The sequence below is a fragment of the Prionailurus bengalensis genome, chromosome D4, assembly GCF_016509475.1.
Source record: "Prionailurus bengalensis isolate Pbe53 chromosome D4, Fcat_Pben_1.1_paternal_pri, whole genome shotgun sequence".
Taxonomy (NCBI): Eukaryota; Metazoa; Chordata; class Mammalia; order Carnivora; family Felidae; genus Prionailurus; species Prionailurus bengalensis.
Window position 1 is genome coordinate 26,723,762 of NC_057359.1, and position 282,841 is coordinate 27,006,602.

Here is a 282,841-nt window from a genome sequence, read left to right on the forward strand (position 1 = left end):
GAAAACCTTCGTGGCTGGTGTGAGGGAGACAAGAGAGAAAGGAAGGTTATTATGTAGGAAGACTTTCACTGTGACTAACAGTATCACTGTTACCTACTGGCTCAATGGAATCTTTCTTCTTTTTGTGCAACGTTAACAAGGAACCTATCCAATGACACTTGCTTTTGCCTCCTTTTGAGGATTTCTCAGAAATGTGCCATTGCACTGATGATCACCCACAATCCCACAGCAAGAGAGAGAAGAACCATTGGCTCAGTTGTGATCATGTAATGTTCAGCTTCACGTACTACTTGTATTGCAAGACATTGCTTGTTTATCAAGTTAAAATTTATTAGAAATGTTTGCCCATCTTGCAGACCACTCACAGAACAAGTTACTCACAATCCAAGGTTTTGCTGTACTTCTCTCTTGACACCATCCTCTTATGGCGTCTCAATTAAACCCATGGTACTAAATGACATCATTGTTGATAAATTTGACTAAAAAATACTTTCATGTAGCAAGTATAAAAGAACAACCAAAAGCAAAGTAAAAAGACATATGACACACTGGTTTAAAAAACTGCAACGTAAATCCTTACAGAGTTAATAGTGAGAGCTTCTTAAAAGTAGAAAAGAAAATAACCAGTAATCTACAGGAAAAAAAAGGCTAGAGATAGAAACAAAAAGATATAAAATTCACTTAAAAAGATAAAGAGACTTTCTACCTCATTTGTGATAAGAAAATGCATATTAAAACTATACCATTTTTATCATGTAGCCACATGGCAAAACTCTAAAAGTTTGACCATATACTGTGTTGCTGAGGCCATGGGAAAATGAGTGGTCTTGCATGTTGCTGGTGGACATTAAAAAAGGAACAAACTTGGGGCACCTGGATAGCTCAGTTGGTTGAGTGTCCAACTCTTGATTTCAGCCCAGGTCATGGTCTCGTGGTCATGGGATTGAACCCCGTATCGAGCTCTGCACTGGGCATGGAGTCTGCTTAAGATTCTCTCTCTTTCACTCTGCTCCTCGCCCCTGCTCCTGCACTCACTCTGTCTATAAAATAAAAAATAAAATTGAAAATAATGTTAGAAAAAAAAGGAACAAATTTGGTAGAGGGGTATTTGGCAATATAAAATTACAAATGCATGTATACTTAGACCCCAAATTCTGTTTATGGGATACACTGGCAAAATTGCGAAGAGACATAGGTGCAGAGCTTCTCATGGTAATGCCATCTATAATGGTAAAACCTGGAAACAACCTAAATGTCCATCAACAGAGAGCTAGTTGAATAAATTATGGTACATTCACTCGGTGAAGTTGGGGATTATTTATTTATTTATTTATTTATTTATTTATTTAGAAGTGATCTCTACATCCAAAGTGGGACTCAAACTCATGACCCCGAGATCAAGAGTCAGATGCTCTTCCAACTGAGGTGTCCCTGGGACTCCACTTTTAGGCTATCAATCCAGGACACAGCCATATCGGGAAAAAAGACATATACAGTATACACACATGTGTTATCACTTTAATATTAAATTATGAAAACTGGATGTTTATTGGAAACTATTCTGTATTGAATTTTCTGTTACTTAAGTGCTGTTATTTAAACAAAACTACAGGACTAGTTAACAGTGGCAATAAGCGATGGATGGAAACAACTAATTAAAAATGTGTGAGAAAATGTGTTTATAATGACACATTACAAACATTTTACAGAGGATAATTATACATTATCCTCTAATACAGAAGTTTATTTTAACTTTTTAAATAACTTTTTATTGGATTTCTGTGTATCCTTTTACTCTTTTTCTTTATACAGAGGTATAGTTGATACACAATATTACATTAATTTCAGGTATACAGCATAGTGATTCAACAAGTCTGTACATTATGCTGTGCTCACCACAAATGTAGCTACCATCTGTCCTCATACACAGCCATTAAAGGTATCATTGACTACATGCTGTACCTTTTATCCCCATGAATTATTCATTCCAAACTGGAAGCCTGTATCCACTGCCCTTCACCCATTCGGGCCATTCCCTTGCTCTCTCCCCTCTAGCAATTGAGAGTTTGTTCTCTGTGTTTTTGGGTCTGTTTCTGCTTTCTATTTGTTTATTGGTTTGTTTTTTAGATTCCGCATGTAAGTGAAATCACATGGTATTTGTCTTTCTCCATCTGACATATTTCTCTTAGCATAATACCCTCTAGGTCCATCTATGTGGTCACAAATGATTATTATAGCTGGGTAATATTCCATTGTGTGTGTGTGTGTGTGTGTGTGTGTGTGTGTGTGTGTATCACATCTTCTTTATTCATTCATCTATAGATGGATACTTCGGCTGCTTTCATATCTTGGCTATTGTAAATATGTATTCTTTTTTAAAAAATGTTTTAATGTTTATTTATTTTTGAGAGAGAGACAGAGTGTGAGTGGGGGGAGGGGCAGAGAGAGAGGGAGACACAGACTCCAAAGCAGGCTCCAGGCTCCATGCTGTCAACACAGAGCCTGACGCAGGCCTCGAACTCACCAACCACGAGATCATGACCTGAGCCGAAGTCGGACACTTAACTGACTGAGCCACCCAGGTGTCCCTATACTGTGTATTCTTGAGATACATAAGTATAAGACTTTTAAAAAGGAGAATTAAATACAATAGAACTAACTAAACTGATTTTACCTATACTTAATAAAAAAAAATAATGCCATGTTTCTTTCTGTCACATGGAACAGTAGGGTATTTTTACTCTGTTTCCTTTTTTTGAAAGCATTTCTCTGAACTGCCTACAGGCTTTAGGACATCCTTAATTTATTTTATGTAGTGATAAAACTGGATACACTCAGACATAAAGGTCACTTTGGTAGCTCTGCTTTTATCAAACTGATGCTATACTGGTTCCTTGTATCAATATAAAATAATCATATCAAGCTAAATTTCCTTTCAATATTAATGTTTAAGCATGGAATACTTAGGATTTTATGAGTCAAGATTTAGTTTCATAGGAATTTGTTTCCAGCTGGCCAAATTGCTCATCTACTCTATATTTGTAGACATGTTTAGGTAGACAGACTATTTGTTGATCAATTATATTCATTTGTTCATCATGTAGTTTATCTAATGTCTAAAATATTCATCATTTTTTAAGACTGTGAGGCATATGGGATGTCATCATAAATTAAGCCTCTCAGGGAAAATCATTTTTATTTTTTTTATTTATTTTTTTAAATTATTTTTTGGAAAGCTCAATGGGGGAGGGGCAGAGAGAGAGAGAGAGAGAGGAACAGAGGATCTAAAGCAGGCTTTATGCTGACAGGCTTACAGGAGGAAACCCAGTGTGGGGCTGGAACTCAGGAACCACGAGATCATGGCATTAACCAAAGTCAGCTGCTCAACCAACTAAGCTACCCAAGTGCCCAGGGAAAATGGTTTTTAAAGAGGAGAGGTAATTAGAGCTTGTGAAAATTAACTTGAATTTCATGTAAATTACAATTTTAGTGAAGAAGTTAAGAAAATCCTTTTTCATTTGGCTGCCTTGTTCTGGTGATTTTTTGTTGTTGTTTTGTTTTGTTTTTGAGTTCTGAAGCAGTCTTATTTCAAAACATTGGTAGGGGGGTTTTGTTTTTCTGTTTTCTTGCTATATCAGTTTTTGTCACAATCTACACATAATACTGAATAACTCAGATGCAGTCAGTTCAGCCTTTTCTAGATTTCTTATGGCCTCTGCAAAGTTCAGCAAATGGTTTTGGAGAAACAGTATAGATTTTCTTTATTGTAATTTCCCCCTACATTTTCATCCTCAGTGCCTTTAGTGAGAACCTACTACATGCCAACCACCACCCTAAGTGAGGTGGATATAATTTTGTTCAAAACTGGCAAAGCTCCTGCCGTTATAAACCTTATTTTTCTGTAAGAGACACAAAGATGTACTTTTTACTTTTTTAAAACGGCTACTGTATAGTGGCTACTATAATCAAGAAACAGAACATTTCTATCACCTCAAATCATCTAGCCCTATTCTAGTTAATCCTTCCTTGACATCTAGGCACTCAATGCTCTGTTTTGTCAGTATAAACTGCATTTTTATTTTTAAGAGTTTCATATAGGGGCGCCAGGGGGGCTCAGTCGGTTGAGCGTCTGACTTTGGCTCAGGTCATGACCTCGCAGTTCCATGAGTTCGAGCCCTGCGGCCGGCTTTGTGTTGACAGCTCAGAGCCTGGACACTGCTTCAGATTCTGTGTCTCCCTCTCTCTCTGCCCCTTCCCCTCTCATGCTCTGTCTCTCTCTGTCTCTCAAAAATGAATAAACGTTAAAATTTTTTTTAAAGTTTCATATAAATGGAATCATATTCTTTTGCTTATGCTTTTTATTTCCTTTGCTCAACATAATTTTTTTTGCGATTCATGATTTTGCATGTCAAGTAGTTCACCCCTGTTTGTTGGTAATTATTATTCATTACATTGTATGGATGAGCAATAAGTTTATCCATTCACCAGTGGATGAACATATGGGTTTCCAGTTTGGGATTATTAAAAATGAAGCTATGAAATGTAAGGTACAAGTGGACACATATTTTCATATTCTTAAGAAAATACCTGGGAGTGGAATTGCTAGGTCAAATGGTAAGTGTACGATCAATTTTCTGGTAAAAGACAAACTGTTAAAAGTGATTGTACCATTTTGCTTTCTCGTGGGCAACAGGAGAGGTCCAGTTGCTCCAAATCCTTGTCAACATTTGGTGTCGTCTTTTAAATTTTGGCCATTTTAATGGGAATTAAATTAGTGGTAAAGATGTGCTTCTTACTGGTGGAAGTCTACTTGCATAATCCCACTTTAAAACTGATCATTTTGTTAACTTTAAGAAAAACGTAAAATATTTACAAGTCTCAAAGAAAATGGCTTGACTCTAGATATTTCGCTTCTCTTTTCCCCCAAGAAACCTCCAGGCTCTCTAGGAAACATAAATCCTGTGTCAGGCAGCACTAGCTCGATGAAATTCACAGCCAGGCTCTTCCTGCGTGGCCACAACTGCTAAGGTCTACAAATACTGTCCTTGCTTTTTTTCCCCTCCCCCTTAGCGGTACCTTTCTAAAAATATCCCACGGAGCCCGTCTGGGCCAGCTCTGAGACCACCCCCTCTGGCTCCACCCCTCATCGGGACCCGCCCACTGCCCGGGACTCGGCTTGAGGCAGAAGGAAGGTAGCTTCCGGTCTCGCGATTGGCTCTAATCCCGCGAGAAGAGAAGTCGGCTGCCGTCGGCGGCGGTGGTGAGGGAGGGGGTGTGGCCGGGGTATGCGAAGTCCCCAGGAGTGAGGGAGAGGGGGCGGGGTCGCGCGCACCCGGCGTACGCATGCGCGCACGCGGCCGGTCGGGCAGGGCTGAGGGGAGGGGGCGGCGGCGGTAGAGGCGGCGTCGTTATTTCCGCGGTTTGGACGGTGCGTGGCGGCGCGGGCGGCCACGGGAGAAGTAGGTAGGGACCGCCAGCGCAGAGCCATTGAAACTCCCTCCCTCCAGTGTCCTAGAGTCGCAGCCCCCCGTGCGTGTGGCAGACCCTGGGACGCCAGGTCACCCTGGGGCCCCGGCCCTCCCGCCGCGCTTCAGGTAGGAGCTGGAGGCTCCCCCGAGTCCGCTGCCCGCCGAGGCCCGGGCCTTGCCGGGTGTTGCCGGGGCGACGACCCGGCACCGGGCGTGCCCGCCCTCCCGCGCGTCGACAGCTCTGCCCTTGCTTCCGTGCCCTGTGGGGCCGGGGCCGGGGCCGGGCCGGGCTGACCCGGGGAGGGCGGACGTGGGGCGGGTCCCCGCCTCAGGTGCGCCGCCACCCTGGGCCGGGTGGGTTGGACCCCGCGGGGCGCTCCCGCACTCCGTGCCCACCGTGCGAGGCTATGCGGGGGTCCAGGTCGGCCCAGAGAGTTCCGGCCAGGTGAGGGATCACCCTGACTTGAGTAGTTGCCTCATGGGCTCCCGGGCTGCAGGAGGGGACTGTGAAGAGTGTCTTGGCCATTTGTGGCCAGTGTGGAAAGTTGAAAGCTCTGGAGTTGGTTCTGTTGGGGCCAGTGGTGGGGCGGCTTGTGATTTTTCTTCTTAGATAGTGGGAAGGCAAACTCTTAGAGCCCTGGTAGGTGCTGGACTATTAGTAAATGAACAGCGATAGTGTCCGTGTAAGATTTAGTTGCATTAAGGTATTTTTTTTCCAGTACCATCTTCAAACTCGGATGAGGTCTGGCAATTTAGTAAGACTTCCATCGAGTACTTCAGCAAACACACAAGGATTGCAAAAATACCCTTGCCTTGAAAGCCACAATCTCTTTTACACCAGTGTTAATTTTATAGGCATTATGGTCATGAAAGCTTCTGTAGAAGATGATGATTCAGGATGGGAGCTCAGTATACCAGAAAAGATGGAAAAAAGCAATACAAACTGGGTGGACATAACCCAAGATTTTGAAGAAGCTTGTCGAGGTGAGTTTGAATTTTTGGAATAGAAGCTCAAAATCTGGGAAAAGATAAAATACAATCTTGATTGTGATTTGTGGACTAACTCATTAAATGTAAGGAAATCAACAGGTAAGTGTGCTTTATCAAGTTTGTTAACCACACGTATTCATTCTCTACCTTCTGATTTTAACTTTCATTCAAAGCCAGTCGGTATTTGATATCGCATGAAATACAGATGTTGAAGCAATTTCTTCAGTTTGTCTGGCTTTAAGTAACAGAGTGGAGAGTGCATGGCAGTAATTTCAAACTGTGGAAACATGAGTTGTATGGAACTAAAGATGTTAGTATTGTATGTTTGAGGTTTGTAAATGATCGAATCACATCATTCCCTGTTTAAGAGCCTTCAGTGGCTTCCTGTTCTGTGTAGAATAAAATCCGCATTCTGTCCCCATGGCCTGTATGGTCTGGTGCCTGCCTACCACTGACTTCGTTTTTGTACCACTGCCCCACTAGCCTCATTATGTTAGTCACACGGTCCTTTTTATGTCATTAAGTACACCAAGGCAGTTTCCCTTTGGACGTCTGTATATTTCCTTTTCTATGTTTTAAACTCCTTTGCTTCCAGGTCTTCACGTAGCCAGCTCCTTAAATGTTACCTCTCCAGTGAGGATTTCTCAAAACAACCGGTCTAAGCAGAGTTAGCCCCTTTCTCTTCTGTACAACTCCACCTCAGTTGAATTACTTGTTTTGTTTTTATTGTAATGCTTAACCAACCTACTGTCAGAAACCGTCATTTTCAGTTATTTCTTGTTTATTGTCAACCTTCCCCACTGGAATGTAAGCTCTGTGAGTGCAGAGATCTTGGTGTAGCCCTAGCACACAGAACATTTCCTGGTACATTGTAATAGTTTAATAAATGCATAGGCATAAATGACGAGAGAAATGAGCATACTTGTTGTCTGAGAGGAAGGAGCCTTAAGGAGAGACTGAAAAGTGAAAGAAACAAATGGTAGAGTGAGAGCTTGAATTTGAAGAGGATGAGATCAAGAACATGGTAGGGAAATTAACTTTTGGGTATAGAATAAGGACATACTGAGACAGGAGGAACTGAGGTTAGGATTGGTGAAGAAACATATTTCTAAGTGGATGGTGAGGAATGGTGGAGGGATGCACACCTGGATGGCTTCTGTTTCGTTACTGAATGAGTTAAGTTTCTCATGCTGGTGAGGAGGAGTGTTTAGTGCTCTTGAGAGGAAGAGTAGAGACTTGGAGCAGCTGAAGGTGGAAAGAGAGCCAGCTGAATATAAGCAAAATGATAAATCATGTGCCTGCCCATCCACTGTTTCGAGATACATGTCCAGTTTGCGTAAGTGAGATAGTGGAAAGAACATTACACTGGGACTAATTGGGGGACTGCTCATATCTGTGTATCCAAGGGAGAGAGAAAGAAGTCTAAGTTACAGTGTAATTGTTGTACCTAGAGATCTTAAACTATTAAGTGGATCATACCCATCATTTTGCACTGATTATTTATTTATTTACATTTATGTATTTTTGAGAGAGAGAGGCAGAGCACAAGTGGGGGAGGGGGAGAGAGGAGACACAGAATCCAAAGCAGCCTCCAGGCTCCGAGCCATCAGCACAGAGCCCGAGGCAGGGCTTGAACTCACAAACCATGAGATCATGACCCGAGCTGAAGTCGGATGCCCAACTGACTGAGCCATCCAGGTGCCCCTGCACTACTTTTTTAAATGATCTATATTAGAGGGCTGTCATTCTGAACCTAAATGGGAAAGGTTTTATGAAGTTCATAAGGCATGAGTTGGGCTTTAAAGGAGTGGTCGAGTTTCTATAAGTGGATGGGAGGGAATTATTCTAGACAGATGAACCATTACAGCCAGAGTTTAGTGAGAGTTTGATGTTTGAGGAAGAGTAAATAATTTCGCTGCTTCATGGAAGAAACCTTGAATAGGCAATATGGTTTAATACCTGTTTCAGTGGGGATTGAGAGGGGGTAGCATGTCATTTTGTTGCCAACCTCAAACCATTCTGTTAAATCTTCCATAATTAGCTCTTGCTTTGTCTCGGGAGGCACAGGTGTGAGGCATTCTTGAAACTAAAAAGTTAATGTAGATTTAGGACTTAAAGGCTGTTGGCAGTTCTTGAGCCTGTGGTATTAATAATTTGTTTTCTCTTCCTGAAATAATCAGATTCATGATGTCAGTTTATTTTTGTATTTATTTAATGTTTATTTATTTTTGAGAGAAAGAGAGCTCACGTGAGCATGTGCATGTGGGGGAGGGGCAGAGAGAGGGGAGAGAGAATCAGAAGCAGGCTCAAGGCTCCAAGCTGTCAGCACAGAGCCCGACGTGGGGCTCAAACCCATGAGTTTTGAGATTATGACCTGAGTTGAAGTTGGGTGCTCAACCGACTGAGCCACCCAGGCGCCCCTCAGTTTATTTTTTAATAGAGTGTGTTGGGGGAGAGAAGCAGGGTAGAGGGAGAGAGAGGGAGAGAATCTCAAGTAGACTCCACACTTAGTGCACAGCCTGAGGGGGCTCGATCCCACAACCCCAGGATCAAAAGCGGGACACTCATCTGACTGAGCCAGCCAGGCACCCCATGGCGTCAATTTAGTTTAGACTTCTGTTCTAGCAACTTTCAGAAGACCAAATTTAAAACAAATATTCTTAATACCTTTTAACTGTTGTAGTGGTCTCTTCAGTAACACTGTGATGGCATTTGGCTAAACTATGGTGATTTATTTATTTATTTTGGTACTGAGAAAACAATCTGCATAGTGATCACAGTGTTCTTCATGCACATTTCTCCTTGTTCTTTTAGTGGCTCGTCAAACTCCTCTGGATCAAATTGTAACTTTCATCACTTCCTTTATCTCCTGTTAGGCAGAGGGCACACATTCCCTTGACATTTCCTGTATCTGACATTGAGGCCCTTGGCTTTTTTTCCCCTGAAATTATTTTGAATATATGGTTCCATTATTGTTACTTTGCCTGATATATAATATATTCATCTAAATAACACCTCTGAGCTTTGCTTCTCCAGGAAACTTTGCCGAATTCAAACCATCTCTGCTTCCTATAAAAAGCTTTTAATCTTCGTATTTCATTTGGTTGTCTAAAGTTAGGTGCTTTCTGAATATAAACAAACCCTCAATTTAGAAATTTCACTTAAACACAGAAGATCATAAAACGTACGTTGCTCCTTCTACCTACCAGATTCCCTTCTTCCACACACTCTGTGGATAGCCAACAGCCTCTCCTAGGATGATGAATACCTTCAGGTGTCTAGAACCCAGAGGTAATCCAAGGTTCGTTATCATTACTTCATCTTTTTGAGCTTTAGTCTAGAAAGACATGGGCCCTTCCTGTCATCCCATCTTCTTATGTCTTTGATGGCTTCACTCATTCGTCATTAGTCTGTCTTTCTCAGAGGCCCTGTTGTTTAAGGCCTCTTTTCCCGTCCACTTTCTTCAACTCTTGCCCATTACTTTACTTCAGAAGACTCCTTTTATTGATTTCTCTTCCCTGTTTCAAAACCTAGGATTCTTAAGCTTCTCTCTCTTCCTTTCTATATTGTCTTCTCTCATTTAGAACACTTGTAGGTGCCTAATATATATTTGTTTTAAGAATGAATGAATATATTAAGGCCGTGTTTCTTCAAATCAGAGTATCTGGATCTCCTACTTCAGAAGTTTTAGAACCCCTGCATTACATTAAATGGTATCATTTTGGGTGATTGCCTGAAACTAGCTTCATTATGAACATAAGATTGAGCACTGAAATTGTAGCAATACTTGATTATAAACCTTATTATCCAGTTGGTTTGCAGTATGCTTCTGTAATCTTTTTAAAAAAAATTATCGAACTGATTATATAGCATTTAACAATTATTGTAGAAAAAATATACACTCCTCCCTTGCTGAATTCATAAACCCCAATTTGAGAATCATGGTTCTAGGAATTTGCTGTTTGTTAGCACATTATTCAAAGATAAAAAAAAAAAAAAGTTGGATGGAAATTGTCTTGGTGAAAGATCTGGGCACCCTGTAAAATACTTTTTTTCTTTAAGTGATTTTGATTTTGGAAATGAAAATTATGTTTTCCTTGTTCCACCCTATCAAGAGTGTTTTCAGTCGTAAGGCATGGGGACTGGGCAGCGCTGGTAATTGTGGGTCACTTGAGATCAGCAGTTCTCCACCAGGGATGATTTTGCCCCTCAAGGAACACTTGCCAGTGTCTTGCAATGTTTTTGGTTGTCACAGTGGGGGGGTGGACTGTTACTGGTGTCTAGCGGGTACACAGCAAAGATGCTGCACAGGGTAGCCCCCACAAAGAAGTGATTATTCTGCACAAAATGTCAATAGTACTGCATAGTTCTCTCTCTTTAGATAACTTTCAAGAGTGTCCAACTATCATTTACCCTTTCTGACCCTGGATTCTTCAGGAAAGGAACATATGGATACTGGATGTCTTAACACCTCTAACAACTAGCATTAACATAGAGCCTGCAGTGGGAAGAGAGTGGGACCGTTGATACATTTTGAGGGCTCTTCTGCATTGTTGAATGCATCTATCAGATTTTCTTAATCAGGTGGGTATTGTATATCCTCCTTTATGTTGGGAGGTTTGGTTAACAGAGGTGTCCTCAGAAGAGGTGTCCTCAGAACTCACCACTTTCCCTCTTTGAGGTGGTTATTCCTCAAAGAGGAATATTCATAATTCATAATTATAGATAGCATGCTTCTATTGTTATTTCTTGATTCCTCGCACTCCCAATTTGAAATCACGTATGTACCTCTACCCATATAGTTATAGCTACGCTCTGGATAAGCAAATATTACCTATTGTGGAGTCAAAGAGTAAAGCTGTTATTTTTCCTTCCCGCACAGTTTTGTTATATATAAAAAACTCTTATTCAGAATCTCTGTAGTTATCATTAGTTCTACCTTAGATTGTTCATTTGTCTTAAGCTCCTTAAGACATTCAGATACCTCAGACATCGTATTGTTTTTCATCTCTTTGAAGAAATTTCTCCTCGAGCCTCTTACTGCTCCAGTCTGAAGCTTTGTACATAGTGTGATCCTGAGATCATCAGCCTGGGGTTTCTTACTTTAATATAGATTAGACATCTTTTTTAAAAATTTTTTTTTTACATTTATTTTTAAGAGACAGAGTAAGACAAAGTGAGAGTGAGGGAGGGGCAGAGAGAGAGGGAGACGCAGGATCAGAAGCAGGCTCCAGGCTCTGAGCTGTCAGCACAGAGCCCTACGTGGGGCTCGAACCCACAGATCGTGAGATCATGACCTGAGCTGAAGTCGGACGCTCAACCGACTGAGCCACCCAGGCACCCCTAGGTTAGACATCTTTTTTCTCCTCTTGAGTGAAATGCATGGGAGATACAATTTTTTGAGGCTCTGGGTGTCTGAAAATATTTTTATTTTATCCTCCCACTTTATTGATAACATAGTGTGTCTGGATACCTTTAAGAATTTTGAGGGCATGACCCATTGATGTTTTTGCTCTGATTTTGCTATTAAGTAGTTTGATGACATTCTGATAACTGAGCTTTCCTGTGTAACCTTTTAGAGTCTTCTGTTTGACCTCTTATACAGACCTCTCATAGTGGCTTGCCTGGTCGATGACTCCTGGGGTCTTCTTACCTTGTCTGATCCTTCAGTTCTAAGAAACTTTCTTTAATTACTCTATTTCCTCTTTCTTTCTTTCTTTCTTTCTTTCTTTCTTTCTTTCTTTCCTTCTTTCCTTCTTTCCTTCTTTCCTTCTTTCCTTTCCTTTCTTTCCTTTCTTTCCTTTCTTTCCTTTCTTTCCTTTCTTTCTTTCTTGTATTCTCCTTACAGAAGGATACTGTTTTTCTTTGGGAGGTGCTTAGATCGTGAGAGTGGAGCCCACATGAATGGGTGTAGTCCCCTCTGATATTTGAGGTTACCATAGAAAGATGGCTATCTAGCAAGTAGACCCTCACCAGATATTTGCTGGTGCCTTTATCTTGGACTTCCCAGCCTCTAGAACTGTGAGAAATCAATGTTTGTTGTTTATAGCTGTCCAGTTTATGGTATTTTTTGTTGCAATAGCCTGAATGGACTAAGACTCGCATCTTCCAAACCTACTGATTTTTTCTTTTCCACTGTAATGTTTTTAAGACTTCTTTTCTCAGAACAATTCCCCCCTCCCCTTTTTTTAAGTAAAATGTTCTGGTTTTGTTTCAGGGTTGCACCGTTTTATCTCTCTAAGGATAATAGTTCTTTTGATTTTTCCTCTACATAGTGTCTTTCTGCCAACTTGCCTTTTTGTTGTTCAAGTTTGTTTCCTTTATATCTTTCATATTTGAGGATTACTTCAGATACCTAAGATTTCTTTGTTGTCTGAGGGTGGGAGACCAAAAGCCAGTGGGAAGCTCTGAATTTTTGAGTGGGACTTACTGATGTGGACTTGACTGGTGCTGGTGCTCTGACTTGACTGCCTGTGATTTAACAGATAAGTGAGGGAAGAGATCTGGAGTTTTCACATACTCACTTAATGCCCCCTCTTTCCAGTGTTCTACCCTGGCCTTCAGGTAACCTTATGTCCCTGGGGACGTTTTCCCCCTCTTCACAGAAAGTCTTCAGTGTTACGTGTGGGGAAGGGAGGGCAGTTGTCCTGCTCTGTACATTAGGACAGGGCTCTGCGCTGTCTGCTCAGTTCCATGTTTTAGCCTCCCTTTATGTGTACTTTTAGAGGCAAATGGTAAGTCATGTTTTGGGCTTTCTTCACTCCTGCTTTTTAGGATTTGGTTTTCTTGAGTTTGCTAAGAAACTACTTGTCTTTTTGTTTCCAAGTTGTACTATTACACTATTTCTGTACCTGTTTCTCTTCTTTGGAGTGTATACCTTTCTTAAAACACAAACACACACATACATACTTCCTTTGGTGGTTTTAATGAAATTTCTGGAGGGAATTAAAGGTAGTTGCCTGTGTTCAATTGGCCACCCTTACCCAGTGGTAAACCTCTGTCATTTTGTTTAAATATTACTATTACAGTGGTATTGGATTTCAGTTATATCATAGATTCAGTAGGGTATTCATAAGGATCCTAGCTGGGAACTTAACCATCATTTACAATGTTATGGGTAGAAATTTTATCAAAGATCTATAACGTCAGTTTATACATGATCTCATTTACAAGATGATAACGTATATGTATTTGCGTTGTCACATAGGTGCATGTTTTTCTTTTGCAAGATAACGTTTCATCCAAATGAGCATATGCTTCAACTGCTGCATACCCAAACTCCACCACAAGTTATGATTCATTGTTCATTTCCAAGGCAAAATGAATGATGTCCTCAGTAAAATGTTAGGAAATTCTGTGACCCACAAAGTTGAGTTAAATTTTCTCTCACAGCAGATCCATTCATACTTTACATGAGAGTGAGGATAAAAGAAAAAGACGATTGTCAAGGTAGTCAAAAAATTTGAATCATCAATTTTTCCTCATATCTAATTTTTTCCTTTGCTTGGAGTGGTTTAAGCTCTGTACTACTGTACCTATTTAAGGCTTTAACTTAAAAGTAGAAGTAACTACTTTTTAATCATTGTGTTAACTTAGTTCAGTGGTTTGGTGCGTCTATAATCCCTAGGGTCATCAAGAACATTTCCCACAGCATGCAAGATCAAAACAATTTCTGTAGTAGTACTAAGATGTTAACTTGCCTTTTTGAATCTCATTCTCTTATTAGTAGTCCAGAGACTACATGATATGTTATGATGTCATTGCTCTGACTGCTAATGATAAATGTAAAACATTATCCTTCTCGCTAAGTCTTTTCAGAACTGCTGCATAGTTGGATAAGACCCAGACTACTCAGGTCTGTAGTGCTGTAGAAGAGCATGATTCCGTGTCCAGGTGTTGATCATGCAGTAAAAGTGCTTGCACTCTGCTTAGTTGAGCAAATTTTCAAGCTTCCTGCCTATAGTTTACTGTGATCTGATTCCTGGTGTTCTAAGGGACCATACTGAGAGTCAGCTAGTTCAGCAGTTCATTTTACAGATAAGGAAACCAAGGCACAGAGTGACTTGGTTCAAGGTCTGTGGAGTGTTTTTCTTTTTAAGTTTGGTGAAGCTATTTGGTACCCTAAATCTACCATAAGTATTTGATAAATTATTACAGCAGTTCTCAAATTTTTTGATTTTGGGACCCCATTATACTTTTAAAAATTATACCTTTACACTCAAAAATTGTGTGTTTCCATATGGATATGGATATAGATGTTCATTAAAACTTAAAACAAATTTTAAAAATACCTCCCAATTGATTTAAAAACAATTATAAACCCATTCCATGTTAATATGTCTTTTGATGAAAAATAAATTATTTTTCAAAAGAGAATTGGGGCGCCTGGGTGGCGCAGTCGGTTAAGCGTCCGACTTCAGCCAGGTAACGATCTCGCGGCCCATGAGTTCGAGCCCCGCGTCAGGCTCTGGGCTGATGGCTCAGAGCCCGGAGCCTGTTTCCGATTCTGTGTCTCCCTCTCTCTCTGCCCCTCCCCCGTTCATGCTCTGTCTCTCTCTGTCCCAAAAATAAATAAATGTTGAAAAAAATTAAAAAAAAAAAAAAAAGAATAACTTCCAAGACTAGAGTTGTTTTATATTTTTGAAAATCTCTTTAATGTCAGCGTAATAGAGGGCATCTGAATTGCTAATCTGTCTGTATTTGTTGGAAGTATATGAGGTAAATCTGGCCTCACCAGATATATAGTTGAAAAACAGGAACCTTTTCAGATAATTGTGGATATACTTCTTTGATATTACAGTACAACAAAACTTGACAGGTGGTAGTTTCTTAAAGATGAGTTGTGATATGGAATCTGAAGATCTGTTATCAGCAGACTTTCCATTCTCTCTGTTACATTAAAATCCACTGGTGTGCCTTGAACTTGGAATGCTTAATTTTGGAACGTGTGTCTCCATTTGGAAAATATTGGTTCATTGACTTAAGCATATCTTCTAAATGCTGATATACTGAAAAGCACATTTGTTAATATTACCACTATTATCAGAAAAGTCTTTTTTAATATTGGGAAGCTATCAGGTTCACAGTGGTAGATATGTTTCTCCAAATTCTAAGTTTTGCTTACAAGCTCGAATTTTATCATTGGCAACACAAAATTTCAGTTTTTCTTAAAGCAACAAACTCCTTTCCAAGAAAATGGCATATTCTTAAGTCTGAATAAGTATAGTTTGTCATTTGTTCTTTCAAGTAAAAATGGTGTTCCATTGTAATTGTGCAAGTGCTTTTCCTTACAATAACAGCTTACTTTGATATGCAGCAGACGTGTTTGTTTATATTTCCTATTTTGTCAAATAGAATATTTAAAAGATGTACTCAAAGATTGAGACTTAATCAGGTAAATCAGGACCAGCACTAGAATGAAGTGAGGCACCTAGGGTGGAAAACTTAAGAATTCACTACCTGAGGGGAACCTGGGTGGTTCAGTCAGTCCATCTCTTGATTTCATCTCATGGTTTGTGAGTTTGAGCCCCATATCCGGCTCTGTGTTGACAATGTGGAGCTTGCTTGGGATTCTCTCTCTCCCTGCCCGTCTCCTGTTCATGCTCTCCCTCTCTCCGTCTCAAAATAAGTAAACTTAAAAACAAAAACAACTCACTACCTGAAAGTGAGTTCATGCTTAAATTTCTCACAGGAAATGCTTCACTTGCTGCACCCTGGTCCCAGCCTTGAGATTAGTGATTTTACTGCTTCATCAAGGACTTAAGTGACATTTAAAAATGTTGTCTTTTTAACTGCAAGTGCTTGGAGGTAAAAAAAAAAATACACTATTTAGCTTGGGGGCCACTGTCTTAATTTGTGGTGAAGCTAAAGCAGTGTAGCCCTCGTTGCTTTTTTATTTTTCCCTTTATGCTGTTGCTCTTGTGTTATCAGTGCAGATGTCAATACAATGAAAAAGAAAATGTTTTAATATTACTGTGAAAGTAATTTTAATGTTACAGACACCTGCGTTCCCAGACCATCTGTGAGAACTGCTGTTATGTTCTGTCATACTATATTGTAGTTTTTGATATGCTTCTCATTGATTTATCTGTTTTGTTACCTGGAATTGTTAAAAATGAATGTTCTTTAACTTAAGGTCAGTAGGAGGGGTACAGTTCGGAAAACTGGGGCTTTGCATCTTTTACCGGATTTGACCATCAATATTTAAGTTACTTAAAATGTTACAGTAGTAGTTCTCCCCTTCCCTGCACATTGGGATTTTACCTGTAGTCGTTTGAAACCATTGCAGAGGGGCCACCCCTAGAATTTAATTGGTTTAGGGTGCTGCTTGCATGTTGGGATTTTCACAGGCTCCAGAGTTGATACCAACATGAAGCCAAAGTTGAGAACTGCTTTATAGAGGATGAATACTGTTTTGATTAGCTGTTTACTCAGGTGTTTTCTACATTTAAATAAAATGGGATTTCCTTTTTTTCTTTTTTCTTTATATTTATATTTATTTTTGGGAGAGCACAAGCAGGGAAGGGACAAAGAGAGAGGGACAGAGGATCTGAAGCAAGCTCTGCACTGACAGGCTGACAGCATGAGCCCGATGTGGGGCTTAATTAACGAACATGAGATCATGACGTGAGCTGAAGTCAGACACTCAACCGACTGAAGTGCCCCTAAATAAAATGTAACTTTAAAAAGTAGCTTTGACACTGTTCCTGGGACAAAAAAAAGGTTAGATTATGACCCCAAGCGATTTAAGAAACAACTTAAAAGTGGTAGGGGCACCTGGGTGGCTCAGTCGGTTAAGCGGCCGGCTTCGGCTCAGGTCATGATCTCACGGTCCGTGAGTTCGAGCCCTGTGTCGGGCTCTGTGCTGACAGCTCAGAGCCTGGAGCCTGTTTCAGATTCTGTGTGTCCCTCTCTCTGACCCTCCCCCATTCATGCTCTGTCTCTCTCTGTCTCAAAAATAAATAAACGTTAAAAAAAAAAAAGTGGTTTAAGAAAGTTAAAAAACAGCAGTCAGTTCTCTGAAAAAGCATAGTTGGGGGAAATTTACTAGTGATATTTTAAAATGAGGTTGGTAATTCTGATTGGATTTTTGTGGCCTGTGGTGGGTTGCTTGCTAATTATTAAAAGTTCAATTTATAGGGATTAAATATTCATCGTGTAGAAGGCATTATGTTAGTAATGGAGTAGAAATAATTTCTTAGAAAATGAAGTTTAAAGTAATGAAAGCCCATTTTCAAACAAAACTGTTTTGTTTCTTTTTTTTTTCTTAGAATTAAAATTTAAATATAAAGATGGTGTTATTCAAAGGATTTTTCTGTTTGTTTCTTTTAGAATTAAAGTTGGGAGAACTGCTTCATGATAAGCTGTAAGTATTTGAAATAGCGTAGTTTAATATTTCTGGGTTTTTTTGTGTGTGTGCAATAGTATTCCTTGAGGCCTGGGTAATACTTCATTTCAAAGCTGTAAAAATAAAATGAATTAGAAATCTATTTTTAATCTTGGTGAGCTGTTTTGGGGCAGCTGACCTTAGTTATGATATGAAATGGTTGTACCTGGTAAAACTATGATTTATGGTCCTTTCTTTAAGAGTTAGATGTATAGGATATGGAATTTCTTGAGGAAAAGATACAGATTTTGTGTTATCTGTGATAGGCTGGTTGATGACCAACGATGAATGATTTAATGGCTGGATGAGAGATCCTGGGAAAGGCGAAAAAAGGGAGATGCTTGATTTTATTTGTACTCCCGCAGATAACCTCAATTCTCGTACTACTATGGCCAGGCTCAATTTCAAAATTAGGAATGTGAAATGTTAAATCAGTTAATGGCCAAGATGGGACATTTGAGGAGCAGGAGTAGATCCTGAAATTTAATTTTTCTCAAACTAATGTGAATCAGAGACATCAAGGGGTTTTTAAAACACACATTGATTGCTGGGCCCAACCCCCCAGAGTTCCTTCTTTAGGGCTGGTGTGGGACCCCGCAGAAGTTGAAGTTCCAACAAGTTCCCAGGTGAGGTTGATATGCTGATCCAGGGATCGACCACACTAAGAACCACTCTGGGTCGTCCTTTTGGTGCTGCAGGCGGTTCTAGGAAAGATACAACGAAACCATACCACAAACAAATGCAGGAAAGAGTGTGACTCCTCACTGTGGAACAAGATTTGAGAGAAGACAGCTGAAGAGGGACCAAGTGGTCTTCATTTCCCCAAGGTTTTAGGCTCAGCCCAGGAAACATGATTGTCAGCAGCCTCCCCTGAACACCTATTAAAGTTATAGTCTTGTAATTTATCTCTCCCTTAGCTGTCTTGTATTTTCTCCCTACTATACAATCTTCTAACATATATGTAACTTTTTATCTTTACTGTTTGTTTCCTTTCTCTGGACTCTCGGCAGGCAAATTTGTTTTGTTCACTTGAACCTAGAACCGCGTCTAGCATATATTAGGTGCTCAGCATTTGTTGAATGAATGGAGAAATCCTAATTTAATGCTGCTGTAATTTCTGTAGAGAGTTTACTAATTAGGCAAGTACTTCACTGGTCTAGGGTTTTAATTGTGCCATTAAAAACTTGTTTTTAGTTATTCTCTTGTAAGTAATGGATACTTTGTTTTAAACGAATTCAAACATTAGAGATGAAGCAAAAATTTCCCATTGTACTGCCCCCACGTCCCCCATGCTTACTCTTTGCTCAGATATCATCACTATTATGAGATTGTTGCATGTCCTTTTGGACCTATAAAATATATATATGAATAAAATCTGTAAAAATAGTTGATTATAAATTCCTGTCTATAGTATGTATTATTTTGAAAATTCTTTTCCCATTCAGTGTATCTCGGAGATCTTTCCATGTTAGTATATAAGCTATACCTCATTCATTTTAACTGTTGCTTTGTATTTTACAGTGACTATACCATAATTTATTCTGCAGTATCCCTATTGATGGACATTTAGATTGCAGCATGGGAACATGGGATTAGTAACATGGGAAAATTGAAGACATTTAATTTATACAAACCTCTTTGTATGCATGTGCAAATATATTTTAGGATGGAAGCCTAGAAATCAAATGACTGGATTTTAATAGGTTCAGCCAAACTTTACTAAAAAAAAAGTCTGTATCAGTCTCCCACCAACAGTATATGAGAGTAAACTAGTGTATTTTTTAAGCTTTCTGAGTGGCCAAAGCAATTCCTCATTGTTTTGTTTTGCATTGCCTGATTACATTTGAATTTGAGCAGCTTTTCACTTTTATTATAAATACACACTTTTTTCTTTTGTGAATTGTCCATTCATGTCCTTTGCCTCTTTTTTTTTTTAATTTTTTTTTAAGTGTCTGTTTATTTTTGAGAGAGAGACAGAATGTGAGTGGGTTAGGAGTAGAGAGGGAGACACAGAATCCGAAGCAGACTCCAGGCTCTGAGCTCTCAGCACAGAGCCCGACGCGAGGCTTGAACTCACAAGCTGTGAGATCATGACCTGAGCCGAAGTTGGATGCTCCACTGACTGAGCCAGCCAGGCGCCCCTGTCCTTTGCCTCTTTTTCTTTGGACTAGTTGCCTTATTTGTTGTATGAGTCAGTTGTATTCTGGATAACAACTTTTTAAAAATTACCTATATTAAAAATACCCTTTCTAGATAATTATGGTGTTTTAACTATGGTTTATTATCATTGCATATAAATTTAAAATATTTACACAATTGCATACATCAGCTTCTCCTTTTATAGTTTTTTGAAATCATTGAAAATCTTTTTTTTGTTCAGAAATTCAAAAATTATTGAAATCTTTTGTTTGTTTGCTTGTTTTAGGTATAGAACTTAAATCTGCCTGGGTTTACTTTTTAAAATTGTGTGAATCAAAGATTTCACATTTTCCAGATGGTTAGCCACTTGTTTCAGCAGTATTTATTGATTAATCCACTATTTTTCATTACTTTGAAATTCTGTCTTTATCATACAGAATTCCTACAGAAATGTGGGTTTAGACTGTTTTCTATTGATCTGTGTATTCTAGAATGTTTGTAATTATTATGTCTTATAGTATCTTTGATATTTGGTGAATACTGTTTTTGTTGAAAGAATTCTCTTCCATTTTTGCATATTTTCTGTTTTGGCTTGGCAAGCTCTTTGAAAAATACTATTTGGGTTTTGATTAGCATAGTTTAGAGTTGTTTTCAATAATAACATACTCATCTTGTCAGATTATCTTGAAGCATTGAGAGATTTGAGGGATTGAAGGGGAGAGTTTGTCTCCTTAAAGCTGGTTTTAATGTCTTGCTGCTTTTCTAAGAGGAAATGATGTATTGTAACAAGGTAATGTTTTTATTTTCCTGGTAGTCTAATAGCTTAGACTAAGCAAAATGTGAAGTCAGTAGCTTGATCACCTATCAGACTTTCTTTTAAGCTTTTCTTGTTCCTGTCCCATTTTTTAAGGCATATCTGTTAATGATATACTCACTAACCAGTCCACAGTGCACCACAACTATCTGTTTATATGGCTAATAAGCCATAAATACTAGATACAAGTTAACACGACTCCTGGATTATTTTTCATTATGTTACTGCCAGAACTTCGGGCATTGTAGATGGTAATGTGCTGCATTATTCCTATTATTCAAGATATAAAGAAAATCAAAAATTACATTTGGTAATGATTATTCCAATACAACTTTCTAAATATTAAGTAGAGAACACCATTTAAAGAAGGCAAAGTGAAATCCATTATAGATCAGTTGATCTTTTTTCCAAAATTTCTAATGTGCAACCTTTTTAAAGGAAACACAAAAAACAACTTTTGTTTTTTCACCTGCACAGTGTATGCAAATAATTTTTTTTTCAACGTTTATTTATTTTTGGGACAAAGAGAGACAGAGCATGAACGGGGGAGGGGCAGAGAGAGAGGGAGACACAGAATCAGAAACAGGCTCCAGGCTCTGAGCCATCAGCCCAGAGCCTGATGCGGGGCTCGAACTCACGGACCGTGAGATCATGACCTGGCTGAAGTCGGACGCTTAACCGACTGCGCCACCCAGGTGCCCCTGTATGCAAATAATTTGACCACTACATAGAATTTTTATGTTAAAATAAGATTATTTAATTTTTTTAATTAAAAAAATTTTTTTTCTTTTTTTTTGCGAGAGAGTTACATACATGCGTAAGCCAGAAATGGGTAGAGGAAGAGAGAGAATCCTAATCAGGCTCCATGCCCAGTGTAGAGCCCGACAGTGGGGCTCAATCTCACGACCCTGAGATTATGACCTGAGCTGGACATTTAACTGACTGAGCCACCCAGGTGCCCCAGAGGGAGATTATTTAATTGAAATAGAAGTGTTAGCAAATTGGGAAGACTAAATATATAGAACACTGTATATTTAAAGTACTATAATTATTATATCATTGAGGGAATCTGGGTAAACTTACTGGTTCAAAACAATTTGTGGGGTCAATTTTTTTGTTTGCAGATTTGGTCTTTTTGAAGCCATGTCTGCCATTGAAATGATGGATCCCAAGATGGATGCTGGCATGATTGGAAACCAAGTTAATCGAAAAGTTCTCAATTTTGAACAAGCTATCAAGGTAAATACCATTGTGCTTTTTGTTTTATCATTTGTTATTCCACATGTTAAAACAGTGCCCATCAAACTTGGCATATTAAAATACAATTTTTTTACAAGCATCTCAGGTACATAAACAAAACTTAGTTACAAGCTTTAGTTATCTTTTTTTTTTTGAAGTCTGTAAATTGTTCAAAGGTCTTCATTACAAGCTGGCACTAAATTTGTGTGTGTGTTTACTAATTTTTTAAAGCATTTCAGTATATATTCAAATACCAGGGTAGTTGGTTAAGCGGTTAAGTTTTATATATTAACACACTAAGCAGAATGCTTGTGGTTGTGAATTTGAAATTCATTCTGTGAGGATTGACTTAGAAATTCATTCACAGTTGCCACAGAGTTTAATTTTGCATATTTTATGAAGAAAGATTTGCTAAATAAATGGATATTTAAATAAAATTTACAAGTAGTAAAATTGATCACCTTAAGGGAAGGGTTTTTTAAAATTTTTTTTATTTTTATTTTTGAGAGAGAGAGAGCGAGCACAAGTCAGGGAGGGGCAGAGAGAGAGGGAGACACATAATCTGAAGCAGGCTGCACGCTCTGAGCTGTCTGCACAGAGCCCGATGTGGGGCTTGAACACATGAACCGTGAGACCATGACCTGAGCTAAAGTCGGATGCTCAACCAACTGAGCCACCCAGGCACCCCAAGGGAAGGGTTTTTAAAAATGTTTACTTTTCTAAGTACTTTTGATCCATTAAAATGATTCATATTTATTAATGCTTAAAACTAATTTGAACTGTGTTTTTAAATACTTGTTTAACTTTTTGTTTATAAAGGCCTTTATTCTTTTCAAATTAAGAGGCTTTGATTTTTTTGTATTGAAGATCTATTTAAGATATATTTCAAGAATACAGAGTTAATTTGGCATTTTAGTTTTTATCAGATGATGATATAGTTCTAGAATTATTATTTTTTAAGCATTTAATTCTTGGAGGCCAAAATGCTACTGGACATAGAAACTATAACTTTTATAAAAACTTCTCATATGTCATATTTCTCCTCTTTTAGGATGGCACCATTAAAATTAAAGACCTCACCTTGCCTGAATTGATAGGAATAATGGATACTTGTTTTTGCTGTTTGGTAAGAGTACACTTGGTTAATCTAAAAACTGTGACTTCCTAGAAAGTTCCCTCTGGTTGGGAGAATTGAATTAGAGAAGAGAGGTAGGAAAACCATTGTGCAGTTTCTTGCAGTAATCTAGGGGAGGTGTGATGCTCTTGACTAAGTTAATAGTAGTGAGGATGAAAAAGGAGAGTTAAAGGAGTGGCTAAGCACCTGGTTAGTTCTAAAATTGTGAATTCCCTACTTAATGGATTTTTATTGACTCCACTGTGGAATTGATTGCTTTTAGATTCTATGTAAGGTGGCATTCTAATTTCATTAGTCTCCAAATATATTGCACACTGAATTCTGTATAAGAATGTTTCCTTTAGATAGCTAATCATATTTATAGTGTATGATTTTTGAAAGACTTTAGTCAGTGAAAGTGAATTGTAATTCTTCTGTCTTTTCTTAGCTTCCTTTTAATCATCTTTGAAATCCTGTGGTTAATTATATATTTATTTGGGTCTGTGGCTTTCTAGCCCTTGACTGTCGGATCTATTTAGACTTTGCAGACCCTCTGTGTCATCTTAAACATATACATTCTTTTACTTCTTTATAGATAACCTGGCTAGAAGGCCATTCCTTGGCACAGACAGTATTCACGTGCCTTTACATTCATAATCCAGACTTTATAGAAGATCCTGCCATGAAAGCTTTTGCTCTGGGAATTCTGAAAATCTGTGACATTGCAAGGGAAAAAGTAAATAAAGCTGCTGTTTTTGAAGAGGTAAGATTTTGTAATATAAGAATTCCTGAAACTCATTGACCACTTTATTTATTGTGATATATTTAAATGATTATATGATACATGTTTTTATTGATACATGTAGTTAAAAACAGTTTTTAAAAATGATGCTATGCTGTTTACAGATATATTGACTGAAATAATCCAGTTCTAAGAAAAAACTTTCATCTTAGTATATGTTCGTTCTGTTGGTACCATTCATTGAGTATCCACTATGTGCTGAGAGAGTACTTTGCTCTGAATATTATGGGGATTCACAAAGACTATGAAGACACAGCCTCAAGTCTCTTAAGAATTATAACACAGAAGTGTTGTACTTTCAGTTTTTGGATAATAGGGAGCTAAGGAAAACAAAGGTATGAAAAATATTTCAGGATATAAATATTTTCTTCCAGTTTATACTAAGTACCTTGCCCTTAGGAAGTGTTTTAAGTTTTAGACATGGAAAGATTTTTTTTCTCCTTATGAGAAATTTTATGGAGAAATGTGATAGTATTTAAAATTATTGATAAGTAATTATTTTTTTAATTCTTCCTTTTGTTGAAACTTATGTTTCTTTTTAACACTGTTACTAATCCAAAATAAATATTTTAGTCTCCTACAGTGGTTCAGTGTATACAATGTATAGCTTTTCTAAATTTATATATGTGAGAATAATTAAATATATAGCTAATATGATCACATTTAAATATATGGCTTGTGAGTTGTCTATGAAATACTGCCTACTTTTATACACTTATTTGTTACTTAACTACCTATTTTAATTGCTGTGGGTATCATTATGGAATATCTTACACATTTGAGTGAAAATTTTAAAAAGATTAAGTTAATGAGAAGAGATACACAAATTATTAAATACTTACATTCTCAACGTATGCCCAAAAGGACATCAAAAATCTTAGTCCTAGGGCAGAGAAAGGATTCATTTAGCAAATAGTTGGTTAGTCGGACAGTTGGTTAGCACCCTTGAGAATTAACTTCTCGTCATTTTATATCTGCCTTAATCTTTGGGTTGTTGTAACAACAGAAGTTTATTTCTCATATTTCTGGAGGCTAAGAAGTCCACAATCAAGGCACCAGCGGCTTCAATGTCTGGTGAAGGCCTGACTACTGGTTCATAGTTGGCCATCTTTTCACTGTGTCCTCACATGGCAGAAAGTGTAAGGGAGATCTCTGGGATCTCTTTTACAAGGGCACTGGTCCCATTCATAGGGCTCTACTCTCATGGCCTGATCATCTCTCAGAAGGCGCCCCACCACCAGATACCATCACATTGGGTGTTAGGACTTAACAGGAATTTTGGAGGGACACAAACATTCAGTCTATAACAACATCAAAATAAATTGCAGATCAATGAAATATTTTAAGTGTAAAAAGTTGTTAAAAGTCAGAAAATAGTTTACAGAAAATAAAATGGCCTTTAAACATGAGAAAAGATACATAAGAGAAATGTAGATTAAAACTGAGGTGCCTTTTTTTACCCATTATTGGCAAAGATTAGAAATTTCTTATACTGTGTCGATGAGGGTGAGAAACAGGAACTCTCGTGCTGTGTGTGTGAGAGATGAACAGTCGTCATTTCTCTCTTTTTAATCTTTTTTTTTTTTAATTTTTTTTTCAACGTTTATTTATTTTTGGGGACAGAGAGAGACAGAGCATGAACGGGGGAGGGGCAGAGAGAGAGGGAGACACAGAATCGGAAACAGGCTCCGGGCTCTGAGCCATCAGCCCAGAGCCCGACGCGGGGCTCGAACTCACGGACCGCGAGATCGTGACCTGGCTGAAGTCGGAGGCTTAACCGACTGCGCCACCCAGGCGCCCCTTTTTAATCTTTTTTTAAGAAAACCTTTTTATTTGGAAATAATTTCAAATTATCAGAAGTTATAGTAACCACACAAAGAACACCATATATCTCTCACCTTGATTCAGCTGCTATTAATGAATTGTTCCAATTGAATTACTTCTTCAGTTTCTGTTGTGTATGAATATACATGTTTATGTATTTTTTTCCCCAAACCGTTGGAGACTAAGTTGCATACATTTTGAAGTTCTCCCTCCAAACATCTCTCAGTGTGCCATCTCCTAAGAAAGAAGCACTTTCATACACAGCTACAGCACAGTTATCAACTTCAGTGAATCTGTAATAACAGTCCATTCTCTGTATTCTGTTCCTGTCAGGTGACCTAGCATTGTCCTTCTTTGCACTTTTACCCTATACTACGGGTTCCAGTCTAGGATCATGTCCTGCATTTGGTTGCCTATCTTTTTAGTCTCTTTAATTCACAGAAGTTCCTCAGCCTTTTTTTTTGTCTCCATACCATGGATAATTTTGGAGAACACAGGCCTCTCCTGGTTTGCCTTTTTTCATGGAATGTTCCTCACTTAGGATTTGTGTGTTTTTCCTCATGATTACATTTAGATTAAGCAATCCTGGCTGGAATACAACAAAAGTAATATTGTGTCTTCCTTCCGGTGCCACAGCTGAGGCATACAGTGTCCATCGGCCCCCTCAGTGGTGATGTTATTTTGTCCCAAGGTGTTTTCTGATTACTGTATGGTTAGTTTTTAGCCTGGCATATAATAAGCAATCTGTAGGGAAGCTCTTTAAGATCATGGAAATATCCTGCTCATTAAAACCTATCCCCTAGATTTAGCATCCATCAATACTTGCTTGGTTTAATCTTCACTGTAAAATGATGATTTTCTAAGTTTAGCATGCCCTCCACATTTGTTAGTAAGGACTCAGGTTTCCAGTATAAGCAAGACTCATATGTTTTTATGGTATCATAAATTCACACAACTGTTTTAAAGAACAATTAGTAATATTAATATAAGTTAAAATGTGTATGACTTATCTCCACAGTTTCACTTTTAAGAATTCTACAAATAGATCTGTGCTGTGCACAAAGACTTGTATGCAAGGACATTAATTGTAGTTTTGTTTGTAGTAACTAAGGTCTAGAAACTATCTTAATGTCCATCAACAGGAGACTCATTAAGTGATGCTACCTTCATACAGTTGGGTATTGTGCCCCCTTTACAAAGGAGGTAGGTTTATGTATACAAGTAAGATTAGGTCTCCAAAATAAAGTAAAATAAGTCAGGTGTAGAAAAGTATGTAGTAGGTTACTCCCATTTTATTTTCTTTTTTTTAAATGGGAGGTATTTATCTTCATAAATAAGATAATTGGAAGATTTTATTTAAGTTTATTTTGAGAGGGAGAGAGAGAACGCAAGTGAGGAAGGGATGGAGACAGAATCCCAAGTAGGCTCCACGCTATTAGCGTGGAACCCAACGTGGGGCTCAAACCCACGAACTGTGAGATCACGATCTGAGGCAAAGTCGGACACTTAACCGACTGAGCCACCCAGGCACTCCAAGATAACTGGAATCTTGAGGATTGGGCTATATACTTTTTTGTGCTGTTGGAATTTTTATTATGTGCCTGGATAAATTTGTTTTAAAATAAATGAAAATGGGGCACCTGGGTGGCTCAGTCAGTTAAGTGTCCAACTCTTGATTTTAGCTCAGGTCATGATCTCGCAGTTAGGGAGTTTGAGCCCTACATTGGGCTCTGTGCTGCTGGTGTGGAGCCTGCTTGGGATTCTCTTTCTACCTCTCTCTGTCCCTTCCCTGTGCTCTCTCTCTTTCAAAATAAATAGAAAACTTTAAAATAAATGAAAATAAATTTTTTGTAATATAAATATAATTGAAATTCTGCATATCCTCTGGATGAAGGACTTACAAATGGGAGAAATTGTAAAGGGAAAGACTAATAGGAAAAAGCTGATAAAAATTTTTTTAGAAAAATCTGGATAACAAAAATAACCAAATATTTCTTTATTGGGCTCTCATTCAAATAAAGCATAACACTGAAGCCCAGATGAATAAATGGGCAGTAAAATAAACAACTTACTCTTGGAGGAAGGTAATAAATTGCCCTCATATTTTTAAAATTTAGCCTTATGTGATCCAAGAAATACAATTAAAATAAAAAGTAATTAGATCATTTTTCATCTACTAAATATATTTATAAATGATACCATTCAGTATTGGTAAGGATACAGTGAGTTGTCATTTTGGTTTTTATTATAGTGGGAGTGTGCATTAGCACAGGTGAAATTAATTCATCTCTAGAACTCAGCCTTAAATGATTAGAAGCATGGACACTTCATGCCCAATACTTTAATAAGTTTTCAATAGTGATAAGTTTCAATAGTAATAAGTTTTCAAAGTTAGCATCAACCAAAATGCCACCATTAAGGTTATGCTTGAAGTAAATTATGGATAATTTATTACCATGGATAATTTATTATGGATAATTATAAATAAATAATTTATAATTTATTATACATAGTGATAGTGAAAATGATGTTTAGAATCATAGGAGAGTATATACTTTTAAACAGGAAAGTGGCACATAGTGTAAGCAACTGTGTAAAATTAAAAGAAAACTAGGAAGAAATATAAGTAAAATCTCCTGGGCTGAAGAGATTGTTTTTTCTTTCTTCTTCTGTTTTTTTAATGTTTGTTTATTTTGAGAGAGTGCTGGGGAGGGGCAGAGAGAGAGATCACAAGCAGGGTCCACACTCAGCACAGAGCCTGAGGAGGGCTGGATCTCATGACCATGAGATCATGACTTAAACTGAAGTTAAGAGTCAAATGCTTAACTGACTGAGCCACCCAAGTGCCCCTATGTTTTCTTGTTTCTATAAACTTTTCAGATTTGCTAGATAGGTTTATCTTGTTTTTAAATTAGAAAAAGAATTGATTGCCTAGTGAAAGTTCTTAAGAGAGCTAGTAATGAATAAGTAAGAATGAACTGTAATAAACCAGTCATTTCTTTGTTTGAAATGCTGCTTCTGAAGTTCTAGGTGCTGTTATATTTTGCCCTCAAGATGTGTCTCTGCTTTGTTTTTACTTCTGAACTGGAGACATTTCACTTGTCTAAAGATGTGTCTTTCTTAATATCCTGTGTACATATACAAAATGGGAACCATAGTTCCCCCATCACACCGCTGGTCCACTTGCATTCTACATTCTTGCAAAATGGTATCTATAGGGTTATCTGATTGAATTCTTTTATTTTTACCTTTCAAGTGTCTTGAATCTGGGCATTGCTTTTCCTTCTCTCTTATTGTTCCTGCTTTACTTTGAGCCTTTCTTAGCTTCAGGTTTAGATTCCTTGTGAGTGTCTGTACTCTTCCTTCTGGCCCACTCTTTCCCTCTAGGCCACTCTCCACTTGACCACTAGTTACCTTCTTAAAAGTAGGTAATTTGGTCATATCTGGTTTTGCTCTTTGAAAATTTTTCCTACTATGTGTATTTTAATAAAAGTACTTGTACAAGGGCACCTGGGTGGCTTGGTTGGTTGAGCATCCGACTTCGGCTCAGGTCATGATCTCATGGTTCATAAGTTCGAGCCTGGCATCGGGTTCCGTGCTGACGACTCAGAGCCTGGAGTTTGCTTTGAGTTCTGTGTCTCCCTCTCTCTCTGCTCCTCCTCTGCTTGCACTCTGTCTCTCTCTTTCAAAAACCAAACATTAGAAATAATGTTTAAAAAGTACTTGTACATACTATGCAAAATCAAGTACCCCACAATATGCATAATGAGAAATTATAGTTCTCTGTTTTTTTCCTCATTCCATAATAATATTAAATTTTTTTTAGCTTTTTGCCAGTAGTTAATTCCATATTTCTGGATAATAGGCGTGTATTCTAATTTCTGGATAAAAACAATTTGAAGTGCTTATTTTTGAGAGAGTGAGAGAACACACATGTGAGCAGGGGAAGGGTAGAGAGTGGGGACAGAGGATCCAAAGCGGGCTCTGAGCTGACAGCAGAGAGCTCGATGCGGGGCTCAAACTCACGAACCCTGAAGTCATGGCCTGAGCTGAAGTTGGAAGCTTGACTGACTGAGCCACCTAGAAGCCCCTGGATATTAGCAATTTTTAGCTGGTATGTCAGCACATTTTTAGCATATAACTAGCATTCACATATTATCCTGTCCTGTATCCAAATAGTAATTCAGTTTTTTGTTAAATCATTAATCAGTGTTGACATTATTGTGATTGTATAAATACTAATGACAGATGAGCCAAAGTGGTGTAAACGTACATTTCCGTTCTCATACAAATTTTTGTTTTTCTTGAAATGATAACTGCCTCTTGTTTTTTGGTTTGCTTAGTTTTCTGTGTACTTGGTTCTCCCTCTCCCATCATAAGATCGTCTTATCGGTTTATGTATTTTTTGAAATTACCCTCTTTAGCTCCTTTGTTCTCTAGGTTCAGGCGGGATCAGTGCCCTTCTAGGTCCACTGTATAGCTGGGATTCCAGTTTTCTCTTCGCCCTTCTCCTGGGAATTTCATTTCCCTCTCTTTGTTAGATTTCTGGTTACCTGGATTTTATGCCTTTATTATTATTCTTTATTACTTTGGTTGGTGCAGTATTTCCAGTTCCATGGGGAGACGGAGAGGGAATTGTTCTTTGAGAACTTGAGAACTTCTTGAGAACTTGTTCTTTGAGACATGTTTGCAAATGTCTCCCCTACCCTCCCTCACACTCGATTGAAAGAGGTTGTAATAGATTTCTAGGTTGGAAAATAATTTTCCTCTGAATTTTGAAGGCCTTATTCTATTGACTCTTAATTTCAGTGTTGCCATCCTGATTTTTTATACCCATGTTTTCTCTTTGGAAGCTTTTAGGAGTTTTCTTTCTAATGACTATACCTTAAACTTGGTCATTCCAACCCTTTACTGATCTCAGTTTGAAGGATCCTATTCTCAGGCTCCCACCTCTGTTTCTGGGTTGCTTGTATTCTGACTCCTATGGTTCATCTCTACTTGGGCTCCAGTTTATCATATTGTTTTTTTTGTTTGTTCGGTTTTTTTGCATTGTATTTATTTATTTATTTTAATTTACCTCCAAGTTAGTTAGCATACAGTGCAACAGTGATTGCAGGAGTAGATTCCTTAATGCCCCTTACCCATTTAGCCCATCCCCCCTCCCACAACCCCTCCAGTAACCCTCTGTTTGTTCTCCATGTTTAAGAGTCTCTTGGGGCGCCTGGGTGGCTCAGTCAGTTGAATGTCCGACTTCAGCTCAGGTCATGATCTCATGGTACGTGGGTTCGAGCCCCGTGTTGGGCTCTGTGCTGACAGCTCAGAGCCTGGAGCCTGCTTCAGATTCTGTGTCTCCCTCTCTTTCTGCCCCTCCCCCATTCATGCTCTGTCTCTGTCTCGAAAATAAATAAATATTAAAAAAATTTTTTTAAATTAAAAGTCTCTTCTGTTTTGTCCCCCTCCCTGTTTTTATTATTTTTGCTTCCCATATGTTCATCTGTTTTGTATCTTAAAGTCCTTGTTTGAGTGAAGTCATATGATATTTTGTCTTTCTCTGACTAATTTCGCTTAGCATAATACCCTCTAGTTCCATCCACGTAGTTGCAGATGGCAAGATTTCATTCTTTTTGATTGCTGAGTAATACTCCATTGTATATGTCATACTGTTTTTTTACTGTCATTACCCGTTTGGTCCTGTTTTCTGATTTTAAATACCATCTTCCTTCCTTGCAATAACTCCCTTGCCTACACTTGCAGCTCTCTTCCTCTCTTGCCTTATTGGACCTCAATTCTAGTTAAATCCAACCCTCCATCTCCTGTGCCTTTACACTAGCACATCACAGTGTAACTGGAGAAAAATACATTCACACTGATTTCCTACTTTCAGTTCATCACCACTAACTTCAAGTGGGCCATGAGTGCTCCTTAGCAGTCTTACATTTCCCTGGTTCGTTCACCCTCCCTCTCCTCAGGCTTCCAATTTACTCACTTGAAGCAAACCTACCTTCCTGCTGCACTAAATAATGGAAGTAATCTTCTCACCTACCTGCACATGTGCCCTGTGTTCTTTGGCCCTTCTATCCAGATGAACCTTCTCTCCTGTCTAAGGTTGATCCTTTCTGCGTGTGTATTAGACCCCATACCCTGTCTTATGTTCAAAAATATTGCTCTAATAATTCTCTCTGTCCCTTGCATAATGAATTTGCCCCTGTACTGGATCATTCCTGTCAGCATGCAAACATGCCTTATCTTCCTCAGTCTTAAAAAAATGCCATTTTTTGGCATACTTCAGCTTCTGCCCCATATCTCAGTTCTTTTCAGCCAGACTTCTTGAATTCACTTGAGTTAGGCTTTGAATGGTATTCCACCAAAGCTTCATTGTCATGGTCATCCAAGACCTCAGTGTTGCTAAACCCGTTGGTTAATGTTTGGTCTTAAACTTGATTGGTCATCAGATTTTTGACATGGAGTCCATCCTTGAAACAAATTATTTTCTTGGCTCTTTTTCCCTGGTTTCCTGCCTCACTGATTGTTCTCGTTTGTCATCTCATTCTTTTTTTAAAAAATTAAAAAAAAATTTTTTTTAACATTTATTCATTTTTGAAAGACAGAGACAGAGTGCAAACGGGGGAGGGCTAGAAAGAGAGGGAGACAGAATCCGAAGCAGGCTCCAAGCTCAGAGCTGTCAGCACAGAGCCTGACACTGGGCTCGAACTCACGGACTGCGAGATCATGACCTGAGCCGAAGTCAGCCGCCCAATCAACTGAGCCACCCAGGAGCCCCTAAATTTTTTTTAATGTTTATTTATTTTTGAGAGGTCGACAGCACAAATGAGGGAGAGGCAGAGAGAGAGGGAGACACAGAATCCAAAGCAGGCTCCAGGCTCCAAGCTATCAGCACAGAGCCTGACATGGGGCTTGAACCCACGAACCATGAGATCATGACCTGAGCCAAAGTCGGACGTTTAACCAACTGAGCCACTCAGGTGCCCCGGTTTGTCATCTCATTCTGTAGGCCAGCACTGTCCAATAGATAACAGAATACAAGCCATTTATATCATTTAAAATGTTCTGGTAGCTTATCGGTGGAATTAATTTTGGAACGTTTTATTAGTCCAATATATCTAAAATATTCCAGTATATAATTATTTAAAAAACATTAGTGAAACATAAAATTGTATTTTTTGGTACCAAGTATTCCAAGTGTGGTATGTAACACTCACAACACATCTCAGTTTGAACCATCCACATTTGAAGCACTCACTACTTGATTGGTTGTGTGATGGCCATATTGGACAGCACAGTCTAAATATTGGTGTGGCTCAGGCTCCATCTTTACACCTCTGTCTGTACTCACTTCCCTGATGACCTCGTGTAGTTTCATAGTCTTAAATTCTGTCTCTACTAATGAAGCCTAAGTTTGTATCCTCAGCCTAGACTTTAGACTTCCCTAAATCTCAGACTTCTATGTGCTTACTGCCTATTCTGCATTCTCCATTTAGATGTCTGTCTCAGAGTTCACGTTTCCAAAATGGAGTTGCTGATTTCCCCCTTGCCTCCTAACTTCTTCTTTCTGTAGTCTTCTCAATCTCAGCAAATGGAGCTCCGTTCTTCTCGTTGTGTAGAACAAAAATCCTGCAGTCATCCTTGATTCTTCTCTTTCTCTCATTCCCCACATATAAACCCTCAGGAAGTCCTGTGAACCAAAGGCTGTCAAACTACAGCCTGCAGACCAACCTACCCTGTTGCCTTTGTTTTTTATGGCTCTTGAGCTAAGAACGGTTTCTGTGTTTTAAACAGTTATATAAGTACCTACATAATATACTCCACTTTACCACTTGGCCTGCAATGGGTAAAATATATATTATCTGGCTCTGTAAGAAATAGTTTGCCTGTCTTTGACTGATACTGTCTATTTGTTAACATGTGCCAGGTGCTGCTGGGTGTTAACACACCTTAATGACAGGCATATATTGCCTTGCTTATGTAGGGTGAGGGTGGAGGGAGACTAAGAGCTCCTTCCTTAAACATCAGCTTCTCTGATGCCATACCTCAGTCTGCAAAGGTGTCTGATACCTCTAATTTTTTTTTTTAATGTTTGTTTATTTTTGAGAGAGAAAAATAGAGCCCCCATGCAAGCAGGGAGGGGCAGAGGGAGACAGAGGATCCCAAGCAGGCTCTGCACTGACAACAGCAATCCTAATGTAGGATTTGAACTCAAACTGTAAGGTCATGGCCTGAGCCAAAGTCAGACACTCAATCAACTGAGCCATCCAGGAACTCTGAATTCTTGAAAGTTTTCTTTGTCTTTACTTCCGAGTGGCATTGGTTTAGCTTTTTTCACTCACATAAGTCAGTTACTTTTTGTCCATTACTTTGCATCTTCCAAAAATTGTTTTATGCATTTTGTCTCTTGTCCTCCATTGGGATTCAAACTTGTAATTCCTATAGTGTCATTGTTAGTATGATTTTAAGAGGTATAGTAGAAGTCAGCATTTAACCAGAAGTTCACCCTTTCTGCTGCCTACATGATAATAGTCAAAAACCTCTTAAAGTAACGCTGTCCATGAGCCAGCCCTAACTTTATTGCTCATCTTTTTTGTTGTTTTATTGAGTTATATTTGACATACAGTGTTGTGGACGTTTAAGGTGTAGTGCACATTGATATGATGCATTTATATTGCTGTATAATTGCCATAGCTCACACCTGTTGCATCACATAATGATCATTTCTGCTAGTGCTGGGAATGGTTAAAATCTAGTCTCTTAGCACATTTAGTGTTTATAATAGAGTTTTGTTGTTTATAATCTGTGCTTGTGTTAGATCCAGGACTTACTGCCTAGTTGTAAATATGTACCCTGAACACCTCTCCCATTTCCTCACCCTCCAGTTCCTGGCAACCGCCATTTTATTCTTTTACTCACCATTTTACTAGCTTTTATAATTTTGGTTTTCTTAGATTCCACCGTAAGAGGTAACATATAGTGTTTGTTTTTCTGTCTCTGACTTACTCATGTGGTATGGTATTCTCCAGGTCTATCTATGTTGTTGCAAATGGCAGGATTTCCTTTTTTCTCATGGCTGAGTAGAATTCCATTGTCTATACATGCATACATACATACCACATCTTTATCCATTCATGCATTGGTGGACACTTAGGTTGTTTTTGTGTCTTGGCTGTTGTGAATAGTACTGCAGTAACATGGGAGCTATGTAGGTCTCTTCGTTATCTGCTTTCATTTCTTTTTGATCTATACCTAGAATTGGGATTGTTGGATCATAGGGTAGGCCTTTTTTTTTTTTTTTTAGGGTAGTTCTATTTTAATTTTTTGAGGAACCTCCATACTGTTCTCCATAGCGGTTGAACTAGTTTACAATCCCACCAACAGTGCACAAGGGTTCTCTTTCTCCACATCCTCACCGACACTTGTCATCTCTTGCCTTCTTGATGATCACTCTTACATTGTCATTTCATTGTGGTATTCATTACTCCTCTTCCTTCTCCCTGTGGCATATTGTTGTTCAGCTGCTCCTGAGTACACTATTCTCTTTCATTATCCCATGCCTGTGCACAGTATGCTCCTTCTGGCTCTTACGTCTTTTCTCCTTACCTATTTAGGGAAAAGTCCTATTTATCTTTAGGCTTGGATCCCACTCTCCTGACTTGCCCATACAGATTTCAGTTTTCTTCTCTGCTCTTCTTAGCACATTCTTCTATTACAGCTGGTGTCTGCGTACTGGCTTGCATGGAACAGTCTTACTTGGCACCTTTTATCCTGTGTGGTTATTAATAGCATCCCTTTTTACTCTCAATAGTGTGCCAGTTTGAATAATGAATGCATGTATAGCCCACTCCTTCTGTCATTTTCTTTGATTATGGATGTAATGTTTGAAGGTAACTCCTGCTTCATTTTGTAAACTTGAAAATCTGAGATGGTCTCAGCTTAGGATGATGGAGCTGAAAGATTACTTCTGGTATTCCTGTTATTTGGCATGCTAGAAGTGTGTATCACTTAAGTCACTGTAGTTGGATTTTTGTCTTATTTGCAGCCAAACATATTTCTAATACAAAAATAAACTATAAAAGTTGGTTTGGGGCGCCTGGGTGGCTCAGTTGGTTAAGCATCTGACTTTGGCTCAGGTCATGATCTCACGGTTTGTGGGTTCGAGCCCCATGTTGGGCTCTGTGCTGACAGCTTGGAGCCTGGAGCCTGTTTCAGATGTTCCTCCCCTGCTCAAGCTCTGTCTTTCTCTCTCTCTCTCTCTCTCTCTCTCTCTCTCTCAAAAATAAATATTAAAAACAATTTTTTTTTTTAAAGTTCTGGTTTGCCTGGTAAAGAGTAAATGCTATTACCCATTTGGTGTATATTTCTTCACATACTTCCTAATAATATGTATACATGTGTATTTTATTTAACGTGATAAAATTATATAAACTGCAACTTTTTCCCACAGACAATAGAAAATAGATTTCTATACCTACCAACACATGTAGGTGGAGAGCTACCTCATTGTTTTTTATTAGCTGCATAACATCATGTTAAGAGTACAGGTTTTGAATAATTATCTGTGGCATGAATCATTAAAGGATGCTAAAACTAGTGAACAAAAGTATAATGAGCACAGGATTTGTACCTAGCCTCCAAGTATCTTCTGGCAAGATATATATTAATTACAAAGGGAAGTGAGTAGTTTACAGTGAAGAAACGTGGCAGATACCATCTTAGCTAAGCGGCCAGACTTAATATCACCAACAATAGGACAGGTCAACATGTACCTCCAGATACAATGCTCCATGAAGAACACAGCATCACTTCTGTGGTATTCCTATCCAGTATGACATAAATTGGATTTAATCTTGGGGAAACATAGGCAAACCCATATTGAAGGATGTGCACAGAATAACTTTGGCCTGTACTATTCCAAAATGTCAGGCAGGAAAGATAAGGATGGAGGAAATGCTCCACATTAAAGAGACATGAATTTCCTAATTTGATCATTGTAGTGTGATTATGTAAGAGAGTGATTATTTGTTTTGGAAAAATCACACAAGTATTTATTTATTTTAAGTTTATCTTGAGAGAGAGCATGGGCGCGAGCAGGGGAGGGCAGAGAGAGAGGGAGAGAGAGAATCCCAAGCAGTTTCCACTGGGAGGCTCAAACACGTGAACCGTGAGATCATGACCTGAGTGGAAGTCTGCCGCTTAACTAAATGAGCCACCTAGGCGCCCCCTTACTGAAGGATTTAGAGGTAAAATGGCATCACAGGGTAGGACTTAGTCTCAAATGTTTAAGAAAACAATCTAGAGAATCATCATGCAAATATGGTAAAATGTTATCATTTGAAGAATATCAGAAAGGAATATGGGACTTTGTGTTCTGAAATTTTTTCAAAATAAAAGTTTAAAAAGTACAGCCTGCAGGGATTGACGCCACCTAAGTTTGTGTTCTTCCTCTGTCACCTATACACTGTGTGGTGCTTCTCTGCCTCAGTGTCCTCATTTATAAAATGTAGTTTGTAATAGTCCCCACCTCAGGGTGTTGTGAGGGTTAGTAAAGTTAATACAATAAAATTTTTAGAAGAGTGCCTGGCATATAGTAAGTACATAATAATGTTATTATTTATTAGTATTCCATTGTATATACAGTAAATTACAAGGCACTTACTAATGGACATTTAGATTGTTTAAAGTCTTGATGTGAATCATCTGTGACCATGTTTTACCCTTCCTTGTAGCCCTGATGTGTTACTCAGTATCTGGTCTGTAGAAGGTACTCAGATTTGGTTGAATGAATCAAATCATTTCAGGAGCCTCTGAAATGATTTTTTAAAGCAATATTAAATTGTAACTGATATATTGCAATTGTTTTAGAAGCGATTGAAAACATTTTTACTTGATTAGACTATTATATTATTAGCACAGTCAAGATTACTGGTTTAGTTGGAATCGCATCAAGTACTGGTATTGGGTGTTCTGCAGTTATGATTAAAAATATTTTATCATTCTAAATTTTCTTGTGGTGCTGCATTGTTTTAAATACTGTGTTTTATAGAACGCTGAATATCCGTGATAACTTTCTGCAACTATATCTTGGCAGTATTGTAAAGTACAGTAAAGAACATGGGGCTTTGTACCTGTCAAGATGTCTTAATTCTCTCACTGGATAACAGACTCTATAATGGCTATGGTTGTGTTTCGAAATTGTATCCCTGGTTATCTAGTCCATACCAGCCACCATTGTGTCCTCAGAAAATGGTTCAGAAATGGATAAGGGAGGCAAAACGTTCCTTACTAATCTACACTTTCAAGATGTTGAATTCAAAAATACTACCCTTTGATCGCTACCACTTACTTTCTGGCTTCCCCTGCTCCTGCTATCCTTCAGTTCCACAGAGACCTCCCAGATTCCCAGATGCTGCTCCTTTCTCTCTTGTGGCCTCATTTCCATGGTCCGCTGGTGAAATCATTCGTTTTCAGACACCCTTAACTCCCTTGCCCTTCTCATCTCATCATAATGTGTCACTTACATGGCAAAACCCCAACCATCTGTCTACTTGCTGCTTGCACCCAAACAGCAGAAGGCTGCTCGAGAAAACCCACATCTGTGTGTCTATTCTCACTTTAATTTTAGGACTGCAAATCTCAGATGGGCACTCAGCACTAGAGACAGTCCTATCTTTCAACACTTCTGTGGTAAACTTGGTTTCATAGCCTCTCAGGGACTTCTCCACATCTTTTATCTCTCAAGACCTCCGTTGCCAGTGTCAGCTTACTTTGTACCTTAATGAAATATTTGATGGAATCAGACGTAGGTAGGAGTACCTCATCTTCTCACAACCACACATGCTAGCCTGTATTGGAATCCACATCATCTACCTATTATCTTGTGAAAATACAAGTATCCCTGACAGTATAAGCTCAGCCTCTACTTGTGTTCTCCATTCTGTTCCCTCTTGCCTGCTGCAATCATTAACCCATCTCTGTATTGCATTGTTAGTGTCTCTTTCCCTACTAGATTATTCTTATGGCATGTAAACATGCTTTAAATATCAATCAGTTTAAAACAAAATACCACAGTTCCTTTGATCCCATGACTCCTTATATCTACACTGTCATTTCTCTGCTACCCTGTGCAAAAAACTCCTTGAGTGAGCTGTTAATGTTTAGTTATTTTACTTTCTCCTTGTCTCTTCTCACCCTCTCGTACATTTTTTTCTACCACTGCACAGAAACTGGTCTTAACAAGGCCCTTAATGATCTCCATTTTGCTAACTCCATTGTTTATACTCTGCAGCTTTTGACTTCATTTGACACAGTTGACCTCTCTTTGAAATACTTCCTTCTCATCTTCCTGATACAGCTGTCTCTTGGATTTCTTTCTTCCTCATTGGTTAGCACATATCTCGTGTTTGCTCCTCAGGATGCTGGAACGTACCTGGGCTCCTGTGTCCCTTCTGCTTCAGTTGATGTCCTCTGGTTCTGCTCTATATTATACAACTCTGTGCTGATGAAGCCCAAATTTATGTCTCTAGTCCTGATTACTCCCCTGACTTCCAGACTCACGCAAGTGCCTTCCTGAAATCTTCACTTGGATAACTAAAGAAATTATATACTTAATCAAAATTGTACTCCATTTCTGCCTTTAAACCTACTCCTCTGAAAGTCTGCCCCCTCTCAGTAAATTGTGCTATCATATACCAGTTGCTCAGACGAAACACCTGAAAATGACCCTTGATTGTGAAGTTTACCTCCTACTCCACATTCGCGTCTTTGGCACATCGTGTAGGCTTTACCTTTTCAATATATCCTGATTTCAACAACCTCTCATCACCTCCAGTTATAATCTCAATCCAAATCGTCCTCAGCTCCTGCTTGTACTGTTGGGTAGTGTCCAGTAACTGGTCTGTCTCCCTGGTTTCACTGTGATTTTTGCGCTTGTTAAATCTACAAGGTTTCAGGAATGATCTTTTAATGGTAGCATCTGCTTATGTAACTCGGTCTGCTTCAGTCTTCCAGTGATTTAGATGAAGTTCTTGTTACCGAGGCTAGTATTTATTTACATAGACCTGCGGTATTCTATCATGTGAATGCTTTTCCTTAGATGCAGTGATTCCTCTTGGAAAACGTTGCATCGATGGGGCTTACTGGTGTGTTTTGTTTTATCTTCATGGTGTTGGCCTACTTAATTTTTTAAAAATGAGTAACATTCAAAAGTTGGAGGATTTTATGTTAAATTAAGTTTTTGTTCTGAAAAACACTAGTTGTGCCTTCATTACTCAGTAAGATAAGTAGTGGCTGGCTTCCTTCAGATGAAGCATGTCTTCTCCAGTTTGCCACAGTGTCCACCAGTCCCACAAGTATCCCGAGCCAACTTGATCTACGTAGGAAGATGACCAGGAAAACAGCCCCTGTCCTACAGTAGGTCATCATTCAGTTGACAAATATATTTTGAACAGTACTTTGTGCCAAGTACAGTTCTAAGCCCTGGAGATAAAGCAGTGAATACAACAAAGCCTTGATGTCATTGATCATGCATTCCTTGAGACAGATAGTGTGTCACTAAACAAATATATCTCGTCAGGTGTTGGTAAGTTCTATGTAGGAGAGTAAAGCAGGCACAGGGCATGTAGAATGGCGGGGGATGCTGTTTTAAAGAGAATGCACAGTGCAAAGCTCTGTTTTGAGGTTTGACATGGGAACAGAGGCTAGAATACAGTGAGTGAAGGGGCTTTGGAGATCTTAGGAAGAAACTCCTTGTAGGGAGGGGTCAGCATGTACAGAGGTCTTGAGAAGAGAACATGTTTGATGTATCTGAAGGATAATAAGGCCTGTGTGGCTGCAGTGCAGGGATCGTGGAGAAGAATGGTAGGTAGAAGGAAATGAGGTTGGAGAGGGAAGCTGGGCCACATGGTGATTGATGGAGGGCCTCAGTCCATGTAGGATTTTTGATTTTCCTGTGAGGAGGGAAACAGTTGAAAGGTTTTCAGTAGGAGGTGATGTGAAATGACTTATTTTAAAACAACCCTTTTGGCTTCTGGTGGTGAATAAATTGTAGCAGGGATAAGCATGGAAGGAGGGGGCCCTGTGTGGAGGCAGTTGTGGAAGTGAGAGGCGGTGGTGCCTTTACTAGAGACAGCTGTGAAAGCCGGGAGCTGCGCTTAGATGAGAAATTGGAAGTTTGAGTCTGTCATCTGTTCTGATGATCTGATACAGAACGTGGGAAAATGAGAGGAATCGAGGTGAAGGTTTTCAGCCAGAGTAACTATGGGTGGATAGAGGTGCCATTTAGCAATGTGGTAAACACTGGGAGAGTTCCTTTTTAGACGTGTAAAACACGAGAATCCTATTTGGTGGCCAAGTAGGGGTAGAGCATAAACTTTACCTAGAGGATAAGCTCACAGCTTTGTAACACAACCTGAGATTTTTAAAAGTCCCAATCCTGTGAGTCCTATAATAACACTAACAGTTCTTTGAACCCAGGGACATTGATGTTTGTTTGTTTGTTTGTTTTTCTGTTTGTAACCTATAGTACATGATATAGATTACATATAGATGACACTGATACTTTTAAGAATCCAAAAATTCTGCTATAGTTCTGGCCCCTGCTGTAAACGCCTGTTATTCCGTTGTATTAGGCTTCTATATACGTGTTAAGAATTCTAACATGACAGAAACATTCCTTTAATAGAGCTTGTGACTTAATAGAATCAGCCAAATGATATTAAATTTCTAGTCTTCAAAGTGAGTCTAGCAAACTACTTAATTTGTTAATGTCTCAGCAGTGTTTTAAATGACTTTGCAGGTAGGAATCCATGTATGAATAACTTTTTCTTTATAGTGGGGCTGAGTGGAAATGTGCTTTTGCTATCACTTTGAGTAATTTTATTTGAGAAGGCTTAACCTTTGTAGCCGAACAGTGTATAAACAAGCATTTGATAATTTTTGAATTAAAAGTCTTGTTTAAATCTTTCAATCTTATCAAGCAGTAATTTCTGTGTATTTACTGTTCACTTGTGAATGTGAGAATACTCCGTAAGTGTGAATTACCATTTTCTGATATTGTCATAAGCATTAACCTTATTTTGCAAATGAACATACTAAATACAAGTGTATTTAAATTGCCTAAAGACAAACAATTAAAGATGGAGACAGCATTAGAATATGATGTTTTAAGGGGGCGCCTGGGTGGCGCAGTCGGTTAAGCGTCCGACTTCAGCCAGGTCACGATCTCGCGGTCCGTGAGTTCGAGCCCCGCGTTGGGCTCTGGGCTGATGGCTCGGAGCCTGGAGCCTGCTTCCCATTCTGTGTCTCCCTCTCTCTCTGCCCCTCCCCCGTTCATGCTCTGTCTCTCTCTGTCCCAAAAATAAATAAACGTTGAAAAAAAAAATTAAAAAAAAAAAAAGAATATGATGTTTTAAGGATACATTATAGGGAAAACGTGGATGTATATAGATAAGCTGATGACATTTCATTACTGTGTTCATATTAGCAAATTGTGATTTTGTAAGAGAAATCTAATAAAAGGTTTTGCTAGTACTCAAAGGCCTAATTATTGCTTTCCTGTACAGGAAGATTTTCAATCAATGACTTATGGATTTAAAATGGCTAACAGTGTGACAGACCTTCGAGTGACAGGTAAAACAGTTTATACGATGATTCACAAGTTTTGTGTTTGGATTTGTTTCCCATTTAAACTCATGGTCTCTCTTTCTAGGCATGCTAAAAGATGTGGAGGATGACATGCAAAGAAGAGTAAAGGTATTTTCCATCTCTCGTTGCTTTGCTATAGGATCTTTGAACTCTTCTAAGTGTGAGGTTACCTTTAGCCGATTATAGCTAGTGAAGGGAGGACCACCCTCTTCCTTGATATATGCTGTGTCTTTTTTGCAATGAATTTGAAGACAACTTCACAGGAGGAGTTTCTGGTGAATTAATGTTCCTTTCAAGTATTGAAAATGTAACCTTTAAGACGTTTCACTTTTTTGCCAGTGTTTTAGAATTACACTCTGCTGTTTTAAGAATATTAAATTAAATATTAAATATTAATATTCTAGAGTGTTAAGTTCCTCAGAGGTAAGGACTATCGTCTTCAACTTTGTATCTTCAATAGCTAGTACAATGTGTGCAACACAGTAGAAGACCTCAGTAAATGGTGGCTCCCCAAATCTGGTGAAAGCCTTCTGTGAATAATATCCTTGAGCCAGACGATGTGATGATTTGGTTTGCACAGAGATTTAAAAAAGGAAAAAAGTTCTATTTCTGCTGTTTTTCTACACTCGTATAACACAGCATGGTTGTCACAGTGATTATATATTATTGCCTTAGTTGATATTTATAATTGTGCAGTGAATTAGGCAATAAGTTGCATACAGTGCCCTAGTTTTTGATGAGGAAAACACAGCTTAAAGGAGTCAAGTAAGCTGTCTGAGATTAATACAGGGCATGCCACTAGGAAGTGGCAGTGCGGGGCTAGAACCCTGATCTTCTGCCAGATCTTCCCATAGTACTGCCCTGCAGTTGTCAAAATAGTCGTGTGTTAGTCACGTATAAACGAGAGGTTTTGCATTTTAGTGTAGAATAATCAGTATTTACAGTGTGACTTTATTTTTATGATGTGATTTTTATAAAGGTTACTATTTTTTTCTAACAGGGTTAGTTTTGAGAGTGTCAAGACTTTCAATTAATACATCGTTTTAAAAAGAAAGAAGTACTGTGTGCCACATGCTTTTACTTATTTCATTGTTTTGCTTTAGCTGTTTTTAATACCTTACTCTTCCATATGATCTTTATAATTTGTATCAAAATGAACTTTCTGTATATAGTATTAATAGGAAAATAAATAGTAGATACAGCTTTTTTCTTCCAAATATTTTTCTTAAAATCAGATTCTTGCATATACTCAATAAATTAATTTAGTGCTTTATTTTGGTATTTATAAACTAGTATTTCTACAAGTTTGTGTTTATTTTAATTCACCTTTTTTAAAATTTTAGAGTACTCGAAGTCGACAAGGAGAAGAAAGAGATCCAGAAGTTGAACTAGAAGTAATTGAACTTATTTTCTGGTAGATAATATCAGAGAAGTCTACCTCTTAATGTTGTAGTTTTATGAACTGCGTTATAATTTATGGAAGCCCTTTTTAAGGTATTTCTTTAAAAGTTGGACATTGCAAGGGATTTTATTTCCCTTGTATTTATTTTGATAGAATGATAGTACACCTCTTTCAAATACATGATTTCAAAGCTCTTCAGTATTCCTGTGAGGTAGGAAGAAAAATGATTTTTTACAGATGATACACCAAAACTTGGCAAAACTCAAGAACTTGGACAGTATGAAAAGTTGCTGAACCTTTGTCAAGATCCTTAATTTTCTGACTCTGCTTACAGCATCTTTTTATTATTCCTGTTAAAAATGCTAATTCAGGGGCACCTGGTTGGCCCAGTCGGTTAAACATCTGACTTCAGTTCAGTTCATGATCTCACGGCTCGTGAGTTTGAGCCCCATGTCGGGCTCTGTGTTGACAGCTAGGAGCCTGGAGCCTGCTTTGGATTCTGTGTTTCCCTCTCTCTCTCTCTGTCCCTCTCCTGCTCATGCTCACACTCTCACTCTCTCTCTCTCTCTCTCTCTCTCTCTCTCTCTCTCTCTCTCAAGAATAAATATTAAAAAATTTTTTTAAATACTAATTCAGTTTTTGAGATATCATTGTAACTTTTGACTTAAGGAAAAATTCATCCCATTGATAAAGTTTTACTTTATATCTCTGTTTCAGTAGAATAGGTTTTATGTTTTCTGCAGCTCATTTTCAGGCATTTAAAAGACTGTAAGTGAAAGTGTGTGTAATATAGTAAGTCATTAACATTGAGATTTAGGACTTAAAATACTATATTTGAAAATGAAATTCCTTTGCCAGACTTTGCATCTTTTAACTTCTAGTCCTTATTTTTTAGCACCAACAATGTTTAGCAGTATTCAGCAGAGTGAAATTCACTCGAGTGTTACTGACAGTGCTCATAGCCTTTACTAAGAAAGAGGTAAGGGCATTTACTATAATCTATTTTAGTGGGTTATTTTTTTTTTCCCCCCTTTGGGGGGATAGAGTGTGTTATTGAAGTAATTCTGAGGCTTTTCCATCAAAGCACCCCCAACCACACATATACAGAATTGAGCATTTGGTATATTTTTATCTGGTGATTTTATATATATTTGTGTGTGTGTGTATATTATCACATATATATAATATTACATATATATGTAATATTAGAGTAGCCCTGATAATTTTTTCAAAAAGTCACATGAATTTACATTCTGCTCCATAACATATCCGTGTCTGTTGTTGGTATATAAATATATTTTATATTACTTGTTAATGGATATAATAATAGAAGCTGAAATTGCTTGTGGGTAGTCTTGTTTTGTGAATTGAAAAGGAGAAAGCAGAAATGGGAATTTTAGGTAGACATCTTTCATTCAGTTAAATAATTAACTGTTGGATTTGTGTAGAACCAGAAGTAAGCCCTAGATGGTGAATACTTTTTCTTTGTGTGTATTTGCATTAATTGAAGTCAATTACAAACTAATATGTAGATAGTTAGGAAGTGGTGAGTGGAGAGCCAACCTTTACCATTGATCTGAGTCTGTTGTTTTCCTGTTTTCTTTTTTTTTTAATTTCAACTTAATGAATAGCATAGGAGAAATGTTGAAATTTTCCAGTTGCCTGAAACTCGATTTTTTTTCCTTTCTTTTTTTTAAATATAAGATGAACAGAATAAGCCAGCATTGTTTCCTGTTAGTTTTTAATGGCTCCTACAAGATATAAGAAGGGGTAAAAAACTAATTTCTATCCTAACAGGATCTGAGCATCCTGTATTAAGTGAATAGTTTCTGAAAACCAATGTCATTACAACATTTAATTTCATTATTGTTTATAGGATTTTCCTATTTAATGTATATCTTTCAGTGAAAGAATATGTAAGAATGTTTTTGGTGATTTATTTGCTAGACCAGTGCTGTTGCAGAAGCTCAAAAATTGATGGTTCAAGCAGCAGATCTTCTTTCTGCCATTCATAATTCATTGCATCATGGCATCCAGGCTCAGAATGATACTACAAAAGGAGGTAATTGTCTGTTTTACTCTTTTTCTTTCTTACCCATCCAGATTATATAGTTTGGTTTGTTCTAAAATTTCGTGTAAGTCAGCCTGTTGGGACCATGGGATGTTTTACTCTGTAGACTTACATAAAATGTACTATAGAACTTGGCCATCTCCTGTATCTTACTGTTTGGGCTCTGAATATTTACCCTGTCTGGTGATCATTCTGTGATGTCAGCATTATATTCTTTTTTTAATCACCTCTCCCCTTTACTCCTTTGAGAGATCATCACCTCGATTACATAGTATTCCCTGAATACTTGGCCTAGATATGCCCTCTGCGGCCTCATTGCACTCATACATGCCTGTGTTAGAACATGTTTTTAGTATATCACATTGTAGTTGGTTGCCTGTTTGTCTTTCCATGACAGTATCTTAGGCCAGGAACTGTCTTATTTGTGTATCTCTGAAGTGCTTGGCACATTGTTGACAGTAGGTTATATTTATGAAATATGTCTTAAAATGAAAGGAATAATGTACCTTTTTGTTGTAAAAGTTGCAGCTGAGTTAACATTTTAGATAATTTGTAGCAGTAGTGATTCTTCAAACTCACTATAACGAGATGATATTTATATTCTCTTTTTTTTTTTAATTTTTTAACGTTTATTTATTTTTGAGACAGAGACACAGCATGAACGGGGGAGGGTCAGGGTCAGAGTGAGAGGGAGACACAGAATCTGAAACAGGCTCCAGGCTCTGAGCTGTCAGCACAGAGCCCGACGCAGGGCTCGAACTCACGGACCACAAGATCATGACTTGAGCCGAAGTCGGACACTTAACCAACTGAGCCACCCAGGCGCCCCTTATATGCTCTTAAATTTTGTACTTTCGGTAGATGAATTATATGGTATGTTAATTGTATCTCCATAGACTTGTGATTAAATGAAAATGGAGCCAGGGGCGCCTGGGTGACTCAAGTGGTTAAACATCTGACTCCATCTCAGCTCAGGTCTTGATCTCAGGGTGATGAGTTCAAGCCCTGTGTTGGGCTGCACACTGGGTGTGAAGCCTGATTAAAAAAAAAAGAAAGAAAGAAAGAAGGAAAAAAAATGGAGTAGTGTTTTCAGAATTTGGGTGAGGGGATGTATTCTAATCTCGAATCCTAGTTTCAAGGTATCATTTAATTGTGAAGGAAGATAATTGTAAGTAAAATCTCCAAATTAATCTCCCCAAAGCTTTTTAAGTTACCACTGGGTATGTGCTCCAAAAAAAGGACTAAGGGGATTCTGGGGAAGATGGCAGAGTGGGAGGATCCTTAGATCCCCTCATTTCACAGATACACCTTATAACACCCACATCAGTGTTAATTACCCAGAAAACCACTGGAAGCCTGTCAGAACAACTCTCCATAGCCAGATAGAGAGAAGAGGCCACATGGAAGAGGATACGAAGGATGGAGACGTGGTCAGGAGTTAAATGGATCATCAGGGCTGTCTGTGGGAATGAGTAACACTGAGGATGCAGAGAGGGGAGAGCAGCAGACCCCACATCAGGCAAAGGGGACCTACGCTGGGAAGATAAATCCCCATAACATTTGGCTTTGAAAACCAGACGGGTTTAACTTCTTGTGTTCATACAATCAGTGGGGCTTAACACCTGGAACTTTAAAAATCAACAAGCTCAGCTCTGAGCCAGAAGGCAATAGGAAATTGAGACACTGCCCTTCAGGAGACAGCACAACAGCCCTGCTGAGATATTGCATAGAAGCAGCAGTTTGAAAAACATCTGAGGTATACAGGAACAAGATTTATTTGCTGGTCTCTGAAGTATGCTGCAGGAGAACAGATCTTTAGGAGCCTTCTTGAAGAACAAAAGAGCTGGCGGGTGCCATTTCCCTTCCCGTCTGCCCAGCTTAGATAAACAGTCACGGGAACCATTGCAGGATACACACTCTCCACCCAGCTTGCTAACAGCACATCCCACCTCTGTGGTCTTCTGCCACCCACAGCAGGAGTTTTCCAAAGCCACTCTATTACCCTATCACAACAGACCAGCACAAACCTTGGTAACACTGTATGCCCCTCCTTGCATTCACCAGCAGACCCGCCCCCTCTAACACTTCCTCAGCAGGAGTCCATCCAGAGTGGTGCCTCAAGCATGACAGCGTGCAAGCATCCCCAACAGGGATCGGCACCTCTCAAAGTGACTCCTACCCTGGGAGAGGGAAAGATAACCACACACATTGGTCTGACTGTAGGCCCTGCCCACCAACAAAAGCTACTCAGGGGAAGACACAGGGAAAGTGGCCTACAGTACTCTGTGACCACGGCTCTGGCAAACGCCTGGTCTGACCCACCTCAAACCCAAGGCAGTGGCAGACTGGTTCATGAACAACACAGGCACCAAACCCTGCTCACAACAGGCAAAGAGAGTCATTGCAGATGACTGCACTGAAAGCAAACACAGCTCAGTAACAACAGTAGGGTGCACACAACACATATAGACACTCTGAAGCACCAGGTTCTGGTGTACAGAGGACATTGTACTATGGTACCACAGGACCTCTTCTTCATAAGACCGCTAGTGTCAAGAGCAGGAGACATAGCTGAATTTCCTAAACATAGAAGCAGCCACACAGAGAGTTAGAAAAAATGAGGAGAGAGGAACAGGTCCCAAATGGAAGAACACAGAAAGAGACCTAAATGAAACTGAGGTAATAGGCCTGTTATGCCATTCCGAATAATGGTTATAAAGATACTTACCAGACTTGAGAAGAGAGTGGGAAATCTCAGCGAGATCCTCAACGTGGAGATAGAAAACAGAAGAGAACCCATCAGATGTGAAACACTCAATAACCGAAATTAAAAATACACTAGGGCGGGCGCCCAGGTAGCTCAGTTGGTTAAGCTTCCAACTCCTCAGGTCATGATCTCAGGTTCACAAGTTCGAGCCCCATGTTGGGCTCCGTGCTGCCCATGCAGAGCCCTCTTTGGATCCTCTGTCCTCTCTCTCTCTCTCTCTCTCTCTCTCTCTCTGTCTCTCTCTGCCCCTCCCCCACTGTGTGCTCACTCTCTGTCAAAAATAAAAATTTGAAAAATTAAAAAAAAATAGAGGGCATAGATGGTAGACTAGAAGAAGCAGAAGAACAGATAAGTGACCTGGAGAACAATGGAAAGCAGTCAAGCCAAACAGGACCAAAAAAAAGAATAATTTAAAAAATGAGAAGTAGATTAAGTAGATTAATATTGTCAAGTGTAACATTCACATTTTAGGGATCTCAGAAGGAGAAAAGAGGGCAGAAAATTTACTTGAAGGAATAATAGTGGAAAACTTCTTGAATCTAGGGAAGAAAACAAATCCAGATCCGGGAAGTACAGAGTCCCCAACAAAATCAACCCAAGGAGGTCAATACTAAGATACATAGTAATTAAAATGGCAAAAACTAGGGATAAAGAGGATTTTAAAAGCAGCAAGACGAAAAAACAGTTCTATACAAGAGAAACCTGATAAGGCTATCAGCTGATTTTTCAGCAGAAACTTTGCAGCCCAGAGGGAGTAGCATAATATATTCAAAGTGCCAACAGAAAAAAACCTGCAACCAAGTCTATCTAGCGAGGCTGTCATTCAGAATAGGAGAGCTAAGAGTTTCCCAGACAAAAGTTGAAGGAATTCTTCACCGCTAAGCCAGCTCTCTAAGAAATGATACTTTTTTTTTTTTTTAAATAAGAAATGTTAAAGGGTACTCTGAGTGGAAAGGAAAGACCATAAACAGGATTAAGAAAAGTAGGAAGCACAAAAGTTGTAAAGTAAGTACAGTTAGACATCAGTCAAGGGATTCACAAAAGGATGGAAAGTATGACATTGTACACCTGGGGGAGAGAAGAGTAAAAATTTAGTGCTTTTAGAATGGGTTCAAACTTGGGGCACCTGGGTGACTCAGTCACTTGAGCGTCTGACTCTTGGTTTTAGCTCAGGTCATGATCTCACAGTTTGTGAGTTTGAGCCCCACATCTGGCCCTGTACTGACAATGTGGGGCCTGCTTTGGATCTTCTCTCTTTCTCTCTCTCTGCCCCTCCCCTGCTCACGCTCTCTCTCTCTCTCTCTCTCTCTCTCTCTCTCTCTCTCTCAAAATAAGTAAACCGGATATATATATATATATATATATATATATATGTGTGTGTGTGTGTGTGTATATACATATATATATATATATATATATATGTTCACATTCAACTGACCATCAAATTAATATAGATTGCTTGGTAACTTGTATAGGTAACTTGTTATAAAAACATAATAGTAACCACAAATTAAAAACTGGTAATAGATATATATAAAATAAAGAGAAATCCAAATATATCATGCTATTTCAAGAAATAATAGAGGAAGGAAAGCTTCACTTAAGAAAGCCAACAGACCATGAGAGAAGAAAGCAAGAGAAGAACTACAAATCCAACCATAAAATAATAAGTACATAACTGTTAATAGTTACTTTGAGTGTAAATGGACTACATGCACCAATCAAAAGACATAGGGTGGTGGAATGGATTAAAAAGCAAGATTCATCTATATGCTGCCTACAGGAGACTCATTTCAGACCTAAAAACACATGCAGATTGAAAGTGAAGGGATGGAAAAGCATATATCATGCAAATGGAAGTGAAAAGAAAGCCAGGTATAGTAATACTTAAATTGGACAAAATAGATTTCATAACAAAGACTGTAATGAGATAAAGGATACTACATAATCATAAAGGCAATAATCCAACAAGAAGATATGACAATTGTAAATATTTATGCACCCCAGATGGAAGCACCCAAATACATAGAGCAGTTATTAACAAACATAAAGGAAATAATTGATAGTAATACAATGATAGTAGGGGATTTTAACACCCTACTTACCTCAATGGATAGAACATCCAAACAAAATCAACAAAGAAATAGTGGGTTTGAGTGACACATTGGACCAGATGGATCTAATACATTGGGAACACTGCACCCTAAATCAGTAGAATGCACATTCTTTTCAGGTGCACATGGAACATTCTCCAGAATAGATCACATGTTAGGCCGCAAAACAAGTCTCAACAAATTCAGAAAGATTAAAGTCATAGCATGAATCTTTTCCAACCACGATGGAAACTAGAAATCGACCACAAAAAAATCTGGAAAGACCACAGATACATGGAGGTTAATAACATACTACTGAACAGTGAATGGGTCAACCAAGAAATCAAAGAGGAAATAAAAAAATAAATGGAGACAAATGAAAATGAAAACAGTGGCTCAGAATCTTTGGGGTACAGCAAAAGGTGTTCTAAGAAGGAAGTTGGTAGAGATACAGGAAAGAAAAAGCAAGAAAAATCTCAAACACCCTAACCTTACACCTAAAGGAGCTAGAAAAAGAACAAGGTTGCCTGGGTGGCTCAGTCAGTTAAGCATCCAAGTCTTGATCTAGGCTCAGGTCATGATCTCATGGTTTGTGAGATCAAGCCCACGTTTGGCTCTGTGCTGAGAGTGTGGAGCCTACTTGGAATTCTCTCTCTCTGCCCCTTTGTCCCCTCTCAGAATCAATAAATACATTTCAAAAATAGAAAAAGAACAAAACCCCAAAAGAAAGAAAGGAAATGATAAAGATTAGAGCAGAAATGAATGAAATAGGAACTTAAAAAAAATGATAGATTAATTAAACCAGGAGCTGGGTCTTTGAAAAGATCAACAAAACTGATAAACCATTAGCCAGACTCCCCAAAAAGGAGAGAGAAAGAGAGAGAAAGGACTCAAAAAATGAAAGAGGTCAAATAACAACCAACACCACAGAAATACAAAAGATTATAGGAAAATGTTATATAAAATTATATGTCAACAGATTGAGACAATCTGGAAGAAATGGATACATTCCTAGAAACATAAACTACCAAAACTGAAGCAGGAAGAATTAGAAAATTTGAACAGACCAATTACCAGGAAAGAAATTGAATCAAGAATCAAAAAGCTCCCAACAAACAAAAGTCCAGGACCAGATGGCTTCACAAGTGAATTCTACCAGATATTTAAAGAAGAGTTAATACTTCTTCTAAAACTATTCTAAAATAGAAGAAGGAAAACTAAATTCATTTTATAAGGTCAGCATTACCCTGATACAAAACCAGATAAAGAAACTACAAAAAAAGAGAACTATAGGACAATATTATTGATGAATATAGGTGCAGAAATTCTCAGCAAAATACTAGCAAACCACATTCAACAATACATTAGAGAAATTATTCAACATGATCAAGTGGAATTTATTCCTGGAATGCAAGGATGGTTCAATAGATTTGCAAATCAATCAACATGATGCATCACATCAACGAAAAAGGTTAAAAACTGGGATAATTTCAATAGATGCAGAAAAAGCATTTAACAAAGTACAACATCCATTCATGATTAAAAACAAAACCAAAAAAGTAGGTATATCTGAATATAATAAAGGTCATATATGAAAAATGCATAGCCAACATACTCAGTGCTGAAAAATTAAGAGTTTTTCCCCTAGGGTCAAAAACAAGACAATGCTGTCTACTCTCACTACTTTTACTCAACATAGTACTGAAAGTCATAGCCGCAAGCAGTCAAAGAAAAAATAAAAGGTGAGCAAATTGATACGGAAGAAGTAAGGCTTATTTGCAGATGATATGATACTGTATGTAGAAAACCCTAAAGATGCCACAAGAAAAACTAGTAGAAGTGATAAATGAATTCAGTAAGGTTGCAGAGTACAAAATCAATAAACAGACATCTGTTGCATTTCTGTACACTAATAAAGTAGCAGAAAGAGAAGAAAACTGTCCCATTTACAATTGCATCAAAAATAATACCTAGGGATAAACTTAACCAAGGAGGTGATAGACTCTGAAAACTATATAAAATGTTGATGAAAGAAACTGAAGATGGCACAAATAGATACTCTATGTTCATGGGTTAGGAGAACAAATATTGTTAAAATGTCCACAATACCCAAAGGAATCTACACATTTAACATAATCCCTGTGAAAATATCAACAGCATTTTTCACAGAACTAGAACTGGTCATCCTAAAATTTGGTTGGAACTATAAAAGACCCTGAATAGCCAAAGCAGTCTTGAAAAAGAACAGAACTGGAAGTATGTGAATCCCAGATTTCAAGCTATGCTACAAAGCTGTAGTAATCAAAGCAGTATGGTACTGGCACAAATATAGTCACATAGATCAATGAAACAATAGCTCAAAAATAAACTCATTTGACAAAGGAGACAAGACTATGCAATGGGAAAAAGACAAGTCTCTTCAACAAATAGTGTTGGAAAAAGTGGACAGCTACACGTAAAAGAATGAATCTGGGCCACTTTGTTACATCATACATACAAAATAAACCGTAAAAATCCTTGAGGAGAGTTGAGGCAGTAATTTCTCTGACATCAGCCATTAGCAGCATTTTTTTAGATAGGTCCCCTGAGGCAAGGGAAACAAAAGCAAAAATAAACTATTGGAACTACACTAAAATTAAAAGATTCTACACAGCAAGGGAAACAAAACAACTTTCTGAATGGGAGAAGATATTTACAAATGACATATCTGATAAGGAACTAGTATTCAAAATATATTAAAAACTTCTACAGCTCAACATGAAAAAAACTCAAATCCAATTTTAAAGCAGGCAGAAGTCAGGAACAGACATTTCTCCAAAGAAGGCATACAGATGGCTAATAGACACTTGAAAAGATGCTCAGCATCACTCATCAGGGAAACGCAAATCAAAACTACAATGAGGTATCACCTCATACCTGTGAGAATGGCTAAAATGAACACAAGACACAACAGGTGTTGGCAAGGATATAGAAAAAAAATGAACCTCTGTGCACTATTGGTAGGAATGTGAACCAGTACGGCCAGTGTGGAAAGCACTGTGGAGTTCCTCAAGAAATTAAAAATAGAATTATCATATAATCTAGTAACTTCACTACTGTGTACTTACCTAAAGAAAAGGAAAACACTATTTCAAAAAGGTATATGTACCCGTGTTTATTGTAGCATTATTTATAGTAGTCAAACTATGGACAAACATGTCCATTAATAAGTGAATAAAGAAGATATGATACACACACACACACAAACAATAGAATACTACCTGTAAAAAAGAATAGTCCTTGCCATTTGCAACAACATGGATAGATCTAGAGGGTATAATGGTTAAGTGAAGTCAGTCAGGATAGGCAGATATACCATATTTCACTCATATATGGAAATTAAGAAACAAAACAACAAAGGAAAAAAGAGACCAACAAAAATCAGACTCTTAAATATAGAGAACAAACCTGTGGATACCAGAGGGGAGGTCGGGGAGGGAGGATGGGTTAAATAGGTGAAGGAGATTAAGAATACAATTACCGTGATAAGCACTGAGTAACATATAAAATTGTTGAACACTATATAGTGCGTCTGAAACTTAATACTGTATGTTAATTTTACTGGAATTTAAGAACATAACTGGAGTAAATCAAGAAATGGGAAAACATGGAATTTTGGGAATATGAGAATCCAGCATAAGAGAATAATCAAGAAAATCCTGAGGGTAATTATGCAGTGAGATCAGATAGTAACTCAACAGTGTATACATGGTGAAAAAGTTTAGCTTGGAGACAGTCACAAGGCTCTAGGGGAGATGTCTCAAATATAAAACCTTTCGTCACCAGTGAAATTAATACGATAGCTGTTGTGTTTAATGTAGTAAGAGTTTTAGACAATTGGCAAACGATTTGGGGTTGAAATGTTAACTATGTAGAAAGAAGGCAAACATAAAGTAAGACAATGATTAACTGCAAAATAAGCCTAAAAAGTTAGTTATTTCCATGTTTGCAAAGTTTTCTGTGGCCTAGATATGAGTATCATTTACATAATGGTGTACATGTCTGAATATTGATCATGATAAAATTGTGATTTAACCATATTAGAGATGAGGGGGCGGCAGTGTATATATGTATATAACTTATACATGTTTATAGTATACATATATCTGACTTCTTGAAGATGAAGGAGTAAGTCAGAGATAATGTGTAAAACTGAAAAAACATGGAGTAGCATTATAAGCCTGTTATTTGGTGATAAGGGGGTAAGTTCCAAAAAAAAAAACCTAAGAGGAAGTGGAAGAAATGGCTTCATTTCGTAATATGGCACCTCTAACCTCCTGAGGACTGAGCTTGGTGCTGAAACAGAAACTTTGCTTCCTTAGTCTGGTTGATTTTATTTACCAGCTGGCAGTGTACAAGAGAGATGGGAGCTGACTTTTTTAAAAATCACAACCCGTTAGGCCTGTGCTGTGACGTACTCTTGCGAGAAACTTGAGTTGTTTACTTTTTTTTCAGTTGAGATACAGCTGATATATAACATTAGTTCCAGTTATATACCATAATGTTTCAACATTTATATTACTCTTAATTAAAACATTTTTCTTGTTAATAAAAAATCCATGCACACACAGTCCCACCCATGTGGGTGTTTGTGTATAATCCAGAAGACTTCTGGTTTTGGATGTTAAAGATGTCTGCAGCTTCTCTACACAGCCAACTGAAAACTATAAAGAACACGAGAAACAGAATCCTCCCAACTTCTTAAAAAATAAGAAACCCTTATAATACAAATAAAAATAGAAGGGCTTAAAAAAAAAAAAAAAGTGAAGGGCTGCCAAACACATTAGCAATAGAACCCAGATGAGGGAGAACATTAAGAATGGATTCCAAGATTTCTTGGTGTAAACATAAGTTGACCAGCAAAGCACATGTTTTCCAAAGTAGTTGGTGTAATCTGAAAGACAAAACCAGGGACGCTTTTGGAATAAGGTAAGAGTTGGGTATTAAGTTGGCTGTGGGTACCTGTCTGATTAATATCCTGGGGATACAAAGGAAGTAGGGCCATGCAAATGCACTAAAGATGTTATTCCTGCAAGATGAAGAGGATGCTAATTAGCAAGCTAACAACTGGTAATTTTTGTTCAATAAAGAAGATAGATAATTTCCTTTGCATGCTTACATAGGCACATCATATGGGGCTTAACTGCAGGTCAGTGAGGCTTCCTGTTAGTCTAGAGTACTATTCTTAACATCTCAGCCAAATAATTGCCTCAAGAAGCATTCATTCAGTGATGTGATATTAAAAAAGCAATTGCATGATATTTATACACAAATATTCCAGAAATTTAATGAACAAAGAAACACAAAAGGCAGATGAAAAACACAGACCAAAGACATTGTTCTGCACAACTTCAAAGAGTTTATTAAAAAATTATAAAACAAGACTGCAAAGCAGGAATACTAGAAATAAAGTAAAAAATAATAACATAGTACAAGTGAGCAGGCAGAGTCCAGCTAAGAAGGAGAAAAGTCCTGAAAGTGAAAACAGTAAAAATTGGACTGCCTGGGTGGCTCAGTCAGTTAAGTGTCCAACTCTAGATTTCAGCTCAGGTCATGATCTCATGGTTCATGAGGTCAAGCCTTACATCAGGCTCTGCAGTAAGGGCACAGAACCTGCTTGGGATTCTGTCTCTCTCCCTCTCTGTCTCTGTGCCCCTCCCCTGCTGGTTCATGCTGTCTCTTTCAAAAAAAAAAAAAAAAAAAAAAAAGTAAAAAGTATGCTACCCATTGCTGAAAAGCTGCAAAGGACATGGAGATCAGGACTGAGGAAATAACTAAGCAAAAGGAAAGTGAATAAAAATAGCCAAAGAAGATTCAATATATTCATAATTGGTGTCCCTTAAGAGAGTAACCAAATTATGGAACAGGAAAGAAAATTTTAAACATTTCTAGAAAGAAGCAAATACAATTAAATTTACAGGCTTAATTGGAAGCCTGTATAATGACATAATGTCCTATGCAACATTGGTAAGTATTAATTACTTCAGATATAAAGCAACAGTTATGTGTGCAGCCTGACTTCAGAGTCCTTCACATCAGCATTCAACACAGAAAGTAGAACAGAATCTAAAAGTTCTTGGTTAAAGAAATGTGATCTAAGAATGTCATATCTCTTAAGTGCCACTCAAATATTATTAAAACTTGCAAGGACTCTGGAAATATTTTTTCTTTGACTTTCCTGGGGGAAAAAGATTGGAATAAAGAATGAAATTCAACTTACTAAGGCATAAATGGAAAAGCTGTGGCATAAAGGATGAGCAGTAAGTAGTAAATCCATCTCATTGTAGGAAATTGGTTTTACTAAATATAACTGAAGTGCCATGAACCTTGACAGTATAAAAGTAATCACTTAAAAGTCAAGAGGTAAAGGAGGAAAGAAGACTTTTTCTTTTCTTTTTATATTGTTTTTGTCCAAAGACACTAGTTAACAGTCAACAAATCGACCATAGAAATATAGTTAGATTTAAATATATAAACTGTGATGGAGATAATTCTAATTTGATGGGTAAAGGGAGGTGAAAATCATTGATTTTCATGGGTGAGGAGTTTAATAGATACCTGTCTGAAGATGTAGAACGTTAGAGATATTCAGAAACTTAGTTATTAAATTAAAGAAAACTTCTCAATTATCAGAAAGAAAATATGCCAAAGTAAATGGTAGTGAAAGACAAAATTAAAAGCAGTGCAAAGGACAGCGTATATTTCCTGTGACATGGGAACAAAACCAAGAATGGTTTCTTGCTGTTTTTTCCTTCTGCTCTTAAAAAAATTCAGTCCTGAAGTCTTGAAGTTGGCCTGAGCAAGCAGGGACTTGGTACTGGAGCAGGATGTTGGAGGCTGACCCAGGATTAGGATGGTGTCGGCAAAGGGAGCCGTGTGTTGCAACCATGTGGTTAGGAAGGATGCGATCATAGCAGGACATTCCTCAGGGCCGTCAAAGCCTGTGTGGGGTGAGGATATGTCTGTGTCAGAATGGTAGTGGAGTGAAAGCAGGCATAAAGAGGTGGTCCTAGAACAAGATTTTGGAGGTAAAGTGGCTTGAGAGAAGACAACATGAATGGGCTACCTGGTTAGATTCACTGTTTCTTGAATGAGGTGAGAAAGGGTATCTGCACATAGGGCAATTGACCGTGAGATTTCAGAGCCTAGGCAACATCAGGAGGGTGACTACATGGGAACAATTTGGTTCAGTGTGTCAAAAGCCTAAATAGGGTAAGGAGAGTGGGGGCAAGGGGGAGGGGTGGGAAGCAGCCTAGTGCAGGATTTTATAGCCTAAAAGGAATGTGGGAGACCAGACAGGGTGAGGAGGGCATGTGAGTGTAGCCTGGCCTGGAGTGTTAGAACCTGAGGCAGATTCACAGAGGCAGCTAGGTGCCTGGTTGTTGGAGACCATGCAAGGGAAGAAGGGCATCTGTGTACGGAGCTGGCCTGGTGTGGGGTCTCAGAGCCTATGCATGTTGAAGAAGCTGTTTCTGTGGAAAGGTGTCCAAGTACAGGCTGTCAGATCAGAAGCAGAGTGAAAAGAGCATCTATACAGGAGGATAGCCCGGCATTGAATATCAGAGCCTAAGCAGAAAGAAGAGCGTGTCAGAATGGAAAGATGGCTCTGTGAAGGGAGTTGTAGCTGAAGCAGGCTTAAGAAGGGTATCTGTACATAGAAGTGGCCTGGCATGGAGTTTCAGAGCTTAAATGGGGTAAGGAATCATCTCTGTGGAAGAATGACCTGGCTTGAGGTACAAGAGCCCAAACGGTGTGGGTATCGTGATGGCTTGGCATGTCAGAACCTAAGTAAGATGGGAGCACATCTGTGTAGGGGAGGTGAGTGTCATTGATAGGAGATTGTAATGGGCTAAGTGATAGCCCTAAGCATCAGAGTCCTAATTCTCACGACCTTATTTGTGATTAAGTAAAGATGTTTTGATTATCTTGCACTTGTCCTTAGATTATCTCGTTGGGCCCTAAATACTGCCTAGGTGTCTTTCTTAAAAGAGAGGCAGAGGGAGATTGGACACACACACAAAAGGAGAAGACGATTGGGGCGCCTGGGTGGCTGAGTTGGTTAGGCGTCTGACTTCGGCTCAGGTCATGATCTCGCGGTCCAAGAGTTCAAGCTCTGCGTCAGGCTCTGTGCTGACAACTCGGAGCCTGGAGCCAGCTTTGGATTCTTTGTGTCCTTCTCTCTCTGCACATCCCCCACTTGCACTTTGTCTCTCTCTCTCTCTCTCTCTCTCTCTCACACACACACACACACACACACACACACACAAATAAATAAACATGAAAAAAATTAAAAAAAAAAGTGATGTAAAGACAGAGGTAGAGATTGGTGTGAGCAGCTGTAGACCAAGGAATTCTAGTAGCCACAGAAGCTGGAAAAAGCAAGGAACAGACTTGCCCTTAGAGCCTTTGGATGGAGTGCTGCCCTGCCGACACCTTGATTTCAGCCCATGAAACTAATATTAAACTTCTGGCTTTCAGAACTGAGAGAATAAATGTTTTCACCCACTTTGTGGTAATTTGTTTGTTACAACAGCCTTGGAAACTAATACAAAGATAAACTATAGTGAAATTGATCAGATATAAAAATGTATTGAGAATCATGGTATGCCCCATTTCTCAGTTGGGGAGTTGAGTTATGCTAATTTCTAGAAAGGGAGGAAAGTAGATTGAACTCTGTAGTGTTGCATTGAAATTAAAGGTATGGGAATAAATTCATGGTTTTGTTTGTTTATTTTAGAGAGTGCAAGTGGGGGAGAGGGGCAGAGCTGAGAGAGAGTCTTAACTAGGCTCCACGCTGATCCCACGACCCTGGGATCATGACCTGAGCTGAAATCAAGAATTGGATGCTCAACTGACTGAGCCACTCAGACACCCCAATTCCTGGTTTTTAATATATAGATTGATATAGAAATGTAGATGTAAGTGTGTATGTGTATGAATACGTATATGTGTATATGTAAACACAGATGTATGTATGTCCTTATGTACATACATTTTCTGGCTCTGTGATCTAGAGAACCTGGGAGCAGTGACACCCTAAAAGTGAAAATGCCTAACATCCAGTTCTTGCTTCCCAAGACCATTGTCCACTAAAATGAACTAGGGGTGGGAACTGATCAAGATGGTGACATAGGATGCTCCCTTCCTCCCATGGACACACTACTAAATGCACAACTGCACATGAAACACTTCTTTCTGAATGAGATCCAAAAACTAGCTGAGTAAGTCCTACACGTCAGACAGATGAGAAAATACCTACATTAAAACAGGTAGGAAAGGCTTAGACACCCTCAACTACTGGTAGCTGCTAAGAACAGAGGAAGAGGCTTGGATAGTCCAAAGTTTGAGAGACAGCTAGGAGCTTGGGCTTGGCTGATCTGCAGAGTTCATCTACATGATACTACTCTGACAAGACTAGGAAAGGTAGCATTTTGTCTAATATTCAGAAACAAGTCAAAGAAAATGAAGAAACAAAGGAATATGTTCTAAACAAAAGAACAAGAGAAATATTCAGAAACAAATTAATGAAGCAGAGATAGATGATTTACCTGAGAGTTCAAAATAAGTCATGAAGATTCTCTCCAAGGTCAGGAAGCAATGTATGACTAAAGTGAGAATTTCTACAGGACATAGAAAATATATAAAGGACCAAACAGAAATCACAGAGCTGAAGAATATAATAACTGAACTGAAAAATTAAGTAGAGGGTTTCAAAGCAGACTAGATCAAGTAGAAGAAGAGATCAGCAAACTTGATGGGGCAGTGGAATTCCTACAGAGGAATTCCTACAGAGGAGCAAAAAAAAACCAAAAAAAAAAAAAAAAACAAAAAACTGAGGGGATTTATGGGACACCACCATCAAAACAAACCAACATATGCATTATAGTAGTCCCAGAAAGAGGAGAGAGAAAGGAGCAGAAAGCTTACAGAAAAAGCTGAAAACTTTCTTAAACTGGGGAAAGAAAGAGACATCCAGATCTAGGAGGGCTAGGAAGTACCAAGAAAGATAAATCCAGAGACCCACACCAAGACATATTACGATTAAATTGTCAAAAAGTTAAAGACCAGTATAGGCACGTGGCGGGCAGGCCTGGAGGGGGCGGGTCCGCATCTGCGTGGGCCTCGGAGACTCCCGCCCAGCTTGAGGAGAGGTCACAGCGGGAGCCTGCTGCCGCCTAGGCCTCCACTGCCGCTATTGCCGCGAGGTCTGAGTGCCGGGGCTGCAGCCATGGCCTACTGCCAGCAGGAAGGGAAGGATCGAATCATATTTGTGACCTGAGAAGACCATGAAACTCCAAGCAATGCAGAGCTGGTGGCTGATGACCCCAACGATCCATATGAGGAGCACGGATTGATCCTGCTAGATGGAGACGTTAACTGGAACTGCCCATGCCTTGGGGGAATGGCCAGTGGCCCCTGTGGGGAACAGCTCAAGTCGGCCTTTTCCTGCCTCCACTATAGCACAGAGGATGTCAAGAGGTCAGACTGTGTAGACCAGTTCCGGGTCATGCAGGAATGCATGCAGAAATACCCCGACCTCTATCCCCAGGAGGACGAGGAGTAGGAGGAGAAGAAGCCAGCAGAACATTTAGAAGAGACTGCTTCCACTGAGGCTGCTGTAATCAAAGAGGAAGGGTCAAGCTAATGAAGGCCATAAGGCACTGGGCTCCATTACTTCTCCTTCAGAGTGATATGAACCTTTTGTAAGATGCCTTTTGGTCATTCTCCCAGAACGTGTTTTTCCCTCTGTTGTTCTGTGCACTGTAATGTTCAAAATAACTTATTTTGATGATCAGGGGTCTTGGTCCTTTGACATATACACTGGAAAAAATCTATGTGTGTCTCCCATAAACCTACCGGCAAATGTAGTTGTCACTTTTGAATTTTCAGATTATCCTGAATTTTGCCTCTTTGAAATAATGTCCTGATTATGCTCAGCAACTAGAAATTGTTATCTGGGAGTGTCTTGTGAGTGAGCTGATTTATTCTGATTGATTATATTCCCTTGTAGATTTTATATCCCTGTGGGAAATGAAATAGAAACAAAACCATCTTCCTTTAAAAATGCTGGAGTGGGGCCATTCCCAGTAAAAGGCCAGATGATCAGATACGTATTTCTCATGAACCATCTTGACCTTGAGTATGTGAGGAGGTACTGTAGTTCATTTCTGATGCATTTTGGTTTCCATTTTCACTTTGAGCTCCAGGTTTTCCATGTTTGGAAATTGGAACTGTGGACCCTCTGATTCACAGTCCCTTTCTAAGTGAAGAGAAAGGCTGGTTTTGCTGTTGTTCTTCTGCAAGCCCTGGTTTGGGGCCTGTGTTCACACTGGCTCTGTGTCAGCCTGTTCAATGCAGTGTTCTTGAGAGGTGGGGACCTAATTGTTACCAAAGTAGCAGCCAAGAGAAGAAACGGTGTGAATTAAGTAATCACTTAAAAAGAAAATAAGACTTTGACCTGGTGTTGAATGTGTGAACTAAAAATGTTTTTGATGTAAGGAAATATAAATATGAAAAGTTCATTGAAATTCCTCCTTGAAGATACTGGTAAGCCAGTTTGAGTCCATTAAAATTTTCAGTGTTGAATTAAAAAAAAAAAAAGTTAAAAGACAAGTATAGACTATTGAAAGCAGCCAAAGAAAAGCAACTTGTTACGTAAAAGGGAATCCCTCTCAGCCCCCCGCCCCATAAGACTCAGCAGATTTTTCAGCAGAAACCTTGCAGGCCAAAAGGGAGAAGGATCATATATTCAAAGTGATGAACAAAAAAACTGCCAACTGATTATACTTTACCCAGCAAAGTTACCATTTAGTATTGAAGAAGAGATAGAGTTTTCCAGATAAGCAGAAGCTGGGAGAGTTCACCATCACCAGACCCACCTCACAAGAAATGTTTAAAGGAATCTTTCAAGATGAAAGGAAAGAATGCCAGTTAGTAGCAGGAAAGGAGTATAATACTCGAAGCCAGCATTACCGTGATTCCAAAACCATACAAAGACCCCACTAAAAAGGAGAACTATAGACCAATCTCCCTGATGAACATGGGTGCAAAAATCCTCAGCAAGATACTAGCCAACTGGATCCAGCAATACATTAAAAAAATTATTCACCATGACCAAGTGGGATTTATACCTGGGATGCAGGGCTGGTTTAATATCTGCAAAACAGTGTGATTTATCACATCAATAAAAGAAAGGACAAGAACCACATGATCCTCTCAATAGATGCAGAGAAAGCATTCAACAAAATACAGCATCTTTTCTTGATAAAAACCCTTTAGAAAGTAGGGATAGAAGGATCATACGTCAAGATCATAAGGGGCGCCTGGGTGGCGCAGTCGGTTAAGCGTCCGACTTCAGCCAGGTCACGATCTCACGGTCCATGAGTTCAAGCCCCGCGTCAGGCTCTGGGCTGATGGCTCAGAGCCTGGAGCCTGTTTCCGATTCTGTGTCTCCCTCTCTCTCTGCCCCTCCCCCGTTCATGCTCTGTCTCTCTCTGTCCCAAAAATAAATAAACGTTGAAAAAAAAAATTAAAAAAAAAACAACCCATGTATGAAAGACCCAACGTTAATATCATCCTCAATGAGGAAGATCTGAGAGCTTTCTCCCTAAGGTCAGGAAGAAGACAGGGATGTCCACTCTCACCACTGTTACTTAATGTAGAATTGGAAGTCTTAACCTTAGCCTCAGCAATCAGACAACACAAAGAAATAAAAGGCATCCAAATTGGCCAGGAGGAGGTCAGACTTTCACTCTTCACAGATGACGTGATACTCTATATGGAAAACCCAAAAGATTCCACCAAAAAACTGCTACAGCTGATCCATGAATTCAGCAAAGTGGCAGGATATAAAATCAGTGCACAGAAATCCGTTGCATTTCTATACCACAACAATGAAGCAACGGAAAGAGAAATCAAGGAATCGATCCCATTTACAATTGCACCAAAAGCAATAAATACCTAAGAATAAATCTAACCAAAGAGTTGAAAAATCTATACACTGAAAACTATAGAAAGCTTATGAAAGAAATTGAGGAAGACACCAAAAACAGGTATGCTGTTCAAAGGGGTACTGCACCCCGATGTTTATAGCAGCACTATCAACAATAGCCAAAGTATGGAAAGAGCCCAAATGTCCCATCAGTGTGTGTGTGTGTGTGTGTGTGTGTGTGTGTGTGTGTGTGTGTGTATACACACACATACACACACACACACACACACACAGTGGAGTATTACTCGGCAATCAAAACAATTAAATCTTGCCATTTGCAACTGCATGGATGGAACTAGAGGGTATTATGCTAAGTGAAATTAGAGAAAGACAAATATCATATGACTTCACTCATGTGGACTTTAAGATACAAAACAGATGAACATAAGGGAAGGAAAGCACTCAGCACTTCTGTTCTTCTCTGTTCAGATGGGTTACCATGTCTATAGGACAGTCACAGAGTTCTTATGCATGAGATTCGGCAACAGCTGAGACATAAAAATAGTTACTAGGAATCATTTTAACCATTAACGAGGACTAGGTCCAGAGAAATGGGGGGGTGGGGAGAAGAGTTTAAATATGTGTGGAAAATGGAGAGAAGCATACAGGTAACTTCTAGCTTTATGCATAGGGACTTTGCCCCCTTTCTGTTCAGATGCATATATTTTTACTCCCTGAGATTGGAGAAATTACAACTTGGAAAGTTACAGTGCCTTATGGAAAAAAGAACAGGAGCTATATTCTCTGTCCTCTAGGCTTTTGATATGCTTGGAATACTTTTTTCTGACTAATATTTTACTAATATCATTTGAGTCTTTCCTTAGATTTTACTCTTGTCAGTCTTTCGTCTAATTTTACCATGGATTAGATGCTCTTGTTACATCCTGAGCTTATCCACACTGAATTAAATTTGCTTATTGTATTTGTCTAGACCCGTGTTTCTCAACTGGGGCTTCCTGGGACATTTGGCAATGTCCGGACCCATTTTTGGTCTTCCCGATTGTGGGGATTCTACTAGCATCTAGTGGGTAGAGGTCAGGGATGCTGTATGTTGCATTTTTAAATTTGTATAAAAATGTAATGAAAAATATACTGTATGTGGTATCCATTTCCCATTAATATTTCCTTCTTTTCATGGTAGTGTAGATTTTCATGAGTGGCTATATCTTCTTTTTTTTTTTTCAACGTTTATTTATTTTTGGGACAGAGAGAGACAGAGCATGAACGGGGGAGGGGCAGAGAGAGAGGGAGACACAGAATCGGAAACAGGCTCCAGGCTCCGAGCCATCAGCCCAGAGCCCGATGCGGGGCTCGAACTCATGGACCGTGAGATCGTGACCTGGCTGAAGTCGGACGCCCAACTGACTGCGCCACCCAGGTGCCCCATGAGTGGCTATATCTTCTAAGTGTGGTTTAAAACCTTAAAATATGTGTATTAAGAATAAAAATATTGGGGCACCTGGGTGGCTCAGTCGGTTAAGTGTCTGACTCTTGATTTGGGCTCACATCGCCATCTCATGGTCGTGGGCTCAAGCCGTGCATGGGGCTCCACGCTGAGCACAGAGCCTGCTTGGGATTCTCTCCTGCCCTCCCTGTGTGTGTGTGTGTGTGTGTCCGTCCCCCTCCCCTGCTCGCACACTTGCATGCATGCTCTTTCTCTCTCAGAAGTAAATAAATAGGGGCACCTGGGTGGCTCAGTCAGTTAAGCATCTTGATTTCGGCTCATGTTATGATCTCAGTGTTTGTGAGTTCAAGCCCCACGTCAGGCTCTTGGCTGATAGTGTGGATCCTGCTTGAGATTCTGTCTCTGCCCCTCCCCTCTTTGCACTCACATGTGTTCTCTGTGTCTCAAAATAAATAAGTAAACTTAAAGAAGTAGTAATGAAAGTAAATAAACCTTAAAAAGAATATTTCTGGGTAATAATTTCAGATGAAAATTAGCATGCTTTCAGGGAAAATAAGGATAATAAGGATAATGTACTATTTAATGTACTATTTATTAGGTATTTAGATTCTGTGCATTTATTATTAAATCCCAAAATGTATTGGTATGGTAACAAAGCTTCTTGCAGCATCCTCATTACTACATTTACCTTGGTTTTAAATGAAATGTTGTAAATGAGAAATTCCAACTGTTCTTTATAGTGGTAACAGTCTTTCATTTTATTTTGAGTGTGCAAATCTTGTCATTCAGAAAGCATGTATCCATTGCCTATAATGAGCCAGGTATTTCGGTGTTTGGGACACAAGCCAGTTATTGCTTTCAAAAGAACCAGGGAGAAATGACGTAATCCCACATGGATTACACTTAGCAGCCTATGTACACAATACTTGGGGGAGGACTAAGCAAGAGAGGGAACTGAAGCTATCGCAGATCTCTCAGGCTAAGAATAAGGGGTAGACTTTATAGGCAGAAAGAATAGTTACTGTCTAAGTAAAGAGGCATAAAGAGCATGATACTTCCAAGTCATTGTGCTTCATTATAGTTTATGGTGCTTAGGGAATAGAGTGTGGTAAAAGATGATTTTCAGAAAAAAGTAAAAAGAACTGTGAGTGTCCGACAGATACAACAGTGAACGTGTGTTTAGGATTTTATTAAACTCATTCAGTGAAATAACTAGATAGAAAAGTTTTAAAACTTTCAAATTTATATGAAGCATCAGAATGTTGAAATAAATTATAATTGGAGGCAGAACTCTTCTGTAGAGTTGGGAGGAAGTCAGGTGAGTCTTTGCATGTCTTCTGTCAGTTACCTACCATTTGTAGATTTGTAAAATAGCTGCCTTGAATTAATCTGACAATGCATAGTTTTCCATTGGAATACAGATTTTTTTTTTCCCTACAGGAGTGACAGGAAATTGTAAAGTACCTTCCAGTGCCCTGTGAGACACTTTGTACTGTATATAACAGGGAGTCAACAGAATTTTTGGATTAGGAGAATGAAATCAGGTTGTAATTTTAGATAAAACAATTGACGTGGCAGCATATAGGATTAATTAATGAGGGAACATTCAGTGTAGGGGAATGAGTTAGGCTTTTATAGTGGTAGTAAAAGTGAAGAGTGGGGAGGGGCGTCTGGTTGGCTCAGTCAAGTGTCTTGGTGACTCTTGGCTTCAGCTTAGGTTATGATCTCATGGTTTCCTGAGTTCAAATCCCGTGTCAGGCTCCACACTTGTGAGAAATAAGCCCACTGATCCAATAAAGGAGGGATGCAGAGACTGGGAGCACAGTGAAGTGAGGCTTTAATCAAGGTTCCTGCAAGAACTGGTGTCTGATGGACAGGCACACTCGGGGCAGTCACAGCAGACATTTTATCTCCTAGCATGTAAGTCCCTCCCTTGGTTCCTCATTGGCTGAGCACTACAGAGGCTACAGACTTACCCAGAGATGGCCTTTGCCCATGTAAGGCAAAAAGTAGTCTGATTAGAACAAATTTATTCCCTGAGGTGATGCAGAGACTTTCAGTCCCCCCTCCCTTTGTTCTATGGCTCATGCTCATGAGCAAAAATAAGCCCACAAAATGGAGAAGGGAAGAACCAGAAGTGAAATGTCTAAGGGTTTGGGACTCTACTGTTGGGGTGGGGGCTGGGGGAGGGGGGTTCATACATATTTCCAATAGTCTGTAAACCTACCGTTAACTAGACAGCACAGCTTTTATTTGGTATTTCTGAAAATGAATCATCTCCCTCACTTCTCACACACTGACAGCGTGGAGCCTGCTTGGGATTCTGTCTCTCTCTGCCCCTCCCCCACTCACACTGTCTTTGTCTCTCTCAAAATAATTAAGTAAACTTAAAAAAAAAGAGTGAAGAGGGGGGATGGTCAGTGGATGTTAGGATGTAGACTACTTTAAGACTTAGCACTGATTAAATAAAGCAGACAAGGAGGTTTCTGGCCTAAGCAATTGTAAGGGCAGTGGGTCATTTTACTGAGAAAGGGACTACAAGGAATATAAAGAGATGCAGTGTTTGGGGCAAGATCATGGCAGTTTTTGGACATGGGCCTTTTGACATGAGGTGGGGAACCAAGGTAGAAATGTCCATTATACAGTTAGAAATCCGATTTGGAGCTCAGAAGAAAGATTGTGGGCTAACGATTTTAACCTGGAAGACGTTAGTTAAACTGAAATTTATATAACAATAAATACCTTCAACCAGGGAGGACTTAAGTATGGAGGAAAGGAAGAAGGCCAGAAACCCTGGGGAACATCTTTATTTGCTTGATACTCAGGAATAATTATGTATGTCACAGAGCGTTATTATAATTTGGTTAAGTATCAGTCTTGCTTTTAATTTTAATAATGATGCTTGCTTAGCTTAATTTTATCTTTCATTAACATCTGAAGCTATTTTATTTTTTCTTAGTTTATAGCCTATTTGTGGTACAGCAAGAGAACTTTGAAACCCAAATTCTTTTTTTTTTTTTTAATTTAAGTTTATTTATTTTTGAGAGAAAGAGAGCATGAGTGGGAGAGGGGCAGAGAGAGGGAGACACAGAATCTGAAGCAGTCTCCAGATCTGTCAGCAAAGAGCCCGATGCGGGGCTCAAACTCACAGACTGCGAGATCATGACCTGAGCCGAAGTCAGATGCTTAACTGACTGAGCCACCCAGGCGCCCCTGAATCACAAATTCTTAATTCTCACTTTATATACTTCCTCATTTTAGATTACAAGTTGACAGAGACTTAGTTTGGAGCCTTGCACTAGTGTGAAAAGTGGTGTCACCAGTGGACAGAAAATGGGAAAGAGGAAGTCACCCTTAGGTCTTTTGTAATGGGTTATTTTCATTAAAGCACTGTGAATTTCCATAATTAATGTCAGTATCAAATGCATTCCAGATTCATTGGGGTGGGAGCTAAGTTTGCATTATTATTATGTAGCTAAGTTTGAGTTGATTCTGCTGTTCAGTAATTGAAGGGAAGACAGCCAAAATTTATGTTCCCATTTTACCTTTTCACAATCTCATAGTTAATACAGCATTGCCTTTTTTTTTGAGGGCATATATTCACCCTATTTTATCTTATTCATGGCTTGTAGTTAATTTTGAGGTAGCAACCCCTTTCCATCACTACTACCGATTACTTGTAGATGGGAAGTACAATTTTCAGGTTATTAAATCTTCTTATCTCATTTTTAAAAATGCACATGCGTAGATATGTGTAAATTATAAAATTCATTTAGAAAATACTATCACAAGAATTTGGAGATGCTTTTGAAATTTGCCTCTTTTCATATTTACTAGTATTTGAGGATTAAAGTTCAGCAAAACATTGAAAAATCTTACTTTTTTTCTTTTTAGATCATCCAATTATGATGGGTTTTGAACCCCTTGTTAACCAGAGGCTACTTCCACCTACCTTCCCTCGATATGCAAAAATAATTAAAAGGGAAGAAATGGTCAACTATTTTGCAAGATTAATAGATAGAATAAAAACTGTTTGTGAGGTGGTCAATTTAACAAATTTACATTGTATTCTGGTAAGTACAAATCTCTGCTTTGGATTATGATTTTGATTGAACAACAGAATAGTTTATCACTTTTTAGACTGTCCGATGGATAAATAATATTGTTTGCTTTCTTTGATAGCTGGAGGATTAAGTGTTGTATGTGTATTGTCTGTATTTTTCTATTTAATCTTCACAAGGATTATATACTATCCATCTTAGAGATTAAAAGACTAAAGTTTAGATAATTCACCGAAGTTTGAAGAATGGGAATTTAAACCCTGGATTCTGTCTTCAAAACTTTTGTGTGTATACACATACGTATGTACATGCATGTATACATGTATATTTTCATATAAAAATTAGATCGTGGTGCTTGTTAACCTGCTTTCTTTTATCACTAATCTCTATATCATGAACATCTTTCTTTTCATGTCAACAAATAAACATATTTCTATATTATTCAGTTGGCTACATGGTATTCCATTGTAAATATAGATCACAATTTTTTCCAGTTCATTCATATTATAGTGAGGCCCTTTTCAGCGTTTTAATGTTGTAAACGATACTAATGTGAACATTTTTGTAGGTAGACCTTTGTATCATCTGCTTCCTTCTTCCTTAAGTTATAATCCTAAACCATGAAGCTGCTGGGTTGAAGAGTATATACATTTTTACATATTTTGGATTAATCTTCTTTATGGGTTAAAATATAGAAAAGCAATGTTAGGAAGGTAGAAAATATGCAGAATAATACTGTTGTTATTTAGACACAAGCACACTTATTTGTTGTGCACAACTCTGCATAGAGATACGTAATTCCTAGCCCATGTCATTTTCCCTGTGAGGTCTTCCTTGTTGGTTCTAGGCTGCTTCTGTTCCTGTATTCCTGGAGATGATTATTATCTCATTTACATTCCTGGAATTGAGCAGCAGCCTCTGGAATATTTTTTTTCATGGTCAGCAAAGATTTGTGCTTTTGTTTATGCTTTTTCTTGTAATAACTTTGTTTTCCCTTCTAATTCTTTGTCATTAACACCAGTATGAGTCTTCATTGCTTAGTGAAACTTCCCCTGTTTGTGTCTTTGTTACCCCATTTCTGTTTGCTTTTTTTTTTTTTTTTTTTTTTTTGTAGTTTTTTCCTTATTCTGTCATAAGAATCATGGAATCTTAAAGGTTGAAAAGATCATAGACATAACCCAGTTCATTTTATAGTTCATCGTATAGGTAAACAAAGTTAAGGCTTAGAGGGCTTGTAACCAAAATAGATGATTGGTTAGTGGCATATCAGGAGTTAGACTGATTTAGATTAAAGAATAAGACTTTCTTATTCTTCTGCTATATCTCCTTTTTTGATTCTTAATTATGTAAATGTATATTTGTGTTCAGATTAATTGTAAGATTTTTGAAAAGAAATTGATCAATGTGAGTTGGAATAAGAATAATGCAACAGTTGGAATTTGACATTCTGGCAGAAAGTTATGGATTGCCTTGTCAGAAAGTTGAATGCTGAATGACACAGCATAGCTGGGGGAGTCAGGCCTGCACTTCCAGCACTGGACATGAAGAGGGCATAGAAGGAGAAGAATCTGGCTCCCTGGAGCACTTGGGACAGGAATACGTGTTGTGGGATGAGGGGAGGTAGGGAGTAGTTGAGGCTAAGGATAGAGGAAAAGATTAAAGTTAGAGGGAGAAGGAACCAAACAGTCTGGTAGTTCTGCCTAAGAAACCGGTCACTGTTCAGATAAGGAGTACATCTCAGTGGAAAATTGGGAAAGGACATGAGCATACACACTGAAAAGGAAGTAAATGTGAAAAAGGTGTAACCTTACTAGTAATTGAAGAAATGCAGTTTATAATAACTAGATTGAAAAGTATAGCAATATTTACTGTTGATGGAGGGAAATAGTAGCTCTCCTATACTCCTGTGGCTGTCTCTCTCAGAATTCTTAAAAATAGTGTATATCCTGACCCAGCAACTCCCATTCTAGAGATTTAGCATAAGAAAATCATCTAAGATATGTTGCGAAGACGAACTAAAGAGGTATTTGGTGCGTCATCATTTGTAATCTTGAAAAACTAGAAACACTGGTGATACCACTATCCATCCTATGGGTATGTGTAGAATATATGCCACAGTGCCGTTAAAAAGCATGTTATAGAAAAATATTGACATAAGGAAATGTTTGTGAATGTCAAGTCCTGCTTCAAAAATACTTTACCCATTTTATACATTGTCACACAGAAGTGATGGTCAGACACAGCGAAGTTCAGTTTTTCAAATACTGGAATAACAAATATCAAGATGTCAGTTATGACTGTAGTTTATGGTCTGCATGTTTCTGCATTTTCACATGGGTGAATATGGGTGGGGCAGTTAAATAAATGGATTAACAGTTTGGGAGATGCGGTTGACTATAGAGAAAAGATTGGAAAGGAACAGAGTAAACACAGGGGGATAATAAATTAAGAGACCGTTACTGCAGTTCAAGGGAGAGAGAATAGAAGGATGGCAGGGAGGTGACATGAGGTTGTCAGAGTTAGAGCTATGTATGAAATAAAATTGATAGCATATTGGTGATGAATTAAAATATGGGACATGAGAGAGCTTTCAGGAAGGCCCAGGGTTTCTGACTTGCAAATCTTGATACACACTGGTGCTGCTTACCGAAATGGGGAAATTCAAAGACCCTTAGTCAACTGAGGGTCTTAGTAAGCCCGATTTTGAGGTACCTTTGAAATATTTATGTAGAGATATTGAATTAGGTATTGATTATATGGATAGAACTTAGAAGTCTGTGTTCAATATATAGTTTTGGAACTATTACAAGTAGTAATCAAAGGAAGCATGAATACGGAGACGATTGTGAGGGAAAAAGTATATAGCTTGAGAAAAGAAAAATAGTCTGGAACTAAACTTTGAACCTACAGAGCAGACTGAGAAGTGACCACAGAGGAAGAAACTCATGGAAGTCAGTTAAAAGGTTTTTCAAAAAGGAAGTCCTGTCACATACTGCTGAGAGGTCAGATGAAAGAGGTGAATAAGTCCAAAACAGATGTTGATTGGATTTGGTGTCAGACAACAGTGGTGACTAGAGTGAAGAGCCAGGCTAGTGTGTGTTGATGAAGGGGGCCTTTGAATAAGGAGAGATGATGCAGCCAACTCCTTTAGAAAGTTTGGCTGAGAAGGCAGTGGTTAAGAGTGAAATGTGGGAGCATGTGACAGTATTTTTCTTTTTAAAGATGGGAGAAAATTTTACTTAAATGTAAATGGGGAGGATATGGCAGAAAGGGAGAACTTAAATATCAGGGGAAAACAAGGATGGATTATTGACCATGTGTAATGTTCTGATAAGACCAAAAGGAATGCAGTGTGTAGTACAAGTTGGGGGTCCTCCGTTGTTAAAGTGGGCAAGGTAGGATCTAGGTACAAATGTGGGTTCAGTAATAACATTCAGAGGCTGAAGCAGAGGATTGCCTGCTGGATAGATGACTTAATTTTCTTTGTAATGTTAAATGGGAGGACATCTGTGGTGGAGAACATTCACTTTGAAAAGTGTAAGCAAGGTATAAAAGTTAGTTGTTAAAAAAGTGAATTGACTAGAGAAACTTGGTAGGATTTGGCAGAGTACCCCTTTAAATTGAGGATCATGAGTCTGGAAAATACAGAAAAATATGAAAATGATAGGTAACTACTACCCTATATAATCTACAGAAGTTAACATCTTAGTGTATTTTCTTAGCTTTTTTCTTTTATCTATGTATAAACCCATATAATAGTTTTCTAAGCATATCTTTCAGGAACAGTTATATGAATCCAGTTGGCCTGGTTACGTGGTATTTATTTCTGTGAAGTAGGAAGTAAACTTCTACCATTAGTTAGGAAATTATTATTGGTACTATTATTTTCATGGTGTGCATACATAATATTTGTATACACAATTGACTATTGTTCAGTTAAAAAAAAATTAAGCTCCAAAATCCTCCATCGTCCTATTGATAAAATTAGACAATTCCTATAGAAATGATTCTTAGCTCTTTGTCATATTTTAATTCTACTAGTATTTAATTTGCAGAAGGTCTGATAAAAATGGCATGCTAAATAAAACATTTCTGGCTTTTATTAATCTATTAATGACATTACTTTTTCTGTGTGTATCAGGATTTTTTCTGTGAATTTAGTGAACAATCTCCTTGTGTTCTTTCAAGATCTCTATTACAAGTAAGTTCTACATAGTATTGAAATACTTCTTTAAACATCAAATTATTTGTGTGTTGACATTGTTTTATTGATGCTGGAACAAAAGTAGATGCTTTTAAAGGATGTTCAACAGTTAGTGTTATATTTTTGTGATAGAAATATTGGAATATTAGACATTCACCAAGACCATATGCTGGACTATAAAACAAACCTTAATAATTTAAAATCAGTTGAAATCATACAAAGTATGCTCTCTGACTATTTTGCAATGAAACTAGTAATCCATAAATATTTTCCAAATATTTGGAAATTAACACACTTCTAAACAACCCTTGAGCCAAAGAAGAAGTCTTGAGGATAATTTGAAAATATTTTGAACTGAATGAAAATGAAAATATAACATACAGATTCTGTGGGATGGATATAACTGAAGCAGTGCTTAGAGGAAAATTTAGAGGATTAAATGTTTATATGAGAAAAAAAGAAAATGGTTGCCAGAGGGGTTGGAGATAGGGGAATGAGTGAAATAAGTGAAGGGGATTAAGAGATACAAATTTCCAGTTATAAAATAAATAGGTCACAGGGGTGAAAAGTACAGGATGTGGAATATAGTCAATAGTATTGTAATAACTTTGGTGACAGATGGTAACTGCACTTGCCATGGTGAGCATTTCCTGGTATATAGAATTGTCGAATCACTGTGTTCTACATCTGAAACTAATATAATACTGTATGTCAACTATACTTCAATTAAGTTTTTTTAAAAAGAAAGCTCTGAAAATTTAAGCTTCTGCTTTAAAAAAAAAAAAGAGCAAATGAAACTCAAAGCAGGCAGAAGAAAAGAAATACTACAGATAAAAGGAGATATCAGTAAAATAGGAAACAGGTAAACAGTAAAAAAAATTAATGTAACTAAAATCCTGATTCTTTTGAACATATCAATAAAATTGAAGAACCTCTAACCAGGCAGAACAAGAAAAAAAAGAAGGTATAGTACAGATGAATAATATCACAAATGAAAAAAGAAAGGACCACTGCAGACTCCAAAAGGGTCTGTAAAAGGATATATGGGAAATATTATAAACAACTCTGTGTCCATAAATTCAAAATCATAGATGAAATGGACGAATTTCTTGAAGGACACTATCAAAACTCATGAAGAAACAGAGAACTTGAATGATCCTACATCTGTTAAATTGAATTCATAGTTTAATACCTTCCAACAGAGAAAATTCCAGGTCAATTCTGTACAGTCTGTTCCAAAAAATAGAAGAGGCAACAATATACATAATAAAGCCAGCATTATCTCAGTAGCAAAACCAAACAAAGACATTAAAAGCATGGAAAATTATAGGCCAGTATCCCTTATGAGCATAGATAGAACCACCTTAAAGTATTATGATATCAAATTCAGCAATATATAAAAAAAATAATACATCATGACCAAATGGGCTTTATCCCAAAAATGCAAGCCTGGTTCAACCTTTGAAAATCAGTCCATGTAGGGGCACCTGGGTGGCTCAGTCAGTTAAGCATCCGGCTCTTGTTTTCGGCTCCAGTCCTGATCTCCTGGTCATGAGATTGAGCCCTACTTTGGGCTCTGCAAGGAGTATGGAGCCTGGTTGGGAGTCTGTCTCTGCCCCTCCCCTGCTTGCGCTCACTCTATCTTTCAATAAGCATTTTTTATTTAAATTTTTAAATTTAAATTTATTTTTTAAATTTGTTTTTTAAATAAACATTAAAAAAAAAAAAAAACCAGTGTAATCCACCATACGATCAAAGTCTCATGGGGCGCCTGGGTGGCTCAGCCAAAGCCTCCAACTTTGGCTCACGTCATGATCTCACGGTTCATGAGTTAGAGCCCTGCGTCCAGCTCTGTACTGACAGCTCAGAGCCTGGAGCCTGCTTTAGATTCTTGTCTCCAGCTCTCTCTGCCTCTCCCCCACTTACACCTTGTCTCTGTCTCTGTCTCTGTCTCTCTCTCTCTCTCTTAAAAATAATAAACATTAGAAAAATTAAAAAAAAAATAAAGTCTCAGTACATTCAGGGAAAGCATTTGACAAAAGTCAGCATCCATTCATGACAAAAACTCTCGTCAAAACTAGGAATAGAAGAAAGCTTCCCTTAACCTGATATAGAGTATATACAAAAAACTTGCAGCTAACGTCATACTTAGTGATGAAAGATTAAATCCTTTCCTCCAAAGATTGGGAGTAAAGTGAGGATGTCAGCTCTCTCACTCCTCTCTTATTCAACATACTACAGATGGCCCATGACTTAAGATGGTTCAATTTATGATTTATCGACTTTGTAACAGTCTGAAAGTGATGTCCATTCAGTAGAAACCATACTTTGCATTTTGAATTTTGATCTTTTTCTGGGCCAGCAATGTGTATTATGACACTCTCTCCTGATCCTGGGCTTGACCAGCAAGTTGCAGCTCCCACTCAGCTACACAATCACAAGGGTAAACAGCCTGTTTAACCATTCTGTTTTTCACTTTCGGTATCGCAGTCAATAAATTACTGGAGGTATTCAACACTTTATTATCAAATAGGCTTTGTGTTAGATGATTTTGCCCCACAATAGGCTAATGTAAGTGTTCTGAGCACATTCAGAGTAGTCTAGGCTATAAGCTATGGTGTTCGGTATGTATTCAGATGTATTGAATGCGTTGCAGCTTATTCAACTTAAAATGGGTTTTGGGATGTAACCCCATTATAAGTTGATGGAGATCTGTATTGGAAATTTTAGCCAGTGAAAAAAGGCAGGAAAAGGAAACAAAAGGCATACAGCTGAACAGGGAAGAAATCATCAGTGTTTTACAGACATTATTTTCTGTGTGGAGCACCAGAATTTTTAGAGAAGTTCCTAGACCAGATGGGTGAGTTTAACAAGAGCACAGGAGGGGCGCCTGGGTGGCTCAGTCGGTTAAGCGTCCGACTTCGGCTCAGGTCACGATCTTGCGGTCCGTGAGTTCGAGCCCCACGTCGGGCTCTGTGCTGACAGCTCAGAGCCTGGAGCCTGTTTCAGATTCTGTGTCTCCCTCTCTCTCTGACCCTCCCCCATTCATGCTCTGTCTCTCTCTGTCTCAAAAATAAATAAACGTTAAAAAAAAAAAATTTAAAAAAAAAAAAAAAAAACAAGAGCACAGGATATGAGGTCAATCGATATACAAAAAACAATTGTATTCTTATATACTTTCAGGGAACAATGGGAAGTCAAAAATTTAGCAGTACTATTTACAATAATCTCAAAAAAAACCACAAAATACTTAGATATAAATCTAATACCTGTTTGTAGACAATGCAGAAAAACTAGAAGTATTGGTGAAAGAATTCAAAGACCTAAATAAATGGAAAGGTATATACCTTGTTTGTGGATTGGAAGAATTAATATTTTTAAGATGTTCTTCCCAAAATTGTTCTATAGATTCAAAGCAGTCTCAATAAAATCATAGCAGGATTTTTTACAGTGTTGCAAGAACAGTTGGACAGACATATGCAAAAAAAAAAATTGACTTAGAATGCATCATAAATCTAAAATGTAAGACTATAAAACTTTTACAAGAAAAGACAGGAGAAATCTTTGACTTTAGAAGGCAGAGTATTCTTAGGTATGACACCAAAAACACAATTCTTAAAAAATGGTCAGTTGATCAACTTAAAAGTATAAGTCTGTGGAAGATACTGTTAAAATGAAAAGAGACTACAGAATGGGAGAAAATATTTGCAAATCATGTGTAGCATAGGACTTGTATTATACAAAGAAATTTATAAACCTAGCAGAAACAGACAACCTAGTTTTTTTAAGATATCCAACATAATTGGTACTAGGGATATGCAGATTAAAACCACAATGAAATACCACTATCTTTCTTTTCTAATATCTTTTAAAAAGAAGAAAGAAAAACTGATAATACCAAGTGCTGGTGAGGATGCATTTACTGATAGATAATTCCATGAAGTGCTACAACCACTTTGTAAAACAATTTGGCAGATTCTTATTAAATGTACAGATCCCACTCCTGCTTAATGTTTACCTAAGAAAACTGAAACCCAGTTTTCTCCTGGAAACCTGTATGCGAATGTTTATAGCTATTTGTTTCATGATCACCCAAAACTGGAAACAACCCAAATGGGTTAGGAAATCAAAGAAGGGATAGTATAGGAAATATTAAAATATGCTGAGGTCAGTAAGGGGATAAAATGAAATGCAAACTATTGTTAAATAATCTATTTTAAATTTAATCATTAAATAATTTTTCCAATTTCAGGAAGTGTGTATTCCAAAATGTTCATAAGAGACAAAGTTTGTCAACTAAATATTTATAGCCATTTGCTGTTTAATAACTTATGAAGCCCTCTTTCTTATATATTAGCTTATTTGACATATTCAGACTAGTCATTTCATTTTGGGGTTTGTTTTTTTAAGTTTATTTATTTTTGAGAGAGAGGGAGAGAGAGAATTCCAAGCAGACTCCTCACTGTCCGCACAGAGCTGGACACAGGCACAATTATGAACCTGTGAAATCATGTCCTGAGTTGAAACAAGAGCCAGCTGAGCCACCCAGGTGTCCCTGGTCAGCTCATTTTGACTAGTTCACTATTATTGCCTTTGGCTTGAGAGGTATTTTTTCTTTATACACCTTCATCAGAATACATCTTAAATATAGATTAACAAGTAATAACCGATTGTGGAGGTAGTGATTCATTGATTTCCACCAGGTTTTTATGCTTTAATCTCTTCTGTTGTGTTCATGTCACAGTAATGACAGTTATATGTACAATATGTCAAGATTTTGACAGCATTACTAATACATAACATTTGTTTTAAGACTACTTTCCTGGTGGATAACAAAAAGGTCTTTGGAACCCATCTCATGCAAGACATGGTGAAAGATGCACTTCGGTCTTTTGTCAGTCCTCCGGTGCTCTCCCCAAAGTAAGTACTGTGAGACTTTTCATAGCGTGTACATTTCTTAAAAGCCCCAGGTCTCTGTGCTCGTTTACAGCCAAGGCATAAAAACTGTTGGAATCACATCTTCATGCAGAAAATAAATAACTCATAGTAAAATTAATTGATTTCTGCTGCATATTATTTAGATTTAAACTGAAGTTTTTGTGAGGTTGACGTTAGGCTCAATATGAGAAGAAAACCTTACAAGGAATTATCAAATACAGTAAGTTGCATTGATTCTTACTGTGTGCAAAGCACTGTGTTAGGTAAGCACTTTGGGAGTAATTATAAAAAATCAGATAAGGTCTCTTAATGATCTGAGTCTAGATAAAAATAGAAAATGCAGATAATTATTTCTTAAATTATGTTCTGATAGAAACATGTTGCTTTAATAAGAGGCTGGAAAGGATTTCATACAGCAAGAAATCATCATTTGTGTTGGCATTTTAGAAAAGGAATAAAGCTTTTCCAAAGGGGACGGAAGAAAGGTGTTGTTATTTCTTATAGCAAAGAAACCAGCATGTCTAAAGACATGAGCATATGAATTGTGTATTTTAGGAACAGTTAGTGGTTCAGCATTCAATTTGTTGAATAAATCATGCCACATTTCACATAAAACTTTTTCCTCTCTTAACTTGGGTTTCTCAGAAGCAGATCCTGAGACTGTGGATCCTGTGTTCCCAGGAGCAGCTCCTGGTGGCTTAGTCAGTTAAGTGTCCAGCTCTTGACCTCAGCTCAGGTCATGATCTTACACTTCATGAGATCAAGCCCCTCATTGAGCTCTGCACTGGCAGTGTGGAGCCTGCTTGAGATTCTCCCTCTTTCTCTCTCTCTCTCTGCCCCTCCCTCCCTCCCTCCCTCCCTCCCTCTCTCTCTGTCTCTCTTTCTTTCTCTCTCTTTATAAATAAATGAACTTTAAAAGAAAAAAAAAAAAGAAACTGTTCCCAGGAGAAACCAGCGGTGTTGTCGGCAAGTGGGACATGCAAAGGAAAAAAAAACTGTGCAGAGATATACTTCAGGGAAAGTAACTCTGGTTATGTCCTGGTGGGAAGCTCTGGAGATAGTGTGGGTAGCACCTCAGAGTTGTTAGGGATAAAACAAAGGAGCCTGAGAATTTACCCACATACAAGTCCATTAAGGACTGACTCTGGGAGGAGGTAAATTCCCAGGCAGCCTCAGTGTTGCTTATATTCCCTGTTTCATTCACAGTAAAAGCCACAGTCCTTATGATTGAGCCTAGGAGGTCCCATACACTCTGGTCTAGACTCCTGTCCTGATGCCTCTCTGGCTTCATCTCTTACCCCACTCCCCCCATCAGCCACACTGCCCTCGTTGCTATTCCAGGAACATACAGGCTCACTCTCACCCTACAACCTTTACACAGAGTCTGAGGTGGAGGACATTTTACTCAGAAATCCCCAAGACTGACTGCCTCACCGCCTTCAAGTCTGTTTAACTTCATCTCAGCCAGGACTGCTTTGATCAGACTGTTTTAAGAAGTACAACCTCTCCCCTGCCTCAGCCCAGCACTGGGCTGTATATAGTTCTCTCTCCTGTAACAACGATCTTCTTACCTGCTGTATAATTTGCTCCTTCACTGTGCTTACGTGCTGTATATATACACTACATAATTCTTCATTGTGTTCATTTTTTATTTCCCTCTCGTCCTCCCCCCACTCCCGTTAGAATATGAACTCTACAAGGTCAGGGCAGGTCGTTTTGGCTCTTTGTTCACTAATGTATCACAGGTGCAAGAACACTGTCTAGCACACAGCACATGATGAATCTTTGTTGAATGAGTGAATAAATAAATGGCAGTTGGATGGTTAAGATAGTTTGGGACTTACGAGTTTTGAATGCTTTGGTAAAATTTGGTCTTTATGGTCAGTGAGGAAGTGCTCAGGTTTTTAGGAGGAAATTAGCATAGGATAGTATGTATTTTTTTATGGTGTGTAGTTTTTAACAGGAAACAAACTGGTAGTGATAAAGGAGGCAAAGTGTTGAGGTAGGCTAATTCGGTACTACAGGCAAGAAATTAGATAAAGGATTAAACTCTGGGATTATAAAGAAGACAGACCTGAGGAACATTTCAGAGGTAAAATTAATAGGACTTGACAACTGATTCAGCAGGGGAAGGAAAGGAATAAGAAGGTAAATAAGTTGCTTTAAAAAAAAAATAAACCAGAAGCTGGTTGTTTATATTATTATATAATATTATGTTTATATTATTATATAAATATATGGTCGTGTTTGAAGTTTAGACAGTGCATAAAATGTGAAAAATAATAAAAATCCCCTGAAGTCTTAGCCTTGAGGTAACATTTTGATGACCATCACTATAGATCTCTTAGATCCCTTAGATCTGTGCTACATAGATATATGATACACATTTGACTTTATGTAAATGGGATCATGTTAAACAAGCTGTTTTTATCATGAACTTTTAATTACTTTTTGTGGATTGCTTTCTTAAAATTTTTGTTTTTAAAATTCTTTTTTTTCCCCCACTCAAAGGTACATCATGAATTTGTGTTTCAAATGATCTGATGTAGATCCAATTAATTCTTTATAATGGTTGCCAAATATATCATAATGTGAATGTATTCTGTGCATTGGGGTTTACTGGATGGGGGCATGTGTACTTATAATAGATATTACCAGATTGCATTCTAAAAGATTGTAACAATTTGTATTTCTGTTAGCAGTATATGAGAGTGCACATTCCCTAACTCCTTTTAATTTTTTCCAGTGTGTTTAGCAGGAAACAATATCTCATTGTTACTTTAATTTGAGGATTTAATACAATATTTATTGAACATTTAGAAATACTTTTCTATGAATTATTTATATCCTTTGCCCATTAACTTTTAAGTGGTTTACTTTTTTGGAAAATTTATATGAGCTGTTTGTACATTATGAGTATCTAATATACATTGTTAAACAATAGTATCTATCATACAGTATATAGCTCCTCATAGTATACAAGTCCTGACTAAATTATCTTTCAACTCCTTCATTTGTGATAGGCATTGCAGATTTTTTTTCCTTAAGTTTTCTTTTGCATCACAATTTTTGCCTTCTGTGTGGTAGTTTTTGCTACTAAATTTTATCCAATATTTTAGGTTTCTTGTTGGAGGTAAATCGCCCCAGCACATAGGTTGTACCTTTAGTCACTTCCAAAGATTTTTGTTCAAGGTTTTGTCCAAAGATTTTTATTCTTGTGTATTTAAGATTAAGTGGTGTGAAGATAGAAGTTCAACCTGATTTTCCTTCTAGGTAGTCTATTGGGTGAACATCACTTACAATATAAACCATCATTTCCCACTGGATTAAAAGAAGACCACCTTTATTTTACTTGGAAATCCTTTATGTATTGAAATTTTTTTCCAGTTCCAATGATAGTGTTTTCTTTTTGTTTTGTTTTTGATGATTCTTATTATTGTGGCTTTGTCTTAAGTTTTAATATCTTGTTAAGACATGTCCTCTGGCTACATTCTTTTTCAGGATTTTGTTGGCCCTTCCCTGGTTAACCCTTTATTGGGCGTGTGGTTTGCAGATATTTTCTCCCATTCTGTAGGTTGCTTTTTCATTTTGTTGATTGTTTGCTGAGCAGAAGCTTTTCAGTTTGACGTAATCCTGCTGCTTATTTTTGCTTTTGTTGCCTTTGCTTTTGGTGCAAAACCAAAAAATCTTGATCCCCTATGTTTTCTTCTAATACACCAGAAACTTCAGATCTTACATACAAAAGTGGGTCTTTAATCCATTTTTATTTGATTCTTGTGTATGGTGTAAGGGTCCATTGTCATTTCTTTTACATGTGGCTGTCCAGTTTTCCCAGTATTACTTATTGAAGAGTCTGTCTTTTCCCCATTGTATATTCTTGGCTTGTCAAAAGTTAATTGACCATATATGCATGCTTTTTTTTTCCCCCTAGGCTCTCTATTCTGTTTTATTGATCTATGTGTCTGTTTTTATGCCAATAATATTCTGTTTTGAATACTGTCACTTTGGTAGTATAGTTTGAAATCTGGGAGTGTGATGCCTCCAGCTTTTTTTTCTTTCTCAAGATTGCTTTGTTTTCAGAGTGTTTGGGGTCCCATATAAATTCTGGGGTTGTTTTCTCTATATCTGTGAAACATGCTATTTGAATTTCAGTAAGGATCGACTCTAACAATATTCTTCCAGTCCAAAAGCACAGAATATCTTTCTATTTATTTGTGTCTTCAGTTTCTTTCATGAGTGTCTTAGAGTTTTCAAAAGTGATCTTTCCCCTCCTTGGTTAAATGTATTCCTAAGTACTTTATTGTTTTTGGTGCTCTTATACATGGGATTACTTTCTTAATTTCTCTGATAGTTTATTGTCAGTGTATAGAAATACAGCAGATTTTTGTATATTGATTTTTTATACCCTGCAGCTTTACTCAGTTAAGTAGTCCAACAGTTTTTTGATGGAATTTTTAGGTTTTCTACATAATATGTCGTCTGCAAACAGACACTTAAAAATTATTTTAAAATTTGTAATTAAATACATCCAGTATTCAGATTTGTATAAGTGACATACACTACCATCCATTTAAACAATATTTTTCTTTGGTTTTTATATATTCACCTTTTGGAGAATTGATAAAATTTGATAAATACTTAATGCATATTTATATGAATTTATAAATTTTATCAGTTCCCTTATGTAATAAATATAATAAATTAGTACTTGCTGTTGCCAGGCCAGAACCTTTTTGGGTTCTAGGGAAGAGAAGAACACACCTGCTAACAAGGCACCTCGCATCCAGTGGGAGAGACTGAACAGTAGACAAATACATAATGTGAGTTTGTAGAAAGATAAAGGGGATAGATAGTTCTCTTAGGGCATAGTTATAGAAAGCACGTGGTGAAACGTGAGTGAACTGAGGTAGTGAGCTGTGCAGAATTAGGGTCGGGCTTCCGACAGCAACATCATGTCCTAGAGTAGAGCTGAGCTTGAATATCAAGGAGCAGCTAATTTTCACGAATTAAATTATTAGAAATACATCTAGATCAGCAGTTCTTAAGCTTTTTTGTCTTGGGACCCCTTTACATTCTTAAAAGTTATTAAAGACCCAGATAGCTTTTGTTTATATGGGTCATGTGTATTGCTACCTACTGTTTTAGAAATTAAAACAATACTTTAAAAATATTTATTAATTTTTTTAAATAGGAAACCCATTACATTAATCGAAACATTTTTGTGGAAGACAACCATGTTTTTAAGAAAAATTAGTGATAAAAGTGGCAGTTTTACATTTTTGTAGATCTGTTTTCTGTCTGTCCTAATAGAAGATAGCTGAATCATTTTGACCTGCTTCTGCTTTCAGTCTGTTAACGCATGCCATGTAGACTCCGGAAACACTTACCGTACACTTGTGAGAGAAGGAATACCAAAGGCGAATAACATCCTAATGTTATTGTGAGAATGGTTTTGACCTTGTCCCCTAGAAAGCATCCCAAAGTCACCACCCCCACCGGGGAATCTGGGCCACATTCTGAGAGCTGCTGGCTGCCATTTCAAATCCAACTTCCCGCACCCCTCCCTCCCCAACACTCCAGCCAGTCCTTTCCTCCACCTCTGGTCCTAGAGGTGTCCACTGTGCACTACAGTTTGTGTCTCTTATGAATGCTTATACACTTCACCCAAATATGTGTCCAGAAATAATACATCCATTTATTTTATATGTTTTTAGACTTCACATAAATGTTGTCACACTGTATACATCCTTTTGCAACATGATTTTTTCATTCAACATTAGGGTTTTGAAATCAACAGGTTTGATACTTTGTTCATTGAAATCCACCCTTGGAATATGTTGCAGTTTGTTTTGCTGCTTCTCTATAAATGGACATTTAAGTTCTTTCTAATTTATTACTATTGAAAACAGTGCTGTAGTGAACTTCTTTGAGTATGTCTCCTTGTGCACATAGCCTGTCTATACTTAGAACTGGAATTAATTGCTGATCGTAGGGTATGTGCATCTTCAACTTCACTAGTTTTGCCAAATTGCTTTACAAAATAATTTAACCAATTTGTATTCCAGACTACAGGGTATAAGAATTCCAGTTTTCTTAGACTTTGTGCTTTGTCATAATCAGACTCTTCAGTTTTTGACAATCTGATATGTGTGAAATAGTGTCTGTGTCTGATTTGCATCTTTCCCTTTTCTATTTAACAGTCTCCTTTAGCACTTTGATTATTACTTATTTAGGGTTAGTTACAGTTCAACCTTCATTGTTCGAAGATTCCATATTTGCAGATCTTGCTTACTTGCTAAGATATATTTGTAACCTTCAAATCATTGCTCTGCTCTCGCTGAATTCATGGACATGGGCAGAGCAGCAAAAAAAAAAAAAAAAAGAGTCTCCCAGTACTGAATAAGGAAACTCTCTACCTTCTTTTTCAGTTCTTATACCGTGAACAGCTCCATTAGGTGCCATGTTCTTCACATTTTTGTGCTTTTTGTTGGTGATTTCATAGTTTCAAATGACCTCCATCTGTAATGATACGCTGTCTAGTGTCCCTTAGCACAAGAAGGCTGTGGCATGCCTCTCAGAGAGAATATGTATGTTAGATAAGCTTCACTCAGCCATGAGTTTGGTAATGAATTGGCAATGTACATCACATAAAGCATCTTTAAACACATAATGCAAGGTCATGTAGTGATCAGTTGATGAAGATGGTGTCACCAGTGGCTGGCAGGAACCTAACCCAGTATTTTACCCTAGCGGCAATGTTGCCGTATTCTCTAATTCAGTGTCTGCAGCAGCTTTAAAGAATAGAACTATCATGAGTACCGGGAATTGACTGTATATATGACAGAGTTCATTGCATGATAATATGTAAATGTTATTCCACTGTTTTAGAATTCCAGTGTTAGAGATAAGAAATGTGATCCTGATCTAATTCTTTTTTTCCTTTGTTAAGTGATTGGACACTTTCTTCTGGAAGATTGTAAAGTTTCTGGGTTTGGTTTGGTTTGGTTGGTTGGTTGGTTTTCTGGAATTTAAGAGTTTTACCAGAATGTACGTGTCTGATTTTCAGCAACACCTGTCGGGAACTCAGTCCTTAAAGCCTCAAGTCTTCCAATCAGTAATTTTCCTTTATTTATCTCTTGTCATTTTTGCTGTGATGTGAGAAAGTTCTTCCTTGACCTTCAAGACTACAAGTGAGCATCTTTTCATCTGTTGAATTTTTAAATTTGAAAATCCTAATTTTGGGATCCAGAAAGTCTTTTTTTTTTTTTTTCCTCCTTTAAGAGCTTTATTTTAATCACCTTAAGTAACTTTCTTACTTTCGAGTTAAAGATCTAGCAGACCTTCTAGCACTTCTCTTTTGCCACCACCTATTCCTGGTGTTCTGCCTCCTCTTTCTCATGGCTGCTGCGTGCACTGTCATTTTCCATTGCATGATTGTGGCTCTGTTGATCTTTGAGGCTCTGGTCAGATTGTTCAGTTATGGCAAATACTTAGAAGTAGTGAGTTGTCTGCTCCTGTCAGTGTGCCAGGGAAAAGTCTTTGCTTTTTTCCCATGTTCTTAAGTGCAAAGGCCACTGACCTCAGGGATAGAAACAAAAATAATCTTCCCATCTATTCAGCCCCCGAATTGGCTCCTCTAGAGCCAGGCAGGTAGCAGACCCTCCCAGACTGCTCAGGAGGGCTTTAGTCACTTTAATAACTGAGACAAGGAGCACCAGAAAGGAAATCACTTGATGAGGATAGAGGATGAGCTGCCAGAAATGTATAAGTGAGGATTTTGGCCAGTGGTTGGAAATGTGGATACATCTTTAAAAAATTAGGATTCTGTATAGCATTTTCTTTGTAATTATTATTATGGGTATAATCTATGAGGGTGTTAGTTGTAGAAAAATAAATAACATTGTAGTAGGGCCATGAAAAAGTAGAACTTTGGAATTTTTCTTCTCTCCTTGTTAATTTGATCTTGTTGGATCCAACTCTGTCCAAGTATAGAACTGGAAGAATTGGAAATGTACATTTGTTGTGCGAATAACACAATAATAGTGAAATATTTCTCAATCTAATGCTAACAGTGTTTAATTTAGTAAGGTATTTGGTTCCATTTTCTCTTTTTTCCACAATTTTGGTCAGTTGGTATCCCTGCTGCTTTTTGTAGGCCAAATAGTTTGATTTTAATGAGCATTATCTTACAGGTGCTGCCTATATAATAATCACCAGGCTAAGGACTGTATTGACTCCTTTGTTACTCACTGTGTTCGGGTAAGAACTGCAGTTTGGATCGTTGTGATGGATACTTTAAAAATTGTGGGGAGTGGGGCGCCTGGGTGGCTCAGTCGGTTAAGTGTCTGGTTGTTGGTTTCGACTCAGGTCGTGATCTCATGGTTTATGAGATCAAGCCCTATATCAAGATGCCTGCTTGAGATTCCCTCTCTCCCTCTTTCTGCCCCTTTCCCGCTCACACACAGGCACTCTCAAATAAAATTTTAAAAAATAAAATAAAAATAAAAATTGTGGGGTGTAATTCCTTCAGTCACATTCATTTGTGTTACTTTTTTCATCCAACAGTTCTTAGTCATTTTCCCCGAAAAAATGAAAAATTTCTGTCTGTTCTTGCACTTGAGTAGATAGCTTTCTAATGTGGAGTCTTCCTGGCAGGTCGTTAAATACTGAGGCACCTTTGATGTCCTCTCACTGTAACCCCCAGGGACCACACAAGCAGAATTAAGTTATGACCCCCATCTGGGAAAACAGAAGTTGTTAAAATTTTTTGTAAATGTGCACAAAAACTATTTTTGACCATATGAACAAGGAATGTTTGTACCAGCCCCAGATACTTCTCTTTGTGCTACCTTAATGAGCAGGATTATAGTAAAATTAAAATTACTACTTGAGATGGGAGCACAAATTTTTTTCAAGTATAGGGTAATTAGGAAAAAATATAAATCTTGTAGTGGATTAAATTAATCATAAATCATTCTCTAATTTAATTATATAAACATTTCTTTTGGAGAACTGAAACAGTTTGGGAGGCCTAATTCCAGTTACTAAAATATAGCAAGGCACCTTGGGAGGGTGAAAGGAGGAGAACTAAAAGGCCAGGTCTCGTCTGTATCATTAACATTTTATCATTGTCAGGAAGATCACTTCACTTTTCTATAAATTCCCCCGTCTTTAAGAAGTGAGGTATTAATACTGCCCCTGTACCTCGTACATAGGCTAGTTATTGATCAAGTGAGATAATATCTATCAAACTGTACAAATTTAAAACAATTCAATTTGAAGGATCTTCTGATTCGCATTTCTTAAATCAGAGCATCTTACCATTCGTGCATATTGTCTGATTAGTGAAGTGTTAACAATATTTTAGGATATAGAATAGGAATTGAAGAACCTTAGGGTTTATAGAGAACAGTTGACCCTTGAACAACATGGGTTTCAACTTTGCAGGTGCACTCGTATGCAGATTTTCTTCAATACGGTACTATAAATATAAGTGTACTTTCTTAAGATTTTCTTTATAACAATTCCTTTTCTTTAGCTTACTTCATTGTGAGAATACAGCATATAATGCATATAACATACAAAATAGGAGTTAACTGACTGTTGATGTTATCAGTAAGTCTTCCAGTCAACAGTTGGCTATTAGTAGTAGTTAAGTTTTGGAGGAGTCAGAAGTTATATGTGGATTTTCAACTCTGCAAGATATAAGTGCCCCCAACCCATGTGTTGTTCAGAGGTCAGCTGTATCAGCCATTACTTAAGCCTTATAATTATTCTGGTATATTTAAAGTAGCACAGAAATGTTACCCTTGAACGTTGGCTTACGGCTTGAGATCCTCAGAAGAGGAAACTATTCTCTTGGAATTGTGGAAAGATATCTAAAGATTGAAGTAACATATTTTTGCCATATGAAAACAGGTTTCATTAATAGCCACTTTCTTCTGGCTCTTGATAAAATCTTGTGTTAAGTTTCCTTAAAAAGAAATACCTATGTAAGAAATACGCATAGTCCTGATTCTTACCTCCACAGTAATTTTTTCCCCTTAAACTAGATTTTGAAAACTTAGAATGTTAATTTTCTTTAGTGTCAAGAAATTTCACATTGGCAGTTAACAAATCGTATGTATTTGCAGCCATTCTGTAGTCTTATTCAGATCCATGGACATAATCGGGCTCGACAGAGAGATAAGCTTGGTCATATTCTTGAGGAATTTGCTACCTTGCAGGATGAGGTAAGAGCCAACAAGTTGCCCTCCCTTCTAAAATTAAGCAGTTCATTTACCTTGATCAGATTTTTAAAAACAGTTCTTTGGAACAACGTTTTAACTATTTAAGTTTTTAGCATGATTAATTTACTTTTAACTTAAAATGTAACATTTCCATATATCAAAGAAAGAGTTTACAAAAAGAGAACAATAATCCAAACTGAGAAACCTCTTAAATTATTTCTTTGATAATCAGGATAAATTATAAAATATGTGTAGAACTATAGTTTTATAGCAAGTTCACATTCTAACAAAAATCTTAAGACAAACCATAAGAGACTCTTAAATACAGAGAACAAAATAAGGGTTGCTGGAGGGGAGGTGGGTAGGGGGTTGGGTTAAATGGGTGATGGGCCTTAAGGAGGACACTTGTTGGGATGAGCACTGGGTGTTATATGTAAGTGATGAATCACTAAATTATATTACTAAAATTAAAAAAATAATGATTTATTATGTAGCTGTGGAAAAGAAAACCTTAATATTCCTGTCAGCAGCAATATTGATTGATAACATAATTAAAAGCCTAAAGTCAATATTTTGTATTTTTGTTTTATAAAATGTCTTTTTAGTTTAAGGAGCATTTAGGTAAACGTTATCCATTGTGAAATGGGAAGTTTAAATGTGAATGGAACCAAAAAATGTTTTGAAAGTATAAATTCTTTAGTGACAAGTTTTATATTTTCTGTCTAAATGCTATTTTTAGCTGTTTGTCGTTTTTTTTTCATTCTTTCATTACCTTGAAACGAAAGTCCGTGTTATGACATTTTGTTCTGATAGGCAGAGAAGGTTGATGCAGCCCTTCACACCATGCTGTTGAAACAGGAACCCCAAAGGCAACATTTGGCCTGTTTAGGTACCTGGGTCCTTTATCATAACCTGCGAATTATGATCCAGTATCTTCTGAGCGGCTTTGAATTGGAACTCTACAGCATGCACGAGTACTACTACATATATTGGTGAGAGAACAATTTGAGTTAAAATCGGTAGTGGGGAGCAAGTAGAGAAGATCTGAGAGAGCATCTGTAGAACAGAATATAGTTTCAGGGTACTTTTTCATTTAATGTGTTGTGGGACAATTGAAAAACATCTGTTAGAAATTAGAGCCAGATCGTCTTGAACATCTTCAAGTGCTGTTAACACCATACAAATGTTTTTTCCAGCCATTGAATGTTTGTTTCCAAATTAATAAAAGTGATTCCAAAGTAAATGGATTAATTGAAGAGCTTCTTTCTGTTTCTAGGGAGAAAAATCACACACATTTAGCTCTGACTTCAGTGACAATAGGTGCTAGCTGTGGAATGTACTTAACTGAATTAAAGTTCAAAATTTGAACCAGATCTTTCCTCTGAGAAGAAATGAAGATTATCATTGGGAGCCATAACTGTTGCACACTGCCACCCTGGGGGTTTCTCTCAGCAGTTTTGAAGGAGTTCATAAGAGCTGTCCTCCTCAGCCAATAGTTCTTTGCTTTCACTTGAAGATGAAATAGAGAAATGTAGTCAGAGGATACTTGGAAATACTTCAGGCACGGGAAAGCTGCCGTAGAAAGAAAATAAATTGAGAGCTAATGGATCTTTTTTTTCAGTCTGGTCATGTATGGTGGTAAATAACCAGTGTTGCGTATCACAAACAGCTAAGTTTAGTATATCTTAATAAGGTTCATCTTTTTAACTCCTATTCGAATTATTTAACAGTAATTAAGATACTGTGTATTCCTTGGAGTCATCGCTATGAAGGAAGGAAAGTAGTTCTTTTCCAAGCTGACATGGTTTTGTTATCATGGCTGCCAGGGCTCCTAACTTGGTTATGAAACTTGAATTTGAACATTGAACTAAAGTAATACGAGAATAATATTATTTGCTATACCCTCTGACATTTATGTAGGTAACAACTAACTCTTACGAACAGGTGTTAATATAGCTACTTGGCATATGTTTTGTTACTAACTCACAGTAGACAAAGTATCCAAACCAGACATTTTGTGGGGGAACATGCTCAAGTTCCTTCTCTGAGGTTTGAGTCAGCTTTTGGGAAGCTTTTGTGCTCTTGATTTCTCAGAATAAAATTTATATATATATGTATGCTTTTTGGCACAAAGAATTGGGCTCTTAATTAGCAACTAAGTGATAATCAGATAAACACTCTATTAGAAACCTATCTGCATATTTGAGCAGATTCATTTCTTGTTAACGAAAAAAATTTTAGTTATGCCTATAAATACCCTTGTGGTCTACATTCATGTTAGTTTTAACTACTTTTAGTTTCAAAATTATACATTGGGCTCCAGCATTTTCACAAGATAAACGTGTTACATTGTTCATGAATATCATCCCTAAAGCATGTGGGCCCTTTAAAAATCAGCAGTGGAAAACATTGATTCTTAAACTCTGGAGTGCATCATAGTCACTTCTCAGTCCATCGAGCTCCTGGTTTAGCAGGTCTGGGATAGGCCTCCATCATTTGCATTTCTCACTAGTTCTGGCGATACTGCTGCTGGTCCGGTGATCACAATTTGAGAACCACTGGTCTAGAGTATCGGTACTTTGACTCTCCATAGATATGATTGTGTATTAATTTTGATAATGCACTTAAAAGCTCACTGAGATGTCTGATATTTGACAAGAAAAGCATGACATGTGCCAAATTATCTCCTTCACTCATATATGCCCCTCGGGTTCGATATTTGGAAGGTAGAAGGCAGCATTCGTTCTCTATAGAAATCCTCTCATTGAGTTAAGATACCCTCAGATTTTGTAGTGTATTGGGGCGGGGGGGGGGGATTCATTTGTATCCCGTGTATTTGCAGGGGGGGTGGAATTCATTTGTATCCTGTAAAAGGATACTCTAAATGCCTTTCTTAAATTCACTGTCAGCAATTATTTTCATATGAAATTGTATGCTTTTTTTTTTTTTAATCAAACGAAAATATGTTTGCCAGTTTGCCGATGCTACCAGGAAGCATAGCATTCAGTTCAACTTACAGTACCTAAATCATTCCAGGTGTTTGGGGTTTTTTTGGTTTTTTGGTTTTTTGCCAGTTCATACTGTTTTGATTTATCGAATGTGTGGGTTTTGTTTGGCTACAACAAAAAGGAATGTTGTTTATCCTAAGGTGTGTCTTCTGACTAGTTTTCGTTTTGCTTTAAAATATTTTTTTTTTGTAAATGTTTTAATATTGTAACCTGCCTTACAACTTTTGGGGGAATTTTGGAAATACGAATTAAATGCTCATCCTTGATCATAATAAAATTTCTTCTAAATCTTTGATTTTAGCTTAATGTAGTAGTGGTCCTTAATGTTTATTAGGATTATGTTATAATCATAAATATTCATATCCTAGATTTGAACTGCTTTTCTGGCATAGGAGAATGTAATGTTGGTTAAACTTCTGAAAAGTTAGTATTGGGTGTACTGTTATCTGTTTCACATTTCATTTATTGATTAAGCTCAAGTAAATTATAAGCCTGAATGTTCTTAATTTTTTAGAATGCTTTGGTATATAATGCCTACAATTCAAAATTTTTTCAGTATTAATTGCTTTCTTTCACAATTAATGGGAAAATAAAATATTTACTTAACAGGTTGAAGGTGAAGTGTGTTCTGATACAGTTAGTAAAAAGGAAAAAACAGCTTAATGGGCATTCATTTGATTTACATACATCATTATCAAGAAATTCGTAAAATGCATATCACTGTAGGAAATTAAACATTTTTGAGCATTGTCCAGCAACATATAAGTCTACAAGAAAGGAAAAGTTAACCATCTGTAATGCTAATTTCTTGTAAAATCTGTCAGTTATCTAATTGGATAATCCAGGGTTTGTTTGTTTTTTAAGATTTTTAAAGCAGTATTAGAAATATCTCTTTATTAAGAGATACATGTGATAAAGCTGTCTCGTGTAGACATCTTCCATTAACTCACATTTGGTACCCTTTAAGGTATCTCTCTGAATTCCTTTATGCATGGTTGATGTCCACGTTAAGTCGTGCTGATGGCTCCCAAATGGCAGAGGAAAGGATAATGGAAGAGCAGCAGAAAGGCCGGAGCAGTAAAAAAACAAAGAAAAAGAAGAAAGGTACTGTGGGCTATTTTTAAATTCAAGAAGTAACTAACGTTGGAGTGCACTTTAATTTCTACACATAAATAGATGCAGAGCCACCCGTGCCTTGTTATGGTTGAATTAGTCATTACACCTCAATTCTCACCCATCTTCTCTTGAGCCAAGTATAAGATAGACACTGAGTCCCACTGTTAGTGACATAAGCCTCCTTGGAGCCTTCCCTTGCTTTTCTTTTACTTCTTTGCTATTCCATGTGTTGGAGGGCCTTAGGACAAGATGACGTAGACACGTGGAGTGTGCAGGCAAGATAAATTAAGGCACAAGGCAGCAGGAGATCCTTGATCTTTTGACAGAAGGCTGACAGCTCAGGAGGGAAGTGGGTCCCGAGCTGTGCTGGTCCAGTGGCACAGAAAGATGACCATAGAGCGCGGTCGGCAACTGAGGAAGAAGAAATGTTTCCAGGGCACTGCCCTCAGGATCACTAGGGAAGGGTACAGATACTGCTCCAAATGTTAACAAAATATTACTTTGTATTTCATGAGGGTTTCAACAGCTTGGGTGGGTTATTAAATGACTATAGCCATGGGTTTCCTATTTTAGAAGTTAAGTCTCTGTAATGGTGAATTCAAAAGAAACCCAAATTACTTCATACCAGAATTTTATGGTATTACTTATTTTAGGGAATATGACTTTTTAACCTTCCAGTTATATTTTATTATTTGTAGGTTTTGTTCATAAAACTAAATTTAACCTGTAGGAACAAACTGTGAATATTTAATTTTAGTAAACAAGGTGGAAGATTTTTTTTTAATTAGATTTTCTCCTGCAATAATGTGAGAGGAGGGGGAAAAGACTGGGTGATTTTCTTTTTAATTACAGTTCGCCCATTGAGCCGAGAGATCACAATGAGCCAGGCATATCAGAATATGTGCGCTGGAATGTTTAAAGTAAGTTGTCGCAAATGAAGTTCTTTTTGCTTTTCAACACATAGTTTAATTAAAATGGGCTTTCTTCTGTGATATTTCCAGATTCTGATTTCACCTTTGTGTTTATTAACCATCTGCTTGAAAATTACCTTTTGCCCAAGTCTAGTTTTCATTAATTTGTTTATCAAGTGTTTATCAAGTGTTTGATTATCAATTCATTTGATTAACAGATGTTAATTTAACACCCTTGCTGTGTGTCACATATCTTCTACTGAGTACATTTAAGGATACCGAGTCTAATCAGAGGTGATCCTTGTCTCAAGTGTCTAGGTAATGACGGGTCAGGTGACATGTGTGACACAAGTAATAAGAGAAGGAAGAGTTTATTTCTGGTTCATGATCAGAAGAGGTTTCTTGGAAGAGAGAGGTTTGTATTTCTTTAGGAGCATATTAGGAAAAGGGTGAGCTCCACAGCTTAAGCAAAGCACTTTTAGGAGGTAGTACATACTAATTAACTCGTAAGTTGTGCTTGGCAATTCGAGAGATTATTTGCTGCAGTTTATATTCAAATACATAAAACAGAGCACGGACTTGTGTTTGAAAAACAGGACCTGCGCTTTTCGTATTATATCCTACTTTTTTTCTTATTTGAAGGTTTCAAAGCTACTGTGAAAGCGTAAGTCCTAAAAAAATAATGTGCATGTGGTACAGTTTCACTTGGAAAGGTAGTAATATATTAAACATTGGAACTTGACAATTTTTTATATAATGATGGCATATTACATAATGAATACTGAAGCCAGTTTTTCTCTTCCTATTTCTCATTTCTGAGCCTTACAGTTGTTTTAGCCCTGTGTAAATAGCTGTTTCTTGTTTTCTATTCTGTATTAATAAGGATGTTCACTTTGTCGTGTTGATATAATCTTTTTTCTCATTTTCTTTTCCCTTTAGACCATGGTAGCATTTGACATGGATGGCAAGGTACGAAAACCCAAGTTTGAGCTTGATAGTGAACAAGTTCGATATGAGCACAGATTTGCTCCGTTCAACAGTGTGATGACACCACCGCCGGTGCACTATCTGCAGTTCAAGGTGATTTGGCTCATGAAGCAACTTACTGTAAAGCATTCCGTCTTAGACCTTAGGTCTTGTACCTAGCCATTGTGTTAAAATGGTCCAATCCAACCATTATTGGGCCAGTGACAAGGTGGTAAAAGAGCAGTTTTAATTAGTGTGAAAATTACTTGGCTTTTTTTGGATGCACTCATCAAATTGAGAGTTACTTTAAGTATGAGGATCATAGGATCATATGGAGATTGAGAATTGAATATTACACAGGAAAAATAGGGACATATACCAAGTATTTGCGTTAGTGTCTCTATATAAATCATGAGTCAGTAAAGAATTCTTTAATTAAAAAAGGTATTTTAGAGTTTTTCGTATTAAACATGTTTTGAATAATATAGCATTTCCCCCTTTTTAGGAAATGTCTGACCTCAATAAATACAGCCCTCCTCCTCAGTCTCCAGAACTGTATGTTGCAGCTAGTAAGCACTTTCAGCAGGCAAAAATGATACTGGAAAATATCCCAAACCCAGACCATGAGGTAAGACTGCAGTCATAGTAATTCTAGAGGAAAAGCTTGGCAGGAAATATGTATCTTACTACTGGATGACAGTTTATAAAAATGAACCTTAACAGTATTAATAGTGAAGCCTGTCGTGTTTTTGGCAAGGATTTTAAATGGCTTTGCTTACCCTAGCCTTTTAAGACTTAAAATTTATGTGATGAAAGTAAATGCTCTTTTGTGCAAATTTAGAAATCAGTGCAAGGAGAAATTAAGACATAGAACTGTAAAATGAGTAGGAAGAACACAAATAAGATCCAAAATGATCCACAGTTCAGAAATGTTAACATATAAAATATTTATTTTAATGTGTAGTTTACTATATTGAAATATAATTATATAAATCTTAAAAATATTAAGAATGAGGGGCGCCTGGGTGGCTCAATCGGTGGCCATCTGACTTTGGTTTAGGTGATGATCTCACAGTTCGTAAGTTTGAGCCCCATGTCGGGCTTTCTGCTGTTAGCACGGAGCCCGCTTCGTATCCTCTGTACCCACCTCTCTCTCTGCCTCTCCCCCACTCATGCTCTCTCACTCTAACAATAAATACACTTAAAAAAAATTTTTTTTTTAATATGAAAAATGATCTAGTCATTTATCACAGGAAGTAAAAACCTTATTCCACTTGACCATTTAAAATGCTAGTTCGAACACTTTGAGATATCATCGTACAGACCTTAGAACTTGTAGAATACTAAAGTTGTGCGGTCTTGTTATTTTCACAGTTTGCTGTGTACCTAATCACATTGAAATGCATGTATTCCGTAAATGAGAATGCATTGCCTGTAATACTCAGACTGTTTTGGGGAGTGTGTCTTGGTACAGTTTCCATGAAAGAGAAGTTAATAGCAGTTCTCTGTTTAAAAACACAGATGCTTAGGCCAAGAGTTCTGCTTCTTGGGGTTTATTTTTTCTGCATGAGCACGTGTGGGAAGTGAGTGCTTAATACACAACAGTATTCATTGCAGCAGGATTCTGATGGCAAAGAAAGGAAATTTCACTGTCCCTCAGTCGGGACTGTTAAATGAATTACGATACATCATATATTGCAATAAAAGGACAACAGAAGATCTTTATGTACTGTAATGGGATGTTCTTCAAGATACAAGAAGTTTAAAAAAAGCAAAGTAATAAACTGTGTATAGTATGCTGCCAACAAGTCTGTGTGTATGTGTGCAAGGATTATGGGAATATAATATATCTCCAGAAAGATACATAGGAGTTGATAACAGTGTTTGCTTCTTGGGAGGGGAACTGAGTGTCTTGGGAAACAAGGATAGGAGAGAGATGACTTTTTGTTGTGTATAACCATGCAATAAAAGAAAATACAAGGGGAGAGGAAGGTACCTATAATAGCATAGATTTATTTCAGTGGACTTCATTCATTTACTCAACAAATACTTGTCTACTATGTCCTCAGCCCTGTGGTAAAAAACTAGTGGGGGCCCCTGGGTGGCTCAGCTGGTTAAGCGTCCAACTCTTGGTTTCCACTCAGGTCATGATCTCGTGGTTCTTGGGTTCAAGCCCCACATCAGGCTCTGTGCTGACAGTGCAGAGCCTGCTTGGGATTCTCTCTTCCCCCTCTCTCTGCCCTCCCCTGCATGTGCTGTCTCTCTCTCTCAAATAAACTTAAAAAAATTTTTTTTTAATAGTGAAAAAAAATAGACAAATCCCAGCCCTCCTGAGGGCAGTGGAGGCTAGTGTGTGGCAGACACCAAATAAATAATACAGTGTACTAGAAGATATTAAGTACTGTGAAGAAAAATCAAGCTAGGAATGGGGATAGCAAATAGAAGTAGGGAGGTGGGAGGGGGATGAGGCATTTTTTAATTAAGATGGCCTGTGAGCAAATCTCGGAGGTGAGAAAGCAAGTCACAGGGCTACAGGAATGGAGCCCTGTGGGCAGAGGGATCTGCATGTGTACAGGTGCCTAGGCCACTGCTGGAGCGGGGTGAGCAAGGGGGGCGCTGCTGGAGAGTTTTGAGCAGAGCAGTGACCAGAGCGTATTTTTGTTCTGAAGGATCACTCTGGCCCTGGTGCTGCAAATAGACTGTGGTAGGGGTAGAGGTGGAAGCAGAGGAGCCAGTTGGCAGGCCACAGCAGTAATCTGGTGAGAGATGGTGGGGACGGTGGAGGTGATCAGAAGTGACTGCATTCTCTGATTATGCCAAGGCCAAGATGGATCGGATGTGGGTGAGGCAAAGAAGAGTTAAGGAGGACATCAGGGTTTGGGCCTGAGCCCCTGCATGGATGGAGCCAGTGGGGAGGGCTGCGGGTAGAGCAGAACAGGTGGGACCCAGGGCTGGGAAGTCAGGAGCTCAGGTTGGGAGGTGCCCGTTAAATGGCCAGACGGAGCTGTCATCTGGACAGGTGGATGTGTGATGAGGCTGAGGAGAAGCCATTCCAGACCTGCAGTGAGGGGTGTTTCTGGAGAGAGGTCAGCAAGGAGCAGTGGGAACATTTTTCCTCAAACTGCACACTACTCCCTTTTAAGAGGAATACAGCATTCCTGTCCTCTGCTGTTCATGTCTAGGTGAAGGCTCTTGAGTAGTAGTCAGGAGTGACTGTAAACACCGGACACTGCCTCCCTGCCGGGTGTGGTTCCCAGCTCACAATACGTATTAGCTCATTTAGTAACCCTCCCAGCATGTCTGCAGGATGAGTCACATTATTGCCCCCATGTTTATAGATGAAGAAACTGAGGAACAAAGAGGCTAGAGAACTCAAAGGTTTCATAGCTAGTACCTGGCAGAGGTGGGATTTATAGCAGACAAACTGCACAGTCTGGGCCACACCAAGTGCCCTGCTGCCACCTCTGCAGCCTGACATTCTTCAGGTTCAATGAGAGGGAGACCTAGGGGCCCTTCTAGGCTGTCAGGGCTGACCAAACTAGAGCCCTGTGGAAAAGTATGTCTGTCCATGTTGCTCAATTGCCTTTGTTTAATAAAGCAAAAATAATAAAAATTTTAAAAAATCTAAAATGTAAAGACATAAATGAATTTTATGTTTTGATAGCTTAATGTTGCTCATTGTTTAGGTCAATAGAATTTTAAAGGTTGCCAAACCCAACTTTGTGGTCATGAAGTTATTGGCAGGAGGACACAAAAAAGAATCTAAGGTAAGTACATTGTGGGGAAAATAAATGGGTGTTAAATTATTGTAAAACCTTTTTTAAGTAAGATGCATAATAAATATTATTACAAAAAGAATTAAAACATTCAAAAAAGAGGTTCATTGGCAGAAAATAACCTGAGTGTACCATTTTGCTTTGAAACGGAGAGATTTTATGGACTTGGTTTCTAAAATGTGCCCTTCCATTCCCCTCCCTCCCTGTGTAAATTGCCAAATGACTTGGAGTAAAACAAAATGTGTGAAAACAAATTTATGGAAAAAAGGTAAAGACTTTGTTGAATGGCTTAAGAGATGGTAAATTCTTTAAACTCCTCTTGCTGGTGGTGTTACACCATCAGTGCTGTATCAACATGTGGTGTGCTGCTGACCATTTGCCCATTACATGTACCTGTTTATTCCCCGAGCTTCTTCCTGTCTGGCTTCCTTTTCTTCCTGTCTGGCTTCCTTATCTTCTGCCTTGCTTTATTAGATACATCTCATTGCTTGGTACTCTGTTGACCCAGGAACTAAAAAACGCGCTCTCTTTCCCGTAATTTAAGTCCATTTTCCTTTAAGTGTTCTTTCATAAACCCAGAGATAAGCTAGTTTTCCTTCCAGTTTAGTTTCTAACTTGTCATTAAACCAGTTTTGTATCTCTTATGCTGTCTTACCTCTAAAATCTGGAGAAACTCTAAAAAACTGTACTGTCTGAATATTTGTAAATACATTAGTTTACTTTCCGCCTTTCTTTACAGGTTCCTCCTGAATTTGATTTCTCTGCTCACAAATATTTTCCTGTTGTGAAACTTGTTTGAGAGACTGAAAGGGTCATAAAGGGGTAGAATCTACTTTCAGATTCTAAGAGGATCCATCCGTCAGTCTTACCACGTAACGTGAAGTGAAATGGATTTCTTAGATAACAACCTATTATAAGAAATACTTTTAATTTGACAGCCTTATACGACGTGAATGAAAACTGCTGTTTTAAAGTGGTTTGTTATGTTCCATGGATGAAACTGGTCTTACTGAATGCATCGATGAACGTTCTATGGTTTTATTACAGATTTAATCATAAATCATTTTTTATGAATGAGTGAAAATAGTGTTTGTAAAGGTTAATAAATTTCTTGACAAAAAAATGCACCACTGGAAATTAGAAACAACAGCACTTTGTTGATGCATGTTAAGAATTGAAGGTGTTTACACTTAAAGTCATTCAAACAGATTATTCAAAAGTTTCAAAACAAGGGATTTAGCAAACACTTGTATGGGGTTTTGGCAAAATACATTTAAAGGGAATGGCGGGTGGGGGGGGGCTCTAGACTATATAGGGAGACCAAATTACATGGGGATTGTGATTTTATGTGTCATGATGTCTTAAATTATATACCTGTAAGAATATAGAGGTTTTTAAAAACATCCTTTAACTGTCCTTTTGGCACTTTTAAAACATTATGCGTAATGTTGGCTAGTGACATTTTCAAAAGGTAGGAATGTATAGATTATGTGTAGGGTTAGGTTTAAATGTGGCATACTCCTTTTTGGTTACTACTAAATACTCAGTTTAACCTGTGAAATATTTTCAAGTGGGGATCTTTCCAGGATCTGCTGGCTTGGAAAACAGACTTCAGTCCACCTGTACCTGCAGACCCATCGCTAGAGACCCCACCCTTCGCTGCACATCCATCTTCCTTTCTCATGCTATCAGGGATTTTTACTCTACTTTAGATGGTGTAATTTGTCTCAGCTAGTGAGGGCCTTGGTTTACAAAACTCATTGTATAAAATTTATACATAAAGATGTCAAGTTCTTTGACTTTCCCAGAGATGTGTTTCACAGGCACACCAACGATGAAGCATTTTACTTTAGCTTTTTAAGTGCATATGAGAGTACCAACTTTGAGTAAGCCTTCAATGTATACATTATCAGAATTTTATAAGCCATTTTCTAAGGGACAGCTTAGTACACTTTGTACTGCTCTCTGAGAAATAACACATACCATTATTTACACAATTAAGCCACTTCCCCAACTCAGACACTAATGAACATTTTCAAAGCCTAAGCTGACAATGTGAAAAAATATATAACCCAGTTAATGGAATCTTCTTGTGTTTTTTCTAAAATTCACTTCAGAGACCAGCATTAGAAGTTGAGTGTCCTATAAACTATCGATTATTTGTAATTAATAATCTCTTAGTGGGAGTAGACTGATCCCTTGGACCTTAAAGAACCTTGAATTTGTACCTCAGGTTCCACTGTGAATGGATAACTAGATACTACCAGTTTAAACAATCCTGCTAGTTACTGGTCTAGTTATAGAATGACAGCACACAGACTTAACAGGGATTGTTTTATTTCTCAGATTCCATCACATGAAAGTACATTATGTGCAGTGCTCACACTTCAGGAAATCTGATTGAGTCTTGCGTAGGGAATCTGCAGTCCCATCTGTAGAAAAAAGATGAATCCTCACACTCCTGTCTACACGCCATTTTGAGTATAGAGGAAGGTGTGAATTTAAAAGTTCGCACCTATTAAAAATGGGAATAGCTGATTTTGGCTGAAACCAAAAAACCGAAGTGTAGGGGATTTGAGATCTAGTTGATTACACAGGTTTTTGTTTAAAATAAAACCACATCTATGAATCGTTGCCTTGCAATAGGTGCCTGCATGATCTCAAGGTAAGCCAGGGGTAATAAAGCACGACTGTCTGGAGAAACAGCTCACAGGACACCCCTCCTGAACAAATGGCCTTTGGAGCCTCAGCACATGAAGATGGAATCAGTGTGGTTATTTTTTTTTAATTTATATTCATGTCCCAGCTCAGTCCACAAAAGGTTTAATAAGGCAAATCACCACCCTTAATCCAGTTTGCAAGCTGATTCTTCAGGGACCCAGTAGGGCATGAAGGGAAAACAAAGCAATTGGACTAACAGTCCTTTATTTCTCAGAACTCTATGCACACTGATTAAACGTGAAATGAAGAGACTTTATTAATTATTGAAAAAGCAAAACTATCAGCCCTAAGGCTAAGACACAAAGGGAAGTTGGACAAGGACTTAGATAAAACCTTACAAAGCTGTGTTTAACACCCTTCTTTGCCTTTTCCAGGTGGAGGAGTTTAATCTTAGTGATTAACAAGATATCCTACGTGAGTAACATTCACATTGGAGATCTTAACCTGAATACAAACCAGGTCCTGCCTTCAGGGCCTGCCAGGGGTATGGGGGGAGTCCAGACCAGCTGAGGGGCCAGTGTCCAGCTTGCCAGCTGTCTGGCCTGCAGGGCTCTAACTTCTCTGGGCCCCCATTTCCTAATAAGCATCACCACCCAGTTGCCCTTTAGAGGGCCTGAGAGTCACACAAGTGTGACTCTGCCAGTCATTCGTAAGTGGCAAGAGCCTATTTAGCAGAAATACTGAGAAGCAGCTCAATGTGAATTAGGATTAGTCCTTTTCAAATTAACATTGATTTTTAAATCACTTTTTAAAATAGTCCTCTACTACGAGCCAAACATATAGACTGCCAAAAACAACTTGCGTTTCTCCGGCCTTTCTAAACTTTCCATCTGTGTAACAACTGTATATACCCTTAAGCGTCAGCTTCCTGTCCTCCTGTAGTGAACGGGCAGTCCACAGCAAACACGCCACCGTGTGCCTTGCTGCCCTCCATGCTCTGCCACAGCCCCAGGATCAGCTCTGCTGCTGCCCCTGTAGTGGCAAAAGTCAATCCGTTTGTGGCTCTTGGTAATACGGACTTCTTAGAGACAATTTTGCTTTGCCCACACATAACTAAGCAAAGTAAGAACACAAATGTTCAAATTATAAGTCACTTAGAAGCATTTTTGTACATTAATGACAAAGGTTATACAAGTGGTCTTTTAAAAATTTCTCACAAAATGTCTTGTCTACAGACTTGTTTAAAACTGTTGGTAGTGATGTTTGCGTTAACAGTTTTGCGCTCTAGGCCACAGAATGAACCCGAAGTGAGTGCATGACAACATAAACCAGTAATCATTCATTGCTGATCGGGGAGAACAGAGATACCAGGCTGGTACCTGCTGCTCAGCACAGCATGTGATGGGGACACCAGAGGTACCAGAGAAGAATGCCCAGGTGTGGTGGGTCTTCTTGGTGTCAGAAGACAGACTCTTCCTACAGGCTCTGATTGTTTTCAGCGAAGTTACATTCCAGAAGTGCCACTGTCACCATACTTGCAGGAAACCTTGGGTTCTATTTTTGGTGTTGATCTTCTCTTACCTATCAGCTGACAAATTGACACCATGGTACACACTTCAAAAATACCCCCCAAAAACCACCTAACAGACCATTTTCCTACATAAAATACATATTAAAACTCCACAACAATCATCTTTAGATGTGTATTTTACTTAGTACATTTCACAGTATTCAACCCCTCAGATATTTTGTAGTGATCTCTGTTCAATCCTGACATCAAGTACAGGATTCCAATCGATTCAGAGTGTGTGATTCCTCTTTTCATGCTGATCAAGTAAATTTATCATGTCTCCTTTCTGATTTTCAGCATTAAGAACTAAAAAAGAAAAAAAAACACACACATAATATTCTGATATTAAAACATTTAGGAAAGCCAGCCAGGCAGGCTGCATTTGACCCAAGTGTCCAGAAATTGCCTCATCAAGAGGACAGCATCTCCCATGGCAATATCATGGGGCACTGCATTCCCAATCAAGGACAGCAGAGCAAAGAGGCTACAGGTCTGGCCACAAAGGTGCCATGAAATAAAGCCATCAAATAAAAACTCCCTATTTAAAATAGTGAAATAATGCCCCCATTGCCCTCTAAAATGGACAATACAAAATGTACTAACATTTTTTTGATATTACAACCCTTGTGTGTTGCTCACATCCCTTTTGTGAAACTGACAGGGAGCCCGACGCAGGCACTGCGGTGCATCTACCGCCACCCCCCACCCCCGTCAGCTCTACTGCAAAGTCTTCCCTTTACGGAGCCGAAGCCCAAAGCCTCCCTGTAGCTCGACTGTCCTTGCTCTATCCCCTGACACACAAAGGACAGGAAAAGACCTCACAAAATCTAAAACCACCATGCTGACTTACAACTACTACATATTAAGCGGTGATTTGCTTAAACGAATTAAATGGCTGCCTTGAATAACTGTCTTTTCTCTATTCAGAGTGCCTGTGTGGCTCAGTTAAGCATCTGACTTCAGCTCAGGTCATGATCTCACAGTTCCTGAGTTCAAGCCCCACATCGGGCTCTATGCTGACAGCTCGGAGCCTGGAGCCTGTTTCGGATTCTGTGTCTGTGTGTGTCTCTCTCTGCCCCTCCCCCGTTCTCTCTCTCAAAAATAAAACATTTAAAAAAACTTTTTTTTAACGTTTATTTATTTTTGAGACAGAGAGAGACACAGCATGAACGGGGGAGGGTCAGAGAGAGGGAGACACAGAATCTGAAACAGGCTCCAGGCTCTGAGCAGTCAGCACAGAGCCCGACGCGGGGCTCGAACTCACATACCGCGAGATCGTGACCTGAGCCGAAGTCGGACGCTTAACCGACTGAGCCACCCAGGCGCCCCTAAAAAAACTTTTTTAAATAAAAATCAAAAAGTTCTCAAAGCTGGAAGGAATGCCTTTTTCTAACCTCCCTGGAGTCAGCAGGGTCTGAAAACTATTTTAATGATATGATGGTGATAAATCTTCAACTTAAAAGAGCTGACAGAGCATTTTTATCTGCCTCTGTCCTTGCTTTGTTGGAGCACCTGAGTGTAGGGGATGAAAGCCCAAAGCTTCACTGTAAAGCCAGACATTTAGGACACTACTGATTTAAAAGGATGGTGAAAGAGGTGTAAGGCAGTAACCACACCAGAAAAGGTGTGCAATCCTCCAAGGACTGAGGTGCAACCAATGATAAGGAACAGAAAAATTGGCTTTGTATTTGCTTAAAATTCTGACTTGCTAATATGTTCATGTTCTGCATTAAATCGCCTACACAGTCTGAAAATAACTTAAAAATCAAGTTAGGATTCCCATTTCTAGAACCCTCAATTCTACCAACTATAGTCACTGGCATGCTGGATGAAATATGAAAAGATATTTTAAAGAAGCACTGTTGAATCAAACCCAAATTGGGGGACTTTCTACCAAATAACTCGCTACAACACTTCAAAAACTATCAACGTCGTAAATGATGAAGACAAATGGTTTGGGGTTAAAGGACCCAAGGAGATATGACAATAAATGCAGTGTTTAATCCTGGATTTAGATCTTGGACCAGAAAAGTGGTATTAGTTGGACACTTCACTACATCAGAATAATAGCATTGTGTCAGTATTAATGTCTTCATTATAAGATGTTAACATTTGGGAAACCTGGGTGAAGGGTATATACTATTTTAAATTTTTAAATTAAAAAGTTAAATTTTAAGATACTAAAATGCATCGTCTATAATAAAAAAAAGGAATAAATAAAAGGGAATCTGGGGCACCTGGGTGGCTCAGTCAAGCATTCAACTCGATTTCAGCTCAGGTTGTGATATCATGGTCATGAGATGGAGCTCCGCCTAGGACTCCATGCTGAGTGTGGAGCCTACTTGGGATTCTCCCTCTCTGTGCCCCTCTCTCACTCTCTCTCAACATAAATAAACGTTAAAAAAAGAAGGAATCTATGAGGCCAAAAATGAAGTAAAAGTTAGAACTCCTAAAGGTAATAAGCATCAAAGCTACACCTGCCCTGAGGACTTCTGAAGCCTGAAGACTCCGGGCTTCTCCCTTCATAGCATCAAAAGATGCAGAGGAACAAAACATAAAGATGAGGACTGCACTCAAGGCAGCAAGTCCAGAAGCAGACCCGTATATAAAACTAAAACTCCCAAATGCTCATGTCCTTGGTTTAAAGGTAATGGAAAAGTGGTGCAGTGAAAATGGGCAACAAGAAAACCTAAGTGGTTAGAATACGGGACTTCTTAATTGAGACGACCATGCAAGTGTATAATTTGAACTCAATTTTCCTATGTGAAACAAAAAAATCCGAAGAGAATTTACTAAAGTGGTAGTGAGTCTGTAACCCTCCTTGAGACTAATAGAGGTGAATGATCTCTAGTGCAATACTACTCTAACTCAGTCCCCTGAGACTTCCTACAGCTAAAGTTCCCAGGAAACTAGCTCACAGTTAAAAAGCACAGAACACAAGGAAACAAGCTATCATGAGGACAATCTGCAGAAACAAGAAATACCCACAAGGTTTTCAGACACTGCAATTGGAAAACATGGTATAGAAAACTTGGAGGTTATATTTATATATATTTTTTAATGTTTGTTTATTTTTGAGAGAGAGAGCATGAGTGGGGGAGGGGCAGAGAGAGGAGACACAGAAATCTGAAGCAGGCTCTAAGCTGTCAGCACAGAGCCCGACACAGGGCTTGAACTCATGAACTGCAAGATCATGACCTGAGCTGAAGTTGAATGCTTAACTTACTGAGCCACCCAGGTGCCCCAAAACTCAGATATATTTAAAGAAATAAAAGATGTTTGAAAACAGGAGCAAGGAATAAGAATACTTAGAAAAGCAAAGCATGAATTAAAGAACAGAGAAGGTATAGCTGAAGGAAAAATTGGTGAACTCAGAATGATTTCTGAGGAAATCATTCTGAATGCAGGGTAGAGAGGCAGAAATGGGTAATAGGAGGGGCGCCTGGGTGGCTCAGTCAGTTAAGTGTCTGACTTCAGCTGAGGTCATGATCTCACAGTTCATGAGTTTGAGCCCCGCATCAGGCTCTGTGCTGACAGCTCAGAGCCTGAAGCCTGCTTCACATTCTGTGTCTCCTCTCTCTGCCCCTCCCCTACTCACGCTCTCTTACTCTCTCAAAAATAAACAAACATTAAATAAATTTAAAGAAAAAGAAATGGGTAATATGACAAAGGGGGTAAGAAACAGGAAAAGAATGGTAAGGTCTTTTTTTTTTAATATGATAGATTTTTTTTTTTAGGTTTATTTATTTTGAGAGAGGGGAGGGAAGGGGCAGAGGGACAGAAAGAAAATCCTAAGCAGGCTCCACACTATCAGCACCAAGCCTGACGCAGGGTTCAATCTCGTGATCTTTGAGATCATGACCTGAGCCAAAATCCAAGAGCTGGACACTTAACTAACTGAGCCACCCAGTTCCCCAGGATCTAACATTTCTGACTTGAGTTAAAGAAGGAAAATGGGAAGAAGTATTATTCAAAGAGATCTTGACTGAGATTTTCTAGAAGGACTAGCTGTTACACTTAGAACATGGTGGTACAGCGTGAGTAAGCCGAGAAACCAATGGAACAAAAAGACCAAAAAGTAGATCTGAGTACAAATGGAAATCTATTTGGTAAAGGTAGTGCCTCAAATCACTAGCCTTGAGATGGTGTTGGGCCAAATGAACGGCTCTTCGGACAAAGAAAATTGGACCCAAACTTGTGCCACATACTTGAATACATTTGATGTTAATCAAATGAATCGGAGATCTAAATGTAAAATATAAAACCAGATGATCCTGGAAAGACAGTGGCAACAGTGACACAGTTTTTGAATCTCTGGGTCCCCACATGAAGCCACTACATTAAAAAACTCAAAAACCACAGACATTCACAGCAAGAGTAGATGACAAGGAATCCTGCAGACCCCAAAACACAGGCAGAGACAAACAGCAGCAGACAGTGTCTAGAAAAAAAATGGGAGCAATGGAGCACCTGATGGACCTGAGAAGAGGAGAAAAGAACCCCAAACAGGCAACACATTTACACCAGAAAGTACTGGGCCAATGTACAAACTGCAGCTTGAAGCAAGAGGGTTTCTGCCACCCCCACAGCAGGTGGCCACAAAGTGGCCATGGCAAAGACGAGGGGGCTGGGGGAGGCTGAGCCCCACAAACTTCTGAAACTCATCTGCTGGGGCTCCTTCCCACATAGAGCCCCACGAGCAAAAAAAAAAAAAAGAAAACTCAGCTGAGTGTGAAGAAGAGCAGAGGCTGAGTAGGGACAAGGGACCTGAAAAGCAGATAAAAGTGGGGAAGGTCCCACTAGTCAAAGAAGATGGGACAACTTGAACTTCAAAAAGAATAATAAATACAACGGAATGAAACCCATCAAAATAGGTTTAAATCCATTAAGTTTGTATATTTAAAATCATCACCTTCAAAGGATAACAGGAAAAATAATTCATTATTGTGAAAATTGATAAATAAAAAGAAGCATTTATCCTACGTTCTATGCCTAAAACCACTGACTTGCCTATTTATAAAAATATCCCAATCAACCAATGAAATAGAAATGGTTCAATTAGAACACCACCACCAAAGAATTAAGGAAGGCACTGAACATCAACTGATCCTTCCATCACAAAACAAAGACATTACTTGCCTCCTGATGAAAGAACATACCACCGCCTACCATGTTACCACAGGCTTGAACTCAAACAGAGTCTCATCAAGCCTCTGGATATCAGCTGCCAATTTACAAGAAACAGAGCAGAAATAAGAACATACTAAGTTGTACTATGAATATATAACCAGCACTGTATAGACTGTGGAAAACTCCAGGGCAAATGGAGGAAAGGAATGGAAGGGGAAGCTGTAGACTGAGAGAGACTTAAAGATGTATCAATTCTAAGAAAATGGGAAAAACTAAATTACGGTGTTCAGGGATACCCACTGGAGCAATAAACCCATAAAGCAACTCAAGAAAACGCTTACTAGATGTGGGGAATAAGTTTAAGAATTCTCGGAGTTTGCACCAATGGGTTAACAAAGCTTAGGGCGGAAAGCCGCCACAGGACAAAAGCGCTCATCGTAGAACAAAGCACAGAGCGGAAAGCCACTTCCACAGAAAGAAAGTGTCTGTTCGAAAACAGGTAGAGGCGGAAAGCCACGGCAGCAGGGCAGAAATGCCCAGGGTTAGTCATTAAGTAAAACAAAGCACAGGGTGCAAAGCCGCCACAGGGTGAAAATGCCCAGAGCTAATTAGTGAGAAAAATACCTTGTTGACCCTGAGGTAGCATGCTCTGTCTTAGCCCCTAGAAAAGCTAAGATAAACAGACATAGCACCTGGTGCCTGCCACAAACAGCCATCTGCTCAGCACTGGGATTTTGTTTTGTATTGACCCAAACCCCTAATACCACATATCTCACACCCGAGTTAATGATCACTGTTTCATTGTCTCTTTCTGCACGTACATCATGTTTGTAAGCCTTCTGATCCTAACAAAAACAGAGCAAGGACCCTTTCTCAGGGTTCTTGTTTCCTCCCGGACATTAGCCTCTCTCGTATTCAATTCTGCATCCACTCTCTTGTGGGACAAGAGAGAACTCCAGACTCAGAGTCTGCGACGACTAGAAAGATCAAGATAGGGGATAAGTCTAGGGGATGGGGAGAAGGGGGAGGGGAGGACATAAAAGATTTTAAAAGTCATATGACAGAAAGACACTATATAAAACCAAAAATCAAACTGGGAATAAGTATTTGCAACTGACATCATGGATAAAGGGCAATCTCCCTAGCATATAAAAGAACTCTGAAAAACTAAGAAAGGAAACACCAAGAATCTGACAGAAAAATGAATTTTAAAAAAGGGAACCAAGGAAGCACAGGATACTAAAACAAGAGTATGTGGCCGGAGGGATCCTTCAAGAACAGGAGGTAATAGATGTGAGGGGTGACAGGGTCAAGAAAGCCACCAGTAGACGGGGTGTCCAATGGATGCTAAACCCACACCATTTCAAAGCATCCCCCTCAAGTGACAAAGGGAAGATGGACCTTCACGATGTCGAGACCTGGCAGGCAGTGCTGTCAACAAACCAGTATGTGCCTCCTGGTGTGAAACAAGAAGAGCACATACAGCTACAAGATGTCCAGCCGGAATCCAATCACAAGCCAATGGACAAATCCAGAATCTGATACATTCCACTGCCCTGCATCCTTTAAAAATTCAAAATAATAACACAAAGTGCCACTATAAAAAGCTGCTTGGAAGTACTGTACAGACAGTGAGGCCTTTTGACTGTTGCTACAGAGTGATTAAGTGGTGACCTAGCCACTCTGTCAGGAAACCCCTAGAAGTCACGAAGACAAATGCTCCAGCTGATACCCGAGGGCTTTGGCCCCCTGAACATGCAGATTTTCTGAAAGGTCTTCATCTTGGGCTTCTCTGCCATCCCCTCCCTCCACTGCACGATGTTTAAAGGCTTCTGAAGAAAAGAAAGTCTCCTTCAAATGATGGATTACTTACAACAGTAATGTTGGGACACATTGTTTAGTCACTGCCAAAGTGAAGGACCACAAGGGGAAATGCAAGGTGAACCTCCCCACCCCCGCCTCCACTACACTTCTTACCATTCAGATTTCTGTCATTCCCTGCAAGGGCTGCCTGCTTGTCTGTTTCCGATTCTGCCTCATTTTCGTCCATGTTGTAGTCCTCCTCTCCTCCCAGCTTCTGCTGGTTTCTCCCTGCAAACAAGCACAGGCACAGAGCACACAACCCACATCATTTCTCTCTCGAGGCCATAGGGGCACCCAAGCCCAGGAACTGGGGTTTTCCGGGTGACAGCTTAATGATCTGGTCTTTCTGCGACCTCTCAGGAGGCAGGGAGGACTTGTGTGCCTGCTGCCCGAACAAACAGCAGGTACGAGGTCTCTACTTATGTTCTGTCCAATTAAACTCTGAGTCCACATAAACCATGGCCCTCAACACAGGACAGCACTCAGGGCTGGAACTGAGGAACCCAATGAATTAAACCCATATTCCAGTTTTCTGAAGAGACAATCCACTCAAGGTTAAAGGAAGGCACCACTGTTGCTGGAAACAACAGGTTTCTAGTTAATGACGGCACCTCCACAGAAGGGCTGGTGACTCTGACAGAAGGAAATAGAGCAGCTACTGGGAGTCGAAGGATGGCTTTTTCCATCCTGCCTACACAATTCAACTATTCATCACTTAAGTCAGCCCCACAGAGAACAACCAGAAAAGATCAGGACGAAATGTGTTCAAGAGACATGTTCATAGGGTTTCACGTGAATGTCTCATATACACATATTGATAGACTTCACTCTGGTATGTTTCCCTCTGCTCACTGCCTGACATGGAAGTGAAGCACATGCCTTTGGCCCCTGCCACTTTCTTGTACAATCAGGTCACTACAAATGCCCCAGGACGACGTGTATCCTGCAGGCCCTGCGGGACCTTGAACCAATCTTCAGCTGTTTCGCTCCACGGCCAGTCTGAAACCTGAGTGCCACTGGGTCGGCTCCCTGACTTTCCTTTTCTTTTTAATTCTTCAACTGCACCCTCGTGAGAGCACATTCCTCAGAAAGAGAAACTTGAATACAAATTAGATCGATAGAACATCAAGGTAATTTTCACAAACAAGCACATTCCCCACTCCTGTTAGTGGGTCATCCCACTGACAGGTATCTTCTCTTCCTAAGTGTTCCTGGCTCAGTCGGGAGTGAAGTCTTCCACACTACTTTTAGGGACCCAAGTACACCCCAGGATACTGTGCTGATCTCCATTTCCCACAGTTTCGTGTGCCTTTAAAGAAAAGTCAACCAAACCAGAGAGGGAGGAGTCACGTGTCACTTTGCTGCAATGCTCACATCGGCACGAAACCCCCTCTACCCAGTCATCCCTCCCTCCATTCCCAGGGCACTGGTGGCAACACCACACCACGTGACGCTGCGGAAGACGCAGGCCAGGCGTGTGGCCCAGCGTGGGCTACGTTCACAAGGCACCTAGCACCCACGTCAGGCCTTCCACTGAGACGCCCCCCCCGCCCCCCCACCAACTCCCTGTGAACCTGCAACTGGCGCGAGCACACAGCTCTTCCCTCCCGCCTCCCACTCTGTAAGACACCCAAGGAATGAGACCAGCAGATGGCAAACTGCTGTTCGGGAAGCTTCCTAGGGGCCCCTCCAGTGTCAGGGGATGGTTGGTGGAAAGGAGTCTGCGGACACCCACAGAGCAGCTCACGCACCTTCCTCATCAGCGTCCTGCTCCTCCTCCTGCCCGTCGGGGACGACCAGCTGGTCTCTCTCTAGGTCCTCGGTGTCCTGGTTCTCTGGGCTCTCCAGCAAGGCTGCTGGCGCCCGCGGGGTGTGGCCCACCGCCTCCGCTTCCCCAGTGCCTCTTCCGCCTGCAGGCCTGTCTTCATCGGCCGCCTGCTCTGGGCCCGGCGGTGCTGGCGGCAGCCCCGGCCCGTCCCTCCGAAGAGCCTCCTCACCGACGGCCTGAATCTCGTTGGTCTCTGTGCACAGAACACCGTTCACTGCAACCTCACCAGCATTTACTTTCATTGGAACAAAAACACAACCCCTCATACCACTCAGTTTCTGGAGCCTTCCCAGGGGCTGTGGCTAGGGGAGCAACTGGGTAATTTACTCTGTGACTCTGTAAAGACTCCAGGTGCCACTCAACCTGCAGCTCATCTTCAGACCCATGAGGAAGAGAGAAGTGCTTCAGGGAAAAAATTTGGACTCAGTTATCCTGATTACAGGGACAACCAACAAGCTGAGGTTATCTGATGGCAATAACGGAGACAAGTACTTGGGAGTGGGCTGTGCCAGCCGCCACGGAGTCATTCCACAGGGACACAGCAGCCCCTGGTTCCCAGTGACAGCTGCCCAGAACTCAGCCATCTCCCTGTAATCCCACAGTCCCGCTGATGTCCTCAATAAAGCATGGCCTGGGCCTCTCTTTACACAGCTGGCAAAGAACAAGGCACTTGGTTTACAGGGACGAGAGGTAAGAGAGGGAGGCGCCAATTCCAGGTCCCCACAGAGACTGTCACCTTCCTCCTGCAGCCCAAACCCAGCTCACCAACTGCCTCCAGCAGGGACACTCTGTCCTGAGGCCCCGTGCACAAATATTGGACACGAGCTGTCATCACATGGCTTTGCAGAGGGCTTCCATGTATAATTACCAAGCTTCACTCACCTTTCTCACCTCGTCTCCTCAAATCCAAAGCCACCTCAGAACTGGGGGCTGGTGTCTGGGGCTCGCCATCGCTGGGCACATTTCCTTTCACTGGTGGCACCTCTGCCTGGGGCACGTCGACTTCCTGTGGCCTGGGCTGAGGCTCGTCGGGGGCTCGGAGCTGAAACAGGAGCACAGGACGGCCGGGGGCTCCGTGACCTTAACCTCACAACAATCCCAAGCAAGGAGTGGATGTCCTTCTGGCAGTCAACACACTGAAACCTTGAGAAATGCTATGATATACACTGATCATGCTCTACCAGCTGGCATAAATCCAAGCTCTGAGGTTAAGATCTCCCAGAAAGTATTTTCAATACTGTATTAACAAGTAGGCAGAAGATCAACAAGGACAAGGAAGACCCGAACACTATAAACCAACCACACCAGAATGACTTCTATAGAACACTGGCCTGACAAGAGCAAATCACATTCTTCAAATGCACATGGAACATTCTCAGGGAGAAACATACTTAGGCAATGAAACAATCCTCAACAAATTTAAAATGATCGGAGAACATGCTTTGTATGATGTCAATCACAATGGAATGCAATTATCAATGACGATAAAATTAGAGAAATTCACAAATATGTAGAAATGAGACAACACACTCCTGAATAACCAGTGGATCAAAGAAAAAACAATAAATGCAAATAAGAGAGAAAAATGAAAACAAATACATAACATACCACACTTAAGGGATGCTGCTAAAGCAGTGCTTGGAGGGAAATTTACAGGCCTATATTAAGGAAAAAAAATAGAAAGATCTCAAAACAGTAATCTAATCTTCTACCTTAAAATACTGGAAAAAGAAGAGCAAACTAAACCTAAAACAAGGAAGGACATAATAAAGGTCAGAGCAGGAATTAAGAAATATAGAATGGAAAAACAACAGAAAACATGCATGAAATCAAAGTGAATTCTTTGAAAAGAACAAAATTGACAAGCCTTTAGCTAGATTAAACAAGAAAAAGAGAAAACTCAAATTACTAAAATCAAAAATAAAATAAATGCAAATAAAATATTAGACCTTACACAAAAATATTAGAAAGAATACTGTGAACAACTGCATATCAACTTTGAGGACTTAGATGACATCAGACAAGTTCCTAGAACAATACAAACTACCGAAACTGACTCAAGAAGTAGGAAATGTGAGTGGACTTACAACAAGACATTGAATTAGTAATTTTAAAATGTCCTCCAAAGAAAAGCCCAAGCCCAGATGACTTCACTAGTGAATTCTAGCAAACATTTAAAGTATCAATACCAGCTCTTCACAAACTCCTCCAAAAAATGAGAGAAAGGAATACTCCCCAACTCATTCTATGAAACAAATATTACCTGATACCAAAACCAAAGACAAGAAAACTACAGACCAATATCTCTTAAGAATACAGACACCAAAATCCTTAACAAAATACTGGCAAAATCAAATCTAGCAACATATAAAAGGATTATATACCATGACCAAGTGGGATAAATCCCATGAATGTAAGGTTAAACATACAAAAATCATTCAGTGTAATATATCAACATAAAGGACAAAAGAACACATGATCATCTTAATAGATGCAAAAAAAAAATTGACAAAAATCCAATGCCTCTTCTGGATAAAAACACTCAACAAATTAAGAACAGAAGGGAACTTATTCAGTTTGATAAACTCCATCTATGAAAACACACAGCTAACATCAGACTTAGTGATAAAAACCAAATGGTTTCTCTCCATGATCAAGAACAGGGATGTCTGCCCTTCCACCTCTGTTTAGCACTGCCCTAGCCAGGGCAACTAGGCAATAAAAAGAAATAAAAGGCATGCAGACTGGGAAGGAAAATGTACAACTATCTCTCTTTTTTGGTGACATAATATTGTACACAGAAAATCCAAAGGAATCACACACCAACAAATAATATTAGAATAAATAAGTTCAGCAAGGCTGCAATACGATATATATATATCAATATAGAACAGTGAATTGTATTCCTATACACTAGCAATGAGTAAGACAATAAAATTTAAACAATTCTATTTATGATAGCATAAAAGATACAAATAAACTGAACAAAAAAAAGTGCAAGACTTCTGTAAACTACAAAACATTGAAAGAGATTTTTACACTTGATCTTAGCCAAAAGGTTGAGAAGCAATGTTTGAAAGAGATTTTTAAAGGACTTAATTAAATGGAAAGACATCCCACATTCATAGAACAAAAGATGTCCTTTGTTGTTAAGATGGCAATACTTCCAAGCTGATCTACAGAGTCACTGTAATCTCAGTCAAAATCTCATCCAACTTTGTTGAAGAAATTGACAAGCAGATCCTAAAATTCATATGGAAAGTCAACCAACAAAGAGGAGTCAAAATAGTCTTTAAAAAGAACAATGTTGGATGATTCATCACTTCCTGACTTCAAAGCTTACTACAAAGCTACAGTAATCATGGTGGTTTGGTATTGACATAGGGGACAAACAGACCAATGGAACAGAACTGAGAGTCCACAAATAAACCCTCATATTTACAGTAAATTGATTCTCAACAAAGGTGCCACGGCAATTCGGTGGAAGAAAGAATTGTTTTTTCAAAAAAGGTGCCAAGAGACAACTGGATATTGACACGCAAAAGAATAAATTTGGACCCCTACCTCACACCATATACATAAAATTAACTCAAAATGGATCACAGGACTAAATGTAGGAGCTAAGAAACTATAAAACTCTTAGAAGACATTATAAATCTTCATGACCTTGGGATAGGAAGCAACAGAATAACAAACTGGACTTCGTCAAAACTAAAAACTTTTATATTTCAATGAACATCATGAAGAAAGTGAAAAAATAACTCATATAACGGGAAAAAATATTTGCAAGTCATATAGCTGATATCTCTCTATATATACATATATATGTGTGTGTGCATATATATATATATATATATATGCATACGTGTGTGTATGTATATACATACATAAAGAACTCCTACAACTCAATTATAAAATAACTCAATCAGAGGCATCTGGATGGCTCAGTCAGTTGAGCATCCGACTTCAGCTCATGTCATGATCTCATGGTTTGTGAGTTCGAGTCCCACATTGGGCTAGCTGCTATCAGCACACAGCCCACTTCAGATCCTCTGTTCCCCTCTCTCCCTGCCTCTCTCCTGCTTGGTGTGTGTCTGTCTCTCTCTCTCAATAATAATAATAATAATAATAATAATAATAAAACATTAAAAAAACTCAATTAAAAAATGGGCAAAGGATCTGAATAGACATTTCTCCAAGAAAGATATACAAATGGCCAATAAAACACAAGAAAAGATGCTCAATGTTAGTTATTATGGAAATGCAAATACAAACCACAATGAGATAGGACTCCACACCCGCAGGGATGGCTATAATGACAACAACAGATAATAACCAGAGTTGGCAAGGATGTGGAGAAATCGGAACCCTCAAATTGCTGGTGAAAATGTAAAAGAGTGTGATTGTTTTTTGAAAACAGTCTGGCAGTTTCTCATTAAACACTGAGTTACCATATGACCCAGCAATTCCACTCCTGGGTATATACCTAAGAGAAATGAAAACTTAGGTCCACACAAAAATGTCTACATGAATGTTCACAGCAGCATTATTCATAATAAGCCAAAAACTAGAAATAACCCAAATCCCCATCAATTGACAAATGAATCAACAAAGTGTGGTGCACACACACGATATTATTCAGCCACAAACAGGAATGAAGTATTCATACATGCAAACACATGGACGAACCTTGAAAGCATTATGCTAAGTGAAAGGATGTAGACACAAATGGCCACATATTATATGATTCTACTGACATGAAATGTCCATATAAGGCAAATCTATAGAAACAGAAAGTAGATTAATGGTTTTCTAGGGATGAGATGGGAGAGCTAACAATTATGGGTTTATTTGGGGGTAATGAAAATGTTCTAAAATTTACTGTAATGGTTGCACAACTTTTGAATATACTAAAAACCAATGAATTGTGACTGTTACATGGGTGAATGTATGGAATGAAAATTACCTCTCAATAAAACGGTTATATTTAAAACTAACAAGCGAAGATTTCCTGAAGGCTTCGAGCAGCAGCTTCGTGGGCCAAACTTCACGCACCCTGCCAACATGGGCTCCCAGCCCCCCTACTGACCAGCTGGCACAGAGGCCACAGTATTTAACCATCTCTATGAGCCTCAGGGCCTTCAAAACAGAACAACAGCAACTCTCTCCCAGGGTGGCTGTGGAGTCACCCTGGTAAAGTCACCCTGGTAAAGCCCTGAGCACGGGGTTGGGTCAGAGCCTGGCATACCCGGTCAGAGTCCCAGCGTCCAGAGACAAGGCTGGTATGTCTCAGGGAACCAAACCTACCAGGGACGGCAAAGGTAAGAGCAAATCAGACAGCAGATAAGGGAAGTGAATGTCTGAACTGAGGGGAGGAAAGCCTTCTGGAAATTCTGGACAGAAGAAAAACGAGGATTACCTGCTGGCCTTGGTCCTTTTTTTCATTCAGGTCCCTGGAAGCGACAGCTTCATTTCCCTTTTTGGTGACTTCTTCTATTCGCTCCTCACACTGCTCCTTCACCTCTTTCATCTGATTGATGCACTGGCTCCTTTGGTGAAAGAAAGCAAAAAAAAAAAAAAAAGACAAATATTTAGGGATGTGTCTATACACCAAGTGTTTCCTGCCATGACCATGGAATCCACTGTGTCAATAAGAGACAGAGCTCATCGTTTTCCTGCTTCCAGCTCTGTATCTCAAGAGCATACGTAAGGCAGGGCAACATGTGTGTTTCACTTATTAAGTGGCAAGAAAACTAGTTGACTGAAACTCACTAAAAATTTGTCACACTGTTCTAAAACAAGTGAATTTTATTGGTTAGAAAAAAAAGTATTTTAAAAAATACAATCTGTGTTGTGGCGCCTGGGTGGCTCAGCTGGTTGAGTGTCTGACTCTTGATTTCAGTTCAGGTCATGATCCCAGGGTTGTGGAATCAAGTCCTACATTGGGCTCCATGTTGAGTGTGGGGCCTACCTGGGATATTCTCATTCTCTCTCTCTCTCTCTGCCCCTCTCCCTGACTCATGCTTTCTCTAAAATAAGTTAAAATTAAAAATATATATACAACCTGAGATATAGTAAGAAATACATACATTTGGTCTTGTCCCCAGCTATTAGCTCAGAGGACCTAAAAGTCCTTAATTTCCTGAGTAATAGGAGAGTCTTCTGTTAGTCAAAGGGAGTCTCTCTGGACCAGACCTCAGATTATGCTAATTCGCTAGCTCATGAAGCCTTAGGATGGGGGCTGGTGGCCAGAGGAAACAATCCCATGATTATAGGGTTGGACTTTCAGCCCCACCCCCATCCTCCAGGGAATGGGGAAAGTAGAGATGGAGTTCAACCATGCGACCAATGATTTAATCAATTGTGCCTATGTAATAAAACCTCCAATAAAATCTCTGGGTGATGAGGCTTGGCAAGCTTCCCAGCTGGTGAACATACCAATGTACTAGAAAGGTAGCACCGAATTCCACTAGGAAAGGAGCTGTCTCCCCCACAAATGCCCTAAAACCAAGTCTCTACCATATAACTTGTTCCTGAGTTACATCCTTTATAATAAAACTGCAGTTGTACGTACAGCACATGCTTGAGGAGTTCTGTGAATCATTCTAGAGAATCATCAACCCTGAGCAGTACAGGAAGCAGAGTTCAGGCAGCCTGGGGACACTCAGAACTTGTGGGTGTCATGTGAAGAGGGGAGAGTCTTGGGACCAAAGCCCGTTGTAACCCCCGTGGGGTTTGTGCTAACTCTGGACAGTGTCAAAATCCAACTGGACTTCTGCTTCCGGAAAGATGGAATAGATGTATTTTTCCCTAGTCCTCCCATTAAGCACAACTAAAAACCCTGGGCATTGTATTTAAAACAAACATAAGAGGACTGAACAGTAGAGAGAAGAAGGCAGACTGGCCAGGGACCTCGGATCCACAGAACACCATGGTGGTGTCACTGGAGAGCACGTGGGAAGCCTGTGTTTCCACCCACACCTGACAGGAACGCATCCTCTCCCCATGGGGTGATGTCAGAGGGTGTCCGTGAAGAGTCCAAGCCTTCTTGTGTGAGTCCCAGGCAGCAGGAAGAAACGAAGAGGAAAGGGAAAGGAGAGGAGGGTGTGGTGGACTGTCCTCATCTTCAGAAGCCTTCCTACAGTCCCACGCTACCACTACCTTTCCCCACTGGCCAGAATGTAGTCACTGGGCCATACTTAACTGAAAGGAGGGTTAGGAATGCAGAATTACATTGGGGGATAAAAAATAACAGATTTAGAGAAGCAATGGCCAGTCTTTTCCATAGGCAGTTTCAAAAATATTTTGAGCCACAAAATATTAATGATTGCATTCAGTCCCAAGTTGAGAACATTTTCGATTATATACTATTATATTAACTTAAAAGGGTTAGAATTGGAGACACCAGCATGAATTCATGCTTGGTTTAATATGAATACAGCTGGAAACATACAGAAACATTTATCAATGTCTGCATATAACCCAGGTTAGTACACACACACACAGGTCTCTCTACTCTGTAGCTGATAGGGCCCAGAAACACCACCACCCCAGCAGCAACAAACACACCCAGTCCCCAGATCTTGGCTTCTTAGCACCACTCTCCAACTAAAAAGCAACCAGGAGCTCCTCAGAGAAATGGTTGATTGAGTGATTCTAGGATACACAGAAGATGAGTCTGGAGCGTCTTCTGGTGCCAGAATGTCACAGAGTGCTCAAAAAGGGGGCGGGGCACACTGCTGGGAGTATGATCAAAACTGGAACAATGTGAGCAAAAAATAAATAAAATAGTAGTGGATTATAACCCAAGGTATAAAATAGATATTCCTAAGTCCACGCTGATATAAATAATTAGATATGTAAGAAGAAGGGCCAGATCTCCTGTGCAGGAAAATTTCAAATAGCTTATGTAGACATCCTGCCCTTAGGGGAAATGGAGCGTAACACCCCAATCTTCAAGTGTAGGCTATGCACACTGACTTCCTAAGACGGCAGCACAGAGGGCGAAGTAACAGTAAGTTTACGGTGAAGAAGCCTGATAGACCCCACCACGGTAAGGTAAAGATTAACAAGAGTGACAAGCCCTATGGACAGTAAGTCCCCTTGATACCAGGCTGATGGAAGCAGCACTTTACTTCGGTGGCCTTCCCCTGGAAATGTGTTGCCCCAGTTTAACCATGAGAAAAACACCAGATAAAGCCCAACTGGAAATTGTTCTACAAAATACCTGACCAGTATTCCTACCAATATTATAAAAAGTAAGTCTGAGAAACTGTCATAGGCAAGAGGACTCTAAGGAAACACGGTGAATAAATGTTAATGGGGGATCCTGGAAAAGAAAAAGGACATCAGGGATAAACTGAGGAAACGCGGATGAAGTATGAACCTTAGTTAATAATAATGTATCCACACTGGCTAATTAATTGTGACAAGTACACCACATCCATGTAGGAGTGTTAACAATACAGAAAATGGCTCTGTGGTTTACAGGAACTCTCTGTGGCAACGATGTAAGCCTAAAACTGTTCCAAAATTGAAGATTTATTTTTAAAAAATAAAAATAAAAATGAACTGAGCTGGAGGACACCCACCCAGCTGGTGTCAGAGAGTTGTTGTTGGAACATATAATCTAATTCAGACTGAGCCTCTATTTAGCTAAGACATTCTGAAGCATCACAGTTAGCTTTCTGCATAGGATTTATTTTCAGAGTAACTTGTGTGTCAGGGTTGAAAAGTGATGGGAGAATTACCCACTTCTACAAATAAGGAAGCTGGGAGGTGATCTGAAAGTCTGACACTGACCAGAGCCAGAGGGCAGAAAGTGACAAGACTGAACCCAGAAGGGACTTGGGGTTTCCTGGCTCTGTGCCAGACCCCTATGACACGGCCACCTCTTCTGAGTCACAGGCCTTTCGGAGCCAGGTATGGGTGCACTTAGCCTGGAACTCCTGTAATGTGCCCTTCAGTTCAAAGGACTGAGTGGCTCTCAACGACCCACAGGGAGAGAAGGGCATCAATGAAAGCCAGATTCCTGACCTTGGACAGCTTACAGAACAAGAGAAGGCTTGTTGAAAAATTCATTTAAATAAAATTCTTACAAACACAGGAATCCCCGGTGGTAGACCAGTAGCTTCAACACAGAGAACAAAAAGAGATATCTCTGTCTTCAAAGTACTAACCATTCCAATTCACTGTTATCAGACGTTATCCCAGAAGCAAGTGAACAGGTGCACAGCCATTCCTGAGCCTTTAAAAACCTACCAATGGGAAACAATGTACTGTTTTCACCTGCTCTCAGCCCTGCCAAAATCAAGTACAAAGAGCCTCTCTCTCCCAGCCTTGTGGATGAAAATCAGCTTTCCACATTCCAGCTCAACAGCATTAAGGGAACAACCTCAGATTGAAGCTCCAATTCTAAGTCGCAGGTCATATGGACTGTGACAGTGTTACTTCCTGAAGGCCTCGGGTAAGCTTGCTCTTCCACGCATGTGGTGAACATTAAGTCATTAACTAGAGCTAAAAGGAGAGACACACAGGACTCGACTACCAGTGATTATTGTTAACGGGTGGAGTCGCTGTAAATGGAATGTACACGGTACAGGGATCTATCAAGGCAGGTCACCCGATCATCCAGGGCACTGATCATCCGACTGGTGCTGTTGCATTCCAGCAGTAGCTTTTGCAAACTATTTCCTCATGGTGTGGAGATGAGACGACAAGCAGTTCATGTGAGAAAGCAACCCTAAGTGCTCTGGGGAGAGAGCCTGCAAAGCAGTGTGTGGATCAATACAGTGATCGCTTAGTGATGTCTGCCACAGGTGCAGGCGTGAGAAGTGGGGATGCGGGCCGCCTCTGATTCTAAAGAAAGAATATTAACTTGTGCATCAGGAACCCTGGCCTTGCTGTTGGCTTTTTCACTGCCAGGACTGCCTTCTATAAAAGGTTTAGGCCAGACAGGGTGTCTTCACAGGGGGTGAAGGTATGCTTCAGGTGTCCCACGAACTGAATGCACAACTTTGAATATATGGCTCACAAGGTGCCCGTAACTTTTTATCAGATTCTCAGAATGGGTCTGTATTTCAAAGAAATTAAGAATAACTCATTCTAGCTTCCAGCATTCCACAAACGTCATCCCCACGAAACCTGCTGTATCTGGGACAAGGCTCTGGGCACAACCACTGCAATATATGAGGTCAGCTAGAAAGAGCTGCAATCTAGCTTCCGACCTCCTAAGAGAAAAAGAGTGAGGCCAGCACACACAGCCATTGTGCTCACTGTCTGCTCCTCCATGGGGAGCAGAGCTGCCCTCCCCGTTCCCCGGGCCTGGCTGATTTCTGATTTCCGGCTGGGCCAACCTCATCTGGGTCAACATTTATCAAGTGAGGCCATTAATGGCTTATCCTATTTCAATCAATGGATGGAAAATGTGCATTAGGGTATCTTTTAAGGATGAATAATAAGACTGGGGCAGTCTTCACTTCTGTCTGAATGCATCTTGTTGATTACTAGCCTAACTCAGGGTTTCTCTGCTGAGCACTACTAGTGTTTGGGGCCAGAAAAAAGATGCTGTTGTGGGGCCCGCCCTGTGCATCATAGGATGCTCAGCATCAGGTCCTCGGACATTGCCAAAGGTCTCCTGGGAGCAGAATCGCCATCTAAAATTAAGAACCACTGGCCTAGCTGAGTAAGTTTCCATACGTGTATTTTTTAATGTGTATTTATTTTCAGAGAGGGAGAAAGAGAAAGAGAAAGAGAGAGAGATTGAGAGAGAGAGACAATCTCAAGCAGGCTTTGCACCATCAGCACAAAGCCCAATTCAGGGCTCAATCCCATGAACCATGAGATTGTGACCTGAGCTGAAATCGAGAGTCAGATGCTTAACTGACTGAGCCACCCAGGCAACCCATATGCATATTTTCGAATTATGTTTCCTTTGTATTGACTGTTGGTGCAGGTCCTCTGAATATTTACGTAGTTGGGGCTTCCTGGTTTTAGTTTAGTTGGTTTTAGTTTAGTTTAGTTGGTTTTAAAGTGATCAGGAAAAAATTGCTTTACAATCTTTTGGAAGGACTTCAGAATCCTAAAGAGCGCAGCGGTGTGAAGAACCTTATTCAGAAGGCAACTTGGCAATTTATAAAACACTAAACCTACAGGTGAGTCCTTTTTAGAAGGAAATAATCCAAAATAATAATTTTTTTAAAGTTATACGTATTGATGTCAAGCTTGTTGTAACAACCAAAACTTAGAAGTAACCTAAATATCCAAACAGGCAAATTGTGAATTAAATTTGGTGCCCCCACATCGTAGAATATTAACCAGCCATTTTTAACAATACAACATTTTGGAGCAGTACAGACTTTTATTTATACCTAATGCAAGTAAGTGGAAAAAAATGATTTTAAAATGCTACTGGTGACTACAATTGCGTGAAAAATTTGTATGACCTCGAAAGCGGACTAGGGAGAAGTCAGCAAATGGAAGAGAGGACCAGGCTCCTAGGTGGCTGGTTGCCTGTGAATCCCAGACCCCCTGTACTGGAATTATTCTGCCTTTATGGGGAAAAAATACACAGACTACAACTTACTCTCCAGTCTCTAAGTTGGTTTATACTATCCTACTATGGGGTCTAGCTAACTTTCTAGAAGTTCATCATTTTGTTGTGATCATAAAAATACTCTGAGAAGTAAAAGTGTAGGGTTTTTGTACGCAATGGAAGTCATCTGCTTAAAACAGACTGTCATAACTGGAGACGGGACAGACAGCATGGGGGCTGTGGTGACTAATACCGTACTGTATGCCTGGAACTTGCCGAGAGTGAAGATTGTAAGTGTTCTCACCACACACACACACACACACACACACACACACACACACACACACAGAAGGATGAGGAATCATTAACTAGCTTGATTTGGGACATCATTTCACAAGGTACAGGCATATCAAAATATCACACTTTATTCCTTACATTCACATAATGATCATCATACTTCAGTAAAGCTGAAAAATAAAAGTACTCCATTGTCACTGCAGAAATTCAGAAAGACACTAAAATCTCACAGAAACAGAACGTCCACAATGCCGACACCCAGAAACAAATCACTGATATTATGCCAAAGTGCCATTCAGTCTAGGAGATGGACTTGGGACACATCTGAGCACTTCAGGAAAATGTTTTTAAAGGCTTTTGATTATTAACTTAACCACCAGTACACCTGCACTTTAAAACTTAATGTAACTTCACAAAGTATGTTGATAAGGGAGTGCCTGGGTGGCGCAGTCGGTTAAGCCAACTCCTGGTTTCCGCTCAGGTCATAAGCTCACAGTTTGTGGGTTCGCTCCCCGGGCCTCCTCAGGATTCTCTCTCTCCCTCTCTCTCTGCCCCTCCCCCACTCATGATTTCTTTCTCTCTCTCTCCCCCAAAATAAACAAACATTCAGGGCGCCTGGGTGGCTCAGTCAGTTGAGTGTCTGACTCCAGTTCAGGTCAGGATCTTGCAGTTTGTGAGTTAGAGCCCCGCGTTGGGCTCTGTGCTGACAGCTCGGAGCCTGGAACCTGCTTCAGGTTCTGAGTCCCCCTCTCTCTGCCCCTCTCCTGCTCATGCTCTCTCTCCGTTTCTCAAAAATAAATAAATGTTAAAAAATTTTTTTAAATAAATAAACATTAAAAAAAATATGTTATAAAAAAAAAAAGTGTGTTCACAAAGTCATTTCTTTCTAAGGAGCACCGCCCTCTTGTTTACTTTGTATTATGAGCCACCGGCTTTTCCACAGCTTTCTGAGCCACTGCTCACGCTTAAGTAATAAAGCACATTGTTCTAAAGGACTCCCCTGGAAGGACTGGACCTCCCGCAGAGCCTGTGTGTTCCATGACGGGAAGGGGGAGCCCAGCTTATGCCCACCACCCGCCCCCTTGCTCAGAACACATCAGCCCCCGAGGGGTGCGCACTAGATGTAGACACGCACTTACAGGTCGTAGGAGAACTTCCTCTCCAGGTTGGTCTGGTTCCTCTGAAACTGGAGAACACCCTGCTGCAGCCTGCCATAATTCTTCTGCAGGGCCTTTAACTGGTCTGAGCCAAGAGGAGGACCCAGAATCGCGCAGGTCACAGGCACAGCCATCGTGACAACAGCAGACACATCAGAACGCAGTGGGCGGTGGCACACAGGAGAGTAAGGAGGGAAGGAGAGAGGGTTCAGAACATTCCAGAACCATGGAGGAGCCCTGAAAATCAGCAACCCGACCCAAATCTGCACCTAGGTTCTTTTCCAAACCTCTCACTTAAATCTCCTTCCTGACCTCTGGCCCTTCAAAAGCGTCAGGGGGTCCTATTCACTTGTTTCTTTTTTAGACATCCTACGAGCTGTCCCACAAGGTGACACATGCCACTGTGTCCCCTGGCCTGCAGCAGATTCATCCAGCCTGTGAAACACTGATTTGGACATCTGCTCAGAGAAGCAGTCCCTCACGGAGGACCCCAACCTCAGCCACCAGGCTCCCTGCCAGCGGCCCCTCCTGTGACTCACCCACACCAGCAATTTCCTGAGGCCTGTGTTCCTTTAACCACCCAAACCCCGTCTGGGAAACAGCAGCTTTCCTTGAGGAAATGCACCAGCCCATCCCTGCTGCCCTGACCTTGGGCTCCTAAAAGCCTTGCAGAAAAAGCAGCAGCTGACAAAGGGCCAGGCTGAGCAGGAAAGAGAAGCTGCCACGAAGGTGACAGCAGAGTGGCCAGATGGCCGCCACCGGGGTCCGGGACACGGCCCTGGACACACACCCGCATCCTGGAAGTCTGTCCTCATAACCCCGTATCTACAGGGCTCTCCAGGGGGGAAATAAAATTAAATGAAAGTGAAGGATTCCACGAAATGCCGAAACACACAGCAACAACGATCCATCTCACAAGCATTGCTAGGACATGTTCCAAGAGTTCAAACTGCAGGGTTTGTAGAACCACCCAGCAGATAGATGAGGCAGGGGACTGACCACAAAGGGTTAGGGGGGTACCTCCTGGAGGGACAGGGCCTGGTCTCAACTGTAGTGGTCCAGGGGATGCAAAGAACCCTACAAAAGGGTACACTTTATCGAGTAAATCACACCTCAGGGAACCTCACTTAAGAAAAAAAACTCCCATAATCAAACCAAGTATGGGGCAAGGGAACACTGCTTGGCAAAAAAAGGAATAAAAATACTGACATCCACAGCATGGATGAATCTCAAAAGGCCAGACAAGACAAGGAAACTCCGCAAAGGCCCCGGCAGTCAAGTAACCCACTGAACTCCACGTGACCTTGCGTCTCTCCTACTCAGATCCTTAGAAGCAGAGCCGGAACTAGAATTCTAGACCAGCCCTGTCCAACAGAACTACGATGCAAGCCACGTCAGTAAACCACAGTTTTAAGAACTAAACCAGATGTAGCATTAACTTTAATAAACCACCTGATCTAACCCAACAGCAATACATTATCATGCCAACACAGAATGAATATAAAAAATTATGAATATTTTATATTCTCTCCTTCACGTTGTCTTTGAAATCTGGTGTGGACAATTACAGCACATCCCCATGCAGACGTTAAATGTGCACTGGGAATTCATGATCTGAAGTGAGCTTTCACAGAATCTACCCTGGAAAAGTAGACTGATATATACCCAAGCTGCCCCCCAAACACTTAACGTTCCCAATAATGGAGTCAAGTTTCAGTTTTAAACTTAAATTACTGAAAATTAAACAAAAATGTAAACTTCTGTCCCTTCCCATGAGCCACATTTCAGGTGTTCATTGGCCACACGGCTCGTGGCCACCACTCTGGATACTGTGGCTCCAGATGAACCTTCCCGTGCAGAGGCGGAACTGAGGCTCGGGCGGCTGGGAGTAGTTTCCTACCCACGGCAAAGGCCGGCCCTCTCGGGACCCAGTGCTCTGTGATTTTCCCCAGGCTCGTCTTGTGGCCATGTGAGCTGTGGGCCCCCAGTCCCAGTGGAAGGGGGAGCCAAGCACAGAGGGGCTCACCCCACTACTACCCACACTGCTGCTTCCTAGGGCCTGACAGAAAACCGGCCTTGACTGCCAAGCTGAATCAGGGCAGCAAAGAAATGGAATTGGGCTGCATCATTTTTACAATTTTCATAAAGAAACTCTGAATTGGGGGTGGCCCCATTAAAAGAAATCCTATATATACCATATATATTATACATATCACATGCCATATATATCACATATGTATGAAAGGTATCTGTTCTATATACTTCTTAACCTATCAAAAGGTGAGAATCTGAATTCTTGTGTATATAACATGATAGGAATAGACAGGATTCAGTAGGCAGAAAGGAAAAAGTTAGGATGTGAGGTCCCTGGGTGGGGAAAAACACACAGTTTGGAACAATGCTGGGAGGGTCTGACCACAGCAAACCCCCTCGGGAGTCAGGTTCCCCTTAAGAATGTAACAGACACCACCTACTCCCCCTCAGGTTCCCTCAGGAATTTGACGAAAGACCTAACTGAAAACAAGTAGACCTTAAAACGTATGACCCACAAGGAACGGTCCTTACGATGAGAATGAGCCAATCAGGAATGGACGGCCACAGATGCCCCCCCCCCACTCAAACGAGCCAATCAGGAATGGACAACCCAGTACCCAGCGCTACCCGGTCAGTAAGGGTAGGACATGAGAAAGAAAAAGGGGGAAGGGAAGGGGACATGAACAGAACCTTATGAAACAAGGACCCTCGCCTACAGTCCTCAAGCATTCACTTTCGAATGCCCTCTCTCTGTAAAGAGATCTCTCATACTATTCTTCCTTTCTGATCTTACACTTTAACAAACTTTGCCCGCTGCTCATTTTGTGTCCACCTCCTCATTCTTCGAAGTGGGGAGACAAAGAACCCTGGGTATTGAGGTAAAAAAAAATTCTTACAACAATAACACCTTGTAATGCGTTCAACAATGTTTTTTAAAAAGAAAAGCTCTTTAAGGAACTGTAGTTTAGCAAAAAGAATATACCAAAGATTACTCAATTTGGGGAACCGGGGTGGCTCAGTCAGTTAAGCATCTGACTTTGGCTCAGGTCATGATCTTACAGTCCATGAGTTTGAACCCTGCACTGGGCTCTCTGCTGTCAGCTCAGAGCCTGCTTTGTATTCTCTGTCCTCCCTCTCATTCTGCCCCTCCCCCCTGCACCCTCTCAAAAATAAACATTTAAATAAACAAACTACAAAAAAACAGATTACTTGATCACTTGTGATCCTACCCATTAGATTAGAATGGGAGTCGCCACAAACGGACAAGAGGAAAGATGGGCTTTTCCTAAAAGATCTAATGTCTGGTATAAAGAAGGGGATTAGAACTCACCTTGCAGGGTTCTGATGAGCTTCTCACCTGTGGTGATATTATTCACTAAAACCGCCTGCAAGGAAGATAAACACAATATGAAACACCCACAACCTAACAACTTAGAAGAGCCTTGATAAGATGTTCCTACTGGAAAAAAGGGGGCAGTGCCCCCCCAACCCCATCCCCCACCTCCCAGCAGCTGTTGGGAGGGATCCGGCACAGCCCTCTGGCTGAGCACTCGGACGGTGCTGCAGCCAGAAAAGGAGCTCACACGTTGGGAGGTTTGCTTTCTGAACAACAGCCTGTAACCAGAGCAAGGGGTAAACGGATCCTCCAGCTACACTTGGGCCCCACAACGTGCTCCCCTCCATGAACTTCGGACTCTCTCTGGGGGAGCCCAGGTGCAGACAGAAGTCAGACCACAGTCGGCAGAGGAGAGGAAGGGCTCCCTACACCCGAGGTGGGGGGTGGGCGGGACAGAGGGTTCACAGGGCTTACACCAAACTGGGGAGGCTGAAAACAGAGGAGGAAGAAACAACACAGGACTCAGGAGAACAGTGAAAACCAAGGAAAAAGTGAGGGAAGGAGTGTGGAGTATAACGTAACAAGAAGCCCGTGACTGAGAGCGGCTGACTGCTTTCACCAGCCGCCCTTCTGAGCTCTCCCCGTCTGCTCACTCGCTTGCTCTCCACGCCAGGTTCAAGAGGTAGCCAGCAGAGGATCCCGTTTTAAAGGACAGGAAACTGAGGCACAGACTGCTTAAGAGCCTCAAGGCCATGAGGCTTTCTTCACAGCAAACATGCAAAGCCTAACCCTGAGCCCCGGCAGGCCTGATCCAGAAAGCAAGCTGGTGGTCACTGACTTGCCAAATCGGGATCTAAACCCCCAGCAGGATACCAGGCTTGTGGGCTGTGCCCAGTGCTAAAAGCAACCAAAAACCTGAAGAAGAGGGGACTAAACTATTAAATGGTTGAGCACCTTACACAGGTAGGTGTTGTTTTACACACATACTTAGCTGTGCATCAGACGGTCATGTGAACATTTCCTGCCTCGTTACAATCAACGAAGTCTGCAAACTCCTACTCGCACACCAGGCAGACTGGAGAGACGCGTGTCTGCCCCGTTCCCGCTCACTGGTGGACAATGACAACCAGGTCACCCGCTGCTTCTAGCTTCCTCCCGGACCTCTGTCCAGCCCCTACTCTTCCTTTGGCTTGTACAGGGCTTTCTGGAGTACAGGGGTGTGCTCCCAGAAACGAAATGTGGCCAAACGAATCGTGTTTATTTTGGGAGCTCTGAGGCCACAGAACATTTCCTGGCACAACAGGAAGGAAGTCACAGTGATGGTATCTGGACAATTAATCTCTCTGGGAGAGATCATCCAGAGAGGTGTTTGTAGATATTCTGGCGGGTGGGGGAGAGAAGAGAGCCCTGAGTGGCAAGTTGGCCGCCAGAGAAGGGGGGGAGGGGGCGGCTCTCACAGCAGGGAGTCAGATTTGCACAGCTCAGTTAAGGCTTTCCCAAGTTCGGCTGCAGACATGAAAGATGACCACAGGATCGATGCTGCAGTTCCACTTCTAAATCTACAGCCAAAAGAACTTAAAGCAGAATCTTGAAGAGTTATCTGCAGCCCCGTGTTCACGGCAGCGCTATTTACAACTGCTTAGAGCTAGAAGCAAGCCACCCTCAACAGACGACTGGATACAGAAAATGTGGCATCTACATCCAAGGGAATATCATGCAGCCTTGAAAAAAAAAAGGACTGTCATATGCTGTCGCAACATGGGAGAACCTGGAGGACATCATGCAAAGCAAAATCAGCCAGCCACCAAAGGACATATATGGTTGCATTCCATTCATGTGCTGTGTCCAGGGCAGTAACAGAAACAGAAAGAAGAAAGATGGTCTCCCTGCGGCTGGCAGAGGGGAGGGGCATTAGCAATTAATGGGTCCAGAGTCCCTGTGCTGCAAGGTGAGGGTGAGAGTTCAGCTGCACAACAGTGGAAATGTACACTTGAACATCCCCCCTGGCACATGCATGGAAACCACCTTCACTCCCACCAGCAGGGCTGACACAAAACAAAGAAAGAGGGGCGCTTGGGTGGCTCAGTGGGTTGAGCATCCAACTTCAGCTCTGGTCATGATCTCACAGTTCGTGAATTAGAGCCCCACGTCGAGCTCTGTGCTGACAACTTGGAGCCAGGAGCCTGCTTCAGATTCTGTGTCTCCCTCTCTCTCTGCCCCTCCCCGCTCGCTTGCTGTCTTGCTCTCTCTCAAAAATAAACATTAAAAAAAAAACAACCAGAGAAAGAAAAGGGGCACTTAAGAGACTGCACTCTGATGGTCTTCAAAAGCAGATTGCTCCTGGCTAAACCATTTCTATAAAAATTATGGCATTTTCACTCACTCCGTCTCCACTCGCTCTCCTTGGACCCACTCCAAGAAATCCACAGTGGAGTCTGCAACTACCTGAGGGGTGAGGAAAGTTTAGGAACTGCTGTGGTCAAAGTACCTGAGATCTCTGCGTCTCATGTGACTCTACTCTTCCAAGAAAATACGTTTTAGTTCTCTTCCCCCGCCTGCTTAGTGATGCATGGAAAAGCACAGTCTCTGCTGAAGTAAATGAGCAAAGAGCCATAAAACACCATCAAGATATTTTATGTGCAGTTTTATATTTATTGAAAATCTCCTTAAATCATTTTCAGGGAACCATGAAAATGCTTCTAGCTTTTTGGAGATTCAATACGAAGAAAAAAATCTGCATTAAACAATATTATTTTTAAATGAATTACATATGCTACTCCAAACAATCCAACTGTTTTTCCCATTTTGGTACTGACTGGCTCCCTGCAGTGTGTGTGTGTGTGTGTGTGTGTGTGTGTGTGTGTGTGTGTGTGTGTGTGGACTGTCCCCTGGGACACTCAGCAGCAGGCAAGGAGTAGGAAGTGCCACCAGAGTGTAACTGGAAACTGAACTCGGAAGGCCTTCAGATGAATCACCCACGTACAAATTAATCATAACCATTCTATTCTGGGAAATGAGTACACGTGATTAAATTATTTCTACATTAGATTCCTAAAAAAAAAGCTCAACATTTCATAGTAAATTTTCAAAGTAGTAATTTGACAATAAATTATATTACTCTAAAAGCTCCGTAAGACATAAATAACTTTTAAAAATCATAACTTTGGGAAAGCTCACTGCAAGTATGATGCGGATCATGTAATAAATGAGAAAAGGTGACCTCTGCTGCATTTGTTTGGCTCATTAAAATAATCTGCTTTGAGCAGCACCTGGGTGGCTCAGTCAGTTGAGCCACCAACCCTTGATCTGGGCTCAGGTCATGGCCCCAGGGTCTTGCGTTTGAGCCCCGCACCGGGCTGGGCATGAAGCCCTGCTTGGGATTTTCTCTCTCTCTTCCTCCCTCTGCCCCTCCCTTGCTCTCTCTCTCTCTCTCTCTCTCTCGAATAAAATTTCTTATTCTTATTAAAAATAATAAAATTTTTTAAAAAGAAAGAAAGGAGGGAGGGCAGAGAGTGAGTCCAATGGCAAAGAAGCACCAATTACTTATTTATGGTGCTCGGCTAAGATTACACACTCACAGCAGCACCATTCACGTCACCAGCAACCCCAACCACCTCACATCACGGCCCCTGTGGGCCACATACTGGGGGAGGCAGGCCTCTGGGAGGCACGCTGTCCTCCGGCCCAGGGGCCACGTGAAGAATTCCAGAACTCAGCACACCTGCCCGGCGTGTGCAGCAGGTGTCCAGCACGAGTGTGGGCCCGGAGGCACGAAGGTGGGCCTTCCACACTGCCACCCAGCTCCCCAGACAGGCCTTCTGCATAAGTCAGAGGGAAGGGGATGCAGGCACATGTGACACAGCAGAGAGGGGCTAAATCCCAGTGAAAAAGAAGACGGTCCTCAGAAAGGCTAGGTCTAAGCATAGACCCAGGACACCAGAAAGTATAGGAACCTGCAGCTGGACCTTATTCAAGGTCCAGCAGACAGCAGGGGCACAGGAGTGAGCGTCCGTGTGTGGGTGTGGAGATGGGAACAGACCGAGATGGAGAGTATCAGACCTTCCGCTGAGGGAAATGAAGCCGACACAAAAGGACAAACACCACACGATCCCCCTTATGAGATGTGCAGGGCAGTCAGACTCCGAGACAGGAGGTAAAACCACCACTGCCAGGACTCGGTGGGGTGGGGGGATGGGTGTTAGTGTTTAATGGGGACAGAGCTTCACCGGGGAAGATGAGGGAGCTCTGGAGGCGGCTGGTGTGACAGGTGCACGGCAATGTGAGCGTAATTAACGCCACTGCACTGTGCATTTAAGTACGGTTAAAATGGTCATTTTATATCATGCACGTTTTAGCACAATAAAAAACAATAGCAAAACCCCAGAAAGAGCATGAGGCAGGGAACGAGCGTGCAAGGGCGTGGATGCCAGAAAGCAGGGGTGGGCAGGGGGTGAACAGGAGACCAGGGGTGAGCATGTGCGGTCCGGGGGTCAGAGTCAGCAGAGCGAGCAGGAGGACCCGGTCAGCGGGGGCCGCCGGGAGGGCAGAAGGTGGGTGGGCAGGAGAATGGGCTCAAACCACGGAGTTGTGAGAGAAGGTCGTGGGGGGATTAAGCAAAACTCTATGTGAAGCCTGGAAAAAAGAAACACACCCATCCGGGAAAACACCCAGTTATGCGCAGGGCACGGCTGCCGTCTACATCCAGAATGGCCATCTGTCTTCTGTCCTCGGTTGTGAAGAAAGAACAACATCCCCCACCCCAGCTGGCTGGGGGGACAGGGCTGAGCCCAGGATAACCCAGGCAGGTCACCAGGTATCCCCGGCTCTGCAGAGAAAGGCCCACTTTCCACTGTGGTGACAAGCACGACGTGCAAGGGGGGGGCGGCTTTGGACAGACTCTGGCCCACGCCCACCCCCAGAAAGGGGCACACTGCTGCAGAGAGGGAGGAGGGGAGGAGAGGAGGAGGGGAGGAGAGGAGGAGGGAGGGATGGGCCAATGGAGGAGACTGCCCCCCCCGCCCCCCACCCCCCGTAGCACCTGCCACAACTGCCTTCTAGGTCAAACCCACGCAGGGACCTACTTAATCAGGGTCAAAGAGAACTCCCAGGAGGACCTGAACGGGACACGCCCTGGGAACTCCAGAAGGTTCCTTGATGTTTCTCCAGCAATTGACTGAGGCTAAGTCCACAAACCTGCATCCTTCTGTCAGCAACTGCCTGCTGCCAGAGACTCTGGGTCCCTTCCCCCTAGAGCTGCTCCCTTTCATCTTGCATTCCTCATACCCAGCCCTCAGCTCTTCCCGCTCCCTTCCCGACAGCAGCCGAAAGTCCTGCCCGGGTAGAAGAGCATACCACAGGGGGGTGCGGGTGGAGGGCAGGGCCTGAGATCACCATCTCTGTGTTCAGAGGAGGACAAACACTCGCGGCAGCACAGACAGCACCAGGGATGTGGAGCACTCCCCCTGCTCCTTAACCAGCCAAGGAAACGCCCCCACTGGCCCTGTGGGGCAGAAGCCCTGGGCTGAGCCCCTTCTGCGGGCATTAGTTCTTTTGTTCCCAAATGGGAATCTGAACAACTTCTCCACCCTCACCTATGGGAAAGGCCACAACTTGGCAAATTCAGACTTTTTGCAAACAGGTGTACACAGATACTCGGGGACTAGAGCGAAAATAAAAAAGGATGCGTAAGGGGTCACAGAACCCACTCCCAGACCCCCACTTGTCAAGCCAAAGAGGTAGGTCAGATGTTCTTGACGTATTTCACTGTCCTGCAGTGCGGGGTTAAGAAGTTGGGAGGCGAACCTGGGGTCCAGCAATGCCACGTCTCCAGCCAGATGAAAGCCCACCACCCCCCACACCTGCCACAGCAAGGAGGACGGAGATGCTCCTTCTGGTAAGAAGCCAAGTCCTGAGCCGGCACCTCCACAGACACAGGAGAGCGATGCACAGAAAACGCACCTGTCGGTCATCGCACCTCTGCCGGAATCAATCCCAGGCCCCTTCCCACAGGGGCAGGAGGGAGGGAGGGAGGGGACACCCGCTGCAATGCAGGGACAGTGCAGAAAGGGAGTCTGTGGGAGGGTCACGTATTCTGCGGTTTCCCGTAACACACACTTTTTTAACGTGGGAGATGAGTTACTCAAGTTTAATTACAAAGCTGTCTGAAGGCCACACCTAGCCAGCAAACCACAGAATTTACAGTCTAAATAGACCCTTTCTCCAGGGAGACAGATTTCTGACGGACTCCCTTCCTGGGCGTTCCCACTGCTCCTGCACAGGCCTTTCCACATCCCACCTGTCACGGGGCCCATGGATGCCTCTCCCTGCTGCTCACCTCCATTCTGCCTCTTCCCTGCCCTGCTCCCTGCTCCAAGCAGGCCCCCCAGGCCCCCGGAGAGCTGGGGCCTTTCAAACCGCCCCCGAGAGCTGGCAGCTTTGTTCCACTGACAGCTTAACCCATGTGATGGTTCCCATCCTCAAACTCAAGTCCAAGCTCCTGAGTGGTTAAAAGATCCTTCTTCAAGGGGGGTCTCTGCTCTATCTGCCCAATGCTGCCCACCCCCCATGCTCAGCTGCCAGGGGCTGCCCCCATCTCCCCACACCCTGGGAGGGACACAGTTACAGGGCACTGCCAGGTGAGACAGGAGGGGACTCTTCCCCGGCTCATGCAGTGCAGAACGTGGACACCGTGCCCTGCCTGCCTGGAGGAGGCGGTGGAACGTCTCCTCCGTGTCTCTGGCACACAACTTTTAGTGTGCCTTCTTGAACAGCAGAGGCTCTAACGCTAAAGTACATTTTCCAGACTCATTCCCTATGGGATTTAGATTCCAGTCGGATACACTCGACACTGAAATGCTGTGCAGCTGGGGGGCTGTAGGTACAGAATGGAGCAAGAAGCGGGGTGCCCCCAGCTCTGGGCTAAGACCGCAGTGGCAGCCTGCTGGTCCAGCCATCCGGGAGGCCACCCCGGGATGAGATGCTCCTCCAGACCCTTCCCACTCTTCTGCAGGCACCTACTTCCCTGCACTAAACCCTCTCTGCTTAACGTCGCTAGAATGGTTTCTCTGTCTGCAACTGGCCCTCACAGACCCACTTACTCATCTTTTTCCATCACCCAACAGGCAGACAGCAGACGCAGACTATTCCACCAAGGGGCACAAGCCCAGCGCCTGGCAGAGTAAATACTGAATGGATGCACAGACAGACATGGAAAATCAGCGGCGATGAAAAACAGGAAAGCTGTTCTAGAACACTTGATTCTTCCATGAATCACAGTAATAAAAGGGGATAAAAATCGAAGACAAGTCCACTCTGGTCCCCCAAGAAAACCACCTCTCTGGAAGAACATCACCACGCTTTCAGGGGCACAAGAAAAGCTGGCCCAGAGAGAAGAATCTGGAACACTCTGAAGGCTGTAAGAAAATTCAGCAGGGTAAAGCCCAGGTGATGGAAAGCACCAGCAGCCGGAGCCCAGACCCCCAGGCCACTCTGCAGGCCTGAGAGCCAGTGCATGACCTCTCCAGGGCCCAGGCTGCACCTGCAGCTCAGAGCTAAGGACGGGCACTTCCAGCAATGACAAGTGCTCAGTGTGTGAAAGCACTCTGAAAACTCTGAAGTAGGACAAATGACCAGACTCAACATTAGTCACTTGTTCTTTAGAAAGTCACTCTTAAGGGAGCCTGGGTGGCTCCGCTGGATAAGCATCCGACTTCGGCTCAGGTCATGGTCTTGCGGTTTGTGGGTTCAAGCCCCGCGTCAGGCTCTGTGCTGACACCTCGGAGCCCGGAGCCTGCTTCGGATTCTGTGTCTCCCTCTCTCTCTGCCCCTCTCCCACTCATACTCTGTCTCTCTCTCTCTCAAAAATAAATAAGCATTAAAAAAAAACCACCTAACCTGTTTGAGGGGCACCTGGGTGCCTCAGTTGGTTAAGCATCCGACTCTTGATTTCAACTCAGGTCAATCTCACAGTTTGTGAGTTCAAGCCATGCATCAGGCTCTACACTGACAGCACAGAGCCTGCTTGGGATCCTCCCTCTCCCTCTCTCTCTCAAAACAAACAAACATTAAAAAAAAAACAAACCCTGTTTGATATGTAAAAATATATTCACCTGTAAAAAAATAAAAGTATTTCACCAAAACTGTGGTGGCTTAGAAACGTGACCCCAAAGTCTTTGACACTGTTCCACAGGTGGAGCCTAGTTCCGGCCCTTTTCAATGTGGGCCGGCCCTAGCGACATGCTCCTAGGAACGCCAGTGACCCTCCTGACTTCTGAAGCAGCCAATACAAGGGGCAGTGGGTTGGCCGGTGTACCCCCAAAATTCATGTCTACCCAGAATCCAAGAATCACCTTATTTAGAAACGGGGTCCATGCAGATACAGTCAGGATAAAATGAAGTCCTGAGGATGGCGCCCAAGTTAGCAGGACTCAAGATAAGAGGCAAAAGTTCCAGAGACACAAAGGGAAGATGGCCAGGTGAGGACGGAGGCAGAGCCTGGGGACGACAGACGGCAGAGGCCAGAAGCGGTTAAGGAAGGCCCCTAGAGCCTTCAAGGGGGCACAGCCCTGCTAACACCTTGATGTGGAGCTTCCAGCCTCCAGAACCGGGAAACGATACGTTTGTACTGCTCTATGCCTGGTTTGGGTGAACTTGTTATGCGGCAGCCCCCCGGAAACTAACACAGAAGGTGACGGCCTCCTCCAGGCCCACCCCCTCCCTCACTGTCAGGACGGCACCCTGAGAACCCAGCCTCCAGGCTTCAAGGAAGCCGAGCGGCCGTGTAGGAAAAGCAAGCATTGTGGCCTTGACCCCACCGAGGTCTTGTGTCACTGACCACCAGACATACGAATGAGGGAACCTTCAGGCGATTCTGCCTTGAGCCTTTGGGCACCCAAACAGAGAAATGTGCAACAAAGACAATCTTCTGCTGAGCCCTCCCAGATGAGCAAAATAAACGCTGTCAAGGTTTTAAACCTCTGAGTTCTGTGGTAATTTCTGAGGCAACAATGGATTACCAGAACGTGACATGTGCATCTTCCTATTCAAAACACAGTCACCTGTACCAATTAGATATGAAGGGAGTCTACAAAAGTTCCCTTCAGCAAACATTTACGAAGAATATTCTCGTCTGGAAGGGGTGGTCACCTCAACGCTGCTAAGAGAATAATGCATAATAAGCCAAGAGTTTCTGGGTTTTTAATGATGTGCAAAAACCAGACGTGTTCAAGTGTGTTTCTCATTTAATCCCCCCACCCCTGCTTATTTTCATAGCTTACTTACATTTACAAAAACTTGAATATAACAATGATGTTTAAAAGTTTAGATGTCAACCTGTATGTTTTAAAAAGAACATTGTCTCTGAGTGATGGAAGCACGGGGGATTTAAAATTTGTTTTTCATTTTCAAAACTAAGAGTAATAGTATTTCAGTCATTTAATGTTTATTTATTTTGGGGGGGGGGGAGAGAGAGAGAGAGAGAGAGAGAGAGAATGCACAAGCGAGCAGGGAAGGGGCAGAAAGAGAATCCCAAGCAGGCTCCACACCATCCGTGCAGAGCCTGACGCAGGGCTCGATCCCGTGAACCTTGAGACCATGACAGAAGCCAAAATCAAGAGTCAGACACTCAACGGACTGAGCCACCCCGGGACCCCTCAGTAATTTAAAAGGCAATTTTTCTGAAAGTTATTTAAGGCTGCCTTACACAATCATTTTGTTGTTTATTTCAAAAAACTGAATATCCCTTCTCATATACAACTCACAAAGCGACTACACCGGTGTTTCTGCCAAGGTACAGAAGTGTATGTTAGCCTGCATAATTGCGTTTATGGAGTCAAATCATCTTCACCGTACCTATTTCTGCCACAGACGAGGAAGCAGAAAAGAAGGGAAATGAAAACAACAGGTCCATCTTCAGGAATCAGCTGAAGTCTCAGTTGAAGTGATTACAATAAAAAAACAAAACTCAGGGCGCCTGGGTGGCTCAGTCAGTTGAACATCTGACTTGGGCTCAGGTCATGATCTCATGGTTTGGGAGTTCAAGTCCCGCATCGGGCTCTGTGCTGACACCTCAGAGCCTGGAACCTGCTTTGGATCTGTGTCTCCCTCTTTCTGCCCCTCCCCTGCTAATGTTCTCTCTCTCAAAAATAAACAAACATTAAAATTAAAAAAAAAAAATCAGAAACTTCGGTATAAATTTTTTAAAAATCGGTGAAGGGAGTCTGGGTAGCTCAGCTAAGGGTCCGACTCTTGATTTTGGTTTAGGTCATGCTCTCATGGTTTGTGAGATCGAGCTCCACGCTGGACTCTGCTGACAGTGGAGCCCGCTTGGGATTCTCTCTCGCTCTCTCTCTCTCTGCCCCTCCCCTGCTCGTGCTCTCTCCCACTCTCAAAATAAATAAACATGAAAAAAAGTCAGTGGGTGAATTCAAATTACCAAGATAGAATCTGACTGATCAATGCTCTGGCCGGTCGACACATATAACAAACTATCACCTCTGAAATGCTTAATAGTGGGGTGAATGGGTGAACAGGTGATTGGGGACTAAGGAGAGCACTTATTGTGATGAGCACTGGGCGATGTAAGGAAGTGGTGAATCTCTGTTCTGTACACCTGAAACTAACACAACACCGTATGTTAACTATGGTGGAATTAAAACTCTTAAATAAAAGTTAGTGATGGTGACTATCTTTGGGCAGGAAGGAAAGAGGGAAAGAACAGAGAAGGAGAATACAGGGGACCTCAACTTTATAATATTTTTTGTTTTAAATCCTTTCTGGGGGAGGAGCACATAGGCACGAGCTTATTATTCTTGTGACTTCTCTGCAGTTCCTGCTTGCAAAATAACACTGTTCTAGGTCTTGTTACAGACCCACGGCACGGCTATCCGGAGCTCACGTGAGGTTTCACATTGGGGCCCACCCGTTCCGGGCAACATGGGAAGGGGTGCCCGAGCAAGCTGGCCTCGGAGCTGAGGCGCTGCACACACACCCATATTCCCACTCTGGGGGAGCTGGCAACCTCGGGGGAAAAAGCGGTGAGCAGTAAGTTTCCAACTTGGCGCCCCTCCTAAAAAATTTCCAGGATTCCAGTAAACGTGGGTAAAGATGTAAGAAATACCTTAGGAAAAAAAAGTATTAACATCAATTAATGTTGTAACAACACTGCTAGATTATTTTTAAAGAATTATATCTCTCGGGGCGCCTGGGTGGCTCAGACGGTTGAGCGTCCAACTCTTGATCTCGGCTCAGGTCGTGATCTCACACTTCATGAGATCGAGCCCCGCGTTGGGCTCAGCACTTCAGCATGGAGCCTCTCTCTTTCTCCCCTCTCTCCCTGCCCCTCCCCCGCTCACTCTCTCCCTCAAAATAAACTTAAAAAAAAAAAAAAAGAATTCTATCTTTTAATCATAATGCCCATAACTTACTGCCCTCTACTTAAAATCATTTCATTGAGGAATCAGATTTGAGGGTCAAAGAAATGAAAATAAAAACCCTGGTAAGGCAATTTTATTTTTAAAAATGCAATACTGCAAAACGCCCAGCGTCTCCGTCACTGTTCTCCAGATGAGCTACCTGCATCGCAAGGATCTGAGCACTTAGAAACGGCTGCACACGTGTGTACATCATCTTTTGAGAAAAATTCAATAGTCTCTGAGACCCAACATCCGAGCGACAGATGCATTCACAGGGAGACCGGTCGCCCAATCACAAGGTGACCTCACCTCCCAAGGCCCAATTCTGAACCAAACAGCAAAAGGCAAAAGACACCAGAGAAGCTAAGAAGACCAAGCCTTGGCCCAACTGCTCTCCCACTGAACAAGACTATTAATCAGCAGCCAAACCCAGCCTTTTTATTACCAGAGTTCTGCCTCTATCATTCACACCTGTGCTGTCCTATATATGGCTATTTAAATGTAGTTAGAACTAAATAAAATTCAAAACTCAGTTGCTCAGGCCCGCTAACCACATTTTAGGTGGTCAACAGCCATACGTAGCCAGGGGATCTATTAGACCACCAGGTGACTCTTGATCATTCCGAGAAAGAGCCTCATTCCAACTCAAACTACAGGTGCTCCCCTCCTAACATAAATATACATATACATTATGTACATATATATACATATGGTGGGGGGCGGGGAATAACATACATGGGTGACAGACCAGCCCCACTTCTCTGCGAACTTCCTGGCCATATTGAAAGAATCAGGTGTTTTTGCCAGAGAATTTGGAATTAGGACCAGAGGAGAGCTAGCTGCAATACTGTGGTCTTTTGGAGCATAGAGATACACACAGGATCCCATCACCCAAGCTTCAACAACTTTGGACTTGGGCCAGACTGGTTTCCTGCGGCCCCCCCCCATCCCCCCCCCCGTGTTATTTAGACGATGGAGAGCTCTGGAGAGCCCCCCCTCACCATGGCCCTGTGTCTGCAGAGCTGAGGGAGGCCCACCGGGGGGCTGTCCAGGGTCTGGGCCTCGTCCTGGGGGATGGCTACGAATTCTCTGAGCCTGACTGGTGATCTCATGAGGCGGTTGAGAGAAATTCAGGGAACAATCCCTGTGGCATGCTTACCTTGGTGCCTGGCTAAGCAGAGACTCCGTGAACGTGAGCTCTCGTCGCTGGGGTGGTGACTGTCACTAGGACACTCTTTCTGTGGCCCAGCTACAGTATTCGCTCTTGGTTCTCATGGACACCCTGGCATCTTTTTAATCCTTTCTTAAAGGTAGGACAGTTTTGTTTCACGGTTTTAACTGGGGGGAAAAAGGTCCTTACCAAAAAGAACAGCATTACTACCACTGATGCTGTGGTTTACTACTACCCCTGTGTCTGTGCTGTTATTGTTAACTATGATCACTAGGGTTAGTTGTAGTAACACCAGCTACTGGGTTTTGAGCTGCTAGTCCTTGTCAAGCATTGTGTTAAGCCTTTCATAAATATTATCTCACTGAAACCTCACAAAGCGTAACAGTGATTCTGCTGTTATTCTCAGTCGAGAGCTGAAAACACAGGCCCAGAGAATTTAAGTGATTTGCCCGTTATCATGGAGCTACGGAAAACAGGATTTGAACCCAGGTCTGCCTGACTGGACACCCCATGCCTTTTACCACCACACCGAGTTATAGCTTAGATCCTCCTAGAGCTAAGAAACTAGCCCCCCACGCCCAAAATTAAACCAACTTTCTATCACCTACTCTAAAAGTTCAAAACTCCAAATGAAAAGAGACTCTTATTCTTCCCCAGTGTCTGTCTTTCAGATGTGTGTTTCACCCTCTTTACTGGGACTCCTCGATTTTCAGTATCTACCGTGAGTTGTTTATTGCAACTACAAGAGCCTCCCCCGACCTTGAACCCCCAAACAATTCTTATTGGGCGTGTGGCAGGACAGCTAAGACCTTGCATTATGCCCCCTTTTAAAAAGAAGTCATAAAACTGAAGCATTAGGCACTAAGGTGAGGGTGGCTCATAGGTTAAGCATCTGACTTTGGCTCAGGTCATGATCTCGTGATTCCCGGGTGTCCTGCTGTCAGGACAGAGCCCACTTCGGATCCTCTGTCTCTTACTCTCTCTTTCTCTGCCCCTCCCTTGCTTGTGCTCTCTCAAAAATAAACAAACATTTAAGGAAAAAAAAAAAAAAAAAAGGACCAAGGTGAAAGAGTCACCTGGTTTCTGGCTGGAAGATGTTCCCTCTCATTTCTTCTTATATAGGGAGACGTTTCCAGGAAACAGCTGCTCAGTCATATTTCAAAGAATTCCAAGCTTATCATCTTATCTCCACATCGGCTTATACTTAAATGAACCAGCATTTCTATCTCGAGGACTCACCTGTGGGATGATGCTTCACTGACTGCATTACCTAGAATTCTCTGGAACAAACGATTTTATGCAGCACATTCTCTGAGGAGTCTGCCCACCCGATATGGGAAACCTGGTTGTTTGCCGCCCATTTTACAGGGGTCTGGAGCCAAACTAACATGTACCCATACCTGAGCAGAAGGCCCACGAGCAGATATTAACCCACAACCTCTTTTCCTTCTCCCCACCCAAAACGTGCACTCACACTTTCACGCAACACACATGAAATATTCAGAAGTTTGGAGGAGACTGAACAGAGTGAGAGATTATCACGCCCAGAATTTTGGATTTCACAGGACGGTAAAATTTCAAAAGCACTTGGTAGACTGATGGAGTTAAGAAAACAAAGATACTTACATTAAAAAAAGGGGGGGCGGCGCCTGGGTGGCTCAGTCAGTTAAGCATCTAACTTCAGCTCACGTCATGATCTCACGGTTTGGTTCGTGGGTCAAGCCCTGCATCGGGCTCTGTGCTGACAGCTCAGAGCCTGGAGCCTGCTTCAGAATCTGTGTCTCCCTCTCTCTCTCTGCCCCTCCTCCACTCGCACTCTGTCCCCCCCTCTCGAAAAATGAATAAACATGAAAAACAAATAAATGAAAACAAGGATACCTAAAAGCAACAACCAAACACCACACATGGACCCACACCCCCCCCCCATCTCCCATCACTACCGTTTCAAAAAGAAAAACCCTAAAAATAAAAACATAGAAAGGCCAGAGGCTCAGAGTAAAAGGCCACTCTTCCTAAGGAGGAGAGTTCAGTTTTTAGGTAATGACACATGTACACACACAGGAGTGTCGAAGCAGGCAGACAGACACCTGAAACACCCCCCTTATTTTTCCTCCCTCCCTGCACAGGAGAACTGGTTCTAGACCCCAGCTGGCCCTGGCCGGAGAAGGAGCCCATCTCTGCCCAGTCCTGCTGGTCCCTCCCGGGTCCCCTCCCAGCCCCACACTCCCCAGTTCCCACCACACTCTTCCTTCCCAACCTGCCAGAGGCCTGGAGGCCAGAGACCTTCTCTTCACATCCTGCAAAACCCACATGGAGTGTCTGCCAACTCTATTCCTGCAGAATGAACTCTCCTTTCTCCCCGAAATCTGCCTTAAGGGGTTCTGCATACACACTGTGAGTGATGTCTGGGTCCTATTCTAATCAGTTCCAGGGGATTTAAGGAGCATAAATAGTGCCACCCACCTACAAGAAAAATGAAGAAAAATTCGGAAGCAATTTACTCTAACAACATTGAAACTGGAACAATTTCCAGAGGAGAAATACACATTTGCGAATGTTGTAAATGAAGAGTACTTCTCTAAACCAAAACCACAGTGAGACATCCCCTCACAACTGTCAGACGGCTAAAGTCGAAGAGACAAGAAACAACAAGTGTTGGCGAGGATGTGGAGAAAAAGAACCTTCCTGCACGGCTGGTGGGAATGTAAACTGGTGCAGCCACTGTGGAAAGCAATATGGAGGTTCCTCAAAAAATTAAAAACAGAAATACCATATGATCCAGCAATTCCACTTGTGGGTATTTACCTGGACAAAAATACTAATTTGGAAAGACACTCCATGTTCACCGCAGCATTATTCACGACAGCTGAGGTATGGATGCAGCCCGAGTGCCCATCGATAGATAAATGGATGAAGACGACGTGGTACAAACGTACAACGAAATATTTCTCGGTCATAAAAAGAGAATGAAATCTCGCCGTTTGTAACAACACAGGTGGACCTAGGCGCTATTATACTAAATGAAATAAACCAGAGAAAGGCAAATAGGTCATAGGATTTCACTTACCTACGGAATCTAAAAATAAGCAAAAAGACTCACAGAGAACCATCTGGCGGTTTCCAGAGGGAAAGGGGGTGAGGGATGGGTGAAACTGGGGAAGGGGATGAAGAGACACAACTTTCATGCACAAAATAAAGAAGACAGGGACACCACGTACGGCACTGGGAAAAGCCAGTGTGTCACGGCACGGTCAAGAGGCCCATGCCACATCATCACAAAAGTCCCCACACGGTCGCTCATTCTCCCACTGAGAGGAACCCGACGCGGTCTCAACTGGCATCTGGAACAGAACTGAGGGGAAAGCAAAGCGGGTCTTGCCTTCTCATCCTGGTATATCTTGTTGACGCTCTCCAGCTGCGAGTCGTGGCTGGACTGGATCCGGTCAAGCTGCTCCCGCTGCTTCTCCAGCTCTCCCTGGAACTCGTTCTTCTTCAGCTCCACGGCACCTCTCTCCGCGGCCGCCCTGCGGACCCTGCCCTCCAGCTCCAGGATCCGAGTCTACAGGGACCCCACAGCGTGTGAAGGAGAACCCCATGCCGTCCCTGGAGGGCTTCTCCCTCCCAGAAGCCAGCGACACGTGGCACACAGGTGCTCCAGGGCCCCATGGGCAGTCCTGCTGGACCTTTCCTCCCGAGTCCCCTTCCCCAGCCAGACACTCCCCACTCCTAACTGGGCAGAGGCCTCGTGCCCCAGACCTTCTCTGCATGTTCTGCACAGCCCACATGGAATTTCTGGAAATTGTGTTCCTGGAGAATAAACCACTTCCTCTCAAAAATGTGCTTTAAGGGGTTCTGTCTGTTAAGAACAATACTGGAAGTGAATTGTGCAGAAGCTACGACAGGGTTTCGAGAGAGACAAGTGTTATAAGTAGAGGCATTCACTTCTCTGGGCTTCCTTGTGGCCACCGTGACCTCCAAGGAAGTACCACCGTACCCCTCCCAGGGACTCGGGGAGACTGGAATGAGGTAAGTACATAAAGGGCCTCACGCTTTACCAGGTGCTCAAATATTTAGTTCCGTTTCCCTCCCCTGCTGACAGAGCACTTAACTCTTTGGCAGACAAATCCTCTGAAGACAAATTCAGTTCCTCAACCCTGGACACCAAACCCACGTCTGCCCAGAGAATGGCTCCAGTGGAAGATCAGATGAAAGCACCCCCCCCCCCCCCCGCCAGGGCAGGCAGGTGTGGGGACGCTCAGATGGGATGGGGTTTCATGGCTGCGAGCCCAAGCTCTGCCACTGGAAAGACTGGGATGGAATCCCAGCTGCTCTTGTGCCTCGGCCTGCATCCCCCCGGGGAAATGGGGAAAATAAAGTCCCACTTAGAGTTCGTGTACAAAAGAAGACAGTGTATGTAAGCACTGTTAAAAAGTATTCTGACACCATTAACATGGCAAGGAAAACTTCCTTCAAGACTCCTGCAACAGGGCTCATGTCTGTGCAGCAGGGGAGAGGACCGGCTCCACTGTGAACATAGCCAGGGCAGTTAAGGGTTTAGAGCCAACAGAGTGAGGGGTCCGTGGTGGGACAGTATTAGGAGGAGACACGGAGGGCAGGCGGATTTCTTGCTAAAGGCAGGCCAAGGGGTCAGACTTCAAGGAAGAGGGAGCGGGTGCCTGATCAGATACTGGGAGGTAGGGATGACTTAGCAGGATTCTTTGCTAAGCGAGCTGGGCCGGCTGAAGACGGGAGGGGTGGAGGGAGGCCAAGACGGAGGCCTCGTGGGGAAGAGGGGTCAGAGGCACCTGACAGGAGTCTGGTCAACGAGACTCTCTGTCACTGTGTAGCACCTGCCTGACCCACGATGACCAACAACAAAATGGAAAACTAAAATGCATATCCTTAATTGATACGGATGATATGATTGATATGATTTGTTACTGGCAGTAGCCAGTAACAAGTGGCACCTCTACATACACATTTCTCACACGCATTATGCACATACATTCCCAACACCGCTGAGACCTAGAGAGGACTGGGGGACCGGATGGGCTGCGGTCAGGGTAATTAAGTACGCGGCCTTCCCAGAGCCAGCCCCAGTGGCTTGACTGAAAATCGTCCGCTCACAGGAAAAGCAGAGAGGGCTGCTCTGGCAGCAAAGAGGTCCTCTCCCACCCCAGGGCACAGCTGGTGTGCAAAGTCTGGCCCCGGGCAGGGGGCAGGGATATGTGGAGGCCCCAATTCAGGGTAGGGAGCGTTCAAGCCACTGAGTGTAGTGCTTTAGGGGGTAGTGAACAGCAAACCCGTCAGACCCCATCACTTGGCAACTTTAAATACTCTCAGACACCCATGCAAACAAACCAGCAAGACACCTGGAGATCCACACTGCGGGAGCTGGCAATCCAGTAGTTGAAGCCCAGGACAATGATGCAGGCCACCAGGGCGGCCAGCACCAGGGGCGGCGACTTCATGCTCCGGCGTCCGTTTCCCAGGCCCATCATCTCAAAGGCTGTGCGAGAACCTGCCAAATAAAACAAGCAAATAAGCCTTCACGCCAGCAGTGCCGGACCCGAAGCAGGCCACATCCACCCTCACAGCCAACTCGAAGGTGTTTTCGCCTCAAGAGGAGAAGCCATCCAAGGAGAAGACCACGTGGGCAGTGCACCTGGAGCCCACGCTGATGTGCACCCCCAGGGGGTGGGCCAGCCTCCCCAGGACAGGCTCATGGGAGTGAGCATCGTCCTGGAGACCCATCACCTGCTGGCTCGAGACCTCGGGCACATAACAACTTCTTGTGCACCTGTTTCCTCCTCTGTAAAACGGGGATAAGCGTAGTACCTGCCTCTCCAGTACAGGTTGAGAATTAATCATCTCTGTGAACAGCAGTAGCAAATATGAAATGCTTCCGCATCACTTTAGGGGGAAAAAAAATCCATTTCTGATTTATTCCCCAAAGAGGGCTTTTTTACTTGAGGCCTAATAAGAGAGGGTTTTTCACGCTGGACAGAATTACTAATGACACCCAATTAAAGCATTTGGTGAGCAAAGCCAGGAAAGCGCCCAGGACTGTGGATGCCCACGGAGTAAGTGGACCGCCCGCCCCCCGTAGGGCTCTGCCAGCAGGAGTGAGGCACTGGCCCAGTCTTGCTCTGAATGCCTGCTTCTCTCTCTGGGTTCATGTCCACGTTAAGCAGGAGAACTGCACGGAGCGATCCCCTTCTCCAGAGAGGCCCAGACATGGCCTCTACAAGAAGGGAGCCATCAGCTTTGTCCGTGGGCTTCCACCCAAGACCAGGTCTGCCTAGACACCAGCACTGGGCACAACGCACAAGGAAAGCCGACCTTTCCAGATGGCTTTGCTGAGCCAGATAAAATGAGACCTTATCAGAGGGAGGGTGGCATGCACAACAAAAGGCATCTCTGAGAACAGGGACCTTTTTATGCCAGGTGTAGGCCACAATGGAGGCAGGAGGAAGGTGTGAAGGGCGAGGGGGAGAGGAGGGGCAATCAAAGACCATGTGGGACTCAACCTCCAGCTTAAGTTCGTGTGAGTAAGCACAGAGAAGAGCTGACAGGGCCGGCTCTAGCCCTAAAGTATTTCTAAGTGTGTCACCGGGAGACCTCTTCCTTCTGAATAATTAGTACTAGTGTGGGAGTCTAAATGGAGACATGCACAATCTCGGCGACTCACCTGAAATAAAGCACCCCCAGAATGCTGAAGCACAGAACTGACCTCAGCCTCTGCTGGTGCCTTCCTCACCAGCTTCTGCTCTCTCAGGATGAAAGAGGAAAATAATTTTTTTAAAAATCGATTATCAGTTGCAATCAGCAAGCATGTACCTATTAAAGGAGAGTAATGCTCAGAAATCCTGAACTTCTGGAAAATTCTATGTATCTGCTGAAAATGTGTTTTTTTCACTGCCTTATATCTGATTTCCATCCAAAAGTCTTTTTATACTCTTTTTAAACTTAAAAAAAAATAAATATATAACTACAAGTACAACTGGGGAGAAAAACACAGTGCAAAGACTCCCTCCTCCCACCTGATGTCATCACCCCTTGTATTCCAGGTGATGTCAACCCTTGCAGGACACCAGCACTGCCTGGGACCCAAGCACGGGCCCCACTCCTCCACTTCCGACTGGGTGGCTTTAAAGCGTTTTGTTTTGTTTTTTTTAGTATTTATTTTTGAGAGAGAGAGGCAGACAGAGAGGGGCACAGAGGATCCAAAGCAGGCTCTGTGTTGACAGAGTGGGGCTTGAACTCACAAACCGTGAGATCATGATCTGAGCAAAAGTCTGATGCTTAACTGACTGAGCCACCCAGGCGCCCCTCTAATTCAACAGCTTCAGAGGAGGACCCAGGTATTGGTATTTTTCAATCTTCCCAGGGGATTCTAATACACAGCGACTCTTCTAGAGGTCACTCTAGATGTTTCTTAATGCATAAACGAGCAGTGACATATTTTTAAGTGCAAACAAGATCATTCACACTGTTCTGTAAATGTCAATTATTTAGTAATATATCTTATCGTACTTTTCCTAGAGGCAGATTATGGTGTGCCTTTTTCTCTTTAAAGGTCTGAATGGGGCACCACTGTGTGCCAGGATTTATTTAACCACTCTCCTACAGAGGATCATTCGGGGTTTTCTAGGCTTATTTCCAACCATGCTGCCACGAACACCTTTCACATCCACGTTTGTGTCTGCAAACTCCTATCCAGGGGTGCCATCCCTCACCCACAATCCTGAAATCCAAAAGGCTCTAAAAGCCCAAAGGGATTTTAAAAGACTTCCCCAGCAACAAAACCTGACCTGAACTCAGATCAGAACTCACCTGAAGCTACTTAGAGTCTTTATCTTTCTCCCTTCATGTGAATATTCGTATGTTTTGCTGCAGAAGCATTAGTGTCTGGTTATGACCCTGCTGGGGCTGTCATGTGATATATAAGCACATCTTATTATCCTCTGAATTCTGAATTCCAAACACAGTTGGCTTCCAGGGGCTCTGGGAAGGGAGGCTGAACCAGCAAGGAGCTTACTGTGCGTGAGGCACTGATCAAGTGTTTCAAATACAGCGCTCACTGAATCTTCCCATCAGCTCTGACAGGGGCACTGGTCACCCCCATTTTGCAGGTGATGAAATAAATCACAGACAGGTGGAGATAAATTTCAGTAAGTGGTACTGCGGGGTCATAGGCCTTTAAAACTGATGGCCCTTGGGACACCCAGGTGGCTCATTTGGCTAAGCGTCCAGCTTCAGTTCAGATTATGATCTCATGGTTTGTGAGTTCAAGCCCCGCATCACAGAGCCCTCTTTGGATCCTGTCCCCCTCTTTCTCTGCCCCTCCCCTGCTCGCCTGTGCACATGCGCACTCTCGCTCTCTCGAAAATAAACAAACATTAAAAAAAAACTTATAAATCTTATTGCCTCCTAAATATTTAGCAAACTACAACGGGCACACAGTGGAGAACCCTGGCAGATATCACTTTAGCCAGGTGATCAAGGTAAACGTCACCACTGAGCCACGCTGACATCACGTAACGCCTCATACGATGCACCGGGAGAAAAGTTCAAGGGAACTTAAATTGAGGGACCTTCTACGAAACACCTGACTAGCACTCTTCAAAGTGTCAAGATCGTGAAAAGCAAGGGAAAGACTGACAAACTGTCATAGAGACATGACAACTAATTAAGGGGATTGCTGGGGGAAGAATACATGGGAACCTTCCGTACTGTTTTTGCAACTCTCTTATAAATCCAAATTCTCTAAAAAAAATGTTTTGATAGCTCTTACTATATTGGCTTCCAAAGCAGTTCCAACAATTTACTCTAGTAAATACACTAGTAGTATGAGAAATGTCTGTTCTCTCACACAATAACACACAAAATAAAACATTTTAACATTTGGCAATCTCATCAGTAATGATATTTTAAAATACATTTCTTGGGGCACGTGTCTGGCTCAGCGGGTAGAGGACATGACTTTTAACCTCAGGGCTGTGAGGTCAAGCCCCATGAATGGGCATGGAGTCTATCTACTTAAGAAGAAATACATTCCTTGGGGCGCCTGGGTGGCTCAGTCAGTTAAGCGTCCAAACTCTTGATTTCAGTTCAGGTCATGATCTCACAGTTCATGGGATCAAGCCCCATCCAGGGTTCTGTGCTGACAGTGCAGAGCCTCCTTGAGACTCTTTCTCTCCTCTCCCTCTCCTCCTCCCTCCTCCACATCCTGGCTCACTCGCTCTCTCAAAATAAATAGTAAAAAAACAAAAAACAAAACATTTCTTTAGTTATAAGCATAAATGAACATCTTTTCATTTACTGGTGATCTGTATGTTCATTTTGGTAAAATGCCTTTTCATATTTTCTGTCCATATTTAAACTTCGGTGTTCATCTTGTTGATCCGTAAGAGCTTTGTTAAACAAACCTTTTATCTTTCATGGGAATATCTTTTTTTTTTCTCAATTTTTCATTTGTTCCTTGACTTTCTCTTTGAAATCGTTTGCCCATAGTTTTTAGTTGTGGGTGGTGTTTTAAAGTAACCTAATCGTGTCATCTCTTATTGAATCTGGATTTTGTTTATACTTAGACATTTTCTACTCTAAGTTTAGAAATACATTTATCCATATCTCCTCTCAACATACCTATGGTCTCATATATTTATTTAAATCTTTCATCCACTTGGAATTCCCTTTTGATGTAAGAGGTAAAAAAAAAAAAATCAAAAACTACAGGTTGTGTTTTTTTTTGTGGTGTTTTTTTGTTTGTTTGTTTGGTAATGGCTAGTCAGTTCTGTCAGCACCCTTTACTGAAAAATCTGTTTTTACCTTGGGCTTCGAAAGCCTATCTTTATCATATACTTAATTCCCTAAGACTATATTTCTAGATGGGATCCTTGGATGACCTTTTGTTATCCCAGCAGATAGAAGTCAATGGATGGGTAGACTACAAGTCTGAAAACTATAAATATAGACTCAATTCTCACTTCCAGGGAAGTGTTCTGATGATCATTCAATATTCTCCTTTCTTGAGCCAGCCAACTAAAAAGATACTGAGCAACCGCCAGGAGACAGGTGCTGTGCTAGCAGCAAGCAGCTCAGGGCAGTGTTAACAGAACAAACTCTGGAACCTGCTGGCCAGTGTGGGGCCCTGGTTCCACCTGTCAGGAGCCACAGAACCTATCTGAGCATCACTCTCCTCCTCACAAGGTTACTGTAAGGACGGCATGAGTTGAGATAGGAGAAGGGCTTAGAACCACATCTGGCGCATAGTACCTGTTCAATAAATGCTATTATCATTAGAGATGGAAAGACGATTAAGAAACCATTTCTACAGCGAGTCTGCTCATAACAAAAAGGTGACGGATGTTTTCCTTCCACCACCATGCTGCTTTATAAGGAACCAGCCTGATGTGTTCATCCTGTAGACTCTGCTGTCCCGAAGCACAGTAACCCCCATCACCGGCGCTGGCTCCCGGCTGCCGCTGCAGCAGGAGCACCCCCGACCAGGACCACGTTATGAAAAAGAGAGGTTCCAGGAAGCCCCTCACTATAACCCAGTGCTTGGCTGGCCAGGAAGGGGTGCGGCTGCCCAGAAGGCACAGTTAGGAAAGCCCTGGGCTCCCAATGGACACAGGGCCGCCCAGGTAAGAGGGTGAGATGCGGAAGGGAGGCCAGCACCGAACCCCCGGCCGGTAAGGTGCTTCAGCGCCGACTTCCGGGACTGCAACTGAAGGGCACTTCCAGGTAGGAAATGCGGAAGCCTGAGGAACACTGAGACGGTCACGCAGAGCCACGGTTTACAGGTGGCAGGCACACCAAACACCCTCCTCCCTTCACCTTGGAAGTGCTGTGGACCTGGGGGGTGGCAGCAGTGGTAGGAGACACATCAGGCGTGTTAACATTGGCTGCAACTGAGGCTTCACAATGCTTTGTCTCATGCTGGATTACAAGTATCTGACATACTGGAAAATGATTAACCTAAATTAGCAGAACTCTGTGAAAGCCCAGGTTTCCTGCAGAAAGAGAAAGCGGTGTGTTTTTTGCACCGAAAGTCTCTTGGTAAATTGGAGAAGTCATGAAAAACCGCCAATTCTTTCTACTGGCTTGATTTTATTTTTTTAAATGTTTATTTTTGAGAGAGAAAGAGAGAGCGTGTGCACGTGTGAAAGGGGCAGGGGCGGGGGGGGGGAGTGGGGGGGTGGGGACAGAGGATCTGAAGCAGAAGCAGGCTCTGTGCCGACAGCAGAGAGCCCAATGTTGGGCTGGAACCCACAAACTGCCAGATCATGACCTGAGCCTAATGTTCAACCGACTGAGCCACCCAGGTGCCCCCCAAACCCGGCTTAATTTTTAAAATTCAACCTACTGAGGGGCACCTGGGTGGCTCAGTCGGCTAAGCGGCTCTCCATTTTGGCTCAGGTCATGACCTCACGGTTCGTGGGATCGAGCCCTATATTCTCCCTCTCCATCTCTCCCTGCCCCTGCCCTGCTCGTGCATACCTGCTCACTCACACACTCTCCCTCTTAAAATGAATAAACTTAAAAAAAAAACCAACCTACTGGTTAAAATTACTGTTTGCCTAGAAGACAAAAACCACTAATTACTTTTTTAAAGAAAAGAAAAAACACCTGAAAATGAGCAATCTGCTAAATGCACTGGCCCCTTGAACCTACTGGTTAAATACTTTTATTTTTTTCTCATGTCCTTACTTCTACATAGGGTTGTGTTTTTTTAAAGATTTTCTTTTTGGGGCACCTGCGTGGCTCAGTCGGTTAAACATCCGACTTCAGCTCAGGTCACTATCTCGAGGTCCGTGAGTTCGAGCCCCGAGTCGGGCTCTGGGCTGATGGCTCAGAGCCTGGAACCTACTTCCGATTCTGTCTCTCTCTCTCTCTCTCTCTCTCTCTGCCCCTCCCCCGTTCATGCTCTGTCTCTCTCTGTCTCAAAAATAAATAAACTTAAAAAAAAATTTTTTTTAAATAAATAAATAAGGATTTTCTTTTTAAGCCATCTCTACACCCAACATGGGGCTCAAACCGACAACCCCAAGATCAAGGGTTACCTGCTCTACTGACCGAGCCGGGCAGCCCTCCACACAGGGGTTTTTAATCCTATAGGCAAAAGCTGTACCTAAGAGCAATCAGATCAGAACAGCTTGTTAGACCAACATCACCACGGTAGAAATAAGATGGCTTCTCCAAACAGTGAGAGAGCCCCACCTTTATTCCTTCTCAAAGGAAATGGCCTCGCATGATCTTGGACAGCCAGAGAGGTGCTCAGCAGGAAGTTCAGACGTCCCGCAGTGAGCAAACAGACCTGAGAATGCCCCAGCTCGGTGCTGTCAGTCACCAACATTTGTTTGAGGGTATAAAGATATTCTAAGATGCCCCAAGAAGGTCTCCAAGCCAGGGGTCAGCATACCAGCCCCTTGTAGTAGGCCTGCTCTGTAAATACAGCCAGGCCTGTTCCTTTTATCGCGCACCGTGGTTTTGTGGCCACAAGGCAGAGTTGAAGAGCTTATCCACATCTACTCACAGGGTTACTACAAGGACTAAACTGGTTAAAATACTTATTATCTGGCCCCTAAGAGAAGTCTGTCAACTCCTGCTCTAAACCGTTAGGACTGAATGACCAGGTCCATTGCACTCTTCTTGAATTGCTCTAAAAACTTACCAGGAAGGGCAGAGAATCTCCTCCTCTCACTTCCTCAACCCCCAATTATAAACACCACGTTTTCCCCAAGTCTGGAAGCTGACGGTTTATAAAGAAAAGGCTTCATCAGCGTGGAGACTACAGTTAGTAACACTGTACTGCATATTTGACTTTGCTGAGAGTACATCTTAAACGTTCTCCCCACTAGGAAAACAATTTTGTAACTGTGGTGACAAACGTACTGTGGTGATCATTTTGCAATAGGTACAAAGACTGAATTATTACACTGTACATCTTGAAACTAGCATAACATCACATGTCAATTATACCTCCAAAAAAACCTTTAAAAAAAACCCTTAAAGGTTAATAAGTGTATATAATATTACATAGTGGAAATAATCAGAGAGCAAGATGGATGAATGAAATGAATGAGAGCAACCAAATCCCACTGTGTTTTTTTCCAGCACTTGGAATTTTCTGAAGAAAGGCCGCCTCCTACATGAATGCCAAGACTACCTCTTGGCAAGAACTCCCAAATATTTCCTCCAGATCCAGAGTTGGCAAACTGCAGCCCAAAGGCTGAATCCTGCCAGCCACCTGTTTCTGTAGACTGCCCGTAAGCTTAGTTTTCATAGTTCTTAATGGCTGGAAAAAAAATCAAAAGAATAAGATTTCATGACATGTGAAAGGCACATGCAACTAAAATGTGGATGTTCATAAATAAGGTTTTATTGGGACACAACCACTCCCATTCACGTATGCCTGGTCTCTGGCTGTTGGGCTGTAAGAATTGAGTCTACCAGCAGGGACCGTGCATCCCAGAGGGTATAGCAGATGTTCCACAGGGCTGGGGCAGAAAATCCTAAAAGTTACATTTTATTTTTATCCAAAAAGTGCGAGCAACTATGTTTCAGTAACACAACAATTACACAAAAATAACTTAGAAGTATATATTATATGTATCCTAATTATACAACCATAAAATACTAATAGGTGCAAGGAGAGGTAGAAACTAAATCTGCATTCTCAACCCGTCTGTTGAAGGTCAAAGTCACCACCCTCTGAGCTGCCTGAGGAACTCCTTGGATTTTTAGCACCCGGCACAGCGAGGTAGACTGAAAAACTGTAACTAAGCCAAACCTTACAGGGGCGCTGAAGCTTTCAGATTCATATAGAAGGCACAAATTAACGTTACTGCAATAAACGTAGGCATGGGCAAACACAAGCCAGCCCCCGGAAGGTGCAGGCTTCTTATCCCTGGTCAGCTCCGCAGGAGCCGCATCACAAAGCAAAATCGATGATGACAGAATCGGACCTGACGAGAAACAGACCAAAAAATACTCAAAATTCAAGGAGTATTTGGAACAGGGGTCCGCCTCCACTGTGGGGAAGCAGGGATCCAGCCCCGACTGCACACTGGGCCTTGAGATAGAAGACCATAACAGCACGTGCCCCTGATTGATAAATAACGAACTAAAAAATGGTTTTCTATTAAGATAACGGCTAGACAACACTGAATTAATCCTAAGTGTTTCGTTTAATTATGAGAATAATCAAAAAATTTGGGAAACCACAGCAAACTATAATCTGTATCATTGTAATCATATAGTACTTTTATAGATATTTATCTCCTGTCAGGTACTAATTAACCTTCAAAATCTTAGCTAGGGGAAGTTCTATTAACACAGCCCTGAAGGGTTTTAAGAAAAAGAAGATCAAGCTATTGTAACAATCTGAGAAGGCACGCATCTTTATTCTTCTTTTTTTTCTGAAAAGTGTAGGAAATTTCTGTGTGAGGCAAAGTAGACTCTGGGAACTTAGTAAGCAGTTCTTAAACTTCAAGCCAAGACTGTTCATGTAATGGCATCAGTAACTGGAAAAGTCTAGAAAAGAAAATGACCACAACCTAAAAATGTTTCTTGCGAGGGGGGGGGGGGGGGCAAGCAATGGAAATACCACTCAACACTCTTCTGAAGTGAGACAAAAGCATTATAAAGACCATTCCTCCTACTTCTGCAAAAAAAGAAGTGTAAAACAGTCTTTTTTTTTTTATATTAACTACAACAACAAAAATAAGAGGTTCTTCCCCCCGCCCCCCCTCCGTTATCCAAATGATGGATGTTATTTCTCACATTAGGTCATTAAAAAAAAAAGGAATAAAAATAATACAACTAAATTAAAACCAGGGCATGGAGCCTCTCGTCCCTCCCTTCCTGGGAGGCATGCGGCCTTCAAGCTCCCTTTCACCAAGGTGCTCAGCCATGGGACCTGCTCAGCCCAGGCTTCTGGAAATGACACCCCACGCCTCCAACTCTTCCCTGGAGAGGCAGCTCCCCCAGGCTCTGCCCTTCTCCCCTTTGTGCTTCAGATGCAGAAAGCCTGCCTGCACATTCAGAGGATTTTCAATAAGGTCAGCAGTTTCCTCCCTGCTGGGGGAAGGTGGCCACAAAAGCCAACGGAAGATAGAGAGCCCTGGGCTGACACAGTCAACCATCCTCATTCTGCCCCACCCCTCAAAAAATAATATAAATACAAAATCTTGTCATCCCCCATCAATAAGTGGGCCCATGGCCAGCAATTAGAAAGGAGAGGACATCCTTAGCTCCCGAAAGCAACGTCGTCCATATCTGATAACCCACCCCCTCCCCCCAGACTCCCTACCACCACTCGGTCCTCTCATTCACAGTCCTTCATTTTTGAACTAAACCAATTAAAAAAAAAAAATATATATATATATATATACACACACACATACATACACACACACACACACATATACATGAAAACCTCTCCATAGGAGAACAAGATACGTCTGGAACAGCTTATTGTTTTCTTTAAACATCCTAAGAATTCAACGTCTATTTGACCAGTGATGCCTTAAAAATTGAGTTCTGGCCTAGGGACAGCAAGTCTTACCAAATTACTGGTTTCTGCATTCTTCCCAATCACATGAGCTTACCTTAATCTTCTATAACACAAGCAGGAGGAGCTAGAATGCCCTAGGAGACCCACAAAGACCAAACCGCCAAGAGATTCCACGCCTCCCCAGGTCCCATGCTCCAAAAATTTCAGAAATACTAATGCTGCCTAAATTTGAGTCAATCTGATGGCCACAAGCCAAACAGAGTCACTAGAATGTTGTTAAACATTTCATCAGGCTGTGGGACATCTTAATAACCCATCCCTAGGAATGCCCCTCAACATTTGCGGGATTTTGAGCCCTAGGGCCTTCAAGACCCCAACCCAGACAAAGGAAATCTCAGACCTATGAAGGCCACACAAGTTTGGTCACGCAAATTTGGAAAGGGGCTATCTGAAAACGACCAACATCATGGCATTCCCAATACAAGGGTTCTCAAATTCCTCTGAAAAGATCATTCATCAAACTAGGTTATTTTCTTATTGTGTTTAAAAAAAAAATCATTAAACTAGCACACAGGGTGTGAAACAGAAACTAATGTGTAAGCCCAGGAGACTATCTTTACACCAGAGCAAAACTTCTATCGATGCTCCACACAAGCCAAAGGTGAGAAACACACGTAAGGGAGGGCGCCCGGAGCGTCCCCGACACGGGCTCCGGATGCGCTGTGGCGCTCGTGGCCGGGGGGACTCGGCGCCCAGCTCCCGGTCACCTGCCAGGACGCGACCGCTGCCAACGTGGGCACCCGCGCGGCGCCCGAGTGCCAGGACGCGGAGGTGAGCGGCGCGCCGCGGCCCCCCTCCCTCCGCCGGCGCCAGTCACGCCCGCGGGACCGGCACTAGTGCGACTTCGGGGCTGCACGCCTTTGACTTCGGATGCCGACGCGCGTGACAAAGCGGAGAACAAAAAAGAAAGGCCCCGCGCGTCCCGACCGGTCTCCGCAGGGGCAGAGAGCTCGCACGGCCCCTCGCGGCGGCCGGGGGTCCGGAGGCCGAGGCGGCCCCGCGGCGAAGGCTCGGGCCGCGAGCGGGCTCCGGTGACGGGCTGCGGCCCGGGCGCGAGCCGGGGGACCGTCTCCGGACGCGGGTGGTGCGCCAGGGAGGGACGGGGAGGGGCAAGGCGGCCGGGGCGGCCCCGGAGCCGGGACACGCGCGCCGCGCACTCACCTCCTGCCGCGGCTCCGGCGGCCGATTGGCGCTGCGGGCCCGGCTCCCAGGCCGCCTGGCGCTCCCCCGCCGCCGGCCTCGCGCTCTCGTCCGCCCCGCGCCGTGCGCCCCGCGCCGCGCCCAGCGCCGCCGCGTCTCCGGCCTCCGCAGCGGCGAGTCCCCGCCCCCGGACCGCGCCGGCGGCGTGGGGAGGAGGCGGCGCCGCGAGCGCGGGGAGGCGAGGCCGGGGCCGCGCCCGGACGCCGGCCCCACGGTGCGCGCGCCCCGGCCCGCCGCCGCAGCCCCCAGGCCCGCGCCCCGACGCCGGCGTCGCGCCCCCGCTTCGGCCGCGGTCCCCCGGCGACCCCTGCGGGACGCCGCTCCGAGGGCGGCCATCGAGCGGGCGCGACGCTTCCGCAGAGGAGGCGCGAGGGTGGGACGCGGCGGCGCGGAGCAAAGGGACCTGGGGGAGAGACGACCCCTCACCCCTCACTCCGACCCCGGGCCGCAGGGGGGTTTCCGGAATGTAGGACACCGCACCCAGCGCCACCCACCTTGCCACACTCGCGTTTCCTTGCTCGGTGGTCCCGGTCCAAACTACGCAGAGGAAAGGGGCCGACCAGTAACAGGAACTTCGGGGGTCTAGACTCACAAATTTGCCTTTTCTCATCCACCAGCCCTACCCTGTTCCTAACGTCCCCACGGCTGTTCCTTCTCAAGATTTAATTTTTCGGGCTGTGACCCTCCAGACTTTGTAGTGGATAAAAGGAAGAATCCTGGACGCTGCGCAAGGGAGACCTTCTGGGACTCCCTAAGGGTGAAGCGTGGGAGCGTGAACGTCTGGAAGTTTCAGAAGCACCGTTAGGCCACACCTCCCGGATCACCTACTAACGATCTGCAAGGTATCCAGACTAGAAAATTCTAGCAGTGGTTCCTGATCCTGACAGCCTCGGCCAGGCGTTTTAATGATCTGAGAGCTTTGGGGATATTTCAGTGCTAGGGTCCCATCCCCAGAGTCTTGAGCCCAAACGTAGGTGTTTTTGTTTGTTATCAAGCTTTCCAGATAATTCTAACATGTGCTCAGGACTAAGAATAAGTTTAAGATTTATCTTTTTTCTCTAGCCTACGTAGCTCTGGTTTCTAGGAAAGGAATGCCTTCCTCTCACCCTTCCCAAATCGCAGCAACAACCACAAAAAAGTAAATACACAAACTCCTAAAGGGAATGCTCACGGTGGACATGGTTTTCAACCAAAACAAAGACTCACCTTGAGAAAGGTGACCCAGATTCCTCACTGCCACCTGAGCAGGGTCTCCTTAAATTCAGGAAAAGGATCCTTTATGAACCAAAACCTCTTAACTGAATTTAGAGTAATATTCTACTCTAGCCCCAAATGGTAGTTTTGCTACCTGCTGTTAAACCGTTGCCCTGCTGGACCAAGACTGCAAAAGCCGAGGGTGTGTTGGACATCAACCCTGGCTTTTCCCAAGACTTGTGTCACTTCTTTCTAATCTTCCAGTGACCGTAAGTGACCACAATCAGGGTTTGGGGACAGGTAGAATAAATTCCCTTAATTGTTCCTTCTGGCTCCCCTTGTTATATTTTGCCTTCTTAGGCTGGTGGGCCACACCTTCATCTCATTTCCCTCTCATAGGGTTCCATTGTGCCCTTCATTTATCAGCAAGTAATTAGTGACTTTTTTACAGTTTTACTGAGAAATGATTGACATATCTGACCACTGAAGTTTAAGGCATACGGCATGATCGTTTGATTTATATATATTGTGAGATGACTACCACAGGAGGTTCAGCTAACGTCCATCTTCTCATATAGGTGCAATTGTTAAAAAGGAAGAAAAAATTTCTCCTTGTGATGAGAATTCTTACGAGTCACTTTCTTAACCGCTTTCCCATACATCATACAGCAGCGTTAGCTCTGGCCGTCACGTTGTATATCACGTCCCTGGTACTCAATTATTTTATAACTGGAAGTTTGTACCTTGTGGCCACCTTCCTCTAATTCCCCACTCCTGGCCCCACCACCTCTGGTGACAAGTCTGATCTCTTTTTCTATGAGGTTTTTGTTTGGTGGTTGGGTTGGTTGGGTTTTTTGTTGTTGTTGTTGTTAATTTTTTTTAATGTTTATTTATTTTTGAGACAGAGAGAGACAGAGCATGAACGGGGGAGGGGTAGGGAGAGAGGGAGACACAGAAGCTGAAACAGGCTCCAGGCTCCGAGCTTTCAGCACAGAGCCTGACGCGGGGCTCGAACCCACGAACCTCGAGATCATGACCTGAGCCGAAGTCGGCCGCTCAACCGGCTGAGCCACCCAGGCACCCCTGGTTGGTTGTTTTTTTAAGATTCTACATATAGTGAAATCATACAATATTTGTCTTTGAGCATAATGCCCTCAAGGCACACCATGTTGTCATTAATGGGAGGATTTCCTGTGTTTTTCTTTTTAAGTTTATTTTTATTTTTATTTTGAGAGAGACAGAGAGCAGGGGAGGGGCAGAGAGAGAGAGAAAGAGAGAAAATCCCAAGAACCCCATTGTCAGCACAGAGCCCAACATGGGACTTGATCCATGAACCATGAGATCATGACCTGAGTGGAAATCCAGAGTCAGAAGCTTATCTGACTGAGCCACCCAGGTACCCGAGGATTTCCTGGGTTTTTTTTTTTATGGCTAAAGAATATTCTATTATATACACACATACAGAGCCCAGCACAGTGGAGACACTCTAAATATTAAATACCTGAGATCAATGGAATGGAATAGAATAGAAAGTCCTTATCACATACATCTTGCCAAGTTTGCTTTCCAGCATTCATTTTTCCTGTCTCCAGTTACCAGCATTACCATTTTTTTCATCCCTCCTCACTGACTTTTAGTCCTAAATGTCTATAGCAATCCGAATGGTGACCATCCCCCCCCCCCCCCAAAAGCTATTCCCATGGCCTAATCCCCGAACCTGTGAACATGACCTTTACAGGGCAAAAGATGTGATTAAACTAAAGATCTTGAGGGACTTGTCCTTGATTATCCAGGTGGATTGGAAACAATCATAAATGTCCATAGGAGAGAAGGGCAGAGAGGGGAAGAGGCCATGTGATCACAGAGGCAGTGTGACCACTGGAGTGATGCACCGACAAGCCAAGGAAGGCCTGGAGTCACCAGAAGCTGGAAGGGGCAAGAAACAGTTGGTCTCCTAGCGGCTTTGGACAGAGCCCGGCCCTATCCCCACTGCCATGGGACAATAAAACTTGTGCTGTTTTAAGCCACCCAGTTTGGATGATTTGTTACAGCAACCACAGGAAAACTAACACAATCCTGGAGTCCGCGGGTACGCAGATAGGCACGTGACCCAGCTACCTCAGCGAGACTCCATTTGGCACTCACCGCACCCACTGGGAAAGAGAAGCTCTGTTTTCTACTAAGGCAGCCCATCCTGGGAGAATATAACCCTAGAGCTGAGGGTCACAATGTGGAGACATTAGTCTGATATTCTGAAAAAGACAGACACCTGGTGTTGATGTCATTTGATCTTCTGGATCCAGCTGTATCTGAAACCAGGGCTATCCTGGATTTTCGGTTATATCAGCCAATTAATTTCCCATTTGACTTAAGCCAGTTAGCACTGGGTTTCTGTCACAAGCAGGGCCAAAGAATTCTGACTTAAAGGCCTTTTGTTACTGGTGTAGGGTTCTGAGTTACATGTGAGCTTCAACAAGTTAGCATAAGTATGTTCCAAATATTGCATGGGTCAGATACTAAAAGAAACCCAAAAAACATTATTTGTTACTTATCTGAAATTCAAAGTTACCTGGGCAATCTGGATGTTTAGTTTTTGGCTTTTGCTAAGGCAATCCTGTGTCAGAAGTTTTTTTATTGATCATCAGAAACTTTTGGAAAGCCAGGTTGTTATAGCACAAAAGGTAAGAATAATCTTTCTAAAGTAGATGCTTCTTCTAATTTTAGACATTCATATAACTATCTTTGGGGCACCTGGGTGGCTCAGTCAGTTAAGCATCCAACTCTATTTCAGCTCAGGTCATGATCTCATGGTTTGTGAGTTGGAGCCTCATTGGGCTCTGCACTGACAGTTCGATATTCTCAGGAAAATCGAGGGTTCTCTCTCCCTTTCTCTCTGCCCCTCCCCTATGCGCGCGCTCTGGCTCTCTCTCTCTCTCTCTCTCTCTCAAAATAAATAAACTTAAAAACACACACACAGATAACTGTCTTCAGTGTCCTGTATTAACCGGGGTTGTAAAACAGTGTAATTATACACTCATGGTGTTTTGAACCTTAATGTGTTTTGAAGTTGAGAAAGAAAGACTCAGTTTTTAAAGGTCTCCTGCCACTGACCAAAGCAGTAAAAAGGTGACTTTGTATGTTGTGAAACCTACAATTTCCTTTAAAACTGATGCCCTTACAGAGCTGTGTTCACAGTTGCTTCTGGCTGTGTGACATACGTGTTACGGAATGATCCAGAAGCAAAGGATTATGAAGGACCCAGCTGGAGGCAGGGGAGTGGGCGGTGCAATGCCTATCAGCTTCCTTGAGCAGAGAAGAAAAAGGCCAAGCTGAGGGTATCCTGAAATCTGGGGACCAACCTGAAGACGTGATGTTTTGCATATACACGGTGATGCCATAGCCCAGGATAAGTCCTGTGTTTTGTGCCAAAATGAAGTTGTTCTAGAAAAGGTGGATCTCCTGCTTTACGTCTCTTTTGTTCTCAAAATACGTTCCCTCAGCCTCTTCAGAAAAGACTTCTGAAGCGGGTTGGTTCTTTGACCTTGAGACTTAGGAATACAGAATGGCAGATTCACAGTTTCACTTTGCAGCAATATTAAGAATACTTGAAAATGTACAAACTTAAGTTCCCTGGCTCATGGCTTTCCTATTAGAGCTGACTTTCCAGTGATATTTGAAAAAAAAAAAAAAAAAGAGGCTATTTCTTGAAAGTACAGTTTGAAAGGTCTATTGTTTTTCAGTGGTTTCCATGCTTTGTTTTGATGTGTATTCTTTTTTCATACAAGTATGTACTTAAAGTGCTGTGGGATAGAGCACGCGTACCTGGCTCCCTCTCCTAGTTTGATTTATGTGCCCACTGACTTACTGTCTTACCCAGTCTGGCAAGTTCCCCGCACCTAGCAAGATCTTCCAGCAACCTGACTGAAGAACCACTGTGTCCACTCACAGTAACCCAGAGGTCACACCCTTATGGTTACTGGATGGGTCGTTCCACTGTGTCTACCCAGAGTGAGGTTACACCCTTATGGTTACTGGATGGGTCATGCCAGGTATTAGTCATGGGAAAAGATTTTTAAACTGAAACATATTTGACATATAACATCGTGTAGTTTTAAGGTGTACAACATGTGAGTTCGATTACACTTATATGATGTAATATGATTGCCATTGTAGCGATAATCAGCACCTCTGTCAGGCCACATAAATTATCTTTTCTTTTTTTAGTGGTTGGAATAATTAAGTTCCAGTCTCTTGGCAAGTTCGAAGACTGTAATACAATATTGTGGTCTCTAAGAGACTTCTGTTTTTTCATGATGACTCACGGGGTGGGGGAGGAGTCTACTATTGACCTTTAGGTAAGTATCCTGCACAAGAAAAAATGCTCCCCCACCAATGCCAACAGTGGCTCCCTATCTCCCTCTGCAATTGACAAACACTGGTCTCAACAGAGAATCTAATGACCCAGGGGGCAGTACAAGGACACTTGCCAGGTGGAAGGACCTGGGAAGTTGGAGCTTTTTTCCCTGTAGGCTTCCACTTTATGGAACATGAAATTCAAACCGAGAAAGGGAGCCTTGCTTTTTACATCAGTTTAGGATGAGGCTCAGCTGCCGGTGACAAGAAGCCTAAATGATAGTGGCTTAAGCTCACAAAGGTTTCATCTCTCACAGGATAAGTCTTTGAGCCGACGGTCTTGGCTGTCTTGGCAGAGATTCAGGCTCCCCTGCGCCCAGATGTGACCCTCATTCACAGGGTCCAAGATGGGAATTGCAGCTGAAGCTGTCACTTCCACGTTCCACCCAGATGACAGGGGAAAAAGAAGGGCTTGCTCCCTCCATTTAAGGAGACCTCTTAGAAGTTGCATGTGACATTTCTAATTACATTTCTTCGCTAGATCTTAGGCACGTGCCCACACCCAACTGCAAGGTATCTGGGAAACAGAGCTTCCTACTCTGGGTTGCCATGTGCCCAGCTAGAAACCATGGGTACTGTTTCCAAAAAAGAAAGGAAGAAGAAGAGATCTTTGGTGACAGCTGGCAGTCTTTGCCATTCCTAGGAGGGCCAATTACCTGCATCAGTGCCAGGTGAAGCCCTAGTATTTGGTCAAGCTGGGTTTCAGTGGTCCAGCCTTGACTCAGGGGAAGAGGAAAGCATTGGCTTGCTCTAGCCCCCAAATTCTTCAATGCTCATCTGTGGAGGCTGGGGACTGTGTCTCCTCCCCAGAAATCTAAGTGGGGGCTTCTGACTGCTCCAACAGAAAGAATACAACAGAATGCATGCTGAGGCTAGGTCACAAAAGGTGACACAGCTTCCAGCTGGCTGTCTCTGGGATGTTCACTGTTGGAACCCAGCCACCATGCTTGGGGCAGGGGGAGCCAAGGCCACATGGAGAGGTGACACGTGGGTATTCTGCCCACCAGCCCCAGCCAGGGTCTCAGCTGACATCTGCCATCGACTGCCAGACGTGTGTAGGAAGAAAGCCCCAGATGATCCCCCATGGTAATCTGTGCCCATCCCGAGTTTTCCATCTGAATGTGGCTGCAGAAGTGGCCAGCTGAGCCCAGTCAGCATGCCAACCCTTAGTGATAACCATAAAATGTTTGTTGTCTTAAGCCACTACGTTTGGGGGTGGTTTGTTATGCAGTAATGGATAACCAAAAGCCAGCAGGGCATTGATACTTTAGCATTGACCAGTCCAGTACCATTCTGAGGCCAGCAACTGGAAATCCATCAGGAGAGGCATCAAGGACACAGTGACTCAGGGCCCAGGGGGAGGGATGGAGGTTTCAGGCAGAGAGGATGTTGCAAAAGACAGCAGCTCCTCCTCAACGACGGCATCTTCTTCAGCCCTCGACCTTGGTGGCACTAGTCTGCCGCACAATACTTCCAGAAAAAAAGCACATGATGTGAATAAAAAAGGGGGGGAACGTATTATGTGTGCCAAGGGGCCAGGACTGGAAATCAGGAAAGACAAAGTATCCACAAATCTAAATGGTATACACTCCCGTCTTCTGTGGTCATCCTACACAGAATTGTGAGGAACACAACTTCTGTGTCTACTTTGGGGCTCCTCTGCCCTCAGTTTTCTCTCTGTCCCCCAACCCCAGCCTCCCAGAGTCTCAGTCTCTGCTGTCAGAAGCCCAGATACGCCCCAAGGCATTGCCTGATGATCACATCACATTGACCCTGGACTTCCGGAGACTTGAAGCCTTAACTCACCATTTCCTCCATCTGCTCTGACATCTAGACCCCTGTCACAGGGCAGGATGGTGGTAACTTGGATACGTAAGGAGAGCACAGCTGCTCTCTTGTGTAGAATGAATCCCTTCTGAGGACGCCTGGCTGGCTCAGTCAATAGAGCATGCGACTCTTGATCTTGGGTTCGAGCCCTCGATCGTGAGTTCGAGCCCCCATCAGGAATGGCATGGAATGGGAGGGAAGGCCCTGAACCCACCAGTTAATATCTTAATGTCTATTTCAATCTCTCCTGGATTTCCTCCTTTTCCTCTGCTCTCTCTACGAGTGTCTGGTGGAGAGAAGAATTAAGCCTTGGACTCACCAGGCTGCTCAGTAGGAAGCTAGTCCATCTGGTAATCTGTTACATCTTCCAACAAAGTGGCCTAGACTTGAGGCTTGAGGAGAGTTTTGTCCCCCATGTCACAGAATCCTAATGTTGGGACCTTAGGTATCATTGGGTCCAACATCCTCTTTTTAAATGTTTTTTATTCTTATCTAACATATCTTTTTAAAAATTATTTCCAGCACTTGTTTCTGCCTCTTGCCTACCCTGCTGATGGTGCTTTGGGGTGATGGTGGGGTTTAGAGCCAGTGGCCAAGAAAGAATTCTTTGAAGATGTCTTTGGTGCAAAAAAAAAAAAAAAAAAAAAAAAGGTGATTTTATTAAAGTACGGAGACAAGACCTGAGGGCAGAAAGAGCTGCACTGGGGTTGTGAAGAGTGACTAATTATATACCTTTAGGTTGGGAGGGGGTTAGGGACAGCATAAGTCTGTAAGGAATTTTGGAAGCAAGGTTTCCAAGACCTTGAGGGGCTAGCTGTTGTTAGGAAAACGTCATTTATTACTGTTTAGTAAAACCTCAGTCATGTGGCCCTTTAGATGTGTATCAGGGGGCCATAAGCCCGGAATATGATTACCAACATATATCTCGGGTTGGGGGGGAGGGAGGCTGGTAGAGATAAACGAAGTTTCCAAAGGAATTTTTATATGTTAAACTAGACTCACAGGATCCTAGAGGTTGGGATAATGTCAAGCTAAGATTCCCTTTTGCCCCTAGCAAAGTGTCATGATTGAGGCAGCTGAGCTCCTAGAGGAAGGTCACTCTGCCCGTTTCAAGGACTTGTCAATGGACTCTAGGCAGTAAGGGGGATTTAATGTTTCATTTGCCTTTGTTTCCCACATTGCCATGGCAAGTACTTACACCCCCTTACGTCTTGATGAGGGTGACATTAGGGTTCCAGGAAATGGAGGCTATAGGTTTCTGGAGATTAGACTATGGATAAGATTGCCTTTTTCTTGCAGTTTACTAAGTTCTCTGTAAACTGAAGGAGACTCCTGTCCTGCATGACTGTGATCTCTATCAGTCAACCATTTGTTTCCTTTCCTTTGTCCGTGGGCAGCCAGGAGTGCCTGAGGAATGTTCCACACATCCCACCTGGGAGGGGGGGGGGTGTTAGTCTGTACTTTGCCCTCAGCCTGCCTTACGCTCCTTCATCACCTGCCATCTCTCATCTTTGATCAGCAAAGCCAGAGGCTCTCAAATTTTGGGTTTTAGGACTGAAAATTTTTAAGTAAACACATTCAAAAATTATTGATGACCCCAAAGAGTTCTTTTTATCATGTGGGTTTCACTATGAATATTCTAGACATTGAAATTGAGAAATCTTAAAAACATTCTTCGTATTCACAGTACCTATGACTTTGTAACCAATAAGAACACAGATGTTTTCATAACACATATTTGTATCAAATAACATGTATGCAAGTCAACACTTTGAAATCAAGGTACTTGATCTTATTACTATATTAAGCAAGCACATATATTACACATTTGTTTTTTAATATATTGACAACTATGTTTCAATATGATTGGTTTCTTTATTGTTTTTTTATGTTTTATGTATTTATCAGTATTATTATTATTATTATTATTTTTTTGAGACAGAGAGAGAGAACAAGTCTAGGAGGCGCACAGAGAGAGAGAGAGAGAAATCCCAAGCAGGCTCTGCACTGAAAGCACAGAGCCCAATGTGGGGCTCGAACTCATGGGCTGTGAGATCATGACCTGATCTGAACCAACTGAGCTACCCAGGTGCCCCCATTTTATTTTTATGCATTTAAAGTTTTTGTTCTGAGAAGGTGTCCAGAGACTCCTGATCTAGGCCCTCTGTGACTAGCACAGGAACAACAGAAAGACAAAAAAGGTTTAATTGTTGTTTGAATTTCCAAAGCCCCAGTGCTAGGGAGAAATGGAGGGTAGGTTTCACCTCCAGAGGCCTTCAGCCCCCTCTTGGCACCCAGGAGGCCTCTGTGGGCGCTCTTCCAGGCCTACAGCCCCTCTGCTCTCCATCTGAGTGGGTGCTATATTTGCCTAGGCCATAGACCTGTCTCCGTTCACTCAGACACTGGTAAGGGTCGCCTTCCTCTGCAGCCAGAAGCCCCCATGCACTGCCTAGGAGACCTGTGCCTGTGTCAGCTACCCAGTTGTGCTCAGTCCCAAACAACCCATTTCTGCCTCTTTCCTAGATATGAGGTGGACCTAGGCCCTTCTGGGGGTAGGTCCACCGTGGAACAGGAGGCCCTGACCTATACACTGGATCACGCCTGTGTTGGGTGGGATTGGTCAGAACCGTCTGGAGATTTTCCTCTGCGTTAGGTTGGAGAAAAACTCCTATGATAACAAGAGAGGGTGGAGGTCTGGAGGCATGCAGTAATTTGCCCAGGAGATAATATTCGCCCACTGTTAATGTCTCTGAGCTCAGAAACACAGAGCTGCTTCTTCGGTGGGCCTGGAGGGGCTGTGGCCCCAGATCTGGTGTTGTGTGTGGGAGCGAAAGCTCACCACCCCCCTTCTTTGGCGCTGATTTCTGCAGCGTGCTCCTATTGCTATGGTAATGAGCCAGGGAAGCTTTTCAAGCCTGTCGGGGAAGAGCAACCTTCATAAAAGAAAGGATAAATCAGGACCACAGTTTGAAATCTGGAAAGAATCAGAGAAGTGAGACGTGAGAAGTTGAATTAATGGTGGAAGAAAAAAATACAGCAGCCAAGCCAGCCTAACCCAGGGGAGGGGCAGGGTGGCAGACGGGGACATTCGGGAGGCTTGACTGTAGCTTGTCCTAACCCCAATGGTCCCCACAAAAAAAGCCTAACTGTTCCAGATGCCTGATAGGTACCAGGGGAACTTTATCTCCTTGTTTGCTTACATGGTCTTCTCCCTAACACATATGCGCATTTTTAAGCAGACCCTCCAGAGATAGAAATATATATGTATATATCAAGGCACTAAAACATTTGATAATTTTAAATATATATATATATATATTTTTTTTTCTTCTCCTGTACCAGAATAGAGCACAGTTCACATAGCAGTAGCTGGAAAGGGGACAGAAGGAGGCACATATTATAACGAAGAAGGGAGAAGAGAGAAACATGGAGAGGGGGTTGCTAAAGATGCACTTTTGAATTGTCGAAGATTCTCAGGACTAGGGTGAAAGAAAAATTACTCACCACACTGGTAAGACCAAATGCTGGCAAGCATGCGAAACAATAAGAACTCGCATTCATCGCCAGTGGGAAATGCTGGCACAGAAACTTTGGAAAACGGCTGGGCAGTTTCTGATAAAACATGCCCTTCCCAAATGACCCAGCAATTGTGTTTCTTGGTTTTCACTTAAAGACAGTGGAAACTTTCGCTCACACAAAAACTTCCACACGGATGTTTACAGAGACTATCTTCATAACTGCCAAAACTTGGAAATAACCGAGATGTCCTTCAATAGATGAATGGATAAGTAAACTGTGGTCCATCCAGACAACGAGATACTATTCAGGACTAAAAAGTAATGAGCTATCAGGGCACCTCGATGGCTCAGTCGGTTAAGCATCCAACTTCAGCTCAGGGCATGATTTCCCGGTTCATGGGTTCGAGCCCCACGTTGGGCTCTGTGCTGACAGCTCAGAGTCTGGAGCCTGCTTCAGGTTCTGTGTCTCCCTCTCTCTCTACCCCTTCCCCACTCATGCTCTGTCTCTCTCTCTCTCTCAGCCCCTCCCCTGCGTGGGTTCTGTCTCTCTCAAAAAAACAAATAAACATTAAAAAAAAATTTTTTGAAGTAATGAGCTACCAAGCCATGAAAAGATGTGGAGGAACTTTAAATACGTATTACTAAGTGAAAGACACCAATTTGAAAAGGCCACATACTGTATGATTCCAACCATATGACATTCTGGAAAAGGCAGGACTGTGGAGAAAGTGGTTAAAAAGACCAGTGGTTACCAGGGGTTGGGGTGGGAGCAGGATGAATGGACGGGTCACAGAGTTTTCCCAGGGCCATAAAAATACTCTGTAATGATAGATACATGTCATTATACATTTTTTTTCAAACCTGTAGCATATACAACAGCTAGAGTGAACCCTAAGGTAAACTATGGAATTTTTTAGTGATGTATCAGTATAGGTTCATCAGTTGTAACAAATATATCACACTGATGAGGGATATTAATGGGAGAGGCTATGCATGTGTGGGGAAGGAGGAAAAATGATGGGAAATCCCTGTACCTTCCCCTCAGTTTTGCTGTAAACCTGAAACTGTTCTGAATAAACAATGATACAAGGGCACCAGGGTGGTTCAGTCAGTTGAGCATCTGACTCGTGATCTCGTCTTAGGCCATGAATCTCACAGTTTGTGCGATCGAGCCCTGTGTCGGGCTGTGAAGGAGAAAAGACACCTTTTGGTCGGTCAATTTCTTAGCTGTACTAAATTAATTAATTAATTAATGATTTTATTTTTAAGTCATCTCTTCCCCCACTGTGGGGCTCTAACTCACAACCCCAAGATCAAGAGTTGCACACTCTTCCAACTGAACCAGCTGCGTGCCCCAATTGCGCTTAATATTTAGATACAAGGAGGGGCCCATGGGTGGCTCCGTCGATTAAGCATCCAGCTTTGGCTCAGGTCATGATCTCACGGTTCATGAGTTCGAGCCCCGCTTTAGGCTCTATGCTGTCAGTTCAGAGCCTGCTTTGTATCTTCTGTCTCCCTCTCTCTCTGCCCCTCCCCTACTCACACTCTCCCCCCCCCCAAATAAACATTTTTTTTAAATGCTGGTCATTAAAAAAACATCTAGATACAATGAAATGCATGGACATTTGGACACTGGTTGGGTTTTGATAAATGCATTTACCTGCATAACTACAAACCCTATCAAGATACAGCATATTATTGTCACGGCATCTCTAACGCGTCCTTTCCAATTTAATCCTTGCCCACCCAGAAAGGCCACTACAGTTCTGAAGTTTTCCCCTGCTTGGGAAAAATTATTTTTATTATTTTTTATTTTTTGAGAGAGAGAGAGAGACCCCGAGTGAGCGCACACACGAGGGGGGAGGGGCAGAGAGAGGAGGAGAGAGAATCCCAAGCAGGTTCAGCGCTGTCAGCACAGAGCCCCACACGGGGCTCGAGCTCACGAACCGTGAGATCATGACCTGAGCTGGCACCAAGAGTTGGACACTTAACTGGACTAAGCCACCCAGGCGCCACTGTGTCGTCTTCTTAAAGACTTATTTGCACTTAAGCTTCCCAGGGGCCTGTAAGGCATTCGCCACATCGGTCTCAAGCTCCCTCAAAACGCAGTGGAGGCTGGGCGGGAAGGAGGAAAGATCGGAAAGGAAAATTGCACTTTTAAATCTGGCTGGGGGTGGGGAGGGGGGAAGATCTATAGAGGCTGATTATTCTGGATTCTTAAAGTAATTTTACATAGCATTAAAGAGTCACCCCCGGGCAATTGATTAAAAAGAATAGCCAACCAAGTCAGCCACAGTTAATTAATCACAGTTTCCGAAACGCCACCACAGTACGAGCTCTCTGCAGGGAAGCAGGCTGTTTTCTCCTCACCCAGGACGACCTGCGAGCTCCTATTCTACCCTCCCTGCCTGCGTCCTTCTTAAGGACTAGCTTCTACTCCCTGTAGCTCTGTGGCAGACACAATAGCCCCTGCCAGGTAGGACGGGCAGGTATTACTGTGCCCGTTTTACAGAAGAGGAAACTGAGGTTCAGATGGCTAAAGTACCCACGGCCAGTGAGCAGCATGGCAGCCGCCCTTTTCAGACTACGGTCTAAATGACTGATAATGGCTCCCTGGACAGTCTCACCACCTGGGTGCCAACACTGACCAGTGTCCAAGTGAAATACTGCTGTCTATCTCTTAGGACAGAGACCCATTGAGTTGTATGTGCATTAAGTGATCTAAGATAAAGGGGGTGATGTGCTCTCTGGGAAGAGATTGAAAGCATCTGGCTCAAATGTAGTGGCATCAGCTTTTTTTTTTTTTTACAGTAATCTCTATACCCAATGCGTGGGGCTCCAACTCACGACCCTGAGATGAAGACTCACGATGCTCTACCAGCTGAGCCAGCCAAACGCCCCAGGTCACCTGCATTTCAATCCTTGATCCCTTTAGCTGAAGGACTGAGGTCTTGACAGTGGGATTTTAGGGCAGACCTCAGGTGGAAAGGCAGCTTTCAGGCATCTTGGCCTTGAATCCATGGCTCACAGGGAGCCTGAGTACGCCGTAGAACATGAAGGAAAGTGCTACAGAGCCTGTCACCTTGATCAAGTGAGTGTGGGGCCCAGTGTTGAAGAATATTGAGTCCGTGGGTAGGGGCACCTGAGTGGCTCAGAGAGCTGAGCATCTGACTCTTGATTTCGGCTCAGGTCAGATCCCAGGGTTGGGAGATTGAGCCCTGCATCGAGCTCCATGCTGGACATAGAGGCTGCTTAAGATTCTCTCTCTGTCTCTCTCTCTCCCTCTCCCTCCTCTCTCTCCCCCTCCCCCTCCCTCTCCCTCTTTCTCTCTCTAATTAAAAAAAAAAAAAAAAAAGGAATATTGATGCCATGGGTAGAGTGGTGCCCATAAATCTGGATTTTAAGTGAAGATCCTAAGTCATTGCTCTACACTTTGAGAATGCTGCCTTGGGAATAAAGGAAATGAAATGTGGCACAACATTGATAATGCAGAACCCAGAGAGAATCTTCCAGCTCATCCACATACCAAATCAAGGGTGGGTATTAGGCTCCGAGGGGTGGCATAACAAATTAGCACAAACTGGGTAGCTTAAGAAAACATAAACATATTCTCTCACGGTTCTGGAGGCTAGAGGTCTGAATTCAAGATGCAGGCGGGGCCATGATCCCTCTGAAGGCTCCAGCGGAGGGTCCTTCCTGGCCTCTTTCAGCTTCTGCTTAATGCTGGCAATCTTGCAATTCCTTGGCTTATAAGTACACCACCTCAACCTCTGCCTCCTTCTCTGTGCAAATCCGTGTGTCCTCTCTTCTTCTTATAAGGACACCGTGGTTGCATTTAGGGGTCACACTAATCCAGTATAGACCTCATCGTAATTTATGTCTTAATTATATCCTATTTCCTAATAAGGTTGTATTTACAGGCACTAGGGTTTGGGACTTGAACACATCTTTTTGGTGGACACAATTCAACCTATAACAGGGTGCTGTACTCAAAGCATGATCCTCAGACCAGCCGCCGTGGTCTCAACTCAGGAGCTTGTTAGAAATGCATAATCCTTGGGGCGCCTGGGTGGCTCACTCAGTTAAGTGTCCGACTTTGGCTCAGGTCATGATCTCACAGGTTCAAGTCCTGCGTCGGGCTCTGTGCTGACAGCTCAGAGCCTGGAGCCTGCTTTGGATTCTGTGTCTCCCTCTCTGTCTCTGCCCTTTTCCCACTCATGCTCACTCTCTCTCTCTCTCTCTCTCTCTCTCTCTCTCTCTTTCTCTCTCTCACTCAAAACTACATAAACATTAACAAAAGAAAAAGAAAAAAGAAGTGCGTAATCCTGGGGTCTACCCCTGACCACGGAATCAGAATATGCATTTCAACAGGATACCCTGGTGATTAATCTGCACATTAAAGTTTGAAGAGTTCCGAATAAAAAGGGCACATGTTCTGTTCACACCTAACTGTGGGAAATAAGGGCTTGTTTTCCCTGGAATTCCCAGCTGGATTCCAGTATCCTGTTGGAATCAACTCTTCAACCCCACAGCAGCACATTCTTTTGAGAACTGGCTCTGGTGGTTACGTTTACAGGGGGCAGACACTAGTCACTGTCCCCTGTTATCTGTTCTCTTCTTTGCAGTAGTAGGAACCTCGAGTTTCCATGGGGCATGGGACCACCTTGACTCTATTCTCCATTTCCCCACCTGCTCTGGCAGGAAAGTCTGTCCCTGTGGCTAAGTTCTGGCCAGCGGATTGGAGGAAGTGCTGTATGTAATTCCTGGTGGTGTTGAAAACCTCCGTGCTTTGGAGCCAAAATACAGCTCGAAGACAGAGTTTGGGATACAGAGGAACAGTAGCTTTAATTGCTTTTCTGGGCAAAGTAGGTTCAGCAGGCTGTGGTCTTCAAAACACCTCGAGCCCTCTTGGAGGAAGGGGCTGGGGGGTGGGGATTCGTAGGGAAATACAGGATCTAGCTGGTTTCGACAGGAATTATGTATGCTGCTGGCCTCTTTCCTCCTGTTTTCAGGGTGGTACCGAGTTCCGGATTCTGGATACAAAAGGCTAAGAAGGGAGGAGAGGAGGTTTGCAAAAGAAAGGATAAAGGTTCCCTGAAAATCGAGCTTCTCTGAAGCATCAGCACAGCCATTTTGATTTCTGTTCACTTTATGTATTTAAGCAGTTTCACTGCAACATGTCCCTACCAGGAAGGGGTGTGGGCTTTCTTTCCTCGTCCTCCATCCAGCTGCAAAGCTTCAGTGGTGCTGAGTCATGGGCTCTGTTGATGCAGACCATAACTTAGTTTCGATAAGAGAGAAGGAGATAGAACCCTTTTTCTTTTGCTTAAGTATTTCAAAATAAATTGCAGGGGCACTTGGCTGGCTCAGTCGGGAGAGCATGCGACTCTTGATCTAAGGGTTGTGAGTTCAAGCCCCATGTAGGGCATGGAGCCTACTTAAAATGAAATAAAATAAAATGAAATAAGATAAGATAAAATAAAATAAAATACATTACAGTTCCAAATTCACTCCAAATACCTTAATTAATATTCATATGGGGGGAAAAACCCACATTGTTCTGCATAGCCATTATTCAGATACCTAACAAAATTAATAATAATTTTCCTAATATCATCTGTACTGTCCTTATTCAGATATCCCCAACTGAGCATTTGTCTTGACCTGTGTTTGCACAACAAGCCTGCTGTTTTTTTTTCAGCTGTTAATTTGAGGTAGTTGTTTGGGGACTGCCCCTCCCCCTCCGCCCCCCTGTGTCACTGACCTGAGCACTGGCACCTGTCTTGAAGGGGCACATTATGGGGTGGCTGGGTGGCAGGATCAGTTAAACAGTCAATTTTGGCTTAGGCCATGATCTCAGAGTTCGTGAGTTTGACACAAGGTTCTGCATCTCCCTCTCTCTGGCCCTCCCCCGTTCACGCTCTGCCTCTCTCTCAAAAATAAATAAGCACTTAAGAAAGGGTGGGGGGCACATCAGCTATGCCTATCAATTTCAAATCCTTGTGTCTTGGTATAACGACTGGGGTTAAGCACCAAACTGAGCTTCTCAGCTCTTGTAAGACTCTGCCTCCAGTGGGCAACCTTGCCCCAGATTCTGCTGTAAGCCAAGACAGGGAAAAAGGAAGCAGTTTTGGAGACTAAATAAGACACTTTTAAACAACCCAACCAAACAATAAGTGAAATGGGAATGAAAGAATAAATAATGGCTATAGATATTAACAAGGTAAGAGAATTTTACAAACAACTTCATGCCAATAAATTCAACACCTTAGATGAAATGGACAAATCCCTTAAGAGACATAAACTACCTTTGCTCACCAAAGAAAAACATACATAGTCAGAATAGCCCCATATTTATTAAAGAAATTGAATTTGTAATTAAAAACCATTCCATAAGGGCTCCTGGGTGGCTCAGTTGGTTAAGCGTCTGACTCCTGATTTTGACTCAGGTCATGATCGCACAGTTTGTGGGTTCAAGCTCTGCATCAGGCTCTGTGCTGGTAGTGCGGAGCCTGCTTGGGATTCTCTCTCTCCCCCTCTCTCTGCCCCTCCCCTGCTCTCTCTCTCTCAAAATAAAGGGACATTAAAAAAAAAATCCCATAGGGGCGCCTGGGTGGCTTGGTCGGTTGAGCGTCCGACTTCAGCTCAGGTCATGATCTCACGGCCCGTGAGTTCGAGTCCCATGTCAGGCTCTGTGCTGACTGCTCAGAGCCTGCAGCCTGTTTCAGATTCTGTGTCTCCCTCTCTCTCTGCCCCTCCCCTGTTCATGCTCTGTCTCTCTCTGGCTCAAAAACAAATAAACGTTGAAAAAAATTTTTTTAAAAAAATCCTATAAAGAAAACTTCAAGCTGCTAGGGCCTGAATGTGTCACCCCAAAATTTCTATATCGAAACCTACCCCCCAAGGTGGTGGTCTCATGGATGGGATTTGTGTCCTTACAAAAGTGGCCCAAGAGGGCTCCTTTGTCCCTTCCACTGTGTGACGATAAAATGAGAAGTCAGCAGTCTGCAACCCAGAAGAGTGCTTTCACCAGAACTCGACCCCGGAAGCTCCCTGATCTCAGACTTCCAGCCTCCTAAACTGTGAGCAATAAATTTCTGGTATTTACAAGCCATACCCAGTCTATATTGTTTTGTTCTGGCAGCCTGAAGACACAGAGACAAAGCCCCAGGGGCTTTACCGGTGAATTTTTAAAAGCATTTAAAGAAGAAATAGTAACAATTCTACGCAAACTCTTCCCAAAACATTGAAGAGGGAGAAGAAAAAGAGTTCCCAACTCATTTTACAAGGCCAGCATCATCTTCATACTGACACTAATCAAAGATATCACAAGAAAAGGACACTACACCCCGATATCCTTCATGAACGTGGATACAAAAATTCGAACAAAATTTTGGCAAACTGAATGCAACAATATATTAAAAAGATAAAACAACGTGGCCAAGGGGGTTTATCCCGGGAATGTGGAGTGGTTTAACATTTGAAAATCATTTATTGTAATTCACTGTATTAACTGAAAGGCCAAAACCAAGAACCCAATCGTATGCTATCTCCTTACATGGAGAAAAAGTGTTTGACAGAATCCAACATTTATTCCTGATAAGAACTTTCCGCAAACTAATAACACAAGGGGACTTCTTCAGTCTGATAAAGGGCATCTACAAAAACCCTACGTCCGACTTCAAACTTCGTGGTGAAACACTGCATACTCTCCCCCTCAGGTCAGGAATAAGGCATGAGTGCTTGCTCCCACCACTTTTAACGCCGTACCAGGGGTGCAACTGGGCAAGAGAAATAAAAGGCGTAACAGGTCAGAAAACTATCTTTTTTTTTGCACACATCAGCATCAATCAGATCATTGTATCAGAAAATCTGATGGAATCTGCAAAAAAAGCCCCAAAACTAATAACACAACAAAACTACGAGAACCAAGAATTTGGCAATTTCTCAAAAGGTTAAACGTACAACTACCATATGATCCAGCCATTGCATTTCTAGATACTTTTTAAAGTGTATTTATTGTATACGTAATCACTATACCCAACATGGGGCTCAAACTCATGACGCCCAGACTAAGAGTCACACACTTGGTGTCCTCTACTCTAAATACTTAACCAAAAGGGAATATTCATCCATATAAAGACTTGTACAAATATGTTCATAGCAACTTCATTTGTTTTTGTTTGTTTTGAGAGAGAGAGAGAAAGCATGAGTAGGGGAGGGGCAGAGGGAAAGAGAGAATCTTAAGCAGGCTCCATGCTCGTCGCGGACTCTCACACGGGGCTTGATCCCACGACCCTGGGATCATGACCTAAACCAAAATCATGAGTCAGATGCCCAACTGACTGAGCCACCCAGGTGCCCCCACAGCAGCTTCATTTGTAATACCCAAAGTCAGGAAGCTTCCTCCGTCAATGGGTAAATGGGTTCAAAAAATGTAATATATGCATATACAGAATATTACTCAGTGGTAAAAAGGAAAGAACTATTGACACACCCAACAATATGTGAATTTCAAAATAATTCTTCTGAGAGGGGAAGCCAGATGAGAAAAGAATAAATATTGTATGGTTGTGTATATATCAAAGTCTAGAAAATGCAAACACATCTACATGGACAGGAAGCATAGCAGTGGTTACCTAGGATGGGAAGTAGGTGGGGAGGGTCAGGAGGGAGGCCCTACCTTGGGGCCCAAGGACACTTCTGAAGGAGTTGGGCATGTTCTCTACCTTGATCGGGAGGATCATCTCATTGGTGTACAGGGTCAAAGAGAAACAAAGCAGCACACTAGTTACAGGCCATAGGACAAGAGTTATTCAGTACTATTGCTGTGGGGGAAAGACTCAGTATGACCTAAGCTTAACTCCCCAGAAGCAAAAGGCAGGAAGCCCTTTAATAAGTGGGGTGAGCTAAAGGAAAGCCACTGAAGGATGTTCAGGGATGTGATTAAGACCATCTGTGTCCAGGGGTGCCTGGGTGGGTCAGTCGGTTTAGCATTGGACTCTTGATTTGGGCTCAGGTCATGATTCGTGGTTCATGAATTTGAGCCCTGTGTCAGACTCTGCACCCATGGTGCAGCCTGCTTGGGATTTTCTCTCCCCCTCTTTGTCTGCCCCTAAGGAAAAAAAAAAAGTTAAAAGAAAAGACCATCTGTGTCTGCTACCTGGTGCTTCTCCAAGTTAGGCTCCTACCGTTCCTGAGACTGGGAAATGGGGGGCCACATCCTTCCTGATGATCACATTTCAAAGGAAAGGCTCCCACATTCTTGAGAAAGATGTTCCTGAGTTGTAGAAACATGTATATATCTTTTTTGTAAATGGTTTTATTTATTTTTCGAGAGACAGCCTGAGCAGGGGAGGGGCAGAGAGAGAGAGACAGAGGATCCGAAGTGGGCTCTGTGCTGACCGCAGTGAGCCCGATGTGGGGCTCGAACTCATGAACTGTGAGATCATGACCTGAACTGAAGTCAGAAACTCAATGGACTGAGCCACCCACGTGCCTGAAAATCTGTATATATCTTAGAGAGACAGGATAAAGGATTTACAACTGCAGGTTTTCTAAAGCAAATGCTCTAAGGCAAGGGAGGTTGGGGGCTTATCCATCTTGGCTGGAACAAACAGTAAATTCTTTTGTCGGCTTGAGCTTTCCCAGGTAGGGGGCTCAGTCATTCCAGACCTTAGGCTACTAGGCACCGTTGTAGAGTCTTGTGGTGTTGGGGGGCTGGATGGAGTCTTTAGTGCTGAGACTTTTTGCAATTCTCAATACATATGTCCAATATCAAATTATACACTTTAAATGTTACAATTTATTATCTGCCACTAAAGCTGACTTATCCTCAATAAAGCTGCTTTTAAAAAGAAAGGAAGACAGGGGTGCTTGCCTGGCTTAGACAGCAGAACATGAGAGTCGATCCCGGGGTCATGAGTTCGAAGTCCATGCTGGGCATACAGATTATTTAGAAGAAGGAGAAGGAGAAGAAAACAAAACAAAACAAAAACCTTCAAAAAAAGAAAGGAAGACAACAAAAACATCGTGTGGACTGTGACCTCTTACAGGGGAGAGAATCAGAAATCCAGCCTCTCTCTTGACAAAGTTTCTTGACTTTGGGACTGGATGTGAACCCCCCTGGACTGACAAAGGCTGAACACCTTTCTCAGATGTGATCTCTCCTCATCTTCTCAGACAGAACTTACTGTCTTTGGAAAGTCCAAGAGCCCCAGGACCTAAACCTTATCTTGAATTGTTCTGATGGACAAGTTGATTTCTCTCTCTCTCTCTCTCTCTCTTTTTTTTTTTTTTGGCTTGCCAAATGGAAAGTGTATAATACTTCCTGATAATTCTTCTCCCAACTGGAAAGTTAGCATAAACTGCACTTTAAGGAGTGTCATAAATGCTTATTGAATTTCACTGTTTGAATAGTTAATACATTCACATGATTCGCATGTTAAATACGGACACAGTGAAAAGTGTCCCTTCCTGGTCTGCCTCCAACCAGCTCCCAGCCTGAAAGAAGATTGTCACTGCCATTAGTTTCTTGTATATCCTTCCAGAGTTTGCTATGTACATGCCCTCTATCCCGTTCCTTGAATTCTTGCCTACTCTTTGGCTGATACCATGGTGTTTTGAACAGCACAGCTTTACAATAATTCTTGAAATCAAGTAGTGTTAGGTCTTCAACTTTGTTCTTTTCCAGACTTGTTTCGGCTCTTCTGGGTCTTTGCATTTCCATTTGAATTTTATTTTGTTTTATTTTATTTTTAATTTTTGTTCGCGTTTGTTTATTTTTGAGAGAGAGACAGAACGTGCGTGGGGGAGGGGTAGAGAGAGAGGGAGACACAGAATCTGAAGCAGGCGCCAGGCTCCGAGCTGTCAGCACAAAGTACCGTGCGGGGCTCGAACTCATGAACCATGAGATCATGCCCTGAGCCAAAGTAGGACGCTTAACTGACTGAGCCACCCAGGCGCTCCTCCATTTGAATTTTAGAATCAGCTTGTCCATTTCTACAAAAAAGCATGCTTGAGATTTGGATTGGGATTGAATTCAATACACACACACACACACACACACACACACACATGCACACACAATGTTGCTTCTCTTTACCCCAAATAAAGAATGCTATTGTGGAGGGGTGCCTGGGTGGCTCTGTCTGTTAAGCGTCTGACTTCAGCTCAGGTCATGATCTCATGTTGGCAGGTTTGAGCCCCACATTGGGCTCTGTGCTGGAAGCCTGGAGCCTGCCTTGGATTCTGTGTCTCCCTCTCTCTGCCCCTCCCCCACTCATGCTCTGTATCTCTCTCTCAAAAATAAATAAAAACATTAAAAAAAATTTTTTTAAAAGAACACTATCAGGGAGCCTCAGTGGCTCACTTGGTTAAGTGTACAACTTCGGCTCAGGTCATGATCGCCCAGTTCGTGGATTTGAGCCCCACATCTGTGCTGACAGCTCAGAGCCTGGAGCCTGCTTCAGATTCTGTGTCTCCCTCTCTCTCTGCTCCTCCCCTGCTTGTGCTATCTCTGTCTCTCAAAAACAAATAAACGTTAAACAAAAATTTTTTAAAGAATGCTACGTATAGGTGTCTTAGAAGTTATTTTAAATTAAATTCAAAAGATCATAGAAGCTAATACACCCACACTGTAACAAATTCAACATGTAGTGAAAAGTAAGTCCCGCCCCACCCCCACTCCAACTCCTAATTTCCTAGTTTCTGTCCTTAAAGGGAAATCTGGTACCAGTTTCTTGGGAATGCTTCTGGGTTCTTTCTCTGCATGTTCACATTCTCTTCCTCCCCCTGGCCACTGCCTGTCTCCACCGACGGGCAACACATCACACATGCTGTTATGCTCCTAACTTTGGTCAGTGTCCAGTGGATCCCAGGATTATTCCCTCTTAGCACATGTGCTCTGCCTTGTTCTTCTTGATGGCTGCATAGCCCTGTTCTTGGTGCTTTAAAGCTATGCATTTAAATGATTCATCCTCCATTTACTCAGCTCTAAAGTTGGTGATCTCACAGGCTTACCCCCTGGCAGCCCCAGTATCAGTTGGGTTTATCCACTTCTATTCCACTTTATCTGATTGTTCATTTGTGGACCCAAGAGATTTCTGAGTTTCTTGAGGATAGGGACTCCAGTCTCCGAGGCCATATCCCCCATCGCGAAATAGTGTTCTGCTCCACACATAGCAGATACAGAGAGAGAGCGCGCACAGCGCGAAGTTTGCATCTAGCCAGCTTCAGCTTTGCAGAGTAAGCAGACTGTCCATTAACAAGAAGGTGGCATCTCCGGAAAAACTCTCCGGGCTTGACAGGCTGCTCTACGGTCTGTGAGAACACCCCTCTGTATTGGGGTTCACTTACCGAGTGTTTGTCTTCTGGAATTTTCCCACCACTCCCTTTAGGAAAGGCTTTGAAAGCTGTGGAAAACTCAGTGTGTGCAGTCACCGACAGGGCAAAAAGCCAGTTGTGGTTGTCCATGGTCCTTTTCATAATCAAGCCATGTTTGGGCCGGAGGTAGGGAGGGGAGAAAATAGGCTTGCGTCGCGTTCTCTATAGCAGAGCTCAATCAACATGTACGAAGAAGGCTAGGTCACTTCTGCCTCCGAGCCCCCTCTTTGGTGGCATGTGCCTTTGTAAGGAGCCAGCTGGGTCCCCAGGCACAGACAGTGTTTCTTTGGGCAGAGCAAAGGAACGGCTGTTCATTCATGAAGAACACTAGCTGTCTCCATAACAACCACCGTTAACTTGACTCTGCTGCAATACTGGAGTGGCCCCTGGTCTCCTGGTCTGGCTGCCACCATGCCTGTGGCCCTTGGAGTCCCTGCAGCACTGTGAAATAGGTGTGACCTAGGTCAGCACCCCGCTGGAATTGGGGCTCTAAAGCTAATTGAACCTATGAGTGAGGTGGAGTGGTTTTCCGAGTCTCTTCTGAAATCATTGTGAAATCGATGCTGTGTGTTTGTGAGATCTAGCCTAGAGCAATGTGCTGTGTTTTGTTTCGACGTATTTTCTTGGTCGTAAGATTTATATGTTGTCCAGATTTCATGTTTATTTGTTTTGTTACCCAGTACGTAGCTGTCACAAGAACAGGGGCCATTTACTTAGCATCTGGAGTCTTGTTTTAGTTGATATCTCCAGGCATGTGTGTACTTTAGAGATAAGGGCCCTGAGAATTATGAACCACGCACAATGTTTGCCCTTCACACAAAACTGACATATTTGCACACTGGTGATCAGCATGGACATAAGATTTAGCAATATGTAGGGGCACCTGGGTGGCTCAGTCGGTTGGGTGTCCGACTTTAGCTCAGGTCATGATCTCACGGTTCATGGGTTCGAGCCCCTTGTCGGGCTCTGTGCTGACAGCTCAGAGCCTGGAGCCTGCTTCAGATTCTGTGTCTCCCTCTCTCTCTGCCCCTCCCCTGTTTGTCCTCTATCTCTCTCTCAAAAATAAATAAACATTAAAAAAAAATTTAAAAAAAGATTTAGCAATATGCCTTTGAACAATTGTCACCATATTTACGATACCTATAAATTCATAAGCATAAGTGCATGTTGCAACAAGTTAATAATGAACAACGTCCTGTAATAAGTGCACCATGAACACAAAATCAATTATTAGAGTCTGTGGACAGTACTTGCACTGCTGAATCGTTTGTGACCTTCAGCGGCTCAGCCAGACACTCAGGGAAGAGAGCAGCTTAGCAGTAGAGGGTGAGGCCCTGATCTAGTAGGATTCCTGTCCTTATATGAAGAGACACCAGAGAACTAACCCTCCCTCTCTCTTTTTCTCTCTCTCCCTCTCCCTCTCCTTCTCTCTCTCTCTCTCTCTCTCTCTCTCTCTCTCTCTCTCTTTCCCTCTCCCTCTCCCTCTCCCTCTCCCTCTCTCTGCCTGTAAGGACACAGCAAGAAGGCCATTGTCTGCGGGCCCGGAAGTGAGCTTTCACTAGGAACCAAATCAGCCAGCTCCCGATCTTGGGCTCTCTGGCCTCTAGCACTGTGAGAAATAAATTTTTGTTTGTTAAGGCACCCAATCTGTGGTATTTTGTAATGGCAGCCTAAGCAGACTATACCCAGGATCACTTAATCAATCATTTATTTGTTCATTCATTCAAGGAAGTTGACAATTCCTTATTGAGGGCTTTGTGTACTAGTCACTGTTCTTAGAGCTTGGGACATTATCAGTGACAAAAGAGGTCAAGATTCCTTGCCGTTGTGAGTTTACACGTAGTGAAGGAGAGACAGGCAGTACATAACAGACTCAAGTCAGTAAACCCATAAAGCACCATTCGCTTTGTAATGTGCTTTAATCACATAAATGTCTTTTACACTTGTCCTAGTCTGAACCCATGGACCCTGTGAGGTGTACCAGGTTATCAAGACAGGGAGACCCCCCCCCCCCCATCGGGGCAACTGGGTGGCTCAGTTAGTTAAGCATCCAGCTCTGGAATTTGGGTCAGGTCATGATCTCACAGTTCATGGGTTCAAGCCCCACAGCAGGCTCTATGCTGGCAATGTGGAGCCTGCTTGGGATTCTCTCTCTCCCTTTCTCTGTCCCTCCCCAACTCACTCTCTCACTCTCTAAGTGAAAAAAAAAAAAAAAAGACAGGAAAATGAGGTCCAGGCTCCAGGTCACATAGCTAGCAACAATTACAGAAGCAGCTAATACATATTGGGCACTTACTATGTTCTAAATGCTTTGGAAGTGTGTGAACTCAGTTAATCCTAGCAACCACCCGGATGTTGTTTTCTGCACCAGGCACACAGAGGCGAAGCTGCTCAAGGACAGCCTGGTAAGTGACTGGACCACAATGTGAGCCAGTGACAGCAGACCCATCCCAACACCCCTCCCCACCTAGAGTCACCCCCCCACCCCGCCCCGTGTGGAGTCCTTAACCTTCCTGGTGGACGCTAAGCTCCACAGGAGCAGACCCACGTCTGTCTGGCTCCCTGCTTTCTGGGGTGCACGGCCAGTGTCCACAAAGCCCGGGGATACAGGCAAATGCACACAGTGTCACCCAGGACCTCTTCAATTTGGAAAGCACAGATGATGATTTATGTGTGCAGACTTCATGGACAGCCTGTAGGTACTCAATGAATGTATGTTGCATGAAAAAAAGGAACGAAATCTGGGCCTCTTGATCTTAACGTTCCACCACCACCCCCTCCATCCAGATAACGAAAATCTATTCCCTGCCGCGGTTTTCTTTGCGGGAATGCAGATTTGTGAGGGACAAGAGGGGATAATATAACATCTTTGCATCACCTAAGAAGGGAAAGTCACCCTCTCCTTTACTAATAGAGCAGGCCTCATCCTGCACGTGGGCAGAACGTCCAGCCCCCTCTCCAGGGATTACTGCTTAGGATCCTGGACGAGTGTGTGAGTTTGTATAAATCCCTTGCTTGGTGCTTGCTCCATCCTGCCCGGGTCTCTCACCGCTACCCATCTGAGGACCGCTTTGATGTCTGCATGGGTGCAGAAGAGACTTTCGGTTGTAGACCTTTGTTTCCTACGCTGCTTAACAGAAGAGCACAAATTTAGTGGCTTAAAACAACACAGATTTATTTCCCGTAGGTCTCAGAAGTCTGATGTGAGTTGTTCTGGCTAAAAGAAAGTGTCCGCAGGCTTGCATTCCTTCTGGAGGCCCTACAGGAAATCTGTTCCTTTGTCTTTCTCAGCTTCTAGAGATCCTCCACATTCCTTAGCTCGAGGCCCCTTCCATCTTCAAAGCCAGCAATGTCGTTGTCTCTGGTCCTGTTTCTGTAGTCACACCTCCCTCTGACCACAGCCAGGAAAGATTCCCTGCTTTTAAGGATTCAAGAGGTGATCTGGATTTTCAGCCGCATCCAGATAATCCAAGATTATCTCCTGATCTCAAGAGCTCTAGTTTAACGACATCTGCGAAGTCCCTCCTGCCATGTAAGGTGACATTCCCAGGTTCTGGGGATTAGGACAGGGACTTCTTGGGGATGGGGGGGGAGGACACTACTCTAACTGGCACATGGCTGATATCACTCTTCCCTCCTTCTATTCTAGAGGAACTTGTGATTTCTGGCTGAATCCGTGTGCACCCAAGCAAAAGTGACGTTTCCCAGCCTCCCTGCAGTGAGGTCATGAGTATGTTCAGATCAGTTAGACGAGTAGAAGTGTCACCTGGAACTTGACCGGGTGTCTTTAGAGGCCAGAGGAGTGCCTGTCTTTATCTCCTTCCCCCTCCCTGGCAGCCGGCATGTGGACGGCGTGGCTGGCACTTCAGACCACGGGTCAAAGCCACATGTTCGTGGAGCTACAGGGCGACAGGATCCCAGGTTCCCACTGATCGAGGCACCGCCTTCCCAGTCCTGAACTAGGTATCTCTGGATCGTGTTTCCTTGAGAGAGAAACAATTTCTATCTTGCTTAAACTTGCTCATTTTCAGATTTCTATCACTTGCAAGTACATTTAATCCGTATTCATGCCGTGAGTTCGCTTCCTCCCAAAGTATGGGCACAGACCTTTATTTCTCTTTCTTCCACAAGGCACCGAGAAGACAAGATCGTCTGTCATACCAAATCCAGGCACAAACTAAAAATACAGAAAAACAAAACTTCACACCTGATCGCAGATAGCTCAGCTCTGGAAAGCCACTTACAGGGGTCAGCCCCTCTTACCCCTTCCCTGATCATGACCTGAGCCGAAGTCAGATGCTTAACTGACTGAGGCACCCAGGCACCCCAAGGACTGCGTTTAAAAAGCAGTATAAATTACATTAAGTGATTAATATCTCAGTCGGAAGCATCTGTTTGGGGTAGGAACTTACCTTATTTACATGGGCATGGCCAAAAAATGGGCTCATGGAGTGTGATCCTTCCATGAACTGATGGCAATTTTCCCCTCAAAATCAATGCCAGCTTCCATCAGTCAGTGTTTACAAATATTAGTATGTTACATTTTCTAGCCATCAAATACATGGATGTCCACTGTAAGAGCACGCTCCTACAGTTACTGGGGGGCTGTGCGGGCACTGCAAACAGGAAAGATGGGGAGAAAACCAAAAATCCAAGAGGAATAAGACCAAGAGACAAAGTGAACAGCTTTGTGTTTGGATGCAGAAGAAAACAGCCATGACCGACAGATGGTGGGATCCATCCAACAAGATGGGTGGTGCGTGAGTAAGAATCACGTAGGACACTGTGGAAGGAACATCTGAGCAAAATGGGCTGGACTCTCAGAGACTGGGGCAAACTGCAGAGCCCACAAGTGCTTTCCCACAGCAACAAGGGCTTGAGCAGAAAATGTCCCTCTCGGTTGGGCAGAGGGGGGAGGAGGGGGATGGGAGAGAGTCAGTAACCAACAGCTCAGAGAAGGGCGCGTCACAGCAGCTCATGCCGAAGTCTCAAGGGCGTCTTTTCAAGCAGTGTCACTACACGGGCACAAGATGATCTGTCAAGGTGGCCACGTGGTCTCTGCACCGGCTTCAGATGCAGGGAGACCATCACTGGCTAGCATTTTGACTGAGGCAGAAATGGCAAGCAGAGGTCCCGGGGACACTTATCTCAAAGGTGAGTGCCATCTGCGCTGTGATAAACCACAATCAGGGGCTTATCACTTTAACTGCTAGCTTTATTAGATATCACAGTCCTTTCTGGCCACACACAACAGGCTTTCTCTGAGATATATGAACGCTTTCACTTGTAGTGACAAAGCTGGGATTCAAATTTAGGATTTGAAGCCCAAAGCTGATCGTGACCACATTGGTATTTGCATTATTCAGTTGCTAACATTTTAGCGTTTCTTCTCCTTGTTTCTTAAAAGCAAATATTTGATAAAATATGCTTTCTTAAGAAGTTGATTGGTTGTAGGGGTGCCTGGGTGGCTCAGTCAGTTAGGCCTCAGACTTCAGCCCAGGTCGTGATCTCACCACTTATGAGTTCAAGCCCCACATCGGGCTCTGTGCTGACAGCTGAGAGCCTGGAGCCTGCTTTGGATTCTGTCTGTCTGTCTGTCTGTCTCTCTCTCTCTCTCTGCCCCTCCCCCAACTCACACTCTGTCTCTCTGTCTCTGTCTCTCAAAAATAAACTTTAAAAAAAAAAAAGCACAATGTCATTCGTTATTACCTCTAACAAAGGAAACAATGATTTCTTGATTTCAGATGTTTGTTCTATAGTCAAAGTTTTCTGATTGCATTAAAAAAATCAGGGATGTGTAAAAAATGTATTTCTGTAATAAGTTGGTCTGAGTCAAGCAAGGTCCACGTGTTGTATTTGTTGTTCTACAGCACCTATCTCTCCCTATTTCGCACGTGCTTTCATCCCATAGAATGTTCCATAATTTATGTTTGTTTTCTCATGGTGTGATTTAACTTTTATTCTGACCTTTGGCTTCATTCAGTTGGTAGTTATATTTAGATTCTCAGATTCAGACTCCACATTTTAGGTAAGAACTGTTTCATAGGCGGTAATGAACATGTTATATCGCATTCCCTCAGGGACACACAATGTCTCTTTGTTCCACCTTTAGGGATACGGAGATTGGCCACCGGGCCCAGGACATGAAGGATGTCAGGTTTCAAGACATAAACCTTGTGTTCTCCTCAGGCCCTTCAATCTTAGGTTACCCTCTGGCTTCCCACCCATTCAATCAATGGTTGTTCAAAGGCTTGGAGGAGAGATTAAATGTCTTTCTAAACTTCAAAAACCATCTGTTGACATAGGAAGAGCCAAGACTTGGTTGACTCAAATCACTGAATTTGACTGTAGCCATTGAAACGGTACAGAGAGGTTATCAGGGGAAAGCTGTTCTCACTAACAAGAATGGAGAGGCCTTTTCGATGAGGGAAGGGGTGAGTGGTTGGTGTGTCTGTGTGTAGGGGTGTGTGTGTGGGGGGGGTGAGGTTGAGAAGGTGGGGAGTGGAAAAATCAAATAAGTTTGGGGAAATCTGAAAACTTTTTGGCCACTCCTCCCCCAGATATAGCCTAAAGAAGATCCAAACTTGGTATCCAATAGTACCATATCCAACATGGCACAGGAGTAGAGGTTTTTGGTGAAGTGGGATTGAGATACCCTTCAGTTTTCAGGGTCTGTTTATGACTCGAGCAGATCCTGTCCTAGAGGTCAAATTAATCTATCTTTGGTCAATGGGAGCCCTTCAGTTGGCTTCTGGTCCTCTTGATATGTCTCCAGTAGCTTCGATAACTTCCTTGCTTTCTCTTTTTTTCCTTGTTTTCTAATATGATAGGAGATCCAGTCTTGTACATTTCCAGTCTCAAACCTGGAATAAGTGATTTCCTCAAGGAGTTCTGGTTCCTTTTAATGGTAAATGATTTGGAGAACAGTTCATGTGCTAGGGTACTCGCTGAAACCAATGAAAACTTGTCCTTTTTTTTGTTGTTGTTCCAAAGCTTTTCCAGTAGAAAGACATAGAAGAAAAGTATTTCACTTTGTTTTGTGAAGAGTATATCATAGTTTCAACGGGTGTTTCCAGGTCAAATTTAAGACTACAGAGGTTGGGGCGCCTGGGTGGCGCAGTCGGTTAAGCGTCCGACTTCAGCCAGGTCACGATCTCGCGGTCCGTGAGTTCGAGCCCCGTGTCAGGCTCTGGGCTGATGGCTCAGAGCCTGGAGCCTGTTTCTGATTCTGTGTCTCCCTCTCTCTCTGCCCCTCCCCCGTTAATGCTCTGTCTCTCTGTTCCAAAAAAAATAAATAAACGTTGAAAAAAAAAATTAAAAAAAAAAAAAGACTACAGAGGTTAAGACTACTTAACCTCTTCTGTTTTGCAGCTGTACCTCTTTCCTTCCACCCTGAGAATCGCTGTTCTTAAGAACAATGAAGAAGAAATATGTAAGCAGGGGAGGAGGGCGGAGTAGGAGGATTCTGAGCTCACCTTGGTCACACAGAGGCAATAGCTACATCTGTGCAACTAACTCTGAAAATGACCTGAAGACTGACAGAACAGACTGTCTGCATGGAGTTGTAGAGAGAAGGACACATCAGAAAGGGTAGGAACTGGGGGAGACATGGTTGTTGGGAGACATGAACCCCTCGGTTCAACTAAGTACAAATGGAGGGACGTTCCAAGCTGAAAGGACTGAGGGGATCAGCCCCTCCCCTGTCACAGGGCCCCCTGGCATGGGCACCCCCACTGGGAAGACAAGTCCTCATAATGTCTGGCTTTGAAAATCAGCAGGGCTTTGGGCGCCTGGGTGGCTCAGTTGGCTAAGCATCTGTCTCTTGATCTAGGCTCAGGTCGTGATCTCACTGTCATGAGATTGAGCCCTGCCTCGGGCTCTGCACTGACGGCAGGGAGCCTGCTTGGGATTTTCTCTCTCTCCACCCTTCTCCTGCTCGCTCTCTCTCTCTCTCTCTCAAAAATGAATAAAATAAAACTTAAAAAAAAATCAGCATGGCTTGACCCTAGGAGCTTTAAAAATTAGCGGGGCTTACCTCTGGGAGAGCCAGACGGTGAGACAAAACCAAGGCCCCCCTTAAAGATCCAGCATGCTACATAACTTGTCCAGAGACACAGCACAGAAGCAGCAAGTTTGAAAAGTGCCTAGGGTTTATGGGAAGAAGATTTACTGACTAATCTTAGAATGTGTGCCAGAGGGGCAAGGATCCGCTAGACGTTTCTCCAGGAACAAAACCGCTACCCCATTTTTCTTGCCCTCCCCCAGCCTGGACAGCCAGACGCTTATGGGGGCAGGCTAGCACCACATGCCCCGCCCCAACTTCCCCCTGCAGACCTGCCCTGGCAGGTGTCCCTCTGCCGTGGCTCCTGGGGAGTTGGGGAGATAGCCCCAAACACCAGCGTGCCCACAGTTTGTGCAGTCAGGGGTCTTAGCTGGCTACCTAGGGAGAAGCCCTGCCCATCAGTGTGCCCGCAGCTGTGGCAGAGACTAACTGCAAACCTCTAGGCTGAGTGCCAGCCTCACCCAACAGCAACCCGGTGGCAGCTGCAGCCAGGGCTCTCAACCTCAGGAGCAAACCCTGCCCAGGGTGTGTGACAGCAGCCGAAGCAGGTCACTGCAGCCACCTGGGCTGAAGACCAGCGCCACCTACCCACGTGCACACGGCAGCTGTGGCTCTGCCACAACAGGTGGGCACATGTGGTCCACACAGGGGACACCCATGGAGTAGCTGGTTCTAGGGACCAGGGGGGTTGCAGCATAGAACACCATGGGACCTCTTCCATGCAAGGCCACTACTTTTAAGGCCAGGAGACATGGCTGACCTACCTAACACACAGAAAGAAGCACAGAGAATTCTATAACATGAGGACACAGAGATAGGTCCCAAATGAATGTACAAGACAAAAATCACAGAAAAAAAAAAAGCTAAATGAAATGGAGATAAACAGTATGCCTGACAAAGAGGTCAAGGCAGGTTCTGGTCTCAGGTGGCGAAGACCCTGAACTCACCTCCTCCACAGAACACACCAAATGACACCTGTTTATAGAACAATTCCTCATGAAGAAGAACTGAGGGCCGACTGAACAGCTTCTGAACAGCCGAAGGTAGAGAGAACAGCAAGAGAACGGTGAGAGAGAGACATGGTGGCAAAGGGAAGCCCAACGCCTGATGCCACGAACCTCAGTGGGGTGGGATAGTACTGAGGGACCAGGAACAGCTTCCTCTGTCCTTAGGCACAGAAAAGAGCCACAGTTTAAAAGAGCAACTCTCGTATAGAAGAGATGACGCTAGAATTGTACCATGTGGCAGAGGAGCTGCAGGAGTGGTCTCTAGGTCAGAGGGACTGGAAAATAGCACAGTTTAGGTTCCCACTGCACCTTGAAAGTCCAGACAGAAGCAGGGTCTGAACACCATAAGTAGCAGGTCTGGTTGTCCCAGTGAGCCCATGGTCTACAAGCCCACACCAGCGCCTGTGGCACCAGGGAACCGAAAATAAGGTGCCTAGTTTTGTTTTGTTTGTTCTTTTTGGTGTTTTCTTTTCTTTCTCTTTCCTCTTTTTTTCTCTTCTTCTTTTTTCCCCCCTTTATTTTATTATATTCTTTTATATTTTTATTTTTTAAGTTTGTTTTAAGTTTATTTTTTATTTGTTTTGAGACAGAGAGAGGTGGCTTAGTTAAGCACCTGACTTTGGCTCAGGGCATGATCTCACAGTTCATGAGTTCGAGCCCCGCATCGGGCTCTGTGCGGATAGTGCAGAGCCTACTTGGGATTCTCTCTCTGCCCCTCCCCCACTTGTGCTCTAAAAATAAATAAACTTAAAAAAATAAGTGTAAATGGCCTAAATGCTCCCATCAAAAGAGACAGGAATAGATAAAAAATGTAGTGGTCATAAAGATACTCACCAGACTTGAGAAAAGAGTGGATGGACTCAGTGACAACTTCAACAAAGAGACAGAAAATACAAAAAAGAACCAATCAGAGCTAAGGAATGTAATACCTGAAGTGAGAAATATGCTAGAGGAAATCAGGAGCAGACTAGAGAATACAGGACAACAGATCAGCGATCTGGAAGCAGGGTAATGAAGCAACCAAGCCGAATAGCAAAAAGAAAAAAGAATAATAAAAAAAATGAGAATAGGTTAAGGGAACTCCATCTGCAACATCATCAAGCCTAATGATAATCACATTATAGGGATCCCAGATAAATAATAGCTGAAAACTTCTCCAAACTGGGGAAGGAAGTAGACATCCAGGTTTAAGAAGCACAGACGGCCCCTAACAAGATAAACCTGTAACTTGATATTATGTATCAAGACAAACAATAATTAAAATGGTAAAAGTAATGCTGAAGAGAAAATTGAAAAGCAGCAAAAGAAAAGAGTTATATACAGGAAAAAACCCATACACCCACCTGCTTAATTTTCAGCAGACACCTTGCAGGCCAGAAGGGAGCAGCATGGTATCTTCCAAGTGTTGAAAGGAAAAAACCTGCAGCCAAGTCAGTTCCTCTACTTGGGAAGACTCTCATTTAGAATTGAAGGAGAGATAAAGAGTTTTCCAAGCAAAAGTTAAAGGAGTACATCACCACTAAACTGGCCTTATGAGACATGTGAGAGGGAACCACTTAAGTGGAAAGAAAAGGCCATCACTAGAAGTAAGAAAATCATGTAAGGAAAAAATGTTTGCAGGAAAAAGCACATAATAAAGGTTGCAAATTAATTCCTTATAAAGCCTGCATGGAGGTTAAAACACAAAAGTAGTAAAATCGATTATATCTACAAAAATTAGTCCAGGGATAACGAAATGTTAAAAATGTAAAATATGACATCATATATATGAACATGGAGTGGGGAGTAAAAATTTAGTGCTGTTAGAATTTAGTGCTTTCAGTGATCAAACTAAAGTGACCGTCAACTTAATATAAACTGCTTATACATGTACATAGGATGTTATGTATTAAATCAAAGGTGACCACAAATCAAAACTCTACAAAAGATACACAAAGAATAAAAAGAAATTTAAGCACAACACGATAGAAAATCACCAAATCACAACGGAAGAGAGCAAGAGAAGAAAGGAACAGACAAGAACTATAAAAACAGGCAGGAAATAATTAACAAAATGACAATGAGTATATACCTAGCAATAATTATTTTAAATGTAAATGGTCTAAATGCTCCAATCAAAAGACATAGGATGACTGCATTCATAACAAACCAAGACCCATATATATGCTGCCTACAAGAGACTCAATTCAGACCTAAAGATATAATACAGACTGAAAGTGAAGGGACTGCAAAAGATACTCCATGCAAAGGGAAGAAGAAGGAAAAAGCCAGGGGAGCAATACTTATATGTGACAAAATAGACTTTAAAACAAACACTGTAGCCGGGAGCCTGGGTGGCTCAGGTGGTTAAGTGTCAAACTCTTGATTTCGGCTCAGGTCATGATCCCAAGGTCATGGGATTGAGCCCCTTGTCAGGCTCTGCACTGAGTGTGGAGCCTGCTTAATATTCTCTCTCTCTCCCCTTCTTCCCTCCCCCCTTCTCATGATCACTCTCTCTCTCTAAGAAACAAACAACAACAAAAACAAAACCAACAAAGACTGTAGCAAGAGACAAACAAGGGCACTACATAATGATAAAGGAATCAATCCTACAAGAAGATATAACTATTGTAAACACCTATGCACCCAACATAGGAGTACCTAAATAAGTAAAACAAATATTAACAGATATAGGAGAGAAGTGGATATCAATACAATAAAAAAAGGGGAACTTTAATACCCCACTTGCATCAACAGGTAGATTATCTAGACAGAAAATCAACAAGGAAATAATGCCTTTAAATAACACATTAGACCAGATGGACCTAAAAGATACATTCAGAACATTTCACCCAAAACCAGCAGAATACACATGCTTTTCAAGGGCACATGAAACATTCTCCTGGAGAGATCACATGTTAGACCACAAAACAAGTCTCAATAAATTTTAAAAAGATTGAGATTGTATCAAGCATCTTTTCTTACCATGATGATATGAAACTACAAATCAATTCTCATTTTTCAATGAGAAAAAACTGAAAAAAAAACCCCTCAAAATATATGAAGGCTAAACAACATGCTGCTAACAAGCAATGGGTTATTGAAGAAATCAAAGAGGAAATTAAAAAATACATGAAGACAATGAAAATGAAACCACAAGAGTCCTAAATCATTGGGATACAGCAAAAGCAGTTCCAACAGGGAAGTTTATACTGATACCTAAAAAATAAGAAAAATCTTAAATAAACAATTTGATCTTACATATAAAGGAAGTAGATGAACAAAGCCCAAAGTTAGTAGAACAGAGGAAATAATAAAGGTTAGAGCAGAAATAAAGGAAATAGAAACTAACAAAACAAAACAAAACTTCATAAGATCAATGAAACTAAGATCTGTGTTTTTGAAAAACCATTAGCCAAACTCATCAAGAAAAAAGAGAGAGGACCAAGTAAATGAAATCAGAAATGACAGTGGAGAGATAATAAGTGACACCACAGAAAAACCAAGAGTTATAAGAGAATACTAAGGAAAATTATATGCCAACCAACTGGACAACCTAGAAGAAATGTATAAATTCCTAGGAACATACAACCTTCCCAAACTGAATCAGGAAGTAATGGAAAATCTGAACAGACCTATGGCAAGTAATGAAATTGCATCAGTAATCAAAAGAACTCCCAACAAACAAAAGCCCAACATAAGATTAGAGAGTTAATTCCTATTCTTACCAAACTGTTCTAAAAAATAGAGGAGGAAGAAAAACTTCCAGATTCATTCTACAAGGTCAGTATTACCCTGATACCAAAACCAAAGATACTACAAAAAGGGAAAGCTATAGGGCAATATCCCTGATGAGCATAGATGCAAAATTCCTCAGCAAAATACTAGCAAACCACATTTAGCAATACATTAAAAGGACCATTCAACACGATCAACTAGGCTTTATTCCAGGGATGCTAGGAAGATTCAATATTTGAAATCAATTAATGATCAATCAGTCATCACATTAACTACAGGAAGGACAAAAACAGTATTATCATCCCAGTAGATGCAGAAAAAAACATTTGACAAAATGCAACACCTGTTCATTATAAAAACTCTCAACAAAGTGGGTTTAGAGAGAACATACGTCAACATGATAAAAGCCATATATGAAAAGCCCATGTTAACATCACACTCATTGGTGTAAAACTGAGATCATTCCTCTAAGATCAGGAAAAAGACAAAGATGTCCACTCTCACCAATTTTATTTGACATAGTACTGGAAATCTAGCTGTAACATTTGGGCAAGAAAAATAAATAAAATATCCAAATTGGTAAGGAAGAAGTAAAATTGTCACTGTTTGCAGAGGACACGATACTATATACAGAAGACCCTAGGGAATCCGCTTAAAAGCTATTATAACTAATAACTGAATTCAGCAAATTTACAGGACACAGAAATTTGTTGTGTTTCTATACTCTAATAACAAAGTAGCAGAAAAAGAAATTAATAAAACAACCTCATAAACAACCATACCAAAAAGAATAATATACCTAGGAAAAAATTCAGCCAAGGAGGTGAAAGACCTTTACTCTGATGGAACAGATTGAAGATGTCACAAATAAATGGAACAATTACCATCCTCAGGGGTTGAAAGAATTAATATTGTTAAAATGTCCATACTCTCCAAAGTAATCTACACATTTAATACAATCCCTATCAAAATACAATGCATTTTCACAGAACTAAAACAAAAAAAAAATCCTAAAATTGTATGGAACTAAAAAAGACCTAGAATAGTCAAAGCAATTTTGAGAAAGAACAAAGTTGGTGTTATCAGAATCCCAGATTTTAAGATGTGCTACAAAGCTATAGTAATGAAAACAGTGTGGTACTGGTACAAAAATAGACACATCCATCCATAGAGCAGGATAGAGAGGCCAGGAATAAAGTCACACCTACATGGTCAATTAATCTATAGCAAAGGAAGCAAGAATTGCATAATGGGGAAAAGACAGTGTTTTCAATAAATGATGAAGGAAAACTGGACAGCTACATGCCAAAAGAAGGAAATTGGATTACCTTCTTACACCATACACAAAAATAAACTCAAAATGGATTAAAGACCTATATGTGACACCTGAAACCAACTCCTAAAAGAAAACATAGGCAATAATTTCTTTGACATTGGCCATATCAATTTTTTTCTAAATTGTCTCCCAGGCAATGAAAACAAAAGCAGAAATAAACTACTGGAACTATACCAAAATACCAATATTTTGCACAGTGCAGGAAACCATCAACAAAACCTCCAGAATGTCAACCTGCAGAATGGAAGAAGATATTTTCAAATAATATATCCAATAAGGAATTAATACCTAAAATATAAAAGAGCTTATACAACTCAACACCAAAAAAAAAAAAAAAAAAAAAAAAAAAAAAAAAAAAAAAAAAAGGAAAGAATCTGTTTGAAAAATGGGCTTTAATAAAGCCTCACAGTGTGGTCCCCAGGACCAACTGCATCAGCAAATCAGAATCCTGTGCTTCCACAAGCCCTTCATGTGACTTTGATGAGCCGCTAATGTTTGTGAAGCTTGGCCCTATATGTTGATATTTAGGACATGCATTTTTTTTAATGTTTATTTTTGAGAGAGAGATGGAGACAGAACATGAGCAGGGGAGAGGGGCAGAGAGAGAGGGAGACACAGAATCCAAAGCAGGCTCCAGGCTCTGAGCTGTCAGCAACAGAGTCCGATGCAGGGCTCGAACCCACAAACCACGAGAGTATGACCTGAGCTGAAGTCGTGATCTCATGGTTTGTGAGATCAAGTCCTGCATAGGGCTCTGCCTCTCTCTCTCTGGGGTATGCATTTTTTATTAAGTAATCTCTATATCCAACATGGGGCTCAAACCTACAACCTACAGATCAAGAGTTGCACGTTCCACCAACTGAGCCAGTCAGGCACCCTAGGATGTGCATTTTTAAAAGATAGTAACCCATCAATGTTTTCACCCCAATTAAAAATTAGAGTATCGGGGTACCTTGGTGGCTGAGTGCTTGGGATTCTCTCTCTCTCTCTCTCTCTCTCTCTCTACCCCTTCCCTACTCAGGTTTACACACACTCTCTCTCTCATGCTGTCTCTCTCTCTCTCAAAATAAATACATAAATTAAAAAAAATAGAGTATCACGTATTGCCTGCTACTACATTTACCATAAAATGTTCCCATTATTCATTCAGAATCAGGATGAGTTTCTCTCCTCTCTGTTCAAACCACAAGCTAGCCAAAAATTTCTCATGTACACTTGCAGGGTGCCTCAGCAGATGATAAACCATTTCATAATATAATCCAAGCCAGGAGGCATCTCAGGACAGTTTGTCAGAAAGCCTCTCCTTCCTGAATGTTTATTTCTTTACATTATCCTCACTTACCCTGTCCCTCTCTCCTGGTGAAAGTCGTTCATACAGAAATAGAGAGGAGGGTCGCCTGGGTGGTTCAGTTAAGCGTCCAACTCTTGATTTTGGCTCAGGTCGTGATCTCATGGTTTGTGAGCTCAAGTCCTGCATAGGGCTCTGCCTCTCTCTCTCTCTCTCTCTCTCTCAAAAAAATAATAAAATAAAATAAATGAAATGAAATGAAATGAATAAAGTAAAATAAAATAAAATAAAATAAAATAAAATAAAGAGGAGATAGTACAAAGATTGTTAAAGGTATTTCTCCCTCCTGTCTTTGGAAATAATCCTGTAGACCAAGGGTCAACTAACGCAAATGCATTCATACTCTATGCTTAGAAATTCCCTTCTAAAACTATCCCACTTTGAAACAAAGACAAGGATTTATGCTCATAATAACAATGAAAATGAGAGACAATCTGAATAACCCATTCTGGGAATAGTTACATAAATTATGCATATGCAGCCACACGGTGGAATACTATGAAGTCATAAAATGTTGTTACAAAGAGTTTTGGGGAAGTAGTAAAATGTTTGTAATCCAGAGTTAAACCAAAAAGCAGAATATGAAATTGTGTACAGAGTGTGATCTCAATACTTTTTTAAAAAGGACCAGAGGTGCCTGGGTGGCTGTTGGTTGAGTGTCCGACTTTGGTTCAGGTCATGATCTCACCGCTCCTGAGTTTGAACCCCACGTCAGGCTCTGTGCTGACAGCTCCGAGCCTGGAGCCTGCTTCAGATTCCGTGTCTCTCTCTCTCTCTCTCTCTCTCTCTCTCTCTGCCCCTCCCCTGCTCGTGCTCTGTCTCTCAAAAATAAACATTAAAAAAATTTTTTAAAGGACCAAAGAAGTACACTGTGTCTAACTGGTAACCATAGTTATTTTTTGGTAGAGAAAGCATGAGGATTTCCTTGTGTTTTTTTAAATTTTTCTGCACTTTCTCTGGAAGAATAGGCTTAAGTTTCATCCCCTGGAGGAATATGCACCCAGAAATCATTTCTCTTTTTATCTATTGATTCATGTAACATTCTGGATCCAAACTCCAAAGTTTTGCAGATCTTTGGTCACTGGCTGTACTTGTGTGGCTGTCCAGCATCTTTGAACCCCTTCCTCTTGTGGATGAAGGTCTCCCACAGGTACCCCACCCCCCAAGAACTAGGCGACCCCCCTGCAGCTCAGGCCTCTGATCTGGGCTCTACTTTCAACAGCAGGGGGTTCATTCAAAGCAAGGGGCCGGGCGAGGAAGCAGGTGCCAGGTGGATTCTGACTGGAGACGGCTGCAGCAGAGGCGTGTGATTTGGCGGGTGACAGACTGAAGACACGATTGGACAATGGTCAGACCGCATGTGAAAACAGAACTCGGATCCACACCTCTGCAGCCATGAGCCCGGGAAGTCAAACTGCAGCGACTCAGCCCCAAACAGTCAGGACGTGATCGATAACCGCCCGCTTCCCTGATTTTTCCCTCCGCTTCCGACTCAAGCCCAACCCGAGAAATCCACGTGCCCAGGTGTATGGGATGCCCTGCACCCGAAGCTGTCCCTGTTCCCCACCCTCCAGCGGCCCCACTCCCTTGCCTGCTCTGGAGCCTCCGCCAAATGCAAGCGATGGTGGCGGACTCCCTTGCTACAGCCCACTCTGCAAAAATGGCCTCTCCCTGTTCTCCTTTGAGTGGTCCTCACTGATTTCCACCCAGGACGCAGGCAAGGGACAGTGCCCCGCGACAGCTCTGTGCGGTGCAGTCCCCGGGCCGGCAGCGGGACAGTGGAGTCTTCACTGGGAGATCCTGTGTGGTGGCCCACCCCGTGGCCCTCCCAGAGATGCCGGGAGCCATACCACACTCAGTAATATGTTTCTTTTCTGCTTCTCTCAGCTAGTGTGACTCTGGTGCCCGCAGCCAAGAATGCTGACTGACAAAATCGAATATTCCAAACCACCTGCGTTTCAGGACAGACATGCGGTGTTCCCGTCAGATGTGGGTACCACAGTGACAGCAGAGTGGCGGGGGGGGGGGGGGGGGGTATTGGTCCCCCTGCCCTCAGTGAGCACCAGGCTGGCAGATGTGACCTGAATTTCAACCGCCAGCAGCTTCATCTTTCAGGGCTTTCTTTGGGGCAGGGAGCAGCCCTCAAGCAATGGCTGACAGACTTTGCTGGCAAAATACCCCAGCCAGCTCCCCTCACTCCTCCTGAGGGACAGCCCTGGGGCTCTGGTCTACTCACTCTCCCTGATTCCCCACTGACATGCCTTTTATTGGCTTTCTGCCCAGTCAGCTTCCCACTCCCTACAGGGTTGTCTGGGATCACCTTCCGTTGAATTGTTCCCACTCAGGTCCTCACCTCAGGGTTTGCTTGCGAGGACACCCAAATCTTCACAGATTTGTGACTTTTCTAGTTGTGTCCCCTGTGCCAATTCGAACCTTTCCTGGGGATTCCCCTTTCAGTATCAGTGACCTTCAAGAAGTGTTATAGCTCATCAATCGTGTTATGCACTTAAATGAACCCAATGTTTTCAATGCCCAAGTGATCATTTTTGCAGCTGGCAATAGTATTTCTCAACCACCGAACACTTACCCCTTTCTGTCTCTCACCACCAGACAAGGAATAGGATAAATGGTCCTCTTTAGGTGGGGGGTGGGGGGTGGGGGGTGGGGGGTGGGTGGTGGTGGTGGTTACAAACTCAAACACCAGGATCAGGCTGGGGATGTTTGTGTGGAGGTTAACAAGGAGGAAGGAGCCAGGGAGACTGAGAGGCATTCAAATGCAAATTTTATAAAACCACCTTGTTGGCTGAGTAAGACTGAGTCAGACTAAGGAAGACTGAGTTTGGCCTGTGGGCCACCAGATTTTAATCCCTAGATTCAGATCTCCTGTACACAGCTTTTCTTTCTGTTTTGTTTGTTGGGTCTTCCCAAGGGCCGTGTCTAAAAATTGTCTCACATCATGGCCCTGAGCACACACTGCCCAACAAGCATTGATAAGACTTCTAGGACTGCACTTTTTTTTGTAATGAACTTACAAATTTGATTTGCTCTGAGAGTGAAAACATTGTGCCGTCCCTCTTATAAATGACCCACCCAGTCCTACATACACACAGTGTTGCTGAGGGGGAGGCCAAAACCATTGTGGTTTGCCCAGGACTGAGAAGGTTTGGGGGATGTGAGACTTTCAGTGCTAAAATCAGGAAAGTTCTAGGCAAACCAGGATGAGTTGGTCACCCTAGATGTGGGCTACAGGCCCCAGCCCTCACCCTAGGCAGAGCTGACTGGACAATAGCAGACATCTGATCAAAACAGAAGCCAACTTGTAGAATGGGCCAAGTCAATCAGATGCTCTCTTTCTAGAATTGAAGAGAAACAGGGACTTAGAGAATAATGGACCCCCTGCCTGAAAGGTCAGGCAGATTCAGGGCCAAGGTGGTCCCACGGTGTGCCACATGGGCTGAAATCACAAAGGGGCAGAGAGATAGAGAGAGCTCATCTTAAAAGAAAAAAAGTAGAAGCTTACTGTGCATTTTCTACAAGAGCGTCAAGACAATTCGATGGGAAAAATAGTTTTTTTCAACAAACAGTATTGAGACAACTGGATCTCCACATGTGAAAGAATGAAGTCAGCCTCCTACCGTATACCGTGTACAAACATTAACTCACAATGGATCACAGAATTACACATTACACGAAAGAGCTAAAACTGCGAGACAGAAGAAAAGAGGAATGAATCTTCATGACCTGGGAATACGCAGTGGTTTCTTAGACATGAAACTGAAAGTACACGTGATAAATGAAAAAATTGACTTGATTTCCTAAAAATTTGAAAAATCATTTTGTGCTTCAGAGGATATCACCAAGAAAATAAACACAAACTATAGAATAGGAGAAATATTTAGAAATCATACATATGATAAAGGACTTATCTCTAGGATATATAAAGAAATTTTACAACTCAATAATCAAAAGTCAAATAACACAATTATAATGGACAAAAGACCTGAATAGATAGCTCTCCAAGAAACATGTACAAAGAACTAATAAGCACATGAAAAGATGATCAAAATCTCTAATCTCTAGGGAAATGCAAATCAAAACCACAATGGGATGGCTAAAATTAAAAGGACAGACAATAACAAGGGTTGACAAGAATAGAGAGAGATAAAAACTCTCATAAACTGTTGGTGGGAGGGTCACATGGCCCAGCCACCTGTGGAAAACAGTCTAGAAGTTTCTCAAAAAGTGAAACATAGAGTTACCACATGATCCAGCAATTCCATTCCTGGGTATACATGCAAGAGAAATTAAGCCATATTTACACAGAAACCTGTACATAAATGTTCATAGCAGCCTTCTCTAGAATAGGTAAAAGTGGAAACAACTCAAATGCCCATCACTGATGAATGGATAAACAAAATATGGCATATCCATACAATGGAATATTATTCAGCCACAAAAAGAAACAAAGTACTGATACCTGCTACAACATGAATTAACCTTGAAAACATGCTAAATGAGGGGCGTCTGGCTGGCTCAGTTGGTGGAGCATGCGACTATTGGTCTCAGGGTTGTGAGTTTGAGCCCCACATCGGTCAGAGAAATGACTTAAAAAAATAAAACCTTTTAAAAATATACGGGGTACCTGGGTGGCTCAGTCGATTAAGCGTCCAACTTCTGCTCAGGTCATGATCTCACAGTTTGTGAGTTTGACCCCCGCATCAGGCTCTGTGCTGACAGCTCGGAGCCTGGAGCCTGTTTCAGATTCTGTGTCTCCCTCTCTCTCTACCCTGCTCATGCTCTGTGCCTCTCTGTCTCTCAATAATAAATAAACATTAAAAAAAATAAATAAAATCTTTAAAAAAAATAAAGAAAACATGCTAAGTGAAATACACCAGTCATAAAAAAACACATAGTGTATCCAGAATACACTAAGTATGCAGAATACACAAAGCATCCAGAATAGGCAAATCCAGAGGCATTCAGAAAGTAGATTCACGGTCGTCAGGGGCTAGCGGAGGAGGGGTGATGAGGAATCATCACTAACAGATAGGGGTAATTTTTGGAGTGATGAGGTCTTCTAAAACCAGGGAGTAGCTGCATAATTTTGTGAACATACTATAAACCAAGGTACTGTATCTTCTAAATGACGAATTCTACAGTATGTGAAGTAAATATAATAAAGCTGCTATTTTTAAAAGTCAGAAGGAGAGGGGCGTCTAGGTGGCTCAGTCAATTAAGCGTGCTACTTTGGCTCAGGCCATGATCTCACAGTTTGTGGGTTCGAGCCCCTTGTCAGGGCACTGACAGTATGAAGCTTGTTTGGGATTCTCATTCTGCCCTTCCCTCCACCCCCCCCCTCAAAATAAATAAATAAACTGGAAAAAAAAAAAAGAGTCAGCAGAAGAATGCAGCAGATCCTGGGTGAAAGAAGTAAACAGACATGTGGTCCATGTGAATAGCCGCCTGTTCCTGGGCGGCCAGCCCTTTCTGGTCTGTCCCCTCAGATGTCCGAGAGACGGCATGGTGAATTCTTTCCATAAATCCTCTCTGTATCTGAGCTAGTTCAAATGGGTTTCTGCTACTTGTCCCCAAATAATTCCTGATTAACACATTATTTCTGCCTTGATTCTAGATCACCTGGCCTCATGTCACCCCTGGGGAGGTCAAGGCTATAGGTCAGGCTTTGGTGTGGTTAAAAAAAAAAAAAAAAAAAAAAAAAAAAAGCAGTCAAGGGCGTGCATCTTCCCAGACATGGAATGCACTCGTGAATGTGGTAAACATATTCACACAGGAGAGATGTGACTGAGTCCAAATGGATATTCTCCAAGCTTTCCTGAAAATTAACAGCTTTCAAAAAAACAAGTGCTCACTTAAGGACTTCCCTGCATTTACTGGGTAAAAAACATATTGGTGCTACAGATTCCTGCTCAGGTTTGTCTTGAAATCCTGATGTCTTCTGTCTTTGGTAGGAGGTCCTAACCACAAATTATTTAGATGAATGTTTGTCTAATTTCCTGCTGTGCAGCAAGGCTCACTTGAATATGAATATGTAATTTTGTTGCACGTGGTTTCTTCAGGAAGAAACCTTTACTTGAAGATGAGTCTACGTGACTCAGGACAGGATTCTGTAAAAACGGATTTAACATGTGTGGCTTTCACCATCTGTGAAACAAACACTGAAAATATTCCCCACTTCCTTGAGACCCTTCTGTGTGAGCTCATTTAGTTTAGCAAGTCTTGTGTTGGGGAGAAAATTGGTTTCGTGCTGAAGACAAATCATGTTGCACATGATGCCTGGATCGTGGGAGACAATGCCTAGTTTGTAGAAAGCTTATTTTACTTAGACATTTGCAATTTAATAAAAAAATATGAATGTAGAGCAGCTAGGAAAAAACCCATAGCTCCCTTTCATTTTTCTTTTATGTGATGAACAAACTGTTCAAAATCGCACTAATATGAACATGTGTAGCCGTCAGAGTGTATTTATGAGTTCTCAGTAGGGTTCAGTATTCCTGCCTGTGAGACATGTGTTGGTTCCCTCAGGCTGCCTGCACCTCTCCCAATAGCTCCTCTGCTTCTCACAGTCACCTCTATGTTGCCTACCTACATTTATTTATTTATTTATTTATTTATTTATTTATTTAACATTTATTTATTTTTGAGAGAGACCGAGAACACGAGCTGGGGAGGGTCAGAGAGACACAGGGGACAGAGGATCTGAAGTGGGCTCAATGCTGACAGCAGAGAGCCCAATTTGGGGCTTGAACTCACGAACTGTGAGATCATAACCTGAGCCAAAGTCGGACGTTTAACCGACTGAGCTGCTCAGGCACCCCACCCCCAACCATGCCCACCTACCTTTAGAGTTCAGGTGTCACCTCCTATTAGAGCTTCCTGTCCCCCAAGCTGGGTCAGCCCCTCTGAAATCCAATACTAAAACCTGTACACATATGCATCATACTGTATTGTAAGTCATGAGAATGTGAGCTCCTTGAGGACAAAAAATATCCCTTTTTCTCCCCTGTGACCGCACCAAGGAGTGTGGCTCCTGACCCTGGTAGATATTCCATTCATTACTGTTCAGTAAATGGACGAATGGATGAGTTACCTGCAGGAAGATTTTTCTCTCCACCACTTGCCCAAAAAAGGTTTTATATTATACAGACCTTTCTGGTGATCTATTTTCTGTTACTTGCTGTGTGGCCAACACCTATGGTGAAATCGGATCCTATGTTTTCCATAATGAAGGGCAGAGATTCCCACAGAACAGTGCTGGTTCTGAGCCCATCCACAGATCAGTTACCTGTCAGCTGCACAATGGGAAAAATAAAAGCATGTATTGAGTTTTCATGGTTACCAAATTGACACTTGCTTTTTCTGAGGCAATTTTCCTCGTACTATTTTGGTACTAAAAGGTTATTCTTTCATGAACTGATGAAGTAACTAGAAGGTGACATGTACGTGGATACACACGACATACATGAGATGTATATAACAATACAGGACATTGACATATATACTATGTATTCATCTAATATTACTATGAATATTGTCATTCCAAAAACAAGAAACCTGGGGTGCCTGGCTGGCTCTGTTGGTAGAACATGTGACTCTTGATCTCAGGGTTCAACCTTCATGCTGGGTGTAGAGATTGCACAGAAAGAAAATCTTAAAATATATACACACATATGTACATACATACATACAAGAAACCTGTTTAAAAGACAAGGTGTTTACTTGGGATCAAAGAATTATAATTGGGGGTATACAGATTTAGTTAGAAACCCATCTAGTGTCCTAATTACAGAGGGTTGACTCAGGGTTTTATAAAAAAAAAAAGAAATTAGGTAAATTAAAAAAAAATTTTTTAATGTTTATTTAGTTTTGAGAGAGACAGAGACAGACCGTGAGCAGGGGTGGGAGAGGGAGACATCTGAAGCAGGTTCCAAGCTCTGAGCTGTCAGCACAGAGCCCGATGTGGGTCTCGAACTCATGAACTGTGAGATCATGACCTGAGCCGAAGTCGGACACTTAACTGACCTGAGCCACCCAGGCGCCCCATTAGGGAAATCTTTAAAAATTTATTATTGAGGTATATTATACTGTTATATTAGTTCCACACGTACAACCTAGTAATTCAACAATTCCATATGTTAGGCAACACTCACCTCTATAGCCGTAGTTCCCATCTATCACCATCCAATGTTATTGCAAGATTATTGATTACACTCCCTGGGCTGCAATTTCATCTCCGCAACTTACTTATTTCAGAACTAGGCACTTCTACCTCTGAATCCATTTTGCCCATCATCCCGCCCACCTTCCCTCTGTTCTCTGTATTTATGAGTCTGGTTTTGTTTATTGATTTGTTTTGCTTTTTAGATCCCACATAGAGGTAAAATCATATGGTATTCGTCTTTCTCTGACTTAGTTCACTTAGCATAATAGTCTCTAGGTTGTTGCGGATGACAAGATTTCATTCTTTTCTATGGCGAAGTCATATTCCATTGCGTATGTGTACCACATCTTCTTGGGACACTTGGGCTGCTTCCATAGCTTGGGTATATAAATAATGCTGGAGTAAACATAAGGGTGCAGATGTCTTTTCAAATTAGCGTTTTCCTTTTCTTCAGATAATTACCCAGTAGTGGAATTACTGGATCATATAGTATTTCTGGTTTTAAGTTTTTGAGGAAGCTCCATACTGCTTTCAGAACGATTGCATCAATTTACATTCCTACTAACAGTGCACAAGGGTCCTCTTTTCTCCACATCCTGCCAACACTTGTTATTTCTTATCTCGTTAATACTAGCTATTCTGACCCGTATGGGGTGATATCTCATTGTGGTTTTGATTTGCATTTTCCCTGATGATGAGTGATGTTGAGCATCTTTTTACAGGTCTCGTGGCCATTCATATGTCTTCTTTGGAAAAATGTTTGTTCAGATGCCTCTCCTCCTCCCTCATCCTTGGAGATAAGGATGCTCCTTTTGAGGCACCTGGGTGGCTCAGCTGGCTAAGCATCTGACTCTTAATATCAGCTCAGGTTGTGATCTGACTGTCCTGAGATCGGACCTTTGACCCTTGCAACCGCCACCTTGAGCTTATCTCCCAAGAGGAGATGCCAGAAGCCACCCTCACCCAGAGCGCCCTTCTTGCTAAAAGCTGTCGTTAGGCCTGATGCAGGCAAATGTGATTTGCACACGATCTCTGTGCCTGAGTTTTCCTCTGCTCAGGTCTTACGTTATCAGGGTGGGCCCTAGAGGCAATCACTGCTATCCCTCTTAGAGGAAGGTAAGAAGGAGATTTGACACACAGAGAAGAAGGGCATGTCAAGAAGTAGCAGGGAAAGATCTGAAGATCCCAGCTTTCAAGATTGGGATGATGTGGCCACAAGCCAAGGAATGCCCGCAGCCCCCAGAAGCTGGAAGAAACAAGGAGTGGATTCTCTCCTAGAACGGCAGGAGGGAGAATGGCCCTGCCAACACCTTGGTTTCAGTCTAGTGATGCTGATTTTGGACTTCTGGCCCCCAGAACTATGAGACAATAAATTTCAGTTGTTTTCAGCTACCAAGTTTGTGGTAATCTGTTAGAACAACCACAGGAAATGAACAGATTGTCTAAATCAATGTTCTTGTATTCATGCAATAAAATACCCACTAACCCATTACAGATGATCCTATAGAAGTGCAGGTGATGATGTGGAAGACTGTTAATCATATATTAAGAAGAAAGTTCCAGCTACAGAATGACATGATTGACTCGGCACATATACAGTCAACTGTCTTATTTGCAGATTCCATGTTTGTGGATCTGCCTACTTGCTAAAATTTATTTGTAACCCCTAAATCAGTCCTCATGGTGTTTTCATGGTCATTTGCAGACGTGCCCAGAGAGGCCAAAAGTAGGAGTTGCCCGATGCATATCTTCCCAGTTGAGCTCAGACAGTCAATACTCTGCCTTCTTTTTTCAGCTCAAGCTGTAGACAAGTCCATTTTGCTGTCTATTTGGTGCTACGTTTTTTCACATTTTTTGTGTTATTTGCTGGTTTAAATGGCCCTTGCGTGTAGTACTGAAGTAGACCAGAGCTCCTAGGTGTGAGAGGACTGTGATGTGTCTTATGGAGAAAATATGTGTGTTAGATAAGCTTCATTCAGGGAGAGCTCTGGTGCGGTCAGCCATGAGTTCATTGTTAGTGAATCGACAACATATACTAAGTGGTCTTTAAAACAGAAATCTAGGGGCACCTGGGTGGCGCAGTCGGTTAAGCATCCGACTTCAGCCAGGTCACGATCTCGCGGTCCGAGTTCGAGCCCCGCGTCGGGCTCTGGGCTGATGGCTCAGAGGCTGGAGCCTGTTTCCGATTCTGTGTCTCCCTCTCTCTCTGCCCCTCCCCCGTTCATGCTCTGTCTCTCTCTGTCCCAAAAATAAATAAACGTTGAAAAAAAAATTTAAAACAGAAATCTATATCAAATAAGATTACGTATTGATCAGCTGATGAAAATGTTGCAATCAAAGGGTCATAGGAACCTAACCCTGTATTTTCTCTAGGAACAATGGTTAAATATTCTCTAACTCGGGGTTTGCGGTGACTTTAAAGAACGTAACTCCTGTGAATAATGAGAGCCAATATACCCACTTAAATAAGTTTGATGTCATGCATAAATGTCTACAAGTGCATAGGAAAATCTGAAAGATCATGCCAATGATACACAGATATACAAATGGTGATTATCTCTGGGTAAGGAATGGAAATTAGAGTCATTGGCATTTTCTCATTTTTGCCAACCTGCGTTTTCTAGTTTGTTCATAATGTATTACTCGAATTGTAGGTATTAAAATGGACTCAGTACATCTTCACACAGGAAATATAATCAACGTTTTCCAGTATTTGATCATTTTCTTTCTTTCTTTCTTTCTTTCTTTCTTTCTTTCTTTCTTTCTTTCTTTCTTTCTTAATGCTTATTTATTTATTTTAAGAGAGAGAGAGAGGAGAACTCTCCGCTCAGGGAGGGGAGCAGACACAGGGAGATAATCCCAAACAAGCTCTTTGCCACCAGCACAAAGCCCAACACAGAGCTTGAACCCACAAACTGTGAGATCATGACCCAAGCCAGAACCAAGAGTTGGACGCTTAACCCAGGTGCCCCTTATTTTCAAAGTATAATAAAGCATGAATAAGGGAATGAGAAGTTTCTTTTTTTTTTAAAGCCAAAATATGAATTTCAAGGTTAGTAGGCTGCTTGCATCCATTTTGATGCTGCTTGCCTTTACTCTCAGCCCAGATTTTCAATGAATGAGCATATCAGGAAGTTTATCATTAGCCACTTAAAGCTGATTAAAACAGAACTTGTAATTAAAAACCTAAACCTTCCTTCCCTAGGGTGAACGGATAAATAAGCTGTGGTGCAGCTAGATATATGGAATAAAATATTATTCAAAAATAAATGAGCTATAGAGACACCTGGGTAGCTCAGTCGGTTGAGCATCCAACTCTGGATTTCAGCTCAGGTCACGATCCCAGGGGCATGGGATCGAGCCCTATGTCAAGCTCCTTGCTGAGCGTGGAAACTGCTTGAGCTCCTCTCCCTTTCAGTCTGCCCCTTTCCCCCTCTCGGGCACACTTTCTCTCTAAGAAAGAAAAGAAGAGAAAAGAAAAGAAAAGAAAAGAAAAGAAAAGAGAAGAGAAGAGAAGAGAAGAGAAGAGAAGAGAAGAGAAGAGAAGAAAAAAGAAATGAGCTATCCATCCATGAAATGACTTGGAGGAAACTTAGATGCGTATTGCTAAGTGAAAGAAGCCAGTCAGAAAAGGCCACGGGGCACCTGGGTGGCCCAGTCAGTTAAGTATCAGACTCTCAATTTCACAGTTCGAGCCTCACATCTGGGTCTGTGCTGATGGCATCGAGCCTGCTTGGTATTCTGTCTCTCCTTCTCTCTGCCCCTCCCCGACTTGTGCTCTCTCTCTCTCTCTCTCTCTTGCTCACTCTCTTTCTCAAAATAAATACATAAACTTTAAAAAAATTAAAAAAAAATAAAAAGGCCACATACTGTAGGATGCTAACCATAGGACATTCTGGAAAAGAAGAAACGGCAGAGACAGTAAAGGATCAGTGGTTGCCAGGAAGTTGCAGGGAGCAAGGGAGGGTTTTTAAGGCAGTGAAAACTTTCTGTATGATACTTTAATGGTGGATAGATGTCATTACATGAAACCCACAGAATATACAACAGCAACAGTGAACCAAAATCTAAACTATAGATTTCAGTTAACAATGACCATCAGTTGCAACAAATGTACTGGTACAGGAGGGTGGCCCTTGTCTCATGGAGTGGAAGAATGAATCTCGCCAACAGCAGAGAGTGAGCAAAGATGGAGTTTATTGAGGGAGAATATAAAGTTCTCAAGAGTGAGAGGAGTCCCGAATGGGTTACCGCTGAGGATTTCTGTCCCCGACTTCTTATTGGAACCTTATCAGAAAGTTTGTGAGACTTCATGCATGGCACCTAGCTCGGGCAGGTCTGGAACACGTTTCTCTCGTCCTCTTTTTTCCTAAACTCTGCTGCTGCTGTCGCTTTCTCGGCCTCCCCCTGCAGCTGCAGCCTCCCCCCTGCAGCTGCAGCCTGCCTCCCTGAAGGTCCCTTATCTCTTCCTGCCTAATGTTAACTCTTTCCCTATCCAGTACCACACTCTACAAGATGCTAATTATAGATGACTGGGGGAGGGGGAGATTATGGGAACTCTCTGGACTTTCCACTCCATTTTTCTGTAAACTTAAAACTGCTTTAAAAAATAAAGTCTATTAAAAACCTAACGAAACATTCACTTAGTTTCTTTTGGAAATTGTAAGGGAATGTGTTGGCTTGCACAGGGCAGAAAGAGAGCTATGATCTTTCAATGCCATCAAGAGCCTTGGTTACCAAGTTCCCAGTTAAGGACAACATAAACCCCACAACAGTCTTCCTCCATCGCTATGGGCCATTCTTTTTTCACATTGAATATTAAAAGCAACAACTTCATTTGAAATATATTTTCACATTTATAAGATGTGAAATATATTTTGTATTTTTCCTCTGTTTTTCTTAAAAATCAACATGCCTTTGTTTGCCTTAAATAACCTATCTTTGTCATTTTCTCCCTAAGCCAAGATCTCATTGTGGTTACTTCAGATTTTTTCCCCATCAGAAAAACTCAGACCCTCATGGAAAAAAATTTTCATTTTTCCATGTTACTTTTTATATATTGTAATCATTGCATAAATATGATATTGTATTTCCTTACAATAATGTATATGTATTTTCATGTTTTTATATAGTTTTGACAATTATAATTTTAAAGAAAACATTTCAAATTAAAATAACACAATTATTATACATGGTATAACTTTTTATATTATAAATAAAATGCATATAAAAGTGTTTGTGCATGTAGCTTTTTACTTTTTTTTTTTTTCAACGTTTATTTATTTTTGGGACAGAGAGAGACAGAGCACGAACGGGGGAGGGGCAGAGAGAGAGGGAGACACAGAATCGGAAGCAGGCTCCAGGCTCTGAGCCGTCAGCCCAGAGCCTGACGCGGGCTCGACCTCACGGACCGTGAGATCGTGACCTGAGCTGAAGTCGGAGGCTTAACCGACTGAGCCACGCAGGCGCCCCAGCTCTTTACTTTTTAAAAAAGATGCTACCTCAGAATTAATTTCTGCATAAAGGATCACCGATTTTTAAAATTTTGCTGCTACTGTAGGCCAGAAATCCACTTATACCCAGAACTATGTGTTTGTTTTCTTGAGGCAGATTTTTCTTTAGTACATTTTGGACTCTAGGCCTCTTATTAGATGAAATTATAGAATGCCTCATGGCAAAATAATACCTAGCTATAGCAATGATTCAAGGGTAAAAACTAAAACCAAAAAAAGGAATAAAAGTAAACATAGAAAAATACATTTATCTATTTATTATTATTATTAAAAAGGTGTTATTTTTAGGGGTACCTGTGTAGCTCAGTAGGTTGAGCGTCCAACTCGATTTCGGCTCAGGTCATGATCCCAGGGTCGTGGGATTGAGTCCCTTGTTGGGCTCTGTGCTGAAGGTCAAGTCTGCTTAAGTTTCTCTTCCTCTCTGTCTCTCTCTCCCTCTGCCCTCTCCCCCACCTGTGCTCTCTCTCTCTAAAAAACAAAAAATAAAAAAGATTTTATTTTCAGGTAATCTCTATGCCCAATGTGGGGCTTGACCTCACAACCCCAGGATCAAGAGTCGTACAGTATAGCAACTGAGGCAGCCAGGTGCCCCAGAAAAATACATTTATAATGTTGGATGAGGCAAATAAATAAGCCAATTGATAAGTTTCAATAAGTGAAAATTGAAATTCTCTGCACGGCTGAGGAAAAAATGCAAGCTGAGAAAATATATTTGCAACACATATGACTGTCAACAGCCTAAGGTCCTTAGTACAAAGAGTGTTCATAAATCGGTGAGAAAAGACAAATACTCCCAAGGGAAAATGGGCAAAATGATAAGGAGAAGAAAGGCGAAAGAAATGTAGAGAAATTAAATTTCCTGACAACTGGCCGCCCATGGACCAATATTTGAGACAGGCTGAGTATGACGGTTCTCAGGGAGCTCACAACTGCCTTCAAGGCAACCTTAGCTTGTCAAGAGCCAGACCTCCAGGATCCCGTAAGTCTTCTTTAACATATGAAAATTCTTCTGGAAACCTCCTTTATCTCTACATCCCCAACTTAAAAATATATAATCAACCGCTCCTCACAATCCCAGTGAAGCTCTTCCTGCCCATGAGCGTTAATAAAAACATGTTTCTGCACAGAAAACATCTTTTTTTTTTTTTTACAAGACTTGCACTTTATTTTTTAATGTTTATTTATTTCTGAGACAGAGAGAGAGACAGAGCATGAGTGAGGGAGGATCAGAGAGAGAGGGAGACACAGAATCAGAAGCAGGCTCCAGGTTCTGAGCTGCCAGCACAGAGCCCGACGTGGGGCTCGAACTCACAAACCATGAGATCATGACCTGAGCCGAAGTCAGTCTCTCAACCGACTGAGCCACCCAGGTGCCCCCACTGAAAACATCTTAAGAATGCTTTCTTGACCACTGGCTCCCAGGCCACAACACATCAAAAACCTCAGAAAAGATAAGATATAAGCGTAGCCAACAAACATATGAAAATATATTCAATTTCTTTCACCACAAAAGAAATGCAGATGAAATTAATGGGGTTATTTCCATTTATCTGATTGGCAGAGATAGGGTTTGGTCACACTTGGGCTCCTGGGTAAATGGCAGTGTAAAATGGAACCACTTTTTAGAAATCACATCTTCTTTGACTAAAGTGATAGCTTGGATTTCCCAGAAAGTGGAGCCTGAGGCAAAGGTTTACATACCCCAGATTTATCCCTGGAGACAACAGTGGAGCGAGGGAGCAGGACTGGAGGGAGACCCATCTGGGGAGTTCACCGTGACTGGTGTCCTTCTTACAGGACTGGCTCCTGAGAGGCACACACAGGGCGGCTGTTGGGGACAGCCCGGCCAGAGAGGAGAGAAGCAGGGGTCCCCGGCTCTCCACTCCCTGGTCCCTGTTGGCGTTATTCTTCCACACTTGTGCATCGCACATGCGTCTGGCAAGGTCTACGGTGAACCTTGGAGAGGGGATTAAAGAAATTACACGAGGCGCGCCTGAGTGACTCAGTCGGTTGAGCTTCGGACTTCAGCTCAGGTCATGATCTCATGGTTCATGGGTTCGAGCCCTGCGTTGGGCTCTGTGCTGACCGCTCATTGCCTGGAGCCTGCTTCAGATTTGTGTCTCCCTCTCTCTGCCCCTCCCCAGCTTGTGCTCTCTCTCTTTCTCTCTCTCTCTCTCTCAAAAATGAAAATAAACATTAAAAAAGAAAAAAAGAAGAAAAAGAAATGACATGAAAACTGCAGAAATTATAGTTGGCCTGGCTATTCTGGGACTTTTCTGTGGGTAATAGGAAATAAAACGAATAAGCAATGATGTGATATTCTAAATTCATAATTTTCAGTGTTTTTTTAAAATTATTTTTAAATTTTATTTTTTTAAGTGAGTTCTGTGCCCAACGTGGGGCTTGAACTCACAACCTCCAGACCAAGAATGCAAGCTCTACGGACTGAGGCAGCCAGGCACCCCTTAGTGTCTTTTTAATTGAAGACTAATTCACCTACAATTGGTTATATTGGTTTCAGGTGTGCACCAGTGATTCACTAACTCTCCACGTTGTGCAACGCTCACCACAGTAAGGGTAGTCACTGTACAACGTTATTACAGCGTTACTCACCATATTCCCTACCTTGTACTGTTCATGTCCATGACTTACTAGTTTACAGCTGGAAGTTTGTACCTCCGGATCCCCTTCACGTACTTCACCCATCCCTCTACCGCTTTTTCCCCTCTGGCAACCAGCAGCTTTTTCTCTGTGTTTAAGAGGGCTTGCTTCTACTCTTGGCTATTGTAACAGTCCTGCTATGAACCTGGGTGTGCAACTAGAGCTCTTCTTATTTTCATTTTATTTCTTTAAAGATTTTTTTAGGTTTATTTATTTTGAGAAAGAAAGCGAGCATGAGCAGGGGCGGGGCGGAGAGAGAATCCCAAGCTGGCTCCCTCCGTGCCGTCAGCACAGCGCCCGGTGTGGGGGGAGGGGGGCTCCATCTCACGAACTGTGAGATCATGACCTGAGACGAAGGTGGTGGCTTAACGGGCCAAGCCCCCCCGGGCACCCCAAGTAGAACTCTTTTTAAGGGCTTACAAGGAGAGCCCACAGTACCTACCTGCATCCGGGTCCTCCCAGCTTTCACACACACCTGCGCCTGCAGCCTCTGGCGTCTGCTTCTTGCATTCAGCTTCCCAGAGGTCCCAGGAGAACTGAGGCACCTGAATAGTGCGCCCTTATGTCGGAGTGCCCTCCCTTCCTGTCTCTCTCGAGGTGCCCTCACTCCTGCGTCCTGGGATCACCTCCAGATAGTCACTGCTCCCAAGTCTTTGCCTCAGGCTTTGCTTTCGGGGGAACCTGAACTAGCACAAGAGGTGGTCCTTGCTTCTGAGCATTTGTCTTGTAGCTTTCCTTTCTGCACCCTGCCCAGGACACCAACCGTCCCTGGACCAAAAAGAGTACAGCCTTCTATGCTTCTGTGAGAAGCAGAAGGATTCCTAAGAGGTGTCAGTGACCTGGCCACAAAATTCCCTGGGGAGGTGACTTAATCTTCACAGAATCCTTTCTTCTTTTTTTAATGTTACTTATTTTTGAGATAGCACCAGCAGGGAGGGGCAGAGAATCCTAAGAGGGCTCTGTGCTGACAGCAGTGAGCCGGATGGGGCGCTTGAACTCACGAACTGCAAGATCATGACCTGAGCCAAAGTCAGACGCTTAACCAACTGAGCCACCCAGGCGCCCCGGATTCCTTTCTTCTATACCAGCAGTTCTCAAAGTGTGGCCCCTTGATGGGGGCCAGCACCTGCTGCAGCAGAACCACCACCAGAAACTATTTAGAAACGCAAATACTCAGACCTCACCCCAGATCCACTAGATCAGAAATGCCGGGGATGGGCCAGCCAATTTTTTAAAGAAGTCCTCCAGGTGACCCTGATGCACTCTGATGTTTGAGAACATTTGCTTTACATTTACCACTGGTTTGAATAAAAATAGCATTTCTTTATCTTGACCTGCAAGGTCTGCATACGTGTGGGGGAGGGGCAGCATTTGGATGTCCTCTCTCTGGCCCCACTGCTTGCTTTCTACCCCTTCTCAGATGATTACACCTGGGAAGGGAAAGACTATAAGCCCTTCTTTTATGTGGACTCCCCTCCATACACAAATACGAGGTTTTCTTCTTCAAGAACAGAAGACACCCTCTAAACAGCAAAGCACTTGCTACCTAGATATAAGGCTAAAGACAAAGCCTCAAGGAACTTAACATTTTTTTTTCTTTTAGTCATTATTCAGTCAGAATTTGCCTGGTGCTAATAAACTTGCAAGCTTTACTTTATCACACACTTTCTGACAGCTTGTGAATTACTGGCTAGAGAAATTACAAAACAGTGGTGTGAAATTAATGATAGTCACCAAATTGTATCCGTTGTTGTAATTGATCCAGCAGTGACTTTTGGAAGATTTTCCTTAAAGGTGTATTGGATTCTGTATGGGAGGGAAAGACCCTTTTCTTCTACCCTCTCAGATGTAATGACTGAGCCCTGCAAATTATACTGACCAAAGATGGATTAACAGGAGAAAAGGTTTATTTCTTTTAAAAAAATTTTTATTTTTTAAATTTTTTTTTTTTTAAATGTGACATGGTAACGTAACATTTATAATTTTTTTTTTTCAATGTTTATTTATTTTTGGGACAGAGAGAGACAGAGCATGAACGGGGGAGGGGCAGAGAGAGAGGGAGACACAGAATCGGAAGCTGGCTCCAGGCTCTGAGCCATCAGCCCAGAGCCCGACGCGGGGCTCGAACTCACGGACCGCAAGATCGTGACCTGGCTGAAGTCGGACGCTCAACCGACTGCGCCACCCAGGCGCCCCTTATTTTTTAAATTTTGAGAGAGAGGGGACGCGAGCGAGCACCGGAGGGGCAGAGAGAGAGGGAGAAAGAGAATCCCAAGCAGGCTCCACACTGCCAGCATGTGGGGCTAGTTTCCATGAATGGAGAGATCATGACCTGAGCCAGTATCAAGAGTCGGAGGCTTAACGGACTGAGCTATCCAGATGCCTTGAAAAAGTTTACTTCATATGCACATGGGGAGCCATGTGACTCCCCACCCTCAAAGGTGGTTAAGCCTGGGGGCTTTGTGCCATTTTTAAAAAGGGCAATACATTGTGCAGAAGTGACAGGACAAAGAAAAAAGTTTTGGCTTCTAAGCGTAGTGAACTGTACGAGGGTAAATATACAGGGAAAATTAATGGAAGAGAAAGGACATTTAGCAAGATTTCATATGTGGACTCAAGTGGGTGCTGTCTCCACTGGTAAGAATCATCTCCCCTTGCTGGTACAGAAGATGCAGGGGGGACACAAAGGGAAAGGGAAATCTTATGCCCTGCTTTTGGGCAGAAAGGGAGAGGGCAGAGAGGTCTGAAGAGAATGATGTAATGTAATGCAAAGTTCAAGGAGCTTTTTTTTTTGATTCATTTTAGTTCAAGAAAAGTTTACGAAGCCACTCGGTGAATTGTGCTGCTGCTGGGAAGTAAGGTGCTTGACTTGGCAGGGCAAACAGATACACGCTTGCTACATCCGATGTCTAAGTGTGTGCACTTTAACCAGTGTGGGAGGTGAGAAAGTGGCTCAGAGGAGGGAGTGTTAATGTGTGCGCATGGGTGTGGGGTCAAGAAGGGTTCACAGAGGCAATAATGTTGCATAATAACCCTCCCCCAAACTCCAGGGCTTATCATAACAAATACTTGTTTATTTCACTTACAGTCTGCAAGTCGGTAGGCAGGAGGGGGTCAGGTCTGCTCCACGGGTGTCTCATCCACTTTGGACCAGGGGCTACCCCAGGGCATAGTCTCATGGCAAATGGCAGGAATGCAAGAGGACAAGTGGAAACATGCAACGTCTCTGAGGTCTTGGCTTAGAACTGTCACAGCACAGCTTCCACCCACGTGACATTGGCCAGAACAGCTCAACATGGCGAAGCCAGGAGGCAGAGAAATATGCTGTCTCCCCACTAGTGGGAGGAGGTGCAAAGTCATACGCAAAGGGGGCAGGTGCATTAGTGTTAGCCTGGGGAAAGAGATGGAAAATGGGAACAATAACCCACACCATGTAGGGAGGTGGTACTGGAGCAGGGTTTTGAAGGATACATAGGAGCTAGCCAGGGAGTGAGAGTGAAAACTCCATTTCATAATTGGCCTGGCTCAGGCTAGAGCCATTAGAGGTTCCCTCAGACGTCAGTTACTGACTTTCTGGGATCCAGGTGTCAAAGGAAACCGGACCCCTGCTCTTTTCTAGCTGAGACCTTCTTAGTCCTTCCCTGCAGAATCCTCAAAGGAGTTTTTTGTTTGAGCTCCTACTGGGCTGTCTTTTGTTTTTTTCTTCAACCTGAATGTTGCAAAGGTGAACTGGGGAGAAAGGCCTTGGGTAATTGGGACCCTTAGGAAGAAGGTGACTGATGACGACATTGGGACACACCTCTGTACTGACAGGACACCTGTGGTCCTTCCCAGAGAGACGTAGAAGGCCAGGTTTGCTAGTCTCTGGCCCTGCTGAAGAAGATCATTATCTGCGGGGCTCTCACTCTCTCCCAAGTTTTATTGAGATATAATTGGCATGTAATGCTGTATAAGTTTAGGGTGTACAACATGATTTGGTGCATATATGTAATACATACTGAGAAATGATCATAATAAGCTTAGTTAACATCCATCACCTTACAGAGTTACATGTTTTTTCCTTCTGTTGAGAAATTTTAAGATCCACTCCAAATATGCAATACAGTATATTTTTTTTAAGTAGGCGCCACACCCAATGTGATGCTTGAGTTCATGACCCTGAGATCAAGAGTCACATGCTCTACCGACTGAGCCAGCCAGGCGCCCCCGCAATACAGTATTATCAGCCACAGTCACCATGCTGTACGTTACACCCCCGAAACTTACTTTTTATAACTGGAAGTTTGTACCTTTTGACTCTCTGCACCTATTTCCCCCACTCCTACCCCCACCTCTGGTGACTACCAATCTCTTCTTTGTATCTGAGCTTGGTTTAAATGTTTGCTTATTGAGAGACAGAGAGAAAGAGAGAGAGAGAGAGGAGCAGAGAGAGGGAGAGAGAGAATCCACACTGTCAGCACAGAGCCTGATGGAGGGCTCAATCTCTTGAACCGTGAGGTTATGACCTGAGCCAACGTCAAGAATCTGACACTTAACCAACTGAGCCACCTGGGCGCCCTGGTGTTTTGTTTTTTTGTTTGTTTGTTTTGTTTTGCTTGTCTGTTTCTCGGTTCCACATATAAGTGAGAGGGTGTGGTATTTGTCAATCTCTGACATATTTCACTCAGCTGGCCTGTCTCCCAGTCGGTCACTGTGCTTCCCCTCGGCAACCGCCCACAATCTCTTGGCTCCTCCAGCCTGCCCATCTCACGCCTGCCCTGGGCCTTTTGCCCTGGGTGTTTCCTCTGCCCGAAATGCTCCCCCTTGGGGTTTTGCAGCTCTGGACCCTTGTCCCTCAGAGCTGTTTGAATGTGTCTTCTCAGGGCGAGCTTCCCTGGTCACCCAGTTCCCATCTCTTGTGTTTATTCCTTCACCTAGTGCCCCCTCGCCATCCGGGACCTTTGCATACGTGCATTATGTGCATGTCTATATGTTTACTGGAATATGGAGACATTGTCTATTTGCCTGATTATGGGACTCTAATCACTAGTCTTCTTCTAGTCACTAGTTGAATGAGCTCCCAATTCAACAAAACTACATTTTCTTTTCTTTCTTGAATTATGCTTCCAATTTGCTCTTTCTTTTTTGGCTTCTTGCACAAAATTATTGCTCCCATAGAATAGCTTGTGCCAGACTACGGAGAATCATATTTCATATCCTCATTGTTCATTCTTTACATACACCCTATGTACTTTTTTGCAGTTCTTTGCAATTACTTGAGCAAAATTTCAAGAGAATTTTTTAGGGAGCTTATTGAATCGACAGTTTATGTGGAAGATACAGGAAGAGGAAGAATGTTTTAGGAAGAGCTAAAAATAATTTTGAAAAAGAATAGTCACTGGAGATATACATACAAGAATGTGTGCCCACAGCCCTGGACAAATCTTAAGTGGGGTTGAGACTGCTTAAATAAATTAGAAAACATCAGCCCAATGAAATGCTGTGTGGTCATTAGAAAAAAGAAATAACTCTCTATTTGCCCATACAGAAAGATCTCTAGATGCTAAGTGAATGAATGATATGTGAGGCATCATTTGTGGCAGACTAAGGACCATGAGGCATCAGATGACATGGGTTGTCCTTCCCCACCTGGCTGCTGAGAATGGAGATGCAGGGCCCTCAAGGCTTGACTCGGGGTCTCTGCTCCCCTTGGGGGTGCAACTAGATCACATCTTTATACCAAGAACAGTTGGAAGTCACTGAGTGATTTCGAGCCTGTGTGAGAGTTGAACAGGATTAGGCTTGCATCTCTGAAAGATTATGCTGGCTGAGGTGTGGACAATACATCAGAGAGGATTACAGAGGGATTGGCAATGATGCAAGGAGACCCATTGTGGTCATCCAAGGAGAGATAATGTGGCTCAAAATATGGAGGTGGTGATAAAGATGGAGAGAAATGGATGGATTTGAAACACACATATGAGGTAAAATGGACAGGACTCGGTGATAGATATGGAGGATGTGTGAGGAGGAGAGTCAGGAGTGACCTCCAGGCACTTTCAGGCACGGTGCCTGCTTTCAAGGAAGGGGCAGTAGTTAAACCAATAGAATACGCGGTTCGTGGGTTCAAGCCTCTCGTCGGGCTGGGTGCTGACAGCTCAGAGCCTGAAGCCTGCTTCAGATTCTGTATCTCCCTCTCTCTCTGCCCCTCCCCCCCTCTCAAAAATAAACACTTAAAAAATTGTTTTAAACCAATACAACGACAGCTGAAATTAGTCTACGTAGGGACTTTTCCCAGTGGATGAGCAATGATACCTCCTCTCTTCCCCAGGCCAGCCCCCTGCCATCCCTGTTCTCACCTGTGATTCTGCAGCAGCACCTAGCTCAGGCCTCAGCGCGTGATAATCGACACAGCTTTGTGGAGTGAGGGGGGGGGGTGGGATGAGGGTTCCCACCGGCAGTGTACTGAGTACTTAAAACCTTGTGGCCAACTTGTGAAATGGAGCAGATTCAACGTAGGAGGGGCCAAATCAATTACTCCTTTTTGAAAGGGCATCAGTAAAAAGCATCAGCAGTTAGCAGAACGGCAGAATGGGAGATGTGGTATTATAACTGATGAACTGATTAAGTCAGAGGGTTTTTTTTTTCTTTAAGTTTTTTAAGTTATTTACTTTGGGTGGGGGAGAGGCAGAGAAAGGGGGAGAGAGAGAGCACAACGTGGAAGCTCAAACCCACGAACCGACTGAGCCACCAGACGCCACCCCCCCCAACTTTTTTTTTTAAGTCTAAAGAGCATAGCAAGGACTAAAGCTTACTGACTCTGCTATGTCACATCTGCTCTGCCTCTGTTGGGGACACCCTCCTTCCTGGGGCTCCAAATAACGTGAAAAGCTCCCATTTACTTTTTTGAGATGAGACTTAAACATCTCTGCCTCTGGGAAGCTGCTCATGATCCGTCCAAACCAAGAGGACTTCAGGGAAGGCATTTATACTGGCTCCAGTTCAATGACTGCATTTGAAAGTGCGGGCCTACGCCGGCCGACTCCATCTTGTTCTGTGTCCTCCACCTTGAGTGACTATGTCCCCGACATGACCCCTTTTCCAGGAAAATCGCAGAAACCTCAGACCTCGCCTCCTCCCCTTGAGTAACCTCCCGCTCACCCGTTCAAACTTCCTGATCAAAACAGCACAGTGACCTGCGTGACAGGACTCCGACCCTTCCCCAGCCAATTGGCTGAGGCCACAGCCATTACCTCACCAACTGCCCCTAGGCGCCAATAAAACCTTTGTCCTTTTGAAACTCGCTCTCTCTCCCCTGTATCTCACCGCTACATCGGTGCAGGTAGGGGATTGAGCTCGAGCTAGCTCGAATAAAGGCTCTTTTGCTTTTGCATCGGACTTGACTCTCTAGTGGTCTTTGGAGATCACAAATTCTGGGCATAACACATTTACACCTCTGCACCTGTTTGTGTCCAGCTGTCCCCCGTTGAGGGCAGGGGACCTGCACTTTGCATCCCAGCATCCATTAGAATGCCTCTCTTGTGGTAGTAGTGTTACGGTCTAAAATCCTTTTGGGGTCAAAGTGATCATAAGGATGAAAGAGAAAAAGAAAGGAGGAAAAGAAAAGAGAAGGAAAGAACAAGAATGTTCATCAGTTATTGTTTAATAAGAGATTGAAAATAATAATCAGTAAACATTTGTTGAAGTACACAAAGCACGTTTTGTTCCACTCAAGTTAGAGGTGGCATAGTTGCAGGGGAAAAAAAAAAGTGTTGGACCTTGGATGCAGAAGTACCAGTTTTGACCCTTGACTTTGCTTACCCTGCTGGGTTTGGGTTTCTCATTTGTTAAGAGATGAGGGTTGGGCCACATCTGTATGGTTCTTTCCAGTTCTGAAGAGTCCGGACAGCAAGGTGGATGTCAGGAGGTCTGATTCCTATTCTATTCAACTGTCAAACATTCCAGCCAGATCCTGTGCTCAGCCCTGGGGGAGTTGGGAGCAAGGAGGGGGGGGGGGGGGCGGGGAGGAGGGAGGGGCAAGGGGGAGGGGTAAAATAATGACTCAGAGCATTTTGCCCTTTTTTGCTCATGTGATTACTTACATGTTTCCAAAAGCCAGAACTAAATGCCCTTTTATATGGAAAATGCCATTCTCTCCCCTCTCCCTTTAATCCTGTACCTCCTCACCCCTTGTCAGCAATCAACTTCATTGTTTCCAGGTTGATCCCCTATGTTTCCTTTTTCAAAATAAGCAGATATGCGTATGTTTTCTTATTTTCCTCCTTAAGCAGAATGTAGCTTTCCACATATGCTCTTTTGCACTTTGCTTTTCTCCGTTAACAGTATCTCCGAGAAATCACGACATATCAATACATAGAGATCTTCCCCATTCTTTTTTGTAGCTGTGTACTTCTCCACGTAATGTGTGTGTGAGTATTGAAACAATCTCTTGTGCTTACACGCGTATTTTCATACTGCTGGAGAGACATCTTCCGAGTATGTGCATTCTGACAGACTTCCACACTTGTTGCAAACTTGGCCTCCAGAAAGCTGTTAAGTTATGCTTCCACTTCTAGTGCTTTCGACCATATAATATTAAAAAAAAAAAAAAATGAGGGGCGCCTGGGTGGCCCAGTCGGTTAAGCATCTGACTTTGGCTCAGAGCATGATCTCACAGTTTGTGGGTTTGAGCCCTGCATCTGTGCTGACAGCTCAGAGCCTAGAGCCTGCTTCAGATTCTCTCTCTCTCTCTCTCTCTCTCTCTCTCTCTCAAAAATAAAACATTTTTATTTTTATTTTTATTTTTTTTAAATTTTTTTTTCAACGTTTATTTATATTTGGGACAGAGAGAGACAGAGCATGAACGGGAGAGGGGCAGAGAGAGAGGGAGACGCAGAATCGGAAACAGGCTCCAGGCTCCGAGCCATCAGCCCAGAGCCTGACGCGGGGCTCGAACTCACGGACCGCGAGATCGTGACCTGGCTGAAGTCGGACGCTTAACCGACTGCGCCACCCAGGCGCCCCAATAAAACATTTTTAAAAGCAACAAAAAAGAAAATAGACTTTTTGAATTTCATGGAATATTTGTGAAAGGGCGGGCCTACACCGGCCGACTCCATCTTGTTCTGTGTCCTCCACCTTCAGTGACTATGTCCCCGACATGACCCCTTTTCCAGGAAAATCACAGAAACCTCAGACCGTGCCTCCTCCCCTTGAGTAACCTCCCACTCACCCGCTCAAACCTCCTGATCAAAACACGCCCAGCGACCTGCGTAACAGGACTCTGACCCTTCCCCAGCCAATCGGCCGAGGCCACAACCCTTCCCCAGCCAATCGGCTGCCCCTAGACCCCTATAAAACCTTTGTGCTTTTGAAACTCGCTCTCTCTCCCCGGTATCTCACCGCTGCGTCGGTGCGGGTAGGGGATTGAGCTCGAGCTAGCTCGAATAAAGGCTCTTTTGCTTTTGCATCGGACTCAGCTCCCTGGTGGTCTTTGGGGATCATGAATTCTGGGCATAACATTTGGGGGCTCGTCCGGGATCCCCAAGACCCCCGAGGGACCCCCGACCCGGAGAGCCTGACTGGCCACGGTTAGTGTCTGTCTGTTTGTTCTGTCTTTTCTGTGTGAACTCTATTTTTGGAATTCTGGTAGTGCCCGACGTGGTCTAAGTGGACGCACTGGAGGACCACGGGCCGGGAGTTTCGGAAGACGTTCCGATTCTCCCTTCTGGAGGGACGTGGAATCCCCTCAAAGGTCTGAGACGAGGCGGGTCACTCCTGCTGGTTGGCGTGAGGCCGTCGTCTTTGGGGGGACGTGGAATCCCCTCATCGGTTTTGGAGGGATGTGGAATCCCCTCAAATGTCTAAGCTAGCTTTCAGTTTTGCTTCCATGGAGTTGGAAGACGTTCTAGGGGCCCTCTGTTTGTCTGTTTTTGTGTTTCTCTGTTTTGCTCTGTGGAATTACTGGACGGATGTTATGGGACAGACTCAGACTACTCCTCTAAGTATTATGATTGATCACTTTAAGGATGTGAGGGGAAGAGCTAACAACCTCAGTGTGGAAGTCCGAAAGGGTCGGTGGCAGTTTTTTTGTTCTAGCGAGTGGCCAGCTTTCAATGTCGGATGGCCACCAGAGGGGACCTTCGACCTCCCTACCATCCACCGAGTCAGGAGTATCTTCTCTTGGCCTAAGACGGGCCATCTTGATCAGCTCCCTTACATTATCACTTGGCAGGACCTTGTAGAAGACCCACCCTCTTGGCTTAAGCCCTTCCTAGCCCCGCTCCCTCCGGAGCCAAAACGCATTTTTGCTTTGCAGGGGACAAAGAAGAAAAGTCTTATCCAGCCTTCAGCACCCCTCTACCCTGTCTTACAGGGGGGTACTGAAGAAGAATTAATTTTTCCTCCCCCGTATAACCCCTCTAGGATACTGGGAGAACACCATCCTCCCCCTCCGGGGGAGGCAGATGCTGTTCCGAGAGCGGGAGGCGGAAACGCTCCAGGGGGAAGCCCGCCCTTTACCAGACAAAGGGCTCAGAGGGAGCAATCCGCCTCCGCCGCCGACTCCACTCTTCTGCCCCTGCGAGCCACCGGACCCCCAGACGCGGAGGGGAATCAGCCCCATCACTATTGGCCTTTCACCACTAGTGACCTCTACAATTGGAATGCTCAGAATCCTAAGTTTTCTGAGAAACCAGCAGGGCTTATTGATTTATTAGACTCTGTTCTTTTTACCCATCAGCCCACGTGTGACGATTGCCAGCAGCTTTTGCAGGTCCTGTTCACGACTGAAGAAAGAGAAAGAATCCTCAATGAGGCCTGAAAACTAGTTCCGGGCGCAGACAGGAATCCCACCACCAACCAGGCTCAGATAGGTGCCTCCTTCCCCTTAACTCGGCCCCAGTGGGATTTCATCACAGCAGAAGGTAAGGAGAGGCTCCGGGTCTACCGCCAGACTCTAATGGGGGGTCTCCGAATGGCTGCTAGAAAGCCAACCAATTTGGCCAAGGTAGGAAATGTACAACAGGGAAAAGATGAATCTCCGGCTGCCTTTTTAGAACGGATCATGGAGGCATTCCGTACCTATACCCCCATGGATCCAGAGGCTCTGGAAAGCAAGGCAGCTGTTATCATGGCCTTTGTAAACCAACCGGCCATAGACATTAGGAGATAGACTAGGAGAAAAAAGTCTGCAGGGCTTACTGGTGGTAGCCAAAAAGGTATATAATAACCGGGAGCCTCCTGAGGACATGGGGTTGTGAGTTCAAGCCCCAGGTTGGGTATACAAATTTCTTAAAAATACAGTCTATCAATCAGTCAATCGGTAAGTAAGTGCCTAGGTATTATTTGGGCAAGAAGGGGGCATCTAAATAAACATTATATCCTAAATCTAAACCTGAAGGTACAGGGTGGCTCTGTCTCGATTTGAGGCTTAGCTAAGCACGATAGGTTTTGCTTATTTCTTCCTTCTTCCTTTCTTCCTTCTATTCATGCGTATCCCAAATGCTTTGATTAGTGTCACCGAAGGATCTGGTTTATTATCACCCTATGCCTCTGGCGACATGAAAAAGAATTCCCTTCCGGGGCACCTGGGTATCTCAGTCGGTTGAGTGTTGACTCTTGATTTTGGCTCAGGTCATGATCTCACGGTTCAGGAAATTGATCCTGCTTGGGATTCTCTCTCTCTCTCTCTCTCTCTCTCTCTCTCTTTTGCCTCCCTCTCTCTCTCTCTCTCTTTGCCTCTCTCCCTCTCTCTCTGCCTCTCTCCCTCCCTCTCTCTTTCTCTCAGAATAAACACCTAAGAAATAATAATTCCCTTTCTTAATATCACAATGTCTATTTCTATTTTCAGACTTGACAGTCATTCAATTATTCTGTTTCTGGACCTGGTAAGAACAGTTCCTTTCTAATTGGTCCATTTCCCGTTAATAATTTCTTAATAGAGAGCTACATGAATTCAGAATTATTGTGCTCGTTTTCATCATATGATTGTATCATTCAAGCATTAATTTTCCCACAGTAATTCTGCAGATGATTATATTTTAATTATTTCAGAATCCTGATTATATTACATGCTCTTTTAACGAAACACCATATATTTCTGCAGGCCCTAATCCTATTTTTTAAAATATGATTTAGGTTGATTTTATTACCATTTAGAAACAGATACAAATTACAGGGAGATCAGAAACAAAATTGGCACACAACAGGTCCTCAATTTCATGATGCATTAAATCTGGAGGCAATTTATTACAAGTGGGAAAAGTTCAAATGACAGCATTGGCAATATATAACTGAGATCTTAGTGAGAGAGATAGATGATTTTATCTTTAAGATCCAGTGCCAAGAAAACTCATCTATTCCCTGCCTGAATAGGAGTGACTTCATGGCTTTCATTTTCAATAGGGAAGCCTACAGATTATTCAGGGATTGATTCTGAAGTTTTTACTTTGGAAAAGGTGATCTCATCAACCGTGAGATCACAACCTGAACTGAAACCAAGGGTCAGACACTCAACCAACTGAGCCGCCCAGGTGCCCCAAAGTAAAGAAGTCTTTAATTTTTTTAAGGTTTTTATTTATTTTTGAGAGAAAGAGACAGAATCCAAAGCAAGCTCTAGGCTCTGAGCTGTCAGCACAGAGCCCAATGTGGGTCTCAAACCCACCAACCATGAGATTGTGACCTGAGCCGAAGTCGAACGCTTCACTGACTGAGCCACCCAGGCTCAGTAAAGAATTCTCAGTGAAGAATTCTTAAACAGAACACTCAGAGCTTTAGCCACAAAGGAAAAGACTGATAAATTATACTACATTAGAATTAAGAATTTGTTTATCAAAGGACACCATTAAGAAAATTAAAAGACAATGTACAGAACCGGAGAAGGTATTTGAAATACATATACCAAAGAATTCATATCAGAATAAGGATTTTTGACAAATCAGTTAGGAAAATAAGGGCAACACAATAGCAAAATAGGAATGAAATTTGAATAGCATGTTGCACAAGAATAGTTCTACCTGGCTGGTAAACACATGAAAAGGGAGATCGCCTCACAAGTAAGCAGGGATATTCTAATAAAAATACAATGAAATATCACTACACCTACCAGAATGACTAAAACTTAAAGGAACAACAATATAGTCTTAGAGAGTACCGAGAATCCGTATACTCTGCTGGTAGAACTCTAAACTCCAATCAACTTTGGAAAAATGTTTTGCATTATCTACTAGAGTTACATATCTTCAGACCCTGTAACCTACAATTCCACCCAAGAGGAGTGTGTGGACATGTATCAAAAGACAGGAACATGACTGCATAACAACAGTGCTGTAGGGTTAATTCCAGCAGGCCTGGAATTAGCCTGAGCCGTTCTGCGACAGGTGCATCGCAATGTCCTTTGGCCAAGCGGGAAGCTTACTGATTCATACATAGTGTTGCTTTGTAACTATAGGTCCAAGAAGCTTTGGGATGGTTTGTATACTTTTCGACATTGTTTATTGATGAAATGGATGATTCTCACCTGGTTTGATGAGACTATCAGAGGCTGGTTATGGAACAGGCAAATGCCTACTTGGTCAACAAAATGTGAAAAGTAATTGAGACTCTAATTCATGCTCTCTGATTCGAAAATGTTCCATGCACACATTGATTCCTGATTGGAGAAAAAGAGTATGGTCCTTACAGAGGGAAGACAACTAGAGCCTGGGTCTCATCCCTCTGGACCCCCTGCTGTTGTCTGTGATGCATATCCTTATTTTAATGCTTTGCCATCATAAATATTTTTAGTATAACAACTTGGAGACTTACAAGCATTCAGACTTTGGGTCCTGTGAGTCTTTTCTAGCAATCAAACCTTGCTTAACTGCCACTGGTATCTAAATAGCATTATTTGTAATAAATGGCCCAAATGTTCATCAACAGACTGGATAAATAAGTGAGGCTACATTCATACAGTTGAGTACTGAACAGCAATGAAAATGACTACTCCTACATACAGAACATAGATGAATCTTACAAACATAATGCTGAAAGAAGCCAGGTACAAGAGAATCCATTGTATACATGTACAAATGTATGTTTACATTTGTATAAAACAGTGCAAAAATAGACAAAACGAATCTAAGGTACATGCTGGTCACCCTCGGAGGGGAGGGATGGAGTAATGATTAGGGGAGGACAGGCGAGGGGCTTGTGGGCAGTGTTCTAGCTCATGACCTGCGGTGGTTCCGTGGACATTTTCAGTTTGCTGTAATTCACCAAACTTGTGGTTTTGTGTATGACACTATAAGTTTTAAAAAGCTTATTAAAAACAAAACAAACGCCAATGAGTCCACAATGTTATTCAAAAAGAGAGAGAGAGAAACACTTTGTTGGTGGCCTTTGGAAGTAACTAGAAGAATAACACCTTAAGGTCGGAAAATTGGACACTAACGAGGGAAACTTCCTTTCTTGTACAGACTGTACTTCAGTGTAACTCAAATAGCCCGACTTGATGAGGGAAAGGTCTTCTTTACAAATTATTTCTGATTAATAAATGTGGAATTAACAACGGAATTAGAAAATTATCAATCAATAAACCCTCGTGAAAATAATCCAGGCGAAGATCACTCTAGTAGTTACCTATTGCTAATAACAGATTACCTCAAAATGTAGCAGCTTAAAACAAACATGTCACTGGGGCACCTGGGTGGCTCGGTAGATTGAGTGTCTGGTGTCGTCACAGGTCATGATCTCCTGGGTTGTGTGTTCAAACCCCAAGTTGGGCTCTCTGCTGTCAGCACAGAGCCCGCGTTGAGTCCTCTGTCCCCCTCTCTCTGCCTCTATCTCAAAAATAAGTAAACGTTCATTTTTGAAACACCTGGAATCTGGAATCTGGAATAAATCTGGAATCTGGGCCTGGCTTAACTGGGTGCCCCTGGCTCAGGGTCTCCCACTAGGTTGCAATCAGCTGCCTTCTCCAGGCTCGACAGGGGGAAGGTCTGCTCCCAGGTTCACTCATGTGGCTGTGGGCTGATCTCAGATCCTCGCTGGCTGTTGACCAGAGATACATCAATTACTTCCACAGGGACCTCTCCATAGGGCATCTCAGAAGAGGGCAGCTGGCTTCCCTATGAGGTAGCAAGTAAGAGCAAGAGAGGGAGTCCAAGAGAGAACCAAGGTAGAACCAAGATAGACTATTTTTAGTAACTTACAAAATAGAAGCCACAGCTTTTGCGTAACTTAATCTTGAAAGGAGATGCTGTTACCTTTGCTGTATTCTATATATAGAAGCAAATTGTGAGTCTCGCTTAGACTCCTGGGAGGAAATTACACAAGGGTGTAACTACTGGGAGGCAGAGGTCACTGGAACCCTCCTAGAGGATGCCAACTGTAATCGTCAACGGATGGAAGCCATCAGGTGAAAGGTTGAGGGGTCACCACCTGGATCCACTACTCACTCTCATAATCACTAAAGCAGGAACAGATATTGTTTGCCTTGTCGTGAGGCTGTCTGAAGTACACAGCGTCACCTAACAAAGTATTCTTTCGAAAAACAGTTGAGCCTGAAAATAATTAAACTTGTAGAAAACATCCAATTTACAAGAAATATGGATACTGGGAGAAGTTAAACGACACCATGAGGGTCCAAATCTCATTTGTGGGAACTTCCACAGGACAATAGACTTAGTTCCTCAGTAAGTCACTTGGATGAAAAAACAATGAAGAAATGCTCTAGGTGAAAAGAACTTTATGAGGCCAATCAAATGCAATCTTTAGACCTTGCTTGGATCCTGATTTAAACAAATCAACTAGAAAAAGGAACTTCTGAGACAATAAGGGGATTTTAAATATGGATAAATAAATGGTACCAAGGAATTACTGTTAATCTTCTTGGTATAATAATGGTATCAGGGTTATGAAAGAAAATGTGCATATTTTTCCGAGATGCACACTCAAGCATATAAGGATGATATCTTAGACATGAAACCTAAGATTTGCTTTAAAATACTTCAGCAGGGGTGCCTGGTTGGCTCAGTCCATAGAACATGTGAATCTTGATCTCAGGGTTGTAAGTTTGAGTCCCACGTTGGGTGTAGACATTACTTAGAAAAATAAAGTCTTCAAAAAAATATTTCAGCAGACACAGCAAACCCAGTAACAAAAGGAATAGATTAACTAAGTGTGGGAAAATCGCAATAAATATTGAATCGATGTGATGAGGATGTGCAGGTTCATTACACAATTTTATTTATTTTTATGACTGTTTAAGTATTTTCATAGCAAGAATGGGAAGAAAGATATCAGGACTAGATGGTTTTATAGCTGATTTCTAGCTAGATTTTAAAGAATAAATATATATTTTTTAATGTTTACTGATTTCTTTATTTTGAAGGGAGAAGGGGCAGAGAGAAGGAGAGAGAAAATCCCAAGCAGGATACACACCAAGCATGAAGCCTGACTTGGGGCTCAATCTCATAACTGCGAGATCATGACCTGAGCCCAAGTCAAGAGTTGGACACCCAACCGACTGAGCCATCCAGGTGCCCCAAGAGGAAATATCCTCTCTTTTTTAAAGCTTTTATGTATGTATGTATTTTTTTTTTTAAGAGAGAGAGAGGGGGCATGAGTGAGCAAGGGACAGAGGGAGAGGGAGAGAGAATTCCACGAGGGCCAGAGAGACAGAGAGAGAGAGAGAGAGAGAGAATCCCACACAGGCTCTGCACTGTCATCACAAAGTCCAAAGTGGGGCTTAAGCTCACCCCATGTAAGCTTCGAACTCAGGAACTGTGAGATCATGACCTGAGGCCAAGTCGGATGCTTAGCCAACTGAGCCACCCAGGTACTCCAAGAATAAATATGTCTAATATTTAAATAGCTATGGCCTCATACAAAGTGATAACTCCCCAACTCATTTTATGAAGGTCACGTAACTTTAAAGAATTTTTTTAACTATAACATGCACGAAGAAAAGTTGACAGAAGTGCATAGCTGGGGAGATTTTTGCATGCTCAACACAATTGGGCACACCGATGAAAAAACAGAATATTATGAGCACCCCAGAAACCTCCCTCATGTCCATTTCTCATGCTGAAGGTATTCATTATGCTGAAGGTAAAATCCAATTAAAAAACAAATAGTACCAGGGGCGCCTGGGTGGCTCAGCCAGTCAAGTGTCCGACTCTTGGTTTCAGCTGAGGTCATGATCTCACTGTACGTGAGATTGAGCTCCGTGTTGGGCTCTGTGCTGACAGCATAGACCCTGCTTGGGATTCTCTCTCTCCCTCTCTGCCCCTGCTCATGCACCCTCGCTCACTTGCTCTCTCTCAAAATAAATGAAAATAAATAAACATTTAAAAAATAGTGCCAAAATAGGAAAACATAGACTAACTTGACTTAAATGGAGGCAGATTTTCTAAATAAAATATTAGGAACTAGAATCCAGAAATACATTTTAATATCTACACATACACATATATTATTAATCATTTATTTGCTTACCATTATTTCTTTAAAAAAATTTGTTTATGTTTATTCATTTTTGAAAGACAGAATACAAGCAGGGGTGTGGCAGAGCGGGGGGGTGGACAGAGAATCCGAAGTAGGCTCCAGGCTCCAAGCTGTCAGCATAGAGCCCCAAGCGGGGCTCGAACTCACGAACCATGAGATCATGACCTGAGCCAAAGTCGGATGCTCAACTGACTGAGCCACCCGGGCGCCCCTATTTCTTTTTTTTCTTTAATGTTTATTTGTTTTTGAGAGAGGGCAATCAGGGGAGGGGCAGAGAGAGAGAGAGAAAGAATCCAAAGCAGACTCCAGGCTCTGAGTTGTCAGCACAGAGCGTGATGCAGGGCTCAAACCCACAAACTGAGATTATGACATGAACCAAAGTCAGACGCTTAACCAACTGAGCCACCCAGGTGCCCCATTAACTTATTTTGAAATTTCTTCCTTTTTCTTACTGTGATATTCTCTCTCAGTGCTATCTTTCAACTCACTAACCCTCTGTCTTAAGATATATCCAGTATTCCACTGAGATAATTTATTGAGGGACATTATAATTATTATTTTACTTCCAATAATTAGATTTTTCACTTTCAGGATTTCCAAATTGTTTTTTTCAAATCTTCCTGTTTTTATTTCATAAATGCTACTTCCTTCCTCATGTCTTTGAGCAGTTAACATATTATTGTTAAGTTCGCAGATTGATCTCTATATCCTCAGGGGTTAATTCTTCCATTTGTTAAATTTACCAACTAGTTTTATGATAATATACTTCTTCGTGTGCTTACTTTTTAAAGAGGTATTCTTACTTGGTAGTTCTTCTTCCTCGGTATCCTTACCTTTCACATGATCCAGATTTGCCTCAGCCTTGGTCCAGATGGGTTTCACAAGTCCAAACCTAGTCTTACCCAAACAGATCAATTCGAATTTTTTTCTCCATATTAATGGCTTGATTTTGGACTTCCATGAATATTGTATGGATCCAGCTCTTATGTTCCACGGCTCCTCCCCTCTGCTTCTTTACTTTTCACGTATAAGTTCAACGCTGTCAAAAGCAAAATCTACATCCAAGATATTTTAATAAGCTACATGTTTTATTTAAGAGGAAGTTGTACTTTTTGGATAATCAACCTGAGGATAAATGACTAAAGACCTATAAACTAGAGGGGGGGAAATAACACCAGGCATCTGCTGGCTCTCCACAAATCTCTTCTCACTGTTGTATTTTATATTTATGAATGAATCTGAAGTACCGTGCTTGCACTTCACGATCCCCTTGTAATACCTCCACTCCAGATCCCTTAGATCCATGAATTGTTTTTCTGCAAAGAATCACATTTTCAAAGAATTACATGACGGAGTGACTTAACTTTCAATTATCCAGAGATGCTTCATGGACAGAATGAAACTTAGATGAACTGGAGTCTCCTTCTCCCTTCTGGTGGAAAGCTGTTTCTAGAGCTTTATAAACTAAAAGGTCACCTAAAGTGTTCATCTGATCTAGAGCTTTCCTCCAAATAGGAAATTGGGTGGGTCTGGCTAACTGGGCCGGAGTGGATGCTGCAGGGCCATAGCAGGTGGATGGGCTCTCATTTGGTGCTTGGATATTATAATGTACAAATGGAGAGACCCTACAGAGCACTGAGGTCAACAGGGAGGATCCTAATGAGGGCTTAATACAGGGACAAATATTGGTTAGAAGTACATAGATTGCTAGTGTCATTTCTTCCAAGATGTTGGCTTAAGCCCTGGGTATAAAATGGCAGTGGCTTAGCTAGAATTTGGCTGTTTCCCCTACTTTTTCAGGACCTACTAATTTGGGGTATCACTAGTGGTTACAATCCCTTCAAGAAGGGATCTTTTAAATGTTTATTTTATTTTTGAGGGAGAGACAGAGAACATGAGAGAGGAGGGACAAAGAGCGAGGGAGAGAGAATCCTAAGCAGGCTCTGTGCTGTCAGTGCAGAGCCCGATGTGGGGTTTGAACTCATGAACCGTGAGATCATGACCTAAGCTGAAATCAAGAGTCTGACACTTAACTGACTGAGCTACCCAGGTGCCCCAAGAACAGATCTTTTAATGACTAAATAAATTGTAAACCACCACCACCCTTCAAAAGAGAAAAAAAAAAAAAAAAAAAAAAAAGCAAGGCCCAAGGCAGAGATTTGAGTGTAAAGCCAGAGGCCAAAGAGCCAACATGGTAAACGTAATACAAGGAGAATAACGGTACAGCAAACAAGCAGGAAGTCTGATCTATTTCTCTCTTACTATTGAGTTAATACCTTCCCTAGCGGAATAGATACTGGAGCAGGCTATTGGTGGTGAACACTGGGGGTCAACAGTCCTTCCCTAAGGGCAGTTACCAACTGTCAGGGAGTTTAACAAGATCTTGGCAGGCCTGGCATCGGAAGATCTGGTTATAGAAGGAAGGAAAGGGATATCTGACAAGAGAAAGCCACAGAGTTGATTATTTTGATTACCACAGAGCTTTATGTTGTGATCCATGGTAGATACTATAGGTTGGTTCATTCCATACCCATTACGGTCCTCTTCTATAGAAGAGGGTCACCCTCTGACTATAGAGGGTGAAAAGCTAAGATCTCTAGTCACCACCCAGCAGTAAGGGGTGGCTATTGGATGCAATTCTGACCAATGAGATGTAGGGAGAAGTCACCAGAGGAGGAGTGTTTGAGGAAGTTTTGCTTCTCTATTAAAAGAGGACAGAAGTAGCCAATATGGTCCTTTGTCTTAGCCCCTTTTCCTGCCTGGAATGTGGCCATAGTACCTGGAGGTGAAGGAGACCTCTTTTGTCCATGAAGACAAAAGCCACACACGAAAAGGTGGTGGAGCCTGGGTCCTTGACAATATAAAAAAGCATTGTCCCAACACTGTCTGCCTGCCTCCAGACTTCTATGTGTACAAGAAAAATAATCTTCATTTGCTTTCTATGTCAAACAGATTCTTAACCTACATGATCCCACATGATTTAGCCTTAGCAAGAGTAACTGATGTGATAGAAGAAGAAAATGGTAGGGGCGCCTGGGTGGCGCAGTCGGTTGGGCGTCCGACTTCAGCCAGGTCACGATCTCGCGGTCCGGGAGTTCGAGCCCCGCGTCGGGCTCTGGGCTGATGGCTCAGAGCCTGGAGCCTGTTTCCGATTCTGTGTCTCCCTCTCTCTCTGCCCCTCCCCTGTTCATGCTCTGTCTCTCTCTGTCGCAAAAATAAATAATTAAAAAAAAAAAAAAAAAGAAGAAAATGGCAGCACTCACTCTCTTTTCTTCCCCCAGTGCTTGATGCTAGTAAGGATACGCTCTATAACATTCTTTGGTACACCAGGAGTCCTAAAGTTCTCCTGGGCTGAGAATACTTTAGAAACTGGCTGGCTGATAAAATAATGGTAATGCTGGGGAATATAGGATTGTAAAAGATGAATTGTTACAATACCAATTAAACCTAAGAAATTACTGGGTATTCTTCATATGGATGCCTACCTGGCTTCATGCATGTTCCTTGAACAGACAGGATGTGTGCCTGAAATCCTACGTAAGGATCTGAGGAAACGAGGTCATGAAGACAGAGAAGAAACTCTAACACAGAGTCTGGAAGGCCACACGAGAGACCTGGAGAAGTTAGGTAGCCAGGGAAGGGAGGACAATTTGTCTCCTGTGGGTGTGGCAAAACCACAAACATCCTATGAAGCATCCAAAGCCTTCAGTACTTTTCAATAAGTTCTGGCAGTATCTACTGATTACCAATACTTTCCATGACTTTTCCTCTCTGGTCCAAGGCTTGACCTTATGCACTTCTGTGGATTATCTAGGCCATTCCTATAATTGCCCCGATTTCTACTTCTGCCTGGGCTCCAGAACACACAAAGTGTGACTCTACCGAAGGAATCTGAAACCTGCATTAGACTCTGTCAGGACATCAGTGTGGGGAGTTACGGCAAAGACTGTTGCAGTATCTTGGACCAGATACGAGCAAATTAATCAATCAATCTGTGCCTTTAAGTTTGCTCCTCTGTCTCTCCCACGACTTTTAATATAAAAATGGTGTTGTCAAAATATTTGCAGTGCAGATGGTTTCTCTTGAGTCAAGAACCTACTTCAGAAAGGTTCAAATATTTTATATCATTGATTTAATCTATCATTTTTTTACAGCTACACAGACTCACAAATTGTTACCTCCCTCAAATTAAGGAAAATGGAGACCTTATAAGACACTCCCTTCTCATTAAAACTCGCCACCATATATTTCCAACTTTCTCTGAATAATCTTTGGTCTTTTATGAATACCTCCCTATTAAAGAATCAGAAATGAAGGGAGGAGTTTCCTCTTGTTAATGTAACAGTAAAGAAGAGGTAAAGGTTCGTGAAAAAGTATCTAAAAAAGCTCTCAGTTGCATTAAAGCCAAGATGCTTGAGAAAAAGAAGCCATCTTCCAGTAAATAATTGGCTAAGTTCACGTAACAAGAAAAAATAGTTATGAGTGCTTTAGAGGCCAAGCTTAACCTGCTCGTGTTGTAAAGGTGAGTGTAAGGACTGCATCTATACTCCTTTTTGAGACTGGACCTGAGATTTGACCCTGGAATGCTCGAGTCTCTGTTCTCTACCTCGCGTTGGCGCTGTAGGCGGCAAGCACATCAGTCGTGGACACCGTGACTGCCAGGTTCCCGGGGGTCAATATTTGACTATTTTGGCTCCGGCAACCTAAGTCAAAATTGCAGTCAGATTTCCACGAATTTCATCTCACACATCCTCATCCGTGTAGATTACCTGGATCAACTAAGAAGTACTTAGCAATTTTGTGCTCAAAGGTGAAATTTTCTGGCATGATCCTGGAAATGCCCAGCCCGTGTAATATGTTAATTCTCTGAGTCTTCTGTGTGGGGAACAGTGACGAGGAGCTGGAGTGATCGATGAGAATCTCATGAGGAAAAGTGTGTGCAGGGGGAGGAATCCCACTCCGCAAGAGCCTCTGTTGGGATCTGGAGAGTCCCTTCCCCGGAGAGGTTGAGCTGGTCAACAAGCTTCGGTACAGCAGTTCGGTCATCGATTCTGGTTGCTCCTTTTCTTTTCTAACCACCTTGCACGTGAAAATGGGCCGGGGGTCTTCATCCCTCACATCAGCTCCACTGGTGAATGACATGGCATTGAGGTTTTGACTAAGCATTTCCTGTGCCTCACTAGGTGAAATACCGTGAGTTTTTCGGAGACTCGATTTCTTGCTCTCCTTATTAAAATTCTCAAGAAATGCATAAAGTTCTGGCAGCTGTAGGACAAAGAATGGGAAGTCGTGAGATTAGTGAAAATGTAATTGTCTGGTAGACCCATAAACCCTAGAATAAAGAGGATAACAAACAACCATGAAAACAGAAGCATTGGAGCGCCTGGGTGGCTCTTGGTTTTGGCTCAAGTCATCACCTCACGGTTCGTGAGATCAAGCCCCGAGTTGGGCGCTGCACTGACAGTGTGGAGCGGAACCTGCTTGGGTTTCTCTCTCTCTCCTCTCTCTGCCCTTCCCACCTCTCAAAATAAAGAAATAAACAAAAATAAAACAAAACAGGAGCATCTATCTTAGGGAAGATATGTCTGCCTCACTGACCCGAGTTAATAATGAATGACAATGTGGAACTGAGACCAAAGTGTCAAATATCTCAGTCATTCCCAGAAAGACATATTAAAAAAAAAAATTTTTTTTAATGTGTATTTTATTTTTGAGAGAGAGAGAGTGTGAGCAGGAGAGGAGCGGAGAGAGAGGGAAACATGGAATCTGAAGCAGGTTCCAGGCTCTGAGCTGTCAGCACAGAGCCCGACGTGGGGCTCGAACCCACGAATTGTGAGATCATGACCTGAGCTGAAGTCGGATGCTTAACTGACTGAGCCACCCAGGCGCCCCTCCAGAAAGACATATTATTAAGAACATGTCACTGAAACCCTCCATTATGAAAGGAGCCCATCAAACTTAGACTCTAAACTCTGTAAGATTTTTCCACTGTGAAATTCAGCGAGCTGCAATGGAGAGAAAGAGCTGTGGGGGGTTGCAGCCTTTGTTTTGAGGAAGGCTACATTGCTCTTAAGGAAGAAAGAGAGCCAGATAGTATGGATATCAAAGCTTCATCCTGGTGTCCGAAGGGCTTAGAATGTTCTGGAATGCAGTGCAAAGGAAACTATAAAAGTCCTAATTCATGGAGATATTTTACCAAAGCAAAATAGTTACATCTGTGGGGTGTTTGGCAGTAGTTGTTGGCAAAGACAAAAATATTCCTCGGAGTACCTTTCTTATTTAAAATCCCGTATTGGAGGAATAAAATATCATTTTCCAGAGCATCTTGCCTCTTCATTCCATTATCCCAAAAAGCTTCTTAGGCCACTCAGCTGGAAGGCCAAAAAGGCCAAAGTGAGAGCCCAAATTTAGATCAGTCAGCCCAACGCAGGGCCCCCATTCGGTCCTAGGCACTTCTGTGCAACAGCAACAAATACAGAGCGGGCTAAGGTGGGTGAGTGGCATTTTCAGTTGGTTGCCATTATCACGAAGACAACTTAGCTCTCACACTGGCCCGCCCACGGAAGTGTTGCCTTTCACTGGGACAAAAGAGCGTACGTCAGTGAAGAGGAATGTCTGTATTCCCTGTGGCCCCCAGGCTTGTCACCGGTATTCAGTAGCTCCACATTTCCCCCCACACAATGTTTGAACGTAACGTTTCCCATGTAGATTATGACAGAATTGTAAGCACGTACTGAACACCTGGGAGGCTTGTCTGCCATCTCATCTTCAGTTGGATCGGTGGCCCCGGTGAGGAGCATTGTGCTGGGATTTTATTCCCAACTTCCTGACAAAGCAATAGAAGAGAAGACAAAGTGAAAGATGAAACATCCAGCAAAGTATACTGGTGGGGGTAACACCTTTACAGTCTCTAAAACTTCATAAACGAGGCCCTTTTGGGTTTTTTTCATGCAAGTTAGTTCACATGCAGTGTAGTCTTGGTTTCAGGAGTAGAACACAGTGATTCATCTCTTACATAGGATGACACCCAACGCCCATTCCTAACAGTGGCCTCCTTAATGCCCGTCACCCAATCAGCCCATCCCCCCACCCACTTCCCCTCCAGCAACCCTAAGTTTGTCCTCTGTATTTGAGAGTCTCTTATGGTTACTTTTTAAATTTTATACCATTTTAAGTTGCCTTCTTCCTCTAGGACTATCGAATTACTCACATGCCCATCAAATGTTTTCTCTGAAACACCTCAAATTCTTACATGACATATATCCTCAGGCATTTCATACTAACTCAAAGAATCCTATATGGGTGGTTTAAGATTTTTGTTTGACATATTTGAACAACTTTCAGTTTATCTAAAGAAAAACTCACTTATTTGTTACTCAGGAAAAGTACTTTTTATTCAAGAGGAAAAGGCCAATGATGATAATAATGATAATAAAATAACAATAACAATGGACATTTTGAAATAATTTGCTTTGAGCCAGATATGCCAGTATGCATTTTACAGACGGACTTGTGTTTAATCCCTTTGTGAGGGATTAAATGGCCACAGATGGGTGCCCAGCTGACTCAGTCAGTAGAGTGTGTGACTCTTGATCTCAGGGTTGAGTTTGGGCCCCATGGTGAGTATAGAGGTCACTCAAAAATAAATTTTTAAAAAAAAGAAAGAAAGAAACAGCACAGAATCTTTACAGTTGGTCTCATCAGTAAGTGGCAGTCTAGCCTGCTCCCACATTTGACTGTGGGCAGGCCTTACGCTTGGGTTTGACCAACACCATGAGGGCTTGTCTTTGACCGACAGCATGTGGTGTAAGTGGCCTTGTGTGAATGCCAGAGCCTAGGCCTTGAGCTTTGGAGCTCTGCTTCACACTCTTGGAATTCCGAGCCACCATGCAAAAACCAACCACTAGACATGTAAGTGAGACCATCTGGAATCACCCAGTCCCATTCGAGCCTCCAGATGGCTACAGCTGCATGAGTGACTCCAAATGATCCCAAATGAAGAACAACAGTCACTCAGCTGAGCTGGCCAACTCCAAAATTATGGCAAATAATGAATTACAGGGGCACCTGGGTGGCTCAGTTGGTGAAGACCTGACTCTTGGTTTCTTCTCAGGTCATGATCTCACGGTTCTTGAGTTCAAGCCCCATGTCAGGCTCTGTGCTGACAGCACAGAGCCTACTTGGGATTCTCTCTCTCCCTCTCTCTCTCTGTCTCTCCCTTACTTGTGCTCCCTCTCTCTCTCAAAATAAATAAACATTAAAATTTTTTAAAAAATGAATTATAGGGGCTCCTGGGTGGCACAGTCGGTTAAGCATCCGACTTCAGCTCAGGTCATGATCTCACAGTCTGTGAGTTCGAGCCCCATGTCGGGCTCTGTGCTGACAGCTCAGAGCATGGAGCCTGCTTCAGAATCTGTGTCTCCCTCTCTCTCTCTGCCCCTCCCCTGCTCATGCTCTGTCTCTCTTTGTCTCAAAAATAAATACAAACATTTAAAAAAAGTTTAAAAATGAATTATAGTCATTTCAAGACACTAAGGTTTGAGTGGACTGTTACACAGCAATAAATACTAGATAAACCCCACAGTCTTCACATTCTTGATTTAATTTATTCCAGTGAAACCTCTGTTGGAGATCAGGGAATGTAGGAGGGAAAATACCTTCCTGGGAACCACTGTATCCTGACTAGTAGCTGCAGTAACTGGGATGAGAATCAGAGAAGAACCAAAAGTGTTTGGGATGAAGCAACAACAATTAGGTTCTTCTTCTGTTCCTGGCAAAGCAGGAAAACCCAGAATGGGGGCACCTGGTGGTTCAGTTGGTTGAGCATCGACTTCTGCTCAGATCATGATCTCGTGGTTCATGAGGTCGAGCCCCACATCAGGCTTGCGGCTGTCAGCACAGAGCCTGCTTCAGATCCTCTGCTCCCCCCCGCCCCTCCCCTGCTTATGCACCCTCTCTCTCTCTCAAAAGTAAACATTAAAAAAAGCAAAAGAAAGAAAAATCCAGAATAAATAGAAAGAGATGCAAATACATATATGTACAATACATACACATATATCCAAATATATTACAGTCACTAGTGAGTACACTATGTCAATATCTATGACCAAAAAAAGACAATATAATGCAGCATGATGACCCCCTTTCCTACATTTGCATGGTGGCTTCATAAACATGTCTATCACCACCAGTTAAAATAAGACTTGATTGTACTTTTGTTAGTTCTGGCAAAGGAAAATATTTCTCCAGCTTCCTTCATCTAAAACCTCTCAGCGTCTCCCAGGCAGCCACCTGTCTTCTGGTGGTGCCACCCACCGGGAGAGGACTGCCTTTTCCCATGACTGGTGGACACTACGTTTTTCTCCCTTCTCCTCCCCTTAAAGAAGGCTTGGCTCGAGCCCCAACTACACGCGCACGCTGAACTTTAATCCGAATTGCTGATGCAGACAAATGATTTCCGACATCAGTGGCCCGTCTTGCAACCCTTCATACATATATTCAAAGCAATATCTGAGAAATCTGTACTCATTTCATTACCGTGAGATTGACAATAGGGAAGGGGACACAAGACAGGTTAGCTTCTTGCTGTGTCTCTTTGCAGAATTACTATTGAGGACACCTCCCTCATGTTGAATGCTATTAACAGATCATAGCTCAAAGATGCTTTTTAAAAATTTATTTGTTTTTAATTTTTTTAACGTTTATTTATTTTTTGAAGGAGAGAGAGAGACAGAGTGTGAGTGGGGGAGGGGCAGAGAGAGAGGGAGACACAGAATCCAAAACAGACTCCAGGCTCCAGCTGTCAGCACAGAGCCCCACACGGGGCTCGAAGCCACAAACCGTGAGACCATGACCTGAGCCAAAGTTGGACGCCCAACCGACTGAGCCACCCAGGTGCCCCTCAAAGATGCTTTTATCCATTCTGATGCTGACTTCACTAACATACTTCTCACTTTGGGCTATTCCCATTGACTAAACCTTAGCGTAGCCCTTTATTTTATTTTATTTTGTTTTTAATTTTTTTAATGTTTTTATTTATGAGACAGAGAGAAACAGAGCATGAGCAGGGGAGGCGCAGAGAGAGAGGGAGACACAGATACTGAAGCAGGCTTCAGGCTCTGAGCTGTCAGCACAGAGCCCGACACGGGGCTCGAACTCACAGACTGTGAGATCATGACCTGAGCTGAAGTTGGATGCTTAACTGACTGAGCCCCACGGGCACCCCCAAAATTGCATTCTTGAAGGCAATACTGATTTCTTAATCAATTCTAATGTTGTTTTTACAGTCCTCATTTTTATCCATCTCAACTCTTAACTACCCCTTTGTTTTGAAACTGATTCTTAAAAACTATCTTACCTATTCTTTCCAAATTCATTGCCATGCCTCTAATAAGAAGCCTGATTAACTTCTGGGATGTGTGGCTGGCTCAGTTGGTTAAGCATCTGACTTGTGATTTCAGCTCAGGCCATGATTTCATGGTTCATGGGTTCGAGCGCCACATCAGACTCTGTGCTGATGGCACAGACCCTGCTTGGGATCCTCTCTCTCCCTCTCTCTCTGCCCCTCCCCTGACCATGCTGTCTCTCTCTCTCTCTCTCTCTCTCTCTCTCAAAATAAACTTTAAGAAGACTGACTTCAAATTGAACTATTCTAGTTCATTTCTTAGCCCTTATGTTATTGTTGTTGTTATTTTTGTAATCTATCCTAAGTCACCTCTTTATCCAACCATTCATTGGTCCTTTTTTTCTAATTTGGTTCTTTACTACTCACTTTTAGGATAAGATTGATATCTTCCTGATCAGACGTACAAAACTAACCACAATCTGCTTCTAACACTTTCCCATGATCTAAAAGTCATATTTCTATGCCACCGCAAGGCTATAACGTCTTCTCCATTTCAGCCAGCTGGCCCAATTCATTGTTTTCTGAAACAATCTCCTGTGCTTCTGTGCATCCTTGCTTGAGTCTGTGCTTACTCTGACTTCTCATTTAATCAGCCAGAATGCCAATCCAGCATTCCTTCTCTTTTACATAAATCTAAATAAAAATTTATAGATAATAGAGTTAAAGATGAAATTCAAAGAAGTGCAATGTTGAGTAGCTATTATGGCAAACAAAAGTAAAATGTAAACAGGAAAAAAAAGTTAAAAGTTCTTTTTGGAAGACTAGTATAATCAATTGATTTTTATAAGGTGGGCAAGACAATTCAGTGGAAGAAGAGTAGTCTTCTGTTTTTTTTTTGTTTGTTTGTTTGTTTGTTTTTTGAGAGAGAGAGAGAGAGAGAGAGCAAGCATGAATGGGGGAGAGGCAGCGGGAGAGGGAAAGAGAATTGTAAGCAGGCTCTGTGCTGTCAGCAAGGAGCCAGATGAGGGGCTGGATCTCATAAACTGTGAGATCATGGCTTGAGCTGAAATCAAGAGTCAGACGTTTACCTGCTAAGGTACCTGGGTGCCCCAAGAATAGTCTTTTCAATAAATGGTAGAGAGACAATTGGATATCTAAAGGCAGAAGAATGAAGTTGGACTCTTACCTCAATCCATACAATGAAATTAACATAAAATGGATCACAGACCTGAACGTAGGGGGTAAAACTATAAAACCTATGTAAGAACATAAGAGTAAATTTTCATGATATTAGGTTAGGCAATGGTTTCTTCGATACAACACCAAACAAAAGCTTAAGCATAAGAATAATAAAGTAGATAAATTGGAACTTCATCAGTTAAAACTTCTGTGTAAATAAATAAATAAATAAATCTTCTGTGTTTCCAAAGACACCCTAAAGGAAGGGGAAACACAACTCACAGAATGGGAGAAAAAAATTGTAAATCATATATCTGACAAGTGACTTGTGTCCAGGAACACAAGAACACTTACAACACAACAATACAAAGACACATACGGTAACTTGATTTAAAAATGGGCAAGGGGCCACCTGGGTAACTCAGTCGGTTGAGCATTTGACTCTTGGTTTCGGCTCAGGTCATGATCTCACAGTTTGTGGGTTCAAGGCCCGCATGGGGCTCTGTGCTGCCAGCGCAGAGCCTGTTTGAGATTCTCTCTCTCTCTCTCTCTCTCTCTCTCTCTGTCTCTCTGTCTCTCTCCTCTCTCTGTCCCTCCCCCACTTGCACTGTCTCTCTCTCAAAATATATAAAAAGCTTAAAAAAAAAACAGGCAAGAGGGGTGGCTGCGTCAAACACATGACTGATAAACACATGAGGTACACAACATCATGAAATATCAGGAAAATGCAAATTTAAACCACAATAAGATATCTTTCATTCCCACTAGGATGGCTGTAATAAAAACAGATAATAGCAAGTGTTGACAAGGATTCAGAGAAATTAGAACCATCATACGTTGTTGGTGGAAATAAAATATGGTGCAGTCATTTCGAAAATCAGTTTGGCTGTTCCTCAAAATGTTAAACACAGAGCAGCCATATGATCCAGGAGTTTTACTCCTAGGTATGTATCCAAGAGAAATAAAAACACAGTCCACACAAAAACTTATATAGGAGTATTCACAGTGGCATTACTCATAATAGTCCAAAAGCCCATCATGTAATGAATGGATAAACAAAATGTGGTATTTTCCATACAATAGAATACTATTCAGCTATAACCAGGAATGAAGTTCTGATACCTGCTACAACATGATAACCCTTGAAAAAATTACGCAAAGGCCACATATTGGATGAGTGTATTCATATGAAATGAACAAAATAGGCAATCCACGCAGACGGGAAGTAGATTAGTAGAAAGTAGCCTAAGCCTGGGGGGCATGCAGGAACGGGGAGTGACTGCTAGTCAATACAGGGCTTCTTTGTGGGGTGATAAAAGTGCTCTGAAACTAATTGTGTGATGGTTGCACAACTCTCTGAATATACTTAAAATTATTGAACTGTGCACTTGGGAAGAATTTAATGGTATGTGAACTGTTTATCAGTAAAACTATTAAAAATGACTTGGAGAGGAAGTGATAGATCTGAAAGATAGACGATGGAGATACAAAATATTTAACTGGATACCTCAAAGGGAAAAGCCCCAAATCATGGAACAGGAAAATATTCATGGGGCGCATGAGTGGCTCAGTCGGTTAAGTGTCCGACTTCAGTTCAGGTCATGAGCTCACAGTCCGTGAGTTCGAGCCCAGTGTGAGCCTCTGTGCTGACAGCTTGGAGCCTGGAGCCTGCTTCACGTTCTGTGTCTCCCTCACTCTCTGCCCCGCCCCTGCTCATGCTGTCTCTCTCACTCTCAAAAATGAATAAATGTTAAAAAAAAAATTTTTTTTTAATTCAGGAAGATTTTCCTAAAATAAATAAACTCAAAAAAAAAAAAAAAGATTTTCCTGGAATTGAAGATTTGAATCCACATCTTAAAATATCAGAATGGCTAGCACTAAGACATGTTCTGGTAAAGTAATTGAGTTTCAGGAAAAAAAAGAAGTCTGAGTTTTTCTAATTTTTATTTACTTATTTTGGAGAGAGAGAGAGCAAGAGTGAGTGGGTTTGAGGCAGAGAGAAAGAGGGAGAGAGAGAATTCCAAGGAGGCTCTGTACTGTCAGCACAGAGCCCAATGCAGGGCTTGAACCCACAAACTGTGAGATCATGACCTGAGCCAAAATCAAGAGTCAGAAGCCCAACTGGCTCTTGGGCTTCCCAAGCTTTCTTTTTAATATTTATTTATTTTTGAGAGAGAGAGCAAGAGAGTGCACACACAAGCAGGGAAGGGGCAGACAGAGGCGGGGACACAGTATCTGAAGCGGGCTCTGTGCTGAGAGCAGAGAGCCCAATGTGGGGCTTGAACTCACGATCCGTGAGATCATGACCTCAGCCGAAGTTAGACATTTAAACGACTGAGCCATCCAGGCACCCCAAGAAGTCTAGTTTTATCCATAGCAACAGTCAGACAAAAAGACAAAAAAGTGAAACAAAGTTTGAGCCAAGGATCTTTCCAGTTATCCAAGTTGTATTCAAAAGAGTAAAACCTCAAGAGAAAGTTTTTGATCTTGCAAGAACTCAGGGAATACTGTTCCCGTGAGTCCTTCTTGAGAGAACTACCAGTTGATGGACTTCAGGCAGCCAAGGGATGAATGGACTTCAGAAGTAAAGAGTCTGTCAGCAGCAGGACAACCTTTCTTGTAAGGGAGAACTACAAATGCATCTACTCTCTGAACTTGAATTCCCACTCATAAGTATTATACATTCTTACATTTGGAAAAATATATATATTTGCATAGATAGCAGTGAAACACGACCGAGGTTATTCACTGCAACACTGTTCATAACAGTTACAGGATGAAAACAACTGGAGGGCCCTAGGGGAATGAAGGCTCCAGAAAGCTCAATGTCCATCCCAAGTGTAAAGGATAAGTTGGGCTTTTTCACACAATAGAACAATCTTCAAAAGAGTCTATATTTGATGTTACGATGTATATAACACTCAACTATGAGCAAGCTTAATCTACAAGGTTAGGAGTCAGGATAGTTTTTACCTTGGGAGGGGTCAGTGCTGGAACATGAGACTCCCACAGCTCTGGTAACGTTTTGTTGACTTGATCTGAATGCTACTTGTGTTTCACTTCTAGAAATTCATTGAGCTTCATCTTTATAATCTGTGCACATTTTCATATGTATACTCGACATCAAGGGAAGCCTTACCTAAGGCGGAGAAGAACGGTTTCCAGGAAAAAGGGAAGAAAGCCAAGAAAAATCCATTCACGGTGTTTTGGGGCAACCAATGGGGCTGGATACAACTGTCAATATTGAATGATTAATGATCGTGGAAAGGATCCAGTATGATAAATAGATGTCACCAAGTAGGAGAAAAACACATTGGAGGAGAAGTATAAAACAAGCAAAATCTAGGTTAAGGATATTCTATGGTGAAACATGAGGGATCATGGTTGATAACCAACCATTGACTGTGTAACTGCTTCATTGAAATTCATTATATTCTACTTTTTTTGCAATTTTTAAATTATATTCTTATTTCCACTTTTTTGCAATTCTATTTTTGTTTGCAACTTGTCACAATAAATAATTAATTTTTTAATGTTTATTTATTTATTTTGAGATAGAGAGATAAGGGTGAGAAGGGGAGAGGCAGAGAGAGAGAGAGAGAGAGAGAAAGAGACAGAATCCCAAGCAGGCTCTGCACCATCAGCAAGGAGCCCAATGCGGGTCATGACCTGAGCCGAAATCAATAGTTGGACTCTTAATCAACTGAGCCACCGAGATGCCCCACAGTAAATCATCTTTCTTTTATTCTTATATTTTTTAAGATTTTATTTTTAAGTAATCTCTACACTGACTGTGAGGCTTCGCCTTACAACCTCAAGATCAAGAGTCGTGTGCTCCAATGGCGGAGTCAGCCAGGTGCCCCTGTCATAATAAATGATTTTTAAAACAGTTTATGGAAGAAGTATTACTCAAGGAACCGAGACAGTTTTATAATCAAAATTCTCCATGTTCTGAGTAATGTATAGAATTGCCGAATCACTACATGTATACTTGACATTAATAAAACACTGCATGATAACTGTCCTGGGATTAAAAAGCTTAATAAAGGGGCGCCTGGGTGGCTCAGTCGGTTGGGCGTCCGACTTCAGCTCAGGTCATGATCTTGCGGTCTGTGAGTTCGAGCCCCGCGTTGGGCTCTGTGCTGACAGATCAGAGCCTGGAGCCTGTTTCGGATTCTGTGTCTCCCTCTCTCTCTCTGACCCTCCCCCGTTCATGCTCTGTCTCTCTCTGTCTCAAAAATAAATAAACGTTAAAAAAAAAATTAAAAATAAATAAATAAAAAAAATAAAAAGCTTAATAAAAAAAAATCTGTTAAAAAAATTCTTCATGCTCTGAAAGAAAATAAAACACGGGATCCGTGAAAGAGACGCCTCAAAGAAGGGATAAGACGACAGAATAAAATGAAAACAAAAAAAAAAGAACAAAGGCATTAATACTATAAGACGATGATAATTCTAATCCCCTGAAATCACTGTTGCACTATTTGTTAGCTAACTTGGGTGTAAATTTAAAAATTAATTAGTTAATTAATTAAAAAGACCACAATAATCATAAAACATAGTAAAGAACTAACACATGCATACTTGGTTTTACTAGAGAAGAAAAGAGAACAAAATAATAAACGGTATAATGTTTTCACTTTGCTAAATAAAAGGCCCATAATAATTTATTGTGACTGAAAAAGTATTAAGAATGATAGACATGGAGACACACATTGTGAAGGAAAATAAGAATCGCAAACGTGTAGAGCGCGTACAACGGGCCAGATGTTGCACCGAGTTCTTTTATACATTAAGTAACTTGATATTCATACAAATGAGTAGATGCCATTATCATCAGCCCCAGCTTACAAACTGGGAACTGAGACAGAGGTAGGTTAAGAACATAGTTAAGACTCCAGGATGGCAAAAGATAAAAACATGAAAATTATTTCATGTCGATGAGCTTTTGGGAAAAAGGCAAGCTTACAGAACATTTGGGGGGAATACAGCCTTCTTGGCAATCTGGCAATATCCATTAACACTCAAAATGTTCTTTTTCTTTTACTGTTTATTTTTAAGAGAGAGAGAGACAGAGACAGAGCGTGAGCGGGGCAGGGGCAGAGAGAGAGGGAGACACAGAATCCGAAGCAGGCTCCAGGCTCTGAGCCATCAGCCCGGAGCCTGACGCGAGGCTCCAACTCACAAACCGTGAGATCATGCCCTAAGCCGAAGTCAGACGCTTAAGTGACTGAGCCACCCAGGTGCCCCCAAAATGTTCTTTTTTAATGACTCTACAGTTGCATTTCTTGAACGTTTTCCTGTAGAAATTGTTGGCCAAATATATAAATTATGAATCAAGCTAATCATGCAGCATTTTTGTTATAACAAGAAATAAAGAAATTAAGATACTAAGGAATTAAGATAATGTGCAGAAGAGAAACAGAGGTAAGACAGAGAGACGCAGAGAAGGTCCTGGTGCCATTTGATTTCCTGGTGCCCATCGTTCCTGAAATTGGCACCACAGTGTGCTTCCTGCCTTGTAGTTTCGTTTGCCCAAAATTTCCCCTTTGCTCATGATCACTTATATTTGGGTTTCTGCCCTCCCCAACCCAATTCTGGTAAATATACTTGATGTAGAAAGGGTTTTTATTTTTATTATTTTTTTTTTTTAACGTTTTTTATTTATTTTTGGGACAGAGAGAGACAGAGCATGAACGGGGGAGGGGCAGAGAGAGAGGGAGACACAAAATCGGAAACAGGCTCCAGGCTCTGAGCCATCAGCCCAGAGCCCGACGCGGGGCTCGAACTCACGGACCACGAGATCGTGACCTGGCTGAAGTCGGACGCTTAACCGACTGCGCCACCCAGGCGCCCCTAGAAAGGGTTTTTAAATTAATTTGGTGAAGTTTATTTATTTTGAGAGAGAGCATGAGTGTAAGTGGGGGAGGGGCAGAGAGAGAAAAAGAGAGAATCCCAAGCAGGTTCCATGTTGCTAGCTCAGAGCCTGACGTGGGCCTATCATCCCACAAACAGTGAGATCATGACCTGAGCTGATATCAAGAGTCGGATACTTAACTGACTGAGCCACTCAGGAGCCCCAAGAGTTGTTTTAAATCACTAAGAAAAAGATAGGGGCGCCCGGGTGGCTCAGTCAGTCAAGCGTCCGACTTCGGCTCAGGTCACGATCTCACGATTCGTGAGTTTGAGCCCCACGTGGGGCTCTGGCAGGCTGTCCAGCTGACAGCTCGGAGCCTGGAGATCTGCCTCAGATTCTATGTCTCTGTCTCTCTGTCGCTCCTCCCCCCGCCCCCAAAGTAAACAAACATTAAAAAAAAATTTTTTTAGGGGCGCCTGGGTGGCTCAGTCGGTTGAGTGTCCGACTTCGGCTCAGGTCATGATCTCATAGTTTGTGGGTTCAAGCCCCCCGTCAGGCTCACTGCTGTCAGTATGGAGCCTGCTTTGGATCTTCTGTCCCCTCTCTCTCTCTGCTCCTTCCCCCTGCTCTCTCTCTCTCTCTCTCTCAAAAATAAGGATTTAAATATGTAAATAAATAAATGTATTACCATAGCAGCACCTGATTGGGTCAGTTGGTGGAGCATGTGACTCTTGATCTTGGGTTGTAAGTTTGAGCCCCACTCTGGGTGTAGACATTACTTAAGAATAAAATTTTTAAAAATGTTTATTTATTTTGAGAGAGAGAGAGAGAGAGAGAGAGAGATTGAGCCGGGGAAAAGCAGAGAGAGAGGGAGACAGAATCCCTACCAGGTTCCACACTATCAGAGCAGAGCCTGTCATGGGGCTCAAACTCGCAGACCATGAGATCATGACCTGAGCCAAAATCAAGAGTTGGTGGCCCAACCGACTGAGCCATCCAGGAGCCCCAAAAATAAAATCTTTAAAATAATAAAACAAAATCTTAAAAAAAATAATTAATTAAGGTATTAGTTTATCTTATTCACACAACTAAATCTGTTCTTTCCTGCCCAGGAAGTCTGATGGTTCTGTTGTGCCACCAGATGGCGCTCACTGGAAGTTTGTGTCCATCATTTCCTAACATTCTTTCTCTATTTCTCTCTCTTTTTCCTTTCTTCCTTCTTGACTGAATTTTTGGCTGTAAGACAACATTGATCCAACAACAGTTAGTGTTTATAATGTGTCGGGTACTGGGCTAAGCCTTAGGAATACAAAGGCAAATGAAGTGTAAAGGAAAATTTTCTAAAATATTTACAAATAATTCATTGAACACCTGTTATTAACCAGGCACAGCTTAGGCCCTTGGGATACACTGACAAGCAGAACAAACATTTCTGCTCCTGTGAAGTTTACATGCTAGCGAGGGGAGGCACACAGAAAATCATACACATAATAAATGAGTTAATACTCAACACCCAAAAAATAACCCAATGAAGAAATGGGCAGAAGACATGAATAGACACTTTTCCAAAGAAGACATCCAGATGGCTAACAAACATGAAAAGACGCTCAATATCACTTATCATCAGGGAAATACAAATCAAAACCACAATAAGACACCACCTCACACCTGTCGGAGTGGCTAAAATGAACAACTCAGGCCACAACAGATGTTGGTGAGGATGCCGAGAAAGAGGAACCCTCTTGCACTGTTGGTGGGAATGCAAACGGGGGCAGCCACTGTGGAGAACAGTATGGAGATTCCTCAAAAAGTTAAAAATAGAACTACCCCATGATTCAGCAATTTCACTAAGTATTTATCCAGAGGATACAAAAATACAAATTCGAAAGGGCACATGCACTCTGATCTTTATAGCAGCACTATCAACGATAGCCAAACTATGGAGACACCCCAAATGTCCATCGACTCATGAATGGATAAAGAAATGGTATATACACCATATATATATATACCAAATATATATGTATATGCCATGTATATGTATATGTATATATGTATATGTGTATATATGTATATACACCATATATATATATACCAAATATATATGTATATGCCATATATATACCATATATATATATATGTATATATATAATGGAATATTACTCATCCATCAAAAAGAATGAAATCTTGACATTTGCAGTGACATGGATGGAGCTAGGGTGTGTTATGCTAAGCGAAATAAGTCAGAGAAAGACAAATACCATAAAATTTCATTCATATGTGGAATTTAAGAAACAAAACAGTTGAACGTATGGGAAGGGGAAAAAGAGAGAGGGAAATAAACCCTAAGAGACTCTTAGAGACAGAATAAACTGATTTGTTGACAGAGGGTGGTGGGGGGAGATGGGCTAGATGGGTGATGGGTATTAAGGAGGGGACTCGTTATGATCAACACTGGGTGTTGTATGTAAGTGATGAATCACTGAATTCTACTCCTGAAGCCCATATTGCAGTGTATGTTAACTAGAATTTAAATAAAAATTTGAAAAAGAATAAATGAATTAATAAGTTTGAAGTCAGAGTACTATAAAGGAAGTAAAATATAACAGGGACAAGGTGGATTAGGAGTGCTGGGGGGCCAACTGTAACTTTAAATAGAGTGGTTAGGATAGAATTCATTGGGAAGGTGACATCTGAGCAAGGATGCATAGGAAGTGTGAGCCCTGATAATAAATGGGGGGATTCCAGACAGAGACCAGTCAGGGCAAGGGCCGGATTCTTGGCTGACCGGAGACAGAACAGGTTTCAAGAGGACTGGAACAGAGGAAGCAAGGGAAAGAGGGCAGAGAGGAGGGAGGAGGGCCCTGACGCCCTGGGGCCTTGCAGGCAGACGTGGAACTTTGGCTTTCCTCAGAGGGAACTGGGGAGCCACTGCAGGCCCTGTGACAGGCTCTGACTTACATTTTTAAAGAAGCACTCTGGCTGCTGTGTGGAGAAACATGTCACTAGAATATGCTCCACAAATGTTAATGGTCATTGTACATTGATTTCACACGTACAAAAATAAAGCCACATATGTATTTCGTGTAGCAGAGAAATAGTTTTGCATATGAAGTAGATATATGAGCACAGTTGTCAACTCACAGAGAATCATCTGGAAGGACACGTACAATTTCAACAGAAGAGAGGTAACGGGAAGGGAATGGAAGGGGAGATTTGCTCCCTCCTATTGATTACTAGTGTACATCTTGTTGGAGATTTTTTTTTTAATTTTTTTTTTCAACGTTTATTTATTTTTGGGACAGAGAGAGACAGAGCATGAACGGGAAAGGGGCAGAGAGAGAGGGAGACACAGAATCGGAAACAGGCTCCAGGCTCTGAGCCATCAGCCCAGAGCCCGACGCGGGGCTTGAACTCACGGACTGCGAGATCGTGACCTGGCTGAAGTCGGACGCTTAACCGACTGCGCCACACAGGCACCCCTCTTGTTGGAGATTTTTATACAGCAAGCATCTATTTCTTTTGTAACGTCAAAACAATTCTGTTAGGACATGGCCGACTTCCTGTTTTGAGGAGAAAGGGTTATATATGGGAAAGAAAGATAACTTTATGTCTTCTTGTGTCTACAGAGTTACTTATGTGCTCAGTCACGGGATAGGCCCCCCAAGGATACTGGGAACAATATTTGAAACAGTTCTTACTCTCAAGAATATTTTGGGGGGGGGGCCCTGGTGGCTCAGTCGGTTAAGCTTCTGACTTCAGCTTGGGTCACGATCCCACGGTTTGTGAATTCGAGCCCTGCCTCGCGCTCTGTGCTGACAGCTCAGAGCCTGGAACCTGCTTTAGGTTCTGTGTCTCCCTCTCTCTCTGCCCCTCCCCTGTTGATGCTCTATCTCTCAAAAATAAATAAACATTAAAAAACATTTTTTTAATTAAAAAAAGAATATTTTTTGATATACAAAACTGGTCCTGGAGACTTTTCTGTCTCCCTCCTGAATCCAATAGGATGACAATAAAGGAGTTAGTTGTTAAAGTATAAACTTACTACTACAACCAAACAGCAAAGAAGACGCTTGAGAGGGGAGCCATGTAGGCGTCGTACAGAGGGAAGGTTTGGCTTTGCAAACACCCGCTCTCCAACACACGTACCTCACAGGGGAAAATGTGTGCAGGTGAGATCAGGGTGGTGGGAGCCATTAGGTGTTCTGCGTCCCCATGAGAGTGCCCGCTCAGGCCTCCTCATGGGGATATGCTTTCCTGCTGTCTGGGCTCACTAACCCTCAACCCCTTAGACCCCACACCATGTTCCAGCAGCCTGACAAGGTTATAAAAACCACCTTGCACAAGCTCTTCCCCCGAATCTACCATTGAGGCTCCAGGTTTGCTCTCTTGGATGCGTCCAGCCCCATTTCCCTACATCATCCTTAGGCTTTGTAATAATAATCAGTCCTCGGGGCCCCTGGGTGGCTCAGTCGGTTGGGCATCTGACTTCAGCTCCGGTCATGATCTCACAGTCTGTGAGTTCGAGCCCCGCGTCGGGCTCTGTGCTGACAGCTTGGAGCCTGGAGCCTGGCTTCCGATTCTGTGTCTCTCTCTCTCTCTGCCCCTCCCCCGTTCATGCTCTGTCTCTGTCTCAAAAGTAAACATTAAAATAAATAAAAAAAAATAATAATCAGTCCTCCCACCACACGTCCTGCATTGTAACTACCGTCTCGTAGCAACTTCACGCTTTAAAATCTCTGAAAAGTGGGGTACGTTTTACAACCAGCGGGGGTCTCACGGTTGATGTTGGCCCAGTGGCCATCAACAACACTACCTTCATGGCCTGTACTCGAATGAAACTGGACATGGCTGTTGGTGTTGCTCGGTCTGATTTTGTTCAGGGCAACGACGTTGTTGAACGCCTGTTGTTCATTCACCTTAATCATATGCAATATGGTAGGTAGCACAGGCTGTGTTGAATCGATGTTTGCAGTGTTTTTCTCAGTCTGCGCTGTCCAGTATGGTGGCCACTGGCTAAGCGTGGCCACTGAGCCCTTGATTTGTGACTAGTCCAAACGGAGACGTGCAGTAGTAAGAAAAAAGAATCAAGATATGTCACTAAGGATTTGCATGCTGGTTATCTGCTGAAAACACACTACTTCAGACACACTGGGTTAAATGAAATGGTTAACATTATTTTTGCCCGTTTCTTTTACTTTTTTGAATGTGGCTAGTGGAGAACTTAAAATCACACAAGTGACTCACATTCTGCTTTTTTTTGACCACGTTGATCTATTAAATAACACCAGTTTAGCAATGATCACAAGCAGGTACCAAATACAGCAGCAGATATATATAATAAAACTCAATGCCTAAATAGGCGAAAAGAGCTCAGTTTCTTTACTAGAGAGTAAATAATAGAAAAGGCAATAGAGAAGCACGTCAGCATTCAAATGGGAATGAATAATCATAGAGTTCCGTGTGCCCAAAACACGGACTAAGAGACAGAATGTCAGGAACAGCACTCTGTCCCCGCTCACTGCCACCCTTCCCTTACCACACCCGGGGAGAACCACCCTCCTAAATTTAGTGTTTAGCATCCTCTTCCTTTTTTGCTTTTCTTTTTTTCTCTCCTCCGCCTCGTTTTCTTACCTATATATGTCTCCCTACAGATCCCTCCTTCAACTTGCTTCCCTCTTTTTAAAATTTTAATTGCACGGGGAGGAGCCAAGATGGCGGAACAGCATGGGAGCTTTTTGCGTGTCTCATGTCTGTGAAATACAGTCAGACCAACACCAAACCATCCTGCACACCTAAAGTTTTCATTGCAGTAAAATACACATAACGGAAAATTTACCAACACAACCATTTCTTTTTTTTTTAAAGTTTATTTATTTTGAGGGTGGGGGAGGGGTAGAGGGAGGGAGAGAGAGAGAATCCCAAGGAGGCTCCGTGCCGTCAGCTCAGAGCCCGACGTGGGGCTCCATCTCACAAACTGTGAGATCGAACGGGGTGCTAAAAAGCTGGCAGGAAACTCTACCCTCACTGATGGGGCTTGTAGGCTTTGGGTAGACCATTTGGGGGAGGATTCCCTAATGCGATCATCTTTAGGCCTTTCCTGGGCTAGTAAGAGTCCACCCTCCCTGATCTGGAGGGTGTTAAAGTATCTCACTGTGACAGGATAAATCAGAGCCGCAGAGTGGGGGGGCTGGGGGGCCCTCGTATCAGGCACTTACTGCACATACGTTCACATAATCCCTTGTTTTGTTTGGGTGCCTGTTCCTTGTTTTACAGTGTGATGCTTGCACCCCCTGGTGGGCCTGGCCCCTCCCAAGTCTGCAGCCCCTGGATTAGCCTCTCCAGAGAGAAGTTCTTTAGATTACGGGCAGAGACATGAAGTGGGGGAAGGCATCTGAGGGTCCACCTTCTCAGAAACCGTCCTCTTGGCCCACCTTCCCCGTTGCCCTCAGTTCCAGGAGAGCCGGTGTCACCTGCAGTCGCATTCTGAGAATTCTGAAGCATAATAGGGCCGTCCGGTTCTTAGCCTGCCAAACCGTTAGCAACCCCTCATCCTTTTACCTTCCCACTTCCGAAACGTTTCTGATGTTAGCATCTCTCCAGATCTCGTCTTTGGGCCATGTCTTTTTAAAAAACGTCCCAGTGTTGCAGTTCCGTTCCGATGTGGAGGCATGGAATTACTTGGAGGTTTTAATCCGTCATCTTCATGGACACTTAGTGGTTTCACTCTGTCCCCGTTTCTTTACAGGGCAGGTGGGCACGCAGTGGCCACAACTTGATCGTACGTGGCGTTCGCGGTATCCGTCCCAGTGACATGAAAACCAAGAGGAAGCTCCCTGGGAGTGAGACGGTATGGGGCGGGGGGCATTCAGAGACGTGCCCTTCATTTCTGGAATGAAGCGCTCCTCCACTGCTCCCTCCACTGCCCCTGAGGTAGGACACCTGGGCATCTGTTTCTGCCTACAATCCGCCTCTCCAAAGGCTCTTCACTGCATGTTCAGTAACGCAGAGCAAAGCATCACTGTGGCTTTCTTCCTCATGTGTATATATAACACATACATCAACAGCTGTAGACCAGTTCGCGTCTACAACTGGAAATGCTTTTGCCATATTGCATATTATTTTTTTTTCAATGTTTTTTTTTGGGACAGAGACAGGGCATGAATGGGGGAGGGGCAGAGAGAGAGGGAGACACAGAATCAGAAACAGGCTCCAGGCTCTGAGCCATCAGCCCAGAGCCCGACTCGGGGCTCGAACTCACGGACCGCGAGATCGTGACCTGGCTGAAGTCGGATGCTTAACCGGCTGCGCCACCCAGGCACCCCATTGCATATTATTAATAGCAGTACAATAAGGTCTTTTGATGGGGCGCCCAGCTGGCTCAGTTGGGAGAGTGTGTGACTCTTGATCTCAGGGTCATGAGTTCAAGCCCCACACTGGGTGTAGATTACTTAAGTAAATTAATTAATTAATTAATACACTCTAAAAAAAGAAATAAAAAATTCTCTTAAAAAAATAAGATCTTCTCACAGTTCATGGGTTCGGGCCCCACGTCGGGCTCTGTGCTGACAGCTCAGAGCCTGGAGCCTGCTTTGGAGTCTGTGTTTCCCTCTCTCTCTTCCCCTCCCCTGCTCACACTCTTTCTCTCTCTGTCTCAAAAAATAAATACATGTTAAAAGTAAAAATAAAATAAGATCTTTGGGGGTGCCTGGGTGGCTCAGTTGGTTAAGCGTCTGACTTCAGCTCAGGTCATGATCTCGTGGTTCATGAGTTTGAGCCCCGCATCTATTTTTGCTTCAATAAGTAAAACTTTTCAATAACAGGTTGGCCATTTTTGACTTTACTCTGTGTTCAGCAATTAATCATTTTGTCCTAGAGAGCAACTTTTTTACTTCTTCTGGAAAAGTCCCACCATCTTTGTCGAATAACTCAAAAGCTTCAGTGGTACCGTCTGACCAGGTTTTGTAACTTTGCTGGGGAAGACCTGGACAAGTACAAGCTCTAATCTAGTTAAATTCAGCTTTCAGATATTCATCGCGGCACCTCCTATTAAGTTTTTAAGTAAGCGCTACATCCAACGTGGGGCTCGAACTCATGACCCCATGATCCGGAGTCATATCTCCTACTGAGTTTCCATTTTTAACTTCTTTGTGTAAGAGCACACCTGCAGATTTGCTGGACCCGGTAAATCCTGACATCCTATATCCTTCTGGAGAGACAGTTACCTTGGGTATTCATAAGATTTTTCCGATTTGTAGGATATATAACACTGTTTCCATCACTGTTTTATGCTTCAGTGAACACTTTTGGGCCACTAATCCTCTTGAAAAATGAAATCGAGGGGCGCCTGGGTGGCGCAGTCGGTTAAGCGTCCGACTTCAGCCAGGTCACGATTCCGCGGTCCGTGGGTTCGGGCCCCGTGTCGGGCTCTGGGCTGAGGGCTCGGAGCCTGGAGCCTGCTTCCGATTCTGTGTCTCCCTGTCTCTCTGCCCCTCCCCCGTTCATGCTCTGTCTCTCTCTGTCCCAAAAATAAATAAATGTTGAAAAAAAATTAAAAAAAAAAAAAAAAAAAGAAAAATGAAATCGAGTCAAATATAACCCAATCACAATAAAGATTGCAAATTTGATACCAGCCAATGGTATGAAAAACACACTAAACCACAGTGAACTTTGTTAACCGGATGTTATTTAAGATAATCGGATGCTGTCCTTATGGAAAATGCTCAACATTTTTTTAAAGTTTATTCATTTATTTTGAGAGACAGAGAGAGAGAGAGAGAGAGAGAATCCCAAACAGGCTCTGCACCGAGCCTGATGTGGGGCTCAAACCCACGAACTGTGAGATCATGACCTGATCCAAAACCAAGAGTCGAATGCTCAACTGACTGAGCCACCCAGGGACCCCAAATGCTCAACGTTTAAATATGGAATGGTTGCAGAGGACAAAATAGGGTTTCTGTGAAGTCACTAACTACAATCTTTCAGTCCCAATTCAAGAAGTTTGACTACTATTGCGTTGTTGCTTTTTCTCTGAACCCCCCGGGTGCCTGTGGCCCACTGGAGAGATTACGGGGTTCCATGCTTTGGGTATGTTAGTCTAAGTGAGAAGAGGACCCCTTTGGGAAGCAGGTGAGAGCCCACAGGGAACCCAGGATTCGTCTGGGCTTCATTAGCTCTTGCCTGATTTCTCACCAAAATGCCTAGGGGGCTTTTCCTGGCTGATTTCCCTGGATTCCTCAGCCTCGGAATCTGCCTGCCCATAGGATCTGCTTGCCCGGTTTAGCGGCTGGTGCAGATTAGGTTCTCCATCACTACATGCCGCCTGCTCAGGTTTTCAGATGAATTGCATAGAACACAATTGATTAGGGGGTATAATGTGCTATTATTGGTTGTAACACAATCAGAAATGGAAACATGGATCCATCAGATTCAGCACCTCAGAGAGAGGAAAAGTCTGTGGCATTGACTAAGAGCAGATGAGGCAAGAACAATGCCTCAGGGAGCGCATCGTGGAAGGCTGCACGCACCACCCTGCGGCTGCTGATGTGCTGAGAGAGCTTATCGGTCTCGAGCAGAGACCAGACACGAAGGCCAGAGTGCTTTCTGATGTGTGGCAGTCCACAGCCTACTATTAAACATGATCTTTATTGGGGTGCCTGGCTGGCTCAGCCAGAAGAGCACACGACTCCTGATCTCAGGGGTGTGAGTTTGAGCCCCACGTTGGGAGTATTTAAGTGTACTTATGATTACTTAAATTAAAAAAATGACCTTTATCATTGAAATTCTGGTAGGAAAAATGAACGAAACTCAATTCTCCCTTTGAAGCAATTGCTTTCAAAATGCAATTTTTGAAAACCTGAGTTTTCTTAGGAATGTAAAACTATTGTCTTATTTTGCTAATAAAATATGTCTATTGAATCACTCCATCGTGCACCTAAAATTAATATAACACTGTATGTTAGCCATATTGAAATTAAAAGTTTTAAAAATGTTCTTAAAAAAGACTTGTAAGTAATTGATACTTTTTTTTTTTTAGAGCAGTTTCAGGTTTACAGAAAATTGTTTGGAAAGGAAAGCATTTCCCACCGTTACAGACAATTTTTCCTATGACTATCTTACATAGTGTGATGCATTACTCGTAACTGACGAACCAATACTGTTATCAACGTAAGTCTTTAGTTTACATCGGGGTTGACTTTGTGTTGTATGTCCAATGGGTGCTGACCAACATGACATGTATCCACCATCACACATCATACCATCATACAGAACCGTTTCAGTGCCCTAGAAATCCTGTGCTCCAACTTCTTACTTTCTATAAGCCACACCAGGTCACCCTTCCTAAAAGAGAATTCTGATCCTGACTTGTTCGCGCTCAAAACCCTCAGTGGCTCTGCCCTGGCCCACAGCGCACAGGACATCAGCCTCGTGCTTGGGGCTTCTCAGCCGAGCTGCGAACCATGACCATCTGTATCCCCATCACTTCCCTCTCGGGCGACTCTACTCCCCGTAGCGTATCTTCTGACGTTCCCCACACACGACCCTCACTCTCATCCGTGCCGGCTTATCTGCCCTCTGCATACGAAGGTCCCGGGGGCCCTTCTCCTCACAGCTGCGGTGTCTTGTGAAAACCCATCTCTGGGAGCGTCTGGGTGGCTCAGTCGGTTGAGTGTCCGACTTTGGATCAGGTCATGATCTCGCAGTTCGAGCTCCGTGTCAGGCTGGCTCTGCTGCCAGCTCAGAGCCTGGAACCTGCTTCGGATTCTGTCTAGGTCTCTCCTTGCCCCTCCCCAGCTTGCACACTGTCTTCCTACCTCCCAGATATAAACAAACATTTAAAAATAAGTAAACATGAAAGAAAACAAACATCTCTGGAGCCACCCCTCTGACATCCTCTGTTCCCTCATGTCCTCGCTTGCTCCTCTGAGCCTCCTGGACAGGGCTCCTGTGCCCCCTCAATGGCATTTATTGGCCTCAGTACTCAGTATACACATACGTAAAATGGGCGTGGTAAGTATGGCGCCAACCACCTAGAGCTGTGTGAGGACTCAACCCCTTAACTTCTGCAGAGTGCCAGCCAGGCGGCCGGCCCCTAGGACGTGTTCTTATAAGCGCTGGCTGCCTAATCACGGCCACTGCCACCAGCCGCTACTGCTGTGCTCTTCCTCCTCCCACCACCTCCCCCCTCCCACAGGGCCAGCTCCCAGAGGCACATCTTTGTGTCCTCTGTGGTACGAGGCATGATGATAGCAAGGGCTCCATAGACGCTTAGCAACGGAACGGCTGGGGCCCTGTGGTCGCACACGGAAGGCAAGCCTGAAACAAGGCAAGGAGACAGCCCCGCGTGCTAAGAGGGGGGCTCCTCAGTGCACTCCCCCAATGGACCAGACCCCATCCCCCCTGGGCCTGTTAGAAAGGACGTGGTGCTGAGCATCTCGTGGTGCCGGCAGGTCATGGTTTCCTGTGGCACAAGCTCTCGGGGAAGGGGATGTGGGGGCAGCTCAGGTGCCTCAGGAGTGGCCAGTGGAGGATGCCAGTACTTTTAGAAATGGGAATCGTACCTGGTGTAGCCTCCAGGGAAGATCTCTGCTTGTTTCCGGTTTGCTTGGTGAGGGCGGCAGCACTTGACCTACAGGATGGAATCCCAAAAAGGAGCCAGATTCCCAAAGACAGAAACCAGAGAAGAGGGACACCGTTCTGCTCGGCAATCTAGAGGAGGAGGAACAGAGTTCCTTGGGGGTTCCTGGGGGCCACACCCATCTCTGCACCTACAACCATTTCTACTCCCTTTGATACCGAAGAGCTGTGCATCGGCAGTGGGGCTCACCTCCCCACCTCTCCCCCAGGGACCTGACGAACACGGAGCAGGGTCCTAGGCTGGTCTGGAAGCACTGGCTGAGTCACCAGCCTTGGCTCTGTCTGCCGTCCACAATGCCAGTGTACTTGTGGGTGCCCTCAGCACCCGCGAAATGGGTACATACCCATGAGATGTAAGGTAGCATGTACAGAAGGTTAGAACGAAGGCCTCAGGTGGATAGCAGCTGGGGTAGGAGAAGGTGGGATGGGTTGGGACCGTACAATTCCACCCAAAGGGATTGCCGTCAGGCTGATGCTTACTGTTCTGTGGACAGTCCCCAGGGAAGGGTGCCTGCTCAGGGCCTCCATTCGTTGGATGGACAGTGGCCTTAATGGCGGCCTTGAGGACGGACAGGCCTGTCCTGGAAGCCAGTTTGAGGAGTTCGGGTATTTCCACCATTCAGTTTGGGCCCATGAGAGACAGCTTGTCCACAAAAGCTGGTTCCAGAAAAGGGAGAGAAAGCTCACTACCATTTTTTGACCTCCTCCTCCTCCTCCTTCAGACTCATCTCTACTCTCAAGGCTGGATTTGGGGACAGGGGGAAGGGGCTATGGGTGTAGTGAGAACAGAGGCCAGTCAGGGCTAGGGGTCAGTGGCAACATGGTGGCGAGGGAAGAAGGCAGAGAAATCCACGAAGAGGGCAAGGCTAAGAGGGAAGGCCCGAAGGAAGAGACGGACTGTTGAGGCGCAGTCATGAACTGCTGGAAAGTCGGTTTCCCAGCTCTGATTTGTCGACACGAGCCCAGCTTCACATCTCTCAGCTCTAGCCTCTGCTTTCTCTCTCCCTACTGCCCACTTCCCCCCGCATCTCCTGGCCAAGCCCAGGCTGACCGAACGTTCACTTCTCTGTTCTCTCATTATGCCCCAGGAGTAGGTCAATCACAGCACTTACCACTTGCTTTACAGTTATGTTTATGTGGCCATCTTGTTTACGAATCTGCAGGGCTGGGTCTCATTCATCTGGTAGCCCCTTGGGCTAGCCTGGCATCTGCTAACGCTTAGTGTGAAGGAATAACTCACTGTCCATTGTGACATACGGACGTCCTCAAGGTCACATAAACAGCTGCATGACACCAAAGGCCAGGGGATTATTTTCCTTCATGAGGGTGATAGGTGGAAGGTGGAGGATGGAAAGACATTTTAAAAAGTGAACATGTGCCATGAAACGCTAAAAAAAAGAACGAGCTGAATTGTGATTTTCTAATCAGTCAAGTTTTTCCTTCTATAGATACGGACAAGATGCAAAGGAGAAATCGAGGCAGTTAATAGGACACAGCGTCCTACGTCTGCCTACACAGTCTGGCCACAAGTGGATTGGGGCTGCATGAGAAAGGAAGGAAGGAGTAGGAGGTCTGTTGTAGCACCAAATGGTTTCGCTGGACTTCGTCCTGACAAGAGCTACATATTTCAAGTCCTGTCTATTGAACTTCCTTTGTAATACCTGATGTTTCTGCCCAGACTCCTCATGATGAATTTCGTCTGGGTCAGCCTAGTGCACAATCTTTTGATGCTTTTCTTAAACTGCCCTCAATTGTCCATAAATAACCATCAGCAGACACATCATCAAAGGAGTTTCACAGCGGACAAACTAAAGACTCCATCCACGGTGGGTTAAAGAGCAACCGTGAGAACTGTTGAGGCCATGTCTCCTTGCTAATTAAGACCAAAACTGTTACCTCCGGACCAGACACAAAAGGACAAGTACTACAGGATCCCACTGCTCTGAGGCACCTAGACAAATCAGAGACGGGAAGTAGAATGCTGGTTACTAGGGACGGGAGGTGGCGAGGAACGAACAGTTAGTGTTTAATGGGGGCAGAGTTTCAGTTGGGAAGTTGAGAAAGTTCTAGAGATGGATGGTGGTGATGGCTGTGCGGCACTATGAAGGTTCTTACGGCCGCTGAAACGCACACTTAAAAGTAGTGGTAAGTGGTAAATTTTGTCCTGTGCACACTTCCCACAAGACACATTTCCTGAGAAAGGCAATGCCCTGTGCCGCCTTTTATGGTCGTTCAGAGAAAAGAAGGGCCATGCAAGGTGTCCCCTTCCTTGTAGGTCTCCCCGAGATGTCAAACCCAGCCTATTTGAGGACTCTGGTTCCAGAACATTAGGATCAAAACGATTCATGGACCACCCAGGTCGCCTGGTTGTGCCGGCGAAAGCAGTGGGGACTGAGCGGGGACCCAGCTACTGAATGGAAACGGGGCTGGACATCCTCGAGACGGTTTTAGGATTTCACTGAAAGGAACCAGACAGGTCTTATAAAAACTGGTGGGTAAGCTGTTCTGTCATCTCAGGCTGGCCACGGGGCTCTCTCATGCTGATCAGAGACCCTGAACACCATGGTGGGCGGTAAAAACCACAGGTACAAATGATCACTTAATACAACCAAGTACCCCTGGAGACATTTTAAAACCTTGCTACTCAAAGGTGGTCTGCGGAGCAACAGCATGGGCTTCACCTGACCCTTGGCTCAACGTGCAGAAGCCCAGTCCCCTAGACCTTGGGGATCGACAAGATACCCATTTATTTACACTTTGAAGCTTGAGAAGGACTGCTTGAAGACCTGACTCCACAGAGAATAACCATGTACTTTAAAGTTTATTTATTTTTCTTAATAATCTCTACACCCAACCCGGGGAGGGAGGGGGCTTGAACTCACGACCCTGAGATCAAGAGTTGCATGCTCTTCCGACTGAGCCAGCCAGGTGCCCCTAACATGTACTTTATAGTGAATAGCTGGGAACTATGTACTTATGGAAGTAAATCTGTGATGCAGTCCACTAGGGCTATCAAAGAAACAGGGTTTTGTGCTAGGGGGCCATCGCTGGTGCAGAGTCCTTGCCCTGGGGAAGGTTGCATTTTGTGCCACTGAGAACCCCAGCCTTTACTGAGGATTTTGGGGGACAGCAAGGGAGGCAGATTTCACACATCCCACCAGGACTCACCCCTGGCAAGGGGTCCACATTGCAAAGGAGGGAGAGGGTAGGTAGGCCGCCAGCCTGGCTTTCCCGTTGACCTGACCCTCCACCCTCTAAGCCCGTGGGGGTTCAGCTCGTCAGTTAAGAAACATCTCTCTACACGGGAATTCTCTTTGTAGCTAATCAGCTACAAAGAGAATATAATTTCTGTTATTATATCTGTAGTTCTTTTCAATCAAGCTGTTGTGGTCATGTAAAGAGATACAGTGAATGGCCCCCAGATTTTAATGTGGGGCAGTAACTCCCTAATTATATGGAAACTCTTTCCCCGCACTCTTGCCTTGACTGATAACCATGGGTAAAAGGGACCAGAACCACTAAGTACTGAGTGTCATCTCTCAGCTGGATCCTGTTTATGTGCAGTTAGCTCATCCAACTTCCCCCAATTCTGAGACTGTTCTACAGATAGGGCAACAGGCTCAAGAGAAATCACCTAAACTGTGCCGGGTCAACAGGTCACAAAGTGACAGGGCCCACGATTTAAACCCAGATGTATCTGACCCCCAGAGCTCTAGCTCTGACATCCCATGAACTTGCGGACTGAACCCCAGCCATCAGGCTGGCTGCATTTATATTTACTCGAGTTGACGCAGTCTCGTGGGCCAGGTCACGTCTGCTCTGAGGCCCAAACTGGACACTTATAAAGAGCTTTGTAGGCCACAAGGGTCTTACAGCTCTTCGATGGCATGGGAATGACCAGGCAGCTTAACATCACAGGCTTTTGCATTTCCTGATCTCTCAGGCATCAAAACGAGACAAGAAAGGCTCTTTTTAAAAGGGATTTCCTGATGAATGAAACCTGGGAAGTCCTGCAAATCTTAGGGACTTCTGATCTTGTAGGGATTTTTCCAACCCCTCCCCACTTTCCTCTTTGTCAACAAGAAAATCATTCTTGTGGGTCGGAGACAGGGCAGGGACAGGGACACTCTGCAGCAGAACACCGCTGCAGCCCCCGTCTCCTGAAATTCTTCTGGGGCACGTCCACCACTGGAGTGGGCTCCTAAGCGTGCTCTTCTGATTAAGAAACCATCCCACACGAAGCTCCTGCCGCGGCAGCTGACGTCCTCCGTGTCACACAGGCACTACCAGGTGACCTCTCACCGGACGCCAGGGTTTGGCGACGCTTGGCTGAAGTGAGAAAGAACATGACGCAGCCGTAGGCGAGCCATTTTGCCAAAGAGGATTACGACGTGCCTGTCGCGAAGTGAACACCAAAGAAATGACAAAGCTCCTACTTTTCAGTACTGTGCAAGAAACCAAAACCAAAACACCTGGTAAAGTGTTGCCAGTGTGATCGGCCACAGGCCACAGCGCCACGGCCCTGTTGAGGTTGGTCTGTTCGATGGGAGTCCTGCCGACGGCAGCTCCGAAGGCTCACCCCAGTGAGCCTCAGGTTTGGGGGTTCAGCGGCACTTCCCCGTCTTCCTCCCCTCCCAGCCCCCGACTTCTGCACGCAGAGGTTTTGACGGCTCCCAGCACCTACAGCAGCTAGAGAAAGCTGCAACGTGCTGTCCCCTCTACTGTCGCTTTTGTCCCGCACAGCCTCCTGAGTGCCTAGCTTCCTGCAGGTTTTCAGTTCTCTTTAGTTTTGTCCATGTCTTCCCTTTTCTCCAAATCTCTCAGGGGTTTTAAAAGCTCGAGGTGTCGCAGCTTTTAAGTTAGCCTCTTAGAAGTGAACCATCTTGGGGGCGCCTGGGTAGCTCAGTCGGTTAAGCATCCGACTTCAGCTCAGGTCACGATCTCGTGGTCCGTTAGTTCGAGCCCCGCGTCAGGCTCTGCGCTGATGGCTCAGAGCCTGGAGCCTGCTTCCGATTCTGGGTCTCCCTCTCTCTCTGCCCCTCCCCCGTTCATGCTCTGTCTCTCTCTGTCCCAAAAATAAATAAACGTTAAAAAAAAAAAGTGAACCATCTCGGTTCTCACTACACGTGGCACAGCCCAACTGCTAGCAGCACGGGCGGGTCACTGTGACCCGGCCACCTTCTGTGGGACTCAGGTCAACTATTTTATTCATCCTGAGCTTTTAATTTCTCATCTAGGAGATGACAACAGTCAACCTACTTCACTAGCTTGTTGTGAAGATGATACTGGAACAGCTCCTGGCACGGAGCAAGTCTGGGTCACATTTTACCTATCACGACACTTACCCTACTCTCTTCATTGGTGTCTCATTTGTCCATTCTAAGATGGCCGAGGCCAGGGACTATCTCTGGTCATCTGTGAAACCTCAGGGCTTGGACAGCAGGTGCTTCCAAAGATGCCGGAGGTGAACATAAAGCCTGGATGACGGATGTGGGAAAAGCATCACAGGCAGGGACAAGGCCACAGGGGCTGTAAGAAGGAGTCCGTGTGGGAGGGAGGAAGGGGAGCGGGGAGGAGACAAGGCTGAAGAAAGGCAATGCTCAGGTCTCTGGGGCCAGGAGCGATCCCAAAGGCTCTGTCAGAGGGCCAAATGGAGAACGATGCCAGAAGACTGGACACAAATGCATCGGGTGGGGACAATTCCCGTTAGCGACGAGACTGGTTAGAAAAACGCAGCCATTACAGCTACAGCAACAGCTACAGCTACCATTCCCAAACCCTTCTTCCTTACAAAGAAAAGGCAATCTTACGATCACACAGAGGCCACGTTCTTTTTTATTGACAATTCATTCTCTACACACGTACAGTATTGCACAAATGACAGGTGGACCGACAAGCGTATTAACAATACGAACTCGCAAGCACCTACAGAGCCACCGCGCTAGGTTTTGGTGCATTCCGTGCCGGGTACTTCAGTAAACAGGACGGACAGAAGTGTGACAGCTACCTCATGAGAACCGGCTTTCAAAAAAAGCATATGTGTTGTAGAACAGTATGTCAAACCCAGGAAAATCACTAAATGACAAAAGGAACACTGTCAAAGAAAAGGTGGTAGTGACAACGTTAGGTTAAGAATGTCACTGAACTTGAGATTCAGAAAACGTACACGTACTGGGAATTTGAAGAAAAGACCCTCATGTTTGGCCCTCATGAAGACCCTCAACATTCGAGAAGGATATTTCTGGGGCGCTACAGTGTCCTCTCTACTGTAGAAAACATGTCTCATAGTTCTAAAGAAACAAGACGGTAATTCACATGAGTGGGTTTTAAAATAAGATTCTTCTCACTCAAAATAAAATAAATAACGATCTTTGTCAAATTACAAGAAAATCTTCTGATAAGATTTTGCCAACCAGATAGAGAAGCCAGTCCACACGCTGACCGTTGCTGCCTGCCTCAGACTGTGGAGCCGGTGTGTCCCCTACACAGAAGGGGACACGAGAGTGGTCCCAGCTCCGCTGCTACAGAGCCTACGGTGTGAGGGTGGACAGAAGTCCTTCAGCTTCCCCGGGGGTTGCACCCCAGGTACAGAATTGAGGGGTGGACTGGATGGCTTTTTAGACACCTTTCAACCAAAAGGATCTAAGCCAGCTGGAGACTCCACCGTGGAGGGGACACTGAGGGTGGCAAAAGAAATGGATTAAAAATGGTGGGTTAAGTAATTCTTACCTTTAGATGACACTGCTCGGAACCTTTCTGCACTGCAGTTCAAGGAAACCTTTGCTCGATACTTTCGTCTGCCAGCTGCTGCTAAGGGGTAAAGCAAATGAGGCATCTGACAATGAAATTTGGGACAAAAATGTAGAAACGCTGTACCAAGTTTGGGTAGAAAAAAACGGTGCACTCCCGCATCCCACCAGCAGTCAGGATCTTCCGCCTCTGAACTTTAAGAGCCATCAATCTGGTTGGTAAATGCACATTCGCACCACTCAATGGAGATCTATGCAGTGCACGTATATCAAATACGTTTCCTGAAATCCTCCCAGGAAGGCGACTTTCATGAAACTGGTTCTAATAAAAAGGATGAAGACAAGGAAGTGCAGGATAGGATTTTTTTTCTTTATAGATCAGGAACATGACTCAAAGACAATAATGGCTTCTCATTTTCTGCCCTTTAAAAATAATACAAATATCACTTCTTTAGGAATCTAATACACTGGCTTCACTTTCAAAATGCATCATTTTATTTTCCTCATAAGGCAGTCATACATTATAACCTTACAGCACGTGACAGTCACATCATTTCTTCAGTAAGCCCTAGGACTTCCACGAGTGTTCCCGGAGCTCACAGCCAGAGCAGTCAAATATTAAAGCTTTCTCCACAGCCACACGTTCCTTTGATGTTTGGGTTATTGAAAACAAACTCACTGGATAACTTATCTTCAACATAGTCCATTTCTGTTCCTAAAAGTGTCAGTTGTGCTTTCTTCTCGATGAACACTCTGACTCCTGGCGGGAGAAGAAAGCAAGTGTCACATAAATAAAACCTGCAGAGTAAACACTCACAAAAGTCAAACAGGAAGCTTCTGGATCAGTCCCACTATTTCCTTTAAGGGATTTAGTGCTCAGTTCCTGTCTGTCCCTTCTTTTCCACCCAATAACCTAAGTCAAACACAATGACACTGGCTAGACTGTTGTATATAAGCCAATCCCATGACAATTCTATGCAAAACTTGCACTTCACTCCTTTTTCCAATATGCAATATGAAGGAAATGAGTATATTCTCGGTGAGACTTCTGTAAAGACAAAGTCTGGAAAATGTGCGAGAACTCTGCAATGACGTCTGTACACATGACACAATGGCAAGCCTAGAGGCACACAAGGACTGTGATACACTGGGCTGGTTTCATAAGACCAACCAGTGCACCGCAGCCGTTTTGTGCTGCTTAGGGGCTGGAAAACTGGTAACAACCTAACTCCCTAGTAATTACGCAGGTAGAAGTTGGTATCTTCGTAAATATAATCAGCTTAAGAAAGCTTTCCAGGGTGCCTGGGTGGCTCAGTGGTTAAGCATCCGACTTTAGTTCAGGTCATGATCTCGCAGTTCATGAAAACAAGACCGCATCAGGCTCTGTGCTGACAGCTCAGAGCCTGGGACCTGCTTTGGATTCTGTGTCTCCCTCTCTCTCTGCCCCTCCCCTGCTTGCACGCTCTAAGATAAATAAACATTCAAAAAAAATTTTTTTAAAAACCCAAAACTTAAAAAAATAATAAAATAAAAAAGAGAAAGCTTTCCTCCTTATAAGAAACTTAGTAATTACTCATATATACACTACACATAATTATTAGAACTCCTCTTCTTAAAAATGAAAACATTTAAGATATTTAATGTATTGATCTAAAAAACAACACACTGGGGCACCTGGGTGGCTCAGTTGGTTACGTTCGACTCTTGATTTTGACTCAGGTCATGATCCCAGGGTGGTGGGATCGAGCCCTGTGTTGGGCATGAAGCCTGCTTAAGATTCTGTCTCTCCCCCTCTCCCCCACTCGCTCTTTCTCTAAAATAAAAGAAAAAATAAAAACTACCTATTAACAAAAATAGGTAGTTTTTTGTTTTCAATAGGTTTTATCAGATTCTTGGGTTGGGGCAGGAGGCAGGACATAATTAAAGCACTGACATTTTAAATAAAAATGAAAAATACAGATTCCTCAAAAGCATGAGATGACATTACTTATTTGGTACAGATGTCAAACTGCTGCTTCGCACACGATGCATGGTTCAGTATGAAGTTTAATCATTTAAAAACCTTTCTGCACACAGTGATTATTTTTTGTAACTGAAATAAACACACAAATGATAATCCGTCAGTTACTAAGAGCACAGCCTATTTAACCTCTCCATGCCTCAGTTTCTTCATCTGTAAAATGGGGCATGACATGGTACCATTCTCACTCAGCTGCTGTGTATGAATCACTTAATACACGAAAGGCCATCAAACCAGATACACTGAGCACCACATAAGCCATTCCTACTATCATCTTTACTCTTCTTGCTGTTCAAGGTTAAAGATTTGACGCCAAGTTTGCTTAAAACTCACCGTCTTGAACAACTTCTTCATCAGAATCTCCTTTTGTCTTTGTATATTCTAGAGTATAAGAAAGGCCATTACAACCCCTGGTTCGGACACCAACTTTCAGACCTACCTGAAAAAGCATTGTAAATAAAACTTAAGTTTTAAAGTAGTACATATTAAACAATTACATTCATAAAAACCCTGGCTGGTTGACCCTGTATGTTTCTTTGTAAGCTCAAAGATAAATATTAGATTTCTCATTATAAAATGTCCCTTTAGGAAGTGGAAGGGGGAACATGCACTTAAAAAGTTTAACTATTTAACAAACATCACTGCAACACTAGTGGGGATCCTAAAATAAAAAAACAATTATGTGCAAAGAAAACAGTACAGAGGGGTCAAAACTCCAAAAAGCCAGTCACTATCACTCTACAAAAGATATCTCCTATGGTTTTCCCATTTTTCTTCCAGTCCTCATCATACATACATACACTCGAAACACAGGTTTTATTACAGCAGGAATAAAAGTCTTATTGTCTGCTTTGTTTCTGCCACGTAAGACATCATCTTTCTGTGTGATCAGCCTTCACAACTATCATTTGCATGTAATGCCTCAGTAATCCACTGTACCACAGTAAGCTGTGCCCCACCAGGGGCGCGCACTCACCACCCCGCGATCAAGAGTCACATGCTCTACTGGCCGAGCCAGCCAGGTGCCTCTTAAAGAAGAGTTTTAATTCTAAACATTAAGAATTTTTTTTTTAAAGGAAAAAGAAAAGTATCTGATGGCAGAGGCGGCTACCTACAAATTCTCGATTGTCTGTGCCCCACCTCACTGCAGGAGATGCTCTCAGGAAGTTTCTGTGTGGCTAGGTTCACCGAGGCTCACAGGCTGTCACCTGGCAATCACCCTGCCTCTACACGGGGCCTTAACTCTAAGGCAGACCTGTGTACACATTCTCGAGTACCAGAAATCAGAAGATTGCAGCCAACACAGACGTAAGAAGTTTAAAAGGTGACCAAACCGCACTTTTAAAATACCAATGTCTATCTTAACGTGACTGCCTAACAACACCTACCAAATGCCTACTCTTGGATCCTATCTGCTTTTTCATTGAAGTGTATGGTAAAACTATCACCATACAAAGGAGGATTTCAGCCAGTAGACCCTGATTCTCTCAAAAGCAGCGATGTGCACTTGCTTCAGGAAAACAGGGAGTAGGAAAGACGTGTGGCAAAGAGGGGGGCTTACAATTTTGGGGTGCCTGGGAGTCTGGACAGCTGAAGCATTCAGACAGCAGAGTGTGTCCTTATACCCTTACACAACACGGAGACAGAACTGTGCTCTTATTCACTTTCAGAGTGAGAGCTGACAGAACACGGGAGGGAGTGTCCCGTACTGGGCACCATCAATAAACTGTCTAGCTCAAATTCTGAGGCACGTGTCCTAAGTATGGGTTTAAGCTAGCTTTAATCTTTGTCACTAAGAGGCCTCCAGCAAGCAGGAAGTCCTACTACTAGGAACGAATACAGACGCTTACAGAATACATGAAAATGCAGCTGTAGGTAGCTGGAGCCTGGAAAAGGGATTGCCTGTGCCCTCAGCGACTCCAACGAAGTATGTGTTCCACCCTTTTCACAACACTATGAACAAACATCCCTCAAATCTACACAGCTAAGTTCGTGGTCCATTTGGTCATCGATCTATCAATGGAGCTGGAATACTGATATACGTATGCAGTAATTCTTAGGAGGACCGTCCAGAACTTCATTCAATTGTAAGGTAGATCGCACAACAGAAGCTAGAAACCACTCTGTAGTCTAATTACTCAATATTAATAGTCTAGTACTTGGATGTGATTTATGGTACTCCACAGGCAATTAACAATGCACTAAGATGAAGGTGAGGCACACACCCCCTACTGCACAATTCTGTGTCTAGGACAGGCTATGTAGGTGCACTACACCATGCTTACAGCCTTAGCCCTCTAAGCAATGGGCCTGGCACGCTACAGACACGAAATGTTTGCTGCGTGATGGTTGTGGCAGCACTGGATGTAAACAACCCCAAAGACCGTTAGTATGGGCGGTTGGCTAAATAAATAAAACCCGTTCGATAAAACACACTAATAGATGCAACCATTAAAAAGAATGAGGTGGGTCTTCCTGTAATGACACAGAAAGAACCTCAAGCTATTATTATTAAGGACAAAAAGTCAAGTGTAACCACAGCATGTATGGAATGCTTATAAAAGTACGAAGAGATATACACACAAACAAGCACAGGCATAGTCTAGGTCAGTAGTCCCCATCAGGGAATCATTATTGGTTGTCACAACTAAGGAGTGGGGCAGTGCCACGGGTACCTATGTGCAGAGGCCCAGGATACTACTGAACATCCTGCATTCCACCTCCAACAAAGAATTATCTGGCCCAAAACATCAACTGTGCAGAGACTGAGAAACCCTGGTGTAGACAGATTAAAAATGTACACATTGTGTTGGAAAGGACAATGGGAGGTAGCTCCTTAGAAGGATGAATGACAATCAAGAGTCTGGGGTCACAAAACGATGTCTTCTCCATTTAATAGCTTGTTATAAAATAATTTTGTTTTTTTTAAAAACCTTGAGTGTACCTTTACTCTTTTTTTTCAACATACTTAATTTTATTTTTTAAAATTTACATCCAAATTAGTTAGCATATAGTACAACAAGGATTTCAGTAGATTCCTTAGTGCCCCTTACCCATTTAGCCCATCCCCCCTCCCACAACCCCTCTAGTCACCCTCTGTTTGTTCTCCATATTTATAAGTCTCTTCTGCTTTGTCCCCCTCCTTGTTTTTATATTTTTGTTTCCCTTCCCTTCACCTATTTTGTCTCTTAAAGTCCTCATATGAGTAAAGTCATATGATATTTGTCTTTCTTTGACTAATTTCACTTAGCATAATACCCTCCAGTTCCATCCATGTAGTTGCAAATGGCAAGATTTCATTCTTTCTGATTGCCGAGTAATACTCCATTGTATATATATACCACATCTTCTAATCCATTCATCCATCGATGGACATTTGGGCTCTCTCCGTACTTTGGCTATTGTTGATAGTGCTGGAGTGAAGCTTTACTCTTTAAATAAAAATCCCTAACCAATGAAAACATACTGTTTATCACAAGATAAATTCATTGTGAAAACAGGACTTCAATTTTTTTAGTAAATATTCAACTGATTGGTTTTACTTACGTGTTCAGGCTTATCTTTAAGAAGCTGTTTTATCTTGTTTACTGCTGAAGGTGTCTGAAAAAAGAACAAGTTATTACGTTTTTAGCTGCAAAACTTGCTTTTTTTAAAGCCTTACAGTTCCCTACCTTTGAGACTATTCAAGTCTATCTTCAGCAAACTCATGTGACAATTTCATATTCCACTCTTGCCCAAGTACTTTATGGCTTTTATAAACAAACATATGAACTCTCAATACAAAGCACTTCATTTTTATTAAAAAAAATTTTTTTTAATGTTTATTTTTGCCAGAGAGACAAAGTGTGAGTGGGAGGGGCAGAGAGAGGAAGACACAGAATCCAAAGGAGGCTCCAGGGTCTGCGCTGTCAGCACACAGCCCGATGTAGGGCTTGAACTCATGAGCTGTGAGATCATGACCTGAGCCGAAGTCAGACGCTTAACCGACTGAGCCACCCAGGAGACCCTATTTTGATTTTTTTTTTTTCAACGTTTATTTATTTTTGGGACAGAGAGAGACAGAGCATGAACGGGGGAGGGGCAGAGAGAGAGGGAGACACAGAATCAGAAACAGGCTCCAGGCTCTGAGCCATCAGCCCAGAGCCTGACGCGGGGCTCGAACTCCCGGACCGCGAGATCGTGACCTGGCTGAAGTCGGACGCTTAACCGACTGCGCCACCCAGGCGCCCCCCTATTTTGATTTTTAAAATACCTTCTAGCAACATCCTTTGAGTCTTGCTCCCCCCCGTCAAGGTCAGCTCCCTGTCATTAGCGCTGGTACTCTCTACTTACATCACAAATGTAATTTTTCCAAGGAGCATCTATTTTGTGCTGCTACTACATGCTCAGCACAAGTACAATTCCCAACACAGAGATCAGGTGCTCAACAGTCAATGAATGACTCAAGGAATCACTGGGGAAGCTGATCTTCAGGCGGTTTTTCTGTTGATTATTATTAACTCTTGCTTTTTTTGCTTACCCCTAATCTATGTCAAACTCGTCAAAATGCATACAGGAAACAGTGATACCAGCATCAACCCAGGGTGTGCCTCGGTACAGTCCTGCCACATGGTCCCACAGATACTAAATGTGGCTTAAAACAACATCTCAGGATATCCGGACAAACAGAAATAAGCTGGTCAACTACAGAAGCAAGCACAGGGAGGCATTTTTCAGGAGTAATGCTGTTTAATCTAGCCCATTTGTCCTCAAGATGGATCAGCATCACCAACCCCACTTTCTCTAGAAGTGCAATTTTCCAAATTTACCAAACTGGTACTCTTGGATCCTATCTGCTTTTTCACGGTGCTGTCAGGGACAAAGTCTGTTCCAGGGCACTCCTATTCCCCTTCTTGGCTGTGTCCCAGCCTGTGACTTGGCTTAAATGGGGAGAAGAAACCCTCCTTCTCAGGATTGTTGTGAGGATTCAATAAACGAGCTCACGAAGTACACTCCCGAGCAGTGCCAGGCACAAAGAGCTCAATATAAACCAGCCCTTATCACAATGAAGAGAGTATATTAGTGAAGACATCATGTCCTTCCTACTTTGTTTTATTAGCTCCTCAGCTGGCAACGCTGTGCTGGTCCTCCAGTTTTTTGTACCGGCATCTTACTGGTTTGTGAAATCCCAGTGGACATTATGACCTGTGACTCAGAAGCAACTGTAGCCAAAACTCAAGCCCGTGCTGAGGGAACAGACCCAAAGGATGGCCCCAAAGCGTGCTCTTCTGGCCTGCCTGGAGGCTCTTCTGGCCTACCTCAGCCAGGTAAGGATGTTGAAGCAGAGTCTGGACCCAATTTAGAAAGGCCACAAAAACCAATTTAGAAAATTGAGACTAGTATTTTTTAAAAACACAAACTAGGGGCACCTGGGTGGCTCAGTTGGTTAAGCATCTGACTTTAGCTAAGGTCATGATCTCACTGCTCCTGAGTTTGAGCCCTGTGTTGAGCTCTCTGCTGTCAGGGCAGACCCCAATTCAAAAGAAAAAAAAAAAAAAAAAAAAAGGTAAAAAAAAAAAAAGTCACCACCAGTCGGTGGTCTATTAAGCAGCCTTTTCCCACAATTCTACCAGAACAGGAGCCAAGCGGTGTGACAAAAGCAGACAACAGGGAACAGTACGCAGGGGGAAGAAGAAGGAAATGGAAAAGAGAATTTTGTGGTTTTTTTTCTCTTGATATTACGGCATATCAACCTCAAACAGTTACAGAAATATTTCTGAAAAGATGTTTAAAAACACTCATTTGTCCTTCTCAACAACTGCCAGTAAAAACTAGCTTCCGTAATTTTCATGGTCATACTTCCCACATTGAGTCCTGAATCTAACTACTGTCCTTAATCTAACTACTGTCAAAGAGCAAAGGATTTCCAATAAGTGAAAAAACAAACAGACAAACAAAACCCCAGGCAGGGCCATGAAAAAAATATCCATTTCAAGTATAACTTGCCCTGTGATGCTGGGAAGTCAAAGATGAGGAGGGTTCACCATTCACCCCTCCATGACCAAAACAAAGCAGACAGGGTATCAACACTACTCTGTTAGCAGCCCCTTGTGGTTTTTATCTCCAAGTGATGATTAAATCACCTAACTTGGCTTTCCAAAATGATGTATTTTCTTCTTTTCTCAACTCTTAGTAGGAAACACTTAGACACAGTAAGTAAAAACAATTCTTGGAGTGGTCTCCCTATCCCAAAGCGGCTGACTTCACGCCTTGTACTGTTAAGGGAAAAGTAACTGGTGTGCCTGGGAAACGTCATTATAGGAGCCAAACCAAGTCTTAATGTTCCTGTGTCAGAGGCCAAAACCAAACATACTCCATTGGGAGGAGTGTTATTAATGATGGAAACCCAGCTGAGTACTTATTTAAGGGAAAGATATGGATCTTACAACTTGCTGAGAAATTTGATTTTCAGAACAAGTCAGAATGACTAACAGGGAACATGTGGCACTTAAAAAAAATGCTAGCTCTTAAAGGTACTTTTTGTATCTTGGGGCCAGGCAGAAGCTGAGGATCACGCTGGGTTCTTTGTCTATTTGCATACACTAGCACCTCTGCAAGAAGTAAACTCAATCTGGCAAACAGTGCGAGAACTTCGGCTAAACAACACGCTCCAGGCCTGGTAGCCTTCCAATTTCCAAGCACTCCCCCCAAACAACTAAGACACCTATACTTTTCCAAGGAAAGTATAATATACCTTAATTTAGGTATAATTGAGGACTTATTCACCTGAGATTTGACCAATGAATTAAAATTTAAGATTCCAGGGGCGTCTGGGTGGCTTAGTCGGTTGAGCAACCGACTTCGGCTCAGGTCATGATCTCACGGTCCATGGGTTTGAGCCCCACATCAGGCTCTGTGCTTAACACTTGCTCAGAGCCTGGAGCCTGCTTCCGATTCCATGTCTCCTTGTCTCTCTGCCCCTCCCCCGCTCACACTCTGTCTCACTCTGTCTCTCAAAAATAAATAAATGTAAAAAAAAAAAAAAAAATTAAGATTCCTGGGACGCCTGGGTGGCTTGGTCAGTTAAGTGTCTGACTTCGGATCAGGTCATGATCTCCTGGTTGTGGTTCGTGAGTTCGAGCCCTGCATCGTCTCTGCACTGACAGTGTGGAGTCTGCCTGGGATACTCTCTCTCTGCCCCTCTCTCCCCTCAAATAAATAAACTTAAAACAAAATTAAGATTCTTGAAACTTGATTAAATACAAAGATAGTTTTTAATCTACTCATATGTATATCACAGAACAAGACAAAAGGCCCTTAAAAAAAGATTTCAGCCTGTTTTTGTAGCAGAAACTTTTCATTCGCAACACTGTATTTCCTTAATTCCTCATGCAATTTTAGTATTTTGCTGTTCAAGAAAACAAAATTAAAACCAGAGCTAACTCCAGGATTACGTATACTAAACACCTGTCAACAACTACAACCTATTTTAATTTCATTATAAATACGGCATTTTAATGTTTAGAAGATGGTAACTAGCAGCCAATGAACAAGTGACAGTATATTTTAACTCGTTCTTTAACAGCTAGGGGTGGCATTATAGTGTTTTCCCTTTTGTCTTTTCCTATTCATCTCTGTGTATTATGTAGCCCACATTTTAAAAGTTTAACATGTCTCTCATTTAATACATGGTAATAAGCACGTTATTAACGATTCACTAAGTACATTCCAGGTGCTTAATGGTTTACATGCATCATCTTATTCTCACAATTCTGTGATTTAGGTATTAAAGATTAAATAATTTGCACAGAGACAGTAAGTTAAAGAACGAAGAGTTATGACTCCCAAACTTAAAAAAAAAAAAAAAAGTATTATTTACAGTGACTACACCGACTGAATGTACTCACCAACTCCATCTACTCTAATTTAACCAATCTCTCATTGTTACACATTTAGGCTACTCCCAATGGTTTCTTGGAGAATACCCTTAAATGACCTAAATACAGGAATCTTACTGCTTGGTCACTGTTCCAAAGGACTTCTGGTACTTGTCCTTCAACGAATTAACAGCTCCTTACTGGGACTCTAGTATCACATTGTTCCCTAGCCCTTCTCAACCAGGTGCCGCCGGAAAGTTAAGTCTTAAGGCACCCACTGAACATAATGAATTAACTTCTCTGTGCTCATGAAGAATGATGCTGGCTATGTACCATTATTCTCTTACAGTTTTGCTTGAGCTTTATGCACAGCTGTAGGTACACCCTTCATCCTAAATTATGGTTACATTAATTCTGATTTGTAGAATGATGGAAGTAAAAGCCTCTGCCAGCAGGGCAGTGTTAAATCTTCAAGTTCTTTTGTCATTTTTCACTCTGCCCCCCTACAAACTCAATTTCAACCGTCAGTTCCTGGATATGTAGAGTAGGGACAGCATCCTCTTTGGACGTGCCTCTGAAGATGCCCAAAGGTACTCACTTTCATGCGGTGGGGTGGAGTCTTAAAACACTCAATCAAGGAACCGTCTCTGGTTTGCACCAATGTGTTTAGGACAGCCTATCACCAGATGAGGCCTTTTGTTCCAGCAACCCACCAATCCTCTCCTGGATTAACATCAGTTAATGTAGATAATTTGGAAGCATGGAACCATGTTTTCATTTAATCAATTCCTTTTCCTAGCCTTTTAATGACCTCTGGTAGGCTGCACAGGCACAGCACTTTAACAAGTTTGCGCCATGTCAGATTCCTGATGTGAAGTTTATACATCTAGGTAGCACTGATCTCTTCCTCCTCCTTTTACTGAAATCTCTAGTTTCATTTGCTTTCATCCACATTCACTCATTAGCCCTTTGATCACCTCCTTGCTTCTGCACTTGACTTAAAATATTTGCAAGGGACTTAAAATATCTGCTGGGACTTAAAATATTTTTTTGCAAAAACACTAGAAAACTAACAAACAGCAATACATGCATGCCACAATGTCTGGAGACTAGAGAACATATGCTAGGATTAAAACGACTGCACCAGGTGGAAAGCAGCAAGGACCTTTGTCTTTAGCACCAGCTAAGATCACAGGGAAAGAAACTTAAAAAGTCACCCAGAGAGTTAAACAGGCTAAGTTCAGACAACGGACTTTGGCAAGTTAATCAGAACACTTGATCAGATGCCAACAACAGAGCCCTGCTGAAATAAGACATGACATGGTAAGGAGCTGTTACAATTCTGTTAGCAGAATTAGCCTGGTAAGTGGTAACAGGTAATGAAGCAGGAGAAAGTAAGTGTAGACAGCTCAGGTCTGAGAATGTATACTGTCATTATTCCTAGTAATTCCTAAGGGTGGCCAAGGCCTGGCCCACAACTGTGTCCCTGGAGGGTGGGAAACTGTGTAACACATTCATTTCTTATACTGAAACAAAGGAGGTCTTAAATATCAGCTGAATGACAAGGAGCAAAAGGGAATGACTTAGAGATTTTGAACGAGCAAGTAATGATATGCTAAATGATGGACTTCTCTTTCTGGCTCTACCATTACCAGTGGTAGAATTCTTTTCAATTCTGAGTACTATGTTTTTTGTTTATTTAATGTTTATTTATTTTGAGAGACAGTGTGAGCAGGGGAGGGGCAGAGACAGAGGGAGACACAGAATCCGAAGCAGGCTCCAAGCTCTGAGCTGTCAGCACAGAGCCCAACGCGGGGCTCAAACCCACCAGCCACTGACATCATGACCTGAACTGAAGTCGGAGGCTTAACCAACAGAGCCACCCAGGTGCCCCAATTCTGAGTACTTGTGAACTGAGACCGAAAGACACAAAGTATGACTCGTGTCTTCTAGTATGACTTGTTGTGATTTCAAGACTTTGGAAAATTCTAAGCTCTGATATCTTCCAGACATGAAAACAGGCGGGTGGTACAGAAAATAGTAATACAGAATAATCGGGATAACCTCTGTAGGGGCTGAAAACAATGAACCATTATAAAAGTGAATTCTCCTGCCTCATCACAACTTTCTTCTGTTTTGCTACAACTAGTTTTCTGGCAACAGGCTATCTTATAGCATTAGGTTGAATGGAATCTAGGATTCCTTTAGAGAATCTACTTTCCCACTCTCTAGGTGGTGAATGCTTGCACAAAGGCTTCTCCTTCATCTCTTGATGGGTGTGTGATAAGTTATGCTGATCATAGGCTTTCCTATAAAATTCAACTCTTTCAAAATGGCAAACACAAGTGACTGCTTAACGGACATGGCAGTTTTCTCGGGGTGAAATGTTTTGGAACGAGACACAGGTGATGGTTGCCCAACACTTGGTACTAAATGCCACTGAATTGTACATTCTAAAGTGGTTAATGTTATGTTATGTGAGTGTTCCCTAGGCTAAAAAGAAAAAAAAAACAAAAAAACAACTGCACAGTGCACCAGGGATCCCGTATATGCATGGTAAGCCCTGCGGTGAGCATCTGCGGTATGGACTCTGGGGCCCTCCGAGTGTGTTTGACCTTTCACCTAGAAAACGCTCACCCAGGGTAGAGATTTTTATCCTTCTTTGTCCTTTGTGAGAGCCGACCGCGGCGGAGGCCTGCTGGAGGCACACAGGGTGTTTCAAAAAGCCTCCCCTCCCCGAACCCAGGAAGAAACCCTTTGTGCGCTGCAGCCTTGATCTCGGCGAGGGGTGGGCTTTGTTGAAGCTGCGCTCTCACGTCGCTCGCCGCCCTCGCCCGGAGGTCCCCCGGCGAGCTACCGCCCTCCCGGCGCACCTGGAGGGCAGGGGTCGCGGTTCCCTCCCCCAAACTCCCCGGAGTGCCGGGCGCCGAGCTCTGAAAGGCCCGCGACGCACGCACAGTCGTGCCCCTGGGCTCGCGGCGGGCTGCCCCGGCCGGCCGGGGACTCGCGCACACGCGGCGTCCCCCAACCTCCGCATGCGGCGGCGCACGGCCTGCTGGGAAACGTAGTTCCGGGGGCGCCAGGCTCCCGTGGAGCAGCCCCGCCCGGGCTTGTTTATCTCTCCAGCCGGGGCGAGGCGGGCAAGGCGGCGACGCGGCGGCCGCGGAGCGCGCCCGGAGCCCTGCTGCCGTGACCTCGAGAGAGCGGAGGTGAACCAATGTCACCGCCCGACCGAGCGCCCCGGCCACTCACCAGGGTGAGGGCGGCCCGAGTGGGCTGCAGCTTCCTCTTGCTCACAGCCCGGACAGTGGCCCGGACTAACGAAGCCGACATCCTCGCCGTCCCGGCGCCCCGGTGCCTCGGGCCGGAACTCGGCCACCTCAGCCTCTCTCCATGGACACAGCGGCCGCATTGACGCCACAAGCTCCGGCGCACGGCGCCCCAGGCCCCGCCCCGCGCGAGCCCGCCCCCGCCCCCGCCATTGGGCGGGCCGTGTGAGTGACGGACAGAGGGCGGGGCGCGGAGCTCCGGCCATGGGCACGTGACTTGTTAGGCGCAAGGGCCCGGGGGCAAGGTTATCTTTGCAAGGACGGCCTCCGCTCTACGTGGGGAGTGGGGCTGGGGCGCGCAGAACGCCTGCACTTGTGGACTCTGGAGGCGTGTCGCTCCACGACCTGCCCCTGGGCAAGATGCGGCGTCACTCCTTAAGAACGCTGAGCCACGAGCGCTGGTGCTCTCCAAAGCAGAAGGGTTCCGAGGCCCAGGTACACACGTTGGTCTTCCTTTTGGTTCAGCTAGGCAGTTCTTAAGAGCATGGACTTAACGCAGAATCGCGAAATAAACAATCCCAATACTCACCAGGCTACCTTCTCACCGCGGGCTGTACTGCACCGGATGTTGGAAGATGGTGCTAATGCAACTTTCGCTTTTAGGTGCTGACTTTGGAACGCCGACCAACCCGAAGATGTGATTGGACAGATCTGTCAACATTCATAGCGAGAACCATTCCGTAAGATTGGTTGAACGCCTGTTTGTCAGACCTTGTAGTGGCTGCTCAGGGCCTCCTGCCTTTTAATTCTCCAAGTACACCTAAGCTTTAGGCATTATACCAGGCATGCACTCACAGGAAGCCTGGTCAATGGAGGGTCCAGGAAAGAATGAGAGATCCTGGAGAACAGAAGTGCTGCAGGATTAGCAGCAGTAGGGGGGAGGAGGAGAACGTAAAGGATGGGTGGCTTTTCTCGTGGAAGTGCTAGAGGTAGAGGGGAAAAGTAGGATCTGTGGAATGGTGATGGCGAGGAAAGATTCTTGCTCAGTGTTTTGATGTGAAAAGAACTAATCAGTGTGTTTTAGAGCCCAATTTATCTTTCATCCCCTAGAGCCTATAGGTTTGGATGGTTCAGAATTCCCTTAGGTAGTTCTGTCTCCCTGCTACTGAACTAGAACTGCACGACAGCAAGAGAATGGTTATCTTTGCCTCTAAGCCCTCTAAGCACAAAAGAAGCAGTGAGATTAGGCGATGGTAGTATGGTGGGTTTGTATCTTGGCTTCCTCTCCCTAGCTCGGTGATTTGGGACGGGGTATTTTACTTCTTGTGCCCTTCCTGTTACTGATGCTATGAAGACTAAATGGAAAGCCCTTAGAAGATTGTATGGCACCTAAGTACTAGAAACTCAATAAAGGTTGCTAGTTATTCATGGATAAAGATGTCATATACTGTGAAACCGTGGAACCACAGCGGTGGATACACATGCCATTCCACATTTGTCTAAACCCATAGAACGTGTCACACCAAGAATGAATCCTAATGTAAACAACGGACTTTGGGCGATAATGTTGTGTCCACATAGGCTGTCAGTTCTAACAAATACCCGACCCTGGTGCAGGATGTGGATAGTGGAGGGTTTTGGTTTGTGTGGGGACAGGGGTATCTGGGAATTCTGTACTTTCCATTGTTTTGTTGTGAACCTAAAACTGCTCTGAAAAATAGTGTTAATAAAACGTAAAAAAAAAAAGCCATGTATCATTCTTAATTATTGAAATATCATTATACAGTCATGTAGCACGTTACAGGTTTCAAAAGCACCCTTGAGGGGCGCCTGGGTGGCTCCGTCGGTTAAGCACCGACTTCGGCTCAGGTCATGATCTCACGGTTCCTGAGTTCGAGCCAGGCGTCTGGCTCTGTGCTGACAGCTGGGAGCCTGGAGCCTGCTTCGGATTCTGTGTCTCCCTCTTTCTCTGCCCCTCCCCTGCTCATGCTGTCTCTCTCAAAAAAATAAACAAACATTAAAAAAAAATTTAAAGCACCCTCGAGCACATAGTCTCATAGCAGCCTCACCGTTTTGTTTTTAGGCAGGTGTATTGGCATAGCTAGTTTAAAAATGATACATAAACTCTGGCCTTTTAGTAGAGTGTGCTAGAAAGTATTTTTAAAATCTAGTTCTAAATGTTCTGATTCAAGATCCCATGTATGCTTGATTCGTTCATCTATTTAATACACACTACTCAGTTTTGTTTTAACTTGGCTGGCTGTTTTGCATGTGAGTGGTAAGTCCCATAATCTACTTGTTCGTGGGTCAGGCATACCTACTGTTATTTGAAACTGGTGTAGGTGGCTGAGCTAAACTGGCTGTATAAGAAATATGTGAGCGCCCTTATCTCAGGGCAGCAGCTGCCCTGGGGTGTCAGGAGGCGGCCGTAGTTAACTGCTGAAGGAGTTGGCAAGCTGGAACCACATTTAGATTCCCACCAATAGGAAGAACTTAAAATAGGGAAATGTTTAACACTGTGCACTTTGGCCCTTAGTTTCAGGGTTCTAGACGTTAAAGTGTTTTCCTAGTAAGACCTCCCTTGAGCATCACTGCTCTGTGAAAGGGCAGATATGCTTTCCATTTTGCAGGCAAGGAAACTGAACTGCGCAGAGAGGCTACGGGGATTGCCACAGTCTGCTGGAAAACTGGCAGAGCCAGACCCTAATTAAGTCTAGAATTCCACCGGTGAAATGCGCTAAATTCTTGACGGCTGCTGTGTAAACACACCTGCTTTCAAAGAAAAAAGTACTGAGCGCATCTTCACGGTTTTATCGGAGTTTTGTTGAATTCTATTTTCTTGTCAACAAATTTCTTTTTTTTTGCCTGTAACACTACGAACCCTTTTGACCTTCCTACCCAGGATTTTTTCCACTCAGGACCTTTTTTTTTTTTATTAAATAAAACCATTTGTGAAACACATTTGAAAATGAAAAGTATACTGAAGTCATGTCAGAACATTTTAGTAACATCTCAGAAAGTGCGCACACTGTTGATATGTAGGCGCTGAGCAAGGGATTAAAACATGTAGACTGGGGCTGGAAGAATAGATTTCATCTTCCTGTTTGTTCCCGAGAGGAGGAGGAAAGGAGAAGTGGGCTAGTGGAGCCTTCGTGGAGCCTGCTGAGAGACAGGCCAGCTGTGCCTCAACGGTAACTGCGCCCCAGGGGCTGGCCTCACCGTGGGGCAGATGCGGCTGTCCCCTGGCTGGGGCACTGAGAAGGGGCTGTGACCAGGCCCATGCCAAGGGAGCAAAGAACCTAGGGTCATCCATTCTCCAGGGCTGGTAAACACTGGTCACTGTCCCGTCGATCCAGTGTGAGGGACTGAAATCTAGCACAGGAATTAGAATAAAATGTAGGAAGCTTTTTAACATTCTCAAAAAGATATAAGAAAACATGGTTTCCATAAAGAGGAAGATAATTAAAATTGAGAGGAAAGGGAAGGTGGCTGAAATAAGCTGAAGACAATTATAAATGAAATGACAAAATCCACATGAGAAACAGCAAACAGCAGAATGACACCAAAAATCCAGTCACTCATGTGGAGATTAAATTTGAAAAGTGTTCCTAGCATGGAGAAAGAGGAATACTGAAAAAAAGACAAAAGCATTTTTGAGAAAAAAAAAAAAAAATTAAGAACACACGTTCCCAAGATGGAAAAAACCCAACAACCAAAAAAACCAAACTGGGCTAGAGATACATGGGATTTGCTTTGGTTTCAGACAAAAGTCACTGACACAAAACTTATAGGGATAAACAAACACTGGAGCATCCAAGCAGAAAAATAAAACCTACCAGGAAACAAAAATTCGGCCGGTCTCTGATTTCTGCTATCAGGCCAGTAGACCGCATCACTAAGCTTTCCAAAGAAAGTGTGACGAGAAGTGTGTGCCCGGTCAAGCTCACTTTCAAGTTGAAGGCAAGAGAAATCAGAAGAGGAGCAGCTGAGGAAAGTCACGGGGAGCAGCTTCGGCCCCGGGTACATAATTCATGCTTTACTTCAGGAGTTTGGGTTCGTTAAAGCTGAGTAAGGAACGACCGCTGATCCTATCACAACTTGCCCAGATTCTGTAGTTCCTTGCGATA

General features: G+C 42.6%; 4 protein-coding genes, 1 long non-coding RNA gene and 1 pseudogene across 7 annotated transcripts; 3 read left to right on the top strand and 3 right to left on the bottom strand.

The window, feature by feature from the left end:
• Positions 1-5,313: 5,313 nt before the first annotated feature.
• Positions 5,314-99,530, top strand: NAA35 (N-alpha-acetyltransferase 35, NatC auxiliary subunit). 2 transcript variants are annotated; one of them, XM_043565830.1, is made up of 23 exons: positions 5,314-5,463; positions 6,324-6,452; positions 17,790-17,823; positions 21,922-22,036; positions 23,088-23,162; positions 23,746-23,913; positions 42,345-42,411; positions 42,491-42,534; positions 43,770-43,820; positions 44,724-44,807; positions 45,776-45,890; positions 69,089-69,267; positions 73,397-73,456; positions 78,273-78,379; positions 86,590-86,656; positions 88,531-88,629; positions 89,440-89,618; positions 92,602-92,738; positions 93,603-93,670; positions 94,601-94,741; positions 95,133-95,255; positions 98,314-98,394; positions 99,143-99,530. In XM_043565830.1, exons 2-23 carry the CDS (start codon positions 6,329-6,331, stop codon positions 99,200-99,202), a joined length of 2,178 nt encoding a protein of 725 aa, XP_043421765.1. In that variant the 5' UTR covers positions 5,314-5,463; positions 6,324-6,328; the 3' UTR covers positions 99,203-99,530. The 2 variants fall into 2 exon arrangements, with proteins under 2 accessions (XP_043421765.1, XP_043421766.1); XM_043565831.1 differs by having other exon boundaries at positions 5,331-5,594.
• LOC122474745 lies at positions 60,901-61,554 on the top strand (annotated as a pseudogene).
• A 1,193-nt stretch (positions 99,531-100,723) lies between the features above and the next one.
• GOLM1 (golgi membrane protein 1) lies at positions 100,724-157,237 on the bottom strand. Its single transcript, XM_043565832.1, has 10 exons — positions 157,139-157,237; positions 145,767-145,915; positions 143,774-143,953; positions 127,807-127,861; positions 124,425-124,527; positions 116,875-117,004; positions 112,338-112,497; positions 111,379-111,648; positions 109,742-109,855; positions 100,724-102,940 (listed from the first exon to the last, which is right to left on the bottom strand). Exons 2-10 carry the CDS (start codon positions 145,893-145,895, stop codon positions 102,864-102,866), a joined length of 1,218 nt encoding a protein of 405 aa, XP_043421767.1. The 5' UTR covers positions 145,896-145,915; positions 157,139-157,237; the 3' UTR covers positions 100,724-102,863.
• Positions 157,238-230,869: 73,632 nt separating this feature from the next.
• On the bottom strand, positions 230,870-260,129 carry CD4H9orf153 (chromosome D4 C9orf153 homolog). Of its 2 annotated transcripts, none has more exons than XM_043565594.1 (5): positions 259,933-260,129; positions 258,745-258,812; positions 236,537-236,628; positions 234,572-235,067; positions 230,870-231,118 (listed from the first exon to the last, which is right to left on the bottom strand). In XM_043565594.1, the coding sequence occupies exons 3-5, from the start codon at positions 236,600-236,602 to the stop codon at positions 230,895-230,897; spliced, it is 786 nt and encodes a 261-aa protein (XP_043421529.1). In that variant the 5' UTR covers positions 236,603-236,628; positions 258,745-258,812; positions 259,933-260,129; the 3' UTR covers positions 230,870-230,894. The 2 variants fall into 2 exon arrangements, with proteins under 2 accessions (XP_043421529.1, XP_043421530.1); XM_043565595.1 differs by having other exon boundaries at positions 258,745-258,892.
• A 5,107-nt stretch (positions 260,130-265,236) lies between these two features.
• Positions 265,237-265,652, top strand: LOC122475417. The gene is made up of 2 exons (XR_006295164.1): positions 265,237-265,355; positions 265,406-265,652. It is a non-coding gene; the product is annotated as an uncharacterized LOC122475417 (long non-coding RNA).
• Positions 265,653-266,041: 389 nt separating this feature from the next.
• Positions 266,042-278,921, bottom strand: ISCA1 (iron-sulfur cluster assembly 1). The gene is made up of 4 exons (XM_043567378.1): positions 278,698-278,921; positions 271,136-271,189; positions 267,923-268,028; positions 266,042-266,329 (listed from the first exon to the last, which is right to left on the bottom strand). The coding sequence occupies exons 1-4, from the start codon at positions 278,776-278,778 to the stop codon at positions 266,181-266,183; spliced, it is 390 nt and encodes a 129-aa protein (XP_043423313.1). The 5' UTR covers positions 278,779-278,921; the 3' UTR covers positions 266,042-266,180.
• Positions 278,922-282,841: the final 3,920 nt, after the last annotated feature.

Coding starts and splice junctions, on each gene's coding strand:
- NAA35 (XM_043565830.1), top strand. CDS start 6,329: ATGGTCATGAAAGCTTCTGTAGAAGATGATGATTCAGGATGGGAGCTC. Junction 23,914..42,344: donor AAGCTGCTGTTTTTGAAGAG/GTAAGATTTTGT, acceptor TTTCCTGTACAG/GAAGATTTTCAATCAATGAC. Junction 45,891..69,088: donor GAATGATACTACAAAAGGAG/GTAATTGTCTGT, acceptor TTTTCTTTTTAG/ATCATCCAATTATGATGGGT.
- GOLM1 (XM_043565832.1), bottom strand. CDS start 145,895: ATGATGGGCCTGGGAAACGGACGCCGGAGCATGAAGTCGCCGCCCCTG. Junction 143,954..145,766: donor CCCGCAGTGTGGATCTCCAG/GTGTCTTGCTGG, acceptor GGGTCCCTGTAG/ACTCGGATCCTGGAGCTGGA. Junction 109,856..111,378: donor GCAGGACGCTGATGAGGAAG/GTGCGTGAGCTG, acceptor GCTTGTTTGCAG/GGAGAAACCAGCAGAAGCTG.
- CD4H9orf153 (XM_043565594.1), bottom strand. CDS start 236,602: ATGCTCCTCACCGGGGCCACCGATCCAACTGAAGATGAGATGGCAGAC. Junction 235,068..236,536: donor ACAAGCCTCCCAGGTGTTCA/GTACGTGCTTAC, acceptor TTTGTCCTACAG/CTGCCAGAACTTTATGCATT. Junction 231,119..234,571: donor GTACTTCTTAGTTGATCCAG/GTAATCTACACG, acceptor GATTCTTTGCAG/AAAAACAATTCATGGATCTA.
- ISCA1 (XM_043567378.1), bottom strand. CDS start 278,778: ATGTCGGCTTCGTTAGTCCGGGCCACTGTCCGGGCTGTGAGCAAGAGG. Junction 271,190..278,697: donor CTCGGGCCGCCCTCACCCTG/GTGAGTGGCCGG, acceptor TTCTTTTTTCAG/ACACCTTCAGCAGTAAACAA. Junction 266,330..267,922: donor TGAAGAAGTTGTTCAAGACG/GTGAGTTTTAAG, acceptor TTCTCCCGCCAG/GAGTCAGAGTGTTCATCGAG.